The 288,358-nt window shown below is 48.2% G+C and overlaps 3 protein-coding genes, 1 long non-coding RNA gene and 1 pseudogene across 5 annotated transcripts; 1 reads left to right on the top strand and 4 right to left on the bottom strand.

The window, feature by feature from the left end:
* Positions 1-1,358: 1,358 nt before the first annotated feature.
* Positions 1,359-36,071, top strand: Alx4 (ALX homeobox 4). The gene is made up of 4 exons (XM_052181377.1): positions 1,359-1,791; positions 26,934-27,244; positions 33,767-33,895; positions 35,742-36,071. Exons 1-4 carry the CDS (start codon positions 1,359-1,361, stop codon positions 36,069-36,071), a joined length of 1,203 nt encoding a protein of 400 aa, XP_052037337.1.
* Positions 36,072-54,822: 18,751 nt separating this feature from the next.
* Positions 54,823-190,524, bottom strand: Ext2 (exostosin glycosyltransferase 2). Its single transcript, XM_052183056.1, has 14 exons — positions 190,356-190,524; positions 181,352-181,917; positions 179,763-179,852; positions 171,387-171,503; positions 161,251-161,446; positions 158,856-158,995; positions 154,182-154,275; positions 126,204-126,335; positions 103,529-103,718; positions 92,584-92,750; positions 70,000-70,143; positions 67,887-68,015; positions 66,540-66,622; positions 54,823-55,467 (listed from the first exon to the last, which is right to left on the bottom strand). The coding sequence occupies exons 2-14, from the start codon at positions 181,885-181,887 to the stop codon at positions 55,329-55,331; spliced, it is 2,157 nt and encodes a 718-aa protein (XP_052039016.1). The 5' UTR covers positions 181,888-181,917; positions 190,356-190,524; the 3' UTR covers positions 54,823-55,328.
* Positions 162,258-163,503, bottom strand: LOC127685649 (uncharacterized). Its single transcript, XR_007977899.1, has 4 exons — positions 163,333-163,503; positions 162,992-163,177; positions 162,651-162,960; positions 162,258-162,464 (listed from the first exon to the last, which is right to left on the bottom strand). It is a non-coding gene; the product is annotated as an uncharacterized LOC127685649 (long non-coding RNA).
* Positions 190,525-196,044: 5,520 nt separating the features above from the next.
* Positions 196,045-209,982, bottom strand: Accs (1-aminocyclopropane-1-carboxylate synthase homolog (inactive)). 2 transcript variants are annotated; one of them, XM_052183058.1, is made up of 16 exons: positions 209,774-209,982; positions 209,051-209,140; positions 208,061-208,333; positions 206,155-206,214; positions 204,752-204,822; positions 203,671-203,740; positions 203,278-203,344; positions 202,614-202,711; positions 202,074-202,151; positions 200,746-200,846; positions 199,472-199,561; positions 198,478-198,523; positions 198,248-198,389; positions 196,812-196,954; positions 196,552-196,705; positions 196,045-196,461 (listed from the first exon to the last, which is right to left on the bottom strand). In XM_052183058.1, exons 3-16 carry the CDS (start codon positions 208,331-208,333, stop codon positions 196,361-196,363), a joined length of 1,494 nt encoding a protein of 497 aa, XP_052039018.1. In that variant the 5' UTR covers positions 209,051-209,140; positions 209,774-209,982; the 3' UTR covers positions 196,045-196,360. The 2 variants fall into 2 exon arrangements, with proteins under 2 accessions (XP_052039018.1, XP_052039017.1); XM_052183057.1 differs by having other exon boundaries at positions 208,061-208,351.
* A 9,406-nt stretch (positions 209,983-219,388) lies between these two features.
* LOC127684862 (probable inactive 1-aminocyclopropane-1-carboxylate synthase-like protein 2) lies at positions 219,389-231,843 on the bottom strand (annotated as a pseudogene).
* Positions 231,844-288,358: the final 56,515 nt, after the last annotated feature.

Consider the following 288,358-nt stretch of genomic DNA (forward strand, 5'->3'; position numbering starts at 1 on the left):
TGATACGTACCTGTCACCCCAACACTCTGGGGACAGAAACAAGATCCTGAGGTCCAAGCTAGCCTGAGCTAACCAGTAAGACCCTGTTTCAAAAATCAACAAAATTTGAGCCTTTTATTTTACAATGGGGGTGTGTGAGTGGATGGGTGGGCTTGGTGGAGAGAGAGCCTGACTTCCCCCACCAGGTGACAGAGCTAAGTATTCTGCCAGGAGGGCCAGGAAGGACTTCTCTTAAGGCTCCATTTTCAACCTGACTTTAAGGGTGGGGCGGCCATACAAGAGGCCAGAGTTCTCAGTCTGAGAATGGGAACCGGAACCAAGGTGCTTGGCTCCAGAACTTGAAGCCAGGCCAGTCTAGGGCCCCTCCAGTGACTGAACGAATGCATATCTCACGGCATCCAAGCCCAGAGTCCTTCCTTACAGGGCAAAGAAACGGTTAAAGCCAAAGTGGTGATTCCGGACCAGTTTGAGATCTGTTGTGTGTGAATTACTGGGAAGAACCAGGAATGGGGAGGAGGGATTGAAAACCCCAGCAAAGGTCCTGGCAGGCAGCCCCCCAGCCCCCCTCATCCCCCCTGCTCTGCCAAGTTCACCAAGAAGCATTCAAAGGATTCACTAGGCCAGCGGCTCATCTGACTCCGAAAGTCAAAACCTCTTACAGTTCCTTAACCTGTCAATAAAATTTACATTCTCTCATACCCTAGACCCCAGCTGAAACCGTGCATCAAATTGCAGCCCAGCTTCGGAAGCCAAGAGATGGCTGCACCTCCCCAATCCAGCCTAAAAACCAAAAGGCCCCGAGGCTTCTCCGGGTCGAATCGCCTCTAGCCAGTGAGTGGCATCTCTAGCAAGAGGAAAGGAGGGGCCGGGGAAGGGAGGAAGGAGCGCTGGGAGAGGAGGGGAGGGAGGAGGGGAGCAGGAAGGAGCAAGTCAGGGGGAAAAAAAAACACTTTTTTTTTCTGCTTCAAAACCTTAAGAGGGTTTGAGAGATCTGGTGAACTTTCCGAAGCATCCGAATCTTTTTACGAAGCTCTTAGTTCTTTCTCAGGGACAGCTGTGGGGAGCGAGGGGGTGGGGGAGAGAAAGAGAAGAGGCGAGCAAGAGAAAGAGGAGGGAGAGAAAGGAAGAGAGGAGAGAGGGGGAGAGAGGAAGAGAGAGGAGAGAGGGAGGGAAGGAGAGAGAGAGAGAGAGAGAGAGAGAGAGAGAGAGAGAGAGAGAGAGAGAGAGAGAGCGAGCTCAGGCCGGCGCAGAGAACTGCCACCGCCTCCTTGCCTCCCCAACTCCCAGCCAAGGCGCGCGGTGGCGTCCTCGCGCCCTCGCCGGCGCCCCCGCCCGCCCGTCGCCCGCGCAGGCCAGGCATGAACGCTGAGACTTGCGTCTCTTACTGCGAGTCGCCGGCCGCTGCCATGGACGCCTACTACAGCCCGGTGTCGCAGAGCCGGGAAGGTTCGTCGCCTTTTAGGGGATTCCCAGGAGGCGACAAGTTCGGTACAACTTTTCTGTCGGCCGCGGCCAAAGGACAGGGATTCGGGGACGCCAAGAGCCGGGCCCGCTACGGCGGCGCGGGGCAGCAGGACCTGGCGGCACCGCTGGAGAGCAGCGCCGGGGCGCGGGGATCCTTTAACAAGTTCCAGCCGCAGCCGCCCACCCCGCAGCCGCCGCCCGCGCCGCCCGCGCCGCCTGCGCATCTCTACTTGCAGAGGGGCGCCTGCAAAACGCCCCCGGACGGCAGCCTCAAGCTCCAGGAGGGCAGCGGCGGCCACAACGCGGCCTTGCAGGTCCCCTGCTACGGTGAGTGCACGTGCGGGACCCCGGGCCCGGGGACCCCAGAGTGAGCGGCTTCGCGAATCCCCAAACTCGTTGGGCTGGAGGGAGGCTGGAGAAACTCCTGGGTCTGTCCGGAGGACAGATGCTTCGAGGGCGTCCCTGCGTCCTGCTGCGACCCCAGCCCCGGCCCGGGGCCCCGGAGCAGAACACTCTGGCTTCCCGGGTTTTTTCCTCTATTCGTTAAAAGCTCTTGCTTTGCGCTGCCCCGCGGGACCCGATTTGAAGCCGATACTTCGTTCGGGTTCTGGGAGGGCGGATGCTAGAAGCTTCTCCCGCTGCATTCAGCGCGCGGCTCCGCGGCTGCCGAGGCTTCGCTCTCCCGCCCCGGCAGGCTCCGCGCACCGCAGGTAAGAAGCTGCAGGTGCCGAGCGCGACAGGGAGTCTTGAGCATAGACTGCCGGGTCTGCATTAGAAGCCGCGATACCGCGTCGTGTCGCGAAGCTCCTGCCGGTCTGTGTCCAGAGAACCAGGCGCCCCAGAAAACCTGAGTCCTGGCCAGGAGTGCGGACCGCATAGAGGACCGTGGCCAGCCCGTCTGCGATGTCTAGAAGTAGCCTGTATCGCACAGTCTAGTACTCAACGGGTGGGAAAGTAGTAATTCTGAGATGCAGCCAGCACAGAACTGTGGGAAGAAGGAAAAAGCTGGCTCCTGGTTTGGGCCCACAAGGAACCCTGATCGAGATGACCTAAATGACCTCCAAGCCCCCTTGAAGTAGTTGCGGGGTTCAGGCCGGAGTCCTTGGTGCTCCCATTAGTGTTACCATTGTAGACTCGACAACTGATCAAATGAGTTAGGAAACCAAAACCATTCAAGCGCCTCAACTTTCTCTTTTCTCACAGCACTCGTGTTAGAGAACCCATAACTCAAAGAAGGGAGAAAGACCTTCTTCCCAAGGCCTTTGTCTTTGGGCTGGGCCCTAGTGAGGTGGGCTGGTTCTTGACAAGCCAGGACTCTGGCTGTCCCACTCCTTGGTAGGATACAGAGGCACTAAGCCTGGGGGACACGGGTGAGACATGGTAGAGACCTTGGTGTCCAGAATAACCCAGGAACACAGCCCAAGCGTTTAGTGTGCGTGCAAACAGGCGCTTCCATATTGAGCTTAATCTCAGATAGGGCTGCAGTGAGCTTCTGGGGCACTGTAGACATAATCACCTTTTAACCTAAACTTGAATTACACACACACACACACACACACACACACACACAACTTTATTGACCCTCATGGTCACCTAGCAAATGCATACATTCATGTGGCTTCAAAAAAAGCTACAAACCTTCAAACTGACAGGGCAGGGCTAAAAGCAGATCTAGAAAGTTCTGCTGGCCTTTCCGGACTACCACCACCTTTCTCTCCACCTCTGGCTGGAATGGGGTCAGCTCTACACGGGCACTCCTTCCCTGCCCAGCCCTGTCACTCGTGACTCAGGTGAGGGCAGCAGGCAGGCTCTGAGACCCGCAGAAGTAACCATGGAGGGACAGGTGGTTAGCTGATTTCTCCCCCACCCCTACACACACACACACACACACACACACACACACACACACACACTGTATTTTCATAGTTTAAAGAAATCCATTAGCATGATTTCAGAGGAGGCCCAGATATTAGTCAAAAATAATCAAACTGCTCTCGAGATCTTGGTGAGAAAGACGTCTTAGGGCCTCCTCCCTGAGGTAAGAAAGAAGACTGGGCCCTTGACTGTCTTATGGGGACCTTCAGGATAGGATAGGCGTTGTATCACCTGCATTCGCCCCATATGGCCAAGAAAAGGAGCAGGCTACTTGACCTGGAACTGCCCCTAACCCACAGAGTGACCCCAGTATGAGTAACTCTACTAAATTCCTATTTCCTCATTGATACCAGGGCAGTAAAGAGAGGTCGTAAATGCCAGTTCCCTCCCCCATGCAGCCCTCCTCCCCCATCTTCCCTCCCCTTCGTTCCCTTGCTGCTGGAAACCTCCAATTCTGAAGACTCGGCCAACTCCTGCCCTTGCTGGGACAGATCATAGAGGGCAGGTTGGGAGGAAAGTCATCCCGGAACCTACCAAAATGAGGCTGCGATGCTGCCTAGAATAGAGGCAGTGCTACAGGAAACGGCCAACAAAGGCCAAATCACTGTCCCTGTCCTCTCTCAATACTAAAGGAGCTATCCCATCCACACAGGATGAGGCACATTGAGTCCAAGAGAAGCAGAAGCAAGAGTCTGGCCCTTTAGGAAATAACAGGGAGGTCTGTGGAGTTGGAGCGCTAACCTATAAGTAAGCTGGGAAACCAAGCCCGGCATTTGAGAATTGACAACAATTCTCTAACGCATTATATGGGTGTCGGGGCTCCGGGAAAAATCCTGAGATGTCCCCCCAGGAGCTTGGTAAAGCTCCGAGGTAGAGATGGACATAGGAAGAGGCCTGACTTCCGCCGGCGGCTGGGGATCTTCAGCACTCGCCCATCAATTTTTGCAATTTCCACTAGCTGAGTCCGGACCTTAGAGAAGTTCCAAGGGGAGGGGAGCCTCGGAAACTTCACCCTCAGAATTACTCTGAGATCCCTTGGGAGGAAGGCACAGGCCTTGGGGGGTTGGGGGCAGGGTGCACTAAGGCTCAGCGGAGAGAGTGCAGGCCAGGCCCGAGTTTCGGAGATTCCTGAGTTGGAGGTAAGGGAGAGTTCCTCGCGGCTTCAGGCGTCCTTACAGGATCTCGAACCTCAGGTGCCCCACCTTTATTTACTCAGGGCAAAGCGAACACAGAGCCATACGCGTTTTTTTTTTTAAGAAAGGGCCCCATGGAGAAGGCCTGGCCCACTGCAATCTAGAACCCGCCAGGCTCCCTGCGGTCCTTCAGCTTTCAAAAGTTCTGGTGCGCTCTCAAGGCGGCGGGGTGAGCGCCGCCGGAAAGTGCTCAACGGGTAAAGACTGATTGCGGTGCTAGAAAAAACCAGGACTGGGCGTTCGCTCCGCAACCCTCCTCCTGCAGCCTTGCGGGTACCTCTGAGGTTGCGACTCAGCTGGGCAAGGCCCTGCCACCTCCCCTTTCGCTTTCGATTCGGTGCATGCAGGTTTTCGTTGAACGCAATTTGGGACCTCCAACAGCCCGTCCGGAAGGCAGCGCCCTGGGCGCCCAGGTCTCAGAGCGCTAGCCGGCGTGGCGCCGCCGAAGGGCATGTTCTGATTTTTCGAATTAGACGAAATGTTAAACTCTAGAGGTATTTCTCTACACACACACACACACACACACACCAGCACAAACACAACTCGCGAATAATGTCTCTTGCTTGATTTAGCCAAGAAATAGGAATCTTTTGTAAATCCTCCTACCCCTAAAGATGGAGAACGGAGGTGTAGGAGGACAGGGAGAGCAGCCTAAATCAATCCTCGGGCCTTTGAGAGAGGATTAAGTCTCTTCATGAAGGCAGAGATCCCCGCCAGTTTTAGAGGGAATGCTGGGAAAGAATAGCTTTTGATTTTTTTTTACTTTGTTAATTTCCATAGCCCCCAGCCTGCTCCAATGATCCAGGACTAAAGACGCGTTCTTAACTAGAGAAACAGAAGACTTGTATTAAAAGTCTAATATTATTTTGAAATCAATGGATTCGGCATAAATTTTTCTTTAATTTACACTTAGTGAGATTCAAAGTCTTAGTGGAAAAGTCTGGAAAACGGATAGGGAGTGGCTCAAGTATGGCCCTATGGCCCTATAGGTGTTGAATACGCTCATGAAAACTTTTGAGCGGAAAAAACCCTCTGTGTGTGTGTGTGTGTGTGTGTGTGTGTGTGTGAGAGAGAGAGAGAGAGAGAGAGAGAGAGAGAGAGAGAGAGAGAGAGAGAGAGAATTAAGACATTTTCAGGAAAAAAAATTCGAAGCACCGGGGGACCCCATTATGTTTTTCATAGCAGTATGTCAAGGGTAACCTTGTAACTCCCCTGGCTTTTGTGTAGTGCTGACCCTGAAACAAAGCTATAAACAGCTATGCTAGAACCTTCCCTGCTGTCCTGGAGCCATCAAAGCCTTCAGTTGCCCTTGAGGTTCCAGACGCGGGTGGAAAACAAATTCTGACACTCTGCATTGAATCTTGCTCTCTACATTGAATCTTGCTAACGTCCTATAGGGCTTTGGTTTCTAGTGGGAATTAGACAGACTTTTCTGGAGTGCCTTAATTCCGTCTGAGGGCCAGTTTCTTCTTGAAGTGCTGCTTTGCTTCAGTGTCAGGCTGAAACGGAAAACCTCCGTTGCAGGTGGGAGGGAAGAGAGGTTGGCTTCTGTGCCTGTTTGAACCGGGTTGGTTCTGGTGTGATGCCCCCGCACCTCAGTGCCCGAGGCAGCAGGCAGGAAGAATTCGAGAAAGCTAATTTCCCGAGCCTCCGGCCGGCCTTGATGAGGCACATGGTGGTTTGTACTAACAGTGGTGAGAACTAATACAAAGATTGGGTGAGTAGGAAAGTAAGTACTTAGGAAAGAAAAAAAAATTCTGGAAAGGAGATCTAGGGCTCCTGGTTCTCCTGAGTCCTAATCTTGAATTCTTCTTGCTCAGGAAGCCTGAGAGAAAGTGTAAGCGCGGTCTTGGGGTTGGGTCATACATTCGGTCTAGTGTTGGCTTCTAGGTGCCATTGCCCGTTCACTGTTCGCTGACAACCGCGGGCTATGCTCCACGCTCAGCATAGCTTGAGATTGTGAAGTCTCACCGAAGAAGAGTCTGGGATGGTCATCAGATTGGGAAACCACGCCAGTTCTTGCTCGGGCCCTGGCTATAACTAGATGGTGATTCTCTCTAACGAAGTCAGAGTGGAAATCAACGGTGACCCCTTGTTTAGGTGCTAAGAGCCACCAGCTCAGCACCACCAGATAACTGAGGTTCAGCAAGGGGATCCAGCAGCCTTTAACCAGTTTTTTTTCCTGAGACCAGTAGAGAGACAACAATTCTCTGTTATAATTGTGTGAATGACTGACACCCGCATCTCCATTAAAGGTGCTTCAGTTAGTTAATCTTTTAGAGGTGTGGAGTAGCCTGGGGCAGACAACCCTTGAGCTCTAGGGAAATAGGAAGCCAGTCTTCCCAGAAAGGCTACAAAAGCTAAGTCGGGTTCAGAAGCTTTCTGAAGCGGTGGCCCTTCAGGAGAGTGTGCTCCCAGTCGCATTGGACGCCTCCATTCTGTTCCCAGCAATTCTGTAACTTTAGGGAAGACCCTTTTCTTCCTCACACCCACTCTCAACCTTCAGCACCAAGGAAGAGAGAGGGAAGGGGAAATAGTTAAACCCGGCTCAGATATTTGCAAAAGGTCGATCAGAGGAACGAGGGGCAGCTGCTCCCCTGCGGCTGGTGGAATAGCTTCAGTTTCTCCTTGAGAGGCAAGCTGGCGGGTCGGTCGCACCCAGAGTATTTCTGGAGAAGTGGGAGCCTTGAGGGTGTTTAGTGCCACTGCCTGTCCTTGAGACCTTGCGTGTGCTAGGGAACTCACAGTTCCTGGAGCCGCGGTGTGTTTGGAATAGTAAGGGAAGCCACTGCGTGCCTGCCTGCCGCACTCACGGATTCATAAGGCGGATTCTCTCTGTGGGGGAAGAGTCTCCTCCTGAATGAGGAGCCCATGCACTTTCTAGAAGGCGGGGCCAGGATCCCGTGCTGCCTAGACCGAGATCCACAAGGACCTGGAGTCCACGGAAGGCTTGAGTGCGTGTACAAACTGTTCTCCTGCATGGCCTTAGAGGAAGTCCTCTCTGCTCCTGGCTTCTAATTTAACACAGAAACAGAGAGATCTGTAGACTATGCAAAGATTGTCTAAGAGGGTCTGTGCTAGGGGGGGGCCTCTTCTGCTTTCCCACCCCCACGCTTTCCCACCCCCACGCATTTTTGCCTCGGAGGAGTCCAGATAGAGAGAGAGGGCAGAAAAGTCTTTCCTGGAAGCAGAGACCTGTCCAGAATGATCAGCAGCCCCAGGACAGTTCCGCCCGACAGCCCTAGAAGGTGGGGCTGGATGAAAGGTCTGGGCTCCTCACTGGGGGTTAAATATAAAGCTAAGCTGCTGTTCTGTGGTGTTCACAGGGCACCAGGCTCAAGCCAAGGATGCAAGAATTCTGGCGGCTCCCAGGCAGCCCTCCCTAATCTAATGTTCCATTTATATTCCCCATCTCTGTACTTAGCAATTGCCTAGCAAAGGCAATAAGGGCTTGGTGAACCGAGGGAATGTGGGTCTTCTGTGGCCAAAGCCTAAGCTCTTCTGGAGATTCACTGTAAGAATGAATGAAGAGCTGGTGTTTCATTCAGAAGGTTGGGTGCATCTGTGAACGTCTGCCAGGAACTGTAGTTCTCCCCTCCTCTTCCTCTTCCTCCTCCTCCCCCCATCTCTCTCTCTCTCTCTCTCTCTCTCTCTCTCTCTGTATGTGAGAATGGGAGCCAGTATGACTCCTACCCGTAGTTACTGGGTCCTCCTACTGCTGAGTGAGTCAGGCTATAATTGTGTGTATTAATATTCATTTTTGTTCACTCCAGTATGAAAACGGTACATGACCCCCAAACATTCTGTCACCCATGCGTGGGAACTTGTGTACTTGTATGTGTGTGCAAGGAAGAGTGCCTGTGTGTGGCTCTGAGCGCCCCCTCCTAGCCTGTGTACAACCTAACTTCCCCTTCACTAAGGCTAAGCCGCAGTGCAGTGTGTCTCTGGCTCCAAGCTGCCCTCCTTCTGGCTGTCTATTGCAGCTTTCCTGAGGCTGACTAACAGACTAGCAGAGTCTCCAGGTGGCAGGTCTCCAGCAAGCCCTGGAGTCCCAGATTGGGCCCATCCAGCCCACCTGCAGTGTTGTGAGATGTACCCCCCTCTGGATACTTGGATGTCCATCTTGCCCTCCGTGGCTCACTTTAAGACAAGCTATCCTGCCAACAACATCCCAATGTGTTTTTCAGACTCTTTTTAGTAGATGAGCGGGCAACCAGAAGATAAGGGGCTTGCAAGCCAGGTTATAGGGAGGGCAAGAATACCTCTTACTGCTGGGTGGAGAGGTAGTGGGATCTGGGAACAATCTGGTTGGATCGCCTGTTCTTCATACATGGAGGTATGGAAGGCACATTGCATGATTGCCCCGAGGCCAATGACCCATTTCCACCTCTCTCATGTGACTGTCTCCCAGTCCTGGGGACCTTGGTGACCTCAGGAACCATTGTCCTTCAACACAGATGTAAGTGGGTCCTGATATCCCTATGGGGTCCTACTTTTGTGGAAGAAATAGCAGTCTTCTCCTGTACTAATGTCCTGAATCACAGACTAGGGCTGAGGATGCCTGAGTCACTCACTGAGGCTCAGCGAGCTGCCTGTCCCTGAGCCAGGCCCTGGGAGGCCTGAGGAGTGCTGGACCCTGCCTCCGCTTTCAGGTCCAGAGGCAGACAAGCAATCCCCAGTTCCCCTTCCCTGGCACCAGTGCTGGGCAGGCGAAGCCTCCGCCATGCTGGCTCACAAGCTGCAAGGAGAGAGATGCCCCTGGGTATACAGCTAGTCTGAAGCCACGGCCCCAGCCCACCTGGGCTCCTGTCTCCAGTAAGGGAAAGGAGCCAAGGAGTTCGAAGACTTTCTTCTTCCCCTTCTTTGCAGATCAAGAATTGTGGGTGTGGGTGCTGACATTGCAGTGGAATTAACCACTGTGACCTTTAGCACTTACTCTCTACTGGGACTAAGTGGCTTTGTTTGTTCGATGTGGCTTTTTGGGACTTGCTGACTGAGAGGGAAGGGAGCAGGAGGGCTTGTGAACATGGAGTGTGAGCCTGTGGTAGGTAGGTCCAGAGTCACCTGCCTTCCCTGGCACTCACATCCTTGAGGGAGCTTGAGTATTACAGGTGGCAATAATTTCAAAGTATCAATAAGGTGCCATTTGTTTATTATTATCATTGTTATGTTGGAGATCAAACTCCGGTCTCAAGCATGGCAGAGAAGCACTGCACCCCTGCAGACTCCGATCAGATTTTAGGATAGAAAGGGGAACTTGGAGGTCCTCCCAGGATATGTGAGTCTCCCTGATATCTAGAAGTTTCCCTGGTTCTGTCTCTGTTCTCACCATTCAGACGCCTCCAGTTCACATCCGAGCACTGAGCAGGGCTCAATGAGTCATTGGTCCTTCTTTTTAAGAAGGGACTCAGCCCCATGACAGACAGGACAAGCATGTGACACAGGTCCCCGTGTCTGAAATCCCTTCATGGAATCTGATGGTTTTGAAATGAAAACCTTGGTCCAGGTCTTGGGGCCAAGCAACCTTTAGAGACTTCAAGAGCCTGCCTCTCTGCTAACTGCATGGTACTCACAGAAGGAGAAGGCCGGGCCAGCTGCGGCAGGGGAGCTTTTAGCAGGCCTTGACTGGCTGTTGCCCTCACTTTCCCTTCTACAGGAAGTACTGAGTGCTTCCTGTCTTCTGTTTCATTGGAACCCCTTCATGATGCCGGGAGAGCAGAAGGCCTGTCAGAGATCTGGCAGACAGTGAGAAGCATGTGCAGGCTGGGGCAGATAGGAAGGGACAAATAAGTTCTTGACAGCCCCGAGACAACGAACCTACAAAGCATCCTTTTCTAGGATGAGCCTGATATTCTTTAAATCATTCCAAGCCTAGCAATTCCTATCAAAGAATGGGGCGTATCTCAAACATGGCTCCCAAAGAGGTCTTTCTACCGAGTCTGGGATGCCTGGTCGAGACTGGATTTGGGCACTTGGGTAGGGAGAGTAGTGTTCCAGGCCTGACTCGGACTTCAGGCAGGACTTCTTCACCCGTGCCTGGTGTGAACAGCAGGACACGGGTGGCTAACAGAGCGGGGATTGTGTTTTAAAGATGGAAGAGCTGAGAACAGTCAGAACTGAGCAATAGGGAAATGTCTTTCTTCCGGGAGCTACAGGTCTGTGTGAGGCTCTGTCTGTGCTGCTCCTGGTCATTTCTCCCTGACCCTAAAACAAGGCTTGGGATACACAGTAGGTGCTCAGTAGTGTTTGCTGATGGATGACTGATATGGATATGGGGTGTGAACATTTTCATTCCCTCCCCGTCCCCGCCCCATTCCCTCCTCTTTCCTTCCTCTGTGGAGATGGGGTGGCAGCCCGGTGGGTGGATCTCTTTCACCCTTCTGGGAAAGGATTTCACTCTGCAAGGAGCCTGTGGCTCAGGAGCAAGGGAGGTCGTGGGTAGACAACCATTTGTTTTGCAGAGTTGCAGCAGTTTGGAGGAGATCCATCTATCCCCAACTGTTCCCCTTTAAGCTCATCTCCAAGGCCACGGGCCTGGTGTCCAGCTGCTGTGCCTGCCAGGGCTGGCTCTAATCAGGTGGGTACTCTCCTCCTCCTGAATCTCCTCAGACCTTGCCCGCAGTTAACTCTAGTTCCCGCCTGCCTCCAGCTGCATCCCAAGACCTTTGTTCCTTCCTACTGCCTGCCTAGGGCCACTCAGAGCCAGCTGAAGCTATCTATTCATCTTTCCTCCTTGGGATTCTGAGACTCACCCAGCAAGGGGCAATGCCCTCGGTTCCCACACACTCTGCTCCTGGTTTCTCCTTGGGTACCTCCTAGGCTTTCTCCAAGCACCATTGCCTCTGCTCCCTGTGTGGCCCACAGCATTTTCATGGACATGTCCTAGATGCACAGACACATAGACACACGCACACACACACTCATACCCCTAGCCTGGCAATGCCAGCACTCAAGGGTGACTTCCACTATTCCAGACTGCTAAGTACTTGGGGAAGAATGCAGACAGAGGTAGAGCAGAGCTCCCTTCTCCGCAACTAAAGAGGGAAAAGACTCACATGAGGCTGTGGGCAGAGCCCTGGGAAGGTTTCTTCCATCAGCAGAGCCTGTGGACCACGCCCTGAGAGTGGTCAGATATCTCCCAGGGTCTGTCTGTGAATGAGCCGATTCCCACCTTGTAGTCCCCAGCCTCATTTGGATGAGCCACATGGGGAATCCTGAGAGAGGTGGCAGTGGTCTGGGGATTCCTAAGGACATCTGAGCCAGCTCTCAGAGGCTGACTGTCAGTCAGCAGAAGGGGCCGGAAATGGGCCTTTGTCACCCGGAAGCTGCCTGAATCAAGGGTTTGGGTTAGTAAACGTCTGAATGCAACATGCCAGCTGCAGGAGTCAGAGCCCAAAGATTGGCAGGAGCCAGCTGTGAAGACCTTCACTTCTGCTAAGGCTTGGGGCTTAGGGGACCCCCCTGGAGGTTACTGGGGGGTCTGTAAAGCCAGCTCCTTGATGAGTGTTATAGTGTTGCTTGGTGTGAGCTTTAAAAACAATTTCAGAAACTTTAACCATGGGGGGAAGGTGTTTGTTTGTTTTATTAATGGGAGTAAAATGTGCAGGCATGACACAAGTCTGAGGGAGGTGGCTTGGGCCTGCAAACCCAGCACATGATGGGGCTAAGACTTGCAATGGGGATGAGGCTAGCCTGGGCTATGTCAAGGACCTTCCTGAGTCCCATTGAAGTACTATGTGGTAGGAAACCTGTCCCCACTTTACAGATCCTGTACAGGTGAGTTCCAGGACAGCCTCGGCTACAGAAAAAAAGATATTTTCACATGTGTGCCCGCATGCACATATCCACCACCAAATTATAGATAGCACAAAAGTTAATTATTTTCACCAAGTGTACAATTCAGTGACATTAAATATACCAAAAATGTTGTATAGCCATCTCCTCTATGCCCAGAACTTTCCCACCATTTTAAAGAGAATCTGTACCTGTTAAACAGAGCTTCCATCGCCTCCCGCCAGGCAGCCCTCACGCTGTTTTCTGTCTCTACATGTGTCTCTACTTTCACTGAAATTTGTCTGAATGTGTTCTTGGCCATCTGTGTAACTTTTCAGGAGAATACCTATTCCAGATCCTTCTCCAATCTTTGAATCTGTTTGTTTGAATATTTTTGTTGTTAAGTGGAAGGATTTATTATTATTTATGCTGGTGGGGATTGAACCCGGTGTCCCAGGCATGTGCCTTACCGTTGAGCCACTCTTATCTGACAGATGGTTTATAAGAATCCCAAAGCCTCCCCTCCCATGGGCTATCTTTGCCTCTCAAGTGGATGCTGTCCTTTGATAAACCAAGTTTTTCATTTTATAAGTCTGGTTTACCATTTTCCCCCATTGTCACCTATTTTTGGTGTCACATCTACGTTGACGGTGCTTATGTCCTGGATTTCCATTTCCTTCTATTACTGTTGGGACCCTTAGAACAGGTCTTTGATCTGTTTCCTGTCTTTGGGTACCGCATGAGATGGGCATCAGCTCCCTCTGTACATGGACTTGCTGTCATCCCAGCACCACAGCAGAGAAGGCAGCGCCTCTCCAGGGAGCAGTCTTGACATCTGCTCACCCAGGGAACCTGAGAGCTTCCCTCTGGCATTTCTAGCCTCTTGTATTGGTCCTCTCCATCTATCTGCCCCCGGCAGGGCTCTCTCATGTGAGTCTGGAATTGTAGAATACACAGGGAAACACATAGGCCTCTCTGTCTCTCTTCTTCCCTCCAGGTTAGTGATTGGCTAGCCACACAGATTCAAGTCAGGGACACATTCGTTCCCCAGGGAGCAGAGCTGATAAGGGAGGTCAGAGCCGCAGGTCTGGGCTCCAGAGATGGCCCCTGGCTCCTGGCTTTCTCCAACTAATTCTAACAAGGATGTAACTTCATGTAATTAACATGGCTCCCAAACCTTCTCCCTGAATGCTGACACAATCCCCTGGAAGGAACTCTACGACCTGTCTGCTGCAGGCTCCATACTGTCAGCTCTCTTGTATAACATTTATTCCCAGAAAGAGGCGTTTGCACTGCCTGTCCTCTGTCCCGTCATCAGGGAGTCCACCAGACCTTGAGTTCCAGGCACTGGGCCCAGGAGAACCTTGCCTAAGTATCAGCCCAAATGATCAACCACAATCTGCTGGGCCTGGTCTGCAGGCAGGTAGCATGCACAAGTTCTAAAACCTTATTTTACTTGTGTATGTGTGTGTGTCTGTGTACATGCACACGTGTGTTTGTGTATGATGTGTATGTGATAGTATGTATGCCACAGCATGTATGCCGAGGACAGATTTTTGCATACATACATGTGTTATATGTGTTGACATGTGTGTGAATTCCTGTGTACAGGTGCTTATGCATGTGTGTTGCCCAAAATTGATGTCAGCTGTCATCTCAATTGCTCCCCACTCTCTTGTAGAACCTGGGACTCCCCAGTTGTGGCTAGTACAGCTCAGCTTGCCTGGGAGATCTGCATTCATAGGTGGCAGCCATACCTTCCCAGCTTTTTCGTGGATTCTGGGGATCAGAGCCTCGGTCCTTACACTTGAGAAGCAGGGGATTGATCCACTTAGCCACCTCCCTTGTGAGATTTCTTTGAAAGCAAATATCAAATGGCCACTTCTAGCCCTTAGACAATTAAATAGTGGCTTTGCAATGGATCCAGCCATGACCTCTTTCTTTTCATCTAAGAGAGAATGCTCTCAGTGATTCTATGCCTCACAACAATTACACTTCAGAAAGGAAGATGGCCACTGGAGAAAGAAGCAGTCTCCTTCTAGAGTTACACGACTCCTCCACAGACTGGAAACACAGCGACACCAGAGTCTCTCAAGTCCACAGGCAGATAAAGTCAGATACAGGGCAGGGATCGGCCATGGGGGCTGGTCAGGTGTCTTCCTTGCCCACAACAAGGGCTCCATCTGAGGTGGAAGCTGCCAGGAATATACACGGCAAAGTATGGAAAACAAAAGGAATGGACTTTCGATGCCTGACTTTTATGGCAGCTTCAAATGCTCCAGAAATATATAGCACTTACAAAATGTTTCACCTAGTACAGGACCCCGACACAGATATGAAATGAGTTCAGAGGAGACTCTGGGAGCCACATTGCCCAGGGCTTTGTGGTCCATGTCCCGACAACCTAAGCTGGGGACACTTGGACAGAAGAGAAGGCACCTAGAAAGGACTGGGAAGTGGAGGTACTCCTGCCCCTGAGGGATCTTCCCTTCTCTCGTGCAGCTGTGTGGATACCATAGTTAGACTCCATTATGTGCCCTTGGGGATGTCTGGTGGCCAAGGGATATGATACATGTTTTCTGTCTTATTTCCACTTCTCAACCTTCTGGGATGTAGATTGCTCAGCCCGGCTTCACAAGCAAGGAGACAAAGGCACACAACTGTTGCTTCCCAAAGTTGCCCTCAGAGGCTGAGTGGTGGCATAGTCTGGGAGTATCTTTCCCTCCTCTGCCACCTTTCAGGTGAGGACACTCAATATCCCTAGTATGATGAGGCTAGGCGAGCGAGCAGAGCTTCAGGCTGGCCTCTTTAGCAGCTTCAGCACCCCTGCATAGGCCAAGGTCACCCTGGCAATCCTGTCACCTAGGTCAGGTGACTCGCAGCCCTTCTCATTCGACCAGCCTGCATCTCCCAGCAGCCTTCAGTCTTGAGATGAACATTTGGTACTTTTCCTTCCCACTGCCTGGAGTTTTGCCAGCTTGATAAAGTACCCCAGAAATGCTGGGATTAGATGGGTGGGGGAGGGAACAGAGAATGATACAATTAGGGATAAACCTGGACCTGTCCTAGCCCAGACCCTTCTCATCCCTTCATCCTGAGCAGGATTTAAGCTGCTCTGTCTTGCTACAGTATTGGGGGGGGCAGGGCATCAGGGCTGCAGGCTTTCTTTTGAATAAGCACAGGTCATCAGGCTACTTGTATTTGGGGACATACTAAAAGCCACACGGTTTAGAGGAATCGAAAGAAGCAGTGAGCAGACAGACCCGGGGTGAGAAGCAGGGAGACATGGGTTCAAGTCCCACCTTTCACTGTATTCTGCCACTCAAGCTGACACATGGAATTGGGATTTTAAGGCCTGGGCTAGGCCCTCTTTTTAGTGCTAAGTTCAAGTATCTCCTTGACCTTTTTGACTGGAAGCAACCAGTCCTTCTTTTGTGGACCCTGGTGTCCAAGCACAACACAGTGTTCACTTAGCTGGAATCTCCTGTGACAACTAGATGGCCCTTGTTATCTGTCTCTGCCATCTTTGATCAGGCTATGGCCCCGTGTGTCTATGTGTGTGCGCACATGTGTGTGGAAGCCAGAGGTCCAACTTAAGGTCTCTCAAAAGGTTGTGAACTCGGGGATTTGGCTAGACAGGATGGCCAGGTGTCCTCCTGTCTCCAAGTTCCGATTTATTTAGTGTGTGTGTGTATGTGTGTGTGTGTGTGTGTGTGTGTGTGTGTGTGTGTGTGTGTTTCCCTGTGTGGATTCATGCCATGGTATTAGTGTGGCAGTCAGGACCATGTTTAGGAATTGTTTTTCTCTTCTTTCACTGTACAGGACAAGAGAATTGAACTCTGGTCATTAGACTTGGCCATAAGCACCTGTACCCACTACCGTATCTTGCTAGCACAGATAATGGAAACTCATATAGATTCAGAGTCTTCTTTAAACTCTCAGCTGCAACAGAAGCATGCCCTTTGTGCACAGACTTTGCTACAGGCCTAAATGTCCCTGCTGAAGGACTACAGGTGCTAAGTGGGGTGGAGGGGCTGAAGGGCTGGGTGAGATGGATTCATAAAGAGCTGCATGAGCTGTGCTCTGGAGCTGGCATCTGCCGAGCACATGGGGACTGGGCATTGTGGGCTGAGGGTGCTATGTGGGCGGTGGGGTCGGGGGGGCGGGGAGCGGCACCACTACACTCCTGCCCAGGCCCTGTGCTAAGCAGTATAGAATGTGTTCTGTAGTGGGATCCGGGATAAGGCCACCTTCCTACTGGCTCTTGTATATAATTTCTCCATTTTGTTAAGGGTTCAGACTTGGGGAAAAGCTACCAAGTGTAGTAGGAAAAGCCCAGATGTCCCTCTGCTGATTCCCACACTTGGAAGCTTTGTCACGCCAGCTAAGTCATCCTCAGTCTTCTGGATCTTATGTAAATCAATAGGCAAAAGCTGACTGACCTGCAGGTACACAGGGTGTGCTATTATTTTTCCATGAACTGACTAAGCCGCCTTTCTGCCTCTTTACTTCTAAGTACTTTGGCACTCGCAGTTATGAAAGAAGACACGAGTCTATTCTTGAGGTCCCTGACAGCTGGTGACACTGGTCTCATGCACAGGGCCAGCATGGAGGTGGTGCGATGTCCGTCATGAGGCCGCAGAGAGGGGCTGGCCTCCTGCACGTCCCGATCTGTTCCCCTTCTTCCGGGGCCTGGTCTGAGTGTGTAGTCCTGTCCCACCAGGCATCTGTCCCACTAAGTCACCTGCCCAGCAGGATGCAGTGGGAATATCCCAGGTCAGGCCGCGTTTTAAATAAGCCACTGCCCTCTCTGTCTCCGTTTCTGAAGCTGCAGAATGGGGGTGTTTTTACTTGGTGTCTGTAAAGAAGGAGTCACCATAGCAGGTCCCTGGACCGTGCAGACTACAAAGCATCGTCCCTGTTCTCCATGACGCTCTGTGGGCTTCCTCTTCCTTCCTCGACTCTGAGAGCCCACTCCTCTAAACCAGGGAAGAGCCCACAGAATATCAGTGTGGAGTGGGGGGCCATGGCTCCTGCCTCTACTGAGAACCCCAGAGGGAGCTCACAGGCCAGGGGTCACAGCTCCGAGCCGTAAGGCAATCCACCAGCAAGACAAGGTAGTGTACTGGGGAGTTCTGTCATAAGACAGTCATTTACAAGTGAGTCTGTTGCTTCCTGCATATCTACTATGTGCCAATAGAGCTGGAACCTAAGGGATACTTAGGGTTCTGCAGAGAGGGAGACGACCTCCAGGAAAAACAAAATTTTAAAGCCCAGACCTCAGGCCTTTCATTCAGACGCTGTTGGTATTAAGCATCTGTCTGGTACCTCATTTTGCCCACTGGGATATTTTGAGACTGGTTCAATGAGTTGTGAGATATAAGGGAGGCAAGAACTCTTCCAGAAGGACCTGGGACCTGCCTTGCCCATCCCTGGGCCCCTTCTGGGCATGGCACCGTAGCAGGTACACAGTAGGGCTGAATACCTGCTGAGCTGGTAGATCGTACCAGAAACTTCTTCAAATCATTTTAAGGGGTGCCCCACCCCCCTCCACTTTGCTTCAGGCCCAGAAATACTTTATTGGAACTACAGCGCCTCCTAGTGGTAAGTGTGTGAAACTGCAGCCTTGCTCTTGCCTTCTGGGAGTTGGACCTACAATCTTGACACAGAACCAGCACTGAGGGTGAGCAGCTCCCGGAGACCCCTCCCAGGTGTTGGCGGCCCACAGGACTGGCCCCTCCATGTGCCTTTTGCACTCCTAGTGGCATGGGTTCACTCAGAGTTGTAGATCTGAGGAAACATCAATTGTTAGCCCAGAGGTTTGTTCAGGTGGAAATGGCTACGTACCTGCTTTTTGGCTGGTTTCTTTGAGCTCCTTCTCAAAAGATCTCTTCTACCTCCATGAGGCAACCAGTACACACAGGAAGTGTGTGTGCTGATGTGGGAACCCAGCCATAGAGAACCAAGGTTAGTGTGGTAAGGATAGAAATCCACAGAAGTCTCACACACACACACACACACACACACACACACGCACGCACGCACACGCACGTGCACACACACACACATATACACACACGGGTAGGGGAGGATATCTATATATCAATATCATATCTATCTATCTATATCAATATATCTATCTCTCTATCTATCTATCTCTATCTATCTATCTCTCTATATCTCTCTATATATCTCTCTCTATATCTCTCTCTATATCTCTCTCTATATCTCTCTCTATATCTCTATCTCTATATCTATATCTATATCTATATCTATATCTATCTATATATATATATATATAAAGAGAGAGAGAGAGAGAGAGAGAGAGAGAGAGAGAGAGAGAGAGAGAGAGAATGGTGGTGTACAGCCACATGGAAAGCAGAGGTTGTTAATCAGGTGAGTGTGTCCTTTAATTGTTCTCCATCTTGTCTCTTGAGATGGTGTCTCTCACTGAACCTGGAGATCAGTCACTGGATAGACTGACTGTCCAGCAAACCCCAGAGATGCTCCTGCCTCCACCTTCCCAGAGCTGAGATCAGAGGTCTGTGCCATTGTGCCTTGCCCTTTATGTGACTGAACTCAGGGCCCTCGTATATTAAACGTCGTCACTGTTGGTATGTACTGTTTCAAGGAGTGTCCCGTCCTGAATGAGGCCTCTGGGAGCTGAAGGGAACCTCTACCATTGGTTGTGATGGGTGCCTGTGTCTTAGACACCTGCCTGTACTCAGGGTTATAAGCCTACAGATCAAGAATCTCATGAGGAAATCTGGACTGGGCTTGGGCATTGGCAGCCAGCCGGCAGTCACAGAGGCCTTGGCTTGGAGTCTGTTAGGGTCCAGTTGGGAGGTATCACCCCACCATGATGGTACCACCCCACCATGACAGAGCTATGCTCTAAAGCTGCCCTCTCCCTTCTCCCGCCCATCCAGGCCTCTCACTTCCCATAACCCCACAGCACAGTGTCAGCTCCCTGTTAGCACAGGCTTCCCTGGGATTTCCAGTCTCTGATTCAGATAAGAGCTTATCCTGATCCCAGAGAGCAAATATTTGAAGCCAGCCAGGACAAAACAGGCCAACAAAAGGGGGAAAGTTAGCCCACATCCTCAAATTTCTACTTCTGGAAAGCTCTCAGCGTTTTGTAAGGACAACCTCTCCATGCTCACTTTCAACCAGAAACTTTATAGAAATGCGTGCCTTTCCACTTGCCAAAGCCCTGTTCTATAACAGGGTTCAGTCATTCATTCACCAGGTGTTTACTGAGCGACTAATATGTTCTCAGTGCACTGGACACAAGGGGTGAAGAAAGATCCCTGCTTTTTAATGGGGAGGGGACAATAGGAATAAAGGGAAAATAATCAAACAGATAAATGCACAACAATTCATGTTAAATCCCACCAAAGATGCTGCACAGAATCTGCGTGTGGGAAGAATCCCCTTGCGCTGGCTGTTCATTAGCTTTCTACGCAGTTGACCAGGGCCTGATGAACGTCGTCTCTCTTTCGCTCCTTAGGTCCATTGCCAATTACTTCTCTAGAATAAGACCCTAGAATTGGGACTGTGGGGTGAAGGTCTTTGAACGTTGAATGATGTTCAATGCCATTTTGCATTTTCTCTTTAATTACATTTTTCATACCATAAAATAACATCACGTGAAATGAAGTTCCCTGTTGCTTTGTAGAGTCTTTAATGCATCCCCATACAGATTTATGTACCCATTGACCCCAACACAAAGGTGAAATCATAGTTCGAGTACAGTCTCTCATATCAATGAGATCTCTTTGTTGACACACCTTACACCGCCCCCCACCCCCACCCCCGCCCACCTGGCCCCTGGCAGCCAACCATCTGCCCTCTGTGCCTCCATTTCTACCTTTCCCAAGTTCACACGATAACTGGATGGGACACACATTGCGTGCGCTCTCGGGCTGGTTCCTTCCGGGCCTCCCCCATATTGTCACGATGGTGGTTTGTTTCTTTACTGAGTGTTATTCCACCACGTGCTCCTCAGCCTGCTCATCGTCTGCCTACTAAAGGACCTTTGTTGTGTTGCTCAGCTTTCTGGGACTGTGACAAAATACCTGTGACAATCAACTTAATAGGAAAAAAGGTTCTCACCGCTTTGGAGGTTCTGGCCCAACACCTTTCCAGCATGCTTATTTATCTCTTGTCAAACTGAGATCTACTCCTCAGCCACTCCAGGTGCTGAGATGTTATTCCATAGTGTGGATTCGGATCACAGTTGGTTTCGTGGCTTTGGGTCTGTGATGATGTATGTCATTGTGGCGGGAGCATGATGCAGAGGAAGTGGCATGCAGGAAGGAGGAGAAGAGAGACCTTGGTGTCCTACATCCTTAACCACCCACACCCCTCCGTAAGCCCCAGCTCCTAAAGCGTCCCTCACCTTTCAGCATTGTCAATTGCTGAGGACCAAACCGCATGACACAAGCAAGCCTTCGGGGACATTCAGAGCCAACCACAGCAGTAGTGATTTCTCTCTGGTTTGGGTCTTGGCCCCTTACAGATGGGTCTTCACTTCTTAGGGCATTTGCTGAGCTAGGGCGTGCTGAGGCCAGGACTAGGGTTAGTCTAATCACATAAGGAACTGGTGCTGACACCGTTGGCAACCACTGTGACCTGCGCACCACGGGTTCCTGTCTCTGTGTCTCTGTGTGGGGCGCCCTGGGATCTCATCTGTGCTCAGTGGCGGTAGTGGGGGCCTGCCTGATCCCAGGTTTATTGGCTACCCATGGGTCTTTGTTGAGCTGCCTCTTCAAATAAACTATCACTTTAAAAAAGTGTTATGATGAACTAAACTCTACACCCACTTCAGATTGGAATATTTCCCATGCGCCCATGTCCTGGGGCCCTCCATCCACTTAGTTTATCTGTCCCCTCCTCCTCCTCTGGTCTGTGACCCCTCATTCTTCATTAGGACTCTCTGACTGGCTGGTGCTCAGAATCAGGCGCCTTGAGTCCCCCACTAGCCGAGCCACACTCTTTCCCGTCTGGGCTCGGCACCTCTTGAGTGCACACACACACACACACACACACACACACACACACACACACACACACACACGTGTTCTGTGTGCTCTTGCTGGCATGCCTCCTGGGCACTTCTTCCCCTGCGGCATTATTTACCAAGCCACCCGCTAAGCTGAGGACCTCTGGACAGAGCCCAGGGGCAGATGAGGTGGGTTGAGGATTTATGTGATCAATGGCTAACCTTTAGCCTCCACCCCAGCCCCCCCCCAGGACTGTTTGGACAGCGGTGGGTTTAGTCAGTGCCCTTTAAATAGCATGAAAGGGCCCCGTGCTGGCCTGTTTTGTTTAAGGAGATTACATCGGTGCTGTGCACTTCGCCACAGGGTGTGTGGGGCCGGCTCACCCGGGGAACAGAGCGAGCCGCGTGTCCCCCACAAAGCAGATGTTTGGAGGGAAAATAGATGTAATCAAAACCACGGTGGATAAAATTACTCGGGCCCTGTAGCCATACTCGTCATATGCACTGCCTATGCCCAGCCACACACGTACACACACTCTACCCAGGTCCACATTCACCCAGCCACACTGACACACAACTCTACATGTGTCTGCATACTCACGATCCTTGCCCTAGGCGACTGGAAACGTGTTTCCCCACACCCATCCCCAGCTGCAGGCTAGTGCCTGCACCCTGGAGCTCACATCCTCTGGCATTGATGCCCTCTAGAAATGAGATGCCCTCTAAAAAAAGACGGATGCCCTCTAAAAACAGAATAAAAGAGAGAGGGGGGAGGGAGAGAAGGAGAAATGGAGGGAGGGAGGGAGGGAGGGAGGGAGGAAAGGAGGAAGGAAGAAAGGAAGGAAGGAAGGAAGGAAGGAAGGAAGGAAGGAAGGAAGGAAGGAAGGCAGGCAGGCCTTGGAAATTTCTCGAGAGCTTTGGATGGCCATAGATGGGAGGGTGTGACAGGTAAGGGAAGGAAGGTAGATTTCCCACTTTTTCGTTTCACAAGCTGAGCCCCAGTGGCCACACTGACTAGGATCAGTCTGTGACAGCTGGTTCCCAGAAGTTGTCTGTAGCCTACCCAGACTTTTTGCACCCTACCTGTCAAAAAGGCCCACAGGAATAACAGCGGCTTCAGATAGTTCTAGAGCCTTTGGCACACTGAGGGAAGGCCTTCTGGAACATACGATACTTTGGACATTCACTTACGGGTGCTCCTGTCTCTCTTTTCTGGGTAGCCTAGATCTGACTGCTGGGCAGGATGGTGCATCCAAATGAAGGTAGAGCTCTGTGGGTCTGAGGCCAGCTTGTTCTACATAATGCTAAGCCATCAGGGGAAGGGTAGATGGGCAGGGGGAGCTTTAGGTCAGGATAAGGTGGGCTCTGCTCACTGTCTTGACTTGGGACACACCCACAAAAGTCTCCTTGCATGATTTGGGAAGGAAGACAGTCAGCCAGATTGAAATCCATGCAGGTGTCCCTGGAGGCTGAGGAAAGGCAGGGTTGCTGGCGGTGGCCTGGACTCATACGGACCTCTGTCGCTGCTCAGCCTCCTCCAATCCTGGGATTACAGGGTGGTGCAGAAGGACTCCACAGCTGGGCAAACTGGCACTCCTGGAGGCCACTTCTCTGTGCAATGCCGTGGTGTGACACAGAGACCACTACTCTCTGGCAGGTGACAGATGACGGTTTAGGTCAGCAGTTCTTAACCTATGGGTCACGACCCCTTTGAGGGTCAACCAATTCTTTTACAGGGGTCGCATATCAGATGTCCTCCATATCAGATATTTGCATTATGATTCACAACAGTAGCAAAATTACAGTTATGAAGTAGCAAGAAAAATAATTTTATGGTTTGGGAGGGGGAGTGTCACCACAACATGAAGATCTGTATTAAAGGTTCACAGCATTAAGAAGATGAGAACCAGTGGTTTACATGCTGGCCCCCTCCCTGCTGGTCCTGCTTGCTGTATGTGGGGTTTTTTTTACCACCCACTTCCCCTCAGTCACCTCTAGTTGTATGAGCCGTCCGTCTTGGAAAGTGGCATGCATATGCTCTGGTCCCCTTGTGTCGGAACCTGAGCCACACCTGGTCCCCTCGCTGGCTCAACAACAGCCCTCAGCCAGTCCGCAGCGGGGCTGGGGCCACGGCACACAGCTGGGCAGAGCGGCTGCACGAAGGGGGAACACTGCAGTGCCTCTTGGCCATGACTCGACTTTTCTTCTACGGCCTCTCCCTGCATATTTGGGCCTGTGCCTCCCTGTGCTATGAGTTGAGACAGAACTAGTGACAAGAAGCTCCCCTTGGGCAGCTGGGGAGCCAGACACGGAGGCTGTGGGGGACAGGAGTGGAAGACAGGGACTTGACTCCAGCTTCCTGGAGAGCAGCTGCTGGCACCTGGAAGGCAGGAATTTCTGAGCAGGTGGTAAGAGGCGAGGGTTGCAGGGAGCCCAGGAGGACAATGGCTTTACCCAGGGCCACACAATCTTCCTCATCTCTGGACCCTGCCTAATCCAAACAGACCCTGACTACTGAGGATCACACAGGGAATCGTAGCGGGAGCCATGGCCTGTAAGCTAGATACATGGCATATTTCCAACAAGGAGCTGGGTCCCATGGTCCCTGTGGCTGGGTTGGGGAAGGACCCTGGAGAGCTGGACCAGGAACAATAAACCAGATCCCCAGAGGACACACATGGGCTCGCTGAAGCGGAACGGCCTGGCTCCGGGGTCCCCAGGTGGAGGGGCCTTACAGACAGACAGCCAGAGTCTCCAAACTTAGGCTTGCCATTCTGAGATGGTGAATATGGCTACAGACCATGGGAGAACTTTCCCTTATTGTCTAGAACAGGATCCCAGCTTTAGCATTTAAAGCAAGAAAATTAATAATTAAAATTAGCGTTCTGGCTAGGGCAAAGGTTAACAACTGAACTGACACTTATACCTTCTGGGAGATGGAAAAATCAGTTTTCTCCAATGGAGTGACACTGAGTACACCAACCCTGCAGGGCAGGCCTCCTGTTAGGATGTAGCTGACGAACATATAACAGACTCCAGTGTGTGTGTGTGTGTGTGTGTGTGTGTGTTTATTTGGTTACAGTTTGGTGGGTTTTTTTTTTTTTTGAGGGAGGTGAATTATTTTGTCTTCTTGGTCGTATTAGGTTTTTATTTGTTTTCTGATAAAGAAATATAAAGTTGGGTGGGTAAGGGTGGGGGGAGGGTCTGGAAGGACTTCGGGAAGGGGTGGAATATGATCAAAATATATTTAAAGTTAAAAATTATTTTAAATGATTTAAAAAACAACAACAAAAAACCCCAGATAGGCTGGAGGGTTGGTTCAGTGGTTAACACTACTTGATGGTCTTGCAGAAGACCTGGGTTCGATTCTCGGCACCAGCATGACAGCTCACAACCATCCACAATCCCCAGGTATTCATGTGCTACACATTCATACATAAGTAATAAATTGAGGGTTGGGGAGATGGCTGAGTTGGTAAAGCGCCTGCCACACAAGTGTGAGGGTAGAACCCAAGAATACACCTGAAGCAGCTGGGCGTGGTGGGGTGTGCTTGTAATCCCAGCACTGAGGAGGTGAAGCCAGGTGGCTCCCCGGAGCGCTCTGCCCAGCCAGCCTAGTGGGACAGCAAACCCCAGACCGACGAAACACCTTGTGTCCAAGAGCTTGGTAGATGGTTCCTGGGCACACGTGCTCTCGCGCTCGAGCACACACACACACATACACACACAGAGACACACACACTCCTTCTGCGGCTCTGATCTCAGTACACGCTGTGCTGTGTCCCCATCTCCCATTCACTTATTCCAGTGGGTGGTTAGGTGTGGGTACACCGTTACTTGTTCCAGTGGGTGGTTAGGTGTGGGTACACCGTTACTTGTTCCAGTGGGTGGTTAGGTGTGGGTACACCCTTCCTTCTTTCTCATCAGAAGACTGTGAACTTTGCCATCCTCTCCTCCTGAGCCAAGAACTAGCTCCGTACTGAAGGCGCCTTGGACTTGGTCTTAGTTCCTTGTCTTCAGGGGCAGGACTTATAAGTGCTGTGAGGCCCTGGATTTCTTCTCCTGGAAACAGGTCCTATACCGTGGTAGGGTAGTCCCGGGAGCAGGAGACTCTTCTGTGGTGAATTAGGGCATATTCTTTTTCCTCTCTAGCTTTTTTCCCTCGGTTTAAATGAGAAGCGAGGGTTAGTCCTTCCAGGCTGGTTTCTATGTTGCTGACCTCAACTGGCCCTCATTCCCATGGGGTGATCCCAGCTCCAGGCTGGATGCCCAGAGACACTACCGGGGTTCATGGGGCAAGGATGAGCCTGGGGGGTGGGGACAGGGCTAGGCCAGGAGGGGTGGCGGCTGCCTCCCCTGGCCTGGGTGCCAGGAAGTTGCACAAGAGGAATGCTTATTTTGGGTGAGCTGGGTGGGATCTCTTTTGGGGTGGGGGAAGAAAGAAAAGAAAAGACAAGAAAAAGAAAAAAAAAACAAAGCACAAAACTTATTTGTCTGCCAGGAAGATAAATATCTTTGCTGGAAGCTCTTGGTCTTGCTGCCAATTGTAATTCACACAAAGCTGTCACCGAAGCTGCGCTCGCTCTCACTAGCTGCATAAACTAGGCTCACATGGCCGTCATTTGTAATGCCACTGGTTTGGCCAGCCACCCCCATAGGTGCTGGAAGTGGAGCTGGGTCCAGGCCCTCTCTAGGCACCCCCTCCTCCCTTTCTTCAGTGTCATAGTTGGAAGGAAACTGACAAGGTTGGGCAGTCTCTTCTTCACCTTCTGTAATGTTCTCAGGGAGGCTGGTAAACTTAAGGCATCAGTCCGCCAACCCCAAGTCCGGACAGCATCAGAAGGTCAAGGTTCTAACCCTACCCTCCTACCCTGGTGTCTCCACATCCACAGTCTTGATCAGCATGGCTTGGCTTGGTTCCTTGTAGCTCTGAGTTTCCAGGAATCTACCACGGGAGCCTCATTGTGTCAGCGGAGAGCAGGCAGGGCCTGGGCTGTGAGCTACTATGAAAGGGAGCCCAGCATAAACCCACACCTCAGTGAACCCCACCTGCTAAAGGCCCCTCTGCAGACAGTGTTACAGGTGGAGTGTGGGGTGTGGGGTGTGGGGCGTGGGGCGTGGGATGTGGGGTGGGTCAGGTTTCAACACTAAAGTCTGAGAGAGTCTCCAAGGCTTCTCTGTTGAACTCCATGAAGACAAAACGATGTGTCTCAACACCGCCCTTTCTTTTTCCCAAGTCCACTGTGGCTGAAGGAGTCCTCCTCTACTCAAGGGAGCCTCAGTATTCTGTCAGACAGCCATTGGGTACATGTCCAAAGGAATTTTGATTCTTTTGACTCCCTGTAGGGAAGGAGTCTCCCAACCAGAGAGGCAAGAAAGCCACCAAGGTCGGACTGCCCAACCTAGAGCTGCATGACCTTGGTGCCAGAAGGGACCATTTTAGGATGATGCTACAGAGGATAAGGGAGGGGACAGACTTGCCCAAAGTCACCCAGCATGTTGATGAAAGCCAGAGTATGGACCTTGAGTCTCTTGGCCTGGTACTCAGCGTGCCTCTGGGAGGTGACGTGTCCTCCCCCTCCCTTCCCGGATTCAAGTTTCTAACCTTCCTTTCTCTTCCTCAGCCAAAGAGAGCAACCTGGGTGAGCCAGAGTTGCCCCCTGACTCTGAGCCTGTGGGCATGGACAGCAGCTACCTCAGTGTGAAAGAGGCAGGGGCCAAGGGGTCCCAGGACCGGGCCAGCGCTGAGATACCGAGCCCCCTGGAAAAGACCGACTCTGAGAGTAACAAAGGCAAGAAGCGGCGGAACCGGACCACCTTCACCAGCTACCAGTTGGAGGAGCTGGAGAAAGTCTTCCAGAAGACACACTACCCTGATGTGTATGCGCGGGAGCAGCTGGCTATGAGGACCGACCTCACCGAGGCCCGTGTGCAGGTCAGCCATGACAGGGCCAATATAACAAATGATGCTCTGTCACCATCACTATGCAAATCCAACTTAATCCAACTCAACTTGTCACAGCCTGACACAGGCCAACGGAGCCTGTCTGGGCAACGGAGCACAGTGCAGCCTACCATACACAGGCCAGTTCAGTCCCGGGGCAGCACAACTCAATGCAACATGGCCCAGTAACTGCACAGCACAACCCAGTGCAGAGCAGAGCAGGCTAGCACAATTACCTCAAAAAATGGTACAACTCACCATGCACAGTTCTGTCCCACCCAGTGCCACATGACCCAGATCAGTACAGCACAGCCTGGACCGAGCCAGTTCAACATAGTGCAATTCAGCACACATGGTCTAACTCACCCAGCACAACCTAACCCAACAACACGAGAGAATCCACTACAATCCAACAAGACCCAGCTCAACAATATAATAACCCAGTATAACCAAGTCAGCATAACTCACCACACACAGCTCAGTTAAACTCAGTACAACCCAACCCAATGCAATACCACACAAAACAACACAGTATGAAACAATCCAGCACATTTGTACAGCTCAGCTCAACCAGGTACAATATGGTGCAAGCCAATATTATACAGACCAGCAGAGCCCAGCATACCCAACACAGTCTAACACAACACAAGTCAACGGTGTGAATCAAGACCCAGCTCAGTTCAAACCTGTACAACCCAACTCTATAGAATCCAATATTAGCCAACCCAACCTAGTACAACCCATCTGTTGATAGTATAGCTCACCATATACAGCTCACCCCAGTTCAATTCAACACAACCAGTGCAACCCAGCTCAACACAAAGAGCTCAGTCCAACCCAGTGCAGCATCAATTGAACCCAATGCAACAGTCCCAGAACCAGACTCAACACAGTTCACCATACATAGCTCCATTAAGCCCAAACCAACCAAGCAGAGCTCAGCATACCAACTTGGTACTGATCAACACAGCAGTTGTTGTGCTAAACACCACACAGTACCACATAGCCTATTATAAAATCAACAGGACCGAAGCAGGTCACTTTCTTCTCTGTCTTCTGCTTCCTCTCGTGGATAGACTTTAGGACTGCTCTTGCTCTTGCCCATGGAATAAGAAATCCATGATTATTCGACTTGTTGGTTTTGAGACAAGGTCTCATGTATCTCAGACTGGCTTCTGTCTTGCTTTGCAACCACAGCTGTCCTTGAACTACTGACCCTCTTGCCTTGCCTTCCATGTCCTGGAATTGCAGCTGTAAGTCACACCTAGCACACAGAACAAAGGCTGCACATACATATGTGCAGTTCAGTGGCCCTGATTTCTCAGAGGGTGCCCCCCCATGTAGGAAATCATAGCAACAAATGAGAAAGCTCAATATGCCAAAGCACGATAACCAAGCCCACACACTAGAGTTCGAGCTTCAGTTTAATATGAAATCAATTCCATGGTCAGATTGCTTTTGCACTCAAATCACAGCAAGAATGGTACGTGCAGGTTCTGTACAGGCAGGAGCCTGTCACACATGAACACAGAGGGCTTCTTATGCATGTGTGTGTATGTGTGTGTGTTATGTGTGTATGTTCATGCATGTTTACAAGTGAGGGAAGTTGCATGTACAAGTATACATCTGTGTGTGTGTGTACACATGTGCTCACGTACGTGTGTGGTGTGCATGTTTGTACAGGCCAGAGATTGACATTAGATGTCTTTCTCAATTGCTCCTAATCTTACTTTTAGACAGGATCTTTCCCTGAACCCCGAGCTTGCCAATTTGGCTAGACTAGGTAACCATTGAACTCTGCCCCACTTGCCAACCCTGGGGTTACGGGTACACACCATCATGCCTGGCTCTTTTCAGTGGGTTCTAGGGATCTGAATTCAGGGCCTCTTGCTTCCATGGTGAGTACTTTACAGACCATCTCCATGGTCCCAAGACAATCTTTCTTTTACTGGGCATAGCACTGTGGCCTGGGGCCCAGGGAGTCAGAACAAAGAGCCCTGGGGTCCTGGGTAGACACCGTAGCTTTCATTCTACAGATGGTTCTGAGACATCAGTTGAGTGGCCATCAGCTTCACCAAGTCCTGTTTAACACACAGAGGCATCTTCCATTTAGCTTGGGCACATAGAAAATACCACAAAACCTGTAGCCCGGAGACACACAGCTGCTAGGGCATGCTGCAGTCTGTGGCTCGATGCAAAACGGCCAAGCAGCTGGCCTTCACTGCCACGTGTGTGCCCCACGAGACCTCACCTACCTGAGATTCGAGCTCCCAGAGGAGCCCACGATTGGGGGGCAGAACAAAATGGGTAGAGAAGGGAGCAGCTGGGTGCAAGTCCATGGCACCAGTAGGTAGGCAGCATATTGGGCGGGGTAAACCTGCGCTTTCTGCTTGTACGTGTACACCTGTGTGCATGTGAGCAGAGCACTGTGTGCACACTCCTCAAATGACCCTGTGTATCTAGAGCAGAGTTCAGGGAACACTCAGCAGGAAACAGAGACCAATGCAGACCAAGCATTTCCAGGTCGCTGCTATATAGCTAGGCAAGTGCTTTGTTGACACACAGAGACATACCCAGGCCTATTTCCAAAATGTTGAGAAAATTTACAATTAGAAATTTTTTCTTTTTTCTTTTTTTGTAGTTTAAGGTTAGAAACCATTTCAAGAAATGGGTGTCTGTGTTAAAAAATAAACACCCACCAGGGTTTGGCCCCCTGTTGTTTAAACTCAGCCTTGAGTTTCCTGTCAGCCAAGGTAAAAAGGGAAACCCTAATGTGTCATCTCTCTTCCTATCGAATAGGAAGGTTATAGAATTACTGAATGGTAGTTCAGAAAGGACCACACCTTATTTTGATGAGGAAGGAAGACCCAGATGTAGAAGAGATTGTCTGGAGTTAACCACAGTGGAGAAACAGTTCTCAGCCCGGAATCCAGGATGTCCCAGTTCCCGGCCAGTCCTCTTCGACTAGCGTGCTGTTCTCGGGCACATGCCAGATTGTTCTTAGACTTTTCCCTCTACAAAGGCAGCAGGCTGGGTGGGATCTCCAAGTGCGTCAAACCTCTGGGTTGAGCTCTGAGCCTGGCAGTGGCCTGGGGCCGGGCGGGGGGAGTGCAGGGGTGTACTAGAACCTCCTGTTTGCCTCTGTGGAGTTTGTTTAGGACCCACAATCTGCTTGCTGGTGGTAAGCCAGGTGCCTGGTATACCGTGATGGCAGGAACAGGGAGGGGCCAGTCCCAAGATGGTCCTTCATGGGAAACAGCCTGGGGTCTGGCCCTGCTCCAGGGGGCTTCAGGGGCCTCTCTCTGCTGTCTGGGATTCCAATCTCCACAGCTGTGTCTGAAGACAATGAGACTGAAGCCTCCCCGCCCTGGGCCACCCCACCCTGGCCCCAGATGGGCTGCGGTTAGAGAGGCCTCCTCCAAGACAGTTGGTTCCTTGAATGGCCTGGTCCTCCAGAGAGGCCTGTGCTGAGTGGGACAGGCCCGGGTGGGCTGGGAACGGGGTGGTCCTGGCCACGACATCCAGAATGGAGGCACAGCGGGAACCTTGGTGAGCTCTCCTCCTGGGGGCTTATAGAGACAAGCCTGTGGTTGCAGGCCCTGAGACACAGAGGCACAGCTGGGGGGGGGGGGGATGGGGTCAGAGACGGGAGGACACATCAAATCTCTGCACAGAAACATATTGGAGCACAGAGGGAGGCGCCAGGTACTGTGGTGCTTCCTAGAGGACTGGAGGACATTAAAGGCAGCCAGCTTAATAGCTTCAGCCAACTCGGGGACAGAAAAGGCAGAATTTAGTCTCAGGCCTCAGGCACAGAGTAAAAAGATAGGGACAAAGGACCACCTGGAGAAGGAGGTCCCTAGTAGGCCAGCCCCACTGATCTGGGTTCCTCTACTCTGCCCCAGCTGCCACCACCTCCATCAAATGCATCCTACCATGATCCTTCTCCACTCCCTCCCCCCAACAATACTCTTGGCTACCGCTTTCCAGATAATGTACCTCCCTCAAGTACCATGTCCCATCCCTCAGCGGACTCCTTCCCAGAATTCCAGGACTCTTTGCCTGACACCAACTAGATGCTCTTGAGGCTCTGTATCCCTCTCAGGCATCCCTGGGTCCTCAGTGTCACAGCCCTCAGTGACGTCATACACCGCTACAACCCCACCACAAAAGCGACCTGGAACCCACAGACACAAAACCTTAGCAGCAGCAGAAGCAGCAGCAGCAGTGTCTCTTGCCTCTGTCCCCCCCCCAGGCCAAGAGAGAAAGGGGTGGGGCTGTATATTTTGGTGCCTGTAGCACTCCCCCCACCCCCGCCTCCAGAAAACCCTGGGAGGCTGAGGATGGAGCGGAAGGCTGAGCTCAGTCTGCAGGAAATTAAACATGAAATGAAAACAAGGTCCTCTGATTGATTCCTCCAGTCAGCCCCAGCCCCCACCGCAGCCTCTGATAAAGGGGGATCCCATTTCACCACCAGAAGAGCCCCCATGTCTTCCATTCTCCCAGTGGGCATCCTGGACCTTCACCCCCAGGACTACTCAGAGTAAAAGTACCGCTCCCCTCAGGCTCCGGGGCAGGGACTGAGACTCTGAGCCTTGAAGAGAGCTGGTCTCCAGGGAGGTCACAGGAAGGATGCTCTGTGTGTGTGTGTGTGTGTGTGTGTGTGTGTGTGTGTGTGTGTGCACATGCACATGAACAGATAGATACCTTTGTAAGTGTGTAAGGGATGGAAATGAGCGGGAGAGGAATGCACCTACTGTCCCTGCCCGACTCTAATGAGACACACATCCCACAGGCTTTCGATCACTTTTCTTCAGCAAAAGAATGGGGTCAGGAGTCATAAGCAAACAGCCCAACTGTTGCAGAAACTTCATGCTGGGCTCCCATCTGCTGTCTCCACTCTCACTCTGACGTCAGCCCCATCCTACGGATGTGGAACTTGAGGCTTTTGGCAGTTCAGGAACTGCCACAGGCCTATTTTATAAAAATACTCTAGATGCCTCCTGTGCCAGAGTCTCCGGGGAAGGCCCGTACTTAGGGTTCCATTTCTTTCTCCGCCATGGTTCTTGAGGAGTCTGGGTGTTCTCAGGCAGGATGGTGGAGAGGCTACTCTGGCCTCCGTCACAGAAGCATTGCTGACTGCCATGGCTAGGGGAGCTCCTGCCCTGCCCTGTTAATAATGTCTTTCTCACAGTCTAGCAGCCCAGGTGTAGACTGCAGCTACACAGACCCGTCCAGCCTCCGCCATTGCAGTAGGACACTGTCATCAACAAAGTTCCCAATTGCGGACCATGTGATTGAGTTATAAAATCAATATATTTTTTAAAAAGTGTTTTAGGCAAGTTCACACTTTCGTGTTGGGCTGTGTTCGCAGCTATCCTGTGGTGCATGTGGCCTGCAGGTGACAGACTGAGTACACACTGCTCAGTGACGCCTGTGTACATCTGAATCTCCAGAGCCCCCTGGAAGATAGAGAGAAAGCTGTCAGCATTGTCCTCTAGGGAGCACCTGGCCTGCTCTCTTCTCACTGCCCCACCCTCAATGACTGCATCCTCCTCTCTGTCCATAACCAGTTCAGTCCTCTAGGGTAGCAGCCCGCCTTTGCCCTTCTCCTCGTGTCTTGGGAGGCTTCTCAGCCACCCATCAGACTCTACCCTCAAATCTCTCAGACCTCTCTCCAGGCTCAGCGTTTGGGCAAGCTGATGGCCCAGCTCCTTTACTTCAGTGGCAGGTAGACTGACCAGCACCAGTCAGTCTGTCTAAGATTTTTCAGCAGCCACCCCGACTGACACCTCACTAAGGACAAACCAGCAGCTGGTGTCTACAGCCCGACTGACACCTCACTAAGGACAAACCAGCAGCTAGTGTCTACAGCCCTCCACAGTCTAGCTCCTGGCTCCACACATATTTTCCTGACTACTATTGCTTCAGAGGGCTTTACTCAGCATAACACAAGGGAAGGAGTTCTGAGCTTGGTTTTGGCTTCTCCCAAAAGGATTCTGGGAGGTGTGTACTCTGGACTCGTATCTATAAATATATCCTAGAGAGCCACAAGCCTTCAGGATTGTGTGTGACTGGCTAAGGAAAGACATTTATAGAAAAGGTCTTCATAGCTTGGTGGGATTCTTGCTGGGGTCTGTGACCCTTTACAGACTGCATATAGTGCCAGGAAGACTGATGACCAACGGCTTGTGCTCATTCTTGCTGTCTTGTGTGTGTGTGAGTGTGTGTGTGTGTGTGTGTGTGTGTGTGTCATACTTGCCTATTCTGGTATCTGAAGCTTACACAGTTAGGTGCCAAATCACACTGATGGCTTGGGAGTATTGGCAGCCTTCCTACTCTGACAATTCTACATAGTTAGTTCTCATACCAAAGAGTGAAAGGTGCGCGAGCACACACACACACACACACACACACACACACACACCTGGCTGGTGGAGTCCCTGCAGGAGCAGTGTTGCCTGTCTGAGAGCTAGGCCTAACCCCTCTGACCACCACTGCTTTGTCCCGTAGGTTTGGTTCCAGAACCGGAGGGCTAAGTGGCGAAAGAGGGAGCGCTTTGGGCAGATGCAGCAGGTCCGGACCCACTTCTCCACGGCCTACGAGTTGCCCCTCCTCACCCGAGCAGAGAACTATGCCCAGGTAGATCCCCCTGACCATTATGTCCCCTCTGACCCTAGACCTAGGATGATGCAGGGGAGGAGGAGGACTAGGCTCAGAGAAGCCAGGCGTGTGCTTCTTCGTCCCTGACTGTGGGAGACCTAGAATGCTGGGACAGTGTGGGCCTCTGCTGTGTACGCATCTGGCAGACAGAAGACCAGGAGCTTCCAGGATGTTGGCTGTCCCTCAGGGCACCCACGGGAAGGACGTGCTGAGATAGCAAGGACTTGTAGCTGGGTTGAAATGCACATAGGCGCCAGACAAAGGTCCCTCAGAGTCTTCGAGCCTTGCTCTCTCTCTTCATGTGCATCTCCAGCTCTCGGAGGCCCAGCTTCTTTGTGCATAAGTTGAACATGACCTAAGTGTCCACTTCAGCTCTTCTGAAACGTTGTCGTAGGGTCTAGGGTCATAGTTCCTGGAAGGCAGCTGCACGGCCTTGACATTCAGGCATCTGCCTGCGGTCTCCCTTCCTTCTTCCAGCAACTTCCTGCCTGTCCGACAGCGAGAACGAGGAACATTGTGACTGATGCCAGGTGCCCAGGGCACAGATGTCCTCTTGTCTGATCATGCATCCCTGGCCCCTCTCCCATGATCCTCCTCTGTCTAAGCCTCCTCTGAGTCCCAAGACTTTCCAGCTGCCAGTCCCACCAGGGCCCCTAAGTGCACATGGCTGCGATGCTATCAAACCGCCCCCGCCCATCCCACCCCTGACCTGGGCCAGCTCTGTACCTCCTCCACCTCCCCCAGGATCTGAGGGTCGGAGGGCAGCCTTCACTGTGAGGCTGAGGAATGAGGGGTGTCTAGCTCATCAGCTTCACCTCTGGTCGCATTCTTTAATGCTTGACCTCCCCTCTCCCTCTGTGGTCCCAGGGCCAACCTCCAGCTCTCGCTCTTTGCCCTTGGCGACTGCCATCTGAACTCAGAGCTAGAGGGAGGAAGCCAACGAGACATCTGCCCGTCTCTTTCCCACCTGCCCCGCAGACTCAGGTCTAGACCATTTAAGAAGGGGTTGTGATCACATTGTCCCCAATCTGGGGCACACTGGGGCCAAGAATAGCATATGGTCAGTCCGCAGGCAGTTCTTGGGAGTTTTAGAAGTTCCTGTGGCCTTTAGGACCCAGTGCCCACCTAGTGGTTCTAAAGGCCTCCTTGAATTCTTGCCACCTTAGGGGAGGGCAGGCTAGGGGAATCCTGTCTGAGATGACTGAGAGAGCCTAGAGTGTATAGTTGAGAGGACCTAGTCCTTTCTTCAAAGAGGATGTAGGTACCCCACATTCACCTCCTTGGAGATGCTTAGAGAGCAGAGGACACTGAGGCCAGACGTGGGAACTGGGAAGAGAAAAAGAGAGACTGTGAAAGAGAAGATGTGTAGTTGAACCCCACCTTGGGGCTGGGGTCACTTTTTCATGGCTGGACTTGTCGGGTTCTGTCAAGGTTCTGTCTTGGAGCCTTAGGAGGCATTGGCCTGGGCCTATGGGAGCACTCAGATGCTGGCTCCCCACACTGATCCCCATGTTACCCCAACCTGCAAGCCCAGAGCCTGTGTCCGCCCCCACAAGATGCTCTCAGGTTAATCCAGAGCAATGCTTTGCCTGGACCCCAAGGCAGTGTGAGACACAACCCTTGCTCCTGAATATCGGGTATGGATTTGTACTGGAGACTGAAATTCCAAAAGGTAAACTCACCTCCAGCTGTCCATGGACATCCTTAATGTTAGACACCCAAGAGTGATTTCAATGTAATGATGGACAGCTGGAAAGGGTGAGAGCCCCTCTATACCCCTGCTCTCCCAGCTGGCCTGTGACATCTCTCCCTTCACTGTCCCCAGATTCAGAATCCGTCCTGGATTGGCAACAATGGGGCTGCCTCACCGGTGCCAGCCTGTGTGGTCCCCTGTGACCCGGTGCCAGCCTGTATGTCCCCTCATGCTCACCCTCCTGGCTCCGGGGCCAGCAGCGTCTCCGACTTCTTGAGTGTCTCTGGAGCTGGCAGTCACGTGGGCCAGACACATATGGGCAGCCTGTTTGGAGCAGCTGGCATCAGTCCGGGCCTCAATGGCTACGAGATGAACGGCGAACCAGACCGCAAGACCTCAAGCATTGCTGCCCTGCGCATGAAGGCCAAGGAGCACAGTGCAGCCATCTCTTGGGCCACATGACAGAACCCCTCCAGCCTCTCCTGATGTCATCCCCCACCCTGGGGCCCTGGCCAGGTCCCTGCTTTCCAGGCCCCCAGCTTCCCACTTGACTCTCCTCTTAGGAACCGGCCTGGCCCAGGGGCCTGGCCCTCAGCACTTTCAGCCCCCCCAAGTCTGAGGCCCCAGGGACTGCTGGGAGGGAGGGGGCGATGGTAGGCCCTTGCCCCTCCCTGGCTCTGAGGTCATGACCCCTGCTCCCTGCCAAAGGCAGAGGAGAAAGCCAGGTGGCCCCATGCGTGTAGCTTTCATCCTGTAAGCTGAGGCCCCATCTCTCTTTGTGTTCTTTTACCCCTTCTGTTTGACTTGAGTCAAAGTTAGGCTCCTTTCCAGACCTAGTGGCTTCAACAGTCCAGCCTTGTCTAACCTCCTTCTTCCTGTGGGATTCCCTGATCACTGGGCCTATGGCTGTGTGTCTTAAGTAACAAGCTGTCATGCAGGGTCAGTTCCTGACCCCCTTTGCTCTCTGAAAACACATAGAATCCCACCTTCCGTATGGAAGGCATCTGATCATCCACCCATCCCATGGGCCCTGTGACTGCAGCTTCACCGTCCCCTGTGATGGATGTGCCTGGAAGAAGTGGGAGGGGAGGGGAGGGGACAGAGCTGAAGGACTCTGTCGCTGTCCACCCATAAGCCCCATGGAGATGTGGGCCAACCTTTGCTCCTGCGGCTGGTTTTGGTTGACACTGTGAAGGTGGCGTGCCCGGTGTGAAGGGAGGCAACGACACAGTTTTGTTTTGTTTTGTTTTTTTCTCTCCCATCATTACCACCTCACGTGGCCATTCAGAGAAGCTCTCAGAATGATGATCCTGGGGGTGATCCAACAGTCTGAACCTGGGCACTGCCTAGTATCTTCTGTGGTGGAGCGGTCCCTTGGTCAGCACTGGCACCTCCTCAGGGCACCTCTGAGAGGAGTGGAGATATTTGGCCTCTCCCTCCTGGGGCCCCCCACTCACTGGGGCTGCTGGGCTGGAAGAATTTACACCTTGGAAGACATAACCTAGAACACAGGGCAACCACTGAAGGGATGAGGAGCGGAGGACACGTGACCAGCTCACGCCTCCAGCCAGGATGGCCTTTCTATGCTCAGACTAACCATGTCCACCCACCACCCCACCACAGCATCACATCTGTGGAAGCTTTCCATACAGGGTAGGTGGAGACTGGCGCCCCCCTAGGCTGAAAGGAGAGCCGCTTTTCAGTTACCCTACACACTCTCTTAGAGATCCTATCCTTACTTCTTCCCCAGGGGCCTTGATCTCTGCCTCGGCTGGCCTCAGGAAAGGCTCCCATCAAGCCCCACCAGGTCCACTCTCCATGGCAGGAAGTCCTCCTGAAGCCAGTCCCCTATCAGAAGGAAGGGGCTCCCTGTCTACCTGACTTGACCTGGAGCTAGGAACTAGGATTTGAAGGGGCCCCAGCCCTCACCTGAGCTGGAGCACAGAACCACCCTTGAGGTAGGTCCCTCAAGCAGGTGGCCTTATCCTGAGGAGACACACTTGCCTTTTCTACCTTCTGCCTTGACTATTGTCCATGAGGTAATCTTGGCTCCCTCGGCCCAGGGTTCAGCTCTCTGAATGGCCTCTCTCTCGGGTTGGGCTGAGGACGAGGACCCCCACCTTGGATCTGCCCCAGGTCTCAGTGGGTGAGAGAGAAGCACAACTTCCTGCTGTGTGTCCTCATCTGCTCTGGAATGCAGACAGACCAAATCCTCAGTAGAAGGCAGACTCCGGGTTGGGTCTACCACTCCTAGCAAGAGCCAGACCTCTTCAGAAACTTTAGTTCTTGAAAAGATCTTAGGGATGCAAAGAAGGTTTTAGATATTGAGTTTGGGGTTCCTGGGTGGCTTAGCTTTAATGCTCCATATCTTTGGCGATCTAGGTCTGTCTTACAAGTTCTCCAGAATCAACTCACTTCCTCAGAATCTATCAAGAGAAGGAAGGACTTTAGGTCAGAAGCAACACCCTGGGGGCCTTCTTTCATGGCTGGGGAAGGGCATGATGGGAAAGGAGTCCATACCTAGATCCAAAGAGAGAGCCAGGGCAGCTCAGGAAGAAGAAAGGACAGAGGGTTTTTGGTAGATTCTTCTGGAAGGGAGTGACATATAACCTCCAAGTTCTATTTTCAGCTAGGCTAGATGCAAGTCAGGAAAATTCCAACCCAGAAGCATTAGGATGAAAACAGTCTATAGAAATGCCCCTTTGTTTCCAGCACAGCCAAGAATCGTCATGCCTTCTACCATCTCGCCAGATGTAGCCATTTTTACCTAGGCTGTTCTGGAGGGCCTTGGTCTCAGCTGATTCCTAGGGCAGCTGGAGGTGTCCTGAGTTCCCACCGAGCCTCCCTCATGCTCTCCCAGACCTCCTCAGCTTCCCAGTTCTCCAGAAGAGAACTGTGTGGTCCTTCTTGTCTCTAGTGGGTCTGTCTTAGTCCCTAGGATGCTAAGCAAGTAATAAAGGCCTTCATGGCAACCCGGCTTCCTGAAGAGGCAGAGACACAGATGAGGAGGGAGGACTTCCTCTGGGCGGTCTCGCTCCCTGAGGAAGCTGACTGAGCTGAGGCCTGACAGCACAGCAAGTGGCCTTGCTTAGTCCTGCCAGCCCGACTATGCCACAGAGAGCGGTTACCCCAGCTCTCTCTCCAGGAGCCCCTTCACTGTACAGGAAGGTTCTGGGGTGTTCAGGCACTCCTCCAAGTTTTCCTTTGAGTTGTTTTCTTCCCGATTCTCAGTTCTCACAACCGCGTCTCTCCCACTTTTGAGGTCCAGGATGAGTGGGAATTTAGGCAAAGAGGCAGCAAGATCTACAGGTTCCCCAGCACACACTGCGGGGCTCATGTTGGATCCAGTTCAGGTACCCCAGGTCCTGAAGCAGACAGGAAGGATGCCATGGAAACCCCCATGTTCCCCTTTACTCCATCAATTGACCTCTGGGCTATCCTTGAGCAGAACATCTCTAGGGACTCAGAGAAACCTGAGGTTAAAGGTCAATAGGAATGACCCTGGCTGTCTGGCATAGCAACAAACAGACCCAGCAGAGGGAGAGAGGCAGGCAGTCTGCCCCGCCCCCAGGATGCTAACTCCTAACCTTACAATTTCAAGGCGGGGCAAGCTTCTATTTCTTTCCTGAGCTCAGCCCCACTTTGCTACAAGGATGCCATCAGGAGGAGTTCCCACTGGACAATATCTCCCCCTCCCTCTCCTTTCCCCCCTCACTTACACATTGAGCTAGGCCTGTATACTACTGATTTTGAAGGACCGTTTTCAGTGTCTAATAACCTGTTTGAGTGTGCAGTGGTCAGAAAAAAAGAGAGAGAGCGGCGCTGAGTGAGAGATGGAACATGAACCTCAACAAATCCTGGCTGTTCTTGTAAGATAGTTTAACCCTGTAGAAATGCAACTCTTCTCTTAGCTTAATGGCCTGGGGTGGAACTTTCAAATATATAAATATATATATATTAAAATACGATAAAATTTCAGAAAAATGTAAAAAAAAAAATGAGGTCCGTTCCATAAAGTTTTACTGCCTATACCACCATGTAACTACATTATAGCAAAATATTAAAAAGAAACATTCTTTTCTTTTAAAGTAAGTTATTGCACTTACATCTTCTGGAGAGGGGAGGAATGTGGGAAGAAGTGGGCGGAGGGGCTGACGGGCTGAGGTGGGCAGACTGCAAGGGAGCCGCAGCTGACGCTCCCAGAGTCCCCTTGGTCGGGTGCAGCCCAGACTGTCTGTTTGGTTGTTGTTGTTTGCAATAAACTTCTTCCTCCTCTCGACTGGAGTCTGTCTGTTTTGTTCCTGACTTATGACAGATGAAACGCGATCAGAGAGACCTCTGAAACCTCATGTTAATTGAAGTCGGCAAAAAAATACTAACAGTGCCCTTTTGAACTGCTGACCCAGTGCAGGATGGGTTATCAGGCTAGATTAACAACAGGTGGCCAGCCAAACCTCCAGCACAAAGAGGGGGTGCATGGCCTGACAGGGTCTGGGACACACACCCCTCTTCGACTCTTAGAGTGGCAAACAGGCAAGCTGGAGGGGCAGGAGCACCTATGCTCGCTTCTCAGCGGGACAGACTGTGGGCAAAGCTTCTGTGCCTAAACTGTGCCAGAAGGGCTCCACCAGCAGCCCGTCAGGGGGGAAAATGGACAAATGAGTCCGAAAGCCAGGCTGCAAGGACAAAGGATGAAGCAGGCAGGGGCTGCAGGAGATGCCTCAGAAAGAGGCACTTGGTCTCAGAGCAGCTAGTGTGAGGAACAGGGTTCAAGGTACAGGAAGACACCCTATCCCTGCCTACTCTACCAAGTAGGGGGAGGGTTAAGTGATGAGAGGCATGCAAGGGATGCGTGCATGAGATGCGTGCATGAGATGCGTGCATGAGATGCATGCATGAGATGCGTGCATGGGTTATATATGTGCAAGGGGTCCTGAAGGATGGTGGCTGCTCACCTTCTCACTCTCATTTCCAACCCTCTGAACGCTCTCTCAGACTTGCTACCCGGGAGGACGGAATGCTGTGTAGCACAGATACATTCCAGGTAGATCTGCAAACAAACCCTAAGAATGGCAGCTGGCTCACATGAGGGCTCGGGGTTGCAATAGCATTTGGACCCTTACCCCAAATCATAGGACAAAAACTGAGGCAGGGCAGGAAAGCCACATGCGTATGGAAACAGTGGGGTACTGTCTCTACCCCCCCCCCATCTCTGCTTCTTCCTTGGGGGTTAAGCGCTTCTGAATCTCAGAGTCCAGACAAGGGCGGTTTCTCCAGGGAAGTCTGTCTGGGGGTGCGGGGAAGCTGGCTAGGTCATGCATCTCTAGAAGACCATTCTAGAGACCTGTGCTTCTCGGGACAGGATTCCCGCAGTAGTCACGGGGGATTGCCTTCAGGATCTCTAGGTCTCCATATCCAAGAGGCTCAAGTCCGTCCTACACAATGGTGTAGCCCCTCCCAATCTACTTTGATCATCTGTCTATTCTTAGCAATACTAGTACAACGGGAATGCCAGGTTCACAGTGTTAAACTGTGCTGTCTATGACATAAAGATAAGATGAAGTCACCACATGCTCAGTAGAGAGGCACACCTTTGTTAATGTTTGTCTCTGTGGAATCTGCTGAGAAGGCACCTGAGACCATGAGGGGCCTGACTCTGCTTTCAGCGGAGGGAGAAACTGTTGTTGACTATGGGTCCAACCCCGTCTGGCCACCAAACACAGCTCACTATCCCTCAAACTATCAGACCGTTCTCTACCACCATCAGTAGGCATGCCATGCTTCTGCCTAGAATGCCCCTGTCACCTCCTGGATCTCTTTGTCTCCCTCCGATCCTGTGCATTTCCTCCAGCCAAGGCGTCTGTGGAACTCCACTGCACTCCCTCCACTCCAGCCCAGGGCATCTGCTTCTTGGGAGCTGTGTGCAGCACCAGACTGACACAAAGCTCTGTGGCAACAACTCTTATCTGTGCATATCCAACACACAAGAGTTTCTGAAGTCGGGATGTGCTCACACTAGAGAGCAGGTTCTGAGGATGTGAGATGAGATTTGGAAGTATGGTTCAGGGTCGGGAGGAAGGTCAGAGGAGAGTCGGTACACACTTTAGAGAGAGCCAGCACGGACTGGGAATGTAGCTTAGTTGGTGGAGTGCTTTCCTGGCAGGTGTGAAGACCTGGCGTTCATCCCAGCACTGTGTAAAACAGACATGATAGCATCCTGTTACTCCAGCACTTGGTGGCAGAGGCAGGAGGATTGCAAGTTCAAGGTCACCACTAACTGTGGTGGCAAGTTTAAGGCCAGCTGGGCCTCATATGACCCTGGAGAGATGGGGGATGGACAGAAGGAGGGTGAGATAGATAGATGATAGATAAATAGACAGATAGATAGATAGATAGATAGATAGATAGATAGATAGATAGACAGATGACAGACAGATATGATAGGTAGATAGATAGGTAGATAGGTAGATAGATAGATAGATAGATAGATAGATAGATAGATAGATAGATAGATAGATAGATAGACAGATAGACAGATGACAGACAGATATGATAGGTAGATAGATAGGTAGATAGGTAGATAGATAGATAGACAGATAGATAGATAGACAGATAGACAGATGACAGACAGATATGATAGGTAGATAGATAGATAGATAGATAGATAGATAGATAGATAGATAGACAGATAGACAGATGATAAGCAGATAGATGATAGATGATGGATGATAGATAGATTATAGATATATAGACAGATAGATAAGAGATAGATGATAGATGATAGACAGATGATAGATGATAGGTAGGTAGATAGATAGATAGATAGATAGATAGATAGATAGACATTAGAGGCAGAGTCAGGTCTCTGGAGAGCAGCTTGAAGTGAACTCAGAGCCCCAGCTTGTCAATGAACCCTACTGTGTTCCTCCAGATCCCTGTGCATCTGTGAGAAGACATAACATGACAGGGGATCTGTCTGCATTATTTGTTCTTCTGGGGTCACGCCATTCCAAGGCTAGCTCCTCATGATAGCACAAGTTCCAGCACAACAAGCGTTCCTCTTGGAACCTCTCCACTTGGTGTTGGGCTCAAACCCCATGTTTCAGTTTCCCTTAGATACCCCTTGTGCCTCACAGCCTCCACGCTGCAGAGACTTTTTTCTTGTCTTGGTGCCAAGCCCAGCCAAAGCTGTGTTACCCTGTGCCCCCTGCCTTGCTGTAAGAAACCCTGCCGAGCCTGGCCACCGAGAGTGTGTTGGTCTCCAGGCATCAGAATGCTTGCTGTGCTGTAGGGAGTGAAGAGGGGGCTGGGGGCGGAGCTCTTCCTCCCGTGGCCCAGATTTGCATGCTCAGCAGCTATGGAACAATGGACCCTCCACAAATAGCACAAATAGCCAGCTCCCCAAAATAGGCTGGCTACAGACCCTCTACGTGTTCATGGCGAGAAGATGTAAGCCGGCGCCACAAGACAATGGAGTGTAAGAGCTGAATTTTTCCCAGGAATTCCGTGTGATTCCAAACAGATTTTTTTTTTTCTTTTTAGCTCAACATAGACCAACAGGCTTGAGGAAGGGCAAGCTTGCACACAGAGCTTTGGGTTTATGGCCATGTGCACACCATGTGTTAAGGTGTTGCCTTGGCTGGTGGGGCGCAAACCCTCTGTGGTCCTTCGTGGGATCCCCCTGCAGCCCTTCAGGACATGGCTCTTAGATGTTCCAGGATTGTTGTCTGTGTGTGTGTGGGGGGGAGGGCACTGCAGTGTTCTTGCCATGTCTTCTGGGATGTCTCTTTCAGTTTTTCATAATTCCCTTCCCCCTCTCCTCTCATATGTATCTCTATTACTCCCAAGCTCTGTGGGAAAAGTAATAGACCCATCTATACCATGGAATGAACGAAAACTGGGGAGAGACAGAGAGGTAGACAAACATAAATATGTATATACATACATACATACAAACATACATACACACACAGGTATACATATAAATATACATACATACATACATACATACATACATGCATGCATGCATGCATGCAGGCAGGCAGGCAGACAGACAGACAGACAGACAGAGGCAGTGGAGAGGATGGAGTAGGGATGGGGTGCAAAAGCAGCCCACATCTCCCTCCTAACATAGTTTCACACCGAGAGCTTTGTCCTGAGGAAAGGGGAACAGTTAGGCAGTCACAATCATCCAAGGTCAGAGTTGATCTTAAAGATGGCCTCTGCTCTGCCCCTGGAGACTGGAGACCGAAATGCTTTCGCTGCACCTCCCTGGCCGATCCATAAAGCAGAGAAATGGCTCTCTGCTTCTCTTACAAGGCAGCCACAGAGTCCACGAGTTAAAAGGTTTGTTTGACCCGGCAAAAAGTTATAGACACAGGAACACAATGCATGCAAGAGCTTTCTGCCACCCAGGTGGCTAAGGGCAGGACACCACACCCGGGGGACTGTCACCAAGTGTGTCATCTGACTATGATGTTATATTTCTAGGATGAGTAAAGATGGACAGTGTGGCGTTCGAGCTTCATGGGATGCCATAACCAAGTCCCACACGTAAGGCAGCTCAAACAGCAGACATTCAGTTCCTCATAGCCCCTGAGGCTGCCATGGAGCTGGAGGGGTCTCCCTCCGCCTTGCTTGCAAATCTCGTCTCCGTGTCCTCTGGGCAGCAACATGGCTTAGCTGCCTCTTCTCTTTCTTGTCGACAGAAGAACTCTCCCTCACGGCAAACACAATGGCAGGGGCGGGTGGTGTGTCAGGGCTTTGTGAGTGAACAGGCTTCGGGGTGGGACAGAGTCCAGTTAATAAGAAGCCGTGTGGCTTGTGTGTGTCATGTGGGTAAGGGACAGGGATGAACATGGACAAGTGGCTGATCCTTCCTAGAGGGTCTCAGGGTGACGTCCGGGTGGCATGGCAACCTCTAGGTTAGTGTTCTGTCACTTTCTTTGCGGTATGTCTCATTCCCACTTCTCTCCCTGGTCCATATCTTCAGAACTCAGACGAACGCCTGGTTCTGTCCAGCTGTCCCTAGTGGGAGCCCTAATTTGAGGAGCTTCACTCTGCCACAGGCTGGGGCTTCAACTTTCACTTGTAAACTGTAGGTATGAGCCTATTGGACTATGGGACACTTACACTGTCTCTTCTAGGTGGGAGGGCTCCCAAAGGAATCTGGCGTGTATGTCGGGAACTGAATGGAGGGGATCTGCTCCCAGCATGGGTGGCACCCATGCCATGGCCTGGGGTCTGGGATAGAAAAAGAGACTGATCACTCTTTTTCAGTTCCGGTGGGACTCTAGTGACCAAATCTTTTCACAGAATGAAATGAACCTGGAAGATAGAAGTTATCTCTATTTCTTTTTTAGTTTGCACATGTTACCATCACAAAATGCTTTAGGTGAGGCCATTTGTAACCAAGAGCAATTGTTGTCCCACTATAATAGAGGCTGGGAGTCCAAGTTCAAGGTGATAGCAGTCACGGCTGGTGTGATTCCTTCTTCCTTCACATGGTGCGAAGGACAGACATGCCTCTCTTAGGTCTCCCCTCTGCCTGATGGCACTGGAGACCCTTTAATCGTCTAGAACCTGGACCAATATGGTTTGCTTTCTGATACTGATCACCCATCTCATTCCTCTGCTTCCCCTGAAGAGCTAGGCTCTTGTTTACTCTCGCACAGAGCCAGCTTTGTTTTGAAAAGTTCTCATTTTCTAGCTCATGGATCTCTGCTCTCCACGTCTCTGCCCACTCAGGACTTAGCCTTCTCTTCCTGGGCAGGCACTCAGGTCATTTTAAACCTTTTCTTTCTAGTTTAAGTAATTTAAGTCAGGTCTGCCTCTTGGTATGCCATGACCCACATTTGGTACTTTTGCTTTTAACAAGTTCATCTCTCTCTCTCTCTCTCTCTCTCTCTCTCTCTCTCTCTCTCTCTCTCTCTCGCTCTGTGTGTGTATCAACCCAGGTATTATTTAAAAATATGCTATTTAACCTCCAGCTACTAGGGATTTTCTTAGATATGTGTTACCAATTTCTGACTTAATTACACTGTGTTCAGATGATGTAGTTGTTTTTAAATAAAAAATTAAATTGCATTTCATTATTTGTGTGCATGTATTCATACATGCAAACCACAGTATGGGTGTGGAGGCCAGAAGACAGTTTGTGGGAGTCAGTTCTCCATTATGTGGCTCATAGTCAGGTCATCAGATCTGGTAGCTAGCAGTTATTTGCTGAACCATCTCATTGGCCTAAAGAATGTTATTTCTTATGGTCTCAATCTTTCTAAAGTTATTGAGGCTTACTTTTTGGTGTAACACATTTGGGGGGTGCTTACATGCAATTTTGAGAATTGTATCTCAGCTGCAGTAGGATTCAACAGCTGTTAATTAAACCACAGTGTTTGACAGTGTTGCTCAGGTCATCTATACCTTTCTATCAACTTGTTTCATTAATCACTAATGTTGTTGAGACATATTATACAAACCTATGTTCTATTTTTTTTTAGTTGGTTTTGTTCTAAATATTTTGAGGCAGCTATTTCTTAAAAAAATTGATATATTGATGAATTTACACTTTATCACCATCAATATTAAATGTTTCTCTTTCTCTTTAAAAATACAATCACTCCCACTTTTAAAAATTAAATGCATCTTACTTTCCTGAGAAGAGTGTATAATTAATTGCTCTTGTTGTTTTGGTTGCTATAAAAAAATACCACAGATTGTATCATTTCTAAAGAGCAGAGGTGTACTTAACTTGCAGTTCTGGAGACTGGCATCTTGGCTTCTGGTGAAAGCCTTCTTATAACTTCATAACATGGCAGGAGACATGACCAAGGAAGATGAATTTGCCTTTATGGCAACTCCAGAGAATGAAAACTCACCCACTTCAACACCGGTACATCAGAGGCAAGGTTTCACACATGGACCAGAGAGGTTAGTAAAGCGGCAGTACTAGCTGATGCTCTCTGTATGTTCATAGTGTTTAGGCCATTTACATTTAATATAATTATTGGTATGTTTGCATTTAAGTCAGCAATATTTCTGTTTGTCTCTACTTGTCTGATTTGTTCATTATTTACCTTTTCTTTTTTCTCTGCCTTAAACTGAGTACATTTTTGGTATTTCTTTTTTTTTTAGATTTATTTGTTTTATATATATGAACACACATGTATGAATACTGTCGTCTTCAGACACACTAGAAGAAGGTATCAGATCCCATTACAGATGATTATGAGCCACTATTTGGTTGCTGGGAATTGAACTCAGGACCTCTGGTAGAGCAGTCAGTGCTCTTAACCACTGAGCCATCTCTCCAGCCCACTTTTTTTTTTTTTTTTTTTTTTTGGTATTTCATTCCAATGTTGCCTTAGCAACTGTGTTCTTAAAAATATTTTTGCTGTTTGTCTTATAGTTTATGCATTTGTAATTTATCACAGCCTATCTTACAGATGCCTCTTTTTTTTCCTAATCTGCCACCAAATCCTCAGTCTCCTGTTCTGACTGGTTTTGTGTGCCAACTTGACACAGGTTGGAGTTATCACAGAGAAAGGAGTTTCAGTTGAGGAAATGCCTCCATGAGATCCAGCTGTAAGGCATTTTCTCAATTAGTTAATCAAGGGGAGAGGGCCCATTGTGGGTGGTACCATCCCTGGGCTGGTAGTCCTGGGTTCTATAAGAAAACAAGTTGAGAAAGCCAGGGGAAGCAAGCCAGTAAGAAGCATCCCTCCATGGCCTCTGCATCAGCTCCTGCTTCCTGACCTGCTTGAGTTCCAGTCCTGACTTCCTTTGGTGATGAACAGCAGTGTGGAAGTGTAAGCTGAATAAACTCTTTCCTCCCCAACTTGCTTCTTGGTCATGTTTGTGCAGGAATAGAAACCCTAAGACAGCCTCCCTTTCTCACCTACCTGGTGGTGAATGAGCAGACTGGGCCTTTCTTACCAATTCTGATTCTCAATGACCTCATCTCATCCTATAGTTTTAAAACCCATTTATATTTTTAATACTAACGTTTCTTCTGAGTGCCAGGTATCCAACTGTTCAAATTACAATGCCCCTTAGATTCTCATAGGCATCTTAAGGTAATTATCTAAGGTAGCACAAAGATGAAAAGATATTATTATTTGTGTGTGTGTGTGTGTGTGTGTAGGGGGCTGTATACAATTGTGTACATGCAGAGGCTGGAAGAAGGCACGGATCCCTTACACTGGAGTTACAGGTATTTGCAGGGCACCCGGCTTGTTATTTGGTAGCAGATAACCCAACTCTGGTTGTCAAGATTGCACAGTAAGTGCTGTTAACCGGGGAGCTGCTTCTCCAACCCGAGGCACACTCTTGGCATTCCCTCTCGGTGCGCCACCAGTCTATCAGTTTTCAACCAGTAGTTTCACTTAGTTGCTTTGGGATAAAAATCTTGGAGTTTTCTGTAAGCCTGTATTTCTCTCATCTCCTACCTTTGATTTCTCAATGCATTCAGTAGACATTCCAGGTGGTTTATGTTCTTGCCTCTCATGTTTTCATTGCGCTCCAGACTCGGCTAGCTCTTACTCAGAATAAGACGATGGCAACATGGTTTCCTTCTTCAGTGCTTGCTCCCTATGATCTACTCTCCACACAGTAGCTGAAACGCTTCATTTGAAAGTGCCACTCAGACTGGTCATTCCTCTACTTACACTCGTAACACGTATGTGGCTCCTTTTGACCTACATGGTCATTATACCATCTGGTCCTGGCTCTGCAATCACCTCCCAGCACCCAGCCTCTCCCTTTGTGTGTAAGCAGTGGCCACACACTGGTTCTGATGGCCACACTCTTCTCTCAAGTCTGATATCTTCATGGTTTGGTGCTTTTCAAGATTTAAAGATTTGCTTAAATGTCCTCTCTAGCCACCCTTCACACGGTACCCTTCGGTCTCCAGCATTCTGCCTTCTAGTTGTCATAGTATCTGTGGACATCTGAAGTTACCCTTTTGTGTACTCGCCATGGTTCTCTACCTCAGATTCTTGGCCTGCTGCTAGCAGGCACATGGTTTTGCTCAATGGAGGGCCCTCCCAGCGAGAATGGAGTCTTACACATAACGACTCAACAAAGACTTATCAACTTAACGAATCTATCACTGTTGGCTCTTCCTTCCTTCGTTCCTTCGTTCGTTCCTTCCTTCCTTTCTCTTTCCTCATTTATTCTTTCTTCCTAATCAAGAGAATCATTAATAATTAACAGAATAAAAACAAACAAATGAATATTTCCTTTCTCCTGGTCCTTCCTCTAAAAGTGAATTGAATCTCACTGATACAGTTCTCTTAATAGACTCTGAGGTCCAGTTGGTGAAGATGTCTCCACTGAGTGCAGACAGATCTGTCCTGAGATGGGGGTGGCGCTCTGATGCTTGGTCTTAGCCCAGCTAGGAGTGATGGGATGTGGTCATAAACCTAACTTCAAATAGACAAGGCTGGGTCCTAGCCATGGTCTCTGGGACAGCTTTGGTCCATTGTCCAAAGCTAAAGAAACTGAAACCCTCTCGAGAGAGCTCAGGACACTCCTCTTACCCAGGTGTCCATGTACCAGGTGCTCCAGTGCATGGCTGCCAGATTCACATAGATAGCGTGAGGCAGAGAGGCACATCCTTATGTGTGTAACAGATAGCCATCCTTATAACTGCCGAGGAAGGGCCAGGGAAGGGGAGAAAGGCATTGGTTCTTGGATCTCCCATGCATTGGGGAAGATGGAGTTAATGAAATCCATGCCTAGCCATGTTGTCAAGATATCAAACCAAACTGGTGACAAGATCAAGGCTGTTGGGAGGGAAATTGCTGGGCCTGTATCCAGAAAGCCAGGACAGGGTACTTGGCACAGAGCAGGCAGAAGGGAGATGAAGGTGAGTCCCACAGGATCTACCAGAGAGACTATTGGAAATCCTAGAGGGGCTCTGCCACCAATGCACAATTTTCCTTAATTTCCTCAATTGTGGCTGTTATCCCCATAATGAGAAACACAACTTCACTTCTAAGCAAGCAGCGAGGCTGGCAGAAAGCTGAAACCTGAAAATCAGCAGATACAGGGCTGCATACAGCCTTTTCTATTGAAATTAAGCCACATCCAAAACACAGGGAAAGGGCTCCAAATAGCTTCAGACAGCAGCCAGCCAGGCAGGGCCCTTACCAGGCACCGGATGGACGCTCTGTGGACTCGTCAAAAGAGGCCCAAATCACAAGTGCTCATTTCAATAACATAAGAAAATAAACATGGGCCTTATTTATAGCTCAGGAAAGGGACTGGGGCAAAAGACTGCTCATTTGGTAATCCACCCTGATAGGGCAGACAGGATCCAGACCCCCAGGCTCTCTAGTAACAGGGTAAGCTGGGAAAGGGGCCAGAGAAGGGCTAGCAGCCAGCATCGCCAGGTACAATCTGGAAAAGACCCAGGTAAGACAGAGGTCTGTGACATCCTGCTATCTCGGCTCTGGCTGAAAGAAGGAAGGACTTGTGAGTAGATGGCCTTCACATACTCAAGGGAAGGTATATGAGGCTCGGAAATAAAGGAACCTGCCAGAATCCTCATAACTGGGGTCCTCAAAACCGAGGCATGTACCAGTCCTCATATACAGCTCAGACATATACCAGAGTCTCTGCTCATAGCTGAAGCATTCTCTGATTCCCAAGATACAGCTGGGACAGACACTTGAGTCCCAGTGATACAGCTGAGGCATACATGGGACACCCTAGTACAGTTTGGTACCCTAGTACTAGTACCTAGTATATATATATTACAGTAGATATATGGGGGAGTCCTGTGCATATAGTTGGGGTGTACACCAGGTACCAGAATAAGAGTGGGACTAAAATATAAATCTTCAGAGACTTGGCTAGTGATGGGCTGGGGATACACGCACAGCCCAAGACTAGCAATTCCTGCCAGCAGGGTAGGCTGTCAGCTGCACAGAGTGAAGGACAGTATGCTGGCCATGCTAAGCCTGTGTGGGTGATGCTCCTCTGAAATCCTCACAACTGGCTGCTGTTCACCTGTACTCCCAGAACACCAAGACTCCTGAATTCATCTTTGATATAGGAGGCTGTCACATCAGCTTGCAGTTGTGAGTTGTTTTTCCAGTAAGGCTCCGTGGTGGCAAGGCCCGGTGGATGGCTCTGGTGTAAGTGCCACTGAGTTCCACACTGTGGCAACTCTCAGTGACGTGCACCTCCTGAGAGGTGGTATAAGAGCTGGTGTTTGCTGAGCAAGCCTGGAGCAGACAGCTGCCTTCAGGAGAGCAAGAAAACCTCAATCCGAGGTCCAGCCAAACCAGAAGACAGGACAAAGCCACGGGAAGGAAAACAAGTGCTGCACACGGATGCTGGTTATGACAAAGGAGTCTGGAAACTGGGAGTTGTGGAGTCAGTCTTCCCCGGCTCTTTACAGCACTGGTGAGCCTGATGTCGAGACCCACAGCAGCAGGCTACCTGTGACTCCACACTTTTCCCAAGGAACATAGGGCTAAGCTAATGCAGGTGGAGGAGGGCTCTGTGCATCGAAGTCCTTCAGATGAACTCCCAAGAGAAGAATGGACAAGGTTTGTAGTTTACAGGGGGTCCTGCCTGCCACTGCCCTGTGGTGAAGAGCAAGGTGGGGGACGGGGCAGCCTGAGTGTGTGGGGGAGGGGGAGTTTGTTTGTAGGCCTTCATCCCATCACAGTTGGTACACTAGGTATGGAAGGTAGCCTCTAGGTTTTCTCAGAAGTAGAGAAAGGATGAATGGTCAACAGTGGCCTGGCCTGGGAGCCCCCTGGGCTTGGACAGAGCTCTGGGGTGGGTGGCTATTCAAGCTGAGTAGGCCTGGCTGGGAGCTGCCTGACAGCATGGTGTGCATCCCTGCCAGAATCTCCCCGGAAGTGCCTGGGTAGAGTGCAGGTCAGCTCACTCTCCATCTTGGCCTGAGGTAGATTCCTTGTGCTCCATGGCACTGCAGTATGGACGGGGGTTGGAGATATGACTCAACTGATCCAGGCTTGCCTGGGAGAATCAGAAATCCAAGGTCACCCACCAAGTACCTGTTGAGTTGGAGGTTATTCTAGAGAAGACCTAGTCTAGAAAACAAAAAACACATGTTGATGCTGCTTGCCCTGCCCCCCCCCCAACCATACCGTGGTGCCAATGGGGCCCAGAAGCTACAGGTGTTCTTCTCCTAGTAGGACCACAAGTTGTGGAGCCGACGGAAACCTTGGTCAACCCCAACTACGTCCTTGACATGACCTCTGCATCTTGATTGTGCCTTGGTCGAAACCATCAAAGGTTCACACTTCCTTGCTCCTGGACATCAGATCATCCCAAAAGATGCTGGGAGCCAAGGATTCTAAGTTAAGTCCCTCAGCTAATGTGGGCAGAGGAGTCTGCCTCTGCTAGTCCTGCCCAGCACATCCCAGGAGATAATTCCCCTCCTCACAGACAGAAAAGAACTCAGCACCTCGAACCTAAAACCGTGAGCTCGAAGGACTGTAAATTTGGCGAGGCTGGAAGCCAGAACAGTCAGGGTCTAGAGTATGCCAAAGAGAGGCCAGCAGAGTATCACTTGGCCAAAAAGTCAGAGGATGACATTTTCTTTCAATTTTTCCAGGAAAAGGCCTAAGCCTGTGCAAGATATGTTAAAATGAATAAAAAACAGCAAGAACAGAACAAAACCAAAAAGCAAACAAAAAACCAAAACAAAAAAAAAACAAAACCAAAACAAAACAAAAAACAACTAACCAAACAAATGATAAACAACTATTTAAAGTTAATCAGAAAAAAAACCCGTCTTTGCAACCCTGCCATTCTCAAAGGCACATCTCAGCTGGTCCCTGGGGAGAGCAGTGGCTCAGTGCACAGTTGGACCAGACCCAGGGCCAGCTTGGTTCCCCTTCTCTATAGGCCAGTGGGCTGCAGTTCCTTTAAAAAGATGTCTTATTTTGGAACCAGCTGCTGTCTGCTGTAGGCCAGAACATGGCGTTTTAATTAGCATTATTGTTCTGCTTCTGAAACCAGGCTCTGTGGCGTCCCAAGGGCAGATGGTCCCGACCCAAGCTTAGGCAAGGCTTGATGGCTGAGCTGGAGGACACGGGAGGGGTAGAGTCCCTGGCCCTTCTAAGTCCCCACTGCTCGGTATGTTTTCTGTCCTGTTTCTACTGAGAGAACCAGCTGTCCCTGCAGACAGAAACTTTGAGGTTTGTGTTCAGTCTAAGATCCAGTTCTATGCTGTAAAACCTAACCCCACCCTTTCTGGAAGCTATGGGGTACTTTGTGTGGAGTGCTACTGTCCAACGGACAGTCACATGATCCCGGTGCTTCCAATGTCTCAGATTACAGTTCCTCTTCAAAATCCAAGTTTTCTTTTTCTTTAAAATATTTTTGTGGTGTATTTGTGTATGTGCTCCTACATGAACACGCAAGTCACATGTGCACGTGGAGCCCACAGGTCAGCCTCTGGTAGTATCCCTACTTTCTCCTTGTCTTTTGAGTCATGGCCTTGTGTTTTCACCCAGAAAGTGATTTAGTTAGGATGGCTGACCAGACAGAATCTCCTGTCTCCCCCAGCAAAGGAACTGCAAACATGTACTGTCGTACCTAGCTTTCTGCAAAGGTTTTGTGGATGGTCTTGGCTCTGCACACTTGTGCTGCAGGCACTTTTTCAAGTCTCAATTAAAAAAAAAATGCACATGTGTCTGTGTGAGACGGTTCAGACAAATGTGTGTCTTGGTGCATGAGTGGTCAGGAGACAACTTCCATGAGTCTTTCCCTGAGATAGCCAGGCTGAGGGTGATGTCACTTAAGCTCACCATGAACACAGTCCCTGGCTCTCTGCAGGGATTTCAATGTGTCTCCCTGCTCTCTCCATCCCACATCCCTCATCTTGGGCAGGTAGGTCACCCCTTAAAATGTGCACACACACACACACACACACACACACACACACACACACACACCAGTATTGTCAGCGTCAAGGATCTGGTGACAAAAGAAAGCCCTTTGGCTTCAACCGCCTCCAGTGTTTGCATGTGACACCACAAAGCTTCCCGTGTCCTCTGCTGACCACGGTAAGCCCCTGTAGTTCATGGAGCAAGGCACAGCTGGATTGTTTGCATCTGCAGCATGTGTCTCCAGCCCTTCCAGAAGTAGCCCAGATCTCACCCTCCGCTAACATCAAATCCTCTAGATTTATACCTCCAACTGTGCTGCTTCAGAAACTTTCCCCGAGCCTCTCCATTGGTGGGGATGCACAGGAGACGTCTAAGGAATTAAATGATTCTCTCTCTGTCTCTCTCTCTGGGTGTGTGTGTGTGCGCTCACGTGCATGCATACAATGCTATACAATGAAGATCAGAGGGAATTTATGGGGTAGGTTTCCTCCCTCCACTGTGTCTGGGTTCTGGAGAGTGAACTCAGGTTATCAGGCCTGTGTAGTAAATATTTTTTATCTTGCTTGCTCTGGAGTGACTCAGGACCGCTGTGTAAGTCAGCATTCACCACGCAGTTCCACAGAACAATGGGTGGTGTGTGAACAGCGATGACTGGCATACAACTAGGTTTCTGTAATTATATCCATATTCTAAGCAAATTGTTATGTATTTTGTATTCTGGGGACATATGTTATGGCTAAAGCCCAAACTGTGGCTAATCTTAATATTAGACCCAGATAAATCTGTTTCAAATCTATAACATTTAACATTTGCCAGAGTAGATTTGTTCATCAACTGGGCTTTAAGAGGTATAATTCACACATGTGCAGTATTAGGAAATGCTGAAATGTAATGATTTAAATATACCGGCAACTGCTGTGACATGGTTACTGCGGAAGTATTTAACGTTAGCCAGAACCCCTAGCCATTGTTACAGCTACGGCAAAGGAATAAGGGAGCCTGGGCATCCCCTTGGGTGGGTGGGGGTCACCGTTTTCTCAGTGCCTTCAGCTCTGATAACATGGTAGGAGCTGGAAGGACTCCAGGGTGGCAATCAGAGGCCCCTGTTTCCCTGAGCACACCTATGAAATGGCCAGGCTGAGGGAGACAGACAACCCTGCTGCACTCATCTCTGTCAGGACGCGAGCGCTCATGGCTCCTTCTTACACTTGATGCAAATGGAGCTGGGTCCGCTTGGCTTCATCTTCCTGGATGGTTCTTAGTACAGAGGGTGGGGCTATATGCACCAAACAAGGAAGGGTCCTTGGATAACCAAGAACCAGCATTCTAGACAGAAGAAAAAGGAATAAAAAATAATTTTAATCATATCAAAAAGCCAAAACAAAGAGTTGATCAGGGACTGTCAGGATACATCTTGGCAGCCTGTGCTCTGCTATGTACCTGGGCTTGTGACTCAGGTCCCAAGCACAGTTCCCACCCTCAGAGGTATTGGGATCTGTAGCACATCTTAGGTTTGCTTTCTCCTGAGTCTGGATGCAAAATGACTGCGTGCCTCTGCTGTGACTCCTGGGATCTAAAACTGGACAGCTGACTCCTCTAAGGCAGTTGTAGGGCCAGCGAGGTGGTGGCTTGGGTCTGTCAGCCAAGAGTGATACGCTGGGCTCCAAACTGCAGCTTGTCCCTGAGGCTTCCTTCCTTTGGCATTTCCACAGAGTCCATGGAGATAGGAGGACAACACAGGCTGTGTAGCTCAGTGAGCTCCAGTGTTTGCGGAAGTCTGACCCAGGCCGGCCCCGGTAGTGAGTATCTAGGGCTCCTCCACAGCCCTGGGAGGTGGCAGGCTTCATAAGCTGCCGATATTGGGGAAACTTTTCAGTTTCTCAGGGAAGTCATCTTTGTAGAGCACTGGGTCCGCTCGGTGCTCCACCACCTTGAGGGGCATCGTTCCGAAGACTGAAGCAAACTTGTTGATGCACTCAGATCTGTGGGGCAAACGAGAGGGTGGGGTGAGCACAATGGTTAGCTCCGAGGCAGCAAAGCCCAACACAGCCACTGTCCACAAGAAACTGAAGGTGTTGAAAGGGCACCCGGCCCATCCCTGGGCACTGCAAAGGGCTGTGGTGGGAAGCAAGGTGGCCGGGCCCCTGGCTCGGTCAGAGGAGAAAGTGAACAGGGGATGCTGTCTGCTGGCTGGCAGGTCAGGACATCCCCCTCCCCCTCAAATTCCAGTCATTTTTCAGGCACTAGCAGGCCTCAGACCCAGGTGGATTAGCTCCAACAATCCTTAACCCCATCTCTGCCAGCTATAGGGAAGGAGGATGACAGAAAGGAAAAAGATTCTGCTTGCTAAAGCTGATGAGAAGGAAGAAAGGGTCCTATCCATGTAATGCAAGGAGCGAAGGGATTGGTGACTCTGAATTTCAAGCAATGAGCACTTAGCTCCCCAGCACTCACAGAACGGAAGGACTAAACACCCAGCCACAAGCCTTTCTGACAGCCCCAGCTCACAGAGGGTTTCCTGCGCAACTGGTGTGATTTTGTCACTGCCACACTGGAACCAGGAGCAAGAGTCACTTGGTGACAAGAGCTGGACACAGCAGAGCAGGTCTTCCTTTGCTCCTGCGCCCTCCCAGCCCCCTGGCCCTCAAAGCTGAGCCTCTCCTCAGAGGAAAGGGTCAGTCAGGCCAACTGAGTGTGTCAGCAGGGTGACCAGGACGGGTCAGCACCAGGCCAGAAGGGAAAAGCGGCCTGGGAAAAGTTTGAAGCTGGGGCCCAGAAGGATAGGTTTCAGAGAGTCGGTGCCTGCTTAGGCAGCCGGCCCTGAGAGCTACAGCGAGGAAGGCTGGTGAGAGCAGTCACAGGGCAGGAGCTGCTCCAGGACACTCACCTCCACCTCTCCCTAGAGGTACCCTAAGCTGCTTACAAAATATGAAGAAGAGCTCTGCGCTTGGGAAGGCAGGCGGCCTGGCTGTCAGGTGCGGCCCAGCTGTCAGGTGCGGCCTGGCTGTCAGGTGCGGCCCAGCTTGAGAGCCATGCCATCAGCTCTCCCTGCCTTCTTACACTTCCGAAAAGCTTGTGCCACCAGTGCCAACTGATCACCAACACAACAAAGAGGTAATGTTCACTACAGGCTCCTCTCTGAACGAGTGCTCACCCCAGGGCTCAGGCGCCTCCTCTGTGCCAATCTCTAGTGGGAAGGTTGGGATACTAAGAAGTTAATGTGCAAAAGCTAAAAATAAAATAACATTAAATGGGGTGCAGCCTCTGGGTGGAAGGGTTCTATCTCTTGAGACCAAAGACTTAGTGACAAGACCCAAATTTACTTATTAACCTAACTGCGTGGCCCACTAGGAGGGGCAGAAGGCCACAACTCTAGAACCTCTGCTCCATGCCACTTTACCTTACGTCTTACTGATTTCCTAAAGCATTCCTCTCCCATTTCTGACTCTCTTGCCCAAGGCCTGAGTTTATATTAGCCTCAGGTTATAGGTGAGGAAAATAAGATTCAGAGAGGTTAAGTTGCCTGAGAATGATGGGCTAGCAAGTTGTGGAACTGGGATTCGAACTTAGGCTGGAACTGGCTGCTCTACTCTCCACCTCTGGGGCAGCTGGGTCTCTGGGACTCAACATGATGACACCTTGGGGAGACTGATAGAGGGGTGACCTCTTTTTTTCCTCTCTCTAAAAGTCGTATTTTAAAATTATCTTACTAACTTGTGGGCTTTCATAGGCTTTTCACACATCCTTAGTTTTGGCTGACTGCCCCACTACCCCTTCTCTCCCTCATCCTTGCTTTAACCCTTTAACCCCCAGTATCCCCCCAACTTCTTTTATTTCACACGTATTCTATGGAATTACCCTCCATGGCTGGACAATATAACTTCCAGAAGATATGGGCCATTCAGTGAAAATTGCCATACAAGGCATGGGATATCTTCCTATAGGTTAATAGTAAGGTCTTCCTAACAACACAGGGGATTGCTACTGTCCTTGATGACCCACCATAAAACCACATGGTAAGAGCTTATTGCTGAAGACACTATTCACTTTGGACGTAGGACAAAAAAATTAATCTCAAATGGATGGGACACTCCCTCCCTGTTCACTAGCTTTCACAGTGTTGGGAGTGCTATGCGGGCTCCAAAATAAGACATGTCCACCCATGCAACAGTGCCATGACCGTTACAGAGTAAACTAACCTGTTGCTCTCTGACTGGATTTGAGGCCTGCTTCACAGGATGAAAGGAACTTCATACCTCACACAATCCTGGTCAAAAGCCTATGTCTAGGTAGAACATGGCCGTGGGCCCCAGCGTAGAATGTGTTCTTATTTTGATAAATGGTCATACTATCAAACTGCCTTCTAAATATTCACTTTTATACCTGGGCTTATAGACCTGGGCTGCTCTCAGTATTGGTCAGAGAAGCTTCTTGATGCCGTGGGCAGAAGTCAACAGAGAGACTGTGAAGTGATCGAAGTGCTGGGTGTCAGGCCTAAGCAGGACACCTACATCAAGCCCCTGCCTCTGGGAAGGCTCAAGGAAGCAGGAAGACTGTGAGAGCCAGGGACGAACAGACAAGCGGTGGGGTCTCGTCTTCTAGACATGGTGTAGTTCCTGCAAATATGATATCACAGTAGCTAGGGTTCCCCCGCACAGGACACGAACAAGAGGAAACCAGCCCAAATCCCAGGACTGATGGGGTATGTGAACTCCAGACCTGTCTTTCCTGGGAGGTGCTGGCAATGGACAGCGGATGGGGGAGGGAGAGTCATTCTTTATTGAGGAAATAACCACTGGTAGGTTTCCTATGTTCATTGGACAGCCTCACACCCATGTTGTAGGGGCAGTGCTACCTGAACTTAGGGATTATAAAAAAGACATACACTTGGAAGGGAAATCTGCTGAGGGGAATAGACAGGGATTTGGAGAGAAAGAGGCGATAGATGTGATCATTTTTTCATTGTACGCAGCATGCAGTCTTTGAGAATAAAAGGAGTTTAAAGAGAATGAAAGACAAGGGGATAAGCTGATGGGATCATGCCCAAGAGCTTCCTACTCTCTAATCACAAGGCCAAAGCAGCACAGGCTAGCCCGAGTCTGTCTGTGGCTGTTTGAACAGAGCAGTAGCTCATCACCTCTAATTCCCTGCAGACCAGTGCAGGGTCTCTGGTGTCTGCAGAAAAGGACTGCAGCTCTTGCTGGGTGGGAGTGGCTCGCAGCCCTTTGAGGAGTATTGATGACATCTCCTCTGTAATCAGATCTTCCAGTTGGGCCACAGGAGAGCTGCCACCGGGATTCAGGATAGCCTGGCTGCAGCTGCTGCCCAGGCTGGTCCTGTTCTCTGGCAAGTTCTCTGTCCTCCACATGGTCTGTGCTGGGGAAGTGACACCGGGCCATTCTTGACAGTAAAGGTCCCTGGCTGTCTACACTCTTCTCCCATAGGGCATCTGGCTGGGGAACAATTCGCATTCAACTCCACTAGAGAGCTCCTACAGCTGATAAACAACTTCAGCAAAGTGGCAGGTTATAAAATCAACTCAAGCAAATCAGTGGTCTTCCTATACTCAAAGGATAAGCAGGCTGAGAAAGAAATTAGGGAAATGACCCCCTTCACAATAGCCACAAACAGTATAAAGTATCTTGGGGTGACTCTTACCAAACATGTGAAAGATCTGTATGACAAGAACTTCAAGACTCTGAAGAAGGAAATGGAAGAAGACCTCAAAAAATGGGAAAACCTCCCATGCTCATGGATCAGTAGAATCAATATAGTTAAAATGGCCATTTTGCCAAAAGCAATATACAGATTCAATGCAATACCCATCAAAATCCCAACTCAGTTCTTCACAGAGTTAGAAAGAGCAATTATCAAATTCATCTGGAACAACAAAAAACCCAGGATAGCTAAAACTATTCTCAGCAACAAAAGAAAATCTGGGGGAATCAGTATCCCTGATCTCAAGCAATACTACAGAGCAATAGTATTAAAAACTGCATGGTATTGGTACAGTGACAGGCAGGAGGATCAATGGAACAGGATTGAAGATCCAGAAATGAACCCACACACCTATGGCCACTTGATCCTCGACAAAGAGGCTGAAAACATCCAATGGAAAAAAGATAGCCTTTTCAACAAATGGTGCTGGTTCAACTGGAGGTCAGCATGCAGAAGAATGCGAATTGGATTTGCTTTTTTCAAGACAGGGTTTCTCTGTATAGTCTTGGCTGTCCTGGAACTCACTCTGTAGACCAGGCTGGCCTCAAACTCAGAAATCCGCCCGCCTCTGCCTCCCAGAGTGCTGGGATTACAGGCGTGCTCCACCACCACCCGGCTAATGTTGAGCACTTTTTAAGGTGCCTCTCGGCCATCTGAATTTCATCAGGTGAGAATTCTTTGTTTAGATCTGTACCCCATTTTTTAATAGGGTTATTTGGTTCCCTGGGGTCCAACTTCTTGAGTTCTTTGTATATATTGAATATTAGCCCTCTATCAGATGTAGGGTTGGTGAATATCCTTTCCCAATTTGATGGTTGCTGTTTTATCCTTTTAACATCGTCCTTTGCCTTACAGAAACTTTGTAATTTTATGAGGTCCCATTTGTCAATTCTTGATCTTAGAGCATAAGCTATTGGTGATCTGTTCAGGAACTTTTCTCCCGTGCCCATGTCCTCTAGGGTCTTCCCCAGTTTCTTTTCTATTAGTTTCAGTGTGTCTGGTTTTACATGGAGGTCCTTGATCCACTTGGAGTGAAGTTTAGTACATAGAGATAAGAATGGATCAATTCGCATTCTTCTGCATGCTGACCTCCAATTGATCCAGCACCATTTGTTGAAAAGGCTCTTTCTTCCACTGGATGTTTTTGGCTCCTTTGTCGAAGATCAAGTGACCATAGGTGTGTGGGTTCATTTCTGGATCTTTAATTCTATTCCATTGGTCCATTTGTCTGTCACTGTGCCAATACCATGCAGTTTTTAATACTATTGCTCTGTAGTATTGCTTGAAGTCAGGGATACTGATTCCCCCAGAATTTCTTTTGTTGTTGAGAATAGTTTTAGCTATCCTGGGTTTTTTGTTATTCCAGATGAATTTGAGAATTGCTTTTTCTAACTCTGTGAAGAACTGGGTTGGGATTTTGATGGGGATTGTATTGGATCTGTAGATTGCTTTTGGCAAGATGGCCATTTTAACTATATTAATCCTGCCGATCCATGAGCATGGCAGATTTTTCCATTTTCTGAGGTCTTCTTCGATTTCCTTCTTCAGAGACCTGAAGTTCTTGTCATATAGACCTTTCACTTGTTTGGTTAGAGTCACAGCAATATACTTTATATTGTTTGTGGCTATTTGAAGGGTGTCATTTCCTTAACTTCTTTCTCAGCCTGCTTCTCCTTTGAGTATAGGAAGGCAACTGATTTGCTTGAGTTGATTTTATAACCAGCCACTTTGCTGAAGTTGTTTATCAGCTGTAGGAGTTCTCTGGTGGAGGTTTTTGGGTCACTTAAGTAGACTATCATGTCATCTGCAAATAGTGATAATTTGACTTCTTCCTTTCCAATTTGTATCCCCTTGACCTCCTTATGTTGTTTAATTGCTCTAGCTAGAACAAGTACAATATTGAAAAGATATGGAGAGAGAGGACATCCTTATCTAGTCTCTGATTTTAGTGGGATTGCTTCAAGTTTCTCTCCGTTTAGTTTGATGTTGGCTACCGGTTTGCTGTATATTGCTTTAATGATGTTTAGGTATGGGCCTTGAATTCCTGTTCTTTCCAAGACTTTTAGCATAAAAGGATGCCGAATTTTGTCAAATGCTTTTTCTGCATCTAATGAGATGATCATATGGTTTTTTTCTTTGAGTTTGTTTATGTAGTGGATAGCATTGATGGATTTCCTTATATTGAACCATCCCTGCATCCCTGGGATGAAGCCTACTTGATCATGGTGGATGACCGTTTTGATGTGTTCTTGGATTCGGTTGGCAAGAATTTTATTAAGTATTTTTGCATCAATATTCATAAGAGAAATTGGCCTGAAGTTCTCTTTCTTTGTTGGATATTTGTGTGGTTTTGGTATCACCGTAATTGTGGCTACATAGAACAAGTTGGGTAGAGTTCCTTCTGTTTCTATTTTGTGGAATAGTTTGAAGAGTATTGGTGTTAGGTCTTCTATGAAGGTCTGATAGAATTCTGCACTGAAGCCATCTGGTCCCGTGCTTTTTTTGGTTGGGAGATTTTCTATGACCCTTTTTATTTCTTCAGGTGTTATGGGACTGTTTAGATGATCTATTTGATCCTGATAACCCAAAATATCCAGGAAATCCAGGACACAATGAGAAGATCAAACCTAAGGATTATAGGCATAGATGAGAGTGAAGATTTACAACTTAAAGGGCCAGCAAATATTTTCAATAAAATTATGGAAGAAAACTTCCCTAACCTAAAGAGAGAGATGCCCATGAATATACAAGAAGCCTACAGAACTTCAAACAGACTAGACCAGAACAGAAATACCTCCCGTCACATAATAATCAAAACACCAAATGTACTAAACAAAGAAAGAATATTAAAGGCAGTAAGAGAAAAAGGCCAAGTAACATATAAAGGAAGACCTATCAGAATCACAGCAGACTTTTCACCTGAGACTATGAAAGCTAGAAGATCCTGAGCAGATCTCATGCAGACTCTAAGAGAACACAAATGCCAGCCAAAACTACTATACCCAGCAAAACTCTCAATCACCATAAATGGAGAAACTAAGATATTCCATGACAAAACCAACTTTACCCAATATCTATCCACAAACCCAGCACTACAAAGGATAAAGAGGAAAACACCAATACCAGGAGGGAAACTTCACCCTGGAAAAAGCAAGATAGTAACCTTCTCTCATCAAACCCAAAAGAAGTTAACCAATCAAATTTAAAAAATAACATCAAAAATGACAGGAAGTAACAATCACTATTCCTTAATATCTCTTAACATCAATGGACTCAATGCCCCAATAAAAAGACATAGACTAACCGACTAGATACGTAAACAGGACCCTACATTTTGCTGCTTACAGGAAACACACCTTAGGGTCAAAGACAAACACTACCTTAGAGTGAAAGGCTGGAAGACAATTTTACAAGCAAATGGTCTCAGGAAACAAGCTGGAGTAGCCATTTTAATATCAGATAAAATTGACTTTCAACCCAAAGTCATCAAAAGAGACTCTGAGGGACACTTCTTGCTGGTCAAAGGAAAAATACAACAAGAAGAACTCTCAATCCTGAACATCTATGCTCCAAATGCAAGGGCACCCTCATTCATAAAAGAAACTTTATTAAAGCTCAAAGCACACATTGCACCTAACACAATAATTGTGGGTGACTTCAACACTGCACTTTCCTCAATGGACTGATCAGGAAAACAGAAACTGAACAGGGACACAATGAAACTAATTGAAGCTTTGGACAAATTAGATTTAACAGATATATATAGAACATTCTATCCTAAAGCAAAAGAATATACCTTTTTCTTAGCACCTCATGGTACCTTCTCCAAAATGACCATATAATTGGTCACAAGACAGACCTCAACAAATATAAGAAGATCGAACTAATCCCATGCCTCCTATCAGATCACTATGGAGTAAAAGTGGTCTTCAATAGCAACAAAAACAGCAGAAAACCCACATACACGTGGAAACTGAACAATATTCTACTCAATGATACCTTGGTCAAGGAAGAAATAAAGAAAGAAATTAAAGACTTTTTAGAACTTAATGAAAATGAAGACACAACATACCCAAATCTATGGGACACAATGAAAGCAGTGCTAAGAGGAAAACTCATAGCCCTGAGTGCCTCCAAAAAGAAAATGGAGAGAGCATACACTAACAGCTTAATGACACACCTGAAAGCCCTGGAACAAAAAGAAGCTATTTCAGCCAGGAGGAGTAGAAGGCAGGAAATCATCAAACTCAGGGCCAACATCAATCACGTAGAAAGAAAGAGAACCATACAAAGAATCAACAAAACCAGGAGCTGGTTCTTTGAGAAAATCAACAAGATAGATAAACCCTTAGCCAGACTAACCAAAGGGCACAGAAACAGTATCCAGATTAACAAACTTAGAAATGAAAATGGAGATATAACAACGGAAACTGAGGAAATCCAAAAAATCATTAGATCCTACTACAAAAGCCTATACTCAACACAACTGGAGAATCTGGAGGAAATGGACAGTTTCCTAGGGCCTGATTTCTTAAGCCGGTGCCCCACCTCTACCTCTACTGTGAGCTTGTTCACGGCTGCCAATATATTTGAAATCTGTCCCTTTCGCTCCTCACAGAAGCCCTCGGGCAGGCGGGCCGGCGGGCAGGCGGGCAGGCGGGCGGGCAGGCGGGCAGGCAGGCGGGCGGGCGGGCGGTTATATCACAGCTGCCCTTGGTCAACAGCAACTCGCACTCTGTGACCTGCTGGCTCAGCTATTCTCTGCTGTTAACTTTCAGGGCTCCAGTAAACAATGAAGATCACAGACCCTGTCCCTGTGCAGCCTTCCCGTTTTGAGCTCTACCCTGTCTGTCTGTCTTTCCTCTCCCTAGACTGCTTCTGCTTTCACTATCTCCCACATGTAGGAAAGCCTCCATGCTTCCTTTGGCTGTGTCTGGGCAGGTTAGTTCCATGCACCGTCATGTCTGCTCCCCTGCACAGAGGGCAGGCCCTCTCAGCCGCATATCCCACTGATGTCTCCCATGGTTAAATCTCCTGCTGCAACCATTGCTCTGTTCAAGGGGCAAGTGTTCACCAACTCTTCATCCTCCTCCTATATTATTTGCAGTGGAAGGTCCTGCCATTTTTCTTGATTCCAAAACCCAAGTTACTCTGTCACTACTCTCCCCACAGCCTTCCCACACCTACAAAGGTGGCCACAAAACTCTAGCTTGTCCTCCTTGGGAAAGTTGTAGGCACTTTTATTTGTGATTCAAACTGCTTGTCTACCCATCTCTCCAATAATCTTTCCATCCTAAGGGGTGCTTTAAATTAATCTCAGAGCAATTCCCTGAATAAGTTAGTCTCCTATTCAAATCCTCAGTGGCTTCTCAGAGTCTAAAGGAGAAACTAAAGTCCTTTAATTGGAAGTTCACAGTCTTTGCAGCCTGGCTCAGAGGGAATCTGTGCCTGCCAAGCCAACCTTGAACTTGCTGACGGAACCTATCTCAGTTCCCCTCCCTCTGACTTGATTGTCTTCCTCAGGGGATCAAGGTCCTGTGTGTGTGTGTGTGTGTGTGTGTGTGTGTGTGTGCGCACCATATGAGTACAGGTACCACAGAGGTTACTTCCCTGAAGCTGAAGTTGGGTGTGGGAACTGAACTGGGGTCCTTGGGAAGAGCAGCAAGTGCTCTTAATGGGTGAGCCATCTCTCCAGCCCCCTGGTGATTTCTGAAGCCTCCTTGAATATTTGTCACATTTGACAAACTTATTCTAAATAACAACCCACCTGGCAATAACAATCCTGTCTTGTCTCCCTTATTAAACTGCACTTTCCTTGGGGGATGTGTCACAAATGCAGATTAGGTTTTATATACATATAAACAAATACATGGCTGCTGTGTGTAAGCCATTGTTGGTAAATATAAATCACTAGGTTCTACAGAGACTGTGACCCTCTCGGAATGCACTGACTCCACGCCAGGCTGGCTTCCCAGGTCTCTGCTGAAGCAGCCTCCACGCCCCCCCACCCCCCATCCCTCGCAAGGGCTCTGGGACATTGGTCTGTCCTAAGTGCTCTACCCCTGCCGCTAACACAGCTTTCAGTCTGCTATGCTCTCAGGCTAGAGAAGAGTTGCTAACCCCAGCGTGAACCCCAAGGCTGTCACCAGGTCAACTTCTCCCTTCCCTGTACTGTAGCCTTCATGTTAACTCACTGACAACCACTTGCCTTAATGCTATGGATTCTCTCACCACAGGGAGCAAGGTAGGCTTTAATAACCATTTTGCCTACTCTGGTAGAATTACAACTGGGGCCTCTTCCCAATGAGCTATGGTAGATAATTAACTCTGCCATCCTTACAACGTTTACAGTGTTCCAGAGGACACTCATATATGATTTCACATCAACTGTTGGTAAGAGACACGGCTTTTGAGTCAGCTGTCTCTAGTCAGCTGTCTTGAGGGAGCTAAGGAGGCTACTCAGAGTCAGAAGACATAAAGCATCCCGAAGTGAATATCGAGTGGGAGGGTCTGGAGGATTTTCTTGCGGCTGTGGACTTCACAAGTGAACTCTGTCAGCAAATGCACATGCTGCTCCTCTGAAAGGCTACTGCAGCAGTCTTGAGTCCACTGGGGTCCTCTGATGACCATGCTGGTCCCTTCAGTCCCGAGGGGACAGGACACAGAGTGTGAAGAATGAGCAGAGCCAGAGCTCTGTGGGCTGGGGGCAGTGAGGACAGAGCTCTGCAGGCTGGGGGCTGTAGGACAGTACGGATTCCAGTGGGCACGAAGAGAGACGTGCATGCCATGCTTCTTGGGATCCTTAGGCCAGAGTGACATGCCACATTCAGGAGTGATTGCATAGGAACTGAAAGGATGGTTCAGAGTCACCCTTCTGTTCCAACCCTCAGAGCTTGGCTGTCAATCCTGCCCTTGGCAGGTGACATAGTGGGGCCAGCGGAAGCAGTGGTCTCTGCTGGGCTGGGTTTAACTTTTTCTAATCAAGCATTACTGTAGCACAGAGCTATTACCCAGAGAAGCAAGCCTGTGTCTCCTTGGAGACAGCTCACTCCATTCAAGTGACTACAGACAGTTAACCACTGCGTCTACACAAAGGATCAGCTTCTAGAGCTTAAGGCCAGCTATACTTTTTCAGACCCTCCAGCCATTACAAATTGAGTGAGTAGCATCCCAAATTAATTTGCTGGGTGACCTGGGTTTGAACTAACTCAATTCCCACAGTGCCAAAGGAGGTGCTGGCTTCCAGCAGCTGTCCTTCTATCTCCAACATAGTCCCACAAACAGGCTCAGGCAGGAAACAGGGCTGGGGCGGGCTTCTCTCCAGAGACACACTCACCTCTCTACCATGTGAGTCTGGTCGAGGGAGAGCCCGTCAATGGCCGTGCACTCAGGACACTTGAACTTCTTTCTTGGGGTTACCTGATGAGGAAAATGAAACATACCTTGTTGTCAGTGCCCAGGACAACAGCCACGCTGTGATCCACCACGCAGGCTTCTGTGCTGTGAGCAGGGGTAGCTTGTGCACCCTGTGCGTGTATACACACATGCATATGCGCACACACCTCAGCATTCCTCTATTCAATTTGGTCTGTCTCAGCCAAGGACAGAACTCCCAGGGGCCCAATAACAGTGCTTGGAGGGTTTTCGCCTTCTGTAACTGGGAAGAAGTCGTGATGACAAGCTCCTTAATTCCTGTTTAATGACTGTTTTCTCACTGCCAAGGTCCTTGTATAAACACCATTTGTTCTTGCAGCCACGAGGGCGATGAAATACAGCCTCCCACAACTTGCAGCCAAACCTTTAGTTCCAATAGGCAGCCTTTTGCCTTCTCTTGCTAAGGCCCAGGGCTGGGGCAGCACCTCTGCTGGAGATGCCGGCTCATTCCCAGTTCCCTTGGTGTGGTTGGGGGGAACTACCCAGTCCTCACCCTGAGAGGACTCTGTCCTGACTCCTCTTAACCCCATCCCCAAACCTGAGACTCTTGGTGATCATTCTAGTAAACCCAGGAGAGGCTGCTCTGGAGATAGGTAACGGGGAAGGATGGGAGGATGGGCCAGCCGACCAGGGCAAGGTCAGGACTCACCCACCCACATATACTAAGTCCACAAGAAGTAGCCACAGCTAAGCACATGTTGAAAAAAGAAACTTAAGGTCTAGGGTCCCTGGAGAGCAGTCCTCACAATTTATAATCTTCCATTTTTCTTGCAGTCCCTTGCTCTGAGTCACTCAGGGACATGAGGGCGGAGTCAGTAAAATGTCATCCATGCTACCAGCCTAAACTTGGAAGATGGTGACTCTTCCAGGCTGAGAAAGTCAATTTCTCACTGTCCAATTTCACATAGGTTTCTAATCCAGGAGGTAAAGACAGTTCTGTCCATATAAGTGGACTTCTACTACTGACCTGTAACTTGGGTTATGATTTTAGCAAACACAGAGTTTCAAGAATAAAATAGTATCTTTTTAGGCTCAAAGACTTTTTTTATTTTCAGCTTTTCGTATGCTATGGCAAAGGTACTTCAAAATTCTGATCTGGTGGATCTTTAAAATCAAGGATCAGGGGAACTGCACAACCATTCTACTCTCTGTGCACAGAGGCCAGCACTTATTTAGTTCCTACAGCTTCTCAGGGTCAGGAACAACGCTGGGTCCCAGAGAGCCAAGCCAGGGTGGCATGGGTTCTTACCTTGATGACGGCTTTCCCTGTGACATTAGCCACCAAGAAATTCATGGCGATGTCTTCACAGTTCATGTGAGCATCCACCCAGTTCTTGATGTCCCCAGGCATTTTGTAGGTGTACAGGTAATTAAAGTACTGTGGCATTGGACAGACATGAAGAAATAAAGGCAGCTTAGTGGTGCTAGGACAAGATTAAACGTAAGAATTTTTCTGGTAGGGAAAGAAAAATTAAGGGGCCCAGTGCCTTTAAAATGGACTCATAAGATGGCTCACAGGTAAGCCTGCTGTGCACTAAGGCACATGTGTGTTGTGCGCACTCGAGGATACACACATGCACACACACACACACACACACAAAGATTGACTTTAATGAGATTCTTGGTGGGTGACAGACAAGAGTAGATGGACTGCACACATGGGCTGAGTTCCCCTTTAAAGAGAAAACATGCAAATAAATACTAGGCAGACAGTTTTATTTATGAATATTAAATGTAATAGAACATGGGTGTGTTATAAAAATAAATACTTCCACTGTCTTCCTATTAATGCAAAGTGTGAGCCAAAGATATAAGTGGTCTCAAGAATGCTCCAGCAGGTTTTTCTGTGGGCCACATTCTGAGCTGAGAAGGAAGGCTCGTGTGGTTAGCCACAGAACAAGAGCGAGGCAAACTTGAAATTACCGTAAGGCCCATGAATGAACTAGAAATTAATGGATCAAAAATAATTAGGCAGTGTGGAGGTGTGCTCCTCCAGTCCTAGCATCTGGGAGCCTGAGCCAGGAAGACTGTGAGTTCAAAGCCAGCCTGGGGACCTAGCAAGATTCTGCCTCCAAAAATAAATGCATGAACAGATGCACAGATAAGTACTTACACTATTAAGATGAACTCCCAAGGTTATAAATGATATTCAACTGTGTTTGTTTTATTAAGACCAAAACCTAATTTTTGACCTAGAATTTCAGGAAAGTGGGAGCAGCAGTGATTAGCTGACTACAACAGAGCAGCAAGGGGCTGCGCTGGGCTCTACAGGCCCCACGGTGCAGGGCTGCTCTGGGCTCTACAGGCCCCACGGTGCAGGGCTGTGCTGGGCTCTACAGGCCCTATGGTGCAGGGCTGCGCTGGGCTCTACAGGCCCCACAGTGCAGAGCTGCGCTGGGCTCTACAGGCCCCATGGTGCAGGGCTGCGCTGGGCTCTACAGAGCTCTACGGTGCAGGGCTGCGCTGGGCTCTACAGAGCTCTGCACATTAGCTCTCCTACTGCTGACAACACATGAGTTATTCTTTTTAATTAAACCCTGTGCTTCCAGGGAGAATGCCAGAGCTGGGCTGAATACTCTAAAACCAAAAGCACAGCCCCCAACCTTACCCAAACACACAGTCAAGGGATGAGAGTTAGGAGCAGGAGCTGCATTTGCAGAGGACTTGGGTTCAGCTCACAGCATCCATGTTGTGTGGCTTACATCTGCTTGTAACTCCAGCGCAGGGATCCAGAATGCCTGGACTCTGCACTCACACCCTTACAGCCCTCTTCCCTCATGTCTGCATAACTAAAAATAGTAGAAGTACATGTTCTTGTTTATTTGTTGTTTTTGTCTTTTGAGACAGAGTTTTTCTGTATAGCCCTGGCTGTCCTGGAACTAGCTCTGTAGACCAGGCTGGCCTTGACTTCAAAGAGGAAAAATCTTAAAATACATCAAAACCATGAAGTGCTGAGTCTCAGAACATAGATGGCAACTCTCCCCTTATCAGAAACAGGTCAGAATTTATACAGTAAGGGTGATGTTTGCTTGGCCCAAGGAATGGCATTGTCGGAAGGTGTGGACTTGTTGGAGTAGCTGTGGTCTTGTGGGTGTGGACTTTAATATCCTTGTCCTAGCTGCCTGGGAGCCAGTATTCTGCTAGCAGCCTTCAGATGAAGATGTAGAAATCCAACCTCTTCCTGCACCATGCATACTTGGATGCTGCCATGTTCCCGACTTGTTGATAGGGATTTTTGGTGCTTCCATATTTACAAGAAGTACCATACAACACAGCTTTTCTAAACCCAGTGAAGGCCCCAGAAATGAAACAAATGAATCAAACAGGCCCCTCATGCTTGCACACCGTGCCCTCACCCTCACCTTGTGATAGAAGGCTGCACCCGTGAGCACCATGGACACCTCATTGGTCCACTCAGACTCATACTTCCACTTGTTCATCTCGTGGTCCCAGAGATGCAGGCGGCCTGGATAGCCCACCAGCCGGTCAGGGAACTCCCGCCAGACCTAGGGGAAGAAGCACACCAGTGAATCATCCCCGGCTTGGACAGCCACAGTTGCTGAGGCCCCCCAGACTGGCCTCGGCAGACCCCTGTGGTCAGAGTCTGAAGACTCTGCTGGCAGGTGCTCGTATTCCACCAGTGCTCCGAGACAGAAGGATTTGATTTCTTCTAGAATGTCACGTACATGCCTGGCCACTTCAAGTCATGTGGAAGAAGGGCTGGCTGAGTATTGCCTATGCCAGCTAGCCATGACACTGCTGCCACACTCGCCTTGCATAAGATACATTTAGGAAATTAAACAGCTGTTTGATAACTAAAATGAATCTTACTAACACGAATGGATCACACTCAGAATGTGAACTCTGGGTTGGGGTCTGGTGGGTGGCAGCTCCCTGTGTTCTGAGAATCAGCCCTTCATGATCCCATGCCCTGGAGCATTCTGGGAACAACTCATCTCTATATTTGGGAAGTGTCCTCAGAGTTCACACTTTGGGTGGACAGAACATAGTGCACTGGACATCCAGGAGGCATGTCTGGTACTTTCTTCCTTGTGTTTCCTATAATTTAGTTTGACCTTTAGAAGCAAGGAGGGAGCTTGAGGGGTGGGGTTCAGTTGCTCAAGTACCTGCCATGAACACAGCAGGATCTTGAGTTTCGGGCGAGATCCCTAAAACCTATGTAGGCAAAAAGCAGGCACACAGTGTCCCCTCCAGCCACAGCAAAACTTCAGGTGGACTGGATCGAGGGAAGTCACTGCTGTTGACTGTGGACACTACACCTGCACACTGTGTACATACAGCCACACTAACACGTGAGACCAAGTGAGATGGCTCAGCTACTAACAGTGCCTCTGCCAAGCCTGGTGACCTGTGTTCATCCTGAAGACTCACATGGTAGAAGGAGAGAGGTGACTCTGGCAGGCTGTTGTGACCTCCACACAAGCACCATGGCATGCCCATGCCACACCCACAATGAATACATTAAAATGTAATAAAAGGCTTAAAAAAAACCTAAGCATACACCACTCCCCAATCCCCACCCCACAAATAATAAAAGGCTCAATAAGCAGTGACAATTTGGTGTCTGCCCTCCATGATGCTTCTCTGTCTCCTCAGCTGGCTTCAGCAGAATTCTAAAGGATAGCACCCTCAAGGTCCCCCTTGTTCCCTCAGACACCTCTTTAGGGAATCTCACCTTATCCTAGCCGCTGAAAGGCCCAACATCTTTCGGGCTCCCCCAGCTGGGTAAATAACAGTCTCTCTCCTGACATGCTGTGCAGGGCTGTACTCTATGCGGCCTCTACCTTGTGATCTGAACAGCTGTGGTTGCCTGCACCAGACAGACCCTCACCAGATCAGGCCTTTATGGCTGAACTGCCTTCACAGAGAAGGGCTGGACTGGGGAGGTCGGCAGTTCTTCCTCTGAGATTCCAGCCACTCCCTATCTCCCGTGTACCCCTCCCAGCTGTATGCAATCCTTTCCAGTCTACACGTAGCGTCAGGGGGTGCTGCTGCACATGGGAGGGGAAGGGCTGGCTGAAGCGGACTTCTCCTTAATACTGCTTTTTAGAAATGGTCAAGCATGCTGGGTTGGGACTTTTCTGAAATGTGTTTTGCTCTTATTTTTGTTTTTGCTTTTTTTTTTTTTTTTTTTTTTTTTGGTCACTCATACTTCTGTATGTAAGCCCAATAAAATCATTCGCCTGGCTGGACTTGGGCAGTCAGTGTGTCACTAGGATGCTGTCTACAGAAAAGTTAACAACCTAACAACAGCTGGAACAGAACTGATTCCTAGCCCAGAAGGATACCCTCAAGTTTCTCTACCTGGGTAGCCCGCTTGTCCCTCAGGCAGCCCTAGTTCTCCTTTCTGGATCATTCCAAAGCCCTGCTGGCTCTCCCTCAGGCCACCTCTAACTGCCACCTCCACCACTCCCTGGATCTCCAACCAGATCCCATGACAGCCACCTCTTCTCCCCCATGCTGCACCTCCTGTCCTTTCAAACCATAACTTGGCCAGCATCTCTAACAGGACCAAAGTCCTACAAGTATTCTGCATAATTCAGTCAGTAGGCTCTGTCCTATTGTTTCATGAATATTTTTATTATGTGTTTATCTATAGAAGCAATTTATGATTATATTAAAGAGTGGCAAACAGGTTCCCCACCATGCAACAACACTGAATCTAGACACATATATACTACATACATAATATAGGACATATCAATACTATTCTCCAGGACACAGCCAGGGTGCTGGCAGCTGCTTCCATCCTTTGGGGCTACCTGGGGCTCTCATAAGAGAACCACACACTAGGGGCTTGGATCAGAAACTACTCAAGTTCAGGCAACTAGAAGCCTGAGTCAAGTTTGTCAAGGCTGTGTCCCACTGCCACCTGTTGGCAAAGACCCTTCCTTGCCCCTCCCTAGCCTCTGGTGCTTGTCAATTCCTTAGTCTTTTCTTGGTCAACAGATGCATTGGTCTAGCCCTCCAGTTAAACACAACAAGTCTCCTCACTTGGCTCTGTCTGGAGTTCCCTTGATGCATGGATTCCACCCAACAAGCAGTCCTACCCTGGTGGCTTCATTTTAACTTGGTTATCTCTGAAAAGCCCACTGTCAAATAAAGTCACATTCTGAGGTAGTGAGGGTCAAAACTTGAACACATCCTTTATGAGGAGACACATTTCAACCCCTAACATCTCCTGGAAATTCTTTAAGGAACATCTGATATCTAAAACAAACAAACAAAAAAAATGGCTTCTTCTTTCACCAGGGATAATGCGGAGTCCTCTGTTGTTCAGGGTCACTTGCATACCATCTTTAACCTCGTTGGTCTCTGTGGTCTGTGCTCATGACTGGACCCCAACCCCCTGCATGTGCTGTGTCTTCTGGCACATTTTCCTAGCTTCACAGGGTGCCTCTGCCTAAGCATTGGTTCCCTCAACAGGCCGTCTTAGCTTCTGAGGTCAGACAAGTGTCACCTGCAGCCCGCACCCCTCTGTCACACACTTGCAGCCCCCTTCTCTTTACCAGCCTTTCACTTGCACTATCACTTTAGTCATTGTGTTTCTCTAGGAGTGCCTCCACTGGATTCAGACAGACGCTTACTCACTGTGGTATCCAAGCCTAACACACGCACTATGCACACCATGCTCACACCCGAGGGCACACAGGGGCTCAGAAGAGAGGGGAGCCTTCCTCTTCATCATTGTCATAACAGTGCACACAACTACAGAAAGAGGCTTGCATAGCACACACCACTGGTTAGTGTCAGTGGCAAACTTGAGGGTCCCAAGAGTGACAGGCATGGGAACAGTCTCCCACAGCAAGTCATATGTTGCAAACTGCTTTTCCAGAAGCTGGGGAGGGATATTTGCTGAGTCACTACACCGTTTCTTCAATCACCTCTAGATTTCGTGGGACCTCTAATCCGCATTGTGGGCATGACCTGGGAGTTATAAAGAGAGCTTACCCTTGTGTGACATTGATGTACCTAGCAGGGTACTCACAGCCTTGTCCTCAGTAACACCATGTTGTCACCAATGGAACTAATGGGCTAAGGACAAGATGGCTGCCCACACATAAGTCCAAGGCAGACGGTTCCCAGGCCGTGAGCTGCTGCTGTGTGCTCTCTCCTGTAAAGTGTGTATTTCAGCAGATAAAACACTATGATGCTTTTACGGTTTTATAGAGGCAAGGCAGGAACAGTTATGTAAGCCATAACTTCTGTCTGTGGGCCAGAACAGACTGCTTTCCCTCAGCATATGCAAGCCATAGCACCTGGCTGGCTAATCTGCCTCAGTGGACACTCTGCATCTGAAGGGCTGCAGCACACACAGCCAAACAGCTGGAAAGACAAGATGAAGGGATATGTCCAACTCTGCCTGTACAGCTGGGGATGGCAGCTCTTTCCTGTTGACTTGGAATCAATACTGCTGTACACTGAAGGAGGCAAGTCCCTCCCCCACACGCAGTCCCTGTCCATCAGCATTATCATCTCCTTTTTATTATTATTGTTACTATTATCTGTTCAGTTTTTGGGTCAAACACTGTTAAGATTTCACTACAGGGTTCTTCCTGTTGGCTAAAGTCACTTACCAGCCTTCTCTCCGGGACTTAATCCATAACACCGAGTCACAGACTGTCAAACTACAGTGTGCTGAAAGGGCCCAGAAGTATCCCGAGTCTTAGGTTCCTTTCCTGAGCTCTGTCTGTTCTGAGTCCCTCTGTCCTTGACTTACCGCAGGCAGCTGGATCCAATCAAGATGCCATCCGTGTCACTTCATCTATAACTTGCAGCGATTGTGAGATCCACAGAGGGAAGGAAGCAGGTGGAGGCCCTCACTAACCGGCCAGTGTAGGAGCATGCTGATCATGCGCACAGGAAAACACTTTCCCAGCCAGAGCAACAGTGCCCACTCACGCCCTCCTCACCGAGCACCTGCTCCAGTCCCGCTCCTCTCTCCTCTAGGATCAGAGCTCACACATTTGTCTCTGAGACCCACCTACCTTGTTCTAGTTCCCGCTCCAGTCCGGCCACGGGCCTTCTAAATAGCACCCTGGTGGATAGTTACTGGCATAGCCCTGGGAATCGGAATCTGTAATGATCTGGATTTCTGTATGAATACAGATTACAGATTCACAGTATTGGCACAGCTGCTTCTTCCATGTTCTTAACCCCGCCCCCCCCCAAACACCACTCACCTACTCAGAGAGATTTTCTGTTCTCATGACTCACAGATGCAATTACCTGCATTATTTTCTACTTTCTTTAAAACAAAACAAATAACTCCCCAAACCAGAAAGCCACGAGGTCTTCTGTGGCTGGTAAAGTTGAAACAGGTCTACCTTTGCTCAGTAGCGGTCTAACCAGACCTTTGCATCCATAGACACTTCCCAGGGGCACACGGCCACTCTGACTGCTGCCCCACCGGACCAGTCACCATGGCTGGTTGCTGTTTGCCATCTGGATTAGGTGAGCACTAATGTCCTTTTAGGGCAAAGATCTTCTACGCTCCCTGCTCTTCACAGCTTGGTATCTGGGAGTGAATCCATCAGTGGGATCTGGGAGTGAATCCATCAGTGGGATCTGGGAGTGAATCCATCAGTGGGATCTGGGAGTGAATCCATCAGTGGGATCTGTTTCAGGCTGTATACTTCTGAACAGACTGGCTTCCACCAGTGAACTTTGTTGAGTGTCGCATACATTAGGCCAGCCCATAAATGATTCTGAAGAGAGGATGTATGCTACCTTCTGATCCAGCCTGGGGTGCATGGTCAACCTCAGGAATCAGAGAAAGGAGAGGAAGGATGTGGCCACACCTGGTGTCCATCTGGAGATGCAATGCTGACACCAACAGTAAAACAGGCACTCTCCAAAGTGGCTGTCACAGCCTCCTGCTTCTAAAGGCACAGTTCCACACTGCCACTGGACTGTAGGGATGACACAAGTTCCAGGATGACTGAGACCAAAGTGCAGGGAGAAGAGGTAGGAGAAGCTGCAGATGGTGTATGCCTGTAACCCCAAAGAAGTAGCAGAGGTAACAGCAAGTGTGTCTGAACATGGTTCCACGGGGTGCCCCACTGGGCAATGGTTTGATGTTTTTCCTTGCCTACAACTTTTGAGTTGTGTCAACTGCTAAGAATCATAGTGGCACAGAACTCTATGAACTAGCTCAAACCCTGTGGTCCCATGCTTGGGTGAGCCAAGGCAGAGCTGAAAACAGACAGCAACATGCAAAGATCTTTAATGAGTGGTCTCTTTCCTTTGGCTCTGTCTTGTATGCTGCCCAGATGTGGAGGCAGTAGCTGGCTGGCTTCCATTAGGAAAAGAGTTACAGGATTCATTGTGTGTGTGTGTGTGTGTATGTGTGTGTCTGTCTGTCTGTCCATTTCTGAATGCACATATGGAGGCCAGATTATTGGGTATATTCCTGAGACAGGGTTCCTCACTGAACCTGGAGTTAGCTGCTGGCAGGTAAGCCCCCAAAAACCATGTTTCTGTCCCTCCCCCGGTGCGAGGATTATGGACATGCCTTTTCTGTGGGTGCTGGGAATCTAACCTGGTTTCTCACAGTGGCTGGCGAGTTTGGCTAGTGTTCTTGCCCACCAGGCCCTCCCTCTAGGCCCCAAACCCACCTTTTACACTTGCAATTTCCCAAGGCAAAGTGCAAAGGGGGCAAATGGGTTTCTTAGCCCAGGCTCTGAATTACACCAGCAGATGTCAGTTGGTCAAGAGATGGCTCTTTGGAAAGCTGAGAGAGCCTTGGTTCACACCGAGGGCACAAGGGAATGCTGACTAGAGTAGGGGAGCCCAGACACTGTCACCTTGCGCCTCCTAATGCTGACCAGAATTGATATACACCTGCACAAACAGTGTATTTCACAGTCAGCCATGAGACCCTTTCAAGCCCTAGCAGAGCTCTGTTTAAAATCAGCCAAGCAGGAGGACTAGAAGCAAGGGGACCTCCAGGATTTTGGCAGCACTCTCATCTGTTCCAGTCTGCCCAGAGGGCCAGGCTTCGGTATTGGGTACATGATGTGTGCTTCTTTTGAGTGGCTTCTCCAGGCCCAGGGATGGGCTGTGCTTAGCTACAGTGGACACAGGACTGTGTGCCGCTCCATCGTTCACAGGTGGCCACTACTGGGAAAGCATTTCTGCAAAGGCAGTGCTGAGACCCCTGCCTTATCCTTGAATCCACATCTGATTACCGATGGTGTGAGGAGATTCCGACTGGGTGATGGGAGCTCTGAGGCCCCATTCAGATTGTTTTCCAGATCTGCAGCCTTCAAGATCATCTGGAAGGGAGAAGTCATTCCTCCAGTTACTCAAATATTCCTTCCACAGATGAAAAACTTGACCTACGGAGGAAGTGCCTTCCAAGGCTACATGGTTTGACCTACGTGGGTCCAAGTGCTAAAGCAGCCTGTGCATCGAGTCCCATGGCTTCCTTCCCACCATTCTAAGAAACAGGCCCTCCCTCTGAGCTCAGCCCCTCACCTGTGAAACCTGGCAGCCAGACTGAGGCTAGTCTGCATCACTCACAGTGCCAGCACTCTTCAGCCTGTGGGTTGAGATGGGTACTGTGAGAACTACAGAGCCCACTGATCATTCAGATAGACAGCAGAGCAAGGTTGGGGGCGGTGGGCATGGGGATATGACTCGAGGCAGTGGGCGTGGGGGGACATCACTGTCCTTCTACTCCCATCAGCACTGGTCTTTCTAAAGCAGAAACATCATTATGAGTGTGGTTTCCATTTAGAGTCAGCAGCTACATGTTCACGGTATAAAGCAAAGAGGCCTCGTTAGCTGTGCGCGAGCCAGTGTGTTTCCACAGCACATCCGAGCGCTTCCTGTAACCTCAGATTCTAGGGCAGAGGAAGAAGCACAAGACCAGAGCAGCTGACTGAAAGATTCAACCTGACTACTCTTCTTCATGAGGCAATGAATCTTTTCTGAGAGACAACGGAGGAGGGGAGGAGGGTTTAAGTGAGGGGCTGGATGGGGGGATGCCCAAACTGGTTCTGTGCTCTTAAGACTCCTACCCCATCTCCACCTCCCAATTGTTTTTCTTTATTTTCTGGAGTCTTGGGTATAGTTACACTGTTTCTTGGCCTGGTCTTAGGAGACTGTTCAATGAAGTTAAAACCATGATCGGCAGGCAAATGGATATTTCCTCAATTCTATAAAGAAAGGACAGGCAGGCTGCCTTTACTCAGTGGACTGCTACCGAGGCGTCAGAATTCTGAATTGGCTGTGGTGAGGCTCAGTCTCAGTGACTGTAGACCGGGGAGGCCCGAGCTCTGTGCAGAAGAGAGTGAGCTCTGTGACCTCCAGCATCTGCTGAGGTGGCTCACATCGCGTTGCATCGGACGACAAGATGCATTCAGAGGAAGAAAGGATACTTGCCAGCTGCTGTGCCAGCGAGCTCCAGGGCCCTCCTGCCTCTGCTTCTCCAGCTCTCCTGGACTTGAAGTGTGTACTCAGCTTTTATATAGGTGCTGGGCTCCATCCCAGGCCTTCACACTTTTACAGTGAGCACTTTACCCACCAGCCATCCCCCAGGCCTTGTAGTTGCTGGTTTGTGATGTTAGACCTTTTGGAGGGTGCATTCTGTGTGCTACCACATTTCCTGTGCATTGTCCTGCGGGCTAAGTGGTCTGCCTCTTCCACTTGCCGCCGCTGCTGCCTGTGAATCCTTCTTGGTGGGAAGTCTGTCCGTGCCCTTCTCTTTCTGGCTGGATGGCTGGGATTTTACTGCTGACTTCTGAAGAGCCTTTGTATGTCTGCTGTGTTTACTTCTTTGTTGGACATGTGGTTTACAAATATTTTCTCTGGTCTGTAGCTTGTCTTTTCATCTTCGTTACAGTGTCTTTTAAGGAACAAAATATTTTTATTTTGAAAAGGCCCAATTTACCAATTTGTCCTTTTATGAACTAACCTTTTATTGTCAAGCTCAGAACTCTTCTCAAACTCCTTGAATCTGAACCCCCATCCCACCCCAAACACCCAGTTTTGTGCTTTACATTTAAGTATGTGATTTGCTTTTGGCTAATTTTGTAGAGGGTGTAAAGTTTGAGTCAAACCTCTGCTTGTGGAGGCCTCAACTTTGCAGAACTGTCTCTGAAGGCCCTGCCTCTTCCTGGAACTACACTAGTACTTTCTGTCAGACGCGGTCTGTCCCAGGGGCGTCTTGGAGCATCCCACACTTCAGGGAGAGGGGAGAAGAAGGTGCGTCTTGCTGATCTGAGGCTTTCAGGGAAAGCAAGTGCTATGCCCATTAGGAAGTGGGGATTCGGGGAAAAGGCTGAGGGAGACACCAGAGTAGAAAGGGGACTTGAGGACTGGGGACAGAGAAGCAGAGACATGAAGAAACTTTGAGGGCTTCATTCTATAGGAGGGAAGTTTAATTACAAAGTTAGGATGGAACCCCTTTGCCCACAGTAAGGCAAGAACAGCATAAAATTCTTCTCTGCCATTTGTTTACTGGCTGGTAGCACTCCACTGCACAGGGATTATGGGGACCTATTACTCCAACCGTTCTTTATAATTCTACTCATAGGTGTCAACATAATGTCCAAACCTTAACTCCAGTCAGTCTGCAAGTATTTACTGTACAACTTCTATGAGCCAAGGGTCTAGGCAGAAAGCTTCTGAACGAGGCTTCACAATCTCTGCTGGAAGGACCGCACTACCACCAAGGTTTGTTTACTGTCAAGCCTGGCATCTCTGTTGCACACATGGTCAGTGGCTCTAGTCGGAAGAAGCGGCCTTTTCATTCCCTTCTAAGAGCTGAGTGTCAACATGTGATTATAACCTCCGCCCAAACCCTTATATCTTTATCCCAACCCAAAGGCTACAGGGCACCTAGAAGTATGACTTTTAAACGTTGCCAAGTTTTGATCTAAACCAGCCAGCAGACAGTAGCAAATATACAGCAGCCATGATTAATGAGAACCCTAGGCACCAACTTCCAGGCAGCAAGAAGTACATACGATCTGAGAAGTGAGCTGTGCATATCAGATGGAGAGCTTGTCTTGCTTTCTAGAGATTCACCCCACAGTTTGGGCATCTTCAAGGACAGAGGCCGCCACCTTGAGCCTTTCAGCATTTCCCTCCTCCTTTCATATGGCACCTGGTGTGACAGGGATCATAGCCTGTCTTAGATGTGGAACTTGGCAGGCTACAGTCGTGTGCTCTGACAACGAAAGGCATGGTCTCATGTTTGCGAAGACCCGTGTGGTTTTCCTGGGAACTCCAGACACTGCTCACGGGGAGCTGGGCAGCTCAGTGCCTAGTGCTGTGTGTGGCATTTACAACACTCCCCTGTCCCTACACCACATTCTGCCTGAGCTCCTGGGTTTAGCATCTCTATCACCATCAAAGCAGATAAGCAGTCCTGGAAGAGAAGTCCCTCTCACCTGGAAACCATAGCTAGAGTCTGAAACTCTGAATTCCAGAAGTGCCAGAGTTCCCTGTGATCAATCTCAATGAGACAACAGGCAGACTTGAGACAATAACCCTCAGAGACAAGAGTCTGCTCAGGGCTGTGTATCACTGCAGCTAGCTCCTGCTCAGTGGGGTGGGGGTAGGGGGGCGGTAGGGGTGTTCAAGCATCACACAGGCAATACCTAAAACTGTCCTTTCTACACTGTGAGCATGGGCTGTTGAGGCCCAGGGCTGCCTAGATCCAGACCTGACCAGCATTCACCAACCTGCCTCCCTTATGAGTGTGCGGGGAGGAGCCACCTTGGACAGGGAGACCTGCAGCACAAGCATGGGCCCTCCTCCTTGGGACAGGGACAGCTCTCTAGTGATGCTTCATTTACGGTTATGTCTTCTGAACTTGCCCTCAGCTGCTCAGTGGGAGGACAGGACCACTTCACTCTATCTCCCACCTGGGTGCTTTTCCAAAGGGTTGGCTGTTATTTCAATGTTTGGCATATATATTCTACTTCCTTCCCTTAATATTTTTGTTTGACTTTTTATCCAGTGGGGCCTGGGTGCTTCAGAAGGGCTTGGCAAAGTCAGGCCACAGAACGGTGTCTCTCAGCACCTCCTCAGCTTCTGGCTCGTCTCTTGATGCTCCTTCAGCAGTGCTCACAGCCCTGGCAGCACAAGTGAGCCACCTTCTCTCCTGCCTCATGCAGGTGTAGATCAGTGCAAGGGTGAACAGGTCTGCGGGCTGTCCCTGTCCCAAGGAGGAGGGCCCATGCTTGTACTGTAGGTCTTCCTGTCCAAGGTGGCTCCTTCCCACACACTCATAAGGGAGGCAGGTTAGTGAACATTGGACAAGGCTGGGGCTGGGCCTGGGCCTCAACAGGAGCTGGAGATACTGTGGACAGGACAGATCCTGCCTCTGACCACTGCCTTCCCATGTCTGCCTGAGGAAGTGAGGTCCCTTCTGTCTGCTAAAGACAAGAGCATGGTGAGAGCAACTCTTAGATCATATAAGAAAAATAACAGCCGGGTGGTGGTGGTGCACGCCTGTAATCCCAGCACTCTGGGAGGCAGAGGCAGGAGGATTTCTGAGTTCAAGGCCAACCTGGTCTACAGAGTGAGTTCCAGAACAGCCAGGGCTACACAGAGAAACCCTGTCTCAAAAAAAAGAAAGAAAGAAAAGAAAAATAACAATCAGAGGTAACAGATAGATATTCAGACAGGCAGATAGATGCCCTTTACTGTATAGTATTGATGCTGGGTCCAGACTCAGGAAAAGGAGCTATGTGGGCTCTTGTAATGGTCTACCATCAATAAAGTAACTGGAGACAGTTCTCAATACAACCAGTCACTACTGACCAGATCCAGAAAAAGCCCAGGGATCTGAGGTACTGATTCTGACCAAAGCCTGTGATGCCTCCAGTACCCAAATTCTTCAGCCAGTGTGGTGCATGCCTTGCTGTGTGAGTTCCCTGGGGAGACAGAAGAAAAGTCTACTCACTCAGGTGTCCTGCCTTCTTTCAAGGATGTCTTGGGGAGTTGTCTGGGGTTGGTTACTCACTGGAGCACAGACAACACTAATGGCTGCAGTGCTGAAAAGCCCCACCCGCCCAGTCAACCTTCCACCTCTTGCATACTACAGTACCCACGGCCATGGCAGCTGGGACAAGGCAGTGGTGACCTCAATCTCAGGGGAGCATCTTGTGACTCCCAACTCCTCCATAAGGAGTGTTAGCCTCGTGGCCTCCGCAGAATAGCTTCACTGTTCTGTTAACTCACTGCTGTGAGCATGGGACAAGGTGTCTGTGCCACCACAGCCACCTGCTTCCTGATGGTGACTGTCACTTCCAGCTGAGAAGAAACGACCCTACTTCAATTCCCTCACGGATCCCTACGTATTGTTTCAGCTATAGAAGCTGAGTTTTATCCTACATAACTCAAAGGCTGAGCCTGCTCCCAGCCCACAGTAGGACGTGCCATAAAGAAAAGTCTTTTTATAGAGTCTCCTGGATCTCCGACCAGCCTGGCTGACTAGGATTGGGGTTCCTAGGAAGGTAAGCAGTCACTTCCAAATCAGGAGGCAGAGGAGCACATGAGACTCACTTTGCACTCATTTGCTCCCAGACTCTGGACAGCTCAAAGCTCTGGGTGGATTGGCACCAGTATAGGGAGATCATAGTTATCTTTTACATGATTGCTTCACTTTTGAAGGTACTGACAACAGAATCTAATTTTAGGTGGACAGGTTCCTTTTGTAGCCTTATAATAAGAGGAGAAAAAACAACTATTTAGAACTGCAGATTGCGTCCTCTCTCCTTTTGTCCCTGGATGCACATATAGCTGGCTGTATTTTACTAGTTATGCTTAAAATATAAATGTCGTTGTCATATCACCTCTGATGAATTCAATTAGCCAAGTGCCCCACCACTCATTAAGTCCATACTCTGGGCCAGCGGGCTAGTTCTCCTGGGCTCTCCCATCATTCCAACACCCAGTCTCCAGGCTTTCACCACCTGGGTCTCCCTTGTTTTCCTGTCTCCAGTCTCTGTCACCACAAATTTATCCTGCGATCAACTTCTTTTAACACACGCCTCCCAGGAGACGCTTCGATTAGCCTAAGAGTCTGTCCATCCCTTCCTCCCTCCCTCCCTCCCTCAGCTGACCCTCTAACTGCCTGCTACCTAATGTCCACTGTTAACAAAGCCCCTCAGCCCACCCCACAGCCCACACTCACTCTCACTTTGGAGCCCTCCTCTGGGTGACTCCTACCTCAGGAAGACCAGTGGGGACGAGCTATGAGAAAAGAATGGGTCGAGCCAGGACTGTTAGCTGTGCTCCATGATCTTTAGAAAATATAGAGTTGTCATTACCTTGGGCAGCTGTGAAAAACATGATGTAATTAAGTTCTCACAAGTGATTAGCACCGAGAGGCTTGAGCGGCCTCCGCCATCTATGGACGCTGAGCGCTGGCCCCGTGCCTGACAGCACACAGCCGCTCCGTTCCTTCCCACTCCTGCATGAAGCCCTAACTCTATATTTATAGCCAACATCATTAGCCAAGAGCATTTCACCTCTCAGGTGAAAAATGTCCAGCACTTAAGTGGCACTAATAATTTTTTATGGTTGGAAATGTGGATCAAAGTATGAAAGGAAAAATAAATCCACAGGTCTGCGCGCTCAGCCAAGTCTCCACGGCTCATTTTCAAGCACATGTTTTAAACTGTCTCTCAGAGGTGGGGGAGGGGAGCAGGAATAAGCTGCTTTTTATTTCCCTGCTTTTTAGTGTCTGAAATAAAAGCTGACAGACTATGGGGGGAAAAATATCAAACAACCAAGTAACATTATACACGGCTACTGTTCCCTGAGGAGTCACTCGCAAATGAGTATCAAGAACTGAATAGATACTTTCCTGGTAAAATACATAAACAGATAAATAAATTATCCCAGGCTGAAAAGAATCTCCCATCTGGTAGCTCACTAGAGCTTGTCAAACAAGTCAGAAACACGCAGGGCCAGAGACGATCATTCCTAGCTCCTGAGTGCAGGGCTGGAGAGGGAAGGGAACTTCTCCCAGGGTCCTTTGCCTTCCAAGAGGGAAAGTGGCCCCACGGAGACAGGCAAACAACCCACGCTTTCTTCCAAGGAAATGATTTTTTTCTAGCACTGGATCCAAATGTTTGTGCACTCGGGTCACAGGACTGGAAGGAAAACTGGCTCAGCCTCATGCTCTAGGCCTTATTCCTCTATACCACAAAGTGTCACAAAGCAGTTGGTCTTAAAGACATAAACTGACTTCTCTGTAGCTCTCCAGGTCCTTGGCAGCAAAGCATGGAGAAATAGGGTGGTCTCTGAGGTCCCTTCACAGTCTCAGTATGTTTCTCCTGAGCACAACTAGAAGAGCTAACACATGACACACAGAGATCTGAGCCTGCCACCTGATCAGCTGTGAGGCCAGGGCTGGTCACACCTGGCGTGAGAGCCTCACCTGTGTTTAATATCAGCTAGTTATGCTGAGATTCAGCAAAGGCCAGGCTGAGCACCACAGGGCTCTGCAAACTTCCTCTTGGAAACAAATTGCAGAGCTGACACTTGGTTTCCAAGCTAATGATACGGGGGAGACCGCCTCCATCACTCACCGCCTGAGAATCTTGTGTCTTTGGGAAGTGTGTGTTCTAAGAGCTGGCCTGCACTCTCTGCCCTATAACCCTTGGCGTGAAGGTTCCTCACAGAGGTCTGTGTCACTCAAGCCTTCCTGATCTTTGGCGTGCACTGCCTTAGCATGCCCAATCACTTGTGAACAGTACAACTTTGGGGTCTGGTCTGCATGCAACATCTGAGTAGTGTCAGAACTGTGAACAAAGCAGGCCCTGGGGGACCTCAGTCTGTTGTCTATAATAATATAACCTGGGCGCCCTTCCTTCATTATCTAGTCAAGGTGCTGCTGATCTGTGTATCACATAGTTGCTCCAACTGTTACTCTTTACACACACACACACACACACACACACACACACACACACACACACACGCACACATACATACTCACACACAGATAAACACCATGAAAGAAAACTTCAGAATACACCCGACATAGCAATCAAAGAGGAAATTTCAGTGTGTGTGAAAGAAGCCTGCATGACAGCAGGTCTGAGCTGAGCCTGCTGCATCCCTGTGATCCAGCAGTCGGGGCAGAGCTGCAGGATCATGAGCAGAGGACAGCTTAGGCTACAGCTCAAGACCCCGTGGGAAGAGGAGAGAGGTGTCGAAGAGAGAAGAAATGACCAAAATCAAGAATAAAAGGGACCATATCCCATATTCTAGAAGCTACTGTACATTTACATAATCTATCAAAACAAACCCGAGGCAGCTGAGCAAGTCTGACTGTTGGACGCCTTAGGGAAGGCAAACGCAAGCCCGTGAGGCCCTGCCTGGGGATGAAGTGAGCAAGACAGAAGGGGGAAGAGCCACCATCGCCAATGACACCTCTCCCAAGCTACAGAAGCACGTCCCCAAGGCACGTCTGAGTGCGCTGTCCCCTCCACATGCACTCGTGTGAACACACTCATTTTTCGAATGTTGCTTTCTGAGAACCACTTGAACACAGGAATACTGCTACGATGCATTTAGCTTGTGTAATTTATATACACATGATTATACACTATAGAAACGACAGCTCCTGCTATGGCCCCCGGCCTTCAGCGCCCTTCAGCGCTTATTTCCTCAGACACTTTTTACCCATTTCCCCCTGCAACTCCAGTGAATGGCACTGTTAAATACTTTGTGATGACCCTGCAGGCCCATCAGGCCCCCAAAGCTACTCTTTTGTTTGGTTTGTTTTTGTTTTGTACAACTTATCGCCTTTATTGTTGCCATACTGAGTAATTGCTAGTGATCATGCTTGGGCCTACTGGCTCTTGCCCACCCCGCCATTCTCCTAAGAAGTCCATACAGTGTTGAATTCAGGGGCTATAGCTTTAGGCCATCGTTTCCACTTTGATCCTCTCTGTGTCTTCTTTTATGCTGTGGCTCCCGGTTCTCCCTTGTCTGGCCGGCACAAGCTGCTCATCAGAGCACTCCCAGTAGCTGCTTCCTCCCCTGGGTGTTGATGCCTCTCAAATATCTTTTTGCCTGGATGATAAAAAGTTTTAGGAACATTCTTGGTATTACATTTGTCTTCACTTCTTCTTCCTGTTGTGATAAATGCAACTTAAGGAAAAAGGGCTCATTGGCTTCCAGTTCCAGGTCACGGTCTGCCATGTTGGGGAGTCACACACAGTGGCAAGAACATGAGAGAACTGGATTATCACATTTACATCCATAGCCAAGAGCAGAAAGCAGGGAATTACTGGGTGCAGACAAGGGGATCCCTGGAGCTGACTGGCCAGCACCCACACAAAGACCTGGATTCTTGGCTCACTAGGAGACCCTATCTATAAACAAGATGAGGTTGACCTCTGACCTCTATAAGTGTGTGCACTCACATACCCATATATGTGTCCATACATATATTTGCACATACCCCAAAATATTGCACATGTAAACACACACACATACACACCTTAAATTTAACATAGATTTTAAATTATAATTGTCTATGAATTTTCATATAAATTTTAGTTTTCTTTAAAGTTAATGACTAATATCTACATTCCAAACTCTTCAAAGCTTAGCTGTCTTTTATTCCTATATCTTACCTAAAAATGCCTGAGAGGTCAGTGTAAGGGGGGAAGGATTTATTTTTGGTTCACAGTTTCTAGGATTTCAAGCTATGGCGCTGTGACCCCACAAGCAGAGGTAAAATGTCACAGCCACAGAAACAAAGGATAGAAAGAGGCAGGAGGGAAAGGAGCTCCTGGGAACATGCCAAGTGACCTACTTTCTCAGCCTAGGCTCCACCTCTCTAAAGAGCCCAGGAGCTCCATCAGCACCTCAAGCTAGGAACCAAGTGTCTACACTAGCGCCTGGAGACCCATTTCATAGCCAAGCCATTAGATTCGGCCCCAGGGCCCAAAGGCTCATGACCATCTCATAATACAAAACTTATTTAGTCCATCCCCAGGAGTCTCCAAAGTCTAAACAGTTCCAACATTGTTTAAAAGTTCAAAGTCTCCTCTACGACTCAAGGCAAATGCTTAGCCACGAGCTGTAAAGCAAACAGCAAGTTCCAATGACACAGAATAAACATTCCCATCCCAGAAATATAGGAAGCGGCATGCAACAATGAAAGCAGGATGCAAAATGGCAAACGCTACTTTGTGCAGCTCCTTCTCTGCTACCCTGGCTATTGGCAGTGGACTGTGTGCTCCAATAGGCTGCCTCCCTCTACCACCTTGCAGTGTGCATCCTCCCTCATGGCCCTGCCCTGTGTGTCTCTGGTAACTTCAACACCCTTGAGTCTCTACTATATTTCAGTGTCACACTCAAAGAGACTTTCCTTACCCTCGTAGCAGCTTCCAGCTAGAATATCAAACCTTCCATACATTGGCCCCTCAGCATTCCTTTGAATGGTGGGTTGGTAGCCCCCTGCACCGCCCCCCTACTCTGCCTCCCTGCAAAACCAGCATCAGGCGGACAGCACCAAGGTCTTCCACTAAAACATGGTTCTATGTAGCCCTGTAGGCATGCTCTTGTCAAGGAAAAGTCTTATAAATGAGTCTATAATTCTTTATCTTGGAAGCTTGTGGTGGATAAGGCCTGGCCAACTCCCGAGGTGCTCTCCCTCAGGGTGTCTTTCTATTGTTTAAGCACAAAGAGCTTGGCTTCTTCCTAATGATACTAATCTTAACAATCATACCCTCTTTGTTTGCAACTTTCAAACTGTCGCTTGTTCTGGCCAGATTGCAGTGTTTTGGATCTTTTATTCTGCTTTTTGTCACTGATTATGGCTATAAGTCTGGCTGAAAGCAGCAACCAATAACTATTTTACAGTCTGATAATATACTGTCTGGAAATTTTCTCAACCAAGTTTTAGGGCACAGACAAAGATGTAGACAAATTCTTTGCAAGAATGTCATATAAATGGCTTTGGTCTAATTCTAGACAGAGACTTTGTTCTTCTGAAGCCTCGTGAACTCAGCAGCTCTTATCTACCTTTCTGGGCATCCATTTGAACAGCCCATAAAGCTCTACATACACCACTCTAGAGCTTCTTTACCTCTCCAAATTCCTGCAAATCTTCATGTATACCAGCTCCAAAGGACGATTAGTCAAATGGCTGGGTTCAGTCAAGCTGCAACCCCACTCCTTGTACCGATTTTCTGTATTAGTTTCTTTTGAGGTGACAAAATGCCTGACAGAAACAATCTATACTAGAAAGGGTTTATTTGGTTCGTGGCTTCCCAGATTTCAACCCACAGTTGCTTGGCTCCAGGAACTAGAAAAGGCATCATGACTAGAGAGTATGTGGTGGAGGGGCTTCATGTTCTTGAGAGAGGAGGATGAGTAGGAGGAGAAAGATGGGGAGGAGGGAGCAGGAGGAGAGCTGGAGGGGAGAGGAGGATGGGGAAATAGAGGAAGAGGAAGAAGGAGGAGAAAAGGAAGGGAAGAAAAAAGGGGAGGAGAGAGAGTGAGGAAGGAGGGGAGAAAGGGAACATTTAATAATGAAACTATTACAATTCCTGATAATGACAATTTGTGTTTTTTCTTTTTAGGTGGCCAAACTTGGGGGTTACCTATTTTGTTAATCTTTTCATAGAGCCAAGTATAGCCATGTTAATTCCTTGGCTGGTTTTCTAACTTTCTTTCTTTCTTTCTTTCTTTCTCTCTCTCTCTCTCTCTCTCTCTCTCTCTCTCTCTCTCTCTCTCTTCTTTCTTTCTTTCTTTCTTTCTTTCTTTCTTTCTTTCTTTCTTTCTTTCTTTCTTTCTTTCTTTCTTTCTTTTTGTTTTTGTTTTTTTTTTTTTTCCAGACAGGGTTTTTCTGTGTAGCCCTGGCTGTCCTGGAACTCACTTTGTAGACCAGGCTGGCCTTGACCTCAGAAATCTGCCTGCCTCTGCCTCCCAAGTGCTGGGATTAAAGGCGTGCACCACCACCGCCCTCGGCTGACTTCTTTCTTTTCTAATCCAGTAATTTAGTGCTATGATTTTTTTTTCTAAATACTGCTTTAAGTGTACCCCGTAATTTTTGTTTTCTAAGCTTGGAACTTTCAAATCTCATTCATTCATTCACTCATTATAATCCAGACTAGCCTGGAACTCACTATATAGTCCATGCTGTCTTCAAACTTGTAATCATCATGCCGTAGTCAAGTACTGTGATTACAGGTGTATGCTGTAGAGCTGGCTTTGAATTAGATATTACCTACCTACAGTATCAGATTGGTTGTTTAAAACATTTATAAGAATATGTTGCAGCAGCATTGAGTAAAAGGACCTTATCATTTGCACTAAACCAACTTGGCTCTTTTGTTGGCAATTATCTAGCCATGTGTTTAAGTATTGTGGAGCAATGACCTTTTGATCCACAGGAACTGTGACTACCCCACACAAGACCTTCACAAGACTGGACTGACTAGCACTCCATTATGAAGGGTCAGAGAGGCTCATGAGGTCTGTGCTCTCTCTTTCAACAATAGATAGGCAGTTAATGGTTGCCAGAGCAATGATGCACTCTTGAGTAGTGTAGTACTGGTAAGTTGCCCAGGCTACTGTAAGTAACCAAAAATAAATTCATTGGATCACCAAGATAGACTTGAATGGAATGTTTGCTTTGGTCTTTCAGTCACATCTGGGGTGGCCAGATGTTTCTCCTTCCCTATTCGCACAACAGTGGTCCATTTCTCAACTCTTAATTATCTCTCTGACCTATATGTCTAAATTTGAATGACCAGTGTGTTGATTGTTGTGACTTTATAGTAAGTCTTAGTTTTTAAGTGCTACAATATTATTTTCTCAAAATGTTTGGTTTTTGCAAGGCTATTCTATTCTCATTTAAATTTTAGAAGTCAGGGAGCTGGCTTAGGAGGTTAAGAGTGTTGGATCTCAAACACTTAGATAAAAATGACAGTGACAACGGTGACAACAAAAACAGAAACAGCAGCAGTAACAACAGCAGCAGCAACAACAGCAGCAACAACAGCAGCAACAGCAGCAGCTGAACATGGATGCACATGCCTGCCATTTTGGCACTAGGAACCAGAGTTAGATAAAACACGGATCTGCCATCATGCTCCACTTTCTAGAATTTCATACATGTGAACTCATAAACTCTGTTCTCTTCTTCATCTTATTTCATGAACTCTGCATAATTATTCTAAAAATATCCACATTGTTGCATATATTAGTAATTTTCTCTGATGTATTATTGAGGGCTAGGGGTGTAGTTCAGTGGTAGAATGTTGGCCTGGCTCTGGATTTGATCCCCAGCATGCAATGCCTCCCAACTCTTCCTCCAACAAACCCTATTTACTGTTTAGTCAATTCCTATTGCAGGACATGATGTTGTCTGCTTCTCCATTGGACTGACTGGCAATGGTTTTGTTTCTCTTCAGGTTCTGGCTATACTGAATAAAGCATCTATAAATATCAGTGTACAGGCATTTGTGTAGACTTGTGTTCTTATTGCTCTAGACCTTAGATGCTGTGGGAAGAATGGTGGGGTGACATGGCAGGTGCTGCTATGGCTTGGATAGGGTCTGTCCCATAATGGTTCACATGGTAGAGTCCTGGCCCTTGGTTTAACAATACAGAGGTGATATGGGAACTTTAAGAGACAGGGCCTGGTGGGAGGTCCTGGGGTCAATGGGGCACAGTCATCAGAAGGAATTAAAGGATTCTGGTAGGTCCGAGTGCTCTGTGGAGATGAGCTGTTTTAAGACCTGACCCCTGTGCTGATCTTTGACTTCCTGTTTTGACATGTGATCTCTTCTCTCACATATGCTCCTCCCATTGCAACATCAATCATAAGGTTCTTGCTAGAGGCAAGTCAATTCTGGTACTTGCTTTGGAGTCTCTAGAACTAGCTGTATTTCTGTTCTTTTTAAAGCCTTTCAGCCAGGTGTGGTGGTGCATACCTATGTGCCCACACCTTGGGAGGTGAAGGAAGGAGGACCACATAGTGAGTTTGAGGCCAGCCTGGGGTGCATGAGATCACATATCAAACAAAACAAAACAAAACAAAACATGCCATTAAACAAACAGATAGTGTAAAGCCAGTTTGCCTCGAATAGAATATTTTGTTTTAACAAAAAGTCTATGTGTTTAAAGTACCCACCTGGGCAACATCACTGAATATTCCTGTTTCCACAGCACTTTTACCAACCAACCAACCAACCAACCAACACCAACAAACAAAAACTGAGTAAACAGGTACAGCTTGGAACTGTACTAAGAGAGAGAGATTTCTTTTTCCCCTGGCTTGTCTAGAGGAACACTTTGCAATCTTCTTTCTACAAAAGCAGGAAAGTGGTGTTGTAGGGTTCCCGCTGCTGGGATGAACACCATGATCAAACGCCAGTCGGAGAGGAGACTGTGAATTTTACTTTTCAGCTTGTACTCCACCATCCATGGAAGCAAGGAAAGGAACTTGGAGCGGGAACTGAAGCGGGAGGGTGCAGGCCATAGGGAGTGCTGCTTACTGGCTTGTTCCTCATGACTTGCTCGGCCTGCACACAGGCCCAAGAGCTCCTAAAATGATCTGGGCCTTTCACAGAAATCACTGATCACGAAAATGCACCAAAGCTTAGCGAACAGGCCAATCTGCTGGAACGTTTTCTCATTTGAGACTCTTTCTTTCAAAATGATTCTAGCTTATGTCAAGGTAACATGAAAGTGGCCAGCACACATGATATAGCAAATGTCACTCATATCCTAAGTATAATGACCTAAGCCACTTCCTATGACTGAAGGTAAAACCAAAAGATGGGGGAAAAAAAAAGGCAGGCTGTGCCAGACACTCCACTATTTCTCCCTGGCTGAACACCTAACCAGAGTGTCCACATGTTAATCCACGTCACAATGGCTTCTTATACTCAAGTAAGACTATATTTAAAAGCAACACAAAATGGGGAAATTTTAGCTTTTAATTTTTTGGTAGTGTATGTTCCTCTTTCTTCCCCTTAAATCAATCTTTAAAGATGCCAAAAGAAATCTATATAATAAATATATATGCAAGAGTTACGGCTGCCTTGGATAGGCTGTCCTTCCTTGCTCCTCCCCCTCCTCCGCCTTCTTCTTCCCCTCTCCCTGTCTGTCTCTCTCCCTCTCCCTCTCCCTCTCTCTCTCTCCCTCTCTCTGAAACAGGTTCTCACTGAGTGGCTCTGGATGACCCTAACTTGCTATGTAGATCAAGCTGGTTTCAAACAGAGAGATCCTCCTGGCTTTGCCTCATGCCTCTTCTGCCACCACAATTAAAGATGTGTACTATGGCTGGCTTAAACAGCTCCTGTCCCCAAAGGCAGAGTGGCCATGGGATGTATGTCAGAGGCTGAGTCCCCACGGCTCTGTCAGATGTGGGCCTTCGCTGTTGCCAGCGCCATCTTGCTGACATCCTCCCTGACAGGCCTCATCAGCTCCCACAGCTGCACAACAGGCTTCAACTCTGGCACTTTCCCCTAGAGAGGCCTGGCCTGCTCCACGCTTAACCCCTGAACTCAGCCTAATCCATCAGCTGCCCCAAAGGAGCAGTGACAGAGACAGGCAGCCAGTCTGCCCATGTAAAGCTCAGAGCACAGGCCATCAGAGGGTGCCTTCCAAGCACTTGCCAGCGCTGCCACGTCTGGACTTATTCATGCTTTTACTGCTGTGGAGCCCACCTGGCCAGGGCGGATGAATATGAGGCTTGGAAATACCCATTAGATTGTGTGATGCTATAGAAAGACTTCAGGAAATATCCTCTGGGACTCTCGCTGGGAGTTCCCAAGATGGACATCTGTCATTGGAGAACTGGAGGCCCCCAGGACGTAAAGGATAGCTGTACAGGCCACTCTAGGCACATGACAGACAGTTGGGCAATCACAGATGTAGAGAATGAAATGCTCAGCTTCCCAGTGGACTGCTGAAAAGAGCCTCACCTCATAACCAAACTGCAGCTCGTCAGAGGTCAGCATGATGATATCGTCATCGATGGCGAGCACAGCCTCTGTCTCGATTTCATCATAAGGGAAGAAACGATTACTCAGCTTGTTTTCTGCAGTCCTCACAACCTTCAGGGGAACACGGATTTTGGGCCACAGAGATTCTGGAAGAAGAATAAAAAGAGGTCTTTAGCACTCACCAAGGTCTGTGAGGAGTCAGAGCATCCTGTCCTATCACAGGTGGAGAGGAAGCTTCCACCAGGGACTCTTACACGCAGAGGTGCCAGCTGGGTGAGGGGACGGTCTCACCAATGCACTATCTTCCTCAAACCTTTATGACATGCCAGCTCTCAGCTGTTTCCAGCTCCCAACGGGGACACAAGGAAAGTCCAGATGGCCACAGTCTCAGGGCCTTGCTTTACTACCTGAACTTACTTTCCATGGTGAATACTCTGCAAAGTGCTTTTCTACCAGTGAACCCAACTCGAAACTGGCCTGAAGGTCTGCTAGGAATCTCAGCTCCTGCTTGAGGATGCCTCCATCCCTGCAGAACCATAGCCAGCCAGTGGTGGGTGGAACGTACCCAATGGAGCCCACCACACGCCCCTGACTGAATGCTGCCTTCCTCTCTCCCTGACTCACCAGGTTTGGTTTCTCAGCATGACCAATTTATAGAGCAAATATCAGATTTCCAGGTCTGATTATGTGGGATTTTCTAGCACACTGAGAAATAACAACTCGACTGTCCTTGTTCCAATCCCACTTTGTTGTGAAATGGCTGGAGGGACTCAGCCACACACTCACTATGTTAAATACTACATTTAGTAAAGCACACTTTGTTGGTCAGTATGGGACCGATGCCCACAGACTTCAGGTTCGTCACACGGTATTTGTTAAGTGAGACCAGGAAAAGTTAAGCTTGCTGCTCCCACTGACGACCTCATGCAATCTTGGGAAGATCTAGTCTCAGCCACTCCTGAGACACCAAACTGAAGATGTAAGACAGAAGGACAGCCAAAGCAGAAAGCTGGTCTGACCAGAGACTGAATATCTAACCTCTGCAGAACACAACAGACTAGAGCAATACGACCATGTAACACATTGCTGGGGTGCTCTCAGGGGTCTCAGAAGGGGCCTGTGTAATAGAGAGGTCCTATAGTTAAGGAAGGCACTTCCAATTTCAACTATGTTTGTGTCACAGAGCATAAAGTAGCCAACTCCAAAGTAAGTATGTTTACAAAGGGCTGAACCCCCAAAATGACCCTCTGGACCACTGTCTTTTTTTGTGGGTGCAGCGAACTTTATTGATGGTATTCAAGAGAGTAGGGAGGACTCCCTGGGCCCCTCCTGTTATTATGTGGGTCTGGGATGGAAACTGGGAGGGAGGTGCTCAGTGTGGGGGGCAGAGTTGGGACTGGGGTGGGTGGTCCAGGGCTTCTTACTCCTTGGAGGCTGTGTAGGCCATGAGGTCCACCACCCTGTTGCTGTAGCCATATTCATTGTTATACCAGGAAATGAGCTTTACAACTTTGTCATTGAGAGCAATGCCAGCCCCAGCATCTAAGGTGGAAGAGTGGGAGTTGCTGTTGAAGTCTCAGGAGACAACCTGGTCTTCAGTGTAGCCCAGGATGCCCTTCAGTGGGCCCTTGGATACCTGTTTCACCACCTTCTTGATGTCATCATACTTGGCGGGTTTCTCTAGGCGGCATGTCAGATCCACAATGGATACACTGGGGATAGGAACACGGAAGGCCATGCCAGTGAGCTTCCCGTTCAGCTCTGGGATGACCTTGCCCACAGCCTTGGCAGCACCAGTGGATGCAGGGATGATGTTCTGAGCAGCCCCACAGCCATCACGCCACAGCTCTCCAGAGGAGCCATTCACAAGTCTTCTGAATGGCAGTGATGGCACGGACAGTGGTCATGAGCCCTTCCACGATGCTAAAGTTGTCATGGATGACCTTGGCCAGGGGGGCTAAGCAGTTGGTGGTGCAGGATGAATTGCTGACAATCTTGAGTGAGTTGTCATATTTCTCATGGTTCACACCCATCACAAATATGGGGACATTGGCAGAAGGGGCAGAGATGATGACTCTTTTGGCCCCACCCTTCGAATGGGCCCCCAGCCTTCTCCAAGGTGGTGAAGATGCCAGTAGACTTCACAATATACTCAGCACCAGCATTGCCCCATTTGATGCTAGGAGGATCTCGCTCCTGGAAGATGGCTTCCAGTTGATGACAAGCTTCCCATTCTCAGCCTTGACTATGCTGTTGAATTTGCCATGGGTGGAGTCAGACTGGGACATGTAGACCATGTAGTTGAGGTCAATGAAGGGGTCGTTGATGGCAACAATCTCCACTGTGCCAGATGCAGATCAGAAGGCAGCCCTGGTAACCAGGTGCCCAATACTCCGTTCACACCAACCTTCACCATTTTGTCTACCAGACGAGGCTGGCACTGCACAAGGAGATGGGGTTGTCCCAGGAACAGGGAAGAGCCTGGACTACTGTCTTTTAAAGGATGACAACAGTTATTTCATTTTCATTTCTGGCACATTCTCAATAAGTATATAGGGGAAAATGTATAGTAGGCATGTAAATGGGAGTTCTGCCTTTCCTATGAGGTTTTTAAAAAGCCTTATGGTTTTTTAAACACATTCACTAAATACATAAGAAAGCCTAAAGTTTTCTTATGTATTTAGTGAATGTGTATGCATGTAAATAGGATTCAAGAACTGAACTGGTTGTCCAGTATGTGCTCCCATGCTCCCCCATAATGAGCCATCTTGCCAGCCTTCCATGAGATACTGAAGGGAATCCTTTCTTCTCAGGAGTCAGCACAGTGGGGACTTTATTGCTCAGTACAAATAATCTAGATCCCTCAGAGACGTGGCATTGTCCAATATATCCGAGGACCTTCTATGTGCCAAAGCAGAGCCTATACAACTCTGAGAGGTGAAGCAGTTTGTTCTGTAGTATTCAGTAAGAAACAAAAACTAGTATTTAAGTCTATTGAGTAACAAAGACCCTTGCTATAATCCTCCACAGCGTTTCTCTGAACCTGGGATACACTTCTGAAGGGCCACACACCATCCTGACTCTTATTTGCATCAGATTCCCTACTTAAGACAAACAAAATCCCTGTCATATAGCTACCAAATCTCAGATCCTCATAAAACCTTAACAAACACCTACAACAAAGAAGGCTATTTAGCTTTAGCTACTAAGCCAAAAGGCTCTCAAAAGTCTGGCCTCAGAATTGTCTTATATTCTTAAAACTATCAAGACTCTCCAAGGAATTTAATTCATATGAAATCTACATATGTATGTATATATTTATATGAACACATGCTTACAAACACACTATGCACACTGTCATAAATTAAAACAGGAAACTGTAAAGCATATGTGCGCGTGCCCTTAGCTGGCAGAGTGGGGACGTCAGCGTATATGGGCTCACTGTGAGAAGGGAGAGATAGGCGAGGACTCTCAATATTTCCGAGCGTGATCTCACCCTCTTAACTCCTCAAAGACCCCAGGAATGCTCAGAGTGCCTGACCACACTAGGAATGACTGGGTCTCCATGTGCCAAAGCTGGCCTCAAACTTGTGATGCTCCTGCCTCAGCTGCTTCAGGATTACGTACCTGGCTCACTGTGCCTACTTGTAGGTAGGGAGAACCCCTCCCACAGAGCAGAACGCACCTCACAGATTAATGAAACTGAAGACACGGAACTTTGGCCCTGTTAATTCCACAAGGCAACAAACAGCCCCATCTCCCCCTGAACAGGAAAGCGGCTTGCTGCTACAGTTAAGTGGAAACACACCTCTGCACTTCGTGGAATCTGGACTTTCACTTGGGGAGTGTGTACAGCTTGTTCACCCCACAGGCATTTCCACATTCTTTACCTATATATATCCAAAGAGTCACTGGAGACGATGTCCATAAAGAGCTAACTTGCCCCTGTAAAGTCTTTGATGGGGAAGTTTTAGAGAGTGATGAAAGCCAAGAGGATGATATGGAGCACAGATGGAGGCCCAGCGTGAGCCAGGGCTCCTCAACAGTCACTTTCCCCGGCTCCACGCGGAACCTGCGTAGCTGCTTAAATGGTGTACCGGCCAGTGCCAGCCCAGGCCAGTCACTTGTTCTGGAAAAGGGCTCCTGGCCTCAGGCCCTGCTCTTCCTGTGGGACAGACAGGCTGGAGGGCAGGAGCCGAGCCCTGAACCCAGGCAACCTGGATGCGCTTTTCACCCTAGAAAGACTGTGCTTAAAAAAACATTAGGGCAGGCAGACGAGGCAGAATAGAGCCTTGGGGCGCACGGAGAGAAAACAGTGCTCCCAAACAAAGCCGCTCACTCTTCTGTCTTTCTCTCAGTCTCTGACTTGGATCTAGCTCTTCTACAAAATTCCAGGCTTCAGATCCAATGACCCAACCTCACGCTGCCTCTGCCATATGCAACTCTGATTTGGGCAAATTACCAATCTGAACTTTGTCTTTCTTGTTTTTGAAAGATGATGACAAGAGCAGCTTCCTCATGGAGAAGACACAAGGGACCACTAAGCAAGTTCCATCCTGGGACATGAGTGAAGTCCCCATCCTAGGACATGAGTGATGGTGACAGTCCCCATCCTGGGACATGAGTGACAGTGACAGTCCCCATCCTGGGACATGAGTGACAGTGACAGTCCCCATCCTGGGACATGAGTGACAGGTGACAGTCCCCATCCTAGGACGTGAGTGACAGTGACAGTGACAGTCCCCATCATGGGACATGAGTGACAGGTGACAGTCCCCATCCTGGGACATGAGTGACAGGTGACAGTCCCCATCCTGGGACATGAGTGACAGGTGACAGTCCCCATCCTAGGACGTGAGTGATGGGTGACAGTACCCATCCCGGGTCATGAGTGATGGGTAAGAGTCCTTATCCTGGGACATGAGTGACAGGTGACAGTCCCTATCCTGGGACCTGAGTGGATTGTGTAATAGGATTAAAGAGCACATCATCTTCACAGAAGGGTTTTTTTTTTTTTTTTTCCGAGACAGGGTTTCTCTATGTAGCCTTGTTCTTGAAAAGTTACGTGAACTGATTCTCTGTGGATAACTGGAAAGTCAGACAGATGGACATGGGGATGCTCCTGCTGAGGCATCAGGATACAGTGTCAGAGTAAGACATTCCCAGGTTTACTCCATGGCTGGGCCTGCATGGGGCTCCTTTCCTTGTTCCCTTAAAGTCTAAACGGAACAGCATACCCTTGTGTGTAGTGGCTAATCTAGTAGTGACTGTAGCAGGCAGAACAGAAATGTCACCTATTAATACAATATTAACAGGAAGAACATTATTTATAGAGAAACTCCCCAAATTTATGAAAAACAAAAAGTGGAGCATGGTGCCCTGGCAAGTCCACAGAATGAGCTCTACTCAAGCCCAAAGAGGAGAGAGAACCCCAGAGTCACAGGTTCTGTAAGTGGACTGAAGGTTTGGTCTACACTAAGCATCAAGAGAGGTAGCAAAGGTCCGCAGCGTTAGGTTTGGCTGAAGCTAACCCTGAACTAGCCACTTCAGGAGGGCTCTTTTGTACAGCGGTTCCCTAAGACCAGATGTCCCCAGTCTAGAGCTGAGGTCAACTAAGGGAGCTACTGCCCTTCTTTCCCATTGATCCTTCTGAACTACCATCCCGACATGCACAGCTAGACCCCTTAAGGACACATTATGAATTGGGGGCACCTCCTGATGTTAATTCAAAACTGAAATTGCTTAACAGTTGAATTTCTGAGATTTATTTTGATGTAAATTGCATTGAATGTGTAGATTGATTTTGGTGTGTGGTGGCCCCCATGGCTGCTATGTTTGAACTCTTGGTCTCCAGTTGGTAGAACTGTTTGAGAAGGATTAAGACGTGAAGCCTTGGAGGGTATGTCAGCCATTCTGGTTGTCTCGACAAGTAAGCTCTCAGCACTGCTCCAGTGCCATGGCTGCTCTGACCCTCTGAAACCACGAGCCCCATGTTAAATGCTTCCACTTTTAAGCTGTCGTAGTCATGGTGTCTCTTCACAGCAATGAAAAAGTAACTAGACAAATAGGAAGACATTTTCACACTATTTTTTCCTATTGATCTATGAATGGGGAGATCCTTCCATCTTCTGGTGTCTGCTTCAAATTCTTTCTTAGATATCTTAAAGGTTTTATTTTACAAGTTTTCTACTTGCTAAGTTAGTTATCCCAGATATTTCCAAGCTGGTATCTATCTAGATGCTTCACCCCTACTGAGCACAGTGTTCATGGTACTGGAAGGTCCCCTGAATGCTAGGAGAAAGGTCATCATCATTATCACCTAGCCACAAACCCTACAACCCACAACAGTGACCTACCTGCACAACATACTGGTGCAGTTTTGGTACAAACGTGACGGGAACAACCAACCACTGTCTAGTTGGATTTAAGCCCCCCCACCCCCCACCCCGACCCCACGAGACAGACCCTGCTGTCTGTCTGACACTGCTGAGTAGTATATAGCTGAGAGAGCTACATACTACTGTTCTGCTATGGGACAGCAACAAGATGACTCCTAATGACATACTATATACTGATAGATCAGTGCCTCGCCTGGGCTCCTCAGAGAAGCTTCCGGTAGCAGATGGTAACTAATGCAGAGACTAACAACTGGACAGTGTGCAGGGAGTGAAAGGCTTTGGAACACTGAATCCTCAGTGGGATGACTTCATCAGAGCACTCCCCTCAAGGCTCAGGGATCTGTGTGAAAGAGGAGGCAGAAAGACAGTAAGAGCCAGAGGTGACAGGTGACCTCGGGGAAGTGCCTTCTAGGTACAGCAGGACTGATGCACACGTCAACCAGAGACCGGGACAGCACGTACAGGGCCTGCATGGGTTCAAGCCACAAGGGCTCCCATTCCTAACCAAGAAGCTATTGCAATTGATCCCACTGGTAAAGGAAAAACAAAGCGGTTTTCTCCAATGGAGTCCCACTCAGCTATACTCAAGGCAGGCCCCATACCCAGAGCCGCTGCCAGCACAACATGAACTCAATGGTATTTTTGCAGACCTTATGTCCCATTTTATTTTGCTTGGGCATTTTGGTCTCATTGGCCTTTTGGTTTTTTTATCTTGATCTCTGCTTTTGTTGGTGTCTGTGTTTCTTATGTTGTTGTTGCTGTGTATTTGTTTATTTTTATTTTAAAGAGAGAGATAAAGAAAAAGAATATATATATTTGAATGGGGACGGAACAGTGATATGGGAGGAGTTAGAGAAGGAGAAAAACACATTGTATACAAATCTTTCAAAAAGAGTTATCAAAAAAAAAAAAAACCCTAAAGGTTGAACTACACCTGGCACATGCCGCTCTGTCCCTCAAGCTTTGAGCTGAAGAGCTGAGGAGAGAGAGGGTGGTGGCCCACCTTGAAAACAATGTGATGAAAGCTCACTTGATTTCTATTGCTTAGCCTACATAATAACTTAAACTTTAAATCTAGCAATTTAGACTTAACTGTAACCCAAAGTTGAAAGTATTTGGTTGGATTGGAAAGGCAGGGGTGGGGGAGGGAGGGGAGAGAAGAAAAAAAGGAATCAGGAGGCAGTAGATTGGCACCTTTGCTAATCCACCCAGCAGCAGCCATGCTAACCACAATATTTATCTTAGCAAACTCGGAAAAAGTGGAAAAAAACATCACTTTCACCTCTATTATTCAAAGCCTGTGCTTGTCTGTTTTGTCTTCTTTTTTTTAATATGTAGATGAGAATCTGATGCGTGCAGTGGCATAAAGACCACGGACTGACAGAAAGACCATAGCCAACAGCCCCACTTACCAATCGGTCAGACACAACCACAGTCTCCCGGAACAGCCAGCCAGCCCAGTTGACACACACCACAACCTAGGCCTCATCAGACACTTTCCTCCTTCCAGTCAAAGTATTTGAAAAGCTAAACTAAACTCATGGTCATATTAACCATGATATTTTAGTAAGGTCTACCAAAAATTAACAGGGCTACCCTGCTTCAAACGCAGGGTTCTGCTCTGCCCTTCATCCCCCAGTGCAGAGCCTGGAAACAGCCTCTCCTTTCATACCTGCTCCCAAAGAAGTGATTGAGACCCATGCTCTTCCTGGTGGTGACAAGGAGAAGCCCTCTAGCAGGCTTCTGTTCTGTTTTGTTTCTTGACTTGACAGATGACAATCGTGTGTGCTCATAGGGTGTGGGGTAGCAGCTCAGTACATACTTGGCCAGTGGAAAGATCCAATCAGTCACCAGCATCTCCACCACCTGCCAGCAGAACCTGCACTTGGCCTTGTGGGCAGGACTAAGGACTGGCTGGGTGGGTGGCTATCCTCTAAGATGGTGGCCATAAAGACAGGAGCAAATTCACATGCATGAGTGCAGAGGAAAGTATGTTCATCCTCTGGAAGTGATGGAGCCAGTTAGCAGTGCAGGACTTGAACCTCTATTCCACTCCTTTCAGAAAAGGCAGCTATAACTCATGAAGCTAGGAGTTCTAGAGACGCTCTCTCCAATTCCTGTCCTCCATGGGTCATTTAAATTTTCTTTTATGGTTTCTTTGCATAAGCATCCTTATCCTTCCATCTTAGATTATATGTCATATCTTCTTTCCCCTCTCCCTTTCCTTCTCTATCATCGCCACCACCACCACCATCACCATCATTGCCACCATCACCACTATTGCCATCACCACCATTACCACCACCACCATAACCACCACCACCATAACCACCACCATCATCACCATCACTACCACCACCATCACCATGGTCACCACCATCATTGCCACCATCACCACTATCGCCATCACCACCATTACCACCACCACCATCACCATGATCATCACCATCATCACCATCACCACCACCATCACCACCATCACCACCACCATCACCATGGTCACCACCATCATTGCCACCATCACCACTATCGCCATCACCACCATCACCACCACCATCATCACCATCACCACCACCTTCACCATCTTCTGACATCACTGAGGATGGGATTTTAGGTGTGTTATACCATACTCAGCTTTACTTTCTTATTAAGAATCAGCCAATCAGAAATTCTAAAACCGGTCACATTATAATAACAAGCAAAAAAAAAAAAACTGGCATGAATATCTAGCAAATAAAAAAAATGCAGCTATGCTTGGGGACATAACATAGGGCTTTTATTTAAAAGAGCTAGTTGCTAGGCCTGGGAGTTGGTCTAGTAAAGGGCCCCTCTGAACAGCATAACCACCTAAGCTTGATCCCAGACACTCTTGTGTGAGGTGTGAGGTAGAGGGAAGGTCGTTCAGTGGAGGGGCAGCCGCCAGCCTACAAGCACTTGAGCTTGATCTTCCAGTCTTATCATCTTACCAGTTGTGCTCTGATCTCCACACACATGCCATGCGCGTGCACGCACACATTCACACACACACACACACACACACACACACACATACACACACAGGCATCTCTCTCACACACACACACACACAGGCATCACACACACACACACAGGCAGCACACACACACACAGGTAGCACACACACAGGCATCACACACACACACACATGCAGGCATTACACACACACACACACACATACACACAGACATGCAGGCATGCACACATGCAAATAAATAATAAAGTTGTGCTCAGACCTCCACGCTGAAGTCCATACCTGTGTACATATACTTCATCCTAACACATACAATAAATAAAGTTTAAAAAGTTAAAAACCAGCCGGGCGGTGGTGGCGCACACCTGCAGTCCCAGCACTTGGGAGGCAGAGGCAGGCAGATTTCTGAGTTCGAGGCCAGCCTGGTCTACAGAGTGAGTTCCAGGACAGCCAGGGCTACACAGAGAAACCTTGTCTGGAAAAACCAAAAAAAAAAAAAAAAAAAAAGTTAAAAACCTATTTTACTCAAATGAAGATCCCTCAAATCTAAAGGCGAGCGTGTGGCTCTTTCGGAGAATAAACATGCCATGAAGTGCTGTTTTTTAAGCATGTGTTGGGAGACAGTACAGAACCTTCTCCATCGAATTCTGAATCGCCTCACAGAGAGAACTGATGCTTTCTCATGGCTTGGACGCTCACCCACCATTGTAGCTCCCAGGGTTGGCCAGCCTGACATCAGTGTAACCCGTTAAAGGGGACCAGCCATCAAAAGCACAGATACTACTGTCAGGCAATAAACTAGACCTTACCGGTGACAGCGGTGCACATTACAGACTTCAAACTCATTCCTTGCTCTACGCCATCAGAAACTTCCTGGCTTTAATAGGGCTCTAAAGGGCAGGGGCTTTGAAGTCCCTGGGATTAGGGTCAGTAATAGACAGGCTGAACCAGACGCTAAATGCAGGTGGGATGAACTCTTATGCATCCCGAATTAAAAACAAATCCAATTAATCAAACAGGCCTCACCCTAGTGGCTGCAGCAGATGACGGGTGGCTAAGGCAGGGGCGAGTGCTGGAGCATCCAGCCAGCTCCTGTGAGAACCCATTGTAGGCTGCAAGGCTACAGGGGCTGTGGAGCTGACCTAATCCCAGCAGCGGCTGTCTATCGCTTTTTGTTTCCTTGAAGGACGGCTCAGTATCAAAAGAGAGATAAGGAGCAGAAAACTAATGCCCTGTAAACTGAGTTTTCATGTAAACAAATCAGCTGGGATGGCAGAGGGAAGCTGAGACCTGTTTTCCCAAGGCAGACAGCCTTTGATCCCCGTGACTCTCAAGCTCTCAAACTGTGGCTCCACCTACGCCAGGGCTCAGAGTTCACTGGGCCACCCGAGAACACTTGTGGAGCGATGACTGAACAGCAGGGTCACACTGCCTTGGAGGATGGGAACAGGGGTCCACCCCTAAGTCAGCTCAACTTAGGGGTGCAGGGAGGCCCCAGACGGCCCCTTCTGACACTACACCTCGTCATTCTCCTTACCTTCTGGAGGGTTTTTATTCTGGTTATTCCAGACCACCAGCAGCTTGGATAGACTGGGCACCTTGGAGACCTCAGTGATGACCCGGAAGAGGCTCTCCACACGGTCGTAGGTGAGGACGATAGCAGTGAAGCCTTGTGACTGTGGCGGGATCAGCGGCAGGAAGAGCGGGTTGCTCACGCTAGCCCACTTCTGCAAGAAGACAGGAGGACAAGGGTCAGGGGAGGAGCGGCAGCAGGGTGGTGGCTTTGCCCAACACCAGTAAGAGCTCGGCCATTCTCACAAGTGTCCCCTCCTCACCAGGTGACACCACTGAAAAGGGCACAGAACACCTGAACTGAGAAGGTGTTTCCATACGGTAGATTTAAAACACACATCTGCCTCCATTTCCTCCCCCAAACCACTGAGATGGCAAGTAATGACTATAGAAGAACGGGAATCCATGACAGCAGGAAGATGGCAGAGGAGCTGGAAGCCTAGGAGAGCTGAGAGGGCCACGGGCGGAGAGGGCCACGGGCGGAGAGGGCCACGGGCGGAGAGAGCATGCCCACTTGAACCTGCCGGGAGGAGCAGAACTAAAGGCAGAGGGCTGATTAAAAGGCTGTATCAGGACGTTAGAGTCCAACTCATAACCCTCCTTTCTCTAACTCAGCCACGTTGTTTCTCTGTGGAAATGGATTCCCCAGTCAGGAAGAGAAGCACAGGAGACAAACTCGATAAAACTTGACTGTTGCGTGAGGAGCCCTGTGGCTCCTTCCCTGCTCCAACCCCAGCCATGTGGCTGTCTGGGCACCTCTGGCTCCCAGGGAACCCCCAGGCAGTACCTGGGTCCACAAGGTACAAAGACCTACAGATCAGCTTTTAGCATCTCCTCTCTTAATCATGAACAGATTCTAGAATCACAGACAGCTCAAGAGCGTCTTTAGCAGAAGTGGCACAAATCAAAGGAATAAACAAAGCTCAGAGCAGACAGACAATGGACACACAGAACCAAGTTAGAAACAACAAATGATATCCCTAGGGAGAAAAGGGTTTCCAGCCAATGAAAAAGTTATTTTTATTTTAAAATATCTGTCAAAGATTGGAAAGAACTCTTGGATGTTAAAAGCCATGAGAAATGTGTGTGTGTGTGTGTGTGTGTGTGTGTGTGTGTTAAGGGTGAGGTTTCTAATTTAAGAGATAGTAAGATATTCCAAGCCAGCAAAGGAAAAAAAAAAAAAAAACAGAAGAAAAATAGGACAGAAAGCAGGGCAGTCAGTCCAGCATCCATCTAATAGGCAATCCCAGAAATGACAGCAGCAGCAGCAGCAGCAGCCGCCGCCGCCACAACAGCCACCCCCCAAACCACAGAATATGAACAAATGAATCTGTCACAGAAATGAACCATGCTCTCCATGGGACAGCAAAAACTTCAGACTGCAAGGGACCAAGAAAGAGCAAACCCGGGGCGTTTAAAACAGAGAAGTAAAGAAGCCAGAAAGATACAACTGTGAAACTAGCGCCATTCCTTCACAGCGGAGCCAGGGACACTCTGCAAAGGTGAATCTGGCTGTGAACATGAATTTGCTGGACCAGTCTCAAAATCTCTCCACAGATTAGAAATGTGGTCAAAATAAAGTTTTGAAAGTAAAAGAAAAAAGCAATATGATCTTTTACCTACCATTAGAATGTTACATGATTTAAATATAACAATGTAAGTAAAAATTCTTCTGTGCTAATGATAGATAGGAAGCTATATTTAAAATAACCTTCATATTTTAAGAGCTTCCTTTGACTAGAATTCATGTTCTCTACAAGCCGGCCATTTTAAGAATACAACAGGGCCTGGGAAGACGGCCCTGCAGTAAGAATGCTGGCTCAGCAAGCACAACGACATCCTCAGAACCTATGTAAAAAGCCAGGTGCGGTCACAGGCATCTATAACTCCAGCACTATGGGAACTTGAGACTGACGATTCCTAGGGCTTGCCAGCTACCCAGGATAGCACAACAGGAGAGCCCAGGCTCAGTGAGACACCTTGTCTCAAGGCAGTAAGACAGAGTGGAGATAAAAACTCAGACCCGACATCTTCCTATGGCTTCTATATGTAAAATAGACATGCATAGCTCATCCCCTCCCAACTACATATGTACACATATATACTATACATACACAGAACACAATGGTGCTGGCATGTTACATTATTTTTTTAAAAACGTGATAAAATATAGGTAACATTTCCATTCTAAATGGCTTGTATGTATACAATAGGTGTCATTAACTAGATCCACAACTGTATGTTAGTAGCCCAGAACTACACCTTTCACGAGGAGGAGAATGTGGAAAACCCCACCTATCATTCTGGCTGCCCTGCATTTCCCTATAACCCTTTAGTCTCTGGATTCCCTATCAATCTTATCTATGCCACTGATGGACACCAATCACCACACATGTGACAACAGCTGTCTGCCAGATGTGACAGTGCAGGCCAGGAAATGTACATAAACACATGGGATACACATGGGATGGGGACTCGGGAGTCTGAATGGGATCCCGGCAGCCCTAATATGACCAGGATATTAAAGCCTAGCTGGCCAGAGATGGCCGTCACTAGACTTCACAGCCGAGGGAGCCATGACGTCACACTGACCCCGAGCTGCGGCCTGAGGACAGTGGTTGAACGTCAGTGTCCAGACCTTAGATTCTTGCTACCTTCCTAGGAACCCTTTGTGTTTCTGCTTCAATCCTCATTCGTCATCTGATCCTGACTTCTATGGAACTGCTAAGTCAGCAGGTAGCCTTGTTCATAAGTCACAGGCACTCCTCCTGGCCTGCTTAGGTGCCTTCTGCCATTACCATCCCAAGTGACATGCCCGGACATTATGAGCCTTATGAGCCACTTGAAAAACACCATTTGAAATAAAGAATGTTTAAGATCATCTAATGGGTAGAACGAGGCAAGGCTCAGTGAGCAGCCCCTAAGTGCCACGCACAGGGTCGCATCCATCAGCTCCTTTGAAACTCAACCCCCTAGGCAGGACTGTTCTCACCACAGGTGATGGAAGTCTGGGGCTGGAGATCACAAATTGTGTTCAGTGTGATCCAGACAGGGAGTGATGGAACTCATACAGCCCAGGCAGTTAGGCTCCAGCCCCTCCCACATTCCTCTACACACACACACACACACACACACACACACACACACACACACACACAATCAGCGGGTGTGACTTCAGGAAGAGGGAGGGATGTCAGTGGTCAATATATCTACCTCGTCACTAAAACAATAGTCCTAAAAATTCTTGTTCCTTATTATCAATTCTGGGCCAATAAGCAAGAATCTCCCCTTAAGAACTGTGACTGTAGAAAGTACATACAAACACACCACACATACAGCTCCGAGACAGAGTGGGCACACACAGTTGCAAAGGTAACTACCCCACAGATGCAGAAGGAAAAACGATTAAAACAACAAAACAAGGTCTGTGCTGTGGGAGGAGGGAGGAGAATGGCAGCATACTTGAACGTCTGCACAGCCTGCACAGAAAAGGTTCAGAGGCATGCACAGCCAGCCTCAGAGGATGGGCGCCCTGGAATTTAACCCGAGGCACCCTGAGGGCACTGGGCTGATTTCAAGGTGCTGCCAGGAGAGGGAACTGTCTCTGACCAGATGACAGATATCTCCCTGGTGCCTTTAGGAAGTGGGTGGTCAGGGCAGGGAAGAAGGAAAGGGACAGTTTTCTGGGAAGAAGAGTCATTCCCACACTATCCTCCTGCATCCCAAACAGGGCTGGAGCCCCGGGGAGGGCAGCACATGGGCGGCAGATGGAAAGGCGCTCACCGGCCTGGAATCTGGCCAGCCGTTTCCTGGAACTCCAGAGACCGAGAAGAGGAGCACAGGACACACACGTGAGCTACAGATCCCTCAGAGTCGGACACACTGCCAGAGTGAGTCAGCTCGACTGCTGAGCCTGGGAACCAGGAGGCCTCAGCTAAGTCCAGAGTCTCCTGCTTAGCAGCTGTGTAACTTGGGTAAAGTACTTTATACCTCCTGTGTCTCAGTTTCTCTCTCATGTCCTTGTGACACTGCTGTTACTTTTCTAGGTGGTGCTACTTGGCATAAAAGTGGGGAATATACCGTCCTGGGCATCCACGACACCAGGGGAAGGGATCCAGTGACTGACCTTGTGCAGTGGGTTTTCACATCGCAGAAGTGGGGCTGTGTGAGCCGTCTAGGGTCTCAGCACACTGTCTAAAATCACACCTCCTCTCCAGCACCCTCAGGGTCCTGGTTTACTTGAATTCTACCTCTGCTAATCATCCAAATAGACTATTTTATTTTCATCATTTGTTCTTTCCCTTTTGAACCTCTGTTTCAACCACACCAAAGGCTCTGTGAGGACAGGGACATAACACCCAGTGCCTGCAACAGTGTCTGTGCCATCCCAAATGCTGGGGAACAGAAGACTAGTATCTGATGACAGAGGCCCTTCTACAATTGTCCTCTGTGTAGAGACAGGAAGCATGAGTTTTGAAATAGTTTCCAATTTGGTTAATTCATCTTAGAAGTACTTCCTAAGAATCTCACCATGTTCAGAATTATAGAATTTTATTGCAATATTTAACTGACCCACAGGTCTTGCCACTGATTAGCTTTATGACGTGAAAACATATATCTGTCAGCAGCCATTTCCCCATCTTTAAGAATAGAACCATGACAGTATCTATTTCCCTGTGAAAAATGGTGTTGAATTTACATGAGATTGTGTATGCAACACTTAGAATAGAATACATGGCTATTAGTTTACCCTGCTTTTTACCCTGCAGTTTACTGTGTGCTTTTGTCTGCCACAATATATTGGCAATGCAGAAACCACTCGTACCAGTAATGTTCTAGGAACACATTCCTTGTGTCTACATTTCCTAATCATGTCCTCCAAACCTAGATCAGTGTCCAGGATGCAAAGATGAACACATTCCTCACTCACAACAATGAGGTGATTGGATGGGGAAGACAGCAGGGTAGAATGATAAATTACAGTGCCAAACAGCAGGCAGTACAACAGGGTACCAAATGGGATTCCACAGCCGCAAGCAGAGATCCAGCAGCACTCCCATCCTGGGGAAGCAAGCTGCCGAAGGGAGAAGCAGGGGAGGGCTGCCAACTGAGCAGCCTGTGCAGAGTTCAGAGACGGAGGATCAGACAGGCTGAGGCCAAGGACTGAGCAGCCCATCCTATGGGCAGACCCTAGGACTGCCCAGTTTGTTTCTTTTGACTCTCTCTTCTCCTAGGAGTGTGTCACTGAGGAGTGAACATGTCTGCCTTTAACGTTCACAGGTAGGAAGCCTTGGTGAGCAGTGAGCTTCTGCACCAAGCACCACCCCCTCCTTGAACATAATTCCACTTGGCTGCAGAGCTCAGCAGCAGGGTAGAGCAAAGGCAGCTTTTAATTGGGGCACATGCCTTCACAGAAGTTCTGTGCCACTGCAGGAAGGTCAACAAACCAAGTCCAGAGAAATATCCCACTGGAAAGGGACATTTAGTCACCTCTGAAATACCTTTGAGGACTGACCCCTGCTGGCTGGTCACAGAGAGTGTCTACAGTCTGGGACCTCTTGACCCCACTTTCTGCAGGAAATCAGGCAAGTTAAAACCTCCATAATTTACTCAAGGCCCTGGCTCTGCAAGGAGAAAGCAAACACTGCTGTCAGCTAGCCCTCGTGCCTGAGTAAGTCTCCACTGCAGCTAGACACACCCAGCAGTGGGCACGGGAAGAAGGTAGCGCCATCCGTGAGTTAGGATGGCGGCACTTCCAAACCCACCACTTCTCGGGAATCTGCTCACTCAGAGGCATTAGGAGATGGGTGAAGTGGAGGTTATTCTACCAAAGCCCTGGCCCTGGCCACGCTGCCCAGCCCTTCTCTCACTCATCCTCCTACCCTGCTCACCTCACCGGACAATGGATGTTTGCTGTGGGAATCCCATGAAGAAACCTTTCATTGCTAAATTGCAGTCACACAAAAGTAGCTCATAATAACCATGGCAACCGTTCAGTCTCAATGTCAGCCATGGGAAGTGCTTGCCGTCACTTCAGTGGAAGGCTCGTAGGCTCCTTTCTAGAAGACTCCTGTTTCAGGATGCCTTACAAGAGTGGCCTGGGGAGACCAACCTTAAGGTCAAGGGTAATCAAGTGGTTTCTTTCTCAAAAGACTCCAACTCGGGCTGCGCATGGAGGAAGGGGTTCCTGTACCTCACCTCTGCAGCCCTGTCCTGGAGTTCTTACAATCAGAGATTATGGTAGCCTGAAGCCATCCTGGCCATAGTTACTGTGCAGAAACAAACTTGGCCAGCCATCCTGAAAAGGTCTTGTTGGGATGACTTGGGGACTGTAGAATCAGGAGGGGAGGCTGCTTTTCGTAATTACTTATAGGTCTCGTCAACTGAGCAGTCCCAGTACCAGACAGAGAAGCCAAGGACAACTGGAAACCTAATTCCCTTTGCTCGCCATGTCAGAGACCTTCACGTCCCTCTGTATAACTTCATGCAGAAACAAGAGACTAGGAGAGACATTAAGTCGGCCTATATTTGATGTAAACAGTGGCACTTTCCTGAGCGAAAAATGAGACGTCAGAGAAGAGAGGAAGAGGACTGGCTGTTACACAGAAGCCTGGAGCCCCTGTAATGAGCAGCCTTACCTATTCCTACCTTGATAGAAAGGGCAGTCTTGTTGTTTTGAAGTTATCAACCCTTACTTCAATGTGGTTTCAATTACGAATTACCAGACTAGAGGGGGTGGGGCAGAAAGCTTTGATTTATTCTTTTTGCTCCAATTATGCATGATGTGTTTCCACAGAAGACTTTGAAAAGTATTTCATCATGCCTCTTATCCTGCAATGGTCAAAGGGCAACACCGACAGGAGTTAACCCTTTCCTTCCTCCCCAGGTTCAAAGAGTCTACGGGTGGATGTGGGCCACGGGCTCTGAAGCAAAGGAAGCCACGAGAGGGTTAAGAGTTCACATCATGTTACTCGCTCGCACAAGGGTGGTGTCCCCTGTCTAAAATGGTGAGATGATATTTATGTTAATGGTTACTGGGAGATATGAAAGGGGCAATCAGTAATGTGGCCCATGCTGCCTTAACCATTAAACCTCTATAGCTCTGACTACCCACAGCTTTCTTTCCAGAGTGTGCTGACGGGCCCATGTGTCTCCCGTTCACAGAGGAAAAAATTAAAGACAAATCTGGAGTCAACCTCCTGCCTCCCGAATAATAGCTGGTTGCTCTGAAAAACAAGAATAATGCCAGAAGCCAAACTTCATTGATGACACATGAAACAGACAGAGGGGCCACAAAACTCAAAGGCCAGAAGACTAAGACAACAGTCAGCTATAGGGAGAGGTAGCTGCCAGTCAGTCAGGAGCTCTGCCGCCTACTCCACGGACAGCCAGTCAGTCAGTCAGTCAGGAGCTCTGCCGCCTACTCCACGGACAGCCAGTCAGTCAGTCAGTGAGGAGCTCTGCCGCCTGCCTCCATGCGCTTCTCCGTGAGCTTCTTGCTGACATGGTGCAGGGGGGTGTTTCTGATCACATATGCCTCCCCTGCCATGTCTGAAGACACGGAGAGCCACAGTGATGGGGTAGATTCAAACACTTCTCTGTCCTCCGGATAATGGGGTCTTCTCTGGAGACCCAGCTCACTGTGGGCTCCTATCTCACATTTATTTGTAATGACTTGCCTTCCGTTTGTTGGTCTTCCTGGGTCTGAGGCCTAGTGCTGTGTAACATTTCTTGAAACTCTCAGCCACCTTCCTTTCCAAACAAATCCTCTTTCTCTAGTTCTTCCCCCTTCCTGCAGTTCCAAGCGCACCGGTGTGTAGGCCGCACACCTCTGCTCTCCACACCCTGCAGTGCCCACGGCTGACACGTTGGCTGTTTTCTGACCATTTCTTTGGACCTCAGCCTCCAGTCTACACGGGTGTCCCGATAGCTGGGTGTCTGCCATTCTTACTCAGGCTTCATGGTTTTTCATCATCTTTCTGATGGGGGCTCCTTGCTTCTCTTAGCACTTTACTGAAAGGATTGAGACCTAGACTAAAGACAAGTTCCTCAAGGCGGGGTCTGAGTGTTCGGGCCTGCTCTACCCAGTTTCCCCTCACCGTATCTGGACTAGCCTTGCGGTGTGAACCTGGCTGACAGCCTTGTGGGGTGGGATGGGTTGTGAGCACAGGTGTCAGCACTGAGCCAATCCAGGCAGGTCCCATCTTCTTGTCACACAGACACAGCTCTCAATGTCTTGGTCTAGAAGGTTCACAGGTGACAAATCCGGTTCCCCATCCCCCCATCTGCATAGTGGTCATGTTGAATCTTTGCATCACCAGAGATTACGGATTTCTACAGTGAACACCTATCTTCCCCGGGCAGTGAGGACCAATCTGTTTCAGGGCTTGGCTTCCTTTCAGGGCTCAGCAACTAGTTAAACTCACCCATGGTGCTACTGTGGTTGTTTCTTGCTCAGTTGGGAGAAATCTTTCTACATTCACTCAATCAAGTTAGTCATTCACTACCATGTGCCTTAATTTGAGGGCCATGTTTGTGTGTAAGTTCGCTGAAAATAATTCTTATGAAAATTGGCGGTAATTATATAACAGTTGAAATGATGGAAACAGAGAATTTCTACATAGGCTATAGTTCTTCAGTTTTGTCACCCAAAAGGTGAGGGGTCCCTCACTACAGATGACAGTGATGGTGATTCTGTGGTGCTGCGATCACGCCCAGGGCTTCCTGCACTCTCAGCAGGTATTCTGCCGCTGAACTGCGCCCTAGCCCAGAGGAAGGTCCTGAATGTCTCACTCCCTTCACCAGTCAGAGCTGAGTTAGCAGAGCGCTGCTGTTGGGTGAAAGGATCCAAAACAAAAATATTTAAGACAGTCACCTGGGTGTAAGGAACGCCCTGCTGTAAACAGAATCCCATCTCTTTATAAACTCCTGTTCCCATATGATAAGGCACTGTATATCCTGATCTCTATCTGTGGTTCTTGCATACAAAGATTCAAGAAGTGTAGATTGGAAACACTTGAGAGAAATGCTAATTCTCATGTAGGGATATGTAGAGACTTTCCTTTATAGCTCTTATTCCCTGAGCAAGAAAATAAAACTGATGTTCACAAAGCATTCACCAAGGCTTGGGCATTCGGAGCAACCTGGAGATTATCTGTCTCTAAGAGAAAGAGCACATATCTATGCACTCACACAACTGTGCACAGAGACTTAGCCATCAGTGGGGTTTTATACCCATGGGATCCCCCCTCACATACACACACACACGGGCTATACATCAGTGGGGTTTTACACCCACGATCACACACACACACACACACACACACACACACACGGGCTATACATCAGTGGGGTTTTACACCCACAGGATCTCTCTCTCTCTCTCTCTCTCTCTCTCTCTCTCTCTCTCACACACACACACACACACACACACACACACACACATACACACAGGGGCTATACATTATACATCAGTGGGGTTTTATACCCACGGGATCACACTCACACACACACACACACACACACACACACAGGGGCTATACATCAGTGGGGTTTTACACCCACAGAATCATACACATACACACACACACACACCACACACAGGGGCTATACATCAGTGGGGTTTTATACCCACGGGATCACACACAGACACTGACATCAGCTGCATTGGGGCCACAATGGTAACAATGTTTTAAAGTACTGTGCCATTCACAAAAGACTTCCTTATAAATTATAAATCCAATTTTTCATAATCTTACTACTTAAGAATTACCCTACACTATTCCCACTTTACAAATAAAGATAATAAATTTCAAAGAGGTAAGAAACCCATACAGGGTCAAACTAGTGAATGTTCCTGAACTCAGGTTTGATTCTAAAATGTCCTTTTCTTTGAAGGGCCAGACACCAATAAGTAATCAGGAATTAACTGTGACACTACTCCTCTGTAGCCATTAGCACCTCTGAGCCCAGCCCCACAGATAGCCAATTGTTACAGAGGGAAAGTCCCTCAGACCGTGAGCAGTAAGGGAGGAGGAACACGCATTTCAGAAATATCTGGGCTGCACTTAGCTTACTGAAGGCTCAGGGGTTAAACCCACCTGACTCCCTCTTGAAAATTCCTGCCATTAGCTGAGGCTTGGCCACTTCAATCTTTTATACTTGGCCAGATGCCCACCCTCCATTTACAGTGCCAAACTACTGTCAGGAGGAGCTGGAAGGGTGGCCACTGATTGCTTTTCAGGTAGTAGAGGAAAAAGTTGACATTTTGTCTTCCTCATGCTTGGAAAGGAAGGCGATCATTTATAAGAACCTCATCTGGCTGTGGCCTCCGTCAGTGGGATGGACATAAGCCAGTGAACAGCTCCACATAAGCCATATTAAAGGAATTTAGAATGAGCAAAAAGAAGATTCCAGATGTTGATACTTTCAATAATTCATGAGTTATAACAGTCTGTAAGCAATAAATTTCACTAAATATATCTATGATATGACTGCTTAAGATATTGGGAAAAATAACAACCATTGATTTTATTGGTTTACAATTTGACGTATTAAAAATAACAATTCCTCTGTTTGACACGGATAGTACACAGGGCTGGGGTTATTTTTAGAACAAACACACAATCTTCACCTCGAGCCCATGAGGATACAGACATCTGAAAGAAAGACCTCCATGGAAATACTCATGCTGCACTTGATTCCAACGGCCGAGGCTCACCTGTAGTCTAAAGACAGCAAGTGGGGCTACTAAACCACTACTTCTCACGAGAGGGTAAGCAAATTTACAAGCTCACCTAACTACCTCATGCTTGAAAAATTCTAGTAGTTTGAAAGAACACATGTGTAGACTTGTGTGTTGTCAGTCCATTGGCTCCATCAGCAAGGTCGACTGTGAGGTGGGAAGATTTCACAGGCACTCTTGGGAATGATTAAATTACAGCTCAGGACATTTGAGCTTAAAGGGCCACCACAGTTATGAGCAAGAAATCCCAAGTCTGTGTCTGTCTGTGAGATGGCAGGGACACAGCATTTCGGGAGAGCTGGTGAGGTGGAAGGGACGGCCTCCGTAACACAGCCACTTCTTAATTCTCTGGAATTTCACTAAGGCATATGTTTTGTCTACTGTGCTTTCCTCTGTTTCTTCTTGGGGGAAGAAAGGAGGCACAGACCCACAAGAGCAAAAGGAACAGGGTAGGAGCCAGCGGTGGATCTGGGTCTGACAAATTGTTGGAAGCTGAAACACATGGCGGTGTTTCTTTTCAAAAAATTCTCTCGCTGTAAAACACATAGAAATGTAGGATAAAATACAGCAAAACTCCTTTTCAACATGCAGCTGAGGTCACAGGAAAAAAGAAATCCCAGGCCAGGAACAAAGTGGAGACCTGGGGCAGAAGGCAGTGGAGTTGGCAAAGTGACAGCAGGAGGGCAGAGGCTGTGCCAGGAGAAAAGATGACACTCAGCACCAGTGCCTTTGAGGCGGGGTGGGGTGGGGTGGGTGGAGGGGAGAGTCTTGGACATGAAGCCTGTGTGACCAAAGGAAGGAAGACTATCAGGAAAAGCCATCTACAAAGAGACACAAGCAACACAACATACTCCTCTTTCTGGGCCTGAGCTTGGGGTAGTGTCAAGATCTCCTTGGGAAAGTTTAGTGGAAAGCAGTCTTTGTGCAGGTTTGAATGTAACAGTCTATGTGAAGGTCCAGAGGGGCTGAGGGAAGGGGCATGATTTATCTCTGGAGTACCTGGAGAAGCAGTAACTCCTGAAATAATCACTGACAATAAAGGAATGAAGCAAAGCAGAATGAACAAGACCCTAGAAAATACACACACACACACACACACACACACACACACACACACACACACCTACACTCATGCTCCAAAATTACAAAGCCTCCAAGAAACAATATAACCAAAGCAGCAGACACTGACTTCTGATACAATGAGATCTCACCAGGAATCCAGAAAACTGGAGAAGCAGAGGCAGGGTGTGATGGCTGTTGTCAACCTGACTATATCTGCAAAGAACTACAATACAGAAATGGAGGGCACAGCTGTGAGAGACTTCTTGCTTGGTCTGAGGTGGATGAATCCACATCTAGTCTAGTCCAGACCTTTGAGGAAGGAAGACCTAGGCCTTAAATCCAATCGTGGGGCAGGAAGATGCTGGAAGTCTAATAAGGACATAAAGGAAGCAGCCTCTGCTGCTCTCCCGCTTGACCTTGCCTAGCTAACACAGACATTCCTTCACCGGCAATGGAGCCTACAGTTTCTGGATCCCAGCATATAAAGAAGACTGGCTGAGACCTCCAGCCTTGTGGGGCTGAGCAACTACTAGCAACTACTACATTCTTAGCTGAGAGGGTGGGGGACTTATTCCATAAGTTCTATGACTCCAGAGAACCCTGACTAATACACAGGGTGCCAAGGTATCATCTACAAAATGAAGGGTAAGGGCTCCGTCTCCTTCCCTTACTCAGTTCTCAAAGGCTTGGGGCCCACACTTATTCATCCCTTCTCTGACCCTCACCCTGGGGCACAAGGATAATTCCCCAGAGCAATAAACCACTCTTAAGAGAAATAACCATTACCACTGACATTTGGACAGATGCCTGGGCCCCCACCTTCCTGACTACATGCAGCCCATCACTGGCAGCTCATCCAAGCCCAGATCTTCCAATCAGCTTTCCCTGCCTCACTCACAAGAACTGACACCACCACTGACCAGGTGCTTAAAGGAAGCCTCACTACAAAAGAACAAATAAGAAATTAAAAAAGAAAAAGGAAATAACAAATAAATGTAATCACAAACAATATTTTCAGAGATGGAAAGTAATGTATTCTTTAAATAAGAACTGATATGAAAGATTAGTTTGAAATAAAAAATGTTTTTTAACCAAAAGAAAAGGAAGGAAATGTTCCATAAACAGAACAGAAAGCAGCAGGGCTGCTCCCCACATTCACCATGCAGGGACAGATGCTGCAGAGAGACAAGATGCAGGGGACAGATGCTGCAGAGAGACAAGATGCAGGGGACAGATGCTGCAGAGAGACAAGATGCAGGGGACAGGTGCTGCAGAGAGACAAGATGCAGGGGACAGATGCTGCAGAGAGACAAGATGCAGGGGACAGATGCTGCTGCAGAGACAAGATGCAGAGGACAGATGCTGCAGAGAGACAAGATGCAGGGAACAGATGCTGCTGCAGAGAGACAAGATGCAGGGGACAGATGCTGCTGCAGAGAGACAAGATGCAGGGGACAGATGCTGCTGCAGAGAGACAAGATGCAGGGGACAGATGCTGCAGAGAGACAAGATGCAGGGGACAGATGCTGCTGCAGAGAGACAAGATGCAGGGGACAGATGCTGCAGAGAGATAAGATGCAGGGGACAGATGCTGCAGAGAGACAAGATGCAGGGGACAGATGCTGCTGCAGAGACAAGATGCAGGGGACAGATGCTGCAGAGAGACAAGATGCAGGGGACAGATGCTGCTGCAGAGACAAGATGCAGGGGACAGATGCTGCAGAGAGACAAGATGCAGGGAACAGATGCTGCTGCAGAGAGACAAGATGCAGGGGACAGATGCTGCTGCAGAGAGACAAGATGCAGGGGACAGATGCTGCTGCAGAGAGACAAGATGCAGGGGACAGATGCTGCAGAGAGACAAGATGCAGGGGACAGATGCGGCTGCAGAGAGACAAGGTGCAGGGGACAGATGCTGCAGAGAGATAAGATGCAGGGGACAGATGCTGCAGAGAGACAAGATGCAGGGGACAGATGCTGCTGCAGAGAGACAAGGGGCAGGGGACAGATGCTGCAGAGAGACAAGGTGCAGGGGACAGATGCTGCAGAGAGACAAGGGGCAGGGGACAGATGCTGCAGAGAGACAAGATGCAAGGGACAGATGCTGCTGCAGAGAGACAAGATGCAGGGGACAGATGCTGCTGCAGAGAGACAAGAAGGCAGAAGAAGAAAATAACAAACGACATCCAAGAAGAAAATGCCTCTGCACTGAAAGGCATGGATTTCCAGCTTAAAGAGCTCGAATCGGCATTGTCAGCAAAACCACTCATGTGGGGGCACATGAGCCTCAAATTTTTAGAACACAGAAGTTGCCAAGAGTGGGGGAAAGTTAACATTAAAAGCCAAGAACTAAAATGTTTCTTTCTGAGATTACATGGAAGGACCAGGAGACAACAGAGCAATGATTTCAAAGTAAATCTGCCTCCACCACAATTCTGAGTCCAAGCACTCACCGCATGGGAATAAGTACATTTCCAGACACCCAAGGTGAAGAGCATCATCTCTCTCTGTGCACAGCTCATTGGAAGGAAGAAACCAGAAAGAGAAAGATGCTAGACCCTAGTACAGGAAACAGCACAAAGCAGAGAGGAAAAGGAATTCCAGAATGGCAGAGGATCAGGACAACAGCTATACAGAGACCCAAAGAAGACTCACTGCACTGCAGGAGACAGGGCTTGGAAGCCAAGGAAAGGAAGCCCGCCCTTTACCTGAGCTGGCTATTTTACTGTTTTAACAAGGGAGGTTAGTAAGAACTATTTGCAATAGAACCAAACGAAGTAAAAGGAAAAAATAGCTATCAACCCCCAGAAAACAGAGGTTCCTCAGTACTATTCACAGCCTCAATTACACACAAGGTAAACAGCATTTTAATGAAAGTGATGGCAAGATGGCACTGGAAATGCACAAAAAACACAGGGAAGGCAGAGAATGGGAGAAGCACCAACTTGGAGAAACTTGGATGTCTCTTAGTGAGAAACTTAAAATTCCACTATGAGCATTTTGTACAGGAGCAGGGAGACAGGCAGAGGGGAGTAGGAAGGGTTGAAAGCATCTGTCCTGGGAACAGGATGCAGTGACTACTAAAACACGTGTGACAGAGCACTATTTTTTTTTTTTTTTTTTTTTGGTTTTTCGAGATAGGGTTTCTCTGTGTAGCTCCGCACAGCACTATTTTAAATGATAAAATAAATAAATATTGCAGAGAGAGAAAGGAGGGGGCTGGGATAAAAATCAAGTGTCAAACTCTGGCCACAGCAATGTGGCCATTTTTTCTAATCTACAACTGTAGCAGCCTGGTTATAAGAAAAATCTCATTCAAACATTACTTTGGAGACTCATCAAACTATGTTCCGTGATTGCTGAGGCCGACCAGAGGGAGCCTAACACCTGGTGCAGGGCAGCCAGTGTGTGCCCGGTCCATCTGCAGCAGGTCAAGCCTCCACACACTCTGAATCATGATTCACTTGCTCAGTTGGCATATGCCATGCAGAATCAAGAGGCAGTGGGGTTTGACCTATGAATGCTGGGGCTTCAGAGTGACCACTAGCTAAGGATAGAGGCAGGGGGTAGGGAATGCGTCCCCCTCGGGGTGCCTATAACACAGATATCTGTTATACTGTGGAAGAGCCCTTCCACTGCAGAAGATTTGTTTGACACAGTTATGATCTCAGACACGCCCCAAGTTTGCCTTTCACTTTCCTTATACGCTCTCCCCATTTAATTCTGGCTTGGGGCCTGGGCCTTCCTATCTTCCCTCTGACCAAAACTGGCTAAGCTCCTTAGTTCTTTGCGTCTTTAATTCCATAGACCAAGGCCCAACTCTCTATTCCCTGACTGCTGACAGATAATCTGAGACGTAGGCTTTCCCTGCAGCTCTTCACAGAAAAGTCTAGAGTTTAAGGTAGTCTACTAGGCCACTTGTGCAAATGTTCCCCAATTCATGATATACTTCTAAAAACAATATAATTCAAGAATTTACTTAAAATGCAAAGTAGGTTTCTGAATCCCACAGGTATGTTTGCCTTATCTAGGCAGTAAGAGGGAAAGGATGCTAGAATCAGCCTTAGAAGGACCCTTGGGGAAAAGAACAGGCCCTCGAATTCAGAGGTTGTGGTTTTTGTACACAACCCAGAAGCTACGGGTGGTGCTGAGTTGCACTGTGCAATTCATTAAACTGGTGTCTTTCCCATTTGAGAGTTCTGCCTCGTGCATCTGACTGTCCTTCCCGAGCTTCCGTGAAACTTCTGCCTGTTCGCATTTACAGCTAAGCGATCTTTCCAGAACAACCACAGTCGCTGTGAGCAATGGCCATCTGGACAGCTGAGAGCATGCAGCCTTCAGCTGGAGGCAGAGCAGTGACAGACATCGCACGAACAGCCTCTGGATAGTTCTGATCTAGACCCTGCAGGCCGCATTGAGGGCCGAGGTGGGAGAGACTGCCTCCTCCAGTCAGTGAACTAAGATGTAGTGGGTAAGTCAAACTCCACATCAAAACATGGTCCTAGGGGCAGCATCTGCATACAGTAGACCTAAGGCCTGGAACCTGCTAGAGATGTGAGTCCTATGCACCCACCATAGCCACGCCGGATCCTGGGGTGGAGAGGTGGACTCTGTATCCAATGTATACCTCGCATTTGCCCAACTGAGCTCATGGCTAGCGTCTACCACCCAGGAGCTCTCAGGGGCCTCTCAGAGTGCAGACAGTCCCTGGCCCTTTCTCCATCTAAACTCTTTTGGGGTTGGTCAGAGGCTAACAGGAAGTCCCCATACTTAGATAATCCCGGTTTATCTGCAGGTAAGCCATCCCTCTAGCTGACTTCACTGGAACAATTTCTTGTTTTCCCATCTTACCCTTACACAGTTACACACTTTAAGCTGCCTCCCCAAATTCCTCATTAACTTTTATCAATAGCTGTGATGAGAACGCCTATTTTTCTTCTGTGTTCCAGGTCTAATGTCTTAGTTAGTGTATCCACTGCTGTGATAAAACATCATGATACAAAACAACTTAGAGAAGAAAAGGTTTATTTCAGCTTACAGTTGTAGTTCATCATGAAGGGAAGTCAGAGAAAGAACTGAAGGCAGGAACTAAGGCAGAGGCGTGAAGGAATGCGGCCTACTGGCTTGCTCTCATGGCCTGCTCAACCTGCACCCAGGACCACCAGCCTAGGGGTGACACCACCATGGTGAGCTTGACCCTCCCAGACCAGTCCTTAATCAAGAAAATATAATAGGCTTGCCTACAAGGGGTGGGCACATAGGACTCAAGTTTCTAGCAGGTTCCAGGCCAAGGTCAAGTATTTCTTTTCTAAAATGGTTCTAGCTTATGTCAACTTAACATAAAACTAGCCAGCATATCTGACATAGAAAATGTAGAAAGGAAAAAGAGATGACAGTCTTTCCTAATGTTATTGCTTATTAAAACTTGAAGAATATATCTAATGAATATGTGAATAAAATCACAACATTGATAAAAAACAAAAATCACATTATAGACAAATAATGAAGAAATTCACAATTCTAAGAGGACATTACTTTTGATGTTTTAAAAGAATGTTACTGAGACAAGTTCAGTTTTGTTAGCATGTGCTAGAAGTCCAGTGCAAAAAAATACCCAGTCTCTGTCCTGGTCTCAATCTATGCCCTCCCGCAGCTCACATATCTGAGAGTAGACATCAGAATGGAGTCTGGGGAAAGCCTGGCTGCCTGGCCAGAGCAGAAATGGTCGCAGGGACAGTGAGACAGGAAGCAGGGATTAGGGAGATGATGATAACATTTGGCTGGCAAGCGCGAAGACAGAAACAGATCAGTGGGCAGACAAAGAGAAACTGTCAAAGAGACAGGAGGCCTCAGGATGAGCTAAGAACATTCAGAATACATTTATTAATTCATGAGGTATGAATGTGTATGTGTGCGCACGCGCGCGCGCGCGCGCGTGTGTGTGTGTGTGTGTGTGTGTGTGTGCTTTATGTATATGGGTGCTTTATCTGCAGGTATATCTGCACACTAGAAGAAGGCATCAGATTCTATGGGGCTACATTTATACATGGTGCCACATGTGGGTGCTGGGAATTGAACTCAGGACCTCTAGAAGAGCTCTTAAATGCTAAGCTATCTCTCCCACCTCCCACCTCTCACCTCCCATCCCCTCTGTATTCTTTCTTTTTAAAAACAACTTTTGATGTGCCTGTGTGTAGGTGTGTGTGTGTGTGTGTGTGTGTGTGTTACATGTGTTTTTGGTTAGATATATTTTTTCAAGTTGTAATCAGTAGTAACACTAGGAAATGTTTATGTGTAGCAGACTGTATATGCATTCACATTTGTGTAGAGGCCAGGGAGTCACCCCCAGCTCTGGGCTCACAGGTTTGTGTTATTTCATCTGGCTTTTTCACAGGGTTAGGGGATTGTGCCCTGGTCCTCACTTTACTGTCTGAACTCTCTCTCTTTCCCTAGATGCCCCTTACCAGCTTGAGCTCAGTGAGGAGACCTTTCCCAAGCATAGTCTCTAATCTCGGTAGACATCCTACTTCCAAGACTGCTCAAGGCTCTCTGTGGCAAACCGTCCCAGGCCCTGAGAATGGGACAGTGTGACTGCCCTCACCCTACTGATTAGAACAATGAGGCACCTGGTGATGAGGCAGGAGGCCACCCCCACTGTCTGTCACCCACAAGCCACAGCCACTTCTGTATTGAATGGAGACAGCGCTCACCTCTCATTGCCCTGTCTGAGTGTGCACAGAGCAGGCGGTGGCCAGCAACGCACCTCTGAGCATCCCAGAGCATCCTTGATTTACTGACCGCCATCCACACCTACTCCCACCTCGGGGGTCTGACATTGTAAATTTGCTGGAATCTAGGAGAGACTCCCCTGCAGGCCGGGCTCAGAGTAATCTCATCTAGAGTCAGTTAACTATTCCTGAGGGGAGGGAAAAGCCAACTGCACATGAATCACTGCTATCCAGCCTCCGCCTACTGCTTCCACTGAAGATACAGGAGTGAGCGGCCCTGGCTGTAAATCAAAAATCTCATCACCTGCCTGACTACAGAGGTGATGAACGCCAAAGTGTCCTGAACAGGTATTTAAGAAAGAACCAAAGGAAAATTATCAAACGCATTTCTGGATGTGCACCTAGATTTATGCCTTTTGTTCTCATGTTCTTCACCAAGCTCTGAGTTCCTTACTTTGACCACTCTGTCTTAAACTCCAAGCATACCCATTCTAAAACTACACTTTCACATTTTCCCTTAGTCTATACTTGCAAAAAGAGAATTGAAACTCCCAATTATTTACTCTTAGAGTTCTAGATAAGCAAGGGTTGAAGCCCTTAAGTCCCAGGTAGTCTGCCCGAGTGCGCTGGTAGCACTTGCCTGCATTCTGCAGACAAGCACCATATGCTAGTTCAGGAGTTAGATTCCACACTGAGGGGGCTGGGGGCTCCCACGGGACTTTACCAGCAGTGTGAAGCTCACGTCCTCACTTGTTTACACAACCTGTCAGTTAAGGGACCAGCACAGGCCACAGGCATTATGTGTGCACCGTGAGACTTTACAGAGGCCATCTATCACTTCCCCTACATTCTAAGCAGGTGGTATGTGGGGGACGACCAAAATAATGGCTATCATATTGGCATGTGAGTCCCGCAGCTGTTTAAAACCTCATAGGAAGTTATGCTTCCATGTGTTTTAGGCAACAAAAAGAAACAGATTCCACACGTTCAGAGGTCGTGCTTCCTGCGCGGGGGTTTGCAAGGCCCTGTGGAGGAAGGATGCATGTGCAGGCCCCTGGGAAGAGGAGCTGATGGCAAGGAAAGGCACACTGGGGCTAGGGAGGAACAGTAGGTGGGCATACTGGAGGGAAGTAGCTTGGGCCATAATGGAGAACTCTTCAGCAAGCAGAAGCCAGGCTAGGAAAGCAGACAAGCCAGACTGAGAACGCCCCTCAGAGTGAACGGCATCTCTGGCTCACCAGGGAGAACAGTCACTCTCCCGGACATGGCTCCACCTGGAGCAGTTCTCTCCTGGGTTCCTCAAGCTGCCTCCAATGCCTTCCCATCGCCACACACACCAGTCCTCCACACTGGTGTCACACAGGTTGGCCCCAAGTGCATTCTTACTCCGCTAGTGCTGTGGGGATTTCTTCTTATCTATACAGAGCACTGATATGTCAGTTACGTCATCAATATTTTGGGACCCAGTCGACCTCAGGCTTCATCTCCTCCTTCCGGCTCCAGTGCCCGACGCCCCTGAATCCCCTGTCCCCATGTCTCTCTGTGCCTCCAATCGTTGAAGAGGCTGACTTTTATGCACTGTGTGCTTTTGACACCTTTATCAAAAAGTAAGTGGTCATCTATTCTATTCCACTAGTACACGTGTCTGGTTTTGTGCCAGTACTGCATTGTCTTTTCCACCAAGGCTCAGAGGTATGATCTGAAATCAAGTACTACATACATGTAATACATCTGGTAACCGTTTCTTGGCTATCTGTGGTTTTTCTGTTTCCACATGAATTTTAGGAGTTTTTTCCTGGTTGTTGTTTCTTTTTTCTAGTTATGTGGAGCCCATTACTGGAATCTTTATGGAAACTGTATAGTCTCTGGATTACTTTAGGTAATGCTTCAGTCTCTGAGCACTGACGTATTTCCCTTGTCTAGTGTCATCTTCTTCCGTCTGTGCCCTCAGACTGCACTACAGAGGTCTTTCCCCCCTTGGTTAGGGTGCCCCAGGCTTACTTGTTTGCTTATTTACTGAAGCTATCATGAAAGAAACTCTTTTCCTGATTTCTCCTTGGGAAGTTAGTTACTGAGCCCTGTCACTTTGCTGAAAATATTTACGTGACCTAAGAGCTTTCTGGGGCGCCCACAGACTCAGCAAACGGGGATAGTCTCCTACTTTGTCCCCTTGCTTCTTTTTCTTGTCTTACGGCTTTAGCTCTAGTGACTATGAGTGACGAATGAGCACCCGTCTCATTCAGGGTTTGGGGAAATACTCCCAGGGTTTGGGGAAATACTCCCTGGTTGGCATAACACTGCCTGGCTGTTTACCTCCAAAAGCCTTTACTACACTGAGGTCATTTCTTTCTAGTCCTAGTTCCTTCAGGACTTTTATCATGAAGCTTCGTCTAATGTCTTTCCTCAGTCACAGAAGATCGTGTGATTTCTGTCTTGAAGTAGACTCATCTGGTACGCAACATCTGCCCATTCACATGCTAGTTGAAATGTTGAGCTAATTACATCCCTGGAATGAACCCAAGTTTGTTGTGATATATGATATTAATGTCCTCTTGAATTTGGTTTGTAAGTATTTTGCTGAAATTTTTTTTTTTTTATCCAGCCATAGAAGTTGGTCTATAGTTTTGTGTTTTTATCTGGTTTGGTATCGGGATAATACTGGCTTCACAGAAGGTTTGGTGGTGGTCCTTCATTTTCAGTTTTATGGCACAATGTGAGTTCTGGGTGAGCTCTTCCTTAAAGGTTTGCCCATACTCAGTAGTGAATCTGCCTAGTTCTAGCCTTTTCCTTGTGGGAAGACTTTCCATTGTTACTTCAATTGTGCTGCTTCTTGCAGGTTTGTTTAAGTTGTCTTTATATTCTTGTACTATTTAATTTCAGTAGGTGATATATACTTAGGAGATCTATCTACTGTCTCCAGATTTTTAAGCTTTTTGAAAAGTTTCCACAATATTCTCTATTGATTTTCCAGATTTCGATGGATTCTGCTGTAACAACTCCCCTTCTTCTCCAATCTTGCTGGTAAGGCTCTGTTCTTTCCTCTGGTACTTTGGTCAGAGTTTTATCAGTCTTGTTCATATGTTCAAGAACCAGCTCTTTAACTCTGTGAATTGTTCTTCCAGTTTCTAGTTAATCAACTTCCACCCTGATTTTATGATATCTGTCCATAGTGCATTTAGGTTTGCTTCTTGTGTTTCTAGAACCTTCAGTATCATTGGGTAATTTATTTGAGATTGCTCTGATTTTTAAAATTTTTACTTTGTATGTTTAGGTGTTCTGACTGTGTGCATGTCTGTGTATTAGCAAGTGTACCTTGTGTACTTCTAATTATTAGGTGTATTACTGATCCCTGGCACCTGTGCAGGTCAGAAGAGGGTGTCAGATCCCTGAGACTGGAGTTACAAAGGTTGTAAGCCGCCATTTAGGTGCTGGGAATTGAACTGGTACCTCTGGAACTGCTGCTGAGCTATCAGACCAGACCATTGATTTCCTTTTTAAAGTTTGAACAGTAACTGCTATAACTGGCTTCCCTTCTCTCCCAGAAGCTTGGTAGGCTGTGCCGGCATTTCATCAGAGTGTGGGAATGTTAAGGCTCCTCCCTGACTTCTTCAATAACTCACTGCTAACTAAAGAGTATCCTGTTCAATTGCTAAGTGTTTGTGTATTCTCTGTGGTTTCTCTTATTGATTTCTAGTTTTGTTCTGTTGTCTAAGAAGGTAGAATTGCTTCAGTGTTTTGTATGTGTTAAGGCTAGCTTGCTCAGTGACACCTAATGTGCTATAGAGATGGTCCTATGGGCTGCTAAGAGTGTCTTGTTATCTGTTGGATGGCATGGTCTGTAGATGTCTATCATACTCAACTGCATGGGTTAGCTCTGCTGTTCCTCTGCTTTTAGTTTGGAAGACCTGATTAAAGAAAAGAATGGCATCCTGAATCCCCCAGAATTACATCAGGACTTAGCTAACTTTCATGACAGCTAATGTTTATAAATTGGGAGCCCCCAATGTTCTTCTGAGACAGCAGCATTTAAATGCCCTCTTCCTGGGTTGTACACATCCCTTCCTACCACCCAATGGTTCACATGGCTAGCACAGGAAGCCACTTACCACAGCAGGAGGGTCATTCCACTCTTCATAGGAGATGGCGGCATATGGATAGATCCTGTCATTGATGATCTGTAGGGTGGCCAGGGCGATGGCTTTAATGGACTGGAAGTATGCCTCCCAGAACCATCGTGCCTACAAAGAAGACAACAGGATGCAGGTGAGGTGGTGAGATGTGGGGAGCAATGCCCTGTCACCGCCACTCTAGGACTGGGTGGCTCCTTCATTCTGGGGTGAAAGGTGCTCCCTGCTGCCATACAGGCTGTGTCAGATGGCAGTCAGAACAGAATAGTAACCAGGGAAGTACACAGAGTTGTCATAATAGAAGAGGGCCTATGATGATGAAAGTACTGTGCTATGTCTGGCCATGTTTAGAGTCTTTTTAAAAGGTATATACAAGGCTGAGATAGCCCTGTCTGTGGTTAAAGCACTTGCCATATAAGCATGAGGTCCCAAGTTTGGATTCCCAGAACATATGCAAATGTGAGGTGGGCATGGGAGCCTACACATAATCCCAGGATCGGAAAGTGCAGATAGAAGATCCCGGAGCAAGCTGGCTAACAAGACTGGTCATATCAGTGAGCTCTGGGTTCAATTGAGAGACCCTGCCTCAAAGAATACAGCAGAAAGCAAAGAAGAATGATTCCTCGTCTTGAGGATCATTCGATCATATGTACACATGCAGTCACTCACACACACAAATATACATGCACGTGAAAATGTACCAAACCCATTAGATATAGAGAGTATGTTAGAAGTCTTGTGTGCAGAGTTAAGTGGATGTTTATGTCTATGCAGGACAGGCCTGGTAAGGTAGGGAGCATTGCACACTGCAGATATCATATGCCATGTCTAGCCAACATCTCACTCCATCAAAGGCACCCATGATGCACATTTCTCTCATGTTCACTCTTGAATACCATGCAACTAGCATCAAATGATGTTAACTCTCTCGTCACAGACTTACTTGGTATCACTTGGAACACACCTAAATTGTATCCTGGAATCAAGGTGTGGCTGGCCTCACAAAATGAACTGAAAAGCACTCTCTGTATTTTTTATATTTCTTGAAGAATTTAATGCAAATTTGTCACTACTTTTCTTCCTTGAAAGGGTTTACAAGAATTCATTAAAGACATAGCTGGGGTAGGTTTCTTGTGAATAAGTGTGTCAAGGTGTTATTTGGTACTTTTGCTTCTCACTGTGAGACATTTGTTACTTTTGCTGTCTCATTGTGAGACATTGTCTCATTTGTAGTCCAAACTGGCCTTGAACTCCCAAACTTTCTTTTCCTCCTCCCAAGTGCTGGGATTATGGGCCTGTGCTCCCATGCCTGGCATTATTTTATTTTACTTGAGACAGCATCTCACTCTGCAGCCCAAACTTGCAATTCTCCTGTTTCAGCATTCTTGGGTGCCAGGCTGTATGACTTAAAATGACTGATTTTTCCTTGCAGACATAGAAAAATTCGAATCTGGATGAGTGAGCTTAAAAAAAGACTGTTTCCAAGGAAGAGTCTATCCTGTTTAGATTGTTATGTTTCCTGGAATAAAGCTGTGGAACGAAGCCCTTCATCCCATCCCTAACCTGTCAGTGGGCTCTCTCTGAGTGCCTGTCTTTCTGACATGCAGTCAATCTGCAGATTCATTTTAGAAGGAGAATTTTTGTTATTTTTTTCTTTTTCTCCATTATATTTTCAATTTTTTTCTTTTTAAAATATTTTGTTTATCTATTTTGTGTGTGTGGTACACATGTGAATGTGCTGTGGGAGAAGGCGCATGTGCCAGGCAGAGGCCAGAGAAAGACATCAGTGTCTGCCTGAATCTCTACCTGTGCACATGTGCGCACGGGCACCTGAATGCTGGCCAACAGCCAGCTGTGAAACACAGCCTCTAACTCAAGATGCCTCCAATCATTCCCCCAGCCCACAAATAGCAATTCACTTAGAGAGGAAGCAAGCTCTGCCAATAATCACAACTCCAGTGTCTCAGCCCGAGAATAAGTGAGCTTCTTAGGCTTAATCGCTTCTGCAGGACCTTGATGGTAAGAGTTCAGAAGACATAAGTTACAACCCCACCAGGCCTCTCTGTCAGCTCCCAGTCCACAGAGACAGGAGATTTCGTCATGTGGACAATGTTCTCTTCCCAAGAGCAAACACAAATACTATGTTACCTCGTCTCCAAGCAATATATGAGCTACCTTTCTATCTATTCTCCAAGTTTGATTGAAGGAGACTTTGGCAGCCATGTAAACCCTCCTGGTGGCTGTATGGGGGAAGTTAGTCATGCAGGAATAGATCAGATCAATAAGCTCTTGATTAGGCATTGACTAAGCCAGTAAAGCCTACAGACTTCATAGTATACAATAAGCAAAATTCCCAACACTTACACACAAGGAACTCTGAGAGGGGCAAGGCTAGACCAGCTTGAGACTATAAACTACCCACCCAGGGGCCTAGGGAGCTGAGTCAGCAGGCAAAGCAGTTGCTGTGCAGCCCTAAGGACTGGATCTGGAGTCCCAGCAGCCAGGTAAGAGCCAGGCAGGCGTGATGCCCAGCTCTAACCCCAGCTCTCAGGAGGTGGGCATGGGAGCCCTGGGGAAGCAGGCTAAACAGACTGAGTAGAATCAGGAATTCTGGACTCAGAAAAGACTGTCTCAATAAATAATGTGTTGATAGACAGGAGACACTGGATGCCAGCTTCTAGCCTCCACCCATGCACACAGGTGCATGAGCATGTTTGCTAACACACACGTAAACATGCATGTAGGTACAGCTGATGTGTCTTGCAGCTGGTAAACCTATCTGCTTCCCAGATCTGTAAGGCGAAGGTCACAGTGTCTATCCTGTGGAGCTGAGAAGATTCTGGGAGCTGAGACTTACAGAAACCATCCCCTAGGGCTGCTGTAAGCCAAACATAGCTGCTCTCCCCAACACATAAGCTATGGTTTGAAATATGAAGTGCCCCCTACAAGCTCATGTATCAAACTTCTTGGGTCCTATCTGGGGGTTCTATTTCAGAAAGTTCTAGAAACCTAAGAGGGAAAGCCTGGTTGGAGGAGACCTATCACTGGGGGCATGCCCTTGAAAGCTACTCCGAGTCCCCAGTCCCCTCCTCACTTCTTCCTGTCTACTACAGGTGAGAAGCCTCCTCCTCCACATGCCATCGCCATGATGTTCTGCAATGGCTGACAGTGTGATGTGGGGCTAGCCCATGTCTTCTGCTGTGCGTGCACTCTTACATACAAGGACAAAGTCCTTTACACTGACTTTCAACTTTTCACTTTCCCTTGAACTTCTCACTCATGCCTGGCTAGAATGCAGACATGGCTGACTACAAGCGACACTGCAGAGGTAAGATAAACTAAACAGACAAGGCCAACATGCTGAAAGGGACAGGGACAAAGCACAGGAAGGGAAGGTGGGTTCCCCAGTGGCTTTGCTACAGACCATGAGGCAAGCAGACCCACATTTTTAGCACAGTGTGGAGTGCCCTGTTTTCACTGAGATTTTATCAAAAGGGATCATCAATTATTTTTTAAATGTGTGTGTGTCAGTGCTTCTCCTGTAGGACTGCATGTACAACCGGGGCCTGTGACAGCCGGAAGACGATACAGGATCTCCTGGAACTGGAGTTACAGAGCTTGTGAGCTGGGAACTGAAGGTGGATCTCCTGCAAGAGCAGATTGTGATCCTAAGAATTGAACTTTTTCTCTCAGTCTGAATTTGCTGAATTTTGTTGAATAGGTGATCTTATGAGACCCTCCTTTATTTTGTTAATTCAGGAGTTTAGTGAGTGGCTCAACTCACTAAATGTTAACTAATCTTGCATTCCTGCCTGCACTTTGTGATGATCCACCAACCCGTTCCCTGTACTGCTCAGCTTGCTTGGCAGTAGTTTTTTTTTAGGATTTCTGTGTTAATATAGTACAAATCATTGATTTTAATATGCACTGTTATTTTATATAACACCAGCAACAAAAATATTTGTAATTAAAATATGACACAGGTAAAATTATAACAAAACAATCTTGATAACAGAGATGTTATTTTTAAGTAAGTATATGGATGATTGAATGTGTATGTGAATGCAGGGACCTATGTACACCAGTAGAGGGCATCACATCTCCCTGAACCTGGAATTAGAGGTGTTTGTGGGCAGCCTGATCTAATCAAACCTGGGTCCTCTATGAGACCCAGAAGTATGTGTTCTTAAGAACTGAGCCATTTCCACACCCCCACAGACAGTGATGTTTAGATGTAGAAAAATACGTGTTTGGAATCTACTAAGTGGTGTGTGTTCTTGTTTGACCTCCAGACAGGCCTGGGAAGAGCAGCGGTCACCTGCTCCTGTCCACTAACTCATTTCTGTTCATCAGTGTCCAGCCAACAAGCCTTCTGGAAAGGGCAAACAGAACCACAGTCAGGCTTCCCATAATCTAGGTTACCTTTAACTACTAAGTTTTCACCAGGACAGACAACTCTGAAGGTCATTAAGGAAACAGAACCTGTTTTCTTAGAAACCTCACCAGGACAGTATCATTAACTAAATCAAGGTGTCAAAACTGAGTGCAAAGACCCCACGTATCCAAGAGTGAGTAAACGAGTTAGTGTATCAAACACAGTGGGTCCCAGCAAACACGTACCCAGTGAGGCGGGACCACATCAGCTGGAGAGCAATCATAGCTTACATTCCTGCTGTATCATCAATGTAAGGAAGGCTGGAAACGCTGAACTAGGTCTAACAAGTTCTGCGTTAACTGCTTCCCAGAACACTGATGAGCTGCCTGACTTCCCCAGGTCTCCGTGTGGTATCTTTAAATGAAGTCACGTGATCCTTGAGGAGTCCTCTACACCTGATACTCACTGCCACTACAGACAAATCTCCTGTTTCCTCCACTCTTCATTACTGAATGTCTCTCTGTACCCTAAGACATACCTGGCATTTAAAATCCCTACTATCTGTCTTGCCCAGTCTGCCCAAATACAGCCCTAGGTCATATCATAGACACACACATGCATGCACACACGCAGGCACACACGCGGGCACACATGTATATGCATGAATGTTCTGACGCACAGACTAAAGATAATTACTTTCTCTGGGAGTCTTACTTCCTTTCAAATGTTGTCTGCCTTCTCTTTCATCTTCCCAAATCCTCTCGGAGGGACTACCAGCTCCCAACCCAGCATTTAAGCTTAGACACCTCTGCGCTGCCCTAACACAAATAAAACCTTGAACAAACTTAAAAACAACAGCAACATTTTTTTCTACCCACTAAGGAAGTGAGGTACTAGGGCAGCCATTTTCCCCAAAACCGAAGGAAGCAACAGGTGGGAAGGAAACCCCAATGTACTGTAGAGAGGCTTCTGCGGTTCAGTGCCAAGGGAGAGGCCTGAGCTGTGCGCCACAGGTGTCTGCAAGAGCGCTTACAGAGCGCTTACAAGCTCTGCACATGTGAGTCTTACTAATACCTGCAGTCAGCTGAGTCTCACAGTGAACACCAGAGGAAACCCCTTGGGGCTTCTGGCCAGGGGCAGAGAACACGCCCTACTTCATTTCTGCTGCCTTGATAGAATAACTTGACAAAAGCAACTCGGGGGAGGAAAGGGTTATTTTCACTTACACTCTGTTTGTGAGTCTCTTGCACACCCGGAGCTGGCTGAGAAGGCTAGGCTGGCTGCCGAGTGACTCCCAGGAACAACAAGCCTTGCCGTCACACCTGGGGTTTTACTGGTTCTGGGACTCCGACTGAGTCCCCACCTCAGGTGATGTCGGTGTCACCTGAGGTCAGTGAGCACTGCTGGCCGAGTCATCTTCCTGCCCTCCATTACTTCTGCTGTGCTGTCTACTGTGTCCATTAGGGACTTTATCATGTCATTTAATGTTGTTTTAAATTCTAGTTCTGATACTTCTACCATCCCTCCCATGCCAATTCTGATGTCAGTGTTTTTCAGTCTCTTCCACTGTTTTTATCTTTTGAAGGCCTTACACACTTGTGGTCCAGCCATGGTGATCGGGGATAGGCCTGTGGTGATGAGATGTGGGGCAGAGGGACCTTACTGTTTCGTGAGTAGCACCATTCCCTAAGGCAGGGGCTCTGCATATGGAAGAGAGGAGGAGTGGAGCCGAGCAGACGCGGGCAGGTGAGCGTGGTCACTCTCTGCTCTCTGTTCTAACCGTCTTCTGGAGGCGGAGAACACAAGGATGTATCTGATTATATATGGATATGGATATCACAATGTATAAGCTAATAGGTAAATTTAAAAAGTGGGAGGGGATGTGGAACGTTCCGTTCTTTAAGGACCTGTGCTCTGTGTGCTATGGTGCAGGGTAGTTTAAAAATGCACTTGGGATTTATTCTAATCCTAAAGAGCAAGCCAGAGTTTAGAACAACAAGCAAATCACAGCTAATGTGACAGCATAAAAGGTTACACCTTTTATGGGGGGCCCCAACGTCCGAATCCCAGAAGGTGGGGCCACGGTTGAGGGCTTGGGGCTCTTGCAGGGCCAGTGCTTGGTTCTCAGTGTTCCCTGGTCAGCTCACAAATGCTTGTAAGACCAGTCCAGGGAAGCCAATGCTCTCTTCTGATTTTCTTAGGTACCCGTGAGCGGTTAAATAAAACTCCAAAGGCAAAAGAGAAGAAAGAGGGGGAAAACGAAAACAAACAAACCCAGAGACTGAACAAAGACATCTCCAGTTTCCAGAGAAAAGGTCACAGGGTTGGAGTCATGTAGTACTGAACCCTATGATTCTATTCACATGAGACCTAGAAAGACAAATACATACGCTAATAGCTGTCATTGGCTATCAGAGACTGTAAACAAGGCTGTGGATGGTGGTGGTGGTGGTGGTGGTGGATGTGTGTGTGTGTGTGTGTGTGTGTGGTACTTGACAGGAAAAAGGCATAAGGGATTTTCTAGAGATAGTGAAAAATATTCTATTATCTTTGTTGTGATGACACAACAGTATATATTTGTCATAACTTATGGAGATTCATATTTCATGGGAGTGAATTTAGTTTACTTATGTTGAAACTTTAATGGAACAAGAACAATCGCAACAAAACAGAAGGTAACACACGCTGTAAGCCAGCCCCTCTCCTAACGCCCATCTAAGCAGGACAAGGAAGAGCCTCTTCTCTATGGCACTCACCAGTGCCCATGTGCTGGCCTGCACAAGAGAGAACCAGTCAACACGGAGTGGGAGGAGCCCATGGCCATGACCAGCAAGGCATGCTGAGAGCTGGTGACTGCTCAGAGGGGGAGGGTCAGGTCTCTTTTATTACATTTTCTACAAGTTTGATTGATTAATTGATTGATTGATTGATTGATTGATTGACTGACTGACTAATTTGAGGCAGGGTCTCACTGTATAGCCAGCCATGGCTAGTCTGGAACCTGCTATACAGAACAACTGACTAGAGCTCACAGAGATCTACCTGCTTGCTCTTTCCCAGTACTGGGATTAAAGGTATGCACCACCACAGCAGTTGAGGACATATGATTTTTAGCTTAGTGATTTGGTAATGATTATACTTCAGCAATGGTCATACAATGGGCAGTCAAGACTGAGGCCTGGCTAAACTTTAGACTCATGGAGAGAGTACTTTTCCAGAATCGGTTGCATGGATGAGGGGTGACTGCTGGACTGGGCTGCTGGATTGGAAGAGGCTGTTAACGATAGGATAGGCTATACGGGGATGGGCTATATGGGGATGGGCTATACGGGGAGAGGCTATATGGGGATGGGCTATACGGGGATAGGCTATACAGATCATTGTATGTTCTAATCAACCTTGTTACGAACCTAGAACTGCTCTAAAAGAAACAATTAACCACGACCCATCCTTTGAGGTTCACACCCTCCTTGAAGGCATTCCGAGGCACTTGTTATTCACACACCCCTTCATTCTCTGCCACCCCAACACCTGCTCTGTCCCCTGTGACCTCAGGGAGAACAAACATAAGTTCTAGGGGACTGACACTGGCAGCAGGCCCACAATGCAAACAACATTTGCCAGCCCTGTGTGCAGGCAGAGTTCTGAGAAAGGACCTGGATGCTTTTAAGGCAGGGGTTCTCTCCATTCTCAAAGCTTCTGCACACTGGAGCCCCAAACTTCCCCTGGAGCAAAGCCCCAAGTTTCAGAAAACTGGAACAAAAGCAGGAGGTAGAATTTTAACCTTAACACCACAACCAACCTTTCCCGCAGCAGCAGAGGACTGACTGGGCAGTGACTCTATTTTAAGAGCCCTGTTGCTCCAGCGAACAGCTGGGGAGAATTTTATGAGCAGGCTCAGCTGTGGCAGGACTCGAGGGACCACACCTTGCTAACTGAATCCTTTGCTCCCTCCTCGGAGCTGCTATAACCTGAAGCTTCTGCTCTAATGGCCAGGCTAGCTTTGAACTCACCATCCTCCTGCCTCAGCCAACCAAGTTCTGGAATATAGGTATGTATCACCACACACAGCTAACAATTCTTGCTATGGATTAGTTTCTCTCAGGATTTGATCTCACATTTCTTACCATGCATCTCTATAACCTTGAACATACGCTAGAATTTAGAGTCCATACTGGCATTTGCTGTGGCTGTGCTGACCCTCTCTCCTCTTTTCTTTTCTTTTCTTTTCTTTTCTTTTCTCTTCTCTTCTTTTCTTTTTTCTTTTCGTGCATGTGCATACACACATGCACATGAGAATGCATCCATATGTGCACATTCGAAGCCATGATCTTAGCATGTTGTCTTCAGGCACCCCTCTGTCTGACTTTTTCAGACAGGGTTTCTTACCGAAACGCCAGCTTGTTGTTGTGGCTAGGCTGGCTGGCCAGTAGGCCTCGGGTTTCCTCCTGTGTCCATCCACACCCTGAGCACTGGGGACGGATGCGTGCAAGACTTTTACTTGGGCACTGGGGCTCCAAAATCGGGTCCTCATGTCTGCATTATACCTGACCCACTGAGCAATCGATACGAACCATTCTGCCTTTCAAAATTATTAATAATCTACCAGGGTGGCACACAGGTAGTTAAAAAAAATTTAACCAACACAGTTATGAATCGCACAGCCTATTAAATAACCCCCCTTTCTCCCTCCCACCCTTCCTGGGACCCTCCTTTGTCCATACCTTCCTCTCAGGTGCCAGAGCGTGTTGCTTTAACCCTGGTTCTCCATCCCTAGCCCTTCTGTTAGCTATCTCCAGCCTTCGCCACCTGTATCCATGTTCCTGGTGCTGAAAGAGCATGACATTACTGCCAGCCCACGTCTCCATAGCACAGTGCAGAGAACCCTAAAGTATCTCAGTATCAGCACACCCCAACCTCATATGACACACAACACAGCTTCCCTTTGTGTCACTGAATTTTCTAGAAGTTCAAGATCTTATTCTTTAACCCAAAGCTCTAGGTCACCCTGAGGTTAGAAGGCAAGGAAGAACATGGACTGGTATTCAAATTCTGCCCTCAAACAACTGTCTATGAAATCCCCAAAGGCCCATACATAGACACATGCCATCCATACAGAAGCAAAGTGTCCCTTTGTTTTATCTCTAATCTCAGGAATTATATTTACAGGGGGCGATTAAAGAATTAACATTCAGCTTACTTAGTTCATTTAATGGTGCTTTATGTGTTCACAACTGGGAGAGAGGGGATTATAAAAATAATAAAAGAAAAAGAGGTCATGATTTCAGAGAGAGTTGGGAGGAGGACACGGAGGTGCCAGACAGGGACAGAGTGGAAAGGAACTTATGTAGATGTAAGTACAGTACTTATGTACGAAAAAAAAAATAAATATATGCTAATAAAAATGAATATACAGTAATTCCTTCAGAGAAAACATTACAGCGCACCTTCCTTAGAGATCACAAACATGCGTGAAGTCTGAACAGTAACACCCGCAGGAGTCAGTGCCGCGGGAGTGCGCTTGGTGAGTTCACAAGTTTTCAATTAGGGTGTTTTTCAGGGGTCAATATATGTTTACAAGCTCTTTACAAGTTCACATGGCTTTGGATTACACGGTTGATTCCCAGAAGAAACAGCAAGCCTAGTTTCCAGAGAAAGAGTGAGAACGTGGGCAAAGGGATGTGAACGTGGAATGGGTGCCCCGCACCTTCCACTACATCAGGAAATAGAATTCAGAAAAGGGGTAAATTAATGATCAGAGAGAAAACAGGCAAACCTAGTGCAGACCAACAGCCTCTAGCCTCAGCAGCACTCATGTCCCAAAGGCACGCGGACCCCGTGGAGTGTGACAGGCAAGCCCAGCTCTGCTCTGGGCAAGGCTGGCAACACTCCATCAGCATCCTCACCCCAACACTGGCCCTGCTGCAGGCGAGGCTGCCCGAGAGCGGGTGTGGGGGTTGCCTGTTTTTCTCTTTGGCTCATGCCCAGCGCTCAGAAGTGTTCTGGGACTGAGACAGGGGTGGAGGTGGGGGTTCAGGAAACACCTGTCGATTAATGAGGCACTTGCTATGCAGAAGGCACCATTTTAAGTGCTTTACCTGTATTCATTTATTTAATCCTCACAGCTCAAGGAATTACCCGTGTTTTATGATGAGAAAATTGAGGCACTGACAAGTTCATGGGGGTTGCTGGTCCAGCTTTTCCCTGACTTACAATTTAACCCAAGGAGCACTGGAATGTGTGCCGAGCGAGTAGCTCACAGAGGGATGGGACAGCAGCTGAAAGCTCTGTAGTCTACAAAGTCAAGTTCTTGAGAAGCTTCCTTTTCCCAAATGAGGACGCCATTTATGATCTGGCTCAGCAGAGGGCACGGGCGGTGTAAGTCTCAGGAGCAATGATGGAGACCCTTCTGAGAATGACCCCAACCAAGAGGTTTCAAAACTCAGAGACTGGGGGTCTCGGAAGCATAACACCCTCTTTGACTCTAGAGGAATTGTTATGGTCATGCTAATACAGTCAGGAGCCAGCTCTCACTGGGGACATAAAAGCAGCTGGAAGACTGGAGGCATCTGAAGGCAAAGGACTTGTACAAGGTCACACACTGAGGCTCTAGAAAAGGCCCAGGCTGGTAGCCAGCTTGAGCTCCACAGTGAGATTCTATCTCAAACAACCACAAAGAAAAAAGAGGAGAAAGGCAGGAGGAGCAGGAGGAGGAGCAGGAGGAGGAGCAGGAGGAGGAGCAGGAGGAGGAGCAGGAGGAAGAGCAGGAGCATGTGTTTGCTTGTTGCCACATGCTGTGCTGGTGCATGCCTGGAATCCCAGCCTCTTAGGAAGCTGCGATAGGATTTCAGTAGGTTCCTGTCTTGTTCAAGGTAAATTATGTATTTGTCCATCTGCCCACCTATCTCTGTCACTGCTGTGATCAGGAACAGTGATACAAGGCTGACCTCACTAGGAAACACTGTGGACAGCTGGGCTGAGGCGCCTACATTCTTGAGTGTACATTTTCTGCACAGTGCAGTGAGGTGCGCCTTAAAGCACTACTCTTTCCTGGTAAATTTTCCCAGGTAAAGCATCATTCGTCCCCCTCTCCATTCCTACTGCTTGTCCTTAGGTGGTAGCAGGAATGTGGTAGACTTCCCAGGGAGGTGCTGCTCACCGAGGATAAAGCCAGCATCGGCAGAAGATGGATTTCCACTGCACAGGTCTGAAGTGGCAAAGCTGTCAGGCTGGAGCCCTCCAGTGCCTGTGCCCAGAGCTGCCTCTAAACAGCATTTCACTCCTGGTCCTGGGCAGGAGCTGCGCAGAGATAGGAAGGCAGAGGTGGGAAGGCAACCTCTGTTCTTCCTGTTCTCTACAAGATCAAGTTGCTCCTGAAAGAGGGGATTTGGGAGGCAATGGGCTATCTTATGACTCTGGCTTGTTGGATATAAAGCAACAGGACAAAACATTCGAGCCCCATGGTCTTTGTTACATCAGTGACACTCCTGGACACTGAGGGTAGCTTAGGATTTGCATGTTTCTACAGTCTTCACAACTCTCTCAAAATAAATGCCTTGGGGAAAGTTGGGAGAAAATGGGGTAAGAGAGGGCTCTGTGATCACTCTTAGGAAATCCCCTAGGGTAATGACCTCCGGTCCTGTGGGAAACAGAAAGGGGTAGAGGAGGAAAGGGGGAGCCTGAGTCATGTTTCTTGACATGTGACAGACAGGTCCTGAAATAGAAAGCCATAGGTTTCTAGTCTCAGGGGTATCACCTTCAAATATGTCAACGTTCTTAGGGTGGATCAGTTTTCCCAACTGCTGAGGCCCTGCTGTGAGGTGAGGTCCTAAGCAAAACACACGGCCTGCCTGGGAGCCTTTGAGGAGGCAGGAGCCTTGAGGAGTTCAAAGGCAAGGCCGGCCAGTGGCCTGCACCTTCAAGAGCCACAGGGGTGAAAGGTTACTAAAGCAGGAGCCACTGACCAATAAAATTATGTTTGCCCAACTCTTTCAACAAAGACTAGAGACTGCATTCTGTCTGCTAAGATTTCGGAGTCATCGTGCTCCCAAATCCCACTGTCATCCAGGCAGATAAGGAGCTTCTTCAGGGCCTGGCAGCGACCAGCCCTCTCTCCTGGCTAGCTTCATGAAAGAGCTGAAAGGTGCATTAGAAACCTTTAATCAAGGTCTGTCATCAAAAATAAACAAATAAGACTACAACTTGGGTCAGCCAGCTTTAAAGGAATCTGCCTGGAGTGAGAGTTCCTGTGTTTGCTATGCTAAAACCAGGAGAAAGAAAGCACGTGTTTGTTTGACTAGAGAAGGTAAATATAAAACACTCCTTATTCCAACCAGGCCCACTTGAAAGGCCTGCTACTGTTATTAAAACAGCACATACACACACACACACACACACACACACACAAACACCACACACTCTACACACACTCCCCCCATACACATACACACACATGCACACATACACCCCCACCCACACACCCCCACCCCCACCCCCACGCACATGCACACACATACACATATACATATATGTACACATACATACACCACACACCCACATACACACACACACACATACACACACACATACACATATATATACATATACACACACATACACCACACCACACCACACACACACACCACCACCACCACCACCACACCATGTAATCTGACTCTGAAGAGACAACCAAAAGCTCACTCACCCCCAAAGCTACTACACTGGCAGGGGCCCTCTCCTGTTTTCTTGGGCCCATCTGCAGACAGTGGGAGGGAGGTGCTCTCAGGTGCTCTTTCTGTTGGGGTGGATATGCACTCAGCAGTCAGATGCCCTCACTGCCCTTTCTTCTGTGATACACATTCCAAGAAGAAAAAAGCAGAGTCATTGGTCTGCCTGAGTAGCGTCCCAGTCCTCTATGAACTGCTGCTGGCTGCTGGAGTCAACCCCTGCTCCCTTTCTGATGAAGTCTGGGGGGTCCAAAAGGAAAAGACTTCTGTCCTTGCACCACAAAGGAAACGCCCTCCATCCTTGTGCCAAGCAGGACTCTGAGCAGTGTCCTGTTGGTGGCTTTCTTTTCGCCCCTACCATTTGTCACCTGAGTGAGCTATAAGCTAAGAGCTGGGGTGACTGTAGCCTCAAGAGACCTGCCCATGATCCACTACTGAGAGACCTCTCAAGGGTTCCATGTGCCTACAACATGGCCCAGAAGGCTCTTCACAGTGGAAATTCTGAGCCCTCCTGCACCTTAAAAAAATCACTTCACCAGCTGAGTGTTTAAGAAACCAGAGGCCTTCTTCTCTGAAATTTCTTAATACTCCAAAGATGATACTTGTGGCCCTGTCAAAGTCAGTCTGCCCAGAGCTTGCCAGAGAAGCAGATTCGGGGAAATGTTGACGTCTGGCTGCTTAGTCTCAGCTGAAGAGAGCAGAAGAATTTGAAGTCTGGCCTGTGGTCTACACGCTACACCACAGTCTTCCATCTCTCACTAGCTCTGGGATTTCTTGGTCTTTTCTCAGAATGCCACACAGCCACACTCAACCCTCACCTGCAGCTCAAAGCCACAAGCATGGCTCAAGAATCTTTCTAAAGTAATACCCATGCAAGCATCTCAAGGCCTGATCCAATCAGGCTAAAGTTCGAATTCACCTCAATAGAAATGTGAACTTCAAACACTTAAAAAGAAAATACTGTTCCTTCTAGTAAAGGCACCAGGGCCTGAAAGGTGTCCAGCAAACTATGTTGTCATATGTCCTTTCTTATTGTCCTTACTGACAGGGACAGTAAGCACAGTTAGTGGTGCTGCAGAATTGAACCCATGGCCGAGCGCATGCTAGGTAAGCACCCTCCACTAAGCACACCAGCCTTAAGTCCATGTTTATATGTGACAAATGAGCCCTTACGTGTCCATAAGAAAGAACACTATGTTGCCAGAAATGGTGTACAGAGAGCCACACTGTCACCACTCCTGGAGTCATTCAGTGTTAGGAGACTTTATGTGACAATAATGAAATAAATGCATGTAATCATTGCCTTATGCTCCAAAGACCCACAACCCAACACAAGATGACTCACACTATTATAAAATTATAAATCACATCAGCCCCAAGTCATTATGCAACTTCAATCCTCTAAGCTCCTGCAATGCTGGGAGAGACGAGTCGTACCCATATGTAGGGCTCAGTCTTATCATTTGTAACTACACACAGAAACCCTTTACTTCAATTGTTGTCAAAGACAGTAACATATTAAACACACACCATATTGTGTAAATAAACAAAACAGCCTATTTTATGAATCAGTTTAACTCTTCCTGAAGAGTTGGAACATTGTATAATGAATTCACAAAGCCTACAATGATATTTCCTATAAGGAATTTTCAGGAATTTAATAAATAGTCTCACCCTATGGGATGCCAGCTCAAAGACTAAGACAATTCTTATGCAGGCTACACAGTAATGTTTAATGCCTTTATTGAAGAGGCCATTTCCTGAAGTCAGGCCTCAAGTTGGGGACCCATTATAAGGACTTAATCTGTGATTAGCTTTAGACAAGTTTTTCTGCTGATCCCCAAGAAGGACACAGTAGCCACTTGGTCCTCCCTGAACTCCTAGATGAAAGGCCCAACCACAGAGTTATGACTTCACGCTTACATTATTCACTGTGGTCAAACTTACAGTATAAGAGGAGGCTAGAGAGAATACACAATGCTTAATAGCACTTAATGGCACTTGCAGAGGACCTGAGTTTGTTCCTAGCACCCACACAGCACCTCGCAACCATCTGTAACTCTATTCCTAGGGAATCCAATACCTTCTCTGACTGCCGACGGCACCAGGCAGTGACATGGTGTGCAAACAGACATGCAGGCAAATTATCCATACACTTAAAATAAAATGATGACTCTTAAAAAAAAGCATGGTAGAGCATGTATCCTTATTACATGGTGGGGAATCCTCTGGGTATATGCCCAGGAGTGGTATAGCAGGATCTTCTGGAAATGAGGTACCCAGTTTTCGGAGGAATCGCCAGACTGATTTCCAGAGTGGTTGTACCAATTTGCAACCCCACCAGCAGTGGAGGAGTGTTCCTCTTTCTCCACACCCTCTCCAACACCTGCTGTCTCCTGAATTTTTAATCTTAGCCATTCTGTTCATAGCAGCTCTATTTATAATTGCCAGATGCTGGAAAGAACCCAGGTATCCCTCAGCAGAAGAGTGGATGCAAAAAATGTGGTATATCTACACAATGGAGTACTATTCAGCCATTAGAAACAATGAATTCATGAAATTCTTAGGCAAATGGATGGAGCTAGAGAACATCATACTAAGTGAGGTAACCCAGACTCAAAAGGTGAATCATGGTATGTACTCACTAATAAGTGGATATTAACCTAGAAAACTGGAATATCCAAAACATAATCCACACACCAAATGAGGTACAAGAAGAAAGGAGGAGTGGCCCCTTGTTCTGGAAAGACTCAGTGAAGCAGTATTTGGCAAAACCAGAACGGGGAAGGGGAAGGGGTGGGTGGGAGGAAGAGAAGGGGGTTTACGGGACTTTCGGGGAGTGGGGGGCTAGAAAAGGGGAAATCATTTGAAATGTAAATAAAAATTATATCGAATAAAAAAAGCATGGCATAAAATATTATATCCACTTCATTATTTTAAATCACAAAATATCAATTTGTCAAATGGAAATAGTGAGAAGGTAATTCTACCATTTTGGAGTCTGAGACACTCTTGTTTAGTTGCTCTTTAGTTTTTGCCTATCACTGCACTCCCTTTAGAAGGTATATGAATAGAAAGAGGATCAGTGTTTTCACTGTTTGCTCAACTCTACATTACATCTGCATGTGCCATCCCAACTACCACACCACAAATACTTCTTGCTTTTTGTCTCAACCTCAAGCTAAATGGCTGTTAAACTGAACATGCTTGCAAAACTAATCATATTCAAAACTACTAGAAGAAGAAAAAATAATGTCTATGACAAAAAGGGGTATAGAGCATATGTGTATATATGTGTATATGTGTATATGTGTGTGTATATGTGTGTGCATGTGTGTGTGTGTATATATATATATATGTCCACTGACTTATCACCACCACGTCCCTCATAAAGCTGTCAGCAGAGCAGGGGACAGAGGACACCCCCCTCCACACACACACACACCCATGGTAAGGCCGGGAAACTAAGGGAGGAGGGGAAGAAGGCTCAAAATGCCTGGAAAAGCATTCTGGGCGGGAGATGCCAAAGATTTTGAAGCTCCCATCAAGCACTGGCCTCAGTCCAGGTAATGGCTTTTCCTTCCCTTCAGTTACCACAGAGTTTTCCAGCAAAGAAAGAAAGGGAAAGTGGAAAGGTGAGGAAGGGCAGCTACCAGTCTCTTCTCTGTGCAGGGGAGGGCGGAGGCTCAGGCACTGATGGGCCTGGGGCCTCCCAGCACTCCGGGAGGACTGCGGAGGAAGGGCCTAAAGGGCAGGGAAGCAGACTCAGCGAAGTCCCTTGACCTTCAATAACAGCAAAATTGTGGACACACAGACTGCAAGCTGGAGCTGCCAGACATAGCTTTCAGGACGGAAATGGCTGCCGATCTGGCCACCACAGCTCCCTGGGCTTGTCTACCTCCTGCTAGGAAGGCAAGCTGCCAGGGCAACGGCATTTGTGAGCACAGGCTAAAGGCGGAAGCTCCTAGAAGGTCCTTTCTCCATCCTGAGGACTTCCCTACCAACGGCCAAGCAAGGTCAGACCCACAAGGGTTAAAGACCTGGCTAGCCTCATCTCCCCAATCTCTTCTGCCTGGCAGTTTTCTTCAGTTTTAATAATCAAAAATTTCGCACGCCTGCTGGAGCTCCCGGACTCAGCAGAAAGGCCCATATAGCTGTCAGCAAACTGATAAGAATTTTCAAATGACTCCATTGGGCCTCTTTATAGAGAAGAGGCAAAGCAGCCCATAAAGCGAGAGGGCAGGGGCCACGGAGAGCAGACCCTCACATGGCTTCCCCGTGGCACTAAAATGAGCCTCAGATTTATGGGAGTGTTTTAGCCCCTGGCCTGAAGCATCTGGGGGCTGAGGCTCGTCTCTGCTCTCCAGTGGGACTTCAAATATGAGACAGAACTGGCCTGGCAAGGAAGGGGTCGGGAAAGGCGGCGGAGGGAGCAGAGAGAAAGGGGAAAGAATAAAGTAGAGAAAAATCCTACCCTAAAGCCCATTCTCTCCAGCAGGATGCGACTTCTGTTTCTGAAGATGTGACTAAGTCCCCTGCCTGGGCTCATGCCCCCTCCATGTAGGTCTTCACAGCCGCCATCTACCTAATGTTAATCTGGAGTTTAATTTTCTCTGATTGTTTACTTTGTTTTTAATGTTTTAGCACCCCCACCAAAAAATTTATAAAAATCATGACTTGGCAAGAAGAGCTCAGAAGATGAAGGGAAAATTCTGTAAAAAACCGTTTCACTGGCAAAGGGGAAAGTTATAACAGGGAATTAAAACAAAGAGGCCGACCAGGGAATTAGTGTTTATCTCCCTGGGAGCCCTGTTGATCCTGAGGGAAGGGAGGTGATGGCCTCCATGCCAAGACGTAGGGAGTACGCCCGAGCCCACAGGACTCGGTTCTGTTTCAAGTTTCCAAGCCCAGAAGCAAATGCATAACACATCCGCACACTAACTCACTGTGGTCCCCGAAGACTGTGCTCCTTACCCGGAGGCACTTTCCCAAATTCAGATGCAGACCCCAGGGAGTTCCTGAGTGACCCCCAGCACGGAGCTGGGGCCAGATCCCAGGAGCTTTAAATACTGTGACCTGTGACCTTGTTCGGGGATGAAACCTCTAGGCAGCCTTACCCAGCCCAGGTCTAGACTGAAAACTAAAGCCCGGGAAGTGAAGTAACGGGCCCATTATAGAGCTCCTAGACAGAGGACAGAGACAGACAGCTCTAAATTCAGGTCTCTCCCACTCACAACCCATGAGGTTCCCACTACCACATTTTAAAAGCTTTTGTGATTAGGATTCATAGTTAAAACATGCAAATATGCTTTCTATGGGAAGTTAAGAATTTTTTTTAAACGTTTGTCCTAAGGATTGAGCATAGGACCTTGTGTGCGCTAGGCAAGTGCTCTACCACTGAGCTCTACCCTGGCCCAACAACTCAAGCTGGAAGCCAATGTTTCAGGAAATAATTACCTTCACCATATAATACTCTGATAGTTTCCTATTCTTAAAAAAAAAAAAATGCCAGTTGGGACCCACTGAATTGACCTTAGCTCACCAGGGGCTAGAAAACACTGCTGTATATCACGTAAAAAAAAAAATCAAAATATCCAACTAGATGCCTTGAGACCTGGGTTCCAGTGCTCTGGTTATCAGACATGTCCTCAAGGTTATGGGGGTCCAGGGCTTCCCAGTCATTGGTAAAGTCTGAGGAATGCCTGGGTAATTTCTAAGACTTGATTTTTACAAACCATCTTCAACTCCCTAGCCTCCTTTCTTGCAGAAGCCTTTGCTCTCCAAGTGTTCACCCTTTCCTCCTAGCTCCCCACGAAGCTCTCTGCTGCTGGACTGAGAGTCCTCCTGGACAGGGCTGCCCCATCGGATGCCGCTTACCAACCAGATCTCCAGTGGAAGGCAGAGCCTCACAGCCCTCCCCCTTCTCTAGCACAGTACCCAGTACTGAAACCTCCTTCCTCCTGACCTACTCTCCTCTGGAAGACACTCCTGATGGCCTTCAAGACAACTGAGTACATAACACTCCTGACCTACGATTTCTCATTACTGTTGTCATCTGTGCCAGTAACCTGAGGTCCCCTGTGAAAGAACAGGCTGCGTTTTTACATGCCAACACATGCTAGGAGCAAAGTCAGTGCTTAGGATATGTCCCTGCGGTGATGGCTAAGTCAAACCTAAGGACCTGAGACTGGATCTCCAGCACCCATGTAAGAGGTACCGCAGGGTGGTACAGACCCGTAACCAGTGTGGGGGTGGGGGAGTGAGGGGCACAGTCAAGAGGATCTCTAGGACTTGCTGGTCAGCCAGTGGAGCTAACTAGTGAACGCCAAGTTCAGTGAGAGACCCTGTTTTAGAAATGTTCAGGGGGCAGTGATGCAAGAGATGTCAACTTCTGGCCTGCACGTGCATGTGCAGACACACACTTATATAAACACAAAACACACACTATACACATATATACATACACCCACATGATATGTATAAATTCATTGAATAGTTAAGTAAATTTCTGTAGGAAAGCCAAGCACTGAGCAGACACTGGTATCACAGCAGGCTGGTCCAGCTGTGCCACTACCCGGTTATGCTTACATAGGACAAGACATACCAAGGCTGCCAGAGAACACAGCTTTATGGTCTCTCCATCTGGACCTTGAGGATTTAAATCTCAGAAGCTATACCAAACAACTGCAAATCAGTCCAAATCTTAAAGACAGGAAAATTTATTTACAGGCCCCAGTGAACTATAAATCTGAGACAGTTCTATTAAAATGCTTTTCTTGGCTTCCCATCAGATACTTGGTAAAAGTCTTTTTCCAACAAGGTTCCTAATACCAAAGTTTCAAAAAAAAAGTTTTAACATACACACAGAGCAATGTTCTCCCTTAAGATGCCGATTAAAGCAGTCCTTATTTACTCTGCTTTAAACAACTGCACGGACTGGTCCCTCACAGTGTGGGGTTATATACACGGAAAAACTCAAACACAGAATACACAGTACTACTGAAAAAACATGCATTGAAAATCTCCCCCAAGTGGTAACCCTCAGCGAGGCTCTCCTATCGGCCACAGGGCGTCTGGGTATCAGAACTCCCTTCTCCTTTCAAAGGAAGAATTCCAGCCCAGAAAGTGTCCCCTCAGAGGGGAAGTGACACAGGGGCATTTTTCTTCTCTGTTGGTGCTGGGCTCTAAAATCAGGACCTTGTGCCTGTGAGTCAAGTGTTCTCCCACTGAGCTGCTCTGTCAGCCCCACACTTTCTAAGAGCAAGCTGGAAAGCCAAGTTGAAGAAGACAGCCTATCAGAATTGAAGGGAAATTGTTTCCTGTGCATGTATGTGTGAGTGTATGTGCTTCCAAGAATATAGTATACTAATTTATTACATTTATATGTGTGTGTAGAATGTTAGTGTGTTTGAGTGTGAGTCTAAGAGTATAATCCTCTAATTTATTTATTACATGTGTATTGTGTATTTTCAAGAGTATAATCTACTAATTACATGTATACATGTGTGTATACATGTGTGAGTATGTATAGTTCCAAGAGTATAATCTATTTCTTATATGTATATTTGTATGAGTGTGTGTAATTCTAAAAGTATAATCTACCAATTTACTATGTGTACGTGTGTGTTGAGTATGTGTGAAGTTCCAAGATTATAATTTACTTGTTTACTCTGTGTGTGTGTGTGTGTACATGTGTGACACTGATACAGTTTGGAGGTCAGAGGACAACATGTGGGAATTGGTGCCCTCCTCCACCATGTGAATTCTAGGGATTGGACTAAAGTTCTCAGGTTTGCACATAAGCTCCCTGGCCTCTGCCATCTCAGGCCCCCGCTTGTATAAACAAAACCTTCTCCATTTCACAGCTGAGAGGGGTAAGAATTACATGAATTATAGCACTGACCCCAGAGATTGGCAGTGACACCCTTTCTTCCCAATGTATTTCCAGGAGTGTCCAGCTAGAACTACCTCAAGCAGCCTCTTCAGGGAGGAGGCTAGGTGAGGTGATGGGAAGTCAGCCTGCCTGACTGGGAACACTACCAGATTCATCGCTGCCCAGGCCAAATGGCCCTGGGGTCTGAGTGCATTTGTGGCAGAACAGTGTATGCCTGCTTGCCTTGGGCAGTGTGGTCTTTGGAAGATTATTGCATGTAAAAAGCTGACTCTTCTATCTCCCTCCTGTGGAAAGAATCTGCTTTGTAAACTGGGGTGTGCTGGGATGGGGGTGATGGGCAGACTGCCATATAACCGTAGGGATAAGACAGGCTGGCATCACAAGGGATCCTCAGATAACACAGAGTCTGGGTGGCTGAGGTGTCTAGACGCATAAGGGAATTGCAGAACACTTTTAAAACTGAAAGTGTAAGGGGCCGGAGCGATGGCTCAGCAAGTAATTCCCTGCACCCACATGGTGGCTCACAACTGTCTATAAGCCCATTTCTAGGGCATCTCAAACCCTCCTCTAGTCTCCATGGGCACCAGGCACTCAGGTGGTGCACTGACATAATACAAGCAAACACTCCCATGCATAAAGTAAAAATAAGTAAATCTAAACAAACAAACAAAAAAGAAAAATAGTCCAAACAGGAAACCTTGTAAGACAAAAATAAACCAATATTTTTTAAAAAATTATATATGCTTTCCAGATTAAACTTTAATTTAAGTATTGAGGTTTCCACTAATAACAGCTTTGGGGCAATGGTATATACATTGATATTAAGACTGGAAACGCAGGCCATGAAAAACAAAACAAAGGCACTGTGTCCTGAGGAACTTCACCATCTGTACAGACCCGCTGCAGGGAAGGAAGCCTACAACACTTCTGGCTCTGGCTGCTCTGCTGAGAGTTCTGACCCATCTCAGACTCAAATAATTTGTGTGACACTGCCCTCCCTTCAAGGCTGTGGCATCAAAACAGCTGTGGCTATGGAAACCAAATCCTGAAATCCAGTGCACGGAGATTCTGTATAAATGAGACAAAACAAGAGCACTGTTGAGGTGGCTTGCCCACACGATGCCCGTGGGCACAGGCACGGACGGGCACAGCTCTCCTGCCCTGTGGCCTCCTGGCTCCATCTGGACCCCTGCTATAGGGGTAGAGGTGCTGCACCAGGGCTCATCTGCTCAGCAGTGGTTTGTTCTTTCCATACTCATATCCCAACATCCCCAAGCCTTCCCTGCAGCACATATATGTGGAAGATCTACTAGGCAACCACAAACTACAGTGAGATGCAGCAGAGTAGAAACTCACCCTTCAGATTTCCTGAGTGCTGGCGACTAGACAGAAGACAAGACGTTCAAGTCTCTGCCACCTCAAAGGCCTCTGGTCAGCTGAGTACAAAGGAGAGTTCAAAGGCGAGACAGGCTCCTGACTTCCACCTCCTGGTGCTGCTAGGGTTAGAGGTCATTGCTTGTGGAGCCACTGACCAATAAAACAGTGTTGGGAACTCTGCTCAACAGATAAACCAGGGGTCCACTTACACCTTTCCCCCTTTGCATAAACATTTCTAACCAGCCAGTCCAGTGTCTCCCCAGCCTTTGGAGACAGGAGACTGCATGCTTTCTCTTGTGATTCAAGGGAGGCTGGGGTGTGAATGTGCCATTTGACTGTAACAAGACATTTAGCTGCAAATTTCCTCCTGCCCTTTAACAAACAAAGCTCATCTTGAAGACCTACCCAGAAGGCTGTCCACAGCCAACCTGCTCTGGCAACTGCTCCTGAGTGCCATCCGTCCGTCTGACCTTAGTAAACTCTAGAACTTGGATACCATCTTCCCAACCAGCTCTGGTGGGGGGGGGGGGGGAAAGGAACACCACACCCCAATATGACTTTGCCCTTATAGCCAGAGTCACAAAGCCTTACTGTGGCCCATAATCTCTCCCTGAAAAAAAAAACAATTAGGGCTTCAATAAATCAATTAACTAGTTAATTAGCAGAGGGTGTACTAAAGTCCAAGTGAGAAGCAGCTCACATCTTCTAACTGAGGAGATTGCGTTTAACATCCCTCCTGATGTGGGCCGCACAGCCAGACCCCCAACGCTGTGCTGTTCACACTGCTCTCGGGGTTTTCAGAACTTTCTACTGAGACTCTTTTCTTTGTTATGCTCTTCATCATAACTATTGACTTCCTCACAGCTTCGGCTCAGTTGAGACTGCAGCTTTGTCCATAGGTATAGCTGCTTCCAGAACCCTCTCCTTTAGGCCAACTGTAACAGTTGTGATGATTGACGACTGCACGGCACTCAGATCATAGCCTTTCTTTTATATTTAGTTTTAATTGCCCCCCAACCTCAGTGAGTACACGCCTGTGTGCGAGCATGCATATGTGTACGTGTGCGTGTCTTGTGTGCTGTCCCATGCTGGTAGAGCAAATACCTGCATTGTCACTTGAATAAAATGGTCTCCAGAGAACAGCAGTGAGGACGTGTCCCTTGAGAAGTGAGCAGTTCCTGGCACTGGGGATTTCTCAGACTTAGATCCATGGCAGGAAAACTAGTCACTTAAAAGTAGATGGAGACCCCTGCTGGCGCCAACTGCTCCTGCAGCTCCTTACGCTCCAGCTCCCACTCTCTCAGGACGATGTCAGGCCCTGGGGTCAGTTCATGCTGACCTCTCACCTGGCAGGGAGGTAGGAGGCCCAGGGATTGCAACGGGTTTTCTCCAAAAAGCATATGCCGAGATTACAAATCGACCTGAAGCTGGGCTCCAGGGAGGATTCCTTGAGGTGTGAGCAGTTTTAACACTCCGGCAAGGTGAAGCCAACTGACAGCTGTAAGCAGAAGGCAAAGGCAGTCCCAGAGCAGTGCACACCTTGGTGAGTCTCCCAAAGATCCAAACGGAAAGGCTTGGTGCTCAGACGGTGGCAGTGGAGAGCACTGTGGCCTCGGGTGAAGTGTGAGGGGTACTCAGAGTGGGTGTGCCCTTGAAGGATGCTGTGGGGCTCAACAGGCCCCATCTTGCTCTCATGACCACTTACCCCATTACATGTCCCTACCATCAACATGGTAGGTCAAACCAGTGAGCTGACAGACACTAGACATGAGCCTCCAAACCTTCTACATCTTTATAGTGACATGACACTAAGACTTTCCAAACTGAGAGGTGACATAGTACCATGGAACTAGAGGATCTCAACTAAAGCTGATGGCTCTCACCCAAGAGAACTTAGGCAATGGCAAGAGATGCTGGTAGCTGTCACGACTTGTAGGAGGGGCAGATGTTACTGGGTCCTAGACAGAGTTCAGGTTTGTCAGCCTTTATAGAAAACTGGAAATTACTTCAAGCATGTTTTCTTGGGACCAGTCCAGTTCCAAAATGGGGGGATTAGGGAACAAGAGGCCACTTGGGGAACACAAACCCTGAGGAAAGGCGGGTAGGCTGAGGGTTATTTACGTTAGAGCACCTTAGACAATTGGGGAGCAGTCCCAGCTAACACACACTGGGAATCAGGGGAGGGGTGAGGGGGAGGCAGAGGAGCCCAGAACTGGTGTGGTGGGAGGTACCCGCCAGCAGAGGTCAGGGTTCTTGTGACCTGAGGTATTCAGGGACAGAAGAGATGACCTCTTAAATATCAGTGCTGGCTGGGAAGGTAATGTTCCTTCCATTGCCAGAGACAAGACTTCCATGGAGTTAAACGGCTGTCGAGAACATGGGGGTGACTCAGCCAAGCCCCTCATTCCACAGATGATAAACTGAAAGCCTAGACCGCTCAGTGCCTGGGATGGTCACACAATTAGCACAGATGGAGCCAAGGCTCAGTGCAATCTCCAAACTCAATAACCAAGGAGCAGCATTCTTCACCTGCCCTTCCTTCATTCCGTCTCAGCTGTCCCTGTGATGCCATGCCTGCCACTGACAACTGACTGGAAGCCAGGCTTGCCCCTGGCCAGCATCTCCACCCGACCCTGCTGAGCAACCACAGGCTCCATGGGCTGTCAGGGGTACTCAGTTCCAAATGTAAGTGATCCTTTTCTTAGCGTGGGGCTGACAGGGCAGAGAGGAGACGAGACAGAGTCTGCGCCCTTCTCCCGGGTCAAGCTTCTCCTAACATTCCCACAGTAGAATCTTATGTGAGGTACAATTTTATTTAGTGGATGATTCTATAATTAATCTAGTAGACAAAGATACCATCAACTAGGGTGTAGAAGCAGAGGTGGGTAAATTTCTGAGTCCCAGGCCAGTCTGGTAGAGAGATTCTATCTAGAAATTAAAAATAACTGTTAAAAAAGACAAAAGAAGTAAATACCCGGTTGTTCAGGGGCAGCTTTCCCCAGTGCTGTAGGCTTATGGTGAAGATCTGACAATCTCCAGACAGGTTCTCAGGTTCACAAGGCTCTGATGAGGTCAACTGGGAGTAGTGACAGGAAGCCCAGAACCTCCCAGCAAGCACAAATGAGCTACGAGAAGCCAGTGGGACGCTCCCAGCATCGGGAACCTGTCGTCTGTTCTCTACAGGGGTGGCACACAGCTCTTCAGAAGGGCTTTCTGGGGCCCAGTGGAAGCAGAGCCTGATCTAAGGGTGCGGGCTGGCACCCACTCAGCAGATCCAGGCCAGTCGCTGTGTGAACAGATGCTTAGTGTCACTATCGTTTGAGGCCTGTGTTAAAGGCCTGATCCCTGACTGGCAGGATGGGGCGGGGATTAAAGCTTTTAGAACAGGAGGAGGATTGCTCAGGCCATGGGGATGCGCCCTTGAAGGACATGGTGGGGTTCTAGCCTTTTCTCTCCTCTCTTCATGCTGTTCAAGAAGTGAAATGCTCTGTTCAGCCCTATACTCCACTGTGACCTGATGTCCCTCTACCCAGTCATAGGCCACAATCTGCTGAACTATAAACCCAATCAACCCTTTTCTCCTTGTAATGTAATTATCTCCAGTATCTGTCAGACTGAATGAAAGATTACAACCCCGAAGTGCAAAGGGTGGGACCAGGCACAGCCATCTTCCCTCTCCTAAATCCCTGGATGCTGTAAAGCAGAGGAAGGCGGGGTACCCGGGAGGGCTGCGCAGAGCAAGCGTGGACAAACAGCTGGGCAGGCTGAAAATACACTCAGGAAACAAGTAGCTCTTCCTCCTGCCACAGCTGTGTGGCTGCCTGCCTTCATCCAGACAGCCAAGGGTGAGGGGACAGGCTGAAGGCATGTGGAGAGTCTCCAATTCTCTTCTTCTCACACATCTCCCTCGTGCATGTGTGTGTGTGTGTGTGTGTGTACCTGTGTGCCAGTGTGTGTGTACCTGTGTGCGTGTCTGTGTACATGTGTGTGACCGTGTATGTGTGTGTGTGCATGTGTGCCAGTGTGGTGTGTGTGCATGTGTGTGACCGTGTATGTGTGTGTGCATGTGTGCCAGTGTGTGTGTGTGTGTGTGTACCTGTGTGCCAGTGTGTGTGTACCTGTGTGCGTGTCTGTGTACATGTGTGTGACCGTGTATGTGTGTGTGTGCATGTGTGCCAGTGTGGTGTGTGTGCATGTGTGTGACCGTGTATGTGTGTGTGCATGTGTGCCAGTGTGTGTGTGTGTGTGTGTACCTGTGTGCCAGTGTGTGTGTACCTGTGTGCGTGTCTGTGTACATGTGTGTGACCGTGTATGTGTGTGTGTGCATGTGTGCCAGTGTGCGTGTGTGTGCATGTGCATGTGTGCCAGTGTGCGTGTGTGTGTGTGTACCTGTGCGCCAGTGTGTGTGCACCTGTGTGCGTGTCTGTGTACATGTGTGTGACCGTGTATGTGTGTGTGTGCATGTATGCCAGTGTGCGTGTGTGTGCATGTGCATGTGTGCCAGTGTGCGTGTGTGTGTGTGCGTGTGTGCGCGCGTGCATGTGTACGCGCACACGAGTGTGCCAGAGTATGTGTTATGTGTGTGAAGGCTAGAGGTCTATATCAGGTCTTTCCTTGATCCCTCCCTACCTTTATATATTTCTTTCTTTCTTTGCGACAAGGTCTTTCTTGCCTTAAGCCTGTCCCTAGAGTGAGTTTCAGGGTCTGCCTGTACACCTCACCAGCTCTAGAGTTATGGGTATGTGTCTCCAAGCCTGGCTTATTACATGAGTCCTAGGAATACCAACTCAGATCCGCATGCTTGCATGACATGCATTTCACTGACTGAGCCATCCCTCTGCCTCATGCAGATAATTCTGATAAAGATTAAAACATTAAAAATCCACACAAAGAAAAAGACACAGAAAGATGATCACAGCACCGAGTCCCTTTAAATGTAACGTCCCTGACACCGGCCAGGCTCCCTTAGGAGAGAGAGCAATGAGACGGAATGGGAACCCATGAGTGGGATGGGGATGCTACCCAGGCAGCCAGGGAACTGCCCAGGGAACGGTCAGCGGGGAAACAGAGGTCTGCAGACGGAGGCAGGAAAACCGTGAACGAGGAAGGAGACCACTTGTCACAAATGCTGTCTCCCTAGGACACCATCAAACCAGCATGCTGTCCCGCTTCCCTGGCTGTCTTGGTCAGTCACCTGCTATCACCTGGCACCCAACCTAAACCCACCATTAATCTAAACTAGTGGATCTCAACCTACCTAACGCTGTGACCGTTTAATACACTTCCTCATGTTGTGGTGACCCCCAACCATAAAAATATTTTTCTGCTACTTCATAACTGTAATTTTGCTAGTTATGAATAGTAATGTAAATATCTGACATCTGATATGCGACTCCAAGGGGGCTGTGCCCCACGGGTTGAAAACCACTAGTTTAAACCTTACTGAAGCACTGGCCTAATCGTGCCTTCCTGATAGCTGATACAGTGGTAGACATGGCTGAAGGCCCTCTGTGGCCAGGTCACTGCCCCGGCAGCCCGCTGCGCCCCCCTCCCCCCAGGCAGCTGTCTCAGCTTCAGCCTCTTACCTGTCTCTGCATCTCTTCAATCTGCCTTTGTGGGATGTTCTGCAGGATGCTGAACACATCGGACATCTTTTCCTCTGGAACGACCACAGAAGCCCTGGAGACAACAGCACTATTTACACTTGCACAGCCCTTTCAGAAAGCAACACTTTATGCTGTCCTTTTTCCGTCTCACAAGCAGAAACCCCAAAGCTCCTTCAGCCGTGCATCTTTCTCTGTCTGCTCTGTCCTCCCTGGAGTCACTGTCACCAACCACGACAACTTCTGTCCTGCCACAGGGCCTTTGTATGTGAAATGCTGCCTCCCAGTCCACCCTTCCTTACCCTTCTTAGTCTTACTGAAGTAACAATTCCTCCTCCATTTAGCTTCTACACAAATCCATCCACTGATTCAGCATTCACTTATGACAGACCTACTATGCACTGGGAACTGACAATTTAACAGAGAACGTCAGAAGAAAGTGAGGGGTGCGCAGGGCATGAGAAGGCCTATGGGAAGGGAGCTCCAGGCCCCGGGCTAATGAGCGAAAGGCCAGGGGAGCATGGTGCTGGGCATGGTCCAGGAACAGCTTGCTAGGAGGCCCCTGTGGCTGCCTCAGAGTAAACAGGATGGAGAAGAGTGTGAGCCAAGCAGAGAGGGGGAGGGTGGGCTGTAGTGAGGCACACACGGGACCTTGGAGGCCACGGAGGACTTGGTGCTGAGACGGGAAACCACTAGGAGGTGGAAGCGAAGTCCTGAGAAGCAGATTATGCTCCACGGGCCCACGCTGTCTGTGAGGTCAGAGAGTGACAGGAAGCAGGCGCAGGGGCAGGAAGAAGGACTGAGCCCCTGCAGAGGCGGCAGAGCGCCACAGAAGTGAAGCTGCAGAGAGACAGGCCGTCCTCTGCCCCATGCCATACAGGATTCACTCACAGGCTTGGAATAAGGATAGAGAAAGGGAGACTGGCATGGACTTCCAGAAGTGCAGTGTGCTGTGCAGAGGGTGTAACTACACTTGCAAAACCTAGCTTCTAAGACCTAGCCCGCACTCCCGCCCACTAGGTTAGCCCACCCAACGCTGTACCCAGAGCTCAGCGCGTAGGGCCTGCACACAGCCAGAACTTCATGGATAAGTGATTTTAAGTAAATGATTTTTGCAACAGATATGGGGCTGACAACCTTAAAGGATGAATTAATCTGCCATCATTGCAAAACCAGCCAGTAAGAGCTGGTTGTGTGACATCAGACCCCTGACTCCAATCGGAGTCAGCACTGAGGCTGGCCTTGACCTGAGGAAATATGCTCTCACAGCTGCTATATCACTGCTCCCCAAGGCCCTCACCAAGCCTCTCTGTGCCAGCACTGTCCAGCCAGAGTCTGACCAGTGACATTCCAGCAGCTGGAACCGTGGCTCACTGCCCTCCCATCAGTAAGTAGGGCGCATCCTTTAACAAGGCCTGTCCTCCCTCCAGGAGAACCTGAGGCTGACTGTGACTGTGAGGGTTTACAAGAAATGCCTGCAGGTTCAGATGTTTGAGCGCTGGGTTTCCAGCTGGTGGTGCCGTTGAGGAGCACAGGGGTAAGTGCAGCCTTGCTGGGGGAAGAGTGCACTGCTGGGAGTCCATGGTCCCTCCCGCTGCCAGCTCTCCTCTGCTCTGCCCTGTGCCTCTGAGTGAAGATCTGATCTCTCAGCAACCTGACCTTGCTGCCATGCCCACCCTCCACTAATGGACTCTTACCTTCTCACAGCAGTTCTGAACCTGTGGGTCACAACCCTGTAGGGGGGTGAACAACCCTTTCACAGGGGTCACATATCAGATATCTTATATATCAGACATTTATATTACAATTGTATATTTTGATAGCTTTGGTAGCAAAATTACAGTTATGAAGTAACAACAAAAATAATTTTCTGGTTGGGGTCACCACAACATGAGGAACTGTATTAAGGAAGTATTAATTGCATTAGGAAGGTTGAGGACTATAAGCCAAAATAAAACCTTTCTTCCATAAGTTGCTTTGGGTCAGGGTACCTTATCAGGAACAGAAAATGAATTAATACAGTACTGGCAAACACCAGGTGCTCAATACATGCTTCCCTGCAGGGATAAATGCTGACAGTAGCTCCTCACTTCCCTAAGATCTAAAGAAGGACTCCATATGCTTCTGTGCAAGGCGCCAGGCTCCTGCTCCTTTTCTGGGATGGCACAGCCCTCTACCCTCTACACAGACATCTGCTCAGGGTACATGGGTTGGCCATGCCAATCTAAAATGCCAAGACTCAAAATGCTTCCAAATCTGGTTTGTTGATCATCTGCAGGACACCACACATGGGAAATTCACACCACAAGACTCTGTTTCATGTACAGAATTACTAAAACTATCATGTGACTTACTTGGAGGCCACCTGCATGAGCAGTCTATGAAATATGACCTTCATGTTTAGATTTGGTTCCCTCCACGAGATGCATCATTCTATGTGTAGATATCCCAAAATCTACAACAATCCACAGTCCAAAACACTCTGGCCCTAGCATTTCAAATAAAGATGCAGAGCCTAAATCCTGCTATTCTTTACAACTAGATTCCAACCTCCTCAGAAAGAGAAACTATCCTATTATTAGATTATGAAATGCTATCATATTAACAGAAGGCTTTCTAATAAATGTAAGACGGATGATAATTTAACCAATTAGTGCTATTTAAGTTGTTCAAATGTCTTTGCTATTGTACATGGATAAATTATCACAAAGAGTTGGTAGAGAACAAAGAAATTAAGTATTTGTGGCAAAGACATTAAACTTCAATGGTCTTTCATCAAAGTCTTGTGGAAATGACACATGGGACCAGACGACGGCAACTCCTATGAATACATCCAAGCTGAATCTGCATTTGTCCGTCTGTTCTGGAATCTCCAAGCTATGGTGGAGGCAGAGTCTCCCCACTAGCAGCCAGTGGTCTGGACTGCAGGTAGGAGCCTGGATACCTGGGCGCTTCCATTCAGAATCCCTGGAATAAGGAAGGCCAGAAACTCTCCAGCTGTGTCCACACTGAGCCAGCCCGGGTGGCGGCTGCTTTATGGAAAGAGTCAGGGTGTAAGCATCTTAGGCATTGTAAGCAGTCAGTCTCTGCAGTCACTCAGCACTGCACAAGTAATATGTAATTTAAGGGACAAAACAATGATTCAGTACGTTATTTACAAAAACAGCCAGCCTGGGGTTCGGCCCACTGACTCTGAATGGCTCTAAGCCCATGTGCTAAGTCTGACTGAAGACACAGAAGCAGGAGGCTGGAGTGATAGCAGCTGGGGACACTCAGCCAGGCCCGCATGCACATATCTTGGGACTTAGGTCTAAATATGAAGATGTGTTTATGTTCTGTGCATTTGTTACACATGCAAACTGAATGTACCGTATACCACCCTTTCCACTCTTACTAATTTCAGTGGCTATAAAAAGTTCAACTTTAATATATTTGAAATGCACCGACGATTTGGGGAAGGACAGCAAGGCAATGAACAGCTGCTCCCTGGAGGATCATAGGGCTGTGCACATGAGCTCAGTGGAGCCCCTGGAGGACCGTGTCCTAGCACATGAGCTCAGTGGAGCCCCCTGGAGGACTGGAGGGCCGTGTCCTAGCACATGAGCTCAGTGAAGCCCCTGGAGGACTGGAGGGCCGTGTCCTAGCACATGAGCTCAGTGGAGCCCCTGGAGGACTGGAGGGCCGTGTCCTAGCACATGAGCTCAGTGCTGGCAACTGAACCTCTTGGCCAGTTTAGAAGCTACAAGTGATGCTCTGAAGAACTGTGCCAAGTCAGCGGACCAGGTTCAAGGCTTTTGTCACTATTGGGGACTCCAATGGTTATGTTAGTCTTGGTGTTAAGTGCTCCAAGGAAGTACTACTGCCATCTGAGGGGCCACCATGTTGGCCAAGCTTTCCATCATCCCTGTGGGGAGAGGGTCCTGGGGGAACAAGACTGGCAAGCCCCATACTGTCCCACGCAAGGTGACAGGACACTGTGTGCCACATCTCTGCCCCTAGAGGCACTGGCATTGTCTCTGTTCCTGTGCCCAAGAAGCTCCTGATAATGGCCGGTATAAATGACTGCTACAGCCAGAGGCTGCACTGCTGCCATCTCCAAGACCTACAGCTAGCTGACCCCTGACCTCTGGAAAGAGACTGTGTGTAAGAGAACTCCTTATCAGGAATTCACTGAAAAGCCACAGCAGAGTCTCCCGAGGAGCCAGGCTCCAGGTATGCTACCACATAAGGGTTTTTATACAAGAAAAATAAAATGAATTAAGTCTGTTTAAAAGAAGAAGGTGGAGGAGGAGGAGGACTGTGCCAAGCAGTGTGCAGCACTCACTCGGCTGTGGTCACTCTCAAGGTCATATTTTTTCTTATATAATGGGCTTCACTACGTTACTCTCATGCGTGTGCTCTGGGTCCTTTGATCTTATTTCTACCTCTCCCATGATTTCGAGCTGTTAAATAAAGCCAAGTATGGAACTGCACACCTGTGGCATTCTTGACAGTGCTCAAACACTTCAGGCTTTGGAATGTTTCTGACTTACAAGTTAGGCACACTCAACCTGCAGTTAGTTCTCAAACCTAGGCATGCATCACAATGGTCTGAGAGGCCTTTCTTTCCAATGTTGGCCAAGCCACCATCTACAGTTCACTAGATGGTATACCTACCTCTTCCAGTCCAGAACTTCAGAGAAAGGCAGAATGTAAGAATCTGCAATGACAACCGGGACACAGCCAGCCTGTAAGACATCACTCAGCACCGCCTGGCCCAGCCGAGCTCCTCGAAGGACCATACAAAAAGTAGCCTCCTGCAGTAACACAAGAGAGGCTGATGGTTACCAAGCATGCCTTGGATCCTTGAGCATTATGACGTTCCCCAAGCTAAGTGGTACCAAGGCATCTAGGAATGGCCAGAAGACCTCACACCTCTGAAACAGGAAACACTCAGCTGCCTGCAGAGCTCCCCACCTTAATTCTTCAGTGCAACCGCAGTGCTACTGCGACTGGTGTTCTGCACATGTTCAGAGCCAGCACCAGTCTTCCTCTGGTCAGGTGACCACACGAGGTCCTGCAGACTGGCTTCCACAGTCTGATGAACTATGCACACAAGCATGGCCTGTGGTCTCAACTCTGCCAAGCCCAACTTCAGCCCACCCTGCAATGAGGCAGAAAGGTCCCAAATCACTGCCCTCCTTTGAGTCACCAAGGCCCAGGCAATGTTTGCCTCTAGAGGGAATTCATTAAAGGTACACAGCCTTGAGAAGGCATTAAAATGATAAGCTCTATCTAGAAACAAGAAGTTCAACAAAAGTGAACTCTCAAAAAAAAAAAAAAAATCTCTTCCTCAGCCAGGCAGTGGTGGTTGTAGCACTTGGAAGGTGGAAGCAGGTGGATCTCTGAGGGCAGCCTGGTCTACAGAGTGAGTCCCAGGACAGCCAAGGCTACACAGAGAAACCTTGTCTCAAAACAAACAACAGCAAAACCACCAACATCAGAAACCTCTTCCTCACCGATTCATCTTACTCTCTATGTGAGGAATGCTGGGAAAACGGAAGCTATACAGAAAAAGCACAGGTGCCATGGGCATCGCACCCCAGAATGAGACCCTATTTCTTTTACCCCAGGTTCCCCACTTTCTGTCTCTTCAGGAGAAAATGAAGGGATTAAGAAAGAAAACACAACCTCATCTTTAAAGTCAGGAGAAAAAGCCAGGCAAAGTGGCTCCTATTGGTAATCTCAGAATTTGGGGAATGAGACAGGGGGATAATGAGTTTAAAGCCACCACATAATGAAACTGTTTTTGTTTTTTAAAATATCCTGTTGCCCCTCTCCCCCAACACAAAGTAAATGTCATTTTAAAAAAAAATCTATCTTAAAACTGATTACTGAGCCACGTGAAGGTACTGCGGGGCTGGTAAGATGACTCAGCCAATAAAGCCACCTCCTGCCAGGCCTGAAGGCCTAAGTGTGACCCCTGATGCCCACAGGGTAAAGGAGCAAAGCAACTCAGTGCAGTTGTCCTCTGACCTCCACACACTGCTCTGTGGCACGTGCATGTATACATGCAACACACACACGTACACACATGTTCACACAAAACAATGTAATAAACACTTTGTTTAAACATAGATAACATTATGGAAAGGGAAAGGAGGGAAAAACTGATGAGTCAGTCGGTGTCCCTGCGCCTCTGGATTTGATACAGAGAAGCAGCAGCTGAGGGGTGAGCCGTGCAGTGGGCCTGGGCTGCAGCTGGCCAGCCTGCCTGCCTGAGGAGCCGCCAGATGTGGACACATGCGGATCGCTCTTCCTGTCCAGACAAAGGTTACTATAAACACCGGCTGCATCTCCACCATTATCAGCCAGAAACTCCAGAGGGAGATAGCATTTCTTGGGAGAGTATTTTAACAACTTCAGAATGGACCAGCTCTCTGGAGATTTGAAAAAATTAGTAAATACATAAATATATAAAAATCTCCTTGATAGTTCTTGAGCTAACCTGTCTCAGTCTTAAATGCTTAAGTGAGCAAGGCTGGGATTCTCCTTTCCTAGCACCATGCCCTAGAAAGTCAAATATTCAGCTGTATACAGTCCCCAAGGCTCTGTGTGTGCTGTGGACGACAAACAACAGTGACTAAAACAGCCTGAATGCCCAAGGAATGCCAAGCATCTCCACCCCACCCCACCCCACCCCCATGGGCTGCTGTTGTCTAGAGATGCAGCGGGCACCTTACAGAAGGTCCCTTCTCAGTGCCTGCCCATCAACACCGGCTAAAGCAAGAAGCATTTGTGCGCTTGGCTTATACAGCTCCTTGGAAAGCCAGAGGATTTGCATTTTGAAGTACAGGGAGTATCCAAAAGGATTTCTAACCTTTACAGAGCAAGCATCCCTACACAACATAAACACATGGTCACTCAGGCTCCCTGTGGTCTACCCCTCCAGTGAGGAGCCACATGCATCTTCTCCCCTGGGGTAAGACCCCTCTTACTTATGGGCAGCAGCTCCTGGGACTGGAGTCAGTGTCAGCCCACCGAGCCTGGAGAGCTCTCGAGTGGCACTCACCTGCAGCACCTGGGGGTAATCGAAGACCTGCTGTTGGTGGCAGCGCTTTCGGACAGAGAGGGTGCCCTCCGAGAGATTGGTGCATTTGTCCAGGACTAACACCGACTCTTTGTGTTTTGCCTGGAGGGCTTCTAGTTCCTCTCTGTACTCAGGGTGGATGGTGATCTGAGAGGACAGCAGGAAGTACCGCCGGGGACTGGAGGGGAGAAGAAAGGGCACTTGGATCAGTCAGTTGGTCAGAAGAAGTTTAACACAGGACTTCCATCAACAGGTATTTGTTGGCTGGTCTCAACATATACCATCCATTTTCAAAATTATTCTATGCCACACTACTGGATATTTAAAACATTATATACTATATAAGAACAAGGTATGGGTCACTTGCATTCTGAAATATGGAATCACAAAATTTTTTATTTATGCAAAAGCTCTCTATTTTTTTTTTTTCTTTTTGAGACAGGGTCTCACTATCTGGGCCTGAGTGACCTGGAACTTGCTCTGTAAGCCAGATGGCCTCAATCTCACAGATACCTGCAGAGGCCTCCTGAGTGCTGGGATTAAAGACGTGTGCAACCATGCCCAGCAGAAACAGTTCTTAATATGTGAAAAGTGCTCATGGCATGCTAAGCCTACAGCACATGCTATAAACACAGATATGTATACACAGAGAGAAAACAGGCTGATTACTTGGACAGAACAGTGAAAAGTTACCCTTTATTAAACCTGAGTCCGAGGTCTGAGGAAACACTGAAGGCTGGCTGGATTCTTCAAATGGGGAAAGGGAGTCCCCTTGATGGGTGGAGGGAGTCCCCTTGATGGGTGGAGAGAGTCCCCTTGATGGGTGGAGGGAGTCCCCTTGATGGGTGGAGAGAGTCCCCTTGATGGGTGGCAGTGCCACACAGCATGTCCCACAGCAGCAGCAGCAGCAGCACACCTGCTATGTAGGAACTCTGGGGAACTGCACACCTATGCCGTGTAACTCTGGGGAGCTGCACACCTATGCCGTGTAACTCTGGGGAACTGCACACCTATGCCGTGTAACTCTGGGGAACTGCACACCTATGCCGTGTAACTCTGGGGAACTGCACACCTATGCCGTGTAACTCTGGGGAACTGCACACCTATGCCGTGTAACTCTGGGGAACTGCACACCTATGCCGTGTAACTCTGGGGAACTGCACACCTATGCCGTGTAACTCTGGGGAACTGCACACCTATGCCGTGTAACTCTGCGGAACTGCACACCTATGCCGTGTAACTCTGCGGAACTGCACACCTATGCCGTGTAACTCTGCGGAACTGCACACCTATGCCGTGTAACTCTGCGGAACTGCACACCTATGCCGTGTAACTCTGGGGAACTGCACACCTATGCCATGTAACTCTGCGGAACTGCACACCTATGCCGTGTAACTCTGGGGAACTGCACACCTATGCCGTGTAACTCTGGGGAACTGCACACCTATGCCGTGTAACTCTGGGGAACTGCACACCTATGCCGTGTAACTCTGGGGAACTGCACACCTATGCCGTGTAACTCTGGGGAACTGCACACCTATGCCGTGTAACTCTGGGGAACTGCACACCTATGCCGTGTAACTCTGGGGAACTGCACACCTATGCCGTGTAACTCTGGGGAACTGCACACCTATGCCGTGTAACTCTGGGGAACTGCACACCTATGCCGTGTAACTCTGGGGAACTGCACACCTATGCCGTGTAACTCTGGGGAGCTGCACACCTATGCCGTGTAACTCTGGGGAACTGCACACCTATGCCGTGTAACTCTGGGGAACTGCACACCTATGCCGTGTAACTCTGGGGAACTGCACACCTATGCCGTGTAACTCTGGGGAACTGCACACCTATGCCGTGTAACTCTGGGGAACTGCACACCTATGCCGTGTAACTCTGGGGAACTGCACACCTATGCCGTGTAACTCTGGGGAGCTGCACACCTATGCCGTGTAACTCTGGGGAGCTGCACACCTATGCCGTGTAACTCTGGGGAGCTGCACACCTATGCCGTGTAACTCTGGGGAACTGCACACCTATGCCGTGTAACTCTGGGGAGCTGCACACCTATGCCGTGTAACTCTGGGGAACTGCACACCTATGCCGTGTAACTCTGGGGAACTGCACACCTATGCCGTGTAACTCTGGGGAACTGCACACCTATGCCGTGTAACTCTGGGGAACTGCACACCTATGCCGTGTAACTCTGGGGAACTGCACACCTATGCCGTGTAACTCTGGGGAACTGCGCACCTATGCTGTGTAACTCTGGGGAACTGCACACCTATGCCGTGTAACTCTGGGGAACTGCACACCTATGCTGTGTAGGGACTCTGCAACAAGTCTTTATTCCCAAAGCCACATGGGCTAGAAAGGAAGCTAAAAACCATAAACAGAAAACTAAGCAATAACAACAACAAAAAAAACTATCCTAACCACCACATAGGACCTATCTTAACCTTTAGGGCAGAAGGATGCAGAAAAAATCCAGAATAAAGAAAGACACCAAAGTGTGTTGCAGGTCTCCAAAGACACAATGGTGTGAGCATGGGGTACATGTTAGACGTCCCAGATACTCAGGAGGCTGAGGCAGGAGGTGACTGATCATGGGCCTTGAGTTCATCAACAGATTCATCCATGTGTAGATTTAGGATCCATGAATTATATAGCGAGTTACTTAGCAGGTAAAGGTGCTTGCTACCAAGCCCAGCGACCTGGGATGACCCTGGAACCCACATGGTAGGAAGAGAACCAACTCTCATTAAGTACCTTCTTACTGCCACATGTGCACTGTGGCACACACCGCACCACAGCGTCCTGCTTCAGCAGAGGTCCCAAAGTGAGTGGACCACACATGGACTGAAGCCTCTGAAACCACAAGCTACCCCTTCCCCAAAGCAAACAAGACTGAAGAGTCAGAAAGGCTGCTATCAGAGGATGTGGGAGACTAGACAGCGCTTCCCTAGGTTAGCCGCCTACAGTACAGAGCAGGCAGGACACGGGGAGGGGCTCTGAAGGCCAGGAGATCACCACCAAAGAGAAAATGCATAAAGCAGGTTCTGAGAGAACAGACACCCCATCCCTGCTAACCCTGAAAAGCAGTGCAGTGCCACATACATCCTGCTCAGACTGGTAAAGTCAGAGAAAACTCAAGAGCTGTGTGTTTTGCGCACAGCTAACAAAGTCCACCCAGTCCTGTGAATGTCTTTTCTAACTGCAGAGAACCTTAGACACATACCCACAGAAACTGGGGTGACCCTCCCCGAACACAAAGCTTTGGGTTCAAAGTTCACGCCAGTGAGGAAAGGCATACAGAACAGAGGATGTATGACCTGGACATCTAAAATGGTTAGATACAGAGGATCACGAGCCAGAAGGGAACTGTGACTGCGGAAGGCCAGAGCAGAGTGGCCCTGAAGTGCTGGGTGGAGCCGGAGCCAAGTGTGGTAGGACACACAGCAATCCCAGCACAAAGGAGCCGAGGCAGAGGGTGGCATGTTCAAGGCCAGCCTGAACTACGTAGCAAGAACCTTCTCTCAAAATTCCATAAACCTAGAGCTGAGGCAGAGAGGGCTCAGGCAGGATGTGCTCACCACATAACCCCGGGGCCTGGGTTAATCCTCAGTGTCACTAGTGCTGACGGCACAGGCCTGTGTGTGCTCCCAGAGCTGCGGGTGTGAAGACAGGAGGACCTCTGCGGCTTGTTGGCCAGCCGGCCTAGCATAATTAATCACTCCAGCTTCCCCAAGAGGGTGGACACCATTCCTGAGGATGACACCCGAGGTCATCTCTGGCACGCATGCACATGTATGCATACAAGCTCACACCCACACAAACACATACACAGGCACGGTGCTATACAGATTCAGAAATAAACAGGTGTTAATAAGTGGTTCTCAAAGGAACCCAGCGAGGAAGGACAGGATTTTACTGCTGCACTAGAGCTCTGCTCTCTGTGCCCCACAAGCCTTCCCAGTACAAACGTGCTGACGAGAGCAGGACTCCACAGCACCCCCCCAACACACACACCCGGCCAGCATGAGCAGGACTCCACAGGCCTCTCCCGGCCGGCATGACCATGACTCTAGCTGCCTCTCTCCCATCCATCGGGACCGTGCCCGCTTTAGTTTTAATTCTGCAAAAATTCCAGGTAGATTTGTTTTTCTTCTGAGCACTAAAGGTGGCTGTGACTCTCATGTTTCCTCTTAGCCCCGCTGATCTAAGTGAAAGCCAAATCATGCTGAGAACTCAATGTCTCCCTCACAAACAAGGGATGTAGAGTCCCAATTTAGTTACTTTTAGAAGGAAAATGACAAGAATTCCAGCTAGTTCCACATGGCTGTGAGAAGCAGCTATCAATAGCAACAAGTTTCATTTTTCCCATTGAAAAAACTTTAATATAAAAATAAAACTAGTGTTGCTCTGCTGGACAGCCCCCAGGAGACGTGGGAATTCCCTGAGAAACACCTCTCATAGAGGGAGGACCCCAGCATGCTGCCGCCAGGGCCCCTCCCTGCCTTCCCCAGGGAAGAGGACCATGAGGCCAAAGACTGTCTTTGCTTTTACTCTGGAGGGATGAAGAGGAGTGTCCGTTATAAGAGCAACATTGCACTGTAGGCGTGGCTCTGAGGTGGCCAGGGAGGTGAGCCCTTGGCTTTCTGGGGCCACCATGAAGACAGTAGAGTCTCTCACAGGTTACTGAACCACAGAATTTTAAAACTAATTTCAACCTCAAGTGATCTTAAATTCCACGTAGTCATACATAGAAATCAAAAAGATCAAATTACCAGTAAATACAACGACAGCGAAAAGCTCCAAAATTAATCATCTTAAAGTGGTCTCCGGCTTTTCAGAGTTCGCCCACCACTGGGCTTCAGTGTTCTCATCCCTGGTTAAATCCGGAGTGAGTGATGGAGTCCTGAGCCAATGAGACAGCAGCTGGATGAGCGCAGGGCAGATCACAGTGAGTTAAGGACCAGTCCTCACAGGCTCAGGCTTGGCCCAGTGTTTCTCAAGTTTCTCAGCCACAGCCCTGAGGATGTTTGGGGCCGTTTACTCCATGTGATGGTGGGACCCTGTGCAGAGGGGTTAGCATGGCAGGCCTGCTGCTGTCCTGTGAAGTTCTGATAGGTTGGCTTGTTGACTGGTGTCTGGGAACTTGGATTGGGGATAGTTCCCATCACCCACAGAACTGGTAAGAAGGGTTCACTGTGCCCAAAACATACAAACAAGACTGTCTGTGCCAGGCAGGGCCAGCCTATCCCATGCTACATTAACATGCCAAATTGAAGATCCTGGGTACATGACTAAAACTTGCTTGCTCTACAGGAACCAAATGGCCCCCACAGACCACCCACTCGGAATGTAACCAGACCCGGCCTAGGAACAGGGTGAAGTAGTTCCCCTAGCCTCTGAATTCCCTATGAGAATTGTTTGTGAAGAGTTGGGGGTTTCAGCACATGCCTGTAATCCTAGCACTTGGAAGGCAGAGTTGGGAGAATTGCCACAAATTCAAGGCCAGCCTGGTCTGTAAAGTGAATTCCAGATCAGCCTGAATTATAGAAAAAGAGCCTCTCTTAAAAGAATCATCTGTAAAGTGTGCATAGAGAGGGGCCCATACCTATAACCCTAGCAGGTAAAAAGGAGAGATTATAAATTGGAGGCCAGCCTGGACTATATAGTGAAACTCTCCAAAACAGCAAGGGCTATGGATGTGTGGATTTGCAGCAGAACTTCCCTAGCACACAAAAGGCCTTGGGTTCAATCTCAAACCCTGCAGGAGGAGGGGGTGGGGGGGGGTGAGGAGGCAAAGAATATCTTTGATATTTTCATTTTGATAATAAAAATAGTATATTTTATTTTGTTTATATTTAATGATGGATATTAATTTAAAAACTTTAATACCTGTTAAGGTTTAAACATTCCTAACAAAATTTATGCTGACATTTTTATTTTTTATTTTTTGTTCTGTTTTTTGTTTTTGTTGACAGGATTTTTCTGTGTATCCTGGATGTCCTAAAACTCACTCTAGACCAGTCTGGCCACTAACTTACAGAGATCTGCCTGCCTCCACCTCTCCGCCTCTTCACCTCTCTGCCTCTGCCCTTCTGCGCCTCTGCGCCTCTGCTTCTGCCTCTGCCTCTGCCTCTCTGCCTCTCTGCCTCCCCCTCTCTGCCTCTCTGCCTCTGCCACTCTGCCTCTCTGCCTTTCCCTCTCTGCCTCTCCCTCTCTGCCTCTGCCTCCTGAGTGCTGGGGTTAAAGCCACCACCGCCTGACTCATGCTGAAATTTAACTCGCTCTTTGAAGAGTGAAGAAGGTGGAGACATCCAAGTATGGTCTGTGGAGGTGAGACCCCTGGTAGGGGCTTAGTTAAATGAGGCCATCAGGATGGGGCCCTCACCCAGTGGGTCTGCAGCTCTATAAGAAAAGAGGAAGAGGCCAAGATAGGAGTGTCTGCCTCACTGTGTGATGCCGGGTACTAGCTGGATATGCTACAGGGACCACCCAGCATGAAAGCCTTGCCAAACACAGCTGCTTGTCCTGACACCCCAGCCCTTAAATAAAAGGAGAAATAAGCCTTTATGCTTTACAAAACACTCATCTATGATACTCAGGGCAACAGAAAGCAATGAGGTACAGGGACCAACCCCACAGTCATACAGTGCCAGACAAAGCAGAGCTACGGCAGCAGCTGCAGTGGGAAGATGTTTATCCTTTATTACCTGCTTGGAGATTTTCATGAGTTTTGGGGAAACGCTAGGTCATGCATCTGTATGAGATGAAGACAGAGGAGCCTGACAGATGCGTCATGAAGAGAAGCTCCCGGGTGGTTCAAACAGAAGCCACACTAAAGCGGAGCCCACTGTCACTCAGTGAGCCTATGGACTTGCCGAACCCATTGATCCTGGATAACTCCACATTCACATCAGAGAAACACCCTTCTAGCATGGTAAATTAGAGATACAAATGTTATGAGTTTGGTCAACTAATGTAAGCCATTAGGTTTTATAGTTATATAAGCACCTGGAGTTTAGACTGGCCTTTTTAATAATGTGTATAGGATGATGGTATGTGCACATGAGTGCAGTGTCCATGGAGGCCAGAAGAGGGCACCAGACTCCTATACCTCAAGTTACAGGCGGCCATGAACTGCCCAAAGTGGGTGAACTTATGTTCTCTAAAAGAACAGTATGTAATTTTCACCAATGAACCATCTCTCCAGAATCAATGTTTTAAAACTATATTGTGTTGTATCAAAAATAACTAAAATGTAAGGGCTCTGAGTTTAAAAAAAAGGTGGCAAAGTTAGAGAACTTAGTTCACCTACTTCAAAATGTAGTACGAAGCTCTAGTAGCCGAGTCAGTGAGGCACTTCCACAGGACTGACACAGAGGCAAGGGCAGACAATCCAAGGGAGAGGGAGAGGGAGAGGGAGAGGAGGAGGGAGAGGGAGGGGGGAAGGAGAGGCCTCTTTTCCAGCCAGGTAAATCTCAACAAGGGCCTAAGAATTCACGCACAGTGCTGAGAGCACTGGACACGTGGGAGGATGGTCTGCATCCCGCACAGCTGCTCAAAGCACATCACAAGCCCAAAACCACAGAAACTCTTAAAAGAAAACATCTGTAAATCTACCAGAAGCTTGATACTGCAATGGTTTCTCCTTTTAATATTGTCATTTACATCAAAAGTACAATAATTTAAGCAAACAATCGGATAAACTGGGGCCTGGGAGGCATTCAGGCAGGAAAGAGCTTGCAGAGAAAACAAAAGGACCTCAGTTCAGTGCCCAGCACGCATGTGAAGCACTGTGTGGCGGCATGCACCTGCAGTCCTGCTGCTGGGGAGATACACAGGGGACTCCAGAGGCTCCCTGGCCAGCCAGACTCCATGGCCTGCGGGACCCCAGGTTCAGTGACACCCTGTCTCAAACGTAAGGTTTGCAAGCACAAGGAGAGCAAGAGGACAACATCTGAGTTCAGCCTCAGGCCTCCAAATGCCACCCCTAACCCATGGAGAAAGACAGTGAGACAGACAGACAGAAAGGAACGCAGAGAGCAAGACAGACAGACAGACAGGGAGAGGGAGGGAAGGAAATTGTACTTCATTAAAAGTAGAATCTTTTGCACCTTAAAGGTCACTCACTATCAAGAAAATAATAGCAGCTTACAGAACAGGAGAGAATATTTGCAAATCACACACCCAATAAGGCAGCCATGCCTGGAGTATATAATAATTCTTAAAGTTCTACAATAAGGAGACAATTCAATTTCAAATGAGCAAATAATATGAGCAGACATTTTTCCAAAGCAGTCATATAAACGGCCATAGCCTGAGAAGAGACACACAGCAACACAGTCACTAAGGAAACACAACGTGTGGCAACAGTGAGACCGTGCCCACCACGTGCCCCAGGGTGACCTGAGTCAAAGCCCGGGCGACGGCAGAGCTGCGAAGGCCACAGGACTGGACACCTCAGACAGGGCGGGTACACAGTGCCGCAGCCCTGGGAACTGGCCTGGCGCCCCCACTGCCACAGGGCTCAGCGACGCCTCTCGCAGGGTAAAGTCGGGGAACTGAAAACACAGGCTCCCACAGATCTGAAAGTCCATGGCAGTATTCATACAGCTAAACATTAGAAATAACCACAACTGCCATCCACGGATGACGGACAGGGTGAGTCAAACCTGCGGCAGACACACAATGAAGCAGTCAACGGGGAGAGAAAACCCATTCTGGCCAGCAAAGGATGCTCCAATCACCAGTGCACTGAGCTCCCACCGTGAAACCACTTCTAAAGCACTTTGTCTCCAGCAAAGAAAGGGTTAGACGTAAGGCCCACGCGTGCAAGCACGTAAGGCCCACGCATGCAAGCACGTAAAGCCCACACGTAAGGCCCATGCGTGCAAGCACATAAGGCCCACACGTAAGGCCCACGCGTGCCTGCAAGCGGACTGTTCTCCTTACTCCACAGATGAAAATAGAAGACAACTAGATGCCAAGCCCACTTCTGTGGTTAAAGAGCAGACCTGGCCTGTGCTCCATTGCTCTGGCAAAATCCAAAGACCAAAGAGGACAGGCTTCCCACAAGTCATGATGCCACTGCACAAGTGTCCCTAGGAAAGTGCAGCCTGCAGTGGGACACAACAAGGGACTAGGTTTCAGGGCGAAGAAAGAGTGGCCACCATCCCTAAGCAAGCACTTTCGGGATGTTACAATGGCAGAGATGGGGACAGGGATTCCCAGGCAGGCCTAGAGAGATGCCTTGGTTCGTAAAATACCTGCTATGCAAACTGTGCACCTGGGTTCAGAGCCCCTGAGACACGGCAGAAAGCCAGCATGGTGGCATGTGTCTAGGGCCCAGCAGGGTGGGAGGCTGGGGGATGGATGGACTGAGGGGTGGAGACAAGGGGATGGATCTCTGAAGTTCACTGGGTAGACAGCCCAGCTAGGTCTGAGAGCTTCTGGTTCTGTCTCAGAAAAAACAAAAACTGAAGAGCAATTGAGGACAGATACCTGAGGGCCACCTTTACCTATACACACACACACACACACACACACACACACACACACACACACAAACACACACACACACACAAACACACACACACACACAAACACACACACACACAAACGCACACACACACACGCTTCTAAGAGAGGAAAAGTTTACAGGAAAACAGGGAGAGCAAAGCCTAGCTAAAAGCTGAGGGGCAGTCCCTGGGGAGCAGACTCCCCAGACTCCCTTACAGCCGTTCGTGGGTGTGGCTTTATCTGGAAAGCACTGGAAGGCAGGACCAGGCTGGATGGGAGGGACACTAGGATCTGGGACACAAAACAAGGCATCACTTAGCACCCCAAAGGAGACGGCAGTGAGTCGAGCAGGCAGAGCCAAGGCGCACCTCTGACATGGACAGACTTGCTAATTCGCTTCTAAGGCAGAGAGGGAGGGGTCCAGGATACTATAAATTTCTATTTTGTGAAATTAGCAGACAGCCCTGGGGCTCCCTATACTGAGAGCAGGCCAGTGTCTGGAGCAGACACTGGCTTCCAGGGGACCCCCACACGGAGCACCGCCAGCACCCACAATCTGTGACAGCATGCTGGCCGCTGAGCTACCTTACCCTGGTCCTTTCTCTGGGAGCGCCATCTCAGCTGACAGTGGGCTAAAAACAGGAATGCTGACGTCGTAGCCCTGTCGGTAAGTCCAGGTGGAAAAGCCGCCACCAGCCAGCAGTGCCCTGTGGGAAAAGACTCCGTTAAACACTGAGGAAGAAAGGTCCTCCTGAGAAGTGCCAGGGGAAGGGATGGCCACGGCTGAGCTTGATAAACACCGCAGACAATGTGAGAGCCCCTGTGCCTACGCAGCACTGAGACAACCCTAACTCCCGCACACCGCCCAGGCATCCTCCGCTGCCTAAAGTCTTTCCTTACTGTCTATCAAACAAAAGTTCTAAATGTGTGTGTGTGTGTGTGTGTGTGTGTGTCTGCCTGCACCAGTGCATGAGCCGTAGCACATGTGTAGAAGTCAGAGAACAAGTTGTGAATTTGGTTTCTCCATTCACGATGTGGGTTCCGGAGCTGGACCTCAGGTCATCAGGCTGGTGGCAAGCCCCTCACTCACTGACCTACCTTGTCAGTCTGTGTCTCTTGCCTCCATGGAAAGCCAACTTTATCCTTTTTACACGTTTATTATTTGTGTGTTGTGTGTTTTGCCTGCATGTATGGCCACACACCACTTATGTGCAGTACCGACAGAGGCCAGAAGAGGGCATTAGATTGCGTGGGATTAGAGCTCTATGGATGGTTGTAAGCAGCCACGAGGCTGGAAGGACTCAATCCCAGGCCCTCTGCAAGAGCAGCAGTACTCTCACCAGCCTCCACACTCTATCCTCAGCACACCCACAGCAATGGGAGTAAGAGCAGGTCTAGGGAGGAGGCAGTCACTTCTCACTCTCCTGGAATCTCACAAGCCTGCAGACAGGGAGAGCAGAGGTGCCCAGCAGGTATCACACGTCACAGGACATCAGCCAGACTCTCCAGGCAAGCAGCTATCCCTCTGCTGTCCTAGGGCTGTGTCACCCTCCCGGCCTCCACCAGCTCCCACTGCCCCACCCAGCCTGGGCCTTATGAATCCACTCCCAGACGGACAGGGAAGCAGAGTCCAGCTGCACCTCAGAGCCTCCCTTGGAGTTTGTGGGCACTAGCATTCTTTCTCCTTAATCAGAAAACACTAACCACATGTTTTAGCTGGATCTAGCAAGTGTGACAATGACACTTCATCAGACAAAGGAAGCAGGTGTGGGTCACAACCACCTTTGGCTGTTCTGTCCCAGGGCCCCAACCCATCGAAAGCACTTTCTGGGGTGATTTTGCTAGTTGCACACACCTTGGAGTCTGAGTAAACACAATGTCTGAACTGAGAAACCACATTTTTTTCAATACTGATTACTACCAATCCCCTCCACACCCTGATGACAACTTATACTCGCTTCTAATGACCAGTTTTAAGCTCAGAGATTTTCAAGCCACCCTTGAAAATCTCACTGTTTGCTTAAGCACTGAAAGCAAGAGCAGGCGAGTGGGTAACTAGCAGGCTCAGAACCTCTCCAGCTGCCTGTCTACGTCTAAGATGTAATGATATCCTCAGTACCAGCACATGAGCTGATGTTTTCCTAATTAACATGCAACACTGAATCCATCCAATGTGAACTTGGGCAGCTTCCATGGCTGTGATGGCAAGCAGACCCTGCAGGGCTCAGGGCCGCTGTGCAGAGAAGCAGACATGCGTGCTACAGACAGGCACCAGGTAACACAGGTAAGGCAGCACTGTGGGTGGTCAGGCTGTTACCTGCAGCCCCACAGGGAAGGGGAGTGTGGAGTATGTTTCCTTTCTCACATCAACATTCACTGTTATCCAGTTATGATGTCATTGTGGCCCCAAACACATTATTAAATTGTGGGGGGAGGGGCAGGTATGCAGAGGCAGGGAAGTGTGTCTGAAGCCAGCCTCTGTCACACACCCATACACACACAAACATAGACACTGGCCATCTCCCCTTGTGATCTCAGAAAGAATTCTGATATCAGGTCAAACTGGCCTCGGGCCAGGTGTGTCCTGAGGACCCTGCTGGAAGCCCAGCCTCTTGAGCAGAGGGGTCCTCATGGCACTGCAAAGCGGCGTGCCAGCCGCCCTCAGGTCTCGGACACATGTTTCGTATTGACAGCAGAGGGAATTCGTATTGATGGCAGAGGGAATTTCTGAGCAGGACATTCTGTTTCCCTACCACAGATCCCCAAACAGGAGCTCATTTCCAGAAGAGATGGAATCGAAACCTTGTGGCCTGGAACTCTGACTTGATGATCCTGCTGGTGGCCAGCCAAGGGGCCGATCAGGCAGGTCTGCACGGGCTTCCCGACTCTAGAACAGCACCCTGCCACCAGTGCTGAGCCCACCACCTCCTGACTCCCATCCACACAGGCCTCCTACCCTGAGCTTTCAGTGCCAAACACAGAAGCCTAGTAGTTGGTCATTTATTTTGTTCAGCAGGCTTTGGTGGCACAACACGCCTTTAATCCCAGCACTTGGGAGGCAGAGACTGGCAAATTCAAGGCCAGTCTGGTCTCCATAATGAGACTCTGTCTCAAGATAAATATAAATAAATAAAAATAAAACAACAATAAAAAGAAATCCTGTTGAACAGAGCTTGGTGGTACACACAAGTAACCCCAGTTCAGGAACCTGTGGTTGCAGATTGTAAGTTTCAGGCTTGTCTGGACTACAGAGAAAAGACATCTCAAAATAACTCCTACTTCCTGGCCGGAGTGATGGCAGTGCAGTTCTCACTGTTGGCAGTACCGGTGCAGCACTCACTGCTGGCAGTACCGGTGCAGCACTCACTGTTGGCAGTACTGATGTCAATGAGTGCTTACTTTTCTTACAGTAGACCAGGCTCAGGCCTCGCACACACAGCTGACTGGAACCCCACTTCCAGGAGATCCTGTGCCCTCTGGTTTCCAGGGCACTCGCTCACATGAAGTACACATAAACTTATCCAGGCACACACATACACACTTAAATAAAAAGAAATCATTTTCCAAGTGCTGTTACTGTCTTAGGTATGATGATAATGTTAGAGTTAATGCAGAGATCCCTATGGCGATCCTGTATATGGAATGATATGAGGTCTGGAATTCGCTTCTAGATAATTGGAAGAGGAGCACATCTGGACCAGCTCGACCAGGACTGCCTGGAGGCAGTGCCAGTGTGGCTGACAGTGGGGGTATGGGGGTCACTGTGCCAACCTCCTCTCTTGAATAGGATTCAAGTTTCCCTACAAGTTCAAGTCAATGACTATATACACCTACACCAATGCAGAAATATGTACAAGACATAGTCAAAGAAAAGCTAATGAAAATTCAAGGTAGTAATATTCCAGATCGTGTGTGAGAAAATCCACATCAGTTAGGCATCCCCCTAAAGTTAAACTTAATGTGCATGTGGGGGAGAGGCTAGGGTTGTGACAGTTTCAACCATTAACTTGGCACAATGTAGACTCACCTAGGAAAGGACTTTCTAGATTAGGCTGGCCTGTGGCACCTCTCAGGGAGAGGAGAGAGGAAGTTCGCTTAGTTATGCTGTTAGTTAAGGGCAGGCCCAGCCTCCCAGCAGGTGGCACACTGTATGTGGATCCAAGAGTAAGCACGCACCTCCCCCTCCCTCTCCCTCCCCCTTTCCCCCTCCCTCTCCCTCTCTTCCTCCCCCTCCCCTTCTCCCTTTCCCTCTCCCCCTCTCCCTCTCCCTCTCTCTCTCTGCTCTTCACTGTGGATGTGAATAGCTGCTTCCTATTCCTCTGCGGTCCCTGCAACGATGGACTGCAAGCTAAATAAATATGTCCTTCCTTAAAACTGCTCCTGTCAGAGTGTTCACGTCAATAAAGAAACAAACAGCTGGGCGGTGGTGGTATACGCTTGTAATCCCAGTACTCTGGGAGGCAGAGGCAGGCGGATTTCTGAGTTCGAGGCCAGCCTGGTCTATAGAGTGAGTTCCAGGACAGCAGGGCTATACAGAGAAACCCTGTCTCGACAAAACCAAATCCAAAACACCAAAAAGAAAGAAAGAAAGAAAGAAAGAAAGAAAGAAAGAAAGAAAGAAAGAAAGAAAGAAAGAAAGAAAGAAAGAAAGAAAGAAAGAAAGAAAGAAAGAAAGAAAGAAAGAAAGAAGGAAGGGAGGGAGGGAGGGAGGGAGGGAGGGAGGGAGGGAGGGAGGAGAGAGAGAGAGAGAGAGAGAGAAGAAAGAAAGAAAGAAAGAAAGAAAGAAAGAAAGAAAGAAAGAAAGAAAGAAAGAAAGAAAGCAAACTAAGACACTCTTCTAAAGGCAAGGGTCTACCTCTCCCTCCACCTCCCCCCTCTCCCTTTCCCTCCCTCTCCTTCTCTCTGTCAATCAAAAGGAACAGGCTGTTTCGTTTGGCTCCTTACACACTTGCATGCATGTCAACTCTTGTGCACAATACCTGTGTATAACAGCACACTTGAGCTTTGGATTACAGCTCAGTGGCAGAGCACTGGCTTAGCATGTGGAAGGTCTGGACTCCTCTTCAATACAGATCCTTGCATTCCTCTAAGCAGAATACTAGATAAGCCCACACATCCATGAGTTCAGACTTCAGGGATTTGATCTGTTCACCGGCTCCTGAGTCCAACCCCAGACACCCAGCTCCAGCTGACGCTATCCTACACGTCTCCAAACAAGCAAGGGGATAAAATCTTGAGAAACAAGCCCATGACTCCACCAAGGCGCCGTGACACGCACAAGACAGAGACCAATTATGTGCTGATCCCAACGATTATGTGCTGATCCCAACAGTTTCAGCTTCCTGGTTCCACCACCCAAGCACCAGCTACCAAGACCCCAAAACTCCTCTGCACGCTTGGCGCCTTCCCACACTTAACACTTCATTAAAAGTAGAAAGAAAGAAAGAAAGAAAGAAAGAAAGAAAGAAAGAAAGAAAGAAAGAAAGAAAGAAAGAAAGAAAGAAAGAAAGAAAGAAAGAAAGAAAGTCTCATGCACAGAGTATACAGCAAGATGCTGGCAAAAGTGAAGTGTCCCCTCAGGCATGGTGACGCACATGTACCACCCCACACTCAGGAGACAGGCCAGCGATGGATCTCTGTGAATTCAACATCAGCCTGGTTCACATAGTGAGTTCCTGGTCCGCTGGGTCTAAACAGTGAGACTATAAAAATTTTTAAAGTGAAATATCCCACACAGAACAAACAGAACCGAACCTTCTGAAAGCACACTCGGACAAGAGGGGTAGACCCTGCACCCACCAGCTCCTTCCTGACCTTCTCTGTTCTCAGAAGCATCTCCCTTCCTCAAAAGAACATTAGCAACTGTTTGGCCCCACTAGGGTCCAGGATCCACATACACATAACCTGTTTCATTATAAAACCAGTGGGAATAATCATGCCCTCAATGTTTTCGTAATGCTGGTTTCCTCAGTTCTACAACCTTGGAATCTGATGGTCCTTCCCTTTGCCCCATTCCTTACAAATCCCTGCTTTTGTGTAGGTGTCTATAAAAGCAGCTAGGTCAGCAGGCCACTCAGGGATCTCCTGGGGTGACTGCTGCTGCAGATGTATGTGGTCAGGTCACACTGACCTCTGTCACACACAGGACTCTCCATCCCTGCGTGGTCACACCGCCCTCTGTCACATGCAGGGCTCTCCATCCCTGTGTGGTCACACCACCCTCTGTCACACACAGGGCTCTCCATCCCTGCATAGCCATACCGCCCTCTGTCACACGCAGGGCTCTCCATCCCTGCGTGATCACACCACCCTCTGTCACACACAGGGCTCTCCATCCCTGCATGGCCACACCACCCTCTGTCACACACAGGGCTCTCCATCCCTGCGTGGTCACACCACCCTCTGTCACACACAGGGCTCTCCATCCCTGCGTGGTCACACCGCCCTCTGTCACACGCAGGGCTCTCCATCCCTGCGTGGTCACACCGCCCTCTGTCACACGCAGGGCTCTCCATCCCTGCGTGGTCACACCGCCCTCTGTCACACGCAGGGCTCTCCATCCCTGCGTGGTCACACCGCCCTCTGTCACACGCAGGGCTCTCCATCCCTGCGTGGTCACACCGCCCTCTGTCACACGCAGGGCTCTCCATCCCTGCGTGGCCATACCGCCCTCTGTCACACGCAGGGCTCTCCATCCCTGCGTGGCCACACCGCCCTCTGTCACACGCAGGGCTCTCCATCCCTGCGTGGTCACACCGCCCTCTGTCACACGCAGGGCTCTCCATCCCTGCGTGGTCACACCGCCCTCTGTCACACACAGGGTTCTCCATCCCTGCGTGATCACACCGCCCTCTGTCACACACAGGGCTCTCCATCCCTGCGTGGTCACACCGCCCTCTGTCACACGCAGGGCTCTCCATCCCTGCGTGGTCACACTGCCCTCTGTCACACGCAGGGCTCTCCATCCCTGTGTGGTCACACCGCCCTCTGTCACACACAGGGCTCTCCATCCCTGTGTGGTCACACCGCCCTCTGTCACACTCAGGGCTCTCCATCCCTGTGTGGTCACACCGCCCTCTGTCACACGCAGGGCTCTCCATCCCTGTGTGGCCACACTGCCCTCTGTCACACGCAGGACTCTCCATCCCTGTGTGATCACACCGCCCTCTGTCACACGCAGGACTCTCCATCCCTGTGTAGTCACACCGCCCTCTGTCACACACAGGGCTCTGTACATTATCATGTATCTTATAGTAATCATCCTATTGCCAGACAGAAACTCAAGACTGATGTACGATATCCATTATAGAAACATAGAAAGTTCAGACCAGCCATCTGGGCAGACACATGAAACTGTACATTTCCACGGATGATGGCATCAGCCTCTGACAAGCTGACCACAGCTAGTCTTGGGATGTGAACCCTGTTAGTAACACTGATCCCAAATTCAGCATCATCTGACAAGACTGTGGAAAAAATGAATCTGCTCATACACCCCTGTCACCTGAACACTGTCCTGCGCTAGGGCCAAACGTTCTGCTCTCCTCAATGCTGTCAAATACTAACAGCAGTAACGTGCCCAGCACCTGATGCTGTAACTTCCCAGGAGCCAACAGGTAAATGTAAGCAGATGCATGTGTGAGGGGCAGCAGTGGGTGGCGCGGGTCGGGGCGTGACTGGTGGCCAGCTCGCCCACCTTCTGCTTTACCAGGAAGAACAAAACCAGGTAGGGGAGAGTGGGGGGAAAGGTTCCTGTGAGGAAACCGGAAGAGAAGGAGCTCAGGCCATGACAATGACCGGCGCACTGGCCGCCTCAGGGACGGGCTTCGGTCCCTGTCCGTCCGTCCATCCGTCCGTCTGTAGCAGCTTGTGTTCTCGCGCCAACTGTGGTGCCCAAAGACCAGTTTGCAGTGTCCTGCACCGCTAGAGGAAGCCTGCCCCCAGTTGGCTCTGATTGGGAAATAAAGTTGCCAATGGCCAATGACTGAGCAGAGACAGAGGCGGGCTGTTAGGATTCCCAGGCAAGAAATGCAGGAGAGGGAGAAGGGATGGGGGCTCTTGACGGACCACACCATGAAGGAGCAGGAGGCTGAGCCGGGAGAAATGTAGATGCACAGGGGAAGCGGCCCCACAGGAAGGCTGCCCAGAAGGAAGAGAGCAGCAAAGATAACTTTAGAAAGTGTTAACTTAGGAAGACAGGAGGGGAGTGTGTGCTAGCCTCGGGGAGGTTGGAAAGTGCCCAACCATTGAGCTAGCTAAGGCATATTAACTACAGAGGTTGTGTGTGTGTGTGTGTTTCATTCGTGAACCCAGAGCTCTTGGGCCGAATGCAGAGGTGCAGAGCTGTGCACACCCACCAGGAGCACGGAGTGGATTTTTTAAGTACTCCCACTCACAGCTACACCCACTCCTCTCTCCTCAGAAGCTGCAGAACCACTTCTGCAAATGAGCCCACATTCAGAAGGCACAGGCGCTGTTCATGCTGAACCTAACCGCCCTGGAAACTCAGCTGCACTTGAAACTAACGCTAGTCCAGACGAGGAGAACAAGATGGTGCTTCGAGCTGGCCCAGGACCCCAGCTCCAACTGGCTCCAGGGGCTCAGCATTTCTGTTTTAAGAGAAATGCCTGAAAGGGGTTTCCAGATTAATAAACAACTCCAATCATAACATATATCTCAGCAGGTGCAGGAAGCTTATTTATTTATTTATTTATTTGTTTGTTTATTTATTTATTTATTTTCAAGACAAGGTTACTCTGTGTAGCCCTGGCTGTCCTGGCACTCTGTAGATCAGGCTGCCCTCAACCTCAGAGATCTGCTTCCCTCTGTCCCCTGACTATTGGGATTAAAGTCATGAGTGCACCACCATACCCATCTCAGAATCTAATTTTGTGGGAACAAATCATTCCTATTTAACTTACCTAGTCCTCAGGAACCCACTGTGAGATAGCCTCCCAAATGCTCACCTGTCTCTGGGGACATCCAGGGCAGTGTTGTAGTCCGGGGGACCTCCAGGCAACATATTAAACAGCAGGTGATTTGTTCCTCGATCCCACCTATTAAGAAAATAAACAACTGAGAAAATCCATAACCATGAAGCAATGAGTACTAACACTACAAATCACTTGGACAAACGTCCCAGCCTGTAACAGCGCCACCTGCTGGACTCAAGTATAAGCAGCCACAACAGTAAGACCTCCCAGGTGCAAGGTAAGCCCCAAAGGGACAAATAAAAAACTAGAAAAATATATACTTCCCACCTGTCTGCTACCAAAACAAACAAACAAACAAACAAAGCAACCCTGAAACCTAGTTAAATGCTCAAGAAACAAAAGTAGGCTGGAGAGATGGCTCAATGGTTAGGAGCACTGGCTGCTCTTCCGGAGGACCCAGGTTCTAACCCCAGCACCCACATGGTGGCTCACAACCATCTGCAACTCCAGTTTCAGGGGATCCAATGCTCTCTTCTGGCCTGAGAGGACACCAGGCACACATATAGTACACAAACATACTGAAGGCAGAACACCCATACACATTTAGAAGAGTTAAAATTTAAAAGAAACAAAAGTAAATAAAGCATGGAAGGCTGATTAAACATATTACAGAATATCCATAAAATGGTATTCTACACAACGTCCAGAATTGTATAAAAGACAGCGAAGGTCGAGGGAGATGACTCAGTCAGGAAAGTATTTCCTGTACAATCATGAGGGCCTGAGTTCAAGTCTCAGCTCCTATACGAAGTCAGGTACAGTGGTGTGTGCCTGTGACTGCACTGTTGGGGAGCAGAGACGGGAGGGGGGGACCCGGGCCTCACTGACCAGCCATCTAGCCAAATGCGCAGGCTCCAAGTCAGTGAGAGACCTGTCTCAAAAACCAATTAATTAGGAATTAAATAGAGTGGTAAAAACACCCAACATCAACCTCTGGGCTTTGCATAGACATTGTGTGTGTGTGTCTGTGTGTGTGTGTGTGTGTGTCTCTGTGTGTGTGTGTGTGTGTGTGTGTGTACACCCTATAAAATTATTTGGAAAGATATTGACAATGCACTATGAGAAGTAAAGCACCTATAGATTAGGATCTCATAGTGCTATTTCTGGCCACCAAAAGAAAATGTTTATACTATACACACCTAGCAATTTTATTCATTAAAAAAAAAGACTTAATAAGCCCATTTAAGCAGCAGTAGTTGTTACCTCTTAGAGACAATGGAACAAATCTTACATTTCTTTTGCTGAGCTGCCTTCCCAGGCCTTTCACAGTAAACAGGAATTGACCCCAGTGCATGGAATGGACGTTGTACATTTTAATCTAAAAGGAGAAGTATAGGAGAAGAGCCTTCCTTAGCTCTAAACTTCATGAAGCCCCCAGCTGCCCTAGCCTCACAGAACGGCAGACCCCAGCTGGCGCTGTCAGCACAGCCGGGCTACCTCAGTCATTCACCTCAGTGTGAGATAGGGAAGCATCTGTAGGGCAGCTCAACAGGAGGCACACTCACTCCGCCACTCCCCTTCCCTTTAGGGCATCCCCTTAGCTCGTCGCTAGGTGTCAGTACCTGGACAGCTGGGCCAGGGCCTGCGCTGTCTCCTTGATTCGCAGCGGGTTCTGGTTCAGGACGTCAATGGAGGGGACAAACAGACAGGCCCGGCTGATGTCCTCTGTGTAGTAGTCGCTGTCTGAGATGGCTGTCAGCAGTTCATTGTACTCCCGGGAGATGGCGCTGCTCACCGGAACGCCAGCGTCATCCACATACTTTTTGAGCGGGTAGATGTACACCTTGATTTTGTTCTTTGGGTTGAAGCCACAGCGGTAGACATCGAAACACGTGTGCATTCTACAGCTGAGATCCCCCCGCTCTGGGATGGGGCTGTCGGCTGGCAGCCTGACCACTGGCACTTCGCGGATGCTGCGTTTCTCCACACCCCCGTCACTGGAGGACTCAATGGAGTGAGGCCAGAACTGAAACATGCCGGTGGCGATGAGGCCCAGGAGGACGATGGAGAACAGGGTGACGTAGTAGATTCGGTGCTTGGTCTTCATCCTTGGGATGAGGGCGGGACCCCGGATATTAGACTTGACTGACGCACACATAATGACACAGATGTCCTCGTCCTCACACACCTGGTCACCAAAGACAAAAATTGGGGGTAAAGTTAGGGTGGCAATCAATACCGTGAGAAAATTGGATTATTCAACTTCTAATACATTTCTTGTTTCAAGAAAAAAATCTCATCAAAATACAAACCACAGCCTGGTCTACAGAGTGAGTTCCTGGAAAGCCAAGGGTACACATAGAAACCCTGTCTCAAAACAAACAAACAAACAAACAAACAAACAAAACTCCAACAACAACAAAACCCAGAGAACACAATCGATAAAAGCCAAGATCCTATGTCCCCACGTGGGCCCAGCCCTTCTCACACAGCAGGTCCTGAACTGTCCAGCCTAACTGAAGCACAAGGAGAAGGCCTTAGAGCCAACTAGGAGATGATAGGGATTCTTAAGGAGAAAAATAATAAATCCCTCCAAGAAAGCCAGGAAAACACAAAGAAATAATAGAGGAATGAATAAATCCCTACGGAAAGCCAAGGAACACCGAAAGCCATGTTCAAGATATGAAAGTAGAAGCAATAAAGAAAACACAAACTGAGGAAATTAATCCTGGAAAAGAAAAATTCAGGAACTACTGAGGTGAGCTTTGTGGACAGAACACAAGAGATGCAAGCTAGAATCTCGGGTACTGAGCTATGGTAGAAGAAATGGGTACATCACTCAAAGAAATTATCAATCTAAAAAAATTCCTGACATAAAGCATGTAGGAAATCTGGGACAGTATGAAAAGGCTCTGAATAATAGGAATAAAAGAATAAGGAGAAGATTCACAGCTCAAAGGCCCAGAAAATGTTTTCAACAAAATCCTAGAAAAAATATTTCCTAACATAAAGAAGGAGACTCCTCTAAAGGTCATTAGAAAGTCTCCAAGGTAAAAACTGCTCAGAGCCAGATGGTTTCTGTGTAGAATTAGACGAGACTTTAAAAGAAGAGTTAATACCAATACTCCTCAAATTATTCCACAAAACAGAAACAGAGGAGACATTGCTCAATTCTTTTAATGAGGCCAGGTACTCTGATATCCAAACCACATAAAGACTCAACACAGAAAGAAAATTAAATACCAATTTCTCTTATAAACATAGATGAAAAAGTACTCAATAAAGTACTTGCAAACTGAATCTAAGAATAGATCAAAAAGATCATCTACCATTATTAGGTAGGCTTCATGCCAGAGATGCAGAGATAGTTCTACATACAAAAAACAGTAAATGTAATCCATTATTTAAATAAACTAAAAGAAAAAACGCATGATCATCTCATTAGATGCTGAAAAGGGTTTTGACAAAAATCTAACACCCCCTTCATGAAAAAAAATCTCAGAGATATTAGGGATACAAGGCACATACGTGTGTACCTTGTAACCCACACATAATAAAGACAATATACAGCAAGCTAATAGCCAACATCAAATTAAATGGAGAGAAACTCAAAGCAATTCTATAAAATCAGAAACAAGATAAGGTTGTCCACTCTCTCCTTATCTATTCAATATAGTGCCTGAAGGTTTAGCTACAGGAATTAGACAACTGAAGGAGATACAAATTGGAAAGGAAGAAGTCAAGTATCTTCATTTGCAGATGATATGATAGTATACATAAGTGACCCAGTTATGTCCACTAAGAAACTCCCATAGCTTATAAACACTTTCAGCAAAGTGGCTGAATGCAAGATTAACTCAAAAAAAGTCAATAGCTCTCCTACATACACATGACAAATGGACTGAGAGAGAAACCAGGGCAAAAGCACACTCCACAATAGCCTCAAAGCTATAAATGATCTTGGGGTAACTCTAACCAAACAAGTGAAAGACTTGTATAATAAAAACTGCAAGTCTTTGAAGGAGAAATTGAAGACTCCAAAAATAGAAAGTTCTCCCATGCTCGTGGATTGGTAGGATTATCACAGAGACATGGGCCATCTTGCCAAAAGCAATCTACAGACTCAATGCAATCCCCATCAATCCAAGAACAATTCTTTACAGATCCTCTAACTTAATGTGGCAAAACAAAACCCCAAGGTAGCTAAAAGAATCCTGAGCAATAAAAGAACTGCTGGAGATTTCACCATCCCTCATTTCAAGTTGTACTACAAAGCAATAGTAATAAAATTTGCATGGTATTGGCATAGAAAACAGGCAAGTTGCTCAATGGAATCAAATAAAGACCAAGACATAAATTCATACGCCTATGGACACCTGATTTTTTTATAAAGAAGTCAGAAATGTAGACTTATTACCCTTCACAAGTCCATGTGGATCAGACTTCAACATAAAGCAGACCCACAGAGCCTGACAGAAAAGGAAGAGGGAGACAGGCCTGAACACGCAGGCACAAGTGACAACTTCTAAATGGAACACCATTGGTAGGCACTAGGATCAATAATTACTAAATGGCATCTCATGAAACTGAGAAGCTTCTGCAAGGTAAAGGACACTGTCATTCAGACAAAGCAGCAGCCTAAAGAATGGGAAAAGATTTTTACAAACTCCACATCCAAGAGAGGTCTAATGACTAAAATATATTTATAAAAACTCCAGAAATTAGATTTTAAAAAAACAATAATCCAATTAAAAATGAGGTCTAAACAGAGAATTCTCAGTAGAGGAATCTCAACGACTAAGAAATGCTCAACATTCTTAGCTCTCGGGGAAATGCAAATCAAAACGACTTTGGGATTTCATCTTACGCCTGTCAGAGGGCTAAGATTAATAACACCGGGACAGCACCTGCTGGCGAGGATGCACAGTGAGGGGAGTGCTCCTCCATTGCTGGTGGAAAGGCAAGCGTGTATAGCCACTACAGATATCAATATGGTGGTCCTCAGAGAACTGGGGAATCAATACACCTCAAGACCCAGCCACACCACTCTTGGGCATATTCCCAAAGGACACTCCATCCTACCACAGGACACTTGCACAACTATGTCCATAGCAGCTTCATTCACAGTAGCCAGAAACTGGAAACAACCTATATGTCCTTCAACTAAAGAATAGACAAAGAAAACATGGTACAGTTACACAATGGAGTATAACTTAGCTGTTTAAAAAAATAACATGGAATTTATAGCAAATGTATAGAACTAGAAAAAAAATCATTCTGAGGTAACTCAGACCCAGAAAGATAAATATGGTACATTTTCATTATAAGTGGGCACTAGCCATTACATAAGTATTAATAAGTAATAAGTATCAAGCTGCATTCCACAGAAGCACATACCCAGAGAGGCTAGAGAAAGAGGGTTCTAAGGGAAAGCATGGACCCTCCTAGGAAGGGGAAATAGGTGTTGGGCAGACTTGGGGAGGCCGGGATGAGAATAGGAAGGATCCGGTGGAGGGAGATGAAGGGAGTTCAGGGAGAGACTGGGGGCAGGGGACACTTGGGGACAGAATGGAAACCTAGTGCAGTGGAAACTTCCTGGGATCTGTGAGGATGGCCCTAGTGACATCTCCTAGCAATGGAGGACACAGAGTCTGAGCTGGTCATCTTTCATAGCCAGGCAAGGCTGGAGAGATCCGGGAGCTAAGCAAGATGGCTCAGTGGGCAAGAGGGCTTCTGTGCAAGCATGAGGACCCGAGTTCAAAGCCCCAACAACCCAACAGAAAAAGCCAAGGGCGGCTACCCGCATACTCGGGACTGGGAGGGTGGGGCAGAGATAAGAGAGTGACTGGGACTTGCAGGCTGTCAGTCCAGGTCAGCATTCAGTGAGAGACCCTGTCTCACAGGAACAGACAGAGAGAGATGTGCATCCCCCTGGCTCCACCTTCACATACGTGTGCATCCACCACACATATATATCACACACCTCACACATACATGCACCCACGCACACACATAGACAGACAGACAGACCCTCAATCTGCATCACCCTCAATCTGCAAGATATGGGTCTAAAACCTGGCTTACATCTTTTCTGTTCAACAGGTACCAACCTTATGAGCTCTTGGCATTTCCCCTGGTTCAACAAAGCTGGCTGCCCACTTACACTGCCCTGTAGTTAAGGACCCCACCTGGCCACTTCAGAGCTCTGCCCTTCTCAGGAACTTGAGAACCCAGTTCCATGGTAGCATGAAGGCCAATACCTGACTATGGGATCAATGCTGGCCTTGCTTCTCAAAGGTGCCAGCTCCTCACTGGCCATTCCGTATTATCGTAGTGAAGAGGGCAGACTCCCCCAGAGATCAAGCAAGTGGTGTTATCTCTGACCTCAAGGAATAAACCTATTAAGCTATCTGCTTCCCTAAAGTTCAAGTTCCTTCTTCAAACACTGCTACAGCAGTTCTGGTACGCCCCCTGCCCCCTGCCCCCATTAGCTTCTGGGTGTGGTTTCTAATATTCTAGCTATATCAAACTCACATGGGAAGCCATTATACAGATCATAACTCCTTTAGTACCATCCTCAGCCTCTACTTGATAAAAGCCAGACCTGTAATGTAACCACCAAGAGCACATCCAACACTGCCAAACACCTCTGGGGACAATGAAATCACCCCGGGATGAGAACCAGTGGTTTAGGTCATGGCTACATCTAAGCTACAAGCCTGTCTGGCAGCACTGTAGGACCAGCTCCCGCTGTCCTGCTGGGTCCTTAACCCTGGATCAAAGAGAACACACCCCTGTCCACACCCTGTATATCCAGTTTTATATCCCACCATATCATATCCCCCCACCCGACCCCCACCCCACCCGCTGTTAGTCCACACAGCCAGGTCCTGCAGCCGCAGACACCTGAAGACTAGCCACTGAGGGGAAGCTGGGAACAGAGGGAGGTGGGGACGGATCCTAAAGCAGACAGACAGACAGACAGACAGTGCCAGGTGAAGCAGCTGCCCCAGGAGGGCAAAGTTGCGAAGCTGGGTAAAGAGCTTCCTCCACCTTAAAGACTCGCTGCCAGCCCTGAGGATCTGGGAGTCTCAAGAACGCAGTTGTCAGTGGCCCTGTCCCCCAGGATTTCTTCCCACTGGTAGCTTTGACCGCAGACTCCAAGGCTGTGTGGCTGTGTGGTCGCCTCTTTCGTGGTCCCACCATGCTGAGGACTGAACCCCAGAAGATCATCACATCTGTCCCCAGCTGCAGGACACTGTCATGGAACCTTGAGTGGTTTTCAGTTGGCCAGATGCCAACTCTGGTATGAAGGCTGCTAAGGGAGACACCAGGAGGCAGGCACTGCCCTTCCACACCACAGGCATACCCGTGCAAGAGCTCCTGCCACCATGCTGGTTACCTCCCCCTACCTGATTTCTCCCCAGCGGCCATGGTAGGAGGCCTACAGCTGTTACACTATAGTACGGGGTACCTTCCGGACGCCTTGCTTTACAGGGCGAAGGGGTCCTGGCTGCCATCTGAGGGTGAGCAAGTCAGTCCAGGACATGTTCTCAGGGTGCTTGCAGGCCACTATTAGAGGCACTAGCATGGTCTGTGCTCTGCCCAACCAAGAAAAAGAACACGAGCGTGTTTGGCAGAAGGGGCCTCGGGAAAACCAGAGAGAGGAACCGGAAAGCGGAATGGTGAGGATGGAACTGGGAAAAGCACTTGGTTCTGCTAAGAGTCATCAGCACACACCTCAGAACCACCCCGACTGGTGGGGGCTAAGGCACAATAGCACAAAGCCACCCCGGACACGTGCACTCCTCCTGGTGTACAGTTCCCAACCTCTACACCAAATGTCTACACCAAATTTCTGAGGAATAAAGCCAAAGGGGTGACAACATTTGGGCCAACACTCATAATAAAAAAAACTGGGGGTGAACGGCAACAGGAGCACAGCCCAGGGGCAGAGTACTGGGTGGGCACGGCCTGTGCTAAACCCAGGGATACGGTGGTTGGCATTGGTGTTGTTGGAGAGAGGCTGAAGAGATGGCTCAGTAGCTAAGAGCAAATGCTGCCCTATCATCATCATCATCAGCATCATCACCATCATCATCATCATTGGAGAGGGGCTGGAGAGATCGTTCAGTGGTTAAGAGCAAATGCTGCATTATTATTATTATTATTATTAATTATTGGAGAGGGGCTGGAGAGATGGTTCAGTGGTTAAGAGCAAATACTGGATTATTATTATTATTATTATTATTAATTATTGGAGAGGGGCTGGAGAGATGGCTCAGTGGTTAAGAGCAAATACTGCATTATTATTATTATTATTATTATTATTAATTATTGGAGAGGGGCTGGAGAGATGGCTCAGTGGTTAAGAGCAAATACTGCATTATTATTATTATTATTATTATTAATTATTGGAGAGGGGCTGGAGAGATGGCTCAGCAGTTAAGAGCACTTGCTGCTCTTCCATAGGACCCTGGGGTTAGGTTCCCAGCACCCACGAGGAGGCTCACGACCATCTGTAACTTCAGTTCCAAGGAATCTGACACTGTTCTTGCCTCTGCAGGCACTGCACACACATGGTAAACTAGCATACAAGCAAGCAAGCAAAACACTCACATATGAAATAAAAATAAGTAATAAAGTAATTAATGAAGATGGGGGAGGCCTTCCCTGTGGGCACCACCTTCCACTGCAACATTCCTTACAACTCCTGCCACACCCAGAGTGAGGCATTTGCCAGCCTGTCTGCTCTGCTGGCCCTCGCACAGTCTAATCAGTAATCTCAATGGCCAGGATCAAGCGTAGAACATACTGGATCTCAACCTGAATGCTGGCTGAGTGAGTGAGTGAATGAATGAATGAATGAATGAATGAACATCTTTCCTTCCCAGCTGCACTGGAGCACTCACCACTCAGGGGAGGGGCTTCTGACAGCCAACCTTCCTGAACTGGAATTTCCAAAAGGGAGAAGAAGGCTGTAGGCTTCCATAGACTCTGAGTTTTCTGGGCCCTCCCCTAATACCTCCTCTCCCTGCTCTCATCACGCACGGCTACACCCAAAGAGAACCACTAGCTATGACGGTTTGGTTTGGTTTTCCATTTGTGCTGGGACAGCCTCCTACAGCCCAGGCTGGTCAGGAACTGGATGATTACCCTTGGCTCTCTGCTCTCACATCCTAAGTACCGGATTTAGGCATACACCCCTGCCCCAGTTTATAAGGTACCGGAGATCCAATCCATGGCCTCAAACATGCTGGGAACTCTACCAACTGAGACATCTCCTCGAAGCGCCTGGTCCCTGCTAAACCTGTGCTGAATCCCAGAGACTGAGTCCTGGTTCTCTGAGCTGCCCAGTTTCACACCATGGCCTGGATCAAAACAAGAATTTCATCTCAGACCCTAAAATGATCATCCGTCAAACCTATCAAACACCCTCCCCCTCAATTAAAAGGAAAAATCTGGAACCACTCATGCAGCTTCAGAGCACGGAGTCTGGAAGTGACTCTAACACCATCTAAGCACAGGGTGAGGCATACTCGCGGTTCTGGGAACTGCTCCTTCCTAACTCTGGCCTGAAACACCTTCCTCCCAAGCTCCAGGATCCAGCCAATCCACTCAGTGCAATGTTCCAAGTCACAATTTCCTGTTGTCTTCGCTTTTTTGGAGCTGTCCTGCCTGCTGAACTGCCTGCCACTGCTACACAGGAACTCTTCTGAAAGCAAAGTAGGCAGACACAAACTCACGATGCATACACAGCCTTGACAGGATTAGAATTAAAGTTCCAGTGCGGCTCACGACCTCCGAAAAGAGTGTCCAATACAAAGACACTGTTTGACTGTGACAGTTACATCACGGTGAATACGTAAGTACCTAACTGAGCATTTACTCTACACAGGTGCATTTACTATGTCTTCATCCTCCTGACAGCGCCTTGTGACAAACTTCTGAACCTCACTGTGGTGGAGAAAGGTCAATAGCAAGGCTAAGAACTTCCAGGGTTCCAAACGAAACTCTAGGCGTCCATCAGCCTGGTTCCTCCGCTGACAACCCATCCGCACAGGCTAGAACAACTAGGAGGCTTAAGTCAGGGAAAGTCACTGCAATAAAAACAGTGTCTATTATTACTGTGAATTGCCTAGTACACAAAGTTCAAGTAAAGTACTTAGACCTTAAGGCTGGCTTTAAAAAATTGAAATGGACATGTCCCAGACTCAAGACAGCATCCACAGTCCCTAAGTGATTGGCACTTCTAGATTGGCACTTGATAAGTAACACCAAACCATTATTTGACTCACAACCGGACACTGTTCCCACCATCGGGAACGTATCTCCCAAAGCTCACAGCCAGTGAGCCACACTCGCCACCCGGTCTCACCCAGACCTTGCACTGGACGCAACTGGTCCTGGACAGCCAAGGTGCAAGGCCTCCTGGGAGGACCCGGGTCCGCAACGCCCGGTTGCAACAGGAAGCAGAGGTCCTGGACAGGAGGGCGGGCCCGGATACGGGGACCCCGGCACAGGTACAGGAGCGGCGGCCGTGCAGCGCTGCGGCGCTCCTGCAGCCCAGGGCTCCCAGAGGCCCAGCCCCGAGGCCCACCCGGCCTGCTCGCGCGCTGCGCTCACCTCGGAACCGGCCGCCTCCCGCTCGGCCCCGCGCTCCGTCCCAGGCTCCTGCCGCGGGCCGCGAGCCACGGCCGTGTCGGATCGCGCGGTGACGGGAGGCCGCCGCCAGCACCAGGTATGCTGGAGCCAGCGGGGAAAGCAGTGTCGGCCTCCAGTTCCAAGGCTGACACGGCGCGCACTGCGCATGCGGGGAGGTAGCGCCGCGCTCCCTGCTGGACAGGAGGAGTCAGCGCATGTGAGCTGTCCGGGTGCAAAGGCAGAGGGACAGCCGGGCCCACCAAGCTCCCAAAATAAACTGTCACAAAACGCAAGCTTTTGTGTCAGGAGTGGTGGCTTATACCTGCAATCTCAGCCCAGCAGGAGGATCACCCACTAGTTTCCAGGCTAGCCTACGCTACATAATGAGACTATCTCCAAAGCATTCTTATGTCCACAGGGCAATTTGCAGTATTCATCAAGTTGTTAAAAAAAAACAAAAAACAAAAAACAAAAAACAAAACAAAAAAAACAAAAAATGCCCTAGGCCTGCAGTTCCAACCAACCTTCTTCCTAGTTTACCCTGCAGAAAGTCTCGCCATTTATTGAAACATTCACAGCGCTGTTTCTTTCTTTCTTCCTTTTTTAAAGATTTATTTTACTTATATTAATACACTGTAGCTGTCTTTATACTCACCAGAAGAGAGCATCGGATCCCATTACCGATGGTTGTGAGCCACCATGTGGTTGCTGGGATTTGAACTCAGGACTCTGGAAGAGCCGTCAGTGCACTTAACTACTAAGCCATCTCTCCAGCCCATCTGCACTGTTTCTAATACTAGCAAAACACTGGGAGCAACGAAAGTAAACTAAAGAATTAGGGAACAGCAAGAGGAGGAGTCATACCAGTCAGCAAGGTAATATCTCCAAGACAGGCTAATGAGAAACCAGGGTCCCTTAAAAATCAGCAAACAGTCACTTTTAGGTAAAATGTGCTTGTGCAAAAATCAGAAGAGTGAAAATGTGTGTGCAGATGCTTGTGTCCAGGCGTAAATATATTTTCCTGGAAAAAATGCAAGAAAGTTATAAAATTTTGGAAGCAACTAGCGCAGCAGAAATTATCGCATGCATAGCGGCATCTGTCACAAGGCAGCAAAAAGTGGCAATACTCAGAGGCTAAAGAGGCACCCAGCCCAGCTTGCCATTGCTGGCTGTAGTTCTTCATCTGTCCACAAGATGTGAATTCACTTTGGTCCCTATTGTACTTTAGCGCCATCTAGTGGACATTCTTGCTTACAGCTTAAATATCCACAAAGATTATGGTCTGGAGACCTATGAACTTTCATCACCAACAAAGATTCCATTATTTTAGTGTTAATATCTCCTTATCTTAGATCTAGAGAGATAGGAACCAAAAAACTCTAGGTACAGAAGATTCTTTCCACATTCTTCTTCCCCACATCTAACAGAATGTGGCTCTATCCTTCAAACACATACACACACACACACACTCACACACGCTCACACACGCTCACACACACACTCACACACACGCTACTGAACTGGATGGGTGATGTAAGGACCATTGATCAATGGTACCACAGCCAAATTCCTGGCATTCCACAGAACACTGGCTTATATCTTTTAAAAAAGAAAACCATATAAGGTTTATTATTATTATTATTATTATTGCATATTGGTCTCTTTGTGTGAGAATTGCATGAAGGTGCATGCCAGAAGATGGTACTGGGTCTCCTGGAGTTACAGGAAATTTTAAATTGCCTGATGGTCCTAGGAATCAAACCAAAATCCTCTAAAAGAGCAGCAAATGCTCTTAACCACTGAGCAATAACTCCAACCCAAGGTTTTACTTCTTAAAACCAGGTCAGTAGTAGCTATCTGCACCAGGAGATTTTGTCTTGTTTCTTATCTGTTTCCTTTGTATTTGTGTGTATTTTTAAACATGTTTTAATTCTTTATACATGCTTGCATTAAGTGAAAGTTTACTGTGTTGAAGAATTGTGTTAAGCATGGACTTTAGGAGTCCTTGCCTCTCTTGCTCACATTTTATAGCCTTACGCTTGCAAAGTGCCTGGAATATGGCAAGTGTTCAGTGTTTGTCAAGTGATCAGAGGGGGCAGGTTCACGAATGTGCTCAGTAGACATAGGACAAGTACAAGTGACATGACATAAGGCAGGGAGTGAGAAACAGAGAAGGATGCAGATCCAATGCTTCAGGCTCAAGAGGAAAGAGGCCACATGCACCACATGAAAAGATCGAAGGTCAGGCCAGAGTTAACATCTCAAGCCAGATGTGGTGGTTCACTCCTGTAGTCCTGCCATTTGGGAGGCTGAGGCAGGAGGATGGTGAGTTTGCAGACAGCCCGGGCAATATAATAAAACTCTTGTTTTCTAAGGGTGGGTACTTTTGTTGTCGTGGAGAATATTTATGATTTTGACAGATAAAGAGAAACCAGAAAGAGGAGGGGGGAAATCCTATCTGTATCAAAAGCCTGTATAAAGAAGCAGGCATAGGAGAAGCAAGCGCCCTCCCAACCCAGCGCAGCTAAAATGCTGCAGGTACACTTCTAAGTGCATAAACCACACAGGTGATGAGAAGCGAGAAAGGTTAGAATCTGAGCTGCTAGAAGTTTTGTAAAAGCATGGGCACTCTGAACATCTTTTGTAATGGCAATTCCCTAAACATGAGCTATATGATTCACTAGAGTTTATAGTTCTGGGACCTACAGCTGCTCACAAAGCACCCTTTGTTATATTACATGCAATTTCGAGATGATTCACATCTACAGGGTTCCCTTTGAGTTGGAGTTAGCCTGGGTATTCACTGTATATTAAAATAAATAAAGTCTTGTGCCTTGACATGCAGTTGGGACTCTACAGATTATCAGTGACAAAGAATGTCTTTTTTGACATTCAATGCTGCAGCCACACTTCTAAGTACATAAACCACACAGGTGATGAGAAGTGAGAAATTGGAGGTGGGGGACTCTATAGCAAGACTCTTATCTCAAAAGTAAAATAAATAAAATAGTCTACAGAAGAATTCACCTAAGTTATACACAAAGGTGAAGCTATTTTTATACAGGACTTGACCATCTGCAGATTTAGTATTCCCAAAGCAGTCATGGCCCAATCCTCCATAGACACAGAGATGACTGTATACAACACACAAAACAACCATGTTTCAGTTATTAAAAATATTATAAACAATAACTTTTTACCACCTTGGGAGGAGGAAGATACATTTTTCTAAAATATAAAATTCAGAGATTAAAGCAGGTTATTTCTAACTAGTGGATTATTAAATTGCATAAAGTGCAAAGAAAATTACTCAGAGAGAGCAAAAGGGAAGGGAAATATGAAAAAGACAGTAAGAAATCCAGAGGCAGCCAGTGTATCACGTGGTCAGACAGGACTCCAGACCATGTGGTCGTTTAAGTGAGAACGACCCCCATGGATTCACAGAGTTGGATGCTTGATCCCCAATCAGTAGAACTGTTCCGGGAAGGATTTGGTCCTGGCTGAGGAGGCATGTCACTCAAGGAGGCTTCCCTAGCTGGTGCTCTCTGCCTCCTACTTGTGGATCAAGATGTGAGCTCTCAGCTGCTCCTGCTGCCCTGCCTTTACTCCTCCATCATGGACTACAACGCTCTGGAATTGTAAGGTCAATTAAACATGCGCTTTTATAAGCTGCTTTGGTCATCATGTTTCGTCTCAGCAATAGAAAAGTAACCAAGACAGCGGGAGAATGGGGGAAAGGCAATGTTTGATAATAAAGGCTGAAAACATTCTCGAGTTGATGAAGGAAGCCACAGATTCAAGAATCACAGTGTACATAAAATGAGGTAATAAAATAATTCATTATCTTCACATAGAGCAATGACACTATATGTCACCAATGTTAATGTCTTTATTATTACTATTATTATTTGCATGAGTGTTTTGTGCGTTTATGTGGTGCATGTCAAAAGAGGGCATCAGATACCATTATAGATGGATGTGAGCCACTGAACTGAATTCAGCACGTCTGTTAGAGTATCCGGGGCTCTTAACTGCTGAGCCATCTTGCCAGCTCAAAGCTGCCTTTTAAAGGCCTGGAGAAACTGGGATGGGAGTGAGTTGGCACGTTGTTTGGAAGGAGTTGCAGATGCAACATGAACAGAAGAAATCAGAAAATAACCACTGACTCCCCCAGCCCACCCCAGGAACTGCACAACAGACAGAAGACACGTGACTCCCAGAGGATGCTCAGGAGGACTCTGTGACCAACGGAAGCAAACGTCACCTGTGTAAAACAAGACTATGCAGGGTCAAAACTGGAAGGCACAGATGGACATAGACCACGGCCCCAGGCAGGGTCACGAGAGATCTGAGGTCTCCCATTGCCATAGGAAAAGCCAAGGCACACTTTCCTACTAACAAGTTGTTTGTAGGTGTTATCGTCTAGGATAACAGCTAGCAGAAAGATACAGCATATGGTACAAATGAGTAGAAGGTGGAGAGGGGAAATCCAGAAAAATCTAAGAAAAGGGAGAAAAGTAAACTAATGACAGAGAAAAACAACAAACCAGGAAAATAGGCAATCTACAGGCCAGCCAAGAAAACAGCAGAAAGCAACTCACAAATAAACAGTACACATGAGATTCCTCATTATGAATGTGTGTGTGTGTGTGTGTGTGTGTGTGGTGCCCACAGAGCTAGAGGAGGAATTATAGCCCTGGAACTTAGTTACAGGTGGTTATGAGCTGCCCGCTGTGGGAACTAGAGTCCTCAGAAGAAAACCAAATGTTCTTGAGCACTGAGCCATCTCTCCAACCCACCACATGCAGATTCTGAACCAAAGCAAACCGCTCTTACTTAGGTCCTGACCCTGAACATTTGTGGCTATGAGGTTCAGAATAGTATTCCATCTAAGACATCTGTGAGAGGATATCCTGAACACAATGATGGGTGCCTACAAGCCACAACTGACTGGACCAGCCTGGGCTATGCTGATTTCACTGACACACTCATAATGGGCTCATTCTGGGGTCAGGAGTTATTGTCTGATTTCCACCGTTTATGATACATCTGCAACTCCTGTCCAGGTTGATCTCAAACTCGAAGGTCCAAGTAATCCTCCTGCCTCAGCTGCTCTTGCAGTTGTGACTCTAGGTACTGTAAGTGCAGACTACCAATTAGACATTCATTTGGGATCTTCACTAAAGCACCCCTCAAATGGAACAGGGAACCCCTTCATAGGCTTTCTTTGCACAGAAAGATCAATCTTTGCCTGGACCTCAGACAGCCTTGGTCCAGAAATACAGTCTCCAACCCCTCCCCCATCCCTAGCTAGTCCATATCTTTGGAGACAGCAATGAAGGCACCTACTTGCCAGGTAAGAAGTGAGTCCCAGAGCCCCCAGAGGGGCATTTCAGCTCTACCAAGGAGTTCCTCCTAACACCCACCATGGAGAATTTCTCTCTACATCCCAAGCTGAGGCCTGTCCTGGGCTCCAAAGACCTGAATAAACAGAGTTCATTCCAATCATTGGAAGATGCTTTGGAACAACATCTTTGGAATGTTCTCTCTCTCTCTCTCTCTCTCTCTCTCTGTGTGTGTGTGTGTGTGTGTGTGTGTGTGTGTGTTTGTGCGCACACACTGATTCTCTGACTTGTCTCCCTGGCAACAAGAAAGAGGCAGGAAGGCACCATCACAAAGAATGAGCAATTGCTTTTTTACTCGTGTCCTAGAAAGGAGCTGTAATTAGGAGCAGTCACGACTCTCCATACTCATCACTCTTCACAACGGTCATCCCGCTGATCCAAATCCTGTTGAAAGCAGGACAGCAGCAGCCCCCGAAGAATATCAGTTTAAATGGGCTCCCACTGCCAGCTGAGGGCAGGAAACAGTCCTTCGAGGCCAAAGTCGTGAATCCCACTGACAAATGGCGCATGCACAGTCAGTCCCCCGTGGCCCTGCAGGGCCTGGTCACTGGAACAGTGACTGCTTGAGAAGCAATGGCCCGCTCATCTGGGCTGGCTCTGTGGCTCCTGCGTGTGACAGGGAAAGGCATCTTCTACCACTTGAGATTTCCTCCCTTCAAGCACCTGCCGCATCCTTTGCATTCCTGAGAAGAAGGGAGGAGCTGTCAGCACCGGCACGGGGGCTGCTGGGGTCAGAAGCAGGGGCCAGAGAGGCTGCTGTAGAGACTGCTCACCCAGGCGGAGCCGGTTCTCCTTGTCCGAGAAGACCACGCGGAACCAGCCAGGTTCTTTGCACTCAAAGGTCTTACCAGAGGACAGTAGCACCTTGTTGTCCAAAAAATGGCGCCAGAGTAAGGCCTCCTCCTCAAAGGTGCCTTCGCGCAGGTACTGGGAGGATGGAAGAGGAAGTTCAGAATGCAAGAGACCCTCTAATGCCTTCACCCGCCAGGCGGAGGCTTGGCATTTTCAGTACCCACACCTCAACCCGATTTACCTTTCTCAAGTCAACCCAGATGAAGAAGCCTGCCCCACGACTCACAAAGGGGATCCCCAGGGCTCTGAGCTCCTCTGAAACATAGGCGTGGGCAGCCTTGAGCCGGGCATGGTTTTCTGGCAGGTACACCTGGCTGATCCAATCTAAATAAATGGAAGGGAAGTGAGAATACAAAGCCCCTGTGTGCATCTTCACACCATTGCATCCATCTAAATGCTAGCAATGAAAGGGTGTGGCAGCCAGCACCACGAGAGTGCTTTTTTTTTTCTCCCACGACTTACTGAGTCATGGGCTCAGAAGGGCTGGGAGTTCAGTGTTCAGTATAAAGTGCCTTTGATCCAGGTACGCAACTGAGAGCTCACAATCAGAAGCCCAGAGGATGAAGTCCCTCAGGACTGAAACCAAGCCTAAGGTGCCTGCAGTTATAAAGTGATCCTCAGAACCACACAGACCAAGGCCCTGCTCCCAGGAGGGCCTCCTGCCAGGCAAGGGGAAGGTTAGCTCCTTCCCTGATCTTCATCCACTTACTGGCCAATTTGGTGGGAGGGGAGGTGGGGGTGGGGATAGGAGTAGGGGTGGGAGGGGGTGGGGTGGGGTGGACAGCTGAATGAATTATGATACATTCAAACACTTATGAAAGCACACCATGCCACACCACAATTAGGATTCTGGGTGACCCCAAGATTATCCTCATGCTATTTAGACTTATCTAGGTTATCTATCATGACAGTTTTGTTCATTTCCAAATGTCACCAAAACTAGCCTTGTGTGACATGTAATGTCTAGCTCCTAGCTTCCCTTATCAGTACAGCGTCTTGGGGAGAAATCCACGTGGCCATGGATTTTATTGCATAAGTGTGGATGGGACACTGTGTATCAACTCGTCTGTGTGGGGGGAGGGGTGCCATTTACAGGCGTGGGCGATTATGAAAGAGGTAGCTTATTCGTGCAGAGCTTCTACATTTAACGCTCTGGCTGCTGGGTCCTTTGATAAGTGTGTTTATAGGAAATTACAGGATTATTCTGCACTGTGGCTGAAACACCTTCTGGTCACATCAGCAAAGTCCTAGCTCACCTCCCTTACCAACAAGGTCTTGTCACTGTTTCTACAAAACTTTAGGCTATTAGATTGGATATTTAGCAACTGGTCCTCCTTTTCCTCATCTGTAAAACGATGGGGAACTGTATAGAAATTCTTCTCGGGGTCCTAGGGGTGAAGGGAGATAGACAAAAAGAACATCTGAAAGGCTGTGTAAACAACAATTACAGGAGAACTTCACCATCTAACCCACGGCTGGAGGCGGGGACAGAGCACAGGACAGGACTCAGAGACATCACCCAAGTTCCTCCACAGGGGAAGCACCCATGAGCCCCAAGGAGTCCCATGTGCACGTCAACCCCACTCCTCTTTCAAGCCCCTAGACCCAGACAGTCACCATGGTCCCGGAGCAGCTGTGCCATCTGGTGCTGGACCAGGCCACTGAGACCATGATAGCGGCAGAGGGAGGCCACGGCAGTAGCCACGTGCTGGTTTTCTGTGTACAGTACACCAAAGCGAAGCCCAGACATCCCGAAGTCCTACAAGAAGAAGCATGCTAGACCGTGGCTGGCCCTCACAGAAGAAACCAATTCCACTCCCTCCCACCCAGGCTGGGCAGGAACTCACCTTGCTGGTGGCCCACATCACGTGGGTCCTCTGGGGGTCAGGCAGCCTGCAGAGAACATGGAGATATAAGTAACCCAGAGGCAGCAGATGGCAGATATGTGGATGGATGAATAGATGGATGGATGAAACTAGGTCCCATGCCTTTGGTCCACCAATTCTCATGCTTCTCTCAGAACGGGTCAGCAGACAGGCTGTTGCCTGTTCCTATAAATAGCATTCTATGAGAACACAGCCAAGCTCAATGGTTCTATGTCTATGGTAGAACTGTGCAAGAACCCATCAGACCTGACGTCTGAGCTGGAATTTAGCTCAAGCAACATTTCCTTGAAAAGTTTCCCAGCCAATCCCAGGAATCCAGGCCAAGCAGGTCCCTCAAACAGACCTTCCCACAGTTCCTTGTCTCATCCCTTCCAACATTCTTTCCACTATCATTGAAATTGCTACCTATGTCCTTAGCTGCCGGGACCTTCATCTATCTAGGAATATAGATAAAAGAATGGATGGATGGATGGATGGATGGATGGATGGATGGATGGATGGATGGATGGAGGGAGGGAGGGATGGATGGATGGATGGATGGATGGATGGATGGAGGGATGGATGGATGGAGGGAGGGAGGGAGGGATGGATGGCCAAAGGGAGTGAGGGAACAGATGAATAGATGAGTAGATGGATGGACAAATGGACTGATGGGTGGATGAAGATGGAACTACTCTAAATACGAAGGAAACAAGCGTCCACTTTCCCACATACCAAATATCCCTCCAAAGAATGCCAAGCCCCCTTCCTCCCCTTGGAGCTCTTGGGAACGCCATAGAATAAGCTGAAGACCTGGTCTACCTAATTGACCCTAGCCTGAGGACCACGGATATCAAACAGATATTAATAGAACTACCTTGAAGCAGGCCATGCCCTGCAGGCTAACCCAGATAGAGGCTGGGAAACTGTGAGGCAGTCCAGGGACTGGTAGAATCGGCTACAGTGGGAGTCTCACCTTTCCAGGCTGAGGACACTGCGGTACCCAAGAGACTTTTCAAACACAGACAGCATGTAAACCTCATCCATGATCACATGCAGCTTGTGCCTGGAGTGGGTGGGTAGTGGAAAGGAGAGAGAGCCAAATATGTCACTCAGGGTTGCGTAGCAGTATGCCAGAAACCCAGGGGGCCATAGTGTAGCCCAGGGCTACCAAGCTGCTTGCCCAGGAATACCCTACTTTGTTCTATATTGTCACAAATGGGAGGCTGCACATATACAGCAGAGGACCCTAGAGCTTTCCAATCACTGTAGGGGAAAGGAGGCGCCCTTGGGCTCCTCCGTGGTGGGCTGGAGACAAATAAACTGAGATTCATGTCTGTTCCCACTCCTGATTGGACCACTCTGAGGTTCTGTCAAGCAGGGATGATAAGAGTTCATTTTTCTTGGGGCTGCTAGGAAGAAAACCACAGATACAACACAGAAAGTGCTCAGCTAAGAAGATGGCCCCGGTCAGTAAAGTGCTGCCTTGCAAACGTGAGGCCCAAGTTTGATACCCAGACCCTGGAGTTCACTGACCAGATAACCTCATACTTGACAAGTTCTAGACCAGTGAAACCCTTTCTCAAAAACAAAGCATCTGAGGAATGACTGCTATCTTCCACATTTATATACATGTGGACACAGATAAGCATACATAAGTAAATAAATGCATAAATGCATAAATGCATAAATAATAATGTGTCAGCATGGTACCTTGCCCTAGGGCATTACGAATGGTGTACATATATAGGAGGATAAGTAAAAAGAATTGGAAATGCCATCTTGAAATCACAGCAGTTATGCCTACTGGCACTGGGCCTAAACACCTCACACACAGCAGTCACCTGTGGTTGGAAAAGCCTCATCACTTCCTGCTGAACTACAGGCCAATTAATAGATTCTAGGAAAAGGTTAGGCGTACTCCAGTTAGTTGAATCCACCAGGCTGCCATGGATAGTTCTAAACCCATGGACACTCAGATTGCCTTGTTTAAATACAGTGGGACGTAAGATAAAATTAAAAGTCATGAATAAGAGGACATTTGTAAGGAAGAGGATGAGAGGAAGAATACTTTATACATGTACATGAAATTCTCAAACAAAAATTATTAATAAAAAAGGAATGGAGTGAAAAATCAAACAAAAGAAAGAAAACAGAAAAAAAGATGACAGGGAGATGCCACAGGGGTCTAAGGACTTGCCCCAGGCCACATCAGAAGTCTGCCTGCTTTGTTGGGTAGGCGGAACTCACCGCAGGGCGAATCCCAGAAAGTCCTGCAGCTCTTCAGGGGAGTAGACATCACCCAGAGGGTTTTGGGGGTTGATGAGAATGAGGCCTTTGACCTTGACACCCTGAAACCATCCAGGGGGTGTTTCAGGGCCCGCTCTCCCCCACTCCAGAGCCTTACAGTCTCACTGGGTGAGGCTGGTAGCTGCCCAGGGAAGCATGGCAGGGACCCGCCTCTGACCCAACAAGAAGCAAATGAGTAGGACTCAGAATGGCATCTGCTGTGCTATTCCAGCTGTGGAAAGAAAGCTGGCAGGGAGCAGAGATGCGTGCCAGCTGCCCATGGAGACGCTGCTTGTGTCGGAGGAATTGTAAGTGGGAGTTGAGAACTTTCACAGCTCCTGCATGGAGCACATGACTGCTCGAATGACAAAGGTAAGAGCAGTGACGAGCACAGATGCTGAACATGGGCGGAAAGCAAGCGCAGGAGTTAGGTCTCTGCCTTTCTTAAGGAGCCCTTCAAAAGGAGCAGGATCACCCCTCAATTTGCCAGAGAGACTCACAAAGCTATAGACTCCTGTGACCCACATTTGACCCTGAAGCAGAAACAAAGGACTAGGAGTAGGCAGAGTGTTCTTTTTAATTAGCATACTGTGGCAGTTTGAATTAGAATCTCTCCACTGCCACCACCACCACCACCATAGGCTCATGTGTTCAAATGCTTGGTCTTTAGTGGAACTGTTTGGGAAGGATGGGGGAGGTGTGGCCTTGTCGGAGGAGGTGTGTTACTCTAGGGTGGAATTTGAAGCTTCAAAAGCCCCAGTGTCTCTCTGCAGACCAGAATGAAAAGCTCTCAGCTACTTCTCTAGTACCATGCCTGTCTGCTTCCTGCTATGATGCAATTGACTAACCCTATAAAACTGTAAGCAAACCCTAATTAAATGCTTTCTTTTATGAGTTATGCTGGTCATGGTATCTCTTCACAGCAATAGAACAGTAACTAAGGCACATATATTTGCTAAAAACAATAATGGGCTTCATTCTTGACATTTTCATGTATATATAAGTTGAATTATGATCCTATCCCGCCACCTCCTGCTACCCTTTATTGTGAGAGGGAAGTTTCTAATGAAGTTTCCTGGTTCTCTGTACACAGTGGTTTCAAGGTCTTTTTCTGATGGGGAAGGCCCTCCATAGACACAGGATTCTGCCTGACCCACACTCCCAGGATACTTCCATAATCCCCCCACATGTCCCTATCAATGTTACAAGCCCAGTTCCCAGGAGATGAAGGGTCTAGACCCTGCTGAAACCCACCCACTCCCAGTCCTGGATTTGACTGAATCTCTAACCTCAGAATTAACTCCTTGCAGGGCCATCTCCAGCTTCTCTACGGTGAGCTGGAAAGGACGTGTATTCAGTCCAGTTACCTGGGGAAAGACCCACCAAGTCAGGAGCCAAAATCAGTGGCATGGCCCCAACCCCAAACTTAAACTCTTAGGACTCTCTTTCCCTGCCATCTCCAGCCTCCTGGGTACAGTCTCTGGCTTCCCCTTCCTGACTTCCACTCCACTCTTATCTCTTAGGTTTCTGGCAGAGGCAGCCAGGTTTCTCTGATTGGCTCTCAGGGCTTCCAAGGTCTAAGCTTCCCCTTTCCACTCTCTCATTTATGGGGCTGGTGCTTGGCTTCTCCATGGATCCAGGATCTTAGAACCTGAGACTTAAAGATTGTAGAGGTGTCCATGCAACAACAGAAGACTCCACGACCATTTCACAGCTGCCCCAAAGCCCCTAACACAGGCTCCCTTCACACCCACCCACAGACTCAGATCCAGGAAACCCTTGCCTACAGGAAAACTCAAATGCAAGAACTGGGATGCAGACACTCTTACCTTGCTATCCAGGTAGACATAAGCCAGTCGGATGTTGCCATAGAGATAGACGTGCTGGGTGATGGCTCCGTAGTAAGGCGTGGGGATCAAGAGAGCCTCTAGAAGCAGGGAGACAGCCTATTGGCCTCTGGCTTGGATACAACAGACCCTGTTGTGTGCCCCACCGCCCTTCCTAGCCTCCACCATCTCCTAGAAACATTCGGGGCATATTCTCAACTCCCAAAACCTTAAAGCTTGGACCCCCCCAAGATCAGGCTTTTTCTAATATAGATACTCCTTCACTTATAATGGGGTCACATCCAGACCAAAACACTATATGGTAAAAATTTACAAAACTGTACTTGACCCACCGAATCTCCTGAATATCCTAGCAGCTTGTAACAGGGCAGAGTATTGGGGTTGACTCAAAGTCTCATGGCTGCCTGCAGGTAGAGTAGGGAAGCTCCCTGCCACTGCCCAGCAATACCCCATCACACAGCATAGCCAGAGAATCTGTCATAGTTCACAATTCCTAAGACCAGGGTGTAGCTCAGTAGGTAGAGAGCTTGCCCTGCCTACACAAAGCCCTGGGCTCCACCCTCAGCACCTCAGCCAGACAACTGTGGTCACAGCCCAGCACAGCCCTGGTCCAAAGCTGAGGGAGTAGGTCATGGCATCCACTCACCACCTGCCTCGCACAGCACTGTGGCCAGAGCGGAAAAGAGAGAGGCACAGCCATTCAGAACAACCACCTGGGAATGACGGAGACAAGAATGCCCGTCAGGGGGCAGAGAAGAACAAGGGCTACATCAGGGGGCAGAGAAGAACAAGGAAGTGCCCTGGAGGCGGGGGTCCATCCTGACAACGGTCTCCATTGGTTCCCAGCCAAGCTGACATCTGGGTACCTTACTCTTGATTGAGTGAATGAGAGATGGGACTGGTCACTCTGAGGATCTCTCTCAAAGGTGGGGAAGTGACGAGGACCACAGCACAATGGGGTTGGAGGCAAAACTGACTGAGAAGCAGACCCCAAGCTCCCTTCCTGACACCCCACACCCCTAGGGAAGGCGTGACTCACATTCTCTGGTTTGAGGGGTGCTGGGCTCTTACAATAGAAAGACAGGAACCTTGCCACTTCTTCCCGGAGGCTAGAAGAACAGACCAACAAAATGCGACACTTGTCAGAGCACCCTCAGCCCAGGCTACTCCAGAGGCCCTCTGGGAACCTGCAGGTGACTGCTGCCAGTGCCCCTCCCTACATTCCCAAGGTGACAAACATTTATCTCCATTCCAGCTACCCTCCCCCATCCAGCCACAAAGCATTCTGGGTCTATCTAGGTCACCCAGCCCCATCTAATCAGGAGACTACAGGAGATGAAACTAACATTACATCCATCTAGCTGATAATGATAATAATCAACATTATTATAATAGAAACTGTTACCATGGCTCTTACAGAGTTTCAACATCACACAAATGTTATTCAGAGATTGTTTCATGGTGGCTGTGATTACTATCATTCCCATTTTACAAGAAACTGAGGGAATTTGAAGGAATTGACTCCCTTGCTAGTAAGTGGCAGAGTCCTTACTCAAGCCCAGTGGCCTGCCCCAAAGCTCACCATCTTGATGACCTTATTCTAAGAATGTAAGCTTTGAAACACATCTTGGGTCAGGTCCTGCTGGGCCACGAATCCCTTAAAACAGTGCCTGACTCTCAGTAAATAATCAGTACACCACACAGCACACCATTTCCTGACCCATAAAACCACTTGAGTCAGTTCCTTTGTCATCTCTAAAGCTTCTGGGAAAGCAAGGACAGTCCCCTCACTTGTCACAGACTTAGGGTCATGGGAACCAAGCTGGAAGCTCCAGGGATGGAGCCAAGGCTGACAGGCCAGCCCATAGTCACCAGGTCTCCACAACCATGTTCTCAGCCTACAGCCAGCTTCTTCACTCAGTCTCTACTGAGTGATGTCATGGACAGAACAATGCTTTGTTGAGGTGCTTCCCTGTGTGTTATGGGATTAAGAGTACACTACTGGCCAGTAGACCCTTCTTCCTGTCACATCAACCAGAAGTATGTCCCACCTCTACTCTACCTCCATGGGGACCTACATGTCCCATGTCAGGACCCACTGGCCTGGGGCAACTACTTACAACAGATGTCCTCTCCAGTCAGGGTACTGCAGCAGAGATGGCTCCACACGGAGCATGTCACCCTGTGTCAGCTGGGGACACACAGGAAAAAGCAAGGTTGATGGCCAGCACTGTCACCTGCATATACACAGCACTGTGGCTTTCATCAGCTAGGGTTTCTCCTGCTTCTCAGAGAAACTGTGAAAAGAGTACAGGACAGCATCCCCAGGCCCATTTAACCGATAAACAAACCAAGGATCACAAATTGAAGGCAGGACCACCGAGCTAGCAAGTGGCAGAACTGAAACAACATCCAGAACTTGTGGCTCTAGCCAAAAATCAGAGGGGTGGGTACAGGATTAGAGGCGGGAAGTCGAGATGCTCAGCCTTCCCAGAGGTCAGAGGAGGTTCCAGAGTTGGGTGACATCAACTTGACCTTGGATCCAACTTGGACTCAAGGCACTGTCTCCTGCAGGCTCAGCTCAATCCCACCCTTGGTATATGGTGGCAAATTTTAGACCATCCCTTGTAGGCCATTCCTTGTATAACCAGGTACTGAATTAGTGGTGCTAGAGCATCGTGGCTACAAGGTCAAAGAGAGGCAATGACGTAGTGTCCTTGGACATGGGGCCCAGAAGAATTGGAATCATGTACTCCATGCCTGGGCCCAGCCATTCCCCTCCCTTCTGTCACCCATGGTCCAACATGGAAGCTACTGGTGTTCTATGGCTACTGAGCACTTACTAGGTGGCTAATCTGAACTGGAAAGTCTTCTTAAAAACAATAATTGTACTTTTATTACCAGCTAAAATGGTCATGCTTTAGATATATTAGGTAAATGAAATATTACTGAAACTAATTTTAGTTATTTTTTTATTTTTTATTTTTTGGAGAGTTGGGACATCTGATGAACTTTTAAGAAATCTGATGAAATGTTAAGGAATTTTGCAAGAGCCATAGAAGCCAAGCCTGGTAGTGCACCCAGCTACATCGGAGGCTAAAGTAGGAGGCCTTGAAAATTCAAGACCTGCCCAGACTGTAGCATAAGTTCAAGATCATCCTGGGCAACTTAGACCTTGTCTCAAAATAAAAAGTTAAGAAGGCAGAGAGTGACGTTTGGCTTGCCTAGACTATGTAAATGCTAGGTTCAATCTCCAGTGAAGAAAAATAAAATTAAGAACCAGGGATGCATATAATTCTGTTGTTAGATTGGGTAGGGAAGGTGAGAGAGGGAAAGGGGAGGGAGGGGAGAATAAAGTTGTTCCCAAAGCAGATCTGGAACCCATGTCCCCCAGTTCTTAAGTCAAGGCCACTGAAGCATGCAGCAAACTACTGCGGCAAAGGATTCAAGAGACTCCTGGAGCTAGGGACGCCAGCCCCTGAGCTCACTCTCCTGGAGCTGGGACACCAGCCCCCATACTCACCCGCCAGGACAGAAGGTCAAAGCAGAGTTTGTTTTCACTGGTGCCTAAGTTAATGATGCCCTGCAGACGAAGGGTAGAGACAGGGTGAGCACTTCAAGCAAGGAGCCTGAGGAACCCACAGACAGCAGAGTGGGCACCAAAGCAACCTCCCACCCCCTTGTCTTTGTTCAAGTTGGGCACTCACTAGGTTTCAAACTCCCATGCCCATTTCCAATGCCGTCCAAATATCATCTCTGGCAAGAGCCTTCCCACCACTCTGCTTGGAAGGACCCTTTGCTTCTTGGAGTCCCATGTTTCTTTCCAGCACTCCCCTGCTCTTAGAAAACCACTTAGTTCTTGCCCCACATCCCAAGGGCCAGGGTACAGCTCCCTGCTGATAGCTAAGGACAGATTTATGCCCAAGATTACACAGTGTCTCTCCAAAAACATTGTAAGTCACACTCTGCTGGGAACAAGAGGGGGGCGTTCAGTGGACAGCCCCCATGCCAGTATAAATGGTTCCCTAGGGGACTCAGCTAACAGGACACAAGATCTGGCTGCCTCTCCATCAGAGCTAATCCTAATGGAGGGCACCGACTCCTGACCCCTGCCCTTCTGCGAGCAGTGAAGGAAGCGGGAAAGACAAACCATTAAACATAAATGAGTTAGGAGCTAGACACATAGGAGGCTGTGCTTGCCACCTCTGGGAAGGAAACTGTTTCCTCCATGGGCTGACACCCCACCTCCTGTGTAAGCCACCAGATTCCTGTCCAGATCACTACCATAGCTCCCTACCTCCTTTCCTGTCCACTCCCCCACCTGTCATCAGGTTTTCATATGGACTCCATCTGAAGACCCTGTAATGTCTTACTGAAGCTGCATCCTCTATCCTGCACCTCTCCTGACCACTTCATACCCTTCCCCGTTCACCATGTCCCATGACTCCCTACAAAATCCAAAGCCTTTCTGGACTCATCACCCGCCACGCTGGCTTTACTGCAGCCCACTTGGTCCCTTTGCTGTCTGCTGCTCTGATCCAGCCTAGGGCCTTTGTCCTAGCTGTTCTCGCAGCTGCATGGTTCCTGGTGGCGGGCAGCCACTACCAATGGCACCCAGCACAGGGACTGAATCTGCCAACTGCATCTGATGGAAAGAACATGCAGAACTGATGGGATGTCACTTCTAAGGTTGGGTCATAAAAGCACGTGGCTTCCATCTTGGGTACGCAGAGTCTCCTTTTCTGTCTTAGCTCATCTGCTCTGGAGGGAGCTAGCTGTCATATCCGAGGTAGTGCTGGGGAAAGGGCCACGCACACAGAAACAGAGCCACATAAGTGAACGTAGAGGTGGAGCCTCTCACCTGATCATGGCCTACCACCCAGGTGAGCCTTCAGATTCGATCACAACATCAACTTCAGGGTACTGTGACAGAAACCCCTAGCCCTAAAACACCCACCAGGAGACCTGAAACCTAGCAACTGGGAAATGCTTGCTAGTTAAGCTGCTGAGATTTAGGGTGGTTTATTACAGCAATGGATAACTAACACAATCAATCAATCAATCTCTCTCTCTCCCCTCCCCCAATCATTTGTTCTAATGTCACCTAAGTAAAGTTGCCTTCTGAGATTTTATGTCAAATAGCAGCATTTTCCAGCCCTCATCTGCTGTTCCCCTCACCTTGTCTTCACTTTCTCTGCAGTATCTATTGGTAGATGTTATATGTATTGTTTGTCCTGCCTATCTCAACTAAAATAGAAATACACAGGGCAGCCCATCTCAGAGATGAGCTGTGTATAGAGCAGACGTTAAAAGCCCTTTTGGAGCCTGAGGCTCCTAACTCCAACCCAGCAAGAGCAAGCTGGGTGCTGACTGCCCTGCAGTTAGTTTGCTCTTGGGTCCTGGGGGGAGGAGGTGGGGTCTTGACTCACACTGGGGTTCTTGTCCTCATCATACTCATCCATGTGGTAGGTCCTGTAGCCCTCCTCTGCCGAGTCCCAGAACCATTTGATGACTCTTCCTCGAAAGGATAGGCAGGAGCTGTCAGAGGAGAACATGGCTGTGGGGTTACCCACTCCATAGAGTTTGGGCTGCTTCCGGTCTGGTTTTCTGAGGCATTCTCCTTGCAGGCCATCACCATAGGCACTTTCCATGTCCTGAGTGGAGGCTGAGCCTGCGCGGGTAGCAGGTGCTGTGGATTCCATCTGAGGAAGACAAAACATCTGCCAAAACACAAATGCACTGTGTGTGTGTGTGTGTGTGTGTGTCTGTGTATCTGTCTGTCTGTCTGTCTGTCTATCTGTCTGTGTATAAGGCCCAAGAACATCCTCTGGCAGTGTTCTGGGAGCTGTCCACTTTGTTTTTTGAGACAGGGTTTCTCACTAGGCCCTAAAGTTTGCAGATTAGGTTAGACTTGCTAGCCAGTAAGGCCCAGAGGCCTGCCTGTCTCCATCTCCCTGGTTCTGGAATTATAAGGAGTGAACATCTGGCTATTTTTATTTGGGTTCTGAGGATAAAACTCAGGTCCTCATGACTGCAAGGCAAGAAAAGCATTTAATTGACCGAACACTTCACTGCCTAGGCTGGTTGCCCTCCCCGTCCCCTCTCTTCTTTCTTCCCCCCACTCCCTCCGAGGTTGCCCAGTGCTGGCCTTGAACTCTTAGCCTCAAGTGATCCTCCTTTCTCAGCCTTCCCAGTAGCTGGAATTAAGATATCTCCCTCTTCTTGCATATCCTCCCTTGTGTCCTTATCCGGTTGGACACTTCAATAAACAATCTCTCCAGAGCCTATGAGCGCCACACCATGCTTGCTACATATAAACAAAGCTAATCTACAGTAGCTTTACCTCCATCCATTTCTACATTTGTCTGTGGTTCTGCAGCCTCAGGGGTCACTAACAATCTTTCCCCGTGCTTGCTCACCTCAATTTCAAAACACCAGGCTAATTCCCAAGCAGATCTGGTTCTGGGCCTCTTGGGTGATGGGTGGTCAGGAGCAGTTGGTGGTGGGAACTAGGGGACGAAGGGGGAATAGCAGTCACAAGTGCAGGCACTCCTGGATCCTGTCTCTACCCCAAAGGAAACAAGGGCCCCCGGGGGGGGGGGGGGGTCTCCTGCCTACCAAAATGTAGGAGCTTCCTAATCGTCCCTCTTCCATGCCACACCTGTGCTCTGGTGGGGCCAATAACCACCTCAGAAAGTAACAGTGAGGATCTGAGGGCTAATTTTACTGTCTTAGGATGACTGTTGAGGACACAGAAAATGCCCCCGCAGTTTACTTTTGCTTTGCAAATCTTGGGGTCCTCCCCAAGGTAGTGGGACTTCAGCAGAGCACAGGCTCTTCTCCGACGATAGCCTAGATCTGAGGAAAAACACCACCGAGTGCTGGGTTGTGGACAACGTGGCATAGACTAAAGCGCAGACAGAACCGAGCAGGAGTCAATCCGGCCTAGGGATCTCACCAGCCCAATGCTGGCAACCAAGACAGAATGGTCTGCAGGGCCCGCCAGGGTTTTCCCGGGACCACAGAGACTGTACTGTCACTGCACTCAGGACTTCCAGACCTAAGGGCAGGGAGTGATCAACAGCACCAGAAAGCGAACCCAACCCCTTCGGTGCACGCTGGCGGAGGGACACAGCACCTACTTTGGACCTTTGGTTTTCACGCGCGGTATTCTCGGGGCGGGACTTCCGTGACACGGGAGCAGCCTGCCCCCTAGCAATCTGGCGGGAACACAGTGAAGGAGTCCGTGCCCTGCCTCCTGGTCGCAAAGAGGAAGCTCGGGTCTTCAGCACTTCCCTGTCTGCCAGAATCTGGAGTCTGAACTCAGAAATGGGAAAGGAACAGAGGGGTGGAGGATCTTGGTCAAGACAAGACCACGCCCACCCCTAGCTCTTCTCTCATTGGCTGAGCTCAGATCCCTCTTGCATTTCGGACACCTTTGTCCAGAGGTTTTTGAAGGTTGTAAATTTCTTCCCCTCTGAAACACCATTCCTCCTGAGCATCGCCTGCGAGTGAGATCTCCCCGCCAGCTACTTGTAAAGGCTTCTCTCAAGCCCCGGAAATTCTTAGTTAGAGGGAAAAAAGATTTACGAAAGAAAAAAATAGAAATGTATCGACAAGTATATTATATTCATATGGTATATATGAATTCATATTATATTCATATTATATTCATATGGGGACACACAAGAGTGAATACCTGTCAAGGGGGGGGAGGAACTTCTTTGAATTCCAGTCTATACTAAATAGATTTCTAGAGATGTGAGGAGACAAAGGAAAAAGTTCAGTTCTGGGTACCAGAAAACCAAAGCAAGGAGGCAACAAGAAGTTGAAAGTTTTCACTGTGTGCCTCCAGAGTCACGCTAAACTGAGTGCAAATACCAAATCGAATAACTCCACCTCTTATAGTTATGCAAGGAAACAACCTCCTGTTCAACCAAACCTTGAGACTTAGACTGATAATGATCTATGCAAATATAATACTGTCACCTATAAGCTTGTGGGTTAGATCAGGAACGTGAGCTAGGCTGTTCAGCAATGGCTCTGTCTCCCAGGAGACCCTGAGCACCAGTGATTGTAAGCTGACAAGGTAGCATGCCTCCCTGTCACTCCCTCGTGACCCACTAGGAAAACTGTTGTTGTTTCCTGTTTCTGAAACCCTGAGTTCTGCTGGCCTAGAAGTTTTGGTTTCAGATAGGGGAGCTCTGCTGCCTGGAGACACAATAAACATCGCATTGAACCGGAAGCTCAAGCTTCCCCATGGCCACTCTGATGCTCTTAAGTCAACAGGCTAAGAAAGGAAAAACAGCGTTAGGAGGGGTGTCTGATCCAGATTGTTCCTCTACAGTGGAGATAAGAAAGACTATATCTGGAGTGCAAGAGATCCTCTAGGACAGTGGTTCTCAACCTTCCTGTACTGGCTGGATCATGGGTTGGATCCCAGATATTGGACTGTTGGAGTCTGAATTTGCTTTTGATTGTGACTGTGCCCTGATATTTTTCCATCTTGAAGGAAGAAAGTATTTTGGTGAAGCCCACAATTAAAAGACTTTGAATTTTTAAAAGACTTTGAATTTTAAAAGATATTGGACATTTTAAAGGGATTGAACTTTTTTTGTAAAGTATAAATGTTTATTTATATACATAAATACATATATATTATACACACACACATATATATGTATATATATGTGCTGTGGTGTGTGTTATATTTGATGTATGTCTGCACTTTTTTAATATTTTTATTTTCTATATTCTTTGTTTACATTCCAAATGATTTCCCCTTTCCCGGATTCCCCCATCCCCATATGTCCCATAAACCTTCTTCTCTCCATCCCTTCTCCAATCACCTCCCTCCTTTTTTTCTCTGTCCTTATATTCCCCTCCAATACTAGATCAATCCTTTCCAGGATCAGGACCTTCTCCATATTTCTTCATGAGAGTCATTTGTTATGCGATTTGTGCCTTGGGTATTCAGGGCTTCTGGGCTAATTAATATCCACTTATCAGAGATTGCATTCCATGTGTATTCTTTTGTGACTGGGTTACCTCACTTAGGATGATATTTTCCAGATCAAACCATTTGCCTAAGAATTTTGTGAATTCATTGTTTCTAATTGCTGAGTAGCATTCCATTGTGTAAATATACCACATTTTCTGTATCCATTCCTCCTTTGAGGGGCATCTGGGTTCTTTCCAGCTTCTGGCTATTATAAATAAGGCTGCTATGAACATAATGGAGCATGTGTCTTTACTGCATGCTGGGGAATCCTTTGGGTATATGCCCAGGAGAGGTATAGCAGGGTCCTCCGGAAGTGTCATGTCCAGTTTTCTGAGGAACCGCCAGACTGATTTCCAAAGTGGTTGTACCATCTTACAGCCCCACCAGCAGTGGAGGAGTGTTCCTCTTTCTCCACATCTTTGCCAGTACCTGCTGTCTCCTGAGTTTTTGACCTTAGCCATTCTGACTGGTGTAAGGTGAAATCTCAGGGTTGTTTTGATTTGCATTTCCCTAATGACTAATGATGTTGAGCACTTCTTAAGGTGCCTCTCAGCCATCCAAATTTCTTCAGGTGAAAATTCTTTGTTAAGATCTGTACCCCATTTTTTAATAGGATTATTTGGTTCCCTGGGGTCTAACTTCTTGAGTTCTTTGTATATATTGGATATTAGCTCTCTATCAGATATAGGGTTGGTGAATATCCTTTCCCAATTTGATGGTTGCCGTTTTGTCCTTTTAACAGTGTCCTTTGCCTTACAGAAACTTTGTAATTTTATGAGGTCCCATTTGTCAATTCTTGATCTTAGAGCATAAGCTATTGGTGATCTGTTCAGGAACTCCCCCCCCCCCGTGCCCATATCCTCTAGGGTCTTCCCCAGTTTCTTTTCGATTAGTTTCAGTGTGTCAGGTTTTATGTGGAGGTCCTTGATCCATTTGGAGTTGAGCTTAGTACAAGGAGATAAGAATGGATCAATTAGCATTCTTCTGCATGCTGACCTACAATTGAACCAGCACCATTTGTTGAAAAGGCTATCTTTTTTCCACTGGATGTTTTTGGCTCCTTTGTCAAAGATCAAGTGACCATAGGTGTGTGGGTTCATTTCTGGATCTTCAATTCTATTCCATTGGTCCACTTGTCTGTCACTGTGCCAATACCATGCAGTTTTTAACACTATTGCTCTGTAGTATTGCTTGAAGTCAGGGATACTAATTCCCCCAGAATTTCTTTTATTGTTGAGAATAGTTTTAGCTATCCTGGGTTTTTTGTTATTACAGATGAATTTGAGAATTGCTTTTTCTAATTCTCTGAAGAACGGAGTTGGGATTTTGATGGGGATTGCATTGAATCTGTAGATTGCTTTTGGCAAGATGGCCATTTTAACTATATTACTCCTGCCGATCTACGAGCATGGCAGATTTTTCCATTTTCTGAGGTCTTCTTCGATTTCCTTCTTCAGAGACCTGAAGTTCTTGTCATATAGATCTTTCACTTGTTTGGTTAGAGTCACACCAAGATACTTTATATTGTTTGTGGCTATTGTGAAGGGTGTCATTTCCCTAACTTCTTTCTCAGCCTGCTTATCCTTTGAGTATAGGAAGGCAACTGATTTGCTTGAGTTGATTTTATAACCAGCCACTTTGCTGAAGTTTATCAGCTGTAGGAGTTCTCTGGTGGAGGTTTTCGAGTCACTTAAGTAGACTATCATGTCATCTGCAAATAGTGATAATTTGACTTCTTCCTTTCCAATTTGTATCCCCTTGACCTCCTTATGTTGTCTAATTGCTCTAGCTAGAACTTCAAGTACTATATTGAAAAGATATGGAGAGAGAGGACAGCCTTGTCTAGTCCCTGATTTTAGTGGGATTGCTTCAAGTTTCTCTCCATTTAGTTTGATGTTGGCTACCGGTTTGCTGTATATTGCTTTAATGATGTTTAGGTATGGGCCTTGAATTCCTGTTCTTTCCAAGACTTTTAGCATGAAAGGATGCTGAATTTTGTCAAATGCTTTTTCTGCATCTAATGAGATGATCATATTTTTTTTCCTTTGAGTTTGTTTATGTAGTGGATAGCATTGATGGATTTCCTTATATTGAACCATCCCTGCATCCCTGGGATGAAGCCTACTTGATCATGGTGGATGATCGTTTTGATGTGTTCTTGGATTCGGTTGGCAAGAATTTTATTAAGTATTTTTGCATCAATATTCATAAGAGAAATTGGCCTGGAGTTCTCTTTTTTTGTTGGATCTTTGTGTGGTTTTGGTATCAGCATAATTGTGGCTTCATAGAATGAGTTGGGTAGAGTTCCTTCTGTTTCTATTTTGTAGAGTAGTTTGAAGAGTATTGGTGTTAGGTCTTCTATGAAGGTCTGATAGAATTCTGCACTGAAGCCATCTGGTCCCGTGCTTTTTTTGGTTGGGAGACTTTCTATGACCCTTTTTATTTCTTCAGGTATTATGTGACTGTTTAGTTGATCTATTTGATCCTGATTTAGTTTTGGTGTTGGATATCTGTCTAGGAAACTGTCCATTTCCTCCAGATTCTCCAGTTGTGTTGAGTGTAGCCTTTTGTAGTAGGATCTAATGATTTTTTGAATTTCCTCAGTTTCTGTTGTTATATCTCCCTTTTCATTTCTAAGTTTGTTAATCTGGATACTGTCTCTGTGCTCTTTGGTTAGTCTGGCTAAGGGTTTATCTATCTTGTTGATTTTCTCAAAGAACCAGCTCCTGGTTTGTCGATTCTTTGTATGGTTCTCTTTGTTTCTACTTGATTGATTTCAGCCCTGAGTTTGATGATTTCCTGCCTTCTACTCCTCCTGGGTGAAATAGCTTCTTTTTGTTCCAGGGCTTTCAGGTGTGTCATTAAGCTGTTAGTGTATGCTCTCATCATTTTCTTTTTGAAGGCACTCAGGGCTATGAGTTTTCCTCTTAGCACTGCTTTCATTGTGTCCCATAGATTTGGGTATGTTGTGTCTTCATTTTCATTAAGTTCTAAAAAGTCTTTAATTTCTTTCTTTATTTCTTCCTTGACCAGGGTATCATTGAGTAGAATATTGTTCAGTTCCCACATGTATGTGGGTTTTCTGTTGTTTTTGTTGCTATTGAAGACCACTTTTACTCCATAGTGATCTGATAGGAGGCATGGGATTAATTCGATCTTCTTATATTTGTTGAGGTCTGTCTTGTGACCAATTATATGGTCGATTTTGGAGAAGGTACCATGATGTGCTGAGAAAAAGGTATATTCTTTTGCTTTAGGATAGAATGATTTATATATCTGTTATATTAATCATATAACAGATATATGATTAATATATCTGTTAAATCTAATTCATCCAAAGCTTCAATTAGTTTCATTGTGTCCCTGTTCAGTTTCTGTTTTCCTGATCGGTCCATTGAGGAAAGTGCAGTGTTGAAGTCACCCACAATTATTGTATTAGGTGCAATGTGTGCTTTGAGCTTTAATAAAGTTTCTTTTATGAATGAGGGTGCCCTTGCATTTGGAGCATAGATGTTCAGGATTGGGAGTTCTTCTTGTTGTATTTTTCCTTTGACCAGCAAGAAATGTCCCTCGGAGTCTCTTTTGATGACTTTGGGTTGAAAGTCAATTTTATCTGATATTAGAATGGCTACTCCAGCTTGTTTCCTGAGACCATTTGCTTGTAAAATTGTCTTCCAGCCTTTTACTCTAAGGTAGTGTTTGTCTTTGACCCTGAGGTGTGTTTCCTGTAAGCAGCAAAATGTAGGGTCCTGTTTACGTATCCAGTCGGTTAGTCTATGTCTTTTTATTGGGGCATTGAGTCCATTGATGTTAACAGATATTAAGGAATAGTGACTGCTACTTCCTGTCATTTTTGATGTTATTTTTTAAATTTGATTGGTTAACTTCTTCTGGGTTTGATGAGAAAAGGTTACTATCTTGCTTTTTCCAGGGTGAAGTTTCCCTCCTTGTACTGGTGTTTTCCTTCTATTATCCTTTGTAGGGCTGGGTTTGTGGATAGATATTGGGTAAACTTGGTTTTGTCATGGAATATCTCAGTTTCTCCATATATGGTGATTGAGAGTTTTGCTGAGTATAGTAGTTTTGGCTGGCATTTGTGTTTTCTTAGAGTCTGCATGAGATCTGCCCAGGATCTTCTAGCTTTCATAGTCTCAGGTGAAAAGTCTGCTGTGATTCTGATAGGTCTTCCTTTATATGTTACTTGGCCTTTTTCTCTTACTGCCTTTAATATTCTTTCTTTGTTTAGTACATTTGGTGTTTTGATTATTATGTGGTGGGAGGTATTTCTGTTCTGGTCCAGTCTGTTTGGAGTTCTGTAGGCTTCTTGTATATTCATGGGCATCTCTCTCTTTAGGTTAGGGAAGTTTTGTTCCATAATTTTATTGAAGATATTTGCTGGCCCTTTAAGTTGTAAATCTTCACTCTCATCTATGCCTATAATCCTTAGGTTTGGTCTTCTCATTGTGTCCTGGATTTCCTGGATATTTTGGGTTACAAGCTTTTTGCATTTTGCATTTTCTTTAACTGTTGAGTCCATGGTTTCTATGGTATCTTCAGCATCTGAGATTCTTTCTTCTATCTCTTGTATTCTGTTGTTGATATTTGCATCTATGTCCCCTGATTTCTTCCCAAGGTTTTCTATCTCCAAAGTTGTCTCCCTTTGAGTTTTCTTAGTTGTTTGTACTTCTGATTTTAGATCCTGGATGGTTTTGCTTAACTCCTTCACTTGCTTGTTTGTGCTTTCCTGTAATTCTTTAAGAGATTTTTGTGTTTCCTCTTTCATGACCTCAGCCTGTTGACCAAAGTTCTCCTGTATTTAAGTGATTTTTGTGTTTCCTCCTTATTGGCTTTTGTATTCTCCTGAATTTCTTTCAATGATTTGTGTGTTTCCCTTGTAAGGGCTTCTAACTTTTGATCCATTTTCTCCTGAATTTCTTTAAGTATGTCCTTCATGTGTTCCTCTACCAGCATCACGACCTTTGATTTTAAATCCAAATATTGTTTTACTGGTGTGATGAGGTATCCAGGACATACTGTTGAAGGAGAATTGGGTTCAGATGCTGCCATATTGCCTTGATTTCTGTTAGTGGCGTTCCTGCGTTTGCCTTTTGCCATCTAGTTCTCACTGGTGTTAGTTGGTCTTGTCAATGCTGGACTCACCAGTGCAAACTGCCTCTTCCCAGGTGGCCTCTGGTGCACAGCTAACCTCCTGCACTGCCTGGAGACAGGGTGCTGTGGCCCAGGCTGTTCAGATCCCGAAGCAGACACCTGAAGGCTCCCACAGGGGCCTGCTGGACTCACCAGAGCACACTGACTCCTCCCAGCCAGCCTCCAGGATGCCCCTCTTGCCTCTTGAAGGACCTGGAGATGTGGCGTTGCAGCCCAAGCTATTCTGGATCCCGAAGTGGAGATCTGAAGGCTCCTGCTAGAAGCCTCAGGACTGGAACCTAAGTTCCATGCTGCAGTTACCACCGCCACCACCAGAGCAAGCTGTGTGCTCCCCGGGATTGAACTTTTAATATGTAAAGACTGTGGGATTTTTAAAGTTATTTAGATCTTGGGGATGAATAAGAAAGTGAGGGTTGAGGCTTCATAGTGATGTGTTTGTGTGTCATGTTGGCAAGGGGCCAATTGTACTGGCTGGTTTTGTGTATCAATTTGACACAGGCTGGAGTTATCACAGAGAAAGTTTCAGTTGAGGAAGTGCCTCTATGAGATCCAGCTGTGGGGCATTTTCTCAATTAGTGATCAAGGGGGGAGGGTCCCTTGTGGATGGTACCATCTCTGGGTTGGTACTCTTGGGTTCTATAAGAAAGCAAGCTGAGCAAGCCAGTAAGAAACATCCCTCCATGGCCTCTGCATCAGCTCCTGCTTCCTGATCTGCTTGAGTTCCAGTCCTGACTTCCTTTGGTGATGAACAGCAATGTGGAAAGTGTAAGCTGAATAACCCTTTCCTCCCCAACTTGCTTCTTGGTCATGATGTTTGTGCAGGAATAAAAACCCTGACTAAGACACTTCCTAATGCTAAAAACCTTTAATACACTTCCTCATGTTGTGGTGATCCTCACCAATTAAATATTTTGTTGCTACTTGATAACTGTAATATTTACAGTTCTGAATTGTAATGTAAATGTCTGATATGGCAAAGGGCACAGACCCTTCAGAAATGATGATACAGGTCACTCTTCCAGGAAAAACACCAAGACCTGCTGAGGTGCTCACTGAGGAGAGAGGAAATACAGAAGTGTAGGAGAGGACGATGGTTATAAATACCAGCTAAAACCACCTGCTGAAGTGAGGATTGTGATCGATATGAATGTTTCTGTCATATTGTTAAGAATGTGTTTGTACAGATATTTGTTTTCTTTTGTCAGTTTACTTATCATGTAATGTTAACATCAATTAAGATAATATCAGTGGTTATCATATTTAAGTTATGAGATACTAAAGGAATGTTCCTCAAGGGAATATTGTCACCTGTTCTAAAATAGATAAATGTGTTTATGTCTGTACGTGAGGTAATTACATCGTGTTAGGCATAGTCATGACATCATTTTTTTCACTTGGAAAGTAAGCAATGTATAAAAGGTGATTGTGTGTCAAGGTGACAAGGGGTAGACTTGTGATGGCTATTCTTGGCTGTCAGCCTGACTATATCTGGAATTAACTGAAAGCCCAAGCAGCTGGACACATCTGGAAGCATTTTGAGTTAACTGGATGATTTGAGGATGGAAGACCCACCTTAAATCCGGGCCACACCTTGTCACAGCCTCTATAAGGGTCATGGAAGAAAGAACTTTTGCTTTTTCCGGCTTGTCGCATTCTCACTGGCAAGTTCACCTATCTATCCTCCGCTGAGGGCCTCCCTCACTGGCACTAGAGCCTACTTTTGGGAATTCTGAGGTATACTGAAGACCAGCTGAGACACCAGCCTCATGGCCTGAACAACTAACTACTAGACGGAAATCTTGCTGTGTCACTAGGCAGCCTTGCTGGCCTGCAACCTCCTGTGTAATTCAGGCTGGCCTCAGAGCTGTACCGTTCATTCTGCTTCTCTTCCCAAAGTGGAAGCCAAGTTTGCTAATTATGGGAAGAATTGTTTCCTGGCGACTGACCCAGGAGGCTATTCAAGATCTCTGGCAGAGGAGGAAGTCTCTTTAAGAAAATGGTTTAAATAGTTTGTAATAGTTGCTATCTGGCTGTCCTTTTTATAATGCAAAGTGAAAACTTTCCCTACTGTGTTTGAAAAATGTTGTCCAGGTTCAATTGCCAAGAATGTGTTGTCTAAAAAGCCTGTTTAGTTTTCAAGGATAGAACTCCACCCTTTACTTGGTTTTAAGTATGTATGGAATGTTATGATAGGACACAGTAATAGTGGTGGTCAGATGTGGAAATGGTAGGGAGACAAAAACTATACGTGTGAAGTAAACTCAGTATTTTAATAAAGTAGCACTGTTTCTATTTGCTTACTTTAAAAAAAATCATCTCCTTCCAAAAAGGAATATGAACCAGAAATCAATCAGGCCTGGAGCTGGAGAAAATAGAGCATGACTTATTAAATGGTGAATGTAGAACGAAGCCATCTAAAAAGGGACCCAGGGATCCGCCCTCCAGGCTGGGACCCTCCAGGGTTCCATGCGCCTTGCTCCTCCTACCACAATAAAAACATCATTTTTGAGCACAGGATAGCTTGCAAAGACTAAAAGAAACAAGGCTTCTAAAAAGCCAGACAAGCTCAGGGTCTAGATGAGCGGGGTCAGACAGCACAGTACCTCCAGTTCCTCCTACTGCCTTCTGGCCACAAGGCTACTTTCAGGGGACCCTGAGCAAGTGACAGCAGGCTGTCTGGAGCCCCTGGGTGGAGGCAGCAGCCTGCGTCCTGGATGTCTGCTGCTGACATTCCATTATCATGCCTTTTGTGTGTTCAGGGAGCACACGGCAGAACTGACCCACGGCTAGAAGGTACAGAGGAGACAGAAGGGGAGAATGAATTAACAGTGTGCAGACGGAGCCCAGTCAGACCCGGGTGGCAGCAGACCATCAGAGCCTGTTTATGGGCACTGAAATCAGCCCTCCCTTCTTTGGGCTGGAACTTGAAGACAACCTGTTCTATCTCTTCTGACTCTTTTTGAACTCGAAGACAAATGAAGAGCCTGCCTGAAAGAGGAAGGTCTGTGTCAGAGTCTGACCTGTGGCGTTTTTTGCTTCTTAACCCTTCACTGGCTTTGATCAGTTACTTTTGCTGCAGGGTCTCTGTATGTGGCCCAGGCTAGCTATGACCTCTCAGAGCCCCTGTCTCCTTCCAAGTGTCAGCACTGCAAGAGTGGATGTCACGCCCAGCTTCCCTCTATTTTCCACACTAGACTAAACTTTTATAAGGCTAAGTGGTTCATTGCTCATCTCAGCAGGTAGGAAAATGTCTGGCAACTAATGAGATGCTATAAATAATCATTCACATCAACACTGTGTTCTTCAAATTCCCAGAGGAGTGTGCGATTCCCATAGACCATTCAATGGCTGCCATGATTGTTTGTCCACCACATACACTGGACTCTAGCCCTACACGGGCAGAAAACTGCTTCTTAGAAGCCTCTGGTCCAGAAGATATTCTCAAACATGTGGCAGACACAGAACAAGGCTACTCAAAAGGTGGAATGCGGGGACAGATGGGTACTTAAGGAATGGAGTACTTCCTGTTTATGAAGGATCATAGCTAATAGAATAGAAAAGGGTGGCTCAGGGAAGCGGAAGCTATCAGCTATTGAAGGCAGAATATATTAGGGAGGAGCTGGTGAGGCCTCTTTACTGCATATCTGACTTGGGGTGAGGAGGTCAGCAGGACTCACCCACTTGTAGTTGAAGGTGGTTTTCTGCAAAGATGAGGCAGAACCAGTCAGGCTCCATAGACATGTAGGATTTGCCACTAGATAACAGCAGCTTGTTGTCCTGGAAGCGCTGGTGAAGGATCTGCTCTTGGTCAAATGTGCATGGACTCAGATACTAAGGAAGGGGAAAGGGAAAAGGGGCGGAGCTGAGCACAAGACCAGCTGACTGGTAGGCCCAGTGCTGGCCATTTGCAGAACTTACAGCTTTCAAGTTGATCCAGACAAAGATTCCAGAACCACAGTTGCAAAAGGGGGTCTTCAAGTCCTTCAGTGTCCTAGTGGCAAAGCTGTAAGCCTTCCGGAGCCGGCTATGGTTTTTAGGAAGGTACACCTTATTGATTCACTCTGGATGAGCAGAGAAAGAATATCACAGATCTTACAGAAGACATCTGAGGGGGAGGGGGCAGGGAGGAGAGGTCCTGCCCAAGTGTGTACCTTAGCTGGGCCTCATACGAGCCAGGAGCCATTTCAATACAAGATGGAGTCTGCCTTGCTGTGTCGGAGTTGATAATATCCAAGCACACAACTCATATAGGACTTTATGAAGTGGACAGCAGACATCTTAATACCTTGCTAGAATGGTCTCTTTGAGTAGATGATTGAGGCCTGTAGCCAAGGCAGCCACAAAGGGGACTGATGCCACTGTTGTCACCTGAGCTAGTAAATGCGCAAAGCTTTTGCTTGGTCTCTTGAACCCCACACACTGGATTTGGAGAGCCCGGCTACTCTCTGGGATGAATTCAGCACCACTATTCTCAGCTAATAACAGGAAAAGAGTGACATGAAGCTGTAGAAACTTTTGTGCCCACCTTATACTATTTAAAAAGTTTTAATTATGCTAAATGATGGTGGCACATGCCTTTAATCCCAGCACTTGGAAGGCAGAGGCAGGTAAATATCCGAGTTCAAGGCCATCCTGGTCTACATAGGGCGTTCCAGAATAGCCAGGGCTACACATGGAGAAACTATTTCAAACAACAAAACCCTAAACAAACAACGTTTTAATTATGTATATATGTGCCAGTCTATGCATATAGACGTAGGTGGTTGGGGAGTTGAATCTCCTGGAAATGGGAGTTATAGGAGGTTTTAAGTTGACTGATATGGTTGTTGGGAACAGAACTAAGGTCCTCTGGAAGAACAGCACATATTTTTAACCACTGAGCCATCTCTCCAGCCCCGTGCCTATGTTATACTTCTGGAGCATCTAAACGAAAATCTCTTGAGGATGCAGTCTTTGGGTAAATCTTAGGTACATCTAAGGTTGAGAACCAGTATTGAAGGGGCTGAGTTCCAGTTTCTGCCATATCTAAAGGATGCTGGCACTATGGGGGCTTGGTAGCTTTCTCCTTTCTACTTCTTTCCCCACCCAAAGCTAAAAGCAAGCTGTCTGGCTACATTCGTCTGTTTCTTTAAATACCATGGTTTGTCTCAATATAGTCCATCTACTGGTCTAAGCCTTCCAGGCTGGCATCAATTACAGGAAATTAAAGGGAAAGACTATTTTCTATGTTTTAGCCATAGCATTAAAGGAGAAGGTCTCCTTTCAGGCGCAGCATTCTCTTAAGGTCCCTGAGAATCTAGGGGACATAGATCTATGCCAACTCTCCCCCAAATGTCTTTCTCCTTTGTACCCCTTAGAAATTTATTTTAATCCATATTGGAAAAGTCAATGAAAATAACCCAAACAAAAGAAAATGTTTGCCTGGGGCAAGTAGGTCCAGGAGAAAGAGACACTCGCTGATCTCTGCTAGGTGTGATGACACATGCTTTGATCACTAGGGAAGAGGCAAATGAGGCAGATCTCTGAGTTCTATGCCAGCCTGGTCTACACTTTGAGTTTCAGGCCAGGGCTACATATTGAGACCCTGTTTTAGAGGTGAAAAGGAAGATTGACTGACTGGTGTCTGAGGGTTCTTACCTTCAGAGCCATTCAGGAGCAGTTTTCCAAGCAGAGGCTTTCAGGATAAAAACCCAGCCTGGTTTCAAACAGGCCTGCCATCTTCTAGCCACACCCATGCACTCACTGAACTTCACCCTGTCCGCTATAGTTTAACTTCAGACAGTGAGCAGATCCTCAAGTTTATTGAGCACATGCTAGAGACCCACCACCCCCTTGGAAAGCCCAGCAATCCCCCACAGCCATAAAGTCCAGTCAAGGTGCTATCCTAAGGTCCTGCTTATACCTTTGTCCTGGAGCAGTCAGCACAGCTTCTTCTGAGCAATGCCAGAGACACCATGGTGGTAGCCAAAAGCCTTCATGGCAGAGGCCACATCCTTGTATGTATGTACAGAGAACACCAAGCAGAAGCCAGGCATGCCAAAATCCTGGAGGAAGAGAAGTTGAAGAAGGAACATGTAGTTTTTCTCGTCTTTTGTTCCTGGCTCTCCTTCCTTCCAGATCCAAAGGCAGGTGCTGGAGCTCACCTTACCAGTGCTCCAGAGCATATGGGTCATGTGAGGATCAGGCAAGCTGGAAAAGAAATAAAAAAAAAAAATCAGTCAGGGGGGAATGGTTGGAAGATGGGTAAATGGGCCCTTGGATGGAAAGGATAAAGTGGAGGTTAGGTTCTTCCTAGACAGGGTCTAACATGCCCAGGCTCAAGAGACACTGGTGGCAGCTAAGGTGGAAGTCAACACAAGGTGTCCCATGGAGCAGTACTCACGTGCCCACTGAGGGAAGCCCAGGGCCGTCAGCCTGACTGGCTCTGGTACTGTGCACCTGACTGTAGATCTAGTCCAAAACCACCTCCTTAGCACAGTCCTTTCAGGAGGCAGCTGCCCACCATTTCTAGAATATGCTCACCTGTCCATTCCAGAACGTGCCCTCCAGTCCATTCTAAGACATAGCTGCCCTGCCTTTAGTGAATCTGTTCCTTCTAGCAGGTATGCCAGTGTCTTGCTTTGATGAAATCTTATCCCTGCAGTCGAATTCTATATCCGCCCCACCCCCAAAACATTTGAGCTGGACATGGTGGGATATACTTATATTCCCAGCACTCAGGAGGTGGAGGCAGTAGAATTAAGAGTTTCAGGCCAGGTTGGCCTAAATGCAAGATGCTTTGTGAAGAAGTCCCTATCTAACTACCATTCCCTGGGGGCTTTCCTTGATGCATGCTTACGTGTGTGTGTGTGTGTGTGTGTGTGTGTGTGTGTGTATGTGTGTGTGTGTGTGTATGTGTGTGTGTGTGTGTGTGTGTGTGTACATATAGGTGTAAAAGACACAGGCTAAAACAGTGTCAGGGGCTGGTGAGATGGCTCAGTGTTTAAGAGCATTGACTCTTCTTCCTGAGTTCAAATCCCAGCAACCACATGGTGGCTCACAACCATCCATAATGAGATCTGATGCCCTTTTCTGGTATGTCTAAAGACAACTACAGTGTATTTACATGTAATACTAAATAAATCTTTAAAATAAAATAAAACTGGGTATCTTTTTAGATCGCTTTACCTCCCCAATGCCCCTGCCGCAGATAAGGTCCCAATAAACCTGAAGCTCTTCATTTCAGCCACTGGCCAATGAGCTCCAGGGATCTGCTTTCTCAGCTCCTCCCCTCAAACATATGCCACCATGGCCAGCCTGCCACATGGGCTCCAGGAATCAAATTCAGGTCCTTGTGCTTGAGTGACAAGCACTTTCCTGACTGAGCCATTGTCTTTACCAGCAAACATTTAAAAAGTCTTGTCTGGACTAGGCTAGACACAAAAGGTCAAAGGCCATGCACAAGAAAGTTTCCTAGTGTTGGACCTGGTGGATTTCATTTCTCTCTTTTCTTTCCCATTCTCTTGGCCTTCTGAGCCTTTTCATCTAGATCACCTCTTTGAGAACTGTCACATGTTTCTTCCATATTTAATCAGGACTCTAACACCCTCGAGTTCCCAGAATTGGTATCTCTGGCAGGACAGAGTAGCCTGCACTTGTGGAAAAGACCTCAACAGTCTTCTCTTCCAAAGTCCAGTGACTGAGTATCCCTGCCCATATGCCAGAAAAGGCGAGCAGAGCCTGCTAACTTACCACCTGGGTCACACAGAACCATGGTCAGTGAAGAAAAGACGGAGGAGCAGCCATTTAGAACCACCACCTGAGGACAAGGTCCGAGAGACAGACAAACTCAGTACCTGTGTAAGAAGGGCATACACAGGCTATCTCCCTTCTCCTCCCAAAGGGCAGGTCCCAGGGCCCTCCTTAGCTGGCTTTTACTGTGCTCTGCTCCTCTGAGGGTTCTCCCTGTGGTCTATAGATGATGCAGAAGGAGCCTACGAGGACAGCCCTCTACTGTACTCACATTTTCTGGGTCAAAGAGTATAGGTGCCTTGCAGTGGTGGGTTAAGAAGCTAGCCAGCTCTTCCCAAAGGCTGCAGACAGATACAGAGAGACCCTATCATTCCAAGGCACCCTTCCTCATTCAGAATATAGGTGACATGCTTTTTTAAAGAACATAGATAGCATCCAACCTTAAGGAGATCTTTCCTATCCAAGCCAACCTCTTCTAGAACTATAGACTAAAGTTACCTCTCTAGGGTCACGTGGCTATTGAGAGATGGGAGAATTATAGACAGATGCTGTTTCTGCCAGACTAGACTGCCTCCTGGGATGTTTTGTTCTTAGGCAAATCCAACCTTTTGATATTGAGTGCAACATTGTCACCTACACAGTTCATATTCAAGAACTGTGTGACTGAGTTCTAAAATTCAGTCAACAATTCTCAATGTTTTAAATAAGTTAACAGATTTGTGTTGGGCTGCATTAACTATTGTGCCTCAAACTAGACATGCCTATTAGGCATTTCCTGGAAGCTATTAGCCAAAGATACAGGAAAGCAGTTAATCTTAAATACAGTGCATCTGGGGGAAGGGGATATGGCTCATGCCGGGGTAGATGCTTGCCTAGAATGCATGCATAGAACCCTGGGTTCCATCTTTAGCACCACAATAAATGCAAGCATGATGGTATACACCTGCAACCCCAAACTCGGGAGGTAAGGATGAGGGTCAGAAATTCAAGGTTATCCTCAGCTACATAAGGAGTATGAGGCTAGCCTGTGCTACACAAGATTCTATCAATGATTTTATATATAGCCAATGGATGATAAAAGGCACCTGTGGACAAGAGACTCTAGTTCTGAAAGGCACTTACAATGGTTGTCCTTTCCAGTCGGAGTACTGCAGCTGGGCCTCATCCAGGAAGTTCATGTCACACTGAGTCAACTGTTGACAAACAGGACATGAAGACAGGTAATCCAGGGAGACCAAGTGGGCCTTATTTTGTTCCTAGTTCGTGCATAAGTCTCTGCCCTGACAAGTTACAAGTCTCCCCACAGGGCGAGCAAAGATACATGCCTTGTTCTCCTTCATGAATGGAGACCAGCCTTGTCAGACACACACGTGTTTCAACAGAAGTATCTGACAGTCTCCCTAAGCCAAAGCTCTGGGCAGGCTGCTCACTACATACCTGTCAGATGACCTTCGGACAGCCATCCAGGCCAGGAGCTTAGGTATGCTGTTCTAGAATCAATGTCTCTGCTCTCCCCGAGATGTCTATGTTTTCCTCCTGGACCTCCCACAAGGTGAGGACTAGGCCAGGGAACTGGGCCCGGGAGACCTAAGTCTCAGCTAACCCTTGCTGTTATCAGGTCAAGGCAAATCTTGTTCTCACTGGTACTAAGGTTGATGTAGCCATGGAAGTGGAAGGAATCTAGGTTAGCCCTCTTGCTCCATCCTAGGACACCTTTGGGTATGCCATGATGCTGTCATTGTAGATTAGTTCAAGGGAAGATTTCACCATGCCACAACATAGTTCAACTGGAGTCTGGTGATATTAAATGACAGAAAACATCTCAAGAACCTAAAGTTTTGCAGCTATCAAGCCCCCTCCCCAGTCCAACAGACACATCAAAGTAGTTGAACTGTGCTCTCTGTCTTAGCCACTGAATTCCTTGATGACAGGCCTTAAACTCACCATTTCCCGTGAGCTGCCTTGTCTCAAGAAAAGCATTCCACTTAATCCATTGAAGGAGAAAGAGAAGAAAAGTTGGAAATTTATCAGACAAACACACTGGGTGGCAGGCGGAACCTCTCTAGCTCTACCCAGATCCTGGAGCCTCATCAACAGCACACCCTGCTGTACCCACCTCTCCTATCACACCAGAAGGAGCGTCCGAGCTACTGGAGGAGATGCTGCCCTTACATACAACAGAGGGAACAGATTCAGTTCCTAGAAAAGCCACGGGATGGCCAGACAAAGCTTAGCGGAGGAACAGAACCGGAAGGCATAACTACAGCTGGGATGACCCCACCCTTTGAAGGGAGAGCGGCTATTAATCTCCTTGGCTAAAATCCCTTTGGTGGCTGCTTGCTGCTCTGGGGGGAACATTTGAACACCTGTCTACCTGTACCCTACTTCTGATCACAGTACTCATTGTCTCTACTCTGCCACACGGGTCTTCTTCCTGATCACACCAAGCTCTTCCCATGTTCCATACATGGTTCTCACCCCTAGGAATGTACCCAGTCCCTCCGTCCTGAGTCCACACGGATTCCTATTGTGCTATGACAGATGTTATGGGCTTTCCTTTCTAGCCTCTCTAGCCCAGGGTGCTGCTTCTCGGCTTTGGCCCTTCTGAATCACCATGCAGTGTGATACAGGCCTCAGACAGTGAAGTCAAGCTCCTGGACTTCAGTTAGATCAAGGTTGGGATAAGAACCAAAAGTCTTCATTTCTACCAAGCTCCCAAGACACGTTCTCAATGAGCATGCTACCAATGTTTCTGAAAACCTTGTCAGAATACCAGAAGCTTCAAGGAACCAGCAAAACAAACCTAAATAGCAAACTCCAGGTGGCGGGACTGCCTGAGGCTGCCAACCGCCTCTCATTCTTCAAGGCGACCTCCACCCAGAAAACTAGGCTTATGCCCCTTCCCACCACATGCTGTGATCCCCAGCTTTTTCCAAGCAGCAACAACTCTACCCACACATGTCTAAAACCTCATTGCTTCTACACAGGTCAGCACTTCAAAGTACCAAGCACACACTCTGCAACACCCAGAAGGTTCGGTGGCCAGTCAGTCAAGCCAAAACAGAGAGCATCGGTAAGAGATTCTCTGTCAAGCACAGGGTGTAGAGTGATGAAGACATTCAACACTGACCTCTCCCCCTCTCTATACACACAGTGTGCACACAAAGAATCGCATTCTCCTGGAAGACATATTTTAAAAAGGAAGTGAGTATGGGTTAAGGTCATTAGGGAACTTGGAAGTTGGGGACTCTGCCAAGACTTTTTATATAGGGAATGTCTATCGTAAACAATGCTATAGCACAAAGAAATGTTGCCCCTAAAGCCAAGCCCTAAACTGTTAGAATTGGGGTTCATCAGTCCTCTCTTCCAAACTCCTCGGCTATTCCTTGGCTTCAGTGTCTCTAAGCCTGCCTCACCTACCTCCCAATCTCTACTCATCCTCCATGTTGGTTAAAAACAGTGTCAGGATCAGACAAGCTGCTGTTGGCAGGATAACCATGCTCTGCCATGAGTCTCAGGCTCAAGGTAGATCTTGAGCAGGGGAGATGGGGAGGAGCCAGGCAGGGAGGAGCCAGGCAGGGAGGAGCCAGGCAGGGATTGGCTCAGGGATAGTGGGAGGTTCTCCTGGGCGTCACCTGATCTGCCTTTCCAGTTAGTTCCACAAGTCTAGCTTTATGGATGAGAAAACAGAGGCTCAAAGGAAGGAATTGAGTCCACCAGACACAGACATAGGATGTGTTTATCAGGGAAGGTTCCAGGCACATCAGCCTATAGTGGCTGTGCCTTGTGTGTCCCCGCACAGCCATGGATATAAACTCAACACAAAGTCAAAACTTAAAACATCCAGGTTGCTGTTGCTTTGCTTCTGTCACTCCAATGTCCAGTTCTCAAGCACCAACTTTATAGATAATGTATTACAATGTTAGGTCTAAGCCAGTTGACAATAAAGCTCCACTTTCTATTAGCTCCAGGGCATTGTGGTCCAAAGTTCCTGCCTCCCTCCATTCCCATGGTTTCTGTCACCACACCAAGCTTACCTTCTTTTCTGTTTTCACTCATCTCTGCGCTGCTGGAAGTCTAAATCCTTACGCCAGCAGTGTCTCTGCCATTCAGGGAGCTTGCTCCGCCGCCCCCTTCCTCTTCTTTTAAGCACAAGGTGGCTCTAGGGTAATGAGATCCCTTCTGGAGCCATCTGCCCAGCAGCTCCCTATTACCTAAAATGGCCTTGGAATCATTACAGAGAACTGGCTCCAGGGAGTTTCAGGCTGAAGCGAATCTGAAGAGCACTGTCACCAGCTGAAGGGCTCACAAGCTGAGAAGGCCCTGGCTCTTTGAAGGAGGCTAGAGCCAAGGCCTGTGTGCACAGGCAAGACACTGGATGAATTGGGTGCTTACCGACTATGAAGAGTCACCAGAGGGAGAGAGATTTCAAAGTACAAAGGAGCCTGTGGTAGTTCCCCATTTCTGAGGAGACCATATTTGAGAGTAGGCTGAAATGGGGTTTAATCAGGACAGGAGGGACCACTGCATAAAGAGGCCTTGGAGGGAGCTCCAGGGACCACCCCCTAGGGCCCAGGACTTAGGGCCTCCTGCCTGTGTGGCATTGGCAAGCCTCCCCTTTCTCCTTGCTTAAGACAGAGGCCAGGAAATCTACATCCCATGTGGTGTGGAGACTAACAGGGGACAGGCGTGTGCTGACATGATGGGGCGGTGGGGCTATGTTAAACATCTTAGCTGTGCCTGAGCTTCCCATGACCATCCAGGAACAGAGCGGACCCACAGCAGCCTATCCCGCCAGAACACCTATGCCCTGGGTTCAGACTTTAAGAGAAAAATGATCCAGGTATGGTGGCACATGCATTTAATCCCAGCACCTGGGAAGCAGAGACAGGAGGGCCTCCTTGAGGTCAAGTACAGCCTGATTATGTAGTGAGACCCTGTCCAAAAAAAAAAAAAAAAAATATGTCTGGGTTACAGTGAGGTGCTGGTGTAGTAGGTCTGGGGGCCCAGGACTCTGGACTGCTAACGCATGCACACTCCTCCTTTCACCGCCCGGCAGCTCTCCTGCTTCTTTAGCTCTTCCGTGTTTTAAAATGGTGTTATTTTGGTCAGCACACCTGCTTTGTCATTTCTCTGCGTTGTTTCTTTCCAGCTCCCCTATCTAGAATCTAAACCCCATGAGGAGAGACGCTTCAATTGCTTTGCTTATCACTGTCTGTCTGAAGAAGACCAGGAGCTCAGTGATCACTTGGAATTTGCATTGAAAGTTTCCTCCTAAGGCCTGAATGGTTGGTTCCTAAAGCAGTGCTGTTGGCTGTGTGTGTGTGTGTGTGTGTGTGTGTGTGTGTGTGTGTGTGTGTGTGTCTGTCTGTCTGTCTGTCTGTCTTTCCTCTCCACCAGCTGCTACCCAGTGTGATATGCTGCTTGATCACTGGTCTAATGTTAACAGAGCCAAGCAACTGTGAACTGAAGCCTTCACCCATGCCTGGAAATAAACCTGTCTTTCCCAAGTTGTTTGCCTCAAGATTCATAATATTAATGGACGTTAATACCTTGTCAGTAAATGGATGAGTGGGGTGGGTGGGGTGGGTGGATGAGGGGATACCCTAAGGCAATTATCTGAGGTTTGGGCTGTAGGCCTCTCTGCTCACTGGTTCCAAGGCACATAGAAAAGAATCTTGGTCATGTTTGATTAATACTTGTTTATTATATTATAGAATATTGATTTTTAATTTTTTGTTTATTTTATTTATTCATTTTATATATGAGTGTTCTACTGCATACACATCTGCATGCCAGAAAAGGGCGTTAGATCCCTTTATAAGTCATGAACCACCATGTGGGTGCTGGGAATTGAACTCAGGACCTCTGGAAGGGCACCCGTACTCTTAACCACTGAGCCAGCTCTCCAGCCCATATTATATTGATTAATGAGTGAAGATGATAACTTTAAAATTAAACAATTGTATGCCCTTGGTGCTGTTGGCAGCAGAGGGAAGAGTTTCCTAGAAAAAAAATCCCTTGTTTATAACCTATCACAAAGGGCTGGCTGGGAGCCTCCTCTTTGGGGCGTCACTTCCAGCCACTCAGGCATAACCAAGATTTGCCAGCAGGGGGCGCTACGTCCTTATTTTCTTGCTGTTGATGGAACTTGTGGCAGTCAGTATGGGTCTAGAAAGGCTGCAGTCTGAATAAAAAGGTCTGGTGCAGCCCATAGGTACACCCTTATGCCCCTGGGGTATGGTAGGTGACTGCAGAGGGGCAGGAATTTAGAGGTGCTGAGGCCAACTGCCAGGTGCCGAGCCCAAGTAGGCCTCCCCAACTGCTGACTTCCTGCACCCCCTGATGGCTCAGAGCCTGCATTTTGAAGATGGGACAGAGTGAGTAACCTTGGCCAGAGTCTCATACATAGAATACATCCCTAGTGTGACTAAAGACCAGACTCACCAACCACTGCTTCCTCTGTCATTCCTCACACCTTTTCGCATAGTTCTGCTTCAAAAACCAAGCAAGATCCCATGAGCAGCATCTGACTTGGCCAGCTTCAGAAGGCCCTGGGTTTGAAGGCGGGGCAGCAGAAGTAGGCTACAGTAGCTGAGGAGGGGAGACTCCTCCTCCCAGCTGCTCCCACTCCCAGCATCCTCCAGAGAGCAACCTGGTAGGCCTGGAGACAAAGGCAGGGGCCAGAGCCTGCCAAGAACCCTGACGCACCTTGAAGAAAGGTTGGTCTCGATGATCAGAGGCCTAGAGAGAAGCAGGGGTGGGGGGGGAAGGGGGGGTCTCCCTGAGCTGTGGCTGCTACCTGGAGTCTATATCATGGCTCTGTTTTGTGTCACAGGGCTAGAGTCTCACATAAGAGACTTCCCGACAGTTTAATAAACAGAGGGTCTAATTTACAGGTGACCATACTGAGCCCAGCAGAGTTCTTCAACCTCATCCAAGTTCAAGCTACTTGCATTAGGTTGAGTGAAATCCAGTGTGAAGCGAGGCCCAACATGGCCTCTTCCTGGGCCACAGAGATGGTCTCTGAAGAATCCTCCTGTAGCATGCTTGTCTTTGGGCGGTTTGAAATGACCCAGAGTGAGAGGCTGAAGAGGCCATAGGACAGAAAGGCCTTGGCTTCCAAGTCACCCAGTTGGGTGACAAGCGGCTGCATCCAGCTTCTTCAAAACACTCACCCTCCAGGGCCTGTCCTTCAGAATGGCCCTTTCTCTCCAGAAGGTCCCTGCTGCCTGCAGCCTCCCTGTGGCCCCGGGCCTCAGCTCTTCCCCCATGGTTCTTGGAGCACCCAGACCCCACCGGGGCAGTCATGTTGCATGTCCCTCCCCTTAACCTACGGGGACCATGCACACAGTAGGTTCCAAGCACACAGTAGGTACCAAGTCACTGTTTTTGTTTACTTGTCTAGTCAAGTCAGTATGGGACGTCAGACCCAAAAAAAGCTGTTCTCTCTTGCCAGAGAATTCTGAACCCAATTTGCCAACAACGACATCTGGCCCTGTTGGAGAGCAGCAGGAGCAAATTAGCCTTGCTCAGTCATAGACACACACGCATTAGCAATTTGCCACGCAGCCTGTGGGCCACACGCACTCTGTAATAGACTGAAGGCAAGAGAGGATGCTACTGCACAGACAAAGACCTGCAGGAACCTAAGGAGCATGCATCTCTCTGCAGTGGTCTTAAAGGCAGAGCAAATGCAAAGTCCCTGGGGTCCGAATGGCCCCAGGGCTGCTATATGTGAAAAATGGATTTCTGAATTAGCAGACCAAGCTAGGACTGTATTCTAAATGTGGAAAAAAAAAAAAAAAAAGCCCAGATTTTTCCGGAGCTGTCTGTCATGGGTTACTGCAGTAGAGCTAGGTGCAGGCAGCCTGTGGCCCTGCGAGTTACACCTCTGCTTGAAGCCACTTAGAGATTGTCTTTCCTGTGAGGTCATCATTCCCAGTTTCTATGAGCCCCCGTGTGGCCGTTAGGACCCTGCTAACCAATGCCATGCCTCATCCAGGCTTTACGCCCCAACCCCTGGTAGGTCCTTGGCTAGAGAAACAGTGGCTGGGTCCCAGAGGCCTCTCACCCCACCCTAACCTTTCTCTCTATCGTGTTAGGGAAGCCATGCTTCCCACAGACATCCCAGAAGGCTGAGAATCATATTCCAAGGCACACTGGGTAGGTCTTCCCTGATAAGTACAAGAGAGCCTCTGAGTGCTCCCTGCTCCTCCTCCCTCCTCTGCTCCCTCCCCTGCCCCCTTCCTGCTCCCCTCCATCTTTTTCTCTGGGGCTCATTCCTCCATTTCATTAGGCTGCTGAGAGTGGTTCTGACTGAAGGCCCCTCTCTCCCAGCTCTTACAGCCTGACCTGGGATCCAATTCCTCTTCAAATATGAATAAGGCTGTTCTGGCCGGAGCTCAGTTCTGCCAAGGAGCTGCGATAGATCTTCCCTGGGCTCTTTCTATTAGCTTCACCCAAGCGACCCTGTGCCAGCCTGGCCAGCACATCCCCCACCCCCACCCACGGGGCTCAGCATCCTACTTGGGCACAGAGATGTTTTTATTTTTCATAGATACTATCTATCTACTGGGCACCCATTCCTCAGAGGCAAGCCTCCTCCCCAGGGCTGCCAAATGACCCCACCCCCACCCCGCCGCCCTTGGGAGTGTGCTAGAGTGAGGGGACAGGAGCCAGCAGCAGACTGTGGGACACTCTGTGCAGTGTAAGGCTCTGTGCCCTGGTTCCCTGGGAGAGGTGGTCAGGGGGACAGCTGGCTCAGGCAGACATGGAAACTGGGTGCTTGTCTAGGCCCTGGAGGCCTCCTAGTCAGGGCTCCTGGAGACATCTGCCTATGGGGTGTGGTCCAGAGTGCTGAGGCCTAACCGGGAATTGTCAAGATGTATTATATGTTCAATACTCAGCTCAGACTGTGTGGCTCTGGGTAGGTAACTAGGCATCTCTGCACAGCATCTATCTACTCGGTTACAAAGGCGGGCCAGCGAGAGCAGCTGAGAGAATGTAAATGGCAAATGGCGGGTGTGAGTTGACCTTTGCCCTGCCGCCCACCCATCCCCCACTCGCCCATCCCCCCACCACCACCTGATAGCTTAAGCTTCTGTTGCTTTTGTCATTTCTCTTTGAGCCGCTACTTAACTGCCGCTTGCTGGTCTCCCGAGATTGAAGCTGTTACAAGAAGCCTTCCAGAGGGAGCTCTGCTGACTGCTCTTACTGTCACACCCCACCCCTACCTCCATCTCTACAGAGAAGCCACCACCTCCCCTCTCCCCCAAGGGGCCTCTTTCTGTAAAGGACTTGTGACTTTCCATGGGGCCTTTTCTGCCCCCAAGCCTATGAGTGGCTTCCCAATGCTTTCCTGGCAGAAAAGTCTGCTCTGTCCCCAGAGACACCTCCTCTGGCCAATGGCTTCTGTCGGCCAGGATCTGCCTCAGACCCAGTCTCTGAAACTGTCTCCTTTTACCCCTTCTTTCTGGGCGCTGGTGTCCCCTGCTCTTTTCTCCAGCTTTTCAGAGTCAGAGGGAGGGCTCTCCTTCAACCCCCAGAGCCCTGGTCATGAAGCACTTCAGTCCATCTTGCCAGACACCTTAGCGAATAGACCTACGTAACAATTTCATCCCCTCGGCCTGTCACACCAAAGGCCCACAGTGAATATCTGCTAGACTTGTGCCCTTGCACACCGGCTCTGGGCTTGGCTCTGGTGCAGTTGTGGACAATGGCACACTGGCAAACACCACACAAGCAGTCGTGGACAATGACACAGTGCAGAAATGCCCTCTTGAATGCTGGCCCTCACTGGATGTAAGAAGGCTCAGCCTTGGAGAAGTGACAGCCCACAGGGTGTGACGGCCATGGCTCTCTACTGAGAGGGTAAAGGCATCTGGCAGACACCGGCCCCAAGGGGACCCTGAGAGAGCCCCTCTTGGCCACGTCACAAGAAACCCTGGCAATGCCCAGAGGAGAAGACCCAGCCAGCTGAGCCCTGTCAGCCCCCAGAGCAGAACACGCCCAGGGCTGCCCTGCCACATGGCTGTAGAGATGGAAGCCAGCTCCTCCTCAACCTAGACACAGGTGTTATCTTCATCACCCCCATTCTCAGATGGCAAGATTGAGGTTCAAAGAACTGGAGTACATTTCCCAAGGTTGCCCATATGGTAGCTGTGGACTTCCTGCTACTGATAGGTTGATTGATTGACAGCCCAGTTACTGCCCACTGCTGGACAGTAGGGTTCACCACTGCTGCCCCACCCCCACTCCTGTGTGCCCCTGCCACACGACCGGCTTTGATTGGTGACCTGGGGTTGTGTGTGGAGGTGGAGGAGCTTCTCTCTTCTCTTCAGAGACCCCTCTGCCTCACCACCTTCTTTCTCCACAGCTGTTTCCTCCATAAAGATCCTTCTTTTCTAACCCGGTGGCCAGAAGGCTCGGCCAGGCCCACAGTTCCCTTCAGATGATTTTCCTTTCAGGAAGAATGGCCATCTTCAGACATGACCACTGCCCAGACCTTGTCCTAAGGCAGACAAAAAGGAAAACTGCCAGCTCAAGAAAAACAAGTCCTGCATCCCCACAGACATGTGGAGGTGATAGGGGCCAGGCACTGCACAGAACACCTGGCTCTCAGGAACCGATGCCATCCTTGAGACCCAAGGAAACAAAGGAAGCAACGGCTGTTTCCAGACCATGTACACATAGTTTCATGGAATCCTCTCCTACACTGGAGGCCAAGGATTCCAACCCCATGTCAACGATGTTGGTTTTCTGTGCAAAAGGTCCGCCTGCCTACTCCTGCAACATAGGCTACCTGTCTGCCCGCCACGCGTGGGCCGCGTGGGCCGCAATGAGATACACCAGGCCAAACAGTTCCACGTGGGACTTTATTTAAGATGGGAAAGGGGTAGCAGGCGGGAAGGAAGAAGAGAAAGAGAGAAAAGGGAGAAGGGGAGAAATACTACCCAGTTATATACGGGTGATGACATAATTACAGGTAAAGGTGGGCCATGGAATTCTGGGTATATGGCAGCTGTTGCCTTGGCAACAGGCCTATACATTGTCTTAATTGTCGCTTGTATGACGTCACAAGCCTGGCAGGTCTCGGTACCTACAAAGGATACAAGTCTTAGTGAGGTGAGGCAGCTGTCCTTGTGTCATAGCTAATAAAGAGGGAAATGGTCCGGCGGCTAGTGGGGTGCTCCCCGAACCCTGAGTGTAGACACCTCCCCATCACGGTGTTCCAAAGCATTGTCCCTTTAGCAAAATGACTGCAGTCTTCATGAGACTGGGCTACGGGTCCCTTGGAGAAGGAGAGCGGGGTGAGGGTCATGGAGCCCTCACCTGAGTATCAAGCCACGCCTTCCAGCCTTGCTGCAGTGCTATCCTGATTGCTAGAGTAGAGACTGGGGAGGGGCTCTCCATCTGCACAGCTGTGGGGAACGCCATCATCTGTGCTGGGTGTAGACTTTCTAGTGTATCTAAAGTGTATCTGCTTTCACCCCACACCTCTGCCCATAACCCCTTTCCCATGCTCTTTAAGTAACCCCAATAAACTCATTGGTTCACTCATGGGTGAGCTTTGGAAGAATCGAGCTCTAGTTTGTCACCAGAACCTTGTGAGAAGGAGATAGATGTTGTTTGATTCCCCACCTCCACACATACACACACACACACACACACACAGGGAGAAAATTCTTACAAAACATTGTTCCCTTGGAGACCCCGGGTACATTGCCTGGGTAGCCACTCAGTCTTAATTTGGCCACATGTAAAATTGGGACTCTTACTATGTCGCCTTCTAGGGACCTGGCAAATGTGAGTAGAGATCTTGTGAGGGGCTGTTGAATCCCTGTTAGTTCTCTTTCTCCCTCTCCACACCCATCCCACGGGAGCCCCTGGGGTCCTCCTGTCTCCGCCTCCCCAGCCCTAGGGTTTCTGTGCACGCACTGCTACACTTGGCTTTGTATGCATGTGCTGGGAATCTGAACTTAGGTTCACATCCTTGTGCTCACAACAGGCACAAGGGGCCACGCTATCTCTCCAGCTCAGTCCGCATGAGCCCTGACCTCCATCCCCACATGTTCTTCCCATCCCACTACAAGTATCCCCAGACCCCAGGCTGGCCGTGATGAACAGATCAGTTCTGTAACTCCATATTGCCTTTATTCCAACAAAACAACATGTCAACAACCAAAACCCCTATAAATCAGCAAGGAACAAAAATTGAAGGCTCTAATCCAAGACCAAAAAAAAAAAAAAATTTTAAAAAATCCCCCAGATTCCTTCCCCATGAGGGGAGGTTTTCCACAGGGACCAGCCCTGGCTGGGGCTCATGTGCCTGCTCCTTGAGAAAGCTCCTGGGATAAAAATAGCCAGGCAGCAGGCGGCCCTTCTGGGGCTCAGAGAAGTGAGGGGAGGGGCCCTGGCTCTCCACAGCTCTGTCTCTGAGAAACAGGAACCAGAGCAGGGCTTCATATCCTAGTGTCTGGGAGCTCCTGTCTCCTCAGAGGGTGGAGGCCATCCCAGAGAAGAGAGAAACGCACTAAGGATAGAGCTGAGGTGTGCTTGGCTAGCATGCAGAAGGTGCTGGGTTCAATCACTCCCCAGCACCCACTAAACATGGTGTGCTTGTACGCACACTCAAGTGGTGGAACAAAAGGATCAAAAGTTCAAGGCTACCTTTGGCTAGCCTAGGTTATCTCAAACCCTGTCTCAGAAGATAAATAAATAAAAGTTCAGAGCTTGGTGTGGCTGGGCATAATGGCGCACCGCTTTAATCTCAGTGCAAGGTTTGAGTCCAGCCTGGTGTACATAGTGAGTTCCAGGCTAGCCAGGGTAACATAGTAAAACCCTGTCTCAAAATCAAAGTAAAATAAAATAAAATAAAAATTAAGGTCTGGATTCTTTTGGGTGGGGGTTGGTTTTTGGTTTTTCGAGACAGGGTTTCTCTGTGTAGCCCTGGCTGTCCTGGAACTTACTCTGTAGACAAGGTTGGCCTCAAACTCAGAAATCCACCTGCCTCTGCCTCCCAAGTGCTGGGATTAAAGGCGTGCGCCACTATTGCCCGGCTGGTCTGGATTCTTCATATTCCAAGAATTAGAGAATACTGGTAGTGTTCTCATTGTGACCAGAAAGGAAAGAGGCTTGAAGACAAGAGACAGGAAGCTCTCTTGTTGCCACCAAACAAGACCAAAAGGAGCATTTTCATTCACTGAAAACAGTAACCAAACTCTCTCACAAGGCCAGGGGACAGTAGTTTGACTCCTGAAATGAACTGTAGCCAAAGCAGTCATTTCCCGGAAGCCTTCTGTTTCTGGGGACTGTCCTGCCACCCAGTTTAGCCTGCGCCCTTCTCTTTGTTAAGTGATCTCTGGGCCAGCTTCAAGATCAAATCACACATCTGGAGGGCTACTGGATCCTGGACAAGCATACAGGCAAAATCAGGGCCTCTAAGGAACTTGGGGTGTGGGCTCTGAAATGAACAGGAACCGTCAAGCCTGTCCTGTCCCCTCCCAAGGCCTATGTGCAGGTGAAGCATCTAGGACCAAGGAGGGAGCGTGGTGAGTCCAGGTCTCACAGTAAGGGACCTGGGCCCACCCAGGGAGGCTGTTGCTGAGTCTAGCCAGGGTCTTTATCATTCATCAGTGATGGCCCCACATACACGCCTGCCATGCGCCCATGCCTGCTGGGTGAGGTTGAGGTATATGGGTATGCATGTTGTGTCAGGCGTAGAGAGAAAACTCAGGTGAGGTGACATGGAAGCAAGGGTAAGCAGTAAATACTGGTGGGGCCAGAGAGATGGTTGTCTATGAAGTCCTTGGCATGCGATATGAAGAACCAAGTTCAACACCCCCCCCCCCCCCCCGACTCTTGGTTAAAAAGTAAAGTGTGGTGGTGGACCATGCTGAGGTAGAAACAAAGGGATCCATCCCTAGGGATCATCGGTCAGGCAGGCAGTCCAGCCTAACAGGCAAGTTCTGGCTGAAGAGAAACAGTCTTTTAGATAAAAAACAAAGGGGGTGGGGCAAGCTAGATGACTCAGCAGCAGGCACAGTTCCTTGCCACCAATCTTATGACCTGAATTTGATGGATTGAATCCCCACGATGGAAGGAGACAACCAATTCTCATACCAAATGCACTGTCCTCTGACCACTATATGTGTGTGTCATGGCACAGGCAGGAGTACACACACACACACACACACACACACACACACACACATTAAATAAATAATTTTCTTTGAGACAAGGAATTACTATATAGTCATGGCTGGCTTGGAATTTGGTATGTAGACCAGGTAGGTTAGCCTTGAATTCACAGTAATCTATCTGTTCTCCTGTCTTCTGAGTGCTGGGATTAAACGTATATGCTACCAAAAAACAAAATCTTTAAAAAAAAAATCAGGTAGGAAGTCCACAAATGATGCCCTAAGATGTCTGCTGGCATCCTCTCCAGCACACGCACAGGAAAACATACAGGGGAACATGCAGGTGCATATCACACACACACACACACACACACAAACACACAGGCAAAAGGGGATTACAGGTCGTCGGACGAGCAGAGGCCAAGGCCTTGAGCTCAGCATGTTAAACGACCAGCAAGAAGCACTTTTAAAGGACAGAAGAAAGGAAAGAAATAGATGATTCAGCTGTAACGATCACAGCCTTTGTTGTTGTTGTTGTTGTTGTTGTTGTTGTTGTTTTGGATTTGGTTTTTTTGAGACAGGGTTTCTCTGTATAGCCCTGGCTTTCCAGGAACTCACTCTGTAGACCAGGCTGGCCTCAAACTCAGAAATCCACTTGCCTCTGCCTCCCAGAGTGCTGGGATTACAGGCATGCGCCACCACCGCCCCGGCTCACTGACTTTTTAAAACAAATGGATAGATACAGGAGGTAGACTAGCAGCCCTGGGACAGAACACAAGAACAAATCAAAAGCCAACTAGGTCTAACAGGCATTGACATTGACGGAACCTTCCACCCAATGGCAGCAGAGTAACACTTTCTCTTAAAAAAAAAAAGATTTCTGTGCAGGTGTCTGTGCCTGCAGGGGCCAGAAGAGGGCCTTGGATCCTCTGCAGGCAGAGTAACAGGCAGTTGTGAACTGCTCAGAGTGGGTGCATGGACCAAACTCAGGTCCTCTACAAGAACAAAATGCTCTGAATCACCAAGCCATCTCTCCAGCTCCACAATATACATTCTTCTCAAGCACATATAGATGGAGTCCTGGTCTTGGCAAGTTTAAAAACATTGAAATCATATAAAGAATTGCCCTCTGGTCACAATGGACTAAGTTTAGAAATGCATTGATCCTCTACAGAGAAAGGACATGGTCTACTTGTATGAAGGAGATTTCTGTGAAGGAATGACCCTGGCTGACACAGTTCACAGGCTGAGGAGTCCATGATCTGAGCCTGACATACAGGAGAGCCAGAGGCTGGTTCCACACTGTGGTGAAGAGGCCCACACCAGGGCAGGAAAAACAGATATCCTGGTTCAAAAAGCTGATGGGCCAAAGGGTAGATCCTTCCTCTGCCTGGTGCAAGGCCATGTAGGAAGGCCGCCTGCTTTACTGGGTCCATTGACCCAAATGCTGGACTCATCTAGAGGCACCCTCAAAGACACACACAGAAATTGTGTGTAGCTGGCACTGGCTAGCCTTTAGGAGTTTGGGTTTGGAAATGGATTCTCAGACATAGTGACAGAAGTCCAGGTATTAAGGAGACATCTAAAGTGCACTTTCCTATGACCATCAACTCCAGTACCACAGAGGACACTGTCGAGAAGGTATGAAGAACCTCAGAAGAGAAGAAAGGAGTTTGCAAATCACGAAACCAATGAAGGGCTAGCATGAAGAACATATGAAGAATTCTTAGGACCTAACAATAAAAACATAGCTCAATCTTTTAAAAATGGGTAACTGACTTGAATAAGCATTTCTTTTAGAGAATATAGGTGAATATACCAGCCAGGATGAGCAAAAACAAAACAAAACAACAACAACAACAAACCTCGCTAAACACTACTAGCTAGGGAAATGCAAATCAAAGCCACAGGAAGTGAGTAAGATGGACCAGTGGCTAAAGCCAGGGGGCCTGAGTTTGATCCTGACCTGTATGGTAGAAAGAGTCAAGTGACTCCCTCAAGGCAAGCTGTCCTCTGACTTCTACAGGTGAATATAACATGTGTGCTCCACTACCCACAGACACAAATGTTTTAAGGCAAAACCAAAACCAACCAACCAACCAACCAGAAACCTTCACAAAACCTCCAGAGGCAGCATTTCGCTCAGCTGGAACAGATGGAACAGCTGGAACAGCTGGAATGGAAGTGGTAGGCAAGCTGGACTTGGGGGCCGTGCTTGTAATCCCAGCTATTTCAGAGGCTGAGGCAGGAGGATCTCAAGTTTGAGGCCAACTGAGCTATATAGCAAGACTCCCATGCTTCTTTAAAAACCCTTCTAATATCAATCCTAGAGGGTGCTGGGTCCAGGCCCTTGGCAAGGGACCCTCAGCTTCTGCCACCTTTGTGCCAAAGAAAGAGGAAGTAGAACCCTGGCTGAATTCAAGCCCTGAATGCTGGCTGTAGCTAGGGCACTCAGGCCGAGATGCCCCACACCAGTGAGCACCATGAGCAATGGGTAATGAGTAGAACCCAATGCTGGCACAGCTAGCCTGGGCATGTAGAGCTTAAGACCGACCAGGTCCTCCTGCCCAAATCTATCCCAACATGGCCGAGCTGCCTGCCTGGGGTCATACTGTTCTCTGAGAAGTCAAACCTCTTCCAAACGCCTGCACCTTCAGCTTCCTGGATGGAAGCTCAAGGAGCCAAGGAGCCCAGTCACTGTGAAGCTCCTTTCCCAGTAGGAACATGGGGGCGGGAAGCGGGGTGGGAAGTCCAGGGGATCAGACATACCACATACAGGGAATGGTCCAAGATCCCTGCTGGGTGAGAGAGACTACGCTGATCTCCTGGGGCTCTTGCTCCACTGTGTCAAAAATATTTTCCTAAACCAGTTCTCCCAGGAGACCCTGCTGATGCACCAGAACCATCTCACCATACAGTTTATGGGAAAATCATTACCATCTGACAGTGGCTAATCCCAAGACTGTCCGTGAGCCGTGCTGTCCTAGGACACAGTATCTTCCAGGAACTCCTCCGTCCATCTCGTCAGCCGTGAGCCAGCACAACATGCGTCATTTACCCAGGCAGGGGCTGAGCCTTCTAAGACACATCTGCCTTCATCTCTTTCCCCACACAACCGGACAGGAACTTTCTTGATTCAAGGAGGAAACTGAGGCACAGGCTGTTATACCAACTGCCCCGCCTATCCCCACATGTGACTGGTGTCCCCTGAAGTTGTTCAGTGCACACCTTGCACATTGCATGCGTGACCTCTGACTCCTCATCGGGCCTCCCATGAGCACCTTGCTCTGTGAGTCTCACCCGGATTGCAAGGCCTGGTTCAAGTTCTATCCTGGCTCTTTGGAACCCCAGAGTTGAGTGGCTCCCAGTGGCACCAGTGGTCACCTCTGTCCAGTTGCCTGTATACATTTGGATGTTCTAGACAAACTCCAGCCAGCCTGGAAACTACTTTTTTCCTCCTACTTCACCTGTCAAGATGCCAAGGGCTCTATAAATATTTGTTCGTTGGCCGACCTCCAGATGGTAAGAGATGAGGCAGAAACCCCAGAAATAAATCAGACTTCCAGAGCCAGAAAGGTCTTGAAAAGAGTGTGCCCTCTCTATTTGGTAAGTGGGTAAACTGAGGCATGGAGGGGCACTGGCTTGCACAGTATCACAATGTCTATGGGAGCTCTGACTGTCATGGAGAGCTCTTGCTGTCACCCACCTAATCTTAGCTCTCAGCCCTGCTTTCCCCTAGATAGAGCACCCAACCTTGTCTACTTGATTTCTGGGAAAGTCCCCAGTCCTAGGGTGCTGCTATAATTTGGGAATGGAAAGGTCCTTCCACAACTGCCCTTCAGTTTGAGATGACCACCCACCATATGCAGGGAGCTGGTCTGAGATGGCCTCCAACCCCAAATCGATCCTGTCTTTCTTGGAGTCTATCAAACCAACTATTTTGAGCGGTCATATTACACGGATCCAATTTCTCCCAGAAAAAGACTCAGATGGGGTACCTCAGAGGGCACTTGGGACCCTCTCCATCCCCCAACCCTAGCTCTGCCAGCACAGAAATGGCAGCTCCCAAAGGGACCCTTGGTTAGAAGCCAGCAGCATCCCTGGCCTGCCCCTGGTGACTAAGCCAAACAGCAGCAACGCTGCAGCAGCCGCCACCCAGAAACTGGGTTTTTTCCACTCCAGAAAACAGCTGTCACAATGTGTGCTGCCCCCCACCCCCAGACCAGCAAAGGGTAGAACATAGATGATTGTTCCTGAGGTTGGGGGGGGGGGCTCACTTTCCTGGGGGCTTCAGATCTGCCTTCGCCAAGGCAGGCAGCACTGAGTGTTAGGAAGGTCTTCATGGAGCAGAGGAAGCGTCTGGGGATCATCAGAGCCACCCGGGGAATAGCCAGACCTGCTGGAGGGAGGATCCGCGTCTCAGCCAAAGGAGATGTTATCTAACAGAGGAAGAGCTGGAGCTGAAAGGGTGGAAGAAATCAAGAAACGCATCCGGCAGAGTGCACACTGCCTGTTCACTTATCTGTCAGAGTTAACCAGATGTTGGAGTCACCAGCCTTCCTTACATATACGGAAACCGAGGCTCAGAAATAGGAAATATTTTCCCAGGGTCAAAGCAACGAGATTTGAATTCAAGTCCATGAAGTGCCATGCACGCCCCACCCCAGGGCTCTGCCTGCCCCCCCAGCTGCCTGCTGAAGATGAGCCCAGCCTTTTCGTACTGCAGACCCATGTCAGATGGGCCTCAGGCTACAAGTGAGAAGCCATGGCTCTGGGTCCAGGAGGTTCTGGGTCTGGGCTCTCTGTCCCTCACCAAGAACTGAAGCGGCTCTAGCCTGAGATAGGAAGCTATAGTGCACCTTTCTCTCTCAGCCCTGGGGAAGCCACTACCACATCCTCGGGGCACGCAGAAAGCCTGTGGCCCATATACTGAAGGATCTCGAAAGCTAGGAAACAATTCGTACCTGCTAATGAGGCCCAGGAATGGGTCCTTCTCCAGCCACTAGGAGAGAACAGGCTAGACCCTGGCTGGACAGAGACCTGGGAAAGCAGAGCTGGACCCATCTCTGAGCTGTTCAGAGCTTGGTTTGGGACACTCATTTCACAGTGGCTCATATCTAGTTCCACTCTTGACTCCTGTCCTTGGCCTCAGAACCAGAGATGGCTTCTCAGCTCTGTCTCCCTTAGGAAAGGAGTGTGCTTCCTCAAGCCTCAGTTTCCCCAGCAGGAAAAAAAAAAACCTGGTACCCGAGAGACCTGCTCAGGTCCAACATCAAGGTCAGAGAATGAACACAGAACCAGCAGTGGTCGATAGGGCAGGAAGGGTGTCTGCAGGGTGAAAACACAGCTTGTTCCAAGAAGACTGACCCACGTGGCCACAGACAGCGCTTCCAACCTGTGTCCTGTTGCTGCCAGGGTCCGTCAGGCAGCTCTGCCTTGTCTTGGTTTGCTTTTTAAACTTGCTTATTTATTTTGACTTTTTGTGAGATGTTATATAGCGGGCTGAAGAGATGGCTCTTTCTCTCTCCAGTGATTAAGAGGATTGGCTGCTCTTCCTGAGGACATGGGTTCAGTTTTCAGAACCCACAGGGAGGGTCACACCTGTCTGTAACTCCAGTTCCAGGGTTTCTGACACTTTCACGAAGATGCACACGCAGGCAAAACACCAAGGCACATAAAATAAATTTAAAAAGAAAAAAATGAAAAAAAAAAAAAAGCCCTACTATCTAGGCTGGGCTGGCCTGCTTCCTGGGTACTGGCTGGGGTTACCAGTGTGCACCAGCATGCCCAGGGAGGTTTCTGTTTTGTTATTAAATTTGGTTTATGGTAGAGATAGTTCTAGAACTATTAATTGGTCCTGATGTAACTGGAACATCTCGAAACCCACGACATAAAGAGCTTTTTATATTCCTTCACACTCATGCAGATATCTGTTTAGACATTCACATTCTACATGCATTCCCTGCACATAGATAAGCATATTCCTTTATTTCTGTTTAATTGGCCCTAGGTAATAACAGTGTTCTCACTGGTTTGAACTTTGTTTTTAGCTGTATCTTGGGACTCTTGCTTATGGGCACAGTGAGGCTCTGTCTCATCTTCTCTCTATCAGTCAGTGGTGATTTATCAAGCAACTACCCTGAGCCAGACCCTGTTAATGGGCATTATAATGTACCTACATTATGGGCATGCACTGTTCTGGGTGCCGTGCAGCCTGGCAGTACTCAGCTGCAGATGCTGAGGGCCACATAAGGATGTGTGTTTGGAAGATAAATCAGAAAAGCACACAAAGAAGGAATATTCTCAAGTCAGGAAAAAACCCAGAGAGCATGGACTGCAGCTGGGGCCACAGCGGATCGGGCCACTTCTTGGTCATCGTCACAATCATTCTATGTGCCAGCATAAATAATGTAAATAACATAAATAATGCTAGCTAGCACATCTTTATGTAGTCATCCCTTCACACAACTCTAAGTGGAACCGTGAAATAAATTCCTACAAGATAGTTTGCCGCATCAAGGATGTCTGCCTTTACACTGTGTCTCTGAATGTGCAGAGGGGGGATGGGCAGGAGGGGCAGGAAAGAGGGTGCACATGTATGTATCCAGGATTGCGTGCATCTGTGTGCACATGTATGTGGAGGCCTGAGGACAACCTGAGTTGCCATGCTTCAGGCATTGAACACTTTTAGTTTTTAAAGCTGGTATACCTACTGTTGTTTTGTAAATTGGCATACAAAGTAAGTTCACTTCTGTTTGCTTGAGATTATTTCTCACTGGCCTGGAATTTTCCATGTACACTAGGCTGGCCGGCCAGCAAGCCCTTGAATTCTCTCTCTACCTCCCAGCAGTGGGATTAAAAGCTTGTGCCACCACAATGCCTTTTTTAAAAATGTGAAATCCAGGAATGGAACTCAGTCTTCACTTTATCAACTGAGCAATCTCCCTGCCCTGTCTTTATGGTTTTGGTAGATATTGTTAAATTATTCTGGAAATAGTTGATCAAATGTTATGCCCCCATAACAAGTAGGCCAGTTGTGATAGCACATCTATCCCAGCTATTCTAGAAGCTGAGGCTGGAGATTCACAAGCTAGAGCCTGGAAAATGTAGCAAGATGATGTCTCAGAACCGCAAAATCAAAAGAAGTGGAGTATAGCTCAGGGGCAGAACCCTGGCCTAGTACGCGCGAGGCTCTGGGTTCGATCCCCACTGCCACAAGGTGATGAAGGAGAAGAAGGGGGCTTCTCTACATTTATGCCTCTCTGATCTTTAATGAAGGCTGGGTACAAATGGTATTGGCAAGAGAAGACCATTTCTGGGCCATCATCTCCTTGAAGAAGCTCACGGGATCATACCAGGACCTCCATAGCAGGATCAGGAACAGAGGCGTGGCAGAGAGGCCTTTATTTTTTCTCCTACATCTTCTCCAAGGACCCCGCCCCCATGGCTGATGCTCTCCTCTCATTACTGTCCACACAAGCAGGCAGAGTACTGCAGCCTCTCGCTGCCCAGTGAGGACTGGCCTCAGGCCTCTCCATTCTGATACCCAAATCTGCAGCCTCTCAAGCCTCTTATGTAAACTGACCCACGAGCAGTCTCCCGTATACTTTCAATCACCTCCAGATGGCTCATGATACGTCATAAAATGTAAGTGCTGTCTAAACACTCACTATGCTTATTGTCCAGGAAAAATAGTCTGTGTATATTGAGTTGAGACATAACTTTTTTCCCTCCGAGGTCATTTAATCCATTGGCTGGCTGAATTCACAGACATGGGGCCTGTGAACGTCGAATCTCACACAGGAGTGTTGACTGTATTTGTGCAAATATTCACATCACAGATGTCTGCTATCGGGCCCAGGGCCCTGGGTTGGTAGTACTCACGCGCGCGTGTACTTTCATAGGTAATCAAATAGAGCACATACTTGCTTCCTCTTTATACTCTTGCCAAGGAATCCTCTCCTCACCTCGTTCCCCCCTCACACAGACACCCAGGTACAGCGGAGTTCCTGCCACCTCGCCAGAGCTCCTAGTAGACCAATGTGGAGGTGCTTCATCATAATTCTGTTGTCTATGGGAGAAAGCCAGAGTTCACGTGTTTTATCTTTAAAACTCCCTTCTCTGAGCTGCCAGATGGCTCAGTGGGTAAAGGGAAAGTTCTGTGAAGTGCAGGGGCAGAGAGGTGAGGAAAACCAGACTCAGACTCCACACTCTGCAGAGTGTCGGAAGCAGCCATCACTTCTACAAGCTCACCAATGAGTCTCCAGCCAGGGGTGGTTCTGGGATAACTGTGTGGGGGCTGGGAGGTGGAGGCGAGGAGGGCGTGCCAGCCAAACAGATGTCCAGGTGAGAGGCGGTGAGTCATTGGAGGGTTAGTGACATGAACAGATCTGAGAGACAGGGAGTGAAGTCCCAGTGGGATGAGGCAAGGCCAGGGCTTGGGACTCCTGGGTCCCGCTGCACTGTGCGGCCCTTTCCAAAGCCAGGCCGTGTTGGAAACGCCCCAGGTTCCAGGCTCTGCATGCGGCAGCACTGTATTTTAACTTATTTGGACTTTTCTGTCACAGCTCTTCCACCGTGCAGTTGGTCCCACTTGAGCCACCCTCTCTGACTAAGGGTGAAGGTGACTTCCAGGGATATGTTTATACATTCTCCTTAAACAGTAGTGTAAACTCCCCGAGGCTGGCTCTTGCATCTGCTAAACCTTATGCAGTTATGACACACCTTGTCCCTGTCCCACTTTTTCCTTTCCTTTGGCTATTTTATAGACCAGACCAGAGGCCTGGAGCTGAGAGAACAGATCCCAGGTTAAAGAGTTGACTGCCTGGGATATGAGAACAGAGAGTCCCAGTAAATATAGTTGAACAAAGCAAAACAAAACAAAACAAACAACAACAATAAAACCAACTCTTCAGAGAACGTTCAGGAAGAGATGGCTTCTCCTGTCACGTGACCCACTCAGACCTGAGAAGTGGCAAGTGGACTCTGTCAGTCTAAGTCTGAAACCTGAGATAGTTTGGATCATATACCTACTTTATTTCGAAGGCTTCAGGCCTGTGTCTACAGCAATGAATAGATGGATAGATGGGTCTGCACACGTTGAGTGTCCAGTCAATGTTAGTAGGATGAATGGATTTTGAGGATGTTTTGTTTCCCGCTTATATACCAATCCCTTCATTTGGTTCTTCTGTCAGAAATGAGTTGCCTAGAGCAGGTTCAGATTTCATATGGTATGGCACGTGTGTGTGTGTGTGTGTGTGTGTGTGTGTGTGTATACGTGTGCATGTGTGGGCACATGTATGTACTCACCACCATATCTGACTTTTCATGTGTGTCTTGGATGTCTGACTGAAGCTCTCCATGCTTCAGCAGCAAGCAGTTACCACTGAGTCATCTTCCCAGCCTTCCCTCCACCCCCCATCACTCACCTAATAAAGGAGAGGAAGGAAGGAGGCAAGGGCTAAGGCGGGGATACGACAGACCCCTTCAGCGCTTCCTGGCTCCTAGGTGGTTTGGTTTTAGTAAGCTGGGCTTCTGAGTGGAATGCCCAACTGATAGGGACATTAGAAGGTGTGCTGCTATCCCCCCTAGAGCTAGAATAAAATTATTGTTTGTCATTTGGGGGTTGAAAATAAATTTATTTTCAAAGCAGTATCCCATCCCTATTTCTTTGTAACAACCTTATGAGATTTCTGCGTCCTCTAAGGATTCTGGTACGGTGGCTCTAACGGGTCAGCTCTGGCCTCCAAGTCCTACTGCACTGCAGGGCTACCAAGATGGGGGCTTCAGAACTCACTGGGCTATGGTGGTGACCCCTTCATGGTTGCCATCCCTGGGAGGAGCCTGAGACCTCTCTAGACCTCAAAAAGCCAGGGAACCAAGGGAGAGAGGATGTTTAATCTCATGAATGGGGAAGGTATGCATGAAGTGTGAGAAGACCCATGTGGCTTTGAGGCAAAGTCAGCCCTCTTGTTGATTCCTCTAGGGTGCAAGAGTTCCAGGGAGGCCTGGGGACATGGTGACATTAGATGACGCATGTGTCCTCATGGGTCTTCTAGCCCATGCAGCTCAGTCTCTGATCAGCCCCGGGTTTCATTTGTGGAATGGCCGTGACTTTGGCATGTCTCCTGTGCACCATTAAACATATCATAGGCCTTCCTGCGCATGTTTCTTTTACTCATTTAATTTTATTTTCTTGCCTCAGCCCATTACATCAATCCTTCTGAATCTAGTCCTGGGCTAGATTCAAGGAGCTGGAGCTCTCCCGTCCTAGACAAGCCCGTTTAGGGAAACTGAGTCACACCAGTGCTCTCATTGAAGACCTGGGACAGAGATGACTTTTCTTCCTGTTCAGTCTCTGCATCTCGCAATGGTGGAGCAGCAGGTACCTCGCTAAGCCTTGTTAACAATCGACGAAGCAGATGCTTATTTCTTAGGCTGTGGACTCTGAGGTCAATCTCTGGGTTGAAGTTCCAGCTCTGACATCTTCCATCTGTATGTCCTTGAGCCTCAGTTTACACATCTGTAAGTAGGAAGTGGCATCCGCTCCTGAGGGTTGCTGGGGAGATGATTTTCATTGCTGCAGGTAACCTAGATGACACAGTGGAGCAGCATTCGCACATAAATGTTTGACCCTACATGACCAGGTGGCTTGGACCACATGAAGCAACAGGAGACATGTGCCCAAATCACAACCATTCCACAGATGACAATACTGAGGCCCAGAGAGACAGAATAATGTCTCCAGGTTGACCACACTGACATATGACCAACTAACACTCCAATTCAGACATGACCTCAAGTCCACCTTCCTAAAGTTATCTACAGATGAAGAGAAGCTGAGTCAGAGGAGCCCTGTGGAGCATGGGGGAGAGGGAGGGCTCAGATGCTCACACATTTACTGTGCAGGTGAGCATGAGGACCTGACTTCAATCCCTACCACTCATGTTTAAAAAAGAAAAGAAAAAAGAAAATAAGCAGAGCATGGTGCTACAAGCTCGTGAGACCAACGCTGCGTGGGGAGAGTCTGGCAGCTCCCTGGGCCTTACACAGATTGCTAGTCAGCTGTGACAGACAGACAGACAGACAGACAGACAATCGACGACGATGACGACGACGACAACAACAACAACAACAAAAAAAGCAAAACTGAATTTATGAACCTTGCACGTACTTGGATAGAACTAAAAAAGATCCTATTGAGGAGGTAACCCAGACCCAGAAAGACAAATGTCACTTGCTTTCTCTTACTGGAGGCTCCTGACTCAGATCTTCAGATGTGAGTACCTAGGCTAGAGTAACTGCAGAAAGCAGGGCCGTGAAAGGGGGTGGACCCGGGCAGGCAGCAATAGAGAGGGGACAGGGTGAGTGATCTGACTGGGGGTGGGGGTGGGAAGGGAACTCGTCAGGGAGGGGAAGGGAAATAAATACAGAAGAAAGGAGGGAAATAAAATAACAGTAAGGATGTCTGAGAAGACCATGAGGAATCACACTATTAACTAGTTACCTAAAAAGACTTTATATTATGTGTAATTCCAAGTGTGTGTGTATGTGTGTATGTATGTGTAGTGAGTGTATGTGTATGTAAGTATGTGTGTATATGTATGTATGTGTGTGTATATGTATGTGCATGTGTGTATAGCTTTAATGAACTTTCCTCATCTGAGTTGGCCGGGCTCCCTCCAAGAGCACCAATACACAATCACCCAATACCAGACATGAGGAGCCTTCTTTTGAGTTGTTGGTCAGGCTGTTGACCTGCTCAATTGCCCTTGGTTACTCTCAGAGGCAGGAGGTAAGTCACCATTGCTTAAAAACACCATGCACTTCAAAAACAGGGCCCAGAGGGCAACTGACCTGAATACCACCTCGGAGGGAGCTGGACCCTGCAAGATGTTTCCAGAAGTTGAGGCACCCCACCCCTCTGCATCATCCAGTTCATAACGATGCCACCTTACGGTTGGAGGGGAAGAGATATTTACATACAGAACTCCCATTGTGTGCCATCCCAGAGCTTGGTAAGGTCTCTGTCTGATATTCTGTACAGGTTAATCCCTATTAGAAACCAACAAGGCATGTGTGCATTATAATTCCCATTTTCTGGATAAGCCTTAGGCTCAGAGGCCTGGAGTGCCTAGCCCAAGGCCACACAGTGTCAAGGCAGAGGCAGGGCTCTACTGGGGCCTTTCCTACTGGATTTAGGTGAAGCCTCCAACTGGGCCTCTTTCTTGTCAGGGCTCCGGCATGTCAGATTGAGAGGCTGGTGCCGGAACCAGGGACTGCTTTTCTCTTAAACTGATTTCAAATAAAACTGACTCCCCAGGGAGTCATCCATCTGAGCAAGAGGGGTCCAGTGGAATTCCCTGGGTGGCCTGGGCAGATCTGGCAAAAAAAAGAGCACACCCGAGACCGAGTCTGCTGCTGCTCCCTGCCTCAAGGGGCTGCCAGGTGGCGATTCTGGCCTTGTATGGGCAAATCATCCTGCAAAGACTGGCTTTGGAGTGAGCTCTCTCTATTTTAGGCCCTAGGGTAGCATTGGTCTCTGTCCTCAGCTCTCACTGGTAGAGTCACCAACCACGATCCTGAAACATCCATGAGGTATGGTGTATGTGTGTGTTGGGGGGTGGGGAGGGTGGGCAGTGCTTAGCTTAAGTCTCCAACCTCAGAGAAGAGGGAAAGGAGGAGGGAGAGGAGGAAGAGTAGGGAGAGATTAAAAATAAGCACAACATGATATAGTAGTTAGCTACAATTTCCCCATAGGCACCATGCTAAGGGCTTTCAAAGGATGGTATCCCTCAGGCCGTAGGGAGAGGATCAGCATCTTCATTTGCCTTCCTCAGACACCTTCTAAAAGCTGGGTAACTGGCACCTGTCAATTAAATGAGCATGTCTAACAGACACCTGAGTGAAAGAGCTTCAGCTCATCCACCATCTAAGCCCTCCATCTCCACAAGGGATCTAGGCTTCACAGGTCACTCAAGTGACAGACTCGGGCCTAGGTCAGTCACTCAGGCGCCAAGGCCAGAGCGTGGCGCTTCCGCTCTGCTGAACTTAAAGGTTCAGCCAGGCCTGGAGCCTCTGAAGGCTGTCTGAATCCAGAAGGCAGTCACTGCAGTTAAACTCTGGGGAGGTGGAGGTAGGGCAGGGACCTGGGGCCTGTGCTAGAGGAAAGTGGGAAGCGCACTGGACACAGCCTCCAGTCTGCTCTGCAGTTGGTCACAGCTCATTCACTCTAGATCTAGGGTTAGTAACCTGGGTTCACACTCAGCTCTAGTCCTCCCTCCCCTGGGCCTTCCCTGCTTTACCTGTAAAACAAGAGTAAAGAGCCCACTCTCTGGTCCAGCTGTTGAGAGCAAGACATGTTATAGCCACATGTCCAGATTTGCCAGAAGCTCTGGGATGTGGGACTTTCAGTGGCAGGAACAGGAAGAGTCCTGGGAAATCCAGACTACTTGGTGGCCCTGCGGGGTGCACAGGCCTGGCAGGCAGGGAGAGGGTGGGAGGGCGCCCTCTCAGCTCAAACCCCACTGCTGTCACAGCCCCTTCTCAGCTTAGCTCCCTTGGATGCCCTGCCTTTGTCTTTGCGGCAGCAGGTTGGCTACCCAGAGCCCCTAGCCTGGAAGCAGAGGGAAGCTGCCCGCCCGGACCTGCCCTCTTTGCCCCTCCTGCAGTGAAGCCCCTTTGTCCTCTGAGCCCTTTCCTCCCTACCCTGTGATGCCGGGCTGGGTGCCAGCAGTAATTACAGAATCACTTATTCACTGTGGGCTGCACGTGCAGCCGTGTAACTAGGCAGCTAACAGGGCTGGAAAGCGAGGCAGCCAATCAGGGGGAGGGGTGCTGAATGGGACAATCAACTTCACTAGCTGGGGGGGGGGGGGGCGAAGACAGGAAAGATGGGGGCTTGTGTGGGGGGAACCATTCAAACAGCCACCCCCACTCTCTACAGCTGCTGAGCACAACGGGGGATGGGTGCACTCAGGGGTGGGGTGCATTCCCTGGAGAAAGAAAGCACAGGGAAGGCCTACAGAGGAAAACGTTGGGCAGCCAGGCCTTTGAAGATAAGGCCAGCCTCTCCATCAAGACGCCTCCATAAAAGCTCCGATGGTCTCAGTGTCCTTTGGTTTAGGAATCCACCCTTTCCAGGAAGCCTCCCCCGACAGGAAGCTGCACCCCTCCCCCCACCCCCAAACAGGAAAGATTTCTCTAAGTCGTGCCTGTCCCCATGGAAAGCCTTAGCACATTCCCAGAACACTCAGTAAAATGTAGGCTCTGTGGATCCTGGGAGGGGCCAGACGCTCCCAGGGGCTGCCTATGTTGCTGAACTTGCACCTCAACTCGGTGAGAAAGATCCCTACCCATCTCCGGGATAGGGTGGGCCTAGAAGGGAGGACCCTGAGGTCATGTTTCTGTTGTTTGACCTGAGCATGCCTCCTCCAATTCTCAGATCCTTACTGTACTGTACTAAAAGGAGGGGCATTCCGGTTTACATCTAAGGCTGGGCTGAGGTGGAATGAGGAAACTCCTGTGATCCTGACCTTGTAAGGTGCAGAATGCAGAATAACTTTCACAGGAGGGGCTGCCCTGGACCCAAGAAACCTGAGAGCAAGGGTGAAGGGCATCTGAGCTCAAATTTCCCACTAGGCTGGTGAAACTAATTTTCTCACCTCTTTTTATATGTGTGAATGTGTGGGGGTGCATGTGTGGGTAAGGGTGCATATGAATGTCTGTGTATGTGTGTGGTGTTTGCATGTGTGTGTAAGGGTACATATGCATGTATGTGTATGTGGAGGGGTGCATGTGTGTGTAAGAATGCATATGCATGCATGAATGTCTGGGTGCATGAGTGTGCAAGGGTGCATGTGTAGGGGTGCATATGCATGTTTGTGGGGGTGCATGTGTGTATAAGGGTACATATATAGATGTATATATGAGTGGGTACATGTGTGTATAAAGGTGCATATGCATGTGTGTTTATTGTGTCTGGGTGCATGTGTGTAAGGGTGCTTATGTATGTATGTGTGTGGTACATGTGTAAGAGTGCATATATACATGTATGTGTATGTGTATATGGGAGGTTGCATGTCTGTGAAAGAGTACATATGGATGTATGAGTATGTATGAGTGTCTGGGTGCATGTGTGTGCAAGGGTGCATGTGTGTGCAAGGGTGCATATGCATGTATGTGGGGGGGTGCATGTGTGTGTAAGGGTGCATATATACATGTATGTATGTGGGGATGCATATATATGTAAGGGTGCATATGCATGTATGTGTATATATGTATGTGGGGGGTGCATGTGTGTACAAGGATACATTGTGTAAGGGTGCATATGTACATATGTGTGGGATGCATGTGTATAAGGGTGCTGCTATGCATGTATGTGTCTGTGGGGGGGGTCATGTGTACATGTATGTGCTTGTGTGTGCAAAGGTCAGAGGTCAGCCTTGGTTGTTGTTCCTCAGGCATCATTCATCTTGGTTTTCTTAGACAGGGTCTCCCCCTGGGACCTGGGGCTTTGAGGCTAGGCTAGGCTGACTGGCCCAGTGAGGACCATGGATCCACCTGCCTTTGCCTTGAAATGCTAGGATTACCAGCATTGCCACCTTGCCTGGGTTGTTTTACATGGGTGCTGGGAGCTAAACTCAGGTCTTTACACTTGCATGGCAAGTACTTTAGCTACTGAGCCATCTTCCCAGTTCCTAGTTCTCTGACCTCTTGATTCAGAATGCAATCCTGAGTAACTTGGGATGGCTTAGTAGATATCAGGAAGGGGCAGCGCAGATAAACCTACCTGCTTCATGCTCCATCCCAGACTACAGACTGTCCTCTTTGCTCCCAACTCCCTCACACGAGTCAAGGTCCAAGCCCTGGCTTCAGGTTTCTTCCCACCTGCAGGCTCTCCTTCACCCCATCCTGGGGACTCAGAGGAGTTGGAGGCTGTAGGTGACAAGGCAGAATTTGCACAGGGACGGGATACCTGATTCTATTGCATCTTCTAGGACAAAAGGGTAGCTTTGCTCTGCCTGCCTGCAGGCCTTCCAGTAACACAGCCTCCTCTCCCTCTAGCGGGGGAGCAGCTCCATGCTGTAGGCCCAGCTGAGGTTCTTCTGGGCTTAGCATCAGTAAGCCCTACTGTGTTCCAGGTGTCCTCAGCTCTGGACAAGGGCTGGGTCAGTTCCTGTGCTGTTCCTAGCCAGAACCTTAAGGGCCAGTTGTGTCTGAGCAGGGTAGGAAGCCAGTGTTTAATGGGTAGAGTTTGCATTGTGCAATATGAAATAGGCTCTGGAGATAAACTGTGGATAAACATGACATTTAATGCCATGGACTTGGATGTAGGGCATGGGGGACCTTGTTCCCAGATAGGCATAAGAACTGGTGAGGCTGAGCGAGCTCAGACCCCGGGAATCTCTGAGAGTTGAGATTGACAGTTGAGCCACTCCCTATCCACTCCTGTACCTGCCGTGGAACACATAACCACACCACGACACTGAGAGGACTGTGGCAATCAATCACAGAAGGAAAACACCTAGAGTCCCTCCCCATGTGTCTTAGCCAGGGTTTCTATTCCTGCACAAACATCATGAGCAAGAAGAAAGTTAGGGAGGAAGGGGTTTATTCAGCTTACACTTTCTACATTGCTGTTCATCTCCAAAGGACGTCAGGACTGGAACTCAAGCAGGCCAGGAAGCAGGAGCTGATGCAGAGGCCATGGAGGGTTGTTTCTTACTGGCTTGCTTTCCCTGGCTTGCTCAGCCTGCTTTCTTATAGAACCCAAGAATACCAGCCCAGAGATGGCACCACCCACAAGGGGCCCTCCTCCCTTGATCACTAATTGAGAAAATGCCCCACAGTTGGATCTCATGGAGGCACTTCCCCAACTGAAGCTCCTTTCTCTGTGATAACTCCAGCCTGTGTCAAGTTGACACACAAAGCCAGCCAGTACACCATGCAAATAGAACAACATCAGTATCCTAAACTGAGCCAACAGGAAACACCTACCCCTAAGTTCCACTGAGCTGTAACATTTAGGAAAGAGTTCTCTCTACCAAAGCATTCATGGCTGGACCTTGGACCTGCCTGGCTGGCCAGGTTCATGCACCACTACTACCCCTGCCTCCCCCACCTCCATTGGCTCTGACATTGCTTCAGTAGCTAGACCTCGTGACCTGCCCTACGCAGGCTGGCCAAAACTCTTTGCTTCTCCTCTGAGAGCTGTAACACGTACCATGATACCTAATTGTCTGGATTCTGCTTTAACCCTTTGGGCAGATAGCAGATGACACTAGACATTGATACTGACCAGAATGGTGCTGGGGAGGGGATGACTCAACAGGCAGAGTACTCACCTCACAGGCATGAAGACCCAAGTTCTAGTCCCTAGTATCTATGTAAAACCTGGGCAAGTGTGGCAGTAATCTCAGTGCTGGGAAGGCAGAGACAGGGATTCCTGGAGTGAGCTGACTAATTAGACAAGCCAGGTTGGCAAGCTCTATGTTCAGATGAGAGGCTCTGCCTCAAAGTATAAAGTGTAGAGTGAATGAAAAAGACATCTGATGTCTGCCTCTGGCCTCCATATACACGCCCATACACATGCAAACACATGCAAACACATACATACACATACATCACATGTATACTACACACATGCAGTTGTGAACACATGGCTGAGGTAGTGAATTTTATGTACAATATAGACAAAGGAGTAGAGCTACTGGTAATGGTCATAAAGCCATGCCTCAGGTGACATCAGAGCATTCTTTGCTTAAAGTTGGAACATGGTGTAATAGTTTTACGTGTAATTTTTCTGTTTCTCACATCCTCTTCCAAAGCAGGTTTCTCAGACTACTTCACAAAGCACTTTACATTTCCACAGTGCTTGCTATGAAGTATTTCAGGTGAACTGAGCCCAAGGCCTCACCCATATGTCCCTGACACAGCATAAAACATCAGTAATACACCTGAGATCCTGTTATCCCTACAGTGGTACTCAGTACACCTGAGACCCTGGTATCCCTACAGTGGTACTCAGTACACCTGAGACCCTGATATGCCTACAGTGGCACCCAGTATACCTGAGGTCCTTGGCATCCCTTCAGTAATACCTGATAGATTATTAAAGAGTATCTGAAGAGAATTGGAAAGTCAAAAGACTGTCAACCTTAGGCTGGACCATGTTTATTCACAGGAGGGAACACTTTATCACCTATGTGTGTGGATGGGGAAAATGCCCAAGAAGAAGATGGGATGAGGCCTCTTATAAGGGAGGAAATGGCTTCCATAATTTGCAAGGGAAGTGGGGAAATAGAGTCTTTCAGCAGGAAGCTACCAAGTCCTTCTCCCCACAACCTCCAGAGAGCCACTCTCATGGTGCCCCTCTTCAGAACCTCCCAGCGCTGAATAACTTCACCGTGGCCATTCTTGCTTACAGGGTAGGAGTGGCTTTTGCATATTATTTTAACATTCAAACCAAAAGTCACTGCTAAGTAGGAGGGCTATCCCCACTTCATTGGTGATCATTCTAAAGCTCAGAGAAGTTAATTGTTTTCCCTGAGATCACATAATCTACAGAGCTACAGAAGCTACATGGACTTTCCAAAAAGTCAGTCGAGGCCTAGGAGTGTCCCTCTCCCACTGACTGGCAAATCCCAAGGAGCACTCACTAGGGAAATGCCTGATAAATCTTAAAATGGTCCCCTGGAACAAGACCTGTCAAACAGGAAACAGGGGAGGACATGTTCTGAGCTGCCAGAAACCCCCACAGCACAACTTTACCCTAGACATGATCCAAAGTCTTCTTCTAGAAACACTTCCCTGAAGCTGGATCATTCTGAGGTTCTGACCAGCTACTGGGATATAAGTGGGCCTGTTGGCATGGGGCTGGGAAGGGCTGAAGGGGAGAAATCCTTCAGGGCCAGCCGCCTTTGTCTCAAGCCTCTTCCTCCTGCCGCCCCTCTAGAACACAGGATATGGGAAGACTTCTGAGGCCAGGAGTACTGGGTGGGAAGAGCAGGGCCCTTTCCCACCTCCTCTTGCTTACACATGAAAGGAAAAACAAAACAAGACTAAGGCTGGAACTGGAAACTCATTTGTCTTCTCCATGGCTTGTCACCAAGGCCTCTTCATGAGTCATTAATCCTTGGAATGACTCTTATGCTATGGAGAGTGCTTGGTAAAATGGGGCAGGAGTTGAGCGTGTGCCAGGGGAAGGAGGTTCAAATCCCATAGCTCTTAAAAGAGGGAGGGAGCCTGAGGAAAGGTAGGGTCAACTTCTCCCATACATGCACCCTCACATACATCTCCTTATATACACCATATACAACACACACACACACACAGAAAGAGAGAGAGAGACAGAGACAGAGACAGAGATCTAACCTACGTCACAGAGGAAGAATACAGGGGGACCAGTGCGTCCTAAAGTCAGTGACAGTGCAACTGCTTGATCAACAGAGCTCATCACTGTTCATTGCTCTAACAACACACCCTGACATCCTGACATGGACAATTCCAAGTGGATGGATTATCTGAGCTCAGGCTTCAGATGTTTCAGTCTACCATACTTAGCGCCATTGTTTCTGGGCGTCACAATGGGGAGGGTGAGAAAGAGTATCAAGGCGAACAGGAAGCAGAGACAGAAAGACAGGAAGAGGATGAGGTTTAGCCTCCAAAGACACAGCTCTGGTGAACCACTTGCTCCAGCTGGGCCCTGTCTCCTAAATCTGTCATCTCCCAGATAGCAGCACTAGACAGAGGCCAAACATTCAACATATGAGCCTGCGGAGAGGGTTATGTGCAAACATAGCATCCTTTCTCATTCCCAAAAGGTCCATCTCATAATGCAAAGCACATTTAGTTCATCAACCAGAGCCCCCAAAGTCATCGGATCCTCCTGCTTCAGTCTTCCAAGTAGCTAGGGCTACAGGCTTGTCCCATGGGACCTAGATGGCTCCTTTTCAAGCTCTTCACAAATCATGCCCTGTTTAGCCTCAACTTTAGACAGCCCTTTCACACCCAACCACAGCTTTCCTATTTCTACCCTGCTTTTAGTATGGGAGCCCTATGCAAACCTGGATAAAGCATCCAGCACTATCCACGCCACAGTCTGGGTACTAGCAACCCTTAGCTTTGTCTCCACTAGCTCAGTTAGCTCACCATCTCTAACCTCGGCCTCCACGTCCGAGTCTCAGGACATGAACAGACTATGGACAAACCTTGACTCTGTCTGAAAACTCAGCACACAGTTCTTGCTGTTCACACCTCAACAGGCATTCTAGTCCTCAGGGGTCCCAGCAGAATCACCAAGCTCTGCCCTCAGAGTTTCAGGACGTTTACAATTTATGTCTTCCAACTTCTTCATGTTCTCTCCCACAAATTAGTCCCAAAGGGTTAAGAACTATATAGTCAAGTTCAGTCACAGCGATGACCCTACTTACTTGATACCAATCTCCTGGTCAGTTACTTATGTAGCTGTGACTGAAATTCATGAGAGAACAAATTAAGAGGTGGTTTACTTAACTCACAGTTTCTGAGATTCTGTGCTATTGTCTCTGTCCCTGTTGGTTCTAGGTCCAATGATGAGACGGGACATCAAGGAGATGAGGTTGTGTGGAGGAAGAGGAGGAGGAGGAGGAGGAGGAAGAGGAGGAAGAGGAGGAAGAGGAGGAAGAGGAGGAAAAGGATTTTTACTTCTCAATATACAAAGCAGACAGAGATGGTCTGCTTTGGGAACCAAAGAACAGGCCTCACAGAGTACAGATGTAACCTGCGTCTTAGTTCATTTTACAGTTGCTGTGATAAAATACCCCAACAAAGCAACTTACAGGAAAAGGGTTAATTCTGACTCACAGCTCCCCGACAGATACTGTCAGACTTTGGATTCTGTTGCAGTGAGAAAATCCAAACCAAAAGCAACTTGGAGAAGAAGGAGCTTATCTGGCCTGCACCCCCATTGAACAGTTCATCATGTATGTAAAGTCAGGGCGAGAACTCAAGGCATGGACCAAAGCGAAGGCCATGCAGGAGCACTGCTCCCTGCCTTGCTTCCCCCACACCCCCAGCTTTCTCAGTCTGCTTTCTTACACAGCCCAGGACCACCAGCCTAGGAATGATACCGCCCACAGTGGGCTGGGCCCTCCCACATCAATCGTTACTCAAGAAAATGCCCCACCAAGTTGCCTACAGTTCGGCCTGGTGGAATCATTTTGTCAGTGGATATTCCCACTTCCCAGATATCAAGTTGGCAGAAAATGAACCAGCACCGGTAACAGTTGATGGCGGTGTAGACGAGGTGACAGCGGGCACGGAAGGCATGGTGGCGCGAGCAGGACAGCAGCTTGTCACATTGCATTCGCACGCTGGAATCAGAAAGTAAACAGGAAGTGGTGCTGGGCTGAAACCTTAATACTGGTCACCTGCAACCCCTTCCTCCAGTGGGCCCGCCCCTTCTAACAATTCCACGGCCTTCGAGCCGCCCGCTAGTAACAGTGTTCAAACATGTGAGCCTGTGGGGGACATTGCACATTCAAGTCACAACCTTCAAAGAATGTTGTCTCCAGTGACCTACTTCTTCCAACCAGGCTCCGCCTCCCAACCCTTCCTCTCAAAATAGCACAGCCAGCTGGGGTGAATTAAATATTCGGCATTCGGGCTTTGAGAGACCTTTCATATTCAAATCATAGCAACAAAATAACCAGGCACAGCAGAGGAGCCCATTCCAGGGTGCAGGGAAGGGACCCTCTGACCGCACTCACTTGTTAAGCCATGCTTGGCTGAGATAGCCTGAACGAATCCATAGCTACAGCTCTTCCTGGCCTACTGGGTAGTGAGAGAGCCATTGGTCAGAGCAGGTTGGGTAGTTCAGTGTGGCTGGTGGGGTTGATTGAGTACGTTTCTCGGGGGCCTGAATGCAGCCTCATGCATTCAGATTCAGGCAGGGTGGAGCTCCCTGTCTTTGCTGCGCATGCGGGATGTCTTGAGTGACATCTTTGCCTCTCAGATGGTCCCAGCTGCTCAGAGACCCATCTGTGACCCGAGCATCATCTCAAGAGCTGCAGTGATGCCCCTGGCTGAAGTCTGAAAGGGCTCTTTGAAAGCTAAACCTTTTTCCCCTCCAATGTGCAGCTACTGAAAGCTAAGCCTTTTTCCCTTCCAATGTGCAGCCGCTAAAGGGGGAAGCCAGAGCCTTCACTAACGCTTGTTGGATGGACCAGCCTCCTCGTCCTAAGTAGGAACCCTGGACAGCTCCCCAGCGGCCTGCCCACCCCTCTGCTTGCCCACCCCTCCAATGTCGCTCTCTCTCTCTCTCTCTCTCTCTCTCTCTCTCTCTCTCTCTCTCTCTCTCTCTCTCTCTCTCTCTCTCTCTCTCTCTCCCTGCTCTTACCCTCCAGCCACACAGCAGGACTGAGAATCATAAGCAGATAAGATGCACCCCCATCTAGCCTGAGAGTCCTCAATGGGGACGGCGGTAGGAACGCCGGAAGGAGAGGCTTGAAGGTACTATGGCGATTGGGGAGGAAACTAGCATGTAGTGGCCGGAAGTCAAATCTGGCTGCACACTGAGACATGCAGGCAGAACCTCCCCATGTGCAGCCCAGCCACCTGCCTCTGTGTGCTCCTGGGGACTGCCTCTCAAACCAGAATGAGGCTCTTCTCCAGCCTTCCAGCCCCAGCAGGTTTACAGTGAGCTGAAGAGACCACATATGTGAAATTCTAGACTGCTGATCTGAGAAGCCCACTTATAAAGTCACTGCTGAGGGAGAGGTTTATTTTTAAATATCTGAGCTTAGAATATCATTTTATTTTTTTTAATCTAAATGTATTTATTGGAAAAAAAGAAACAGAAAAAACAACCTGAACAACCTTGCTGGACTGACACCACAGCTGTGATTCTCCTGCCTCCGTCTTCTGAGTGTTGGTGTTATAGGTTGTACCACCGTGCCAAGCACAGCCTTCTTATATTCCATTTTCCTGGTTTACAATGATAGTACAGGCCAAGCTCGTTTGGTCTCTTTGGGACCTTAGCTACTTACCGGCTCAGAAAGCACAACCCGTCCTCCCAGGGACGCAGCTGGGGACACTTAGCGCCATCAATTTCCCTGTGCGGCTGGGATGGTCCCCACAAGAGCTTGAGCACTGGCCAGGCTCTGACCATGGCATGACTTCAGGACAGTCACTCCATTCGTGATAATCTTGAAGTCAACTTGAGTGGATTGCCTACAGTCAAGGAGATTAATGAAGCACATCTCTGAAGGTGTATGCCAGCAGCCTACAGTCTGGGAAGCTGGGTAACAGACTATAATAAAAAATGAAAGGCAGCAGAGATAGCTCATTGTGTGTGGTCCTTGTTGCACAAGCATAAGGACCTGGGGTCTCATCCCCAGACCCACACAAGCCTGGATTTGGTAGTGCACATCTGTAATTTGAACGCTCTTACTTTAAGAAGGGAGGCAGACAGGAGAATCCCTAGAAGGTAGCAGGCCAACTAGCCTAGACTACACAGTGAATAATAACCAGAAACTCTGCGTCAGATAAATTGGAAGCTGAAGAATCACTTTCTGCCAGGGTATATTTTTAATAACAGCAACAGAAATCTAATACAGAAATCCACCCAAAACTGTAAGAGGTGGGGCATAGCTGGAGGAAACATGTCACTGGGGGTTCAGAGTTAGAGGTTACACTTGGCCCTGGTCCTGGCCTCTCTCTAAGCTCTCTGACGGCCATGAGGTACCAAGCCTGTCACCTCTACACCTTTCCCACTACCGTGTCCTGCCTCAAAGTACCCCAGAAACAGTGTGGGAGGAGCATGGGCCAGGGTGTCAGTAAGGCTCTCCTCCTTTGATTTGTTCTGTGGGATATTTGAGTTATAATCTCCACAAACCCCAGCATATGGTCTCCCCCGTGAACGGCCACTTTCCAGATGGTGTGAACTAGCCAGCATGGCGTGTGGCCCAGAAGCCAGCTGTTAGGAGCTGCTATCCGCCCTCCACAACCCCACTTGCCCTTTCTACCCTCTCCATGCCGACGACAGGGCCCTAGGGCATGGTGCAGCCATGAGATTGAGAAAGCCATGCTTCTGCAGTCTGTATGAAGGAGATCAGCAATGACCCCACGTGTAGCAGCCTGACCGGGGGCCTAGGAAGTGCCAGAAGGTGAGACCCTCTGCCCTGGATGCTACCAAGCTTCTGTTGTGTTAGACATTCGTCATTCTGTGATCTACCCATGACTGAAGCCTTGGCCAACTGATGTGTTCTATAATCCTAGCAGGTAGTGACACTCAGGGCATACCTAATGAGGTGGCACTGAGAGGCCACCACCTGAGACCTCTCTCTTCCAGTGGAGTATGGCTGTCCTAACATTAATCACACTCTTGCCTGCATAAGCTGAGGTTGGTCATCAGATGTATCTCCATACAGATCCTGTTTAGTCACCAGTGTCACTGTTAAAAGACAGGGTCTCCAGAAGACAAAGGCATGCATACTCGACCTTCTACGTCAGGTTAAGAGACTAGGGCCTCCGCTGCGGTTTAGGTTGGAAGTGGCCCCCATAAGTTCATACTTTTGAATACCCAGACTCCAGCTTGTGGCACTGACAACTAACACAGCATCTTAGGCCCCTTTGTCCATCTGTCCATCTGCCATGGAAGGACCCAGTGCCCAACCTTTTCAAAGGACACACCAACCAGGCACCGTTTTAGAAGCAGAGAGCAAACCCAGACACCAGATTGGTTTGTCGCTTTCAGGCATCCCAGACTCCAGAACCAAATGACTCACTCTGAGGTCACCTGGTAGGATCAGGGGACCAAACTAAGACAGGAAGTTCCACCTCAGCCTTTGCCTGCAGTAACTCAACAACACCATGCTGGAGAGCAAAAAAGAAGGGTCTTTATCTCTCTTTTACAGGTGGGTAAGTTGAGGAACAGAGAGGAAAGACCATAGACTGGCATAGTTAGAGGTGGGACTCCAAGGCAGGCACACTGGGGTCAGAGCTCTTGCAGAGAGAGGGAAGGAGGCAGACAGCCAAGGAAGCCATCGGGTTTCTGGATGGGTAACAGACAACTCTTGGGGCTTCTGTTTCTCCTTCTGGCCTGCATTCCAGACAAGCCTGACTGTAAGCCAGGGAACAGCCTGACCCGGACCTCCTGGCCGGGCCAGCACTTGGAGTGGTCTTGTTTCATTTCAGGAGTCTTGGTGGCTTTGAAACTTGTGCCTGGATTGCAGATGGCTCCTGCCCAGGAACTTGCCTCTGTCATTTCCATATGGCTAACTACTGCCTGTTGGTGGGGTGCTGTGCCCCCTGGGAGTACAGGGTGCTGAGCCAGGACTACAAAAGCCTGTGTTACCTGTCATTTCTGAAAACTGAGCTAAGTTACCAGTCCCTCATCTTACCTCTTCTGAGTGCATGAGCCTCACCTGGGCTGAGGGGGGGCTGCAGTACCTGGGCTGGGAGCCAAGGTTATGGGGGGATCATGGGGTGCAGACCACAGGAAGGGAAGGGCAAGGGCAGGCTTGCTGAGTCCTGTCATCAGAGACCCATGGCCACCACATGGCCCCAAGACGGAAAGGAAACAGGAGGCCTCTCAAAATAGACCAGTGTGTGGCTCGGCTGCATTTCCCAGCTCCCACCATCTGGCCAAGCCTGGGCTGGAAGAGAGAGGCAGGGGAGGGGGAGCCTGCGTATGGATAGGCTCCCGACTTCTGTGGAGCAGAGCTGAGTAGACGGTCCACCATTCACTCAGCACCTCTTCCCTTTGACTCCAGCGGCAGTGAGAGGCAATGTCATCAGATGAGTTGACGGAGGCTCAGCAAGGTCAAGAGACCTGTCCAAAGCCACACAGCTGGGACATGACAGAGTCAGCACCACAGCACCTTATGGCTACCTGCCACTGTTGACCTGATGCCTTTGGTCAGGTCCCTGGAAGAACCAGAGCCTGTGACTCGTCATGGAGAGCTGTCTATGGTCCTGTCACAGCTGTCTGTGATAACCACGGCAGCAGCAGCAGCAGCAGCAGAGAGTTTGGAGGGAGAGTGACTTGAACCCAGACAACCTCGCTGAGGTACCCCATCTGTGTGTGTCAGAGTCCTGATACAGATCCTGCAAACCTCACACTCCCATCTTTCACCCCAAAGCTGATCCTAGTCAGATACCCACCATAATGACCCAAGCACACCGTCCACCATCGCCCAGGTCCACTGAGGTCTAACTAGCCTTCCAAGTTGCCCTAAAGGAATATGGCCAGGAGAGTATTCACCATTTTCCCCAAGAGGGTCCTGAGGTCCAGGGTTCATGTACAGAGAGACAGCTAGCTAAGACACCAGTCTGTCCTTCGTGTAGTCACTCAACAATCATGTACAGGGTGATTGCTGTTCCTGAAACAGAACTAGGCCAGCCACAAGGGAATTGCCTGTTCTCCAAACCCAGTGATCAGTCCATGGCCTCATGCTTCCTTCACACTGTTACAATTATGGTGACTCTGTTTCCACTGGCTATCCTTGATCCCAGTGCTGGGACCTAGGGGTGAGGTATAAGGTAGGTTCCCGGGGCTACACCTGCCACGATGTTTACCCCAGAACAGTACCAGTGACCAGGACAGGCTGGTGTCCCCAGGATATCCTGATGGTCTGGGTACCAGCTATCTGGAGGCTTTCTGAAAGGGAGCAGTGGCCTTATGTCCCTCAGGGACCCAGCTCAGAGGCAGGGAAGGAAACAACAGGAATGAGAGGAGGTAAGAGAAAAGTGAGGCAGGAGGAGAGCCGGGGGACAAAGAAGCAAAGGAAAGATGCATGGGAAAGGAAGGCAGGGAGAGGCGGGAGCTGGCCTCATGCTCCCCACTTAGTCCCAGATGCACATGAGAGTCAGTCTTGGTAGCATGTCTTCTCCATCCAGCAGCCAGAATAGGACAGTGCAAGAAATGGTGCCACAGGGCCCCAACAGGAGGTGGTGCCCTCAAAGCCAGGCCAACCTGGGAGAGCTTTGGGAGGGAGAGTGGTGTTTGGGGATGAGGCTGTGACTTTGCTTCTGTGTGTTTGGCTTGAGCAACTTCTTTATGAGTGTTCCAGGCCACTCAGGAGTGCTCCAGACCACACAGGAGTGCTCCAGGCCACACAGGAGTGCTCCAGGCCACACAGATGTGCTCCAGGCCACACAGGAGTGCTCCAGGCCACACAGGAGTGCTCCAGGCCACACAGGAAGCTAGGAAGGACAGCTGGGTTGTGGACACAGGCTAGAAGGGAACATCCAGGGTACTGCAGAGACCAGTCTGCACTTGATCCAAAGGGAACAAAGGAGAAGAGGGAGGAGCCTGGAAAACAGGGCCTTAGCACTGAACCTAAGCTGACTGGAGTCTGCTCTTTCAGAGGGAGTGTGTGGGATACCTGGCTTGCCATAGAAGACTGCACTGTGGAGCAAGGCGCCTTCTGTGGCTTCCATGAGACCTGATTTTTCTTCTCTATAACCTGGGGGTAAGAACAATGCTCAGTCCTGCAGGGTGAGGGTTAGATAAGGTTAGTTAGATGCAGGGGCTCAGCAAACAACACTCTATAAACTGTTTGTCACGCAGGGCATTCAGAAGGCAGAGGCAGGAGGATGTCTGTGAGTTCAAGGCCAGCCTAGTCTACATAGCAAGTTCCAGGATATGTAGAGAGACCAAGACTGTGTAGAGAGATACTATCTCAAAGAAACTACTGCCATCACAACATCAAACCAACCAAAAAACAAACAATATCAAAAAATTGCTTGCTATTACTAATCATTGCCATAGCTTCCATCTTGGTTGATGGTGACACAAGGCTAGGTCAGTGCCAGTCCCTGGGACTATACAAGGGATAAAATAGAACACAGTGTTCTAAGACTTTATAGCCAAATGCTCAGAGCAAGCCAGAATCCAAAAGTTGTTCACACTATAAATTGCTGTTACATGCTACTGTCCTTAAAAGAAGGGAGGAGACTTCCTTGTGAAAAGGCAAACTCCTTATGAGAAAGGGTGTCACCAAATAGAAACTCCTGCTGGGGAGGCCCAGAGTCAGGGAATCCATCTCTCCTGTTCTGGGAAGAGATGGAGAAAGGGCTACAGATCTGGCCCGCCTTTCAAAAGAGACTCTTCCATATTCTAGAAGTCCCCTGCAGCAGTAGGAGGAAGAAGCATTCTTTTAAAGTACCTATAAGGAAAAGCCTCACTTGCCCAAAGCAAGCCCACCATGTTCCCACCATGCTCCACCGTGCTCCACCGTGCTCCCAGTATGTTCCCACCATGCCCTGGTTTCAACCTTCTCCATCCTTCCACTAGGCCCCAGTCTTGAGCCTAGGAGATGAACTCTCTTGATCCTGTTCATTTGTGAGGTGATTCAGGCTGGTTTGGGGGAAATCGGCTAATTCTCTGGGCTTTCCCCTGCTTGCTCCTCCCACAAATCAGAACAATCCCTGGTCCTGGCCTGAGTGACCTTTCAGTCTCAGAGGGGGGCAGATTCAGTCAGGGAACAGGGCCAGTGACCCAGATTCCACTTCCTGTCTTGCTTCTCTCCATTCCCAGACACCAGCTGCATCTGGGACTGACAGCAGGCCAGCCGGAAACCTTTCATAGGCCTTCGCTGGCAGCAGTGGTATCAGAGGCATGCAGTCTCCGGACTGGGCACCTGCAGTCCTTCCCCACAGCCAGGATCAGCCACAGCTTGGAACCAGATACCAGTCTCATCCAGTCCTGACTCCCAATTCACAGAAGGACAGACAGAGGCCCAGAGCAAAGCTAAACAATGAGAGGCTAGTTGAACTCCACCTTCACCTGGCCCAGCACCATCTGCTCCCAGATTCTCAGAAAGTGCCACAGGCCTCAGGGATAGAAATCAGTGCCTGGGTGGACTCACGGAGGAAGGGAACTCCTGCTGGGTGTATCCCTATAGGCATTGAGGAATAAGAAATCAATTGCTCTCGGCTCTACCATGCCATGCCTATAGTTGAGGTGTGAACATCGTTGGAGTTGTATTTTCTCATTTTCTCATCTTCTAGGATAGTAAGGTGAGGAAACACACTGCCATCCAGCCACAGAAACTTGTCATGCACACCATGAAACAAATCCCCACTGCAGACCTAGACAGTTTTAACCTCGAGAGGGAGAGGCCCAGCCAACACGCAAACAAAGGACATATGGGATACCAGTTGAGTTATCTGCGCGGCAAAGGCAAGTCATGCTGAGGTGCATCTGGTAGAAAGGAGGATGGGTGTGGTCCCCGGGTCTGAACAGGTGACATTTAGGCTGAGCCAAGAAAATAACAAAGGATAAGGAAGGCTGGAGAGAGGGCTCTTCCAGACAGCAGCGGGTGCAAAGGCCTCAGAGGAGCAAGAGTTCAATACTGCCATCCAAGAGAGGCTCACTGGGTGGCTCAAACACTCTGGTAGAGAGACCTGTCAGGCCAGCCAACACCAGTTTCCCTCTGATTGGAACATCGATCACGTCTTGGAAGTACCACAAAGCCACACAAAGGTAGTATGAGGATTTCTGTGTCTTAAGATTAGACTCTCCTCTGGGTAAAAGGGTGAAGGTGGGCAGGATGAGAGACACAGGCTGGGGGCGCGGGGGAGGTGATGGTAACTCCATGCAGGCTATCTGAAGAGAGCTTGGGCTAGTCAGGGCGACCCACTCATCAGAGGAGTCAGTGAGTGTAAGAGAGGGATGAAAAATGACTCCAGTTGTCCTGTGTTAATAGCTGTGTGGCTGCCTTTCCTTGAAGCGTCTATGGAAAGTGAAATGAAGCCAGCAGCCAGCCTTAGATATGACGAGGCTAGACCACACTGTGCTGCCCAAGGGTCTGGCTAAGTGGGTGGTTAACAAAGATGGCCACCACATTATGTATGCCTCTCTTGGTGACTATGGGCCTTCCTACCACACTGAGGTGCTGAAGGGCAGGTACCCAGCCGGTCTAGCCTCCTGGCTCTGTTCTCAGCAAGAATGCTCAGTGCCTGGTCAGCTGGGCCTGTGGGGAGCTCATAAGTATTTATGAGCAAGCACTAAGCTCAGAAGCCGGAACCAGGGTGAAGTCCACAGCCAGCTCCAGGGCCTGCCTGCGGGTCCCCTGGGAGGCTCCACCCTGGGACTGCTCTTTGCTACCTACCTCCGTTTCTCAGGCTTCCCAGCTTCCTGCCAGGAAATGTAGCCCCAGGCTTAAATCATTAACTGGAACCACCTCTCTCAGCCAGCTTCTGTTTGCAAGAGCACTTTGCCTCTGCTAACTTCAAGGATGCTTCAGTTCACCCTGGCTGGCACACACACAGAGGCAGAAAAGTGTCAGAGAGGTGCTGGTGGGTGGGTGTGGGTGGAGGTAGCAGCACAGGCCTCCTGTCACCTGCTCCACAAGGACACACAAGAGTCTAATCAGCTCCTGCTCCCCAAGGACACTTCATTTAAAATAAACCACAGTAAAGCATCTAAGAAGAAGAAATCTGCCTTCCTCCATCCAGGCTGCTAAACAAAACACCATAGGCCGGTGCTGTAAACAACAAAAAGCTATTCCTCCCGGTCCCAGAGGCTGCAAGCCTGAGACCTGGCACCAGCAGCTGGATAGGACCTGCTTTCTGGCATACATAGATGGGAGTCTTCTCTGGAGACCTCAGAATGTGGAAGGCGAGATGATGGTCTCTTGAGCATCCTGTAAAGACATCCATCTGCTCACAAGCTCCACTCCTAACATAATCAGGTCCTAAAGGCCCTGCCTCCTAATCCCACAATCTTTAGGATTGGGGAGTAAGGTCCTGATGGGTGGATTGGGGAAGAGACGGGGGCCAGCCTGGAGCTGAGACTCAATGGTGACTGATAGATGTTGTAACCTTTGCCCAGGGAGAGTACAGGGCTAGTACCAGGGCACCCATGCCATGTAAGGTGTGAACTTGAACACATAGCCCTCCCCAACCTTTGAATGGGAATCCCTAGAGGCTTAGCCTAATGTCTTGAACCTTCCAGGTTCAAGCATATTCCACACTACAGGAATTTTCTGTCCCTGATTATTTCCACAACTGCCAGAGGCCCTAATGCAGTAGTTCTGAACCTTCCTAACTCTGTGACCTTTTAATACAGTTCTTCATGTTGTGGTGACCCCCAACCATTACAAATTATTTTCAGCTGGGTGGTGGTGGCGGTGCACGTCTTTAATCCCAGCACTTGGGAGGCAGAAGCAGGCAGATTTCTGAGTTCAAGGCCAGCCTGGTCTACAGAGTGAGTTCCAGGACAGCCAGGGCTACACAGAGAAACCCTGTCTCAAAAAAAAATATTTTCATGGCTACTTCATAACTGTAAGGTTGATAGTATGATGAATTGTAATGTAAATATCTGATATGCAGGATACCTGATGTAGGACTCCAGTGTAAGGGTTGTTCGTAAGGGGTGGAGACTCACAGGTTGAGAACCACTGCCCTAATGAAAAGTACTCACTTCCCTGGGTAGCTCTAGAACCTCAGTTTCCCCATTTGGCAAATGGGAAGTTGCATGCAATGTGGCCAATCCCTTGAAGCTTTCAAAAGAAAAACTGAGAGTCCCCCTCATCTCTGAAGCCGAGCTCTGAACTCTCCCCAGGAGAACCCACAGACACCGAGATTAAAGGGCTGCAGAGAGGGTTCCTGGCAAAGTGCTTGCTGGGCTTGAGCAAGGATCTGAGTTTGGATCCTGAAAGCCTCCCCCTATAAAAGCCTGGATGGCGGTACTTGCCTGTGATCCCAGCACTAGGGAGGCAGAGACAGGTGGACCCCTGGAGGTGAGGGGCCAGCTAGATAAACGAATGAACGAACGGGAAGCTCGTGGAGAGACCTTGCCTCCACTCAATGTTGACCTCTGATCTCTACATCCACACACATGAATGCACACACGTACACACACATGTACACACACACACACACACACACACACACACACAGGGGTGCGGGGGAGTGTCCATCTCCTGTGTTCCTGTCACAACACAGCCCACCCAGGGCTGACATTGAGCCAGGAGACCACTTCAGAGCAGCATTCAGCAGTCATTTCCCAGCAGACATATGCCACCTGCTCTCTCTGCACAGACCCATGGCCCCACACCGAGAACAGTTTTTCTTGGTTGGGCAAGGCTGTAACAGAATCTAAATCTGCTTGGAAAACCTATTGTGTAACTCTGCCCTTCCACAGAAGGCATGTGGCCACCGGGAAGAGCAGTGTAAGGAGCCAGGACTTTCTTTGAAGTAAATATCTCGGCAAGAGCCACCAAGAAAGGCCCTTTTGAACATTACTAACTCTAGGTTACTGTTAATTTACTCAGAGCTAGCGACAGCATCCTGGTCTAGTATCCCAGGAGACCAAGACGCATGAGATCGGTGTCAAGTGGACACAGAACTCTGGGGCGTGATTGCCTACCCATAAACCTTCTGCTTGGAGCTAGAGGGGGTCTGAGTCTGTGACTTACCACGGTCTCCTAAGACCAGCAAGCCATGAGCTTTCAGGAACTACTGAAAGATATATTGAACCAAGTCTAAAGAAAGCAGACAGTGTGGCAGGGGTGTGGAGGGGAGGTTTCAATAGCAAAACCACACACAGTCATGCTTCCTTATAACCCAAGGCTCCCTAAAGACAATGCCAGAACTCATCCTGGCCTGGAGTGCACAGTAACAGCCACATGTGATCTACACCCATTGAGTGCCAGCCAAAAACAGGACTGGGAATTTCACATCTTCTTAAGAGTTTCATAAACAAAGTGAAGGTTCCAAAGGGCTAAGGAAGGAGAATTCCAGCCAGGACCTGGTGACTCCTTTCCTGTCCCCTACCCAGTGCCCCATGATATGCTGAGTGAGGACATTTACAGAACTGACCCAGGCGTGACTCCTCCATCTGCTCAGTATGCCTTGAAGAGTAACACGTCCTTGTGATCTCAGTTCAATAGCATGCTGCGATTCCCTTCCCACTGTCCGAGTGGCCCTCCTATCCATGCCCGTGGCAGCTCCCTCAACTCCCTCAGGCTTCTGGAGAGCCTTTTCTGCATCTCTCCTTTCAGCACAGCTCCCTGGCACCCATCACCCTTCTCGCTGTCCGCACAGCACTGGCCATCACCCAAATGCATCTTGTGTCTCCACTCTCCAGGACTGCCTATCTCCCAGACCATACAGGACCTCCATGAAGGTCAAAACCGCATCTCTATGCCAAGGAAGTATACCAGATGGGTGCAATGAACTCCTCTCTGCCTCAGGCTGACCTTGAACTCTCTACGAAGCCAAGGATGGGTGATTCCTGTGTCTCTGCCTCCCATATCCCAAGTGCTAGGAGTATAGTTGTGAGCCACCGAGCTATGCTGAGGATTAAACTCAGGGCTTCACACGCACTAATTATTTTACTATCTATTCTAATTGATAGCAAGTATCAATTGACTACCTGCCCAGCCCCTCCCCTGTAAATATGTTCTGCATCCTCTATCCATCCTATGGTCTCAGTAAAGCCAGAGCCCTAAACCCCAGACTTCCAGGCTCAGGTTAGAGAGTGGGGGTCTGTAGGCCAGGCATAGGTCTGTGATAGGGACCCTCCAAAGTGCCCAGCAGATGGCCAGAGTCTCTCTCTCTCTCTCTCTCTCTCTTTCACACACACACACACACACACACACACACACACACACACACACACACACAGAGTAAAGAAAGCACAGTGGCCATACATGATACTTACAAAAAATTTGAAACCAGAGACACTGTACAGAGGTCCAGGGTAGAAGGTTGGGAGTTGGTTACTCTGACAAGTTCCCTCTGAGAGGGAAAGAGGAAGGCCAGACGGGCTGGGGCCCTGTCAGACTCTGCAGCTCCCAGGGTGCAGTTAGGCTAGGTGTAGATTAGTGAGTTAGAAGGCTAGGTGTGGATTGGTGAGTTAGAAGGAGGATCTCTGAGGGAAGCCAAGCATGTCACTGCTGTGAAGCTTCATCCGTGCTTCCTCAGCAGATGGAATTTAGCTACAACCCACCAAAAATCCACCAGTGGAGATTCTGTCATGCTCAGCTCCTTGGCAGAAAGAATGTTCTAGATGGAGGTAGAAATGGAAAAGATGAGGGTATGAAGGAGAGGAAGCTTCTGGGCACAGGAATGTCAGTCTACCCCCTTCACAACCTTGTCCAAGACCCATCTTAAGACAGGCACCACAGCCAGTCCATTCCAGCCTGGGCAGCCTACCAAGACAAGATGCCCAAAGGGGCAGCGAGCAGGGCCTCTGGAGCTTAGCTCAAGCCTCCTGGACCTCCCTGGCATACTTTCCGGAAAGCAAAGAGCCAGCCTCCTCCCCATCTCAAACCCACACTGGGGAGGAGCCGGGACAGTGGTGCTCTGGGAGAAAGGAGTTTTCCTTCTACATGTTAGCCCTGACTGAAGGTGCCATGAAGAACGTGGCTATGGTAGCAGGCCCTGCACGTCACTTCCAGATTTTTGCACTAGGTCTGAGGGTCTCTGCCTTAGTCTCCCACCAGCCATCAGGAGCCCATTTGCCAGTGCCTGGGTCCACATCAGAAGCCTTTTGAGATCATGTGGTCTCAAAGCTCATCCCTGTCAGTGGCCAAGCACCATTCGCCAAATGCTTGCTTCTTGCCTTCAAGTAGAACTCAGGGGAAACACTCACTACCCTGTGTCCCAGCAGCACCCTCCCTCACCCCAGGAAAACCACACTGGTGACCTGTTCATCAATGCAAAGCTGGCTTCTTTCCTGTCTCCATTTTCCACATATATGCTGCCCTCTGATATCACGTTCAAAAAAAAGGTCGCCCTCAGATTCTGTCTTGGACGACGACTGGAACATTTAAACCATGGGAAGTGTTCATTGGTGGAGACAATGAGACCTGGTCTCATGGAACTCTGGTGCCACCTTCTACAGGCAAGGTGACCTAAACGTTTGAGCCTCAAGTCCCTCATCTGTTAAATGTAAGCCATAATAGCATTCTTCCCTCGAAGTTTGTTGCAATGACAGGATGAGATGATTCAGCCCAAATTTTTATAGGATCTGGTACTTGAACTTACCTCACTCTGACTAGCTACAGTTAATAGAAAACAGAGTCAAGTGGCAAGCAAATACCTTAGGGATGATTTTGGGGGAGGGGAATAACAAGAAAAGGGTAATTATCCCGAATAAACAGTGAACTCATAAATTATCAAAAACAAGACAAAGCTACTTGGAGGAAGTTCAGGAAAGGATGCAAACAGGTGATTCTCAAGGAACTAAGTGTCCGATAGACACTCAAAGGCTTAAACATGCATGCTTCTTTTAAGTTGGGCAGTCACTGTGCAACATTTTAATACCTATAAGCAATGTGCAGTGACTGATGAAAGTAACTGAACTGAATAAATGTCTCCTGAGAACTGATCAAATCTTTGCATGGGAGCCGTAGCCAATCTTCTTTATGAGCCCATGTGAAATATCCAATGACTTATTACCAACCAGATTCCCATACAAGCCATAGAACGCCCCATTGTTCCTGAAGTCCAGCTTTACCCCAGCCTTTTTTTTTAAATCTTTTGATGCCTATTTGCATAATGTGGGGGGGCACTTGCGGATATAAAAATGTTATGACATGTATGTGGAGGTCAGATGAGCGCTTCTGGAATTAGTCCCTGTCCCCCCTTATTTTAAGGTGGGGTCTCTTGGTTGTTTTTTTCCTCTGGCCAGGAGCTTCCTATCTCTTTCTCCCATCTCCTCTTAAGAGCATTGAGTTACACAGTGATGATGTTGGTTCTTGGAATTTGAACTTTGGTCCTCATTCTTGCACAGCAAGCTCTTTGCCCAGTGAGCCATCCCCCAGCCCACTCATGCACCTCCAACCACACTTTCCTTCCCACATTCTTCCAGGCAGTGCTGACCACGGTTTTCTCTATTTCTATGAGGTCAACCTTTTAGCTTCCATGTGCAAATGGGAACTTACAGCATTTATCTCTCTGTGGGAAATGGTTTTGGTTTTGGTTTTAAGACAGGGTTTCTCTGTGTAGCCCTGACTGTCCTGGGACCAGCTCTGTACACCAGGCTGGCCTCAAACTCAGAGATCCACCTGTCTCTGCATCCCAGATCCACCTGTCTCTGCATCCATGGATTAAAGGCTTGCACCACCACCACCACCTGGATTGTGGGGAATGTTTTCAGTAGTTGACAATACCCTCTAAAAGTAAGGATGCAGCAAACACAGACAGCTAGCTAACATGTATAATGGACTGAAGAGCTGGCTCAGCAGTTAAGAGAGCTGGCCGCCCTTCCAGAGGACCTGGGTTTGGTTCCTAGCACACACATGGTGGCTCACAAGCAGCTATAGCTGCAGTCCCAGGAGAGATCCATGGGTACCAAGCATGCAGTAGCATTTAGACATACATGTGGACAAAACACTCATACATATAAAATAAATTAAAATTATATATAAAACATGTATTTATATTGTTTTATCACTTCTCATACTATATATGTGCAGTTCTAGACACCAAGGTGGAGTCTAGATGAACAAAAGACTTGACAGTGAAGATATATAGTATGTGTATTGTAAACTGATTATTTAAAATTATTTATGTCAAGAAAAAAACCTGGAAGAACTAAAATACAGGAGGGACTCTTCCTTCCTTCCTTCCTTCCTTCCTTCCTTCCTTCCTTCCTTCCTTCCTTCCTTCCTTCCTTCCTTCCTTCCTTCCTTTCAGAGTACATTGGTCTCAGACTCCTAGGCTCAAGCAATGCTCCTGCCTCAGCCTTATGAACACCTGATCATATAGGTGTAAGCTGCACACCAGGCTACACTAAAACATATTTTTATCAGTCTCATATTTTCAGTAACAACCAGATATATCACTTGTGTTTAGAAACGAAGCCCTTGGAATCGAAAGAGACAGTATCTGGGAAGTTATCTCAAGTAATCACAGTTTACCTTTTAGGGACTAGATTGAGAATATTCTGGAAAGCATCCATTTTACATCAATGGAATAGCTCAGAGGGTCTGTAGATAGGTCAGTCTTTCTGGGTGACTAGCTTTTTCTTTTTTGTTTGGAGTAAGAGCCCGGGACCTTCATAAACACCAGGCACCTCAGCCCCAGCTCCTGTGTGGATGGCATTTGCCCTCAGTCAGGTTGGTCAAGTAGACACCATGACAAGTTTTACTTTGACCAGACACAAACCACCCTGAACCTGTTCATGAGACTGTCCTTGGACCTTTGCCCCAATGGAAGCAAAAATGACTGAATCTATCCCCGTGCAGGAATAATGATAAATCAGTATCACATGGAAGCACTCAGAACCCAGCAGTCATGGTCTAAGAGTTGCATCAAATAATAAGAGCCCTGAAACGCCTTACCAGAGCAGCTGACACAGGGGCATACAGGATACACAGAAGGAGATGCATCTGGGAGAAGTGCAGCCTTCCCTTTTATTGGTAAAACACCGCCTACTTTCTTTTTGCTGGTAAAACACTCCACCTTCTCCATCCGGAAATTCCACATGTCAGTCAATGGGGCATTTTTCAAAGCCCAGCTCAACCCCAGGGATTATGGTCTCATGAGGAGAAATAAGAAAGCCGCCCCCCCACCTCAAGCAAACAGTCAGTAGAGATAGGTGCCTCCCTTCTTGGGAGACAGGAGCCCCTGGGAGGCGAGGGCAGAAGGGATCACGGGTGTGAGGAGACTAAAGAGGGTGTTTCTGATCCCCTGACCTGCATCTTGCCAGCATCTAGAAGAGCCTGTATTGATGATGCACACAGCAACTTGTATGGACTTGTGCTGCATTAAGCTTTCTCTCTACTTGGGGCTAAGATGTGATTCAGTGGTACAGGCTATTTGCCTAGCATGCACAAAGCCCTGGCTTCCATCCCCAATACCACATAAACTGGGCATGGTGTTACATTAGGAAAGATCAGAGGGTCAAAGCCATCCTTGGCTACATGGGGATGTATGTTGAGGCCAGCTTGGGCTACATTTTAAAAATTGGTTGCCGTCTTACTGAATTTATTTTTCAAGGCTTTTGTTGTTGTTGTTGCTGTTACGTGCATGGCAGTTTTGCATATGTGATTGTGTGTTGCTTGCATGTTTGGTGCTCCTGGAGGCCAGGCTACACCATTGGATCTCCTGAAACAGTAGCCACAATGTAGGCGCTGGGGTCATGATTCCTTCTAGAAGAGCTGGTGATAAGAGCATCTTCCTTGACCAGCTTGGACTGAAGCTGTCATGTCTGCTGTTAGAGCCTGCTATTGTAAAATACAGTCTGCATGTAATAGAAGCACGCTGCCACCAAGTCCCCATGCCACCCTGGTCATCACAGCAGTCTTGCAGATGTGACTTAGGGAGATGAAGTGCTTGGCCAAGGTCACTCAGCTGGTTGGAGTGAGGGTGAGTTCAAGTGGGGGTCTGTCTGAATTTTCAGAGAAGGGGGAATTAAAAAAAACTCAGTGGAATTCCAATTAGCCCCTAGCCTGTCTGTTGTGACAGAGCACCACAGATTTCCTATTTCAGGGCTCAGTGTGTCCTCACTGCACTAAAAGGCACTGGATGGCTGCCTTGCACATCCTTCTGGAAGCACCAGGAGAAAACTGGTTCTTGAGGTCTCTTGCCTCAGAGGCTGCCTCTATCTGGACACAGGGTCTCTTCTGCCATCTTCAGAGCCTGCAATGGCAGGTGACATCTTAATTGCTGTTTGGACCCTTTGATCTGAATCCTTGGCTCATCTCCATATGAGGGTCACTGCAGGTACATGGAGCACCAAGATGATCTAGATAATTCCAAATGATCTCATTTTAAGACTAGTAGCCTTATTTCACCAGCGGCTTTCATTCTCCTTGTTACGATTTGACATTCACTCACAGATTCACCTGTGGGACCGTAATGGCCCAGGGTTACGGAGAAGGGTTGAGGGAGCTCCAACCTCAATATCTCAAATGAGAATGAGGACAGCAGAAGCTAGCTATCTCCCCCCCCCAACCTGCGCCATAAAATCAGCTCTCCCACCATCAACCCTAGGAAGAATTTATTACTCTCACAGTTATTGGGCTGCTCTCCTTGTTTAACCTTATAAGGTTTCTCCATCCCTACCCCACAGGCCCTGAGTATGCAGATAAAGTATCTTCCAACACCCCTCCCCTGGCCAAAGGAACACAGCCACACATACCTTGCCCCAGAGACCATGGCCACCACTCTAGGGACATAAATACCCCCTTACCCATCCCTGCCAATAAACTGAACCAGTTCCCTGAAGCTGTTGGGGGGTCGAGTGTCAGCTGTGCACTCATTGCTGACCAAGATTCTGTTCTTCACCCACCTGCTCCTGGCTAAGCTTCCCTCCATCCAATCTATCTTGGTGCACAATGGGCCTGGTTACCCCAAAGGGGAAATAGGACACAGGGTGGCAAGTACCAGGGTGTCCGAGACCATTCTCCTGTCTCCTATATGAGTAGTAGCACGTTTATGAGGTCCATGCCCAGTACTGGCTTTCCAGGATAGAGACTTGCATCCTGATGAAAATGTCCAAGAGACTGAATCACAAGAGACACATGCCTTATCATGGTGGTGGATGAGCTTTTTCAACTCAAAGCCCTGGTGTCCTATGGCTTCTGGCTTCAGAAGGACCTGGAATGAGGACTACTGATTCTTGAGCCCTCAAACAAATGATAGGTCCACATGTAAGATACTCAGATTTTACAGAAGCATCACACCTGCTCATCAGAACACACATCCTAGGTACATCCCAGCCTTCTTGCCCCACCCTCCCTGTCCTCGGGGTGGCCATGTACATTAGTCTGTTTTCCATTGCTATAATGAAATACCTGAGGCTGGATGCTTGTGAAAGAAAAGCAGTCTACTCAGCTTACAGTTCTGCAGATCTGAAAGAAAGACATTGGTTTCTGCTCCATTGGTGAGGATCCTGGAGGAGAGCATCACAGTGGTGGGATAGGGAAGCAGAACAGGGAGAAGGGCCAGGCTTTTTTTTTCTAACCCCTGCACCAGAAGAGAATATACTCAGAGCTACCTTAATGTCTTGGCACTTTCCTACTAGTCTATACACTTCTTAAAGTTCATGTCACCTTTTAGCACCAACAGACTGGCAACCAAGCTCTACACACACACACACACACACACACACACACACACACACATACAGAGAGAGAGAGACAGAGACAGAGAGACAGAGAGACAGAGAGCCCCTGATGACTCACAACACTATGTAATGTCTGCCAACCAATGAGGATGGGCATAAATTAAATGAACCATTCCCAGGCCTGGCTGTAGGAAGCCACCCCTAGAAGGTAGGCCTGCCCTTGGCCTGGAAGAACAAAGCACCCCAGTTGGAATGTGGCAGTGCTTCAGGATGGAAATGGAACTCCAGATCACTGTTTGAAGTGGAGAGGCATGCTGGATGTGGTTTTGACTTTATGTGCCAGGAACAGAGTTCCATCGTGTACACCAAGTTGCTGTGGCTGCTTGTTAGCTCATTTCTCATGACCATAACAGACCCTTGGTCTTATCAATACTGCTAAACCTTCCAAGATGACTGCCCTCGCAGAGCTAAAGCATGAGTGTGCAATGCAGATACAGACGTGGTCCCATGTCGGTCCAAAGGTACCAACTTTCAGATGTGACACGAGTGGCTTCTGAGGTACATCAGGATGACCATAGACAACGCCACACTGTATCCATGAGTCGCTTTCACAGTATATGTACCTTATGTGTTCTTACATGGCAAACATGGCAAACATGATACCCATGTGTGGTGAGAGGTGGTTAATTAGCTTGGGTATATAATTGTTTCATCATGTATATGTACAGCAAATCATTCTGTTGTAGACCCGTAATGTATTTACTATCTAATAAGCCAGAGAGCTGAGTAGCTCACAGGAGCACTTATCAATTGTGTAAATGGTTATGAATAAACAATCCTCATTCTAGGTCCTTCTGACCCCAGCAAGGACAGGACAAGGGTGATTTGAGTGGAAATGTCCTTGCACTGTGGCCATGCCTCTCCTGAGATTCAGTCTCTTGGACATTCTGTCAGGATATCCGTTTCTCTATCCTGACTCAAACATGAAAACCAGACCCCGGACTTGGGCCTCACAAACATGTTACTTCTCCTAATGTGCTAGGCAAGAAAATAATCCCAGAACCCCTCAGTCTGCTCCTTAGAGACAGTTCTGGGGAGATGTTGGTAAATGGCTTGCCTTGTAAGCACAGGGTCCTAGTCTGAAAGGAAGCAGAAGCCATCAAGGCTGAAGTCCAGCCTGAGGATGTAGCTCTTCCTAAGATAAAAATGAAATCCAGACTTAAGATTCCTTGCATAAGATTCTCAAGAGGGGCAAAGAGAAGTGGTCATTCCAGACCCACAGAAGATTCCAACTATAAAAAGCCAGGTGAGGTGCATACACTTGCTGTCCCAGCACCAGGGAGGTGGAGACAGGAGGATTCCTAGGACTTGGGCCATCCAGCTTAGCCAGTGAGGCCAGCTCCAGGCAGGTGAGATCCTGCCTCAAAAACAAGATTGATGGCACTTGAGGAATGGCATTTGGGGTCATTTTCACACACACACACACACACACACACACACACAATTGTTGCAAAATATTAAAAAAAAAAAAAAGAAAGCTATTTTGCAACTTGCTGTCTTCTTAGCAGCAGACTGGCAGCTTTGTTAAATGCTCGTAGATCTACCCAGGCTTTAAAATGACATCACCATTTCCCCAGGTAATTGACACAGTTGACACTGCTAGTCACGGTGAGCATTCCTAATCATTCTGGTTTCTGGAATGGCTTTCGCCGCTGTCACCAAGGTCTCCCACACACATCTGTGCAGCCCTGTGTGGTGTGTGGAAACTTTGCTACTGAAAGCTGACCTGCTCGGGACCAAGGTTTCTCACCTGTTTTATTGCCGTGATTTTAATCCCCCCCACCCCAGGAATAGTGATTCTGAAGAGCTGTCAGCAAAGTGTCTTTCCTGAAGCTGTACCAATGTCAACCCTAGCAGTGGGTGAGAGCGCCCAGTCCACAAACTCTTGTCACTACTAGGACTAACAAAATTGCACCATCTGAGCCCAACTATAAATAGGAATCAATGGTTCACTTTAGGGGCACTTACTCTTCAAGAGGAAGGGGACTAGCACATTGTATTTATATTTCCATCATCATGTTAGCGTTATTAAACCATAGATTGGAGTGTGGTGTGGTCATGAGGTCCACTCACATGAGTGACAAGCCTCAAAGGGTTATCACTGACCCACCTTGGAACCCACAGAGGCACATGGCCACTGCCTCCAGGACTCAGCCTGACTGTTCTGCTCAGAGAGATATAAAGAGGGCCATGCCCCGTTTTCGAACTGTATATCATTTGCAAAGTAACCGTTAAATGTCTTCTATATGTTAAGCACTAATTATGCACCGAGGACAGAAGAAGACTGAAGGATGTCACTCCTTCATCCTCTCCTTGTTAAAAGACCATGATTCTGCACTCCAGCCTTTTTCCTACCTAAGGGCAGGGTTTTTGACTGGTCCTTCTAAACAGTGTGACCTTGGGTACTGGGTGATGTAACCAGCTGCTGCATGGTGGTGTCACCTGATTCCAGCCAAAGTAACATCCAGGGGATTCAAATAGGAGGATCCTGAGAAAGCTTTCTTTGTGTTCAAAGGGTGACACAGGCAATCCTTCCCAGGCATGCTGCCAGAACTCTTGACAACGTGAGACAAACAAGGCCAGTTTTCTGAAAATGGTAAAGAAGAAAGTTGGAGGCTTTCTGAATCCCGAATAGCATCTCTAAGTTAGTAGACTAGCAATCCCCTAAAGGAGCCAACCCTAGACTGTGATGTGAGGTAATAAGCAATTCCCCTGGCTAACTAACTCCACAGAGCCTTCTGTTTCTGTAACTCCAAGCATGCTTTAGATCAGTCAGTCCTCACTCAGTGATGGGTCTGAATACCAGAGTCTAAACAATGAATAGGGGTCAGCCAGGTAGACAGAAATGCATGTGACCACACGCTATGTGCCTTCGGACTTAGAAGAAGCTAAACTTGGCAGTTAAGGAAAAGACTAAGAGGTAGAGGTGGGGTGGAGGTTAAGAAGCAAGGAGCAGGGTATGTCAGAGAAGGCCGCTGAGAGGAAGGCTCTGGAGAGAGCTTTGAGGTCTTGCATAGATTCTTGAACTTCTTCCTTAGGGATTAGAGCATCAATGGGGATTCTGAAAATGGGCTAACACGCCATCTTTGCATTGCTGCAATTGGGATTGATTATATGGTTATGGACAAAAGCTGAGGACCAGTTGGAAGTCTTGTATTTCTGTAATTTCCTTTGAGGGAGGTGGCCTCTTTCACCTCTGTCCTGGAAATCTGGGAGGTGTCTTTGTAATCACATAAAACGGATATGATTTGAAATGTCACAGACTGTCAGGGGACCCACCTTGATCTGACACACTCAACAGCTAATAAAGGCAATGCAAATGTCTACCTACAAATGATGACTAGACAGACAAATTATGGTATCTCCATTCAATAAGACAGTACTCAGCCTTAAAAAAGAAATTCTGAGATGCACTACAAAATGTAGAAGTTGGCCCTGGTTTTTCCTCCCAGCCCCAGGCTCCCAAAAGTAAGTCTCAGACTCAAAATACATTTGCAAATACCTTGGCCATATAGCTAGGTTCTTCTCTGACTAGATCATAACTTATTATAATCCATTTACTCTAATCTACATTCTGCCAGGTGGCCAGTGACCTGTGGTCAAGTACTATGTGTGTATCTTGTCACATCTTCCCCTGGGGGGAATCTCTCATGCCTGGATCTATCCCAGAATTCTTCTGCCTCCTGATACTCCACCTTCTAGTCTATTCCTATAGGCCATAGTTTTTTTTTAATTGACAGCTGATGAATCCATACAATATACAAGACATTCTCTCTACAACAAGGTGGACAAATGGTCAAGACATTATGCTAAGTGAAAGAAGCCATGTAAGGAAGGATTCCTCTCTAACAGTTCCAGTATAGTCAAACTCATGGAGACAGACAGAATGACAGCCATGGTCCTAGGAGCTGGTGGGTGGTGCAATGGGAGACAGTGCTTCATGGTAGAGTTTCAGCTTTACGGGATGGAAAATGTCTGAATGTGGATGGTGGAGATGGCTTCTCAGTGATGTGAATTGGCTAGATGCAGCTAGGTGACAATCAGATATGTCAATGTGCAGATGTCCTTCCAGCTTGGGGCAGCCCTGCCATAGGCAATCAATCTATCTGCGGTTGTCCTCTGGTCACCTCCAAAGAGCATCAGACTCTTGTGGGAACAGAGATTTGCTCTTAATGCCTGGCTTAGGTCAGGATGGGTCAGAATGGCCTCCAGGTTGGCAGCCTCTGTCTTCTGCAAAGTCTGCTGAGACAAATCAGGCACAAACAAGGGCCTTCCAAACACCACCCATCGCCTGCAGCCCAGGCAGGTTGACAGCAAGGCCTCTCCCTGACAGCTGCCACTGGCTGGGGGTGGCTCACGTCAGGGAGCACATTTCTCTTCCTGGAATGGATCTAAGTGGCTTCCAGGCAACTAGGACAGGCTAAGGCATTACCAGAGGTGACCCTGGTAGAGTCCCAAGATTGATGGCCAGAGTTGGATACGACACCACACAGTGCCTCCAAGCTAGAAGAACATTGGATAGTGGATACTTCTTCCACCTTAAATGTTGTTTCTTACTCTTAATCCTGAATCCATTCAAACTCAGAAATCAGTTGCCTCTGTCCCCACCAACTGGATTCTGAGAATTTAACTTCATCAGATTTGTTTCAGTCCTCTTTTTGTGTGTGTGTGTGTATGTGTGTGTGTGTGTGTGTGTGTGTGTGTATGTGTATGTGTTGTGTGCATGTTTGTATGGTGCACACATGCTGCAGGTGCACATGTGTGCATGTATTGTAGGCCAGAGGTCCAAGTGTGTGTGTAGATCCTCAGACACTATTCAACCTGGGATTTTGAGACAAGGTCTCTCACCTGTCCGGAGCTACTCTAGCAGTCTGGGCTGACTGGCCATTGACTCCAGGGACCTGTATATCTCTGTCTCCTTGGTGCTAGGATTACATGCACATGATGCCCCGTGCCCCCCTACCCGCCCCCCCCCCCGCCCCCCGTGTGTAGGTTCTCAACATGGGTGCTGGGGGTGGAACTCAGCTCCTTGTGACTGCAAGGCAAGCACTTTATTAACTGAGTCATTCCTCTTATGTTATAGAAACACAGTTGAAAATTGTCTTTTAACCCCGTGCATCTTCTTCCCAGACACACTCACATAATGCAACCAGTCAAGCCTGTGTATTCATAAGCAGACTGTTCTGTGGTCCTTGGCACCTGGATTTCACTCTGAGCCTCTGTTTGATGTTTGTCTTTAACACCCAAAATTCAGTTCTAGCCTGGACCATGTTGGCCTGTACAGTGGCTTTATTCATGTTAAGGACTGTTTAGCTTCTGTTACACAATTATCACAAGCTGTTACCTCAGGATGCCACAGAGATACACTGAAGGCAGGAGATGGCCTGGCTTTACCCTTGTGCTCTGGGTTTTTTGTTTTGTTACTTCTGTCATGTGCAGTTAGCCTCTTTCTTCGAACTTTACACACACACACACACACACACACACACACACACTATCCCCCACCCCGCCCCCATGGATCCCAGTAGTAGAAATCCTGGCTCTCATCATGTGACCATTTCCACACCTATCAGCATGTCTCATTTGACTAGGTCAATTTTGCTAAAAGGAATGATACAAAGTGTCATGGGTGTATTCCTGAACTCCTTCACTTCAGCATATCATCAGCAAGGCAGACCAATAAAATGCAGAGTCTGAGGCCTGTCTCCAGAAGGCTGGAGGGCCTTCTTATGCTACAAATATAACTGCTATTTGCTTGCCCTGCCCTGGGACCTTCTGTAAACTGTTCAGATCCCTTACCCATTTCTCTTACTGGTTGAGAGATGGTTTTAGTTATTCTGGACATGATTTATTTATAAGGTCCCAGTGTTTCTCTGCATCTGTGATAGATCTTGTTATCTGGTATATGATATCTTTCTTAAATAGAGAGGCTTTGATTGATTGTATTCGAGTGTGATGTACAAGTCAAGATAAAAAGATATCTAGTTATTGTCTGCAAATGCTTTTTCTTTTTCCATTTTCATGTGTATTGTGTTCATGTGCATATGTGTATAGTTTGTGTGTGTGTGTGTGTGTGTGTGTGTATGTGTGCATCATGCTCAGGTTTTGCATGTGTGGGGGTGTGAATGTGTATGTGTATGTGTATGTGGACGCCCAACCTGGATGTCAAGAATCATTTCCCATTTGCTTTTGCAAAACACTCATTGAGGTAGGTAAGGTCTCTCAGTCAAACCCAGATCTCACCCATATGACCAGTGAGCTTGCTCTGAGGATCCCTGTCTCCACCTTCTGTGCCCAGAATTGAGGAGAGATAGATCATCGTATCACCCAATAATTACATGGATTTCTGGAGATCCAAAGAGCAGCCCTCATACTTGTGTGGAATATTTTAACCACCAAGCCAGCTCTTCAGCCCCTCAAATATTTTAAATCTGCCTGGAACATATAACCAAATGTGATAGGTAGATAGCAACTTGTGCTTGTGTTTTTTCATCTGGCTAGACACTTCTTCCCACCAGAGCATAGTATACTGCCCATCCCCCACCCCATCTGCAATGCTTGTCCGTCCATCCAATCCTCCCAGACGTGTGCACATCTGTTTCTAGGTTCTCCACTCAGTCCTCCATCTGCTTCCCCTACTCCACAAAGCACGGTGCTTAAACATGGTTACATCGTCAATAAATACTAGTATCTTGAATAAAGACGCCTCCATTTCCCCCAGAACTGCCTTTGCTTCTCCAGACTGATGCTCCCCAGTGTGACATTTTTCATAAACCGATAGGAGATATTTATCCAGAATCATAAATTGTGAGCACAGCCCTGAAGTCTGTCTCTCATTCACCCTAAGTGTGTGCCAGGCAGTGCCATCCTGCAGAGCAATGGGGCTCAGGCTCCGATCCTGCCTGGTCCCTCTCTGGTCCTCTGATCTTGAACTAGTTCCCCCACTTGCTCTTGATTTGACTTTCCTGTCCTGAAATGGGAACAAGAAACAGACTCCACCTCACAGGAGCAGTGGGAGGGTTGAGGGTCTTAATATATGTAAAGTGACTTACCTATTGCTAGGGAATTTGTAAGCACAGAGCTAATCTGATTGAGGGCTTATGTTCTGATGTCAGCTTTCCAGATTACAACATCCTCACCATTTACTCACTGAGACAACAACAAAACTTAGGATGACATGCGAGGTGGGAGAGGCCAGAGAGCAAAGGTGTGGCTTATCCTGTATTCAATAACTGGGAGAGCAGACCCGGATCGCCACTCTCTAGCAAAGAGATCATCCAGAGCGGCAGCCACCAGGCCTATTGGCTGCGCTGCGCACGCCTCTCTCCTCCCCGCCCCACCCAGACCCCATGCAATCAAAAGGTTCAATACACTTTGGGAGCTGGTGAGATGGCTTAGTGGGTTAAGAGCACTCACTGCCAGGCCTGCCTTGGTGACATGAGTTCAATTCCTGGGACCCACCGAGTAGGAGAAAAGATTGTCTCCCATGAGTTGTCTCGTACATGTTCTACGGAACAGGCCCGTCCGCCAAATGCACATTTTCCCATGTTCCTCTTATTTCTACCCATATTTCTGTCTTGAATCTGCTTTGTTTAATAATAGCATCATTGCCCTGTTATTTTACTAAGCTTTTCAATCTTTCAAAGTGACTTTACATTTTAGACTAGCAGTTTTCAACCTGTGGGTTGTGACTTGTTGGGAGTTGAACAACCCGTCCACAGAGGTGGCCTAAGACCATTGGAAAACAGAGGTATATACGTAATGATTCATAACACTAGCAGAATTACAGTTATGAAGTAGCAACGGAAGTAATTTTATGGTCAGGGGTTGAAACAGCATGAGAAACTGTGTTGAAAGGCCACGGCTTTCGGAAGGTTGAGAGCCACTGTTCTAGATTCATCTCATATAAAGAGTGTAGAGATTGATACTTGCAACCTAATTTGACTTTATTTCCTGTTTAATTAATTACTCTATCAATTTTGATTTAATTTACCCATATAGTTGGGTTCAAATCCTTATGTTGCATTTTCTGCTTAGTCTATCCATTAAATGCTTAATTATTTATTCATTCATTTATTTATTACCTTTGATAGCAGGAGGAAGTATATCCTGCCATTCCTCCCAATTTCTTACTATTTTATGTGTATGTATGCATGTATATGTATGTATGTATGTATATATGCATGTATGTATGTATGTATGCCACATATGTGTCAGAAACCAGAGATTCCCAGGAGAGGCAGAGACAATTGTGAGCTGTCCTGAGGGTGCTGGGAACCGTAAGACCTCTGCAAGAGCAAGCCTGTGCTCCTAACTGCTGACTCGTCTCTCTAGTCACACCTTCAATTTTCCTTTCTCATACTTAACACACTGGACTCATATATATATATACTTTGTGTCTTTTTGAAATTGTTACCTGGAAGCTGTGTTATGAATCCCCAACTTGCTGGAGCCTAGTGCAGTCTCAATCCCTAATTCTACACTAGGCCACACAAGGACCTGAGCTATTTAAACTCCCTTTTGTCAATTTCCCAGTTATATGGCATCTGCTTCTTTGTGCGACAATCTGAAGAGTTCAGAGGTAGTAGTGTGAGGATTTTATATAGTCAGTGTTTATTTGGATTTACATTTTCTTCATCTCCTCGTCTCTGCTTGCTTTTAGTTTTTCAAAGCAATCTCATGTAGCTCGAGCTGACCTCAAACTCTCTAGGTGGCTGGGGATGACCTTTCTGATCTTACAGCCTCCACCTCCAGGGTGTTGGAATTCCTGCCAGGTGCCACTCCTCCGTTTGTGGTTTCTGATCTTAGGCTGTCCATCTAGGATAATGAATGTTCCTTTGGCCTGAGGTTCCCTTTCATCCTTGAATACAAGAGAGCGTTTGAAAACTTCTACTTGATTCTTTCTATTCAGCCTTTTTATTATGAAAATTGTTCACATAAACAGAAGAAAACCAACTGAAAGCACACCCACACACAGTACACGGTCATCAATGACCCGAACCCAGGGCCAGTCAGCGCTGTCCTCTGCACACGGCTGCTTCAGCCCCTCAAGACAATTGCTCAGCAAACATCAATCATCTATCCATTCCACCTGCAAATGCTATCTCTTTAAAGACAAGAACTCTTTAAACAATACTGTAGCATCTCCCAGGCAAAAAGAAACAAAAGTAGTGACTCATTCCGGCATCACAGATCTCACGGGCGGCACCCACATTTCCAAGTGCCATTGCTTTTCTTCAGACTTACTTGATTAAATTGGGAAGGTTTTCTAAACTGTTGCTGGCTAACCTATTGCTTATGTTTCTGTGTTATTTTCTCTTCCGGTTCCCCTCTTTGCATTTGTCGCTGTCATTACTGAAGCGACAGTCTGGGTTTCGCTGATTGTACCCTGCTTGTGGTTTCCTGCACTCTTCGGTTCTGTGTTGACAGGTTCAGATCTGTTCAAACTCAAGTCTGATTCTTTGGCAAGACTATTGCAAAGGTGATGTTATGTTTTCTATCAGGAAGTGTGCTCCCTGTTCTCTGGATGATACACACGCAGATGGAACTCTTAACACTGCCGAGACCTTCATTGGAGCTGGACGTTAACAGCACGCACCGTTGTGATGCCAAC

The sequence above is a fragment of the Apodemus sylvaticus genome, chromosome 5, assembly GCF_947179515.1.
Source record: "Apodemus sylvaticus chromosome 5, mApoSyl1.1, whole genome shotgun sequence".
NCBI lineage: Eukaryota > Metazoa > Chordata > Mammalia > Rodentia > Muridae > Apodemus > Apodemus sylvaticus.

Coding starts and splice junctions, on each gene's coding strand:
- Ext2 (XM_052183056.1), bottom strand. CDS start 181,887: ATGTGTGCGTCAGTCAAGTCTAATATCCGGGGTCCCGCCCTCATCCCA. Junction 126,336..154,181: donor TTGAAGAGATGCAGAGACAG/GTAAGAGGCTGA, acceptor TCTTCTTTGTAG/GCACGATGGTTCTGGGAGGC. Junction 92,751..103,528: donor GAATAAAAACCCTCCAGAAG/GTAAGGAGAATG, acceptor TTCTTCTTCCAG/AATCTCTGTGGCCCAAAATC.
- Accs (XM_052183057.1), bottom strand. CDS start 208,351: ATGTTTTGTCTTCCTCAGATGGAATCCACAGCACCTGCTACCCGCGCA. Junction 204,823..206,154: donor TTGACCTTCTGTCCTGGCGG/GTGAGTATGGGG, acceptor GTGTGTCCCCAG/CTGACACAGGGTGACATGCT. Junction 199,562..200,745: donor TTTCTGGGATTCGCCCTGCG/GTGAGTTCCGCC, acceptor CACCCACTCCAG/GCACAAGCTGCATGTGATCA.
- Alx4 (XM_052181377.1), top strand. CDS start 1,359: ATGAACGCTGAGACTTGCGTCTCTTACTGCGAGTCGCCGGCCGCTGCC. Junction 1,792..26,933: donor CTTGCAGGTCCCCTGCTACG/GTGAGTGCACGT, acceptor TCTCTTCCTCAG/CCAAAGAGAGCAACCTGGGT. Junction 27,245..33,766: donor TCACCGAGGCCCGTGTGCAG/GTCAGCCATGAC, acceptor TTTGTCCCGTAG/GTTTGGTTCCAGAACCGGAG.